General features: G+C 34.9%; 4 protein-coding genes across 8 annotated transcripts; 2 read left to right on the top strand and 2 right to left on the bottom strand.

Annotated features, from left to right (window-relative positions):
* Window positions 1-551: 551 nt before the first annotated feature.
* Window positions 552-28,502, bottom strand: LOC129244805 (uncharacterized). Of its 3 annotated transcripts, XM_054882655.1 has the most exons (6): window positions 19,931-20,194; window positions 13,023-13,488; window positions 10,509-11,809; window positions 7,112-8,218; window positions 6,630-7,025; window positions 5,245-6,425 (listed from the first exon to the last, which is right to left on the bottom strand). In XM_054882655.1, exons 1-6 carry the CDS (start codon window positions 20,166-20,168, stop codon window positions 6,277-6,279), a joined length of 3,657 nt encoding a protein of 1,218 aa, XP_054738630.1. In that variant the 5' UTR covers window positions 20,169-20,194; the 3' UTR covers window positions 5,245-6,276. The 3 variants fall into 3 exon arrangements, with proteins under 3 accessions (XP_054738629.1, XP_054738631.1, XP_054738630.1); XM_054882654.1 differs by lacking the exons at window positions 5,245-6,425; window positions 6,630-7,025; window positions 7,112-8,218 and adding an exon at window positions 552-2,916; XM_054882656.1 differs by lacking the exons at window positions 5,245-6,425; window positions 6,630-7,025; window positions 7,112-8,218; window positions 19,931-20,194 and adding exons at window positions 554-2,916; window positions 27,826-28,502.
* Window positions 28,503-28,582: 80 nt separating this feature from the next.
* On the top strand, window positions 28,583-36,754 carry LOC129244806 (proteasome inhibitor PI31 subunit-like). Of its 3 annotated transcripts, none has more exons than XM_054882658.1 (5): window positions 28,583-28,696; window positions 33,960-34,213; window positions 34,282-34,572; window positions 34,634-34,746; window positions 35,901-36,754. In XM_054882658.1, the coding sequence occupies exons 2-5, from the start codon at window positions 34,031-34,033 to the stop codon at window positions 36,133-36,135; spliced, it is 822 nt and encodes a 273-aa protein (XP_054738633.1). In that variant the 5' UTR covers window positions 28,583-28,696; window positions 33,960-34,030; the 3' UTR covers window positions 36,136-36,754. The 3 variants fall into 3 exon arrangements, with proteins under 3 accessions (XP_054738633.1, XP_054738634.1, XP_054738632.1); XM_054882659.1 differs by lacking the exon at window positions 28,583-28,696 and adding an exon at window positions 31,774-31,995 and having other exon boundaries at window positions 33,980-34,213; XM_054882657.1 differs by lacking the exon at window positions 28,583-28,696 and adding an exon at window positions 31,775-31,995.
* Window positions 36,755-45,506: 8,752 nt separating this feature from the next.
* Window positions 45,507-54,265, top strand: LOC129245782 (proteasome inhibitor PI31 subunit-like). Its single transcript, XM_054884169.1, has 5 exons — window positions 45,507-45,607; window positions 50,481-50,643; window positions 50,737-51,045; window positions 51,111-51,205; window positions 53,813-54,265. Exons 2-5 carry the CDS (start codon window positions 50,491-50,493, stop codon window positions 54,060-54,062), a joined length of 807 nt encoding a protein of 268 aa, XP_054740144.1. The 5' UTR covers window positions 45,507-45,607; window positions 50,481-50,490; the 3' UTR covers window positions 54,063-54,265.
* Window positions 54,266-64,029: 9,764 nt separating this feature from the next.
* On the bottom strand, window positions 64,030-241,652 carry LOC129245798 (uncharacterized). The gene is made up of 11 exons (XM_054884191.1): window positions 241,453-241,652; window positions 236,318-236,619; window positions 170,236-170,356; window positions 135,873-136,030; window positions 88,990-89,062; window positions 81,465-81,632; window positions 79,227-79,425; window positions 76,386-76,735; window positions 70,971-71,055; window positions 70,405-70,812; window positions 64,030-64,537 (listed from the first exon to the last, which is right to left on the bottom strand). Exons 3-11 carry the CDS (start codon window positions 170,350-170,352, stop codon window positions 64,428-64,430), a joined length of 1,668 nt encoding a protein of 555 aa, XP_054740166.1. The 5' UTR covers window positions 170,353-170,356; window positions 236,318-236,619; window positions 241,453-241,652; the 3' UTR covers window positions 64,030-64,427.
* Between the last annotated feature and the right edge of the window lie 44,783 nt (window positions 241,653-286,435).

Genomic DNA, 286,435 nt, shown 5'->3' with positions numbered 1-286,435 from the left:
TCTATGTAAATCTTATTCTTACACCTAAACCGCTGCTGGCAGAAATATAGCTTATTCATGGCACGTAATATTGCCTGAAAAGGGGCGACCGCTGCTGGAAAAAACTTTCTTTTCATTTGGTGCTTCATGACCACAAAGGGATAATGATGTAAAAATAGTGATAATAATGCTTGTTAACATCTTCAACAAATTTAGAATATCTCTTGGAACATGGGACAGTTCTGGTCCATGTGACATCAGTGTTGATTAGCCAAGTTATCCAGTTAATCCAACCTATACCATACTCGTACATCTGCTCTGTAAGCTGCCTTTGGAATCCCACCTTCCAAGTCGTATAAACGACACGTATTTATAACCGGCCAAGAATTGTCATGATTACAGCACTTCCAGTATCCCCACCTTTCGCCGTTGTCCCACTTTCCCATGGCCCTCTATTGAGGCTAGGATTAGTTTTTTTTTTTTAGCAATCAATTACCAACGAATTTATTAAAAATGTCTTTATTGTATTTTATTAAAGTATTTTTTCTTTATTTTACCTAATTTTTCAGTTATTATAAAAAAAGAAGAAATAAAAGTAATCTATTGTTTAACCCTATAATGCGAATGGTTATTCCAATAATGATTTTTATGTGCGTGCATATAATATGCAATATTCTCGTACATATGCAAAATCAGAATTGATGAAATCACTAAGCATTTACAACTTCTAAACAATTTAATGTTTAAAATAAACAATTATGAAATATTATCGGTAAGTTTTTGAAAACTTATATATTTTCCAACGTTCATTCGAATCCTATTTCATTTTTGAGAAATATGTGTGTGTATGGAGAACATATGTATGTATATCAAATTTTATAGAAATTTGTAAATATCAAAATATTTGTCGTTAATAACAGCACTAATGACAAAATATCTAGAAATTGAGCAAATAAATATCCTTAGGAATATTTGCAATCACTTCGTTCAATCAACTCATTATTCAAAGATGTAAGCATAATAGCTCACGAGCTCACGATTTCTTACCGCCCTGGCATAGAAATGTTCCATCCGAATAATTATGCATTACATTATATACTAAATACTAAGAATTAACAATTATTAAAAATCAGTAGAAGCAACTGCTATTGCCTAGGATCGCAACAAACTCTACGTCTGCACATTTATTTTACGTGAGTGTCGTACTTTCACTTTCCAACAAGTTATCTACTAGTTGGCTAAGTAGCTCGGACGAATTATTTTTTGCCGTAGTTGACGCTTCTGAAGAGCTATGAGGAGCATTCGTTTCGATTTCTGACACTGGCGCTTTATTCATTAGAAGTTTCTCAATTTCTTTTTCGACATCAATTTCAGGCTCGTTCAATTCTGCTGCGCTAGTGGACTCATCGATGTTGGTATCGTTATTTTGCTTAGTAGCCGATGATTGCCCTGTACTCGCCGGTGTTGCTTCTTCTTCTGGTGCTGCAATATTTTCGACCTTGCTTAAGAAGTTTTGCTTAATCGGCGATCCTTCGGAATATGCCGCATCAGATTCATCAATTAGAATCGGTTCGACAGTGTCATCGGCGGGCAAGGCATCATCGACGTTTGCCAATGTTGCCGTTGTTGAGGATGCAACCCCCACAGACACCTTAACAGCTTGTTGCTCTTTCTTTTCCATTTCTTTCTTTTTCTCACTCGCTTGCAAGCCTTCAATAACACGCTTAGCGCACTCGCTCACAGTTTCAACTTTGCTTTTCGTGCACTTTTCGCTGCCAACCACTGTCTTATCATTGACGACCCATTTGCTATTATTTCCTCCCTCAACTGACTTAGCATCAATAACCACTTTCAGCGACTCCTTTTCACCGCTGTTGTTGCCTTCAACTTCTATAATTAATGATTTCTCCTTGTCGTCATCATCATCGTCCATGACAATTGTGTACTTTTTGCTATTATCCTCCTCCTCACACTTGTCTCCCGATGGCGACTTGTCTTCTTCCAGAACTATTTCGTTCTCCTTTCCATCATCCATAGAACTCTCCAAATCCACTACGGCATGTGCTAAATCTACAGTCAGTATTTCTAGCTCCCCAGAGTCATCCATTTTTTCATTGTTCTCCACAGACTCTTTTGTTTCACTGGCTTTTTCAACTGCATCATTTGTTGCTTCTATTTTATCTACTTCTGCGGCTGCATTAGTCTTTGTCTCACTCTCATGCTTCTGTAGCATATCTTTGGCAAATGGAAACTCTTCTTCGGCCTTTTTCAATGAAATGGCACATTTCATTTTCAGTTTTAAATCGTTACGTTTCATCTCCTCCAAGCGTTCACGCTCAAGAATTTCCTTTTGCTTCAATAAAGTGGGATTCGGTTTGTTGGTAGTCTTTTTACGCGGCTGCTTGCGTTGGTGTTGCTGCGACGTTGAATCGCTGCCATCCGGCGTCCAACTACCCTCAGCTGTATCTGAATCTACTTCCAAGAGGCTAACAAGAAAACTTTTCGCCGCTGTCATTATATCCATTTCCTCCATTTTGTTAGGCTCGTTAATTGTAATGGCTTTACGATTTATAGTAGGCGCTATATTGGTTAAGCTGGGCATTGGTATAGTGGCTGTAATTGAAGTGTTTTTAGGTAGTAATAGCTGCTCTTTCAGTTTCTGACTGTTGCCATCATGGGTGATTGTTAGAATTTGCTCTCTTAGTTTCGGACTGTTGCCATCATGGGTGATTGTTAGAATTTGCTCTCGACATTGCAATGAGGCATCACTGATTTTCGTAGCGTTATTATTGATAGCAATTAGCTGCGGCTTTATGGGAGAGGCAACCATCTGCTTGGCTGGCTCGTCATCTTCATTGTCCGAGTCAAGCGTAATGGTATCCGTTTTAGGTTCCACAATCTCGATTTCGTTATCCTCATCATCGCTAGCTTGTTTATCTGTGGATTTGTGAAGAATTATAAAAAAATAGTTTAATATAAAATGATATACATGAATACGACTATATGTATACAAAATAAAAAATAAATAAGATGAACACAAGCACCACAGAAATGAAAGCATTCATCGAATTATTGGCAGATGTCCATTCGGATGTATATTCCGAAAAAGCTTTTAGCAAGCTACGGCTTAAAAATAATAATTTTATGCGACAGCGCTACTAAGTATGTGGTTTACACAATGCCATATTTCGGCAGAAGCTTAAACACCGGATGTGTTCCTCTTGGCGAATTTTGTGTTAAAGAATTGACGAAAAATATTCATGGCTCCAATCGTAACGTGACCTTGGACAATTTGCCCACTTCGTGATCATGCAAACTGACGATCTCGTGCTCGGGCCACAGGTATATTGAGTTTCAGTGTGGCGAGGAGGCACAAAGGCCATTGCCCTCCAGAAACCCCAAGAAAACAGACTGGCAGAAATTTACGGAGGCGTTGCGGGGCTTTGACGTGACGCCACCAAGACTTCGGAAAGAACAGGGGATTGAGGTTGCAGTTGAGAAACTCAGCGCTGTCTTAGTTGAATGTTTTGAGTCAGCCTGTCCAATTCGACCTCTCCTTGATCGGACTCCCATTCCGTGGTGGAACCGAGAGCTCTAAACATTGAGGCGTGATTGAATCTCTGAGTGACACGGCAAAATTGGCTAGGATCCTGAAAAGGGATCCAACCGCGAAGCTGGGGTCACTTAGGAAATCTGATGGCTCCTTCACGGAGAAGCAAACTGAGACATTCAGTTTGCTGATGGACTCTCACTTTCCAGGAAATCAGATAAGCATCGGCCGGCAACCGCCCTCAACGAAAGAGGCTGCTGTCAGAGCTGCTACACCTTCTCGGCGTAACTGGTACGTTGCCAGGTCTGTGGTGAATGAAGCCGCCATTCGATTTACCATCGAATCTTTTGGCGGCTACAAGTCCCCCAGACTAGATGGCATTTATCCCGCCATGCTGAAGGAAGGCATAGAGTCAGTGACTGCAACCCTGAAGAAAATGGCTTATATACCACGCTTGTGGAGGATGGTGAGGGTCGCTTTCATCCCTAAGGTTGGGATAGATGACTACACCAGCCCCAAAAGCTTTGGACTTATCAGCATGACCTCTTTCATACTGAAGAGTCTCGAACGGCTAGTGGAGTTACATATGCGTGCGGGCGGAGGAGGATCTGCTGGTGTCGTCCGGAGATAATAGAAGCTGCCCCCAAGGTAGTGTGCAGTCTCCATTGCTCTATGCTACATTTTTCTAAAGTAAAAAGAACTGAGTCGATACGAACAAAATCATGTTACCATTTAAGGGTTAGTAAAAGTGAAGATGATTTACACTACATATATGCAGGGCCGTAGAGAGCATACCCGGGCCCCGGGGAAAATGCGGGCCCTTTCCAATGATGTCTAATTCATATAAATACGTATAATCTCGACTCCGGGCCCCTCTGAAAACTCCGGGCCCCTCTGAAAACTCCGGGCCCGGGGGAAAAAGTACCCGGGACACAGCAAAGTACTTTAGGGACACATCAAAGTGGAAACTTTGCTTTAGAGCTTCTGGAGTTATTTTTGAGCATTTATTGCAGCTCATTGTTGCTTCATAATGTTTTAGTTTCTTTGAAATTTATATACGCGTACGGCAATGGTTTATACGAAAATATTCATAACTAAACGACTTCGGTTCAATATTGATCAATGAAAACAGGATAAGGGTTAACACATTTAAAAACATTAAATTTAAAAAACCTGTTTTTCATTTAAATTAAAAATAATAATAGTATAAAGCAAATATAAAACAGAATAATAAAAATTCAAATTAAAAAATGCATTTTAAAAAAGTTATTAAAAAGTTTTATTAGTCTTAAAAGTAATGTACGAGTATAAGTAGTCTTAAAAGTAAAAAAAAAAAAACAAAAAACAATAGATATTATATTTCAGTAGCAAAAACAAAGCAAATTTATTGATTAAGATAAGTAAATAATACATAGACCAAAAATTGTGTTTCTTTTGTAGCCGAGTGTAGTGGGAACGATAGCCTTTTTAAACTACTTTAAATATTGCCATACAACATTTCCATCCATAAAGCACTTAAAACAATCTTATTCCTCCGCGATGTCAGAATATCTATTCAACCTTCGATACTAACAAATTCCATAATAACACGCATTTTGATGTATAGAGAAAAATGTAAATGTAATCTTTATGCAAATGTAATCTTTATATATGATATTTAAACTAGGAAACATTAAATTTATTTTTAAATATATCTTACGTATGTATGTATTTTATATTCGTTAATTTATAAAATTATAGATATTCAACTTATATATATGTGCGCATGCATGTTGTAAAATTTAAATGACAATGAACTGGTTAAAAGTCAATAATTGGATAGGATCATACCCTAAAGCATAGTACTAAGTTCGCGTTTCACGTGAAATCGCTGTCAAAATCCAAACAAACTGCATTGCCGGGAAATATGCATGAAATTTCTTGTATATCTCATGGCAAAGGAGTACCCAGTTCACGCCGTAAAAAAACAGCGCAACATGATGCCAATAACATTTTTTTCCATTACATTTTTTTTTAAATGCACATGCCATTTAAAATTAACACTGCCAGTTCGTTTGCGCGTGAAGTGCCTGAGTTCGAATACTCCGAAGATATGGCATTTTTAAGCGAAACGTCTTCATAAAGAGTGTAAGTAAATACTCTTTATATTTTTTGTGCAAATATATATGTGTATTAATTTGTTTAAAAAACGTTTCTTACCAAATCTTGCCAATTGCTTCTGGGGCGATGCTCATAAACTTGACGTTTCTTCTCAGTTGATAATGTGGCAACTAGCAACATTTCACGGCCAGCCAAATGCGTATTGCTGGCGAAATTTCAAGGCTGTGAAGTTAGTACTAGCCTTAATACTGGAGGTTGTATGACCCTTTCTTTTTCTTACATATTAAGACAAATTTTAATACATAATAAACGGGGTCTTTCAGTATAAATCTTGTTCACATTCGAGTATTCGATAGCAATTTTGAACGCTGTTTTCGAAAATGGCCATATTTCAAACATTTTATTTTTGATTGAATGGCCCACATCACATGTTTATTTTCTAATACATCAATTATTGTAATCAGTTGTTATTTGAATAATCATATCAATATTCAAAACACAGGCCAAATATAATTCATAAAAACTTTCTTATAAAATTATTATGAAAGCTTAATGCTACTTAAGCCAATACTATAAATATTTTCGTAATTTTAATATTTTTTTATTTTTTATTAAAAAGAGATCTATTTCGCTTGTGATAGATATATTCAATCAAGGAAAAACATTTCATCCACTGGTAAATTTCGGCAATATTTTGGCAATGTTTTATCCTTCGGGAATGTGCGGCGTTCACGACTATAACGCTGATAGCTAAAGGCAGCCAACTGCCAACGCATTTTAATGATTTCCGTGTTACCTAGAGAAGAATATAGTATATTTTAGTTGGAAGCTGAATATAGACCCTTATTTTTGGTAGGAATATGAAATATGCTATGAAATAATTTCTTATATACTGCATAGCCCTATGTCCCACGAGGGATTGAGGACCGCAGAGAAGAAAGAAAATAATGCATAGCATGAAACATCGTTGGCTCTATCGCATGGTCAACAATTCACTTACGTTGGAAATCCTTAAGTTCGCTGGCAACGTCTTGCCAAATATTTGAGCGCAACACTGTATCATAGTAATCGATATTCAGTTTATCCCATAGAATGGGGTAACGCTGTACAGCTCGCACCAATTGCAGCATAAATTCTTTATCGTCAGGCTCATCCTGCAAACGCTTGTCGCTCTCAGGCAAATCTTTTGTGAAATCTATGTCAATGTTACTTAAATGCTCATTACGCAAATCCTCTTCAACTATTTTGTAAAGAAATGAAAGTTTAGCTAGATATTTTGAGTACTTTAATTCCAAGTTGGCCCTTTTTGTTTCGTCCTTGATCGTTTTCAAACGAAAAGATTTATACATTTCATATAAATGTGACCAACGGTCCATAATATCTTCGCAACTCACATCTGCAAGAATAAATGAAGACGTAAATGTTAGATTAACTTACATGTCAGTATATTAATTACAGTATCTGTTCATATACAATATTTACTTTGCAATCGCGTAGTTTTCCACAAGTGCACCCAGAGCGATTTGCGCGATTGTTCGTCGATGTGGTTATATTGCGAGTCGCCGGATTTACGCCATAGCGTCGGATTACATTTGACAAAATTTATAATTCTTATATCTAATGGCCGCACTTCTATCGGTTTCTCGCTATCTTCTAATGGTATGCCGAAAACACCATCAACGTCTTCACCGTTATTATCATTCCAATTACTTGACTTTTCATTCTTATGTATATTCTTCTCGATGACATCGAGATCTTTGCGATTGAAACCATCGCCATCTTCACTGCCACAATCCACTTCGACCCATTGATCTTCGGGGAGGTCACGATTGGCCAGAAAGTTTGTTGTTTTGTCAAAGTAGCCGTTGAAGCGCTTGCCATCGCGCACACGTCGCTCAACACGCACATAACGCTTGCGTATATTCTTCCAACGCAACTTGATATTCTCGGTACGCTTAAACTGTGACGCTATTGTGCGCCAGTGCTTCCGCGTCACTTCAAAATTACCATAATCGGGATGGCGTGTACACCAAATGGCCGGATATTGTTGTATGAGACGCGCCAACTTGCGATCGCGTGCATGTGTTTGCTCTTCATGACTCATGTAATCCTCTGTGCCATAATGCGCTTTGTTGCTGTAGCGTAACGATTGCTGTGCTGCATAATTTTCAAAATCGCCACCTTCAGCATCACCATCAAGCTCCTCATCATCCATATCACCACCATCCGCAGTTGCATCTACGTCCTCATTGGCGGTTCCATCTAGTCCTTCATTATCATAATATGATTGCTCCGGTTCATTGTAGGTGGAGTCAATTTGTGATTCCCCTTTCATCCAACAACTGTCGCCTGTTTCATCATTTCCATCACCATAATCCTCATCGTCTTCACCAGTGCCTTCAGCATTATTTTTGCTTTGACCCAACGGCATAAGCGGAGAAAGTGGCGGTTTTTTATCCTCACCATCGCCATTCTCCAAATTCGCGTACAAGCTCTTGCGATACTCGTACACCTGATTATGGAAGCTATTTGAGCTGGTATTGAAGAGATCTATATCATCAAGTTGACCGTAACGTACATAGTCGACGCCTGAAATATGTAGGTTTTAATGTGAGTATGCAGTTGTAATTGTATGAAAGATTATTTGATGCTGCTACAATAAGTGCTATCGAGTTGCGAATTTCATTGCCTTCAGACATTTTGCTGACACATGGACCACTCTTATTAAACGGTAGAAAAAACATATTCGAATGACGAACGGGAGCGAAAGTTGTAAATTTTTGGTGTACTTTATAGATTTTCGGAATATGTACTCACCTCTTGGCTTCTGGAAGCCGTATGCATAAATTCGACATACATTCAGAATGATAATGAAACCTAAAGTACCAAAGTAAGGTTAAATAGTTTGTTTGGCACCCGAATCTGTGTTTCAAATAAAAAGTTACAATTTTGATTTTTTAATTAAAACAAAATATACGCGTCAGCTGTTTTGACAATGTTACGAAAAGGGCCTACATGCTGCCTAAGTTTTCACCGATGCAGAATAGAACGGTAAATATCAAAACTGGCATAAGATGAGTTACATAATTCAACAGAGTCTAACTTCTGTCATATGCCATACGAGAAGCTGTAGTGTTGTCTGCTCCTATAAGGGCAAGTTTAACTCTGATTTACAGCCAAATTAAGGTTAAACGCTCAATTTTGCACAATTGAACTCAGCTTAAAAATGCAACACTTTTGAACCGACTCTGAAAAACCGGACCTAACAAAACTGATATAAATTTTACCACATAAAAAGTCAACCGGAATCAGTCGTGGTACAAATTCAAAACGAAGTTGAGTTAGAGAAATAGCTTTTTGTATTTGCACATTTTGCTTATATTGAAAAACTGTGCTCAATTTTGAACCAAAATGATTTAAAAATAATTATTTGCAAACGCCTAGGGGCGAATTCAACCCATCTACCTGCTAAACTAAGTTTAACAACCCATATATGTAGGTTCAACCTCCACAGTAAAACTTGAAAAAATTGCAGACTACTAAAGTCGCCATGTCGAACTGACTTTCAAGAACCATCCCGTAAAGTCATTTTTGCCACAATCTTTACTTTTCCTGTTCGGAAATCTGTGTCTCACATTTTCATAACACTTCTGAAAGTGTTAGGAAAAGTTTTCCGAACTCTTGGATATTAATATTTGCCCGACTTTTGACAAAACAACTTAATCGAGTTTAACAATTAACAAATCTTATCTTAAGCCTTACCTCTCTCATGGGTTGATGTTGTTCCACAAATGGAGAGACCTACAGTTTTAAACCGACTCCTAACGACAGATGGTTTTTTATAAGGAGATTTTTCATGGCAGAAATACACTCGTAGGTTTGCCAAAAGTTTTTCTATCATTTGGTGTTTCATGCACGGAGATTCGATCCTGCGCATTTCCGAATGGAGGTCACGCACAAACTTTTTCGGCTACGGAGGCCGCCGAAACTTTGGCCGTACATAAATCAGTGTCGTGCCGACGGCGTTCAACCGCCTGAGGTGAGACGAGAAAAGGGTAAGTCGACTTAAAAAGTCGTAAATATGGAAATCCACAAATATTCCTTAATGATGCGTTACCAAGGAAAGATTATGTATTTGAGTAAAGTATATTTAAAGTAAAAATTATATACATTAATGGTGAATTACGAAAATGGTTTTTTGATATATTTCTACAATTCAGCGCATTTATTTTGTAAGCGGAAAATATTTATAAGTCGTAACATAAAGTCAGTATATTTAAAAGAAATTGTATATCATTTCCTCATACTAATTTATAAACACTGCACAAACATTTCATTGATTTTTCATTCATTTAAAATTTTTTTTGTTAATTAAAATATGTAGTCCATGTCAACACTTTCTGTGAGAAAAATTTAGCGAATACGCAAAAATTGGCTCGCTGAAAGTCAATGAAATTGAACTCAAAACGCATCAAACAATCGCTATTGTTTCGTACTTACATTTCCGGCGGTATGCACCGAACTTATGTTCTCATATCACCTTTCACAGTTTTCACACTCTTATAATTAAAAATTTATACGCAGTCCATGTGCACAACAAATGACTCAAGACAATGACTGGAAAGTATTGAGCCTCACGCCAAAGGTTTCGATTAAACAAAAATTACCAACAATTTTTTTTTTTTAGTAAAAATATATGTGTTTAAATATGGGCTTTTATTTTGAATGCTTTTCTAATTTCTGATTTGGTAAGAAACTCATTTTGTCAATTTTTATTTACATTACAACTTAAATAATTAAAATGAAATTCTTCATTTCATTCGCATGATCTAGCATTTTTTCGACACTTAATTTTAAAATAAAAAAACCAACCACCTACCTGCTGCCAACTGGCCATTTTCCAAGCTATCGGCATCGTTAACGAAACCCAATTGTCGCATATCCGCTAAACACTTATCTTGCAATCCCTTAAAGCGACCAATCGCATAAGTCAAAAGATATGACAGATGTATGTAGAGCTCTTTCACTTCGAGATAATTACGCGCCTGCTTGTAGGCATTCGAGTTGGTCAGTGTTTGCACTTTACCAGTGAGATGTTGACAAATCTCCATGGCATTAAATACTTGATCTTGTAGTTGAGTGCGCGCCTGGCCGAAGGCAGTGTCGGGGAAGACGTGACGTACCATGAGTGGTGCACGAATTGCGGTCGTAACATTAGGCCCTGGTGCAGCTGCCGGCGCTGCCGTTGGCGCCATCGGCACGCCATTAATCACCTGTATTTGTGTACCTCTGACAGCACCATTCTGACTACTTATAGGTGTAACTGTTGTATTGCTATAACGTATCATTTGCGGATGATGCATTGGATTGTGTTGTTGCTGCTGTACTGTATAATATTGTTGTGTCGCATGTGAATTAGCCGGTGTTATTTGTATAGGACGGCCAGATGCAGCATTTTGTATAGCCGTAATAGGGCTTGCTTGTCGAAACCAAGGATTACTCGACGTTGGAGAGCTAGCCACACCCTGAGTTTGATTTGTGCCTTGACGTTTCACCTGTATCAGCTTGCCATTTGGTAAACGGAATGTTTCCTGCTGGGCTGCTGAATTCAAATCGATGCGGTAACCGTTGATGGTGTGATAAACTGGTGTATGCGTACCAGCCGATGGAGTATTCCTTGCACCAATATATGTACGTCGAACAATCGGAGCAGGCGATGGATGTCGCATTGGTATGCCGGTGTTGCGTAACACCAATGGCGGCGGTGTGTTATTATTGTGTGGCTTCAGCGTGATGCCACCACTGATTGGAGTTGAAGTGTTCGTTTGTAAAGATATAATTTTTGGTGTAGATGTCATAGGTGAGGATGTAGGACGTGTCTTCTGTTGCACAGTAATTTGACAGTCAGGTTCCAACATGCTTAATAAATCAGGTGTACAAACGACTTCATCATTTGAAGTTTTCAAACGTTTGGCAGCGGGTGTTTGCGGATGGGGTGATTTCGATTGCTTCTTTACGATAGCGCTGCTTTGACTACGACGTGATGTCGTAGAGTCCAAGCTTTCCAAAGAATCTGACATGTTACCACATTTCGATTTGGCTAGCCGACAGCAAGTAGAGCGATCTTGTGCCATTAACGCTTTCTTGTCAGATTCAGTAGAGCAAGTTGATTCAATATACCTACAACAAAAACAAAAACAAAACAAAAAATCAAATCAAATATATACATACATAAAAAGCATAATGTTCAAAACCCTCCGTACGCATTCGAAATAATTTGTTCCAGTTTTATTTGGTTATGTGTTTAATTTGGTTATAAATAATAATATTACAAATACAAAATCCACTCCGTTTTTAATTGTTCTAGACATAAGCAACTTTCAGTATTTATTTGTTTATTCCAAAACTGTATTCCAACTCTACGCTTTAATATATTTATAAAAAGATTCTCTATGGGGTTCAAGTCTGGGGAACGAGTTATCCAAACCAAGACTTGAACCCCATTACTACGTGACACATTTTTAGCCAACCGGGAGGAGTGTTTCGGATCGTTATTTTGTTGAACAACCTATCGAAGTAATATTTCCCATTCGACCTAGGAAAGTGAACGATCAATTTTTCTGTGTATTTTAACGAATGGCCCAACTCCTCTGAAAACCAGGTCCACACCATCACATTTTTACTTCCGTGCTTTAGTGTGTTCTTATAATAACGTGGAAGTAGAATTCTAATCTTGGATCGCCGAACGGGCTTACTATTCTATCTGAATTTGACATGTTAATTTAGATTCGTCGGAGAATAAAGTAGTTTTCCAATTTATATGGAGGTCAATTCAAATGAGCTTTTGCAAAATCGAATCTAAATTTCATAAAAAATTCACCTTTTAAGACGAGCCTTTTCTCAAGTTCTGGTTTCAATAAAAGGGTTCGGACAGTGCTCCAACTAATATTAAAGTTTAGCTCCTCCTACACAAACTCTCAAGCTAAAACAAAGGAATCTTTTTTATTAGTAAATCTGCTTGATATGAGGTTTTTCTTTTGGATCCACCAGAACCTAAACTTTGCACTGTTTTGGTAGCTATATATAATATTTGTTATTTAATCTAGAAACTATTGGCCTGTTAACAGTTAGTTTATTATAGCTTTAGAAATTTGTGACTCGCCTTTTATTAAAAAATTCAAAAAATCCTAGTCCGTTCGTGTAAAAACCATTGCCAGACTTACGAATGAATGAAATGCTCGTTGTTTCTTTGTTTAAAAACGCAAAAATATGTAACCATGGAAAAGTTGCTTACTTTTTGAGTACAGAGCGTTTTGACCACTACGAGAAAATGTTGCTTAGGTTTCGAACAATACTGTATCTGGAATAACTTTGGAAAAACTCATAAACTCACTTCTTTTGTTTATCAATGTAGCGAATAAGTGCCCAATGCTGTGCACGTAATGGCCAAAGAATTTTGGGTGCACAGCTGAAACAATTCCAGTTTTCGTTTTGTTCAATATCCACTACCACACCACGCGATAGATTTTTAACGATACACGACTTGCAGAAAACGTAGGGACAGCTTGAGCAACAATAAACCTCACCGCCTTGGCCACACCAACGACAATATAGCTCCGAGCCATCTTCACCTTTACTGAATTCGCCACTATTATAGAAGTGGTGGCATTTCAAGCAATGTGTTACCCGCAGCACCGGATGCATTTTGATGATCTCCTCTTGAGCTGGTGCTGTACCGATATGCATCTTACAGATGGTACAGTGCACCTTGCGCTCTCGCACTAGGTCCACATTTGGATATGCTCTGATATAGAAACGACGCTCCTCCTCAGATAAACTGGGATCAAAATTATATGTTTCTAAAATAGAAATAAAACATATGGAAATATTTTAATTTTCACAGGATTTTGTAATATTATTATTAGCTGGGCTTTGTGCAGCAAAATACAACTTAATTAGGGTACATAAATATACTATAAATATGTTTATTTTTTTATATTAGGAAATTAAATTAAGTTATGAGAAATATAGAATTTGAAAGCACAAGGGTAACCGCGATAACTCGCAAGATCGATACGTTGAAAACCGCGATATTTCGTAGCAAAATTCAGCCCCTAAAATAACTCGTATAAAACTGGGCCTTCAATTCGCCACTTTTCTGCTGGCTATCTCTGGGCTCTACTCACTTAACGAAAAATGCGCATCTGAAAGCAATAACAAAATTATCGAGAAAGGTTCCCCGCTAGCGTGTACGATTATACCCCATAAACTTGGCATAACTCACTATTGTACAACAAAAAAGTAATTTTAGGGAACTCTATTCCAACGCTGCCAAGATATGTTTATTTAAATCAGTTGCTTCGTGTATTCGCCACTTGCTAACGCTTGGCGAAACGACGAGGTTTTAAATCAACCTATGTATGTATGTATGTAATTTGATCACCTCGACAGATAGTTCATACTTTTTCAGTCAGACGTTGATAAAAAAAAACCTCGGTAGGTATGCATATTCAGAGTGATTATGTATCGCACCATTAATCGATTCTCAGAATCATTTGAAGTGGAGGACACGAGCATCAGAATGGGTACGCGTTTTGTTCATACGAATAGAGGTATAAAAACTGTGCAGGAGCGAATTCGTAAAAATTCCTTGAGCACGAAGAAAATCATGGCTAACGATCTGGACAAGATTCATGTTACAAGTAACTTATGACGCCCTTCACATGAAAGATTTTCACATGTGAAGTGGCCCATTTTAAACTCTGCGGTTAAAATCAATAGCATATGAAAGTTATTTTATCTCCTTTTAATAAACAAAATGCCAACGTCTATGCAAAAAGCGAAAATACTGTACCAAGTCTACGTAATGCTGGTTGGCACTCTTTGTATCATGCACACTATGATTTCTATAAATGAATTAAAGTAGAAAATAATGTTGCCTAGACTCATAGAATTAGTATTGATATACTTTGATTTTAGAATTTTATATTAATATCAGTTATAAAATATGTATTTATGAGATCTAAAATTAAAAACGCAGGGCATTGTAATAATTTTGAATTGAAATGTTGCTCTTGGTAAACGATATAAGTAATATACAAACACGAAAATTAATATTTTGTTAGACATCCACGATGTTTTAGGACTTCACTCAATCTATATGGCATTGAGTTTACTAACTTCTCTGTTTCCTCATTTGTAATCTTTGCCAATCCTGCCCGCATAACACTTCGCAAAGCCTACTTTCTTGTTATTATTGTATATTACAGTTGTCGAATTCTTTTTTTCTAATAGATCCCATAGCTGCTCATAGGTCTGAGATCGGGCGACTGTGGAGGTATTTTCAGCTCCTTTGGAGCGTTGTACACGAGCCACAAAGCTTAACCATCTCGGCTGTGTTTAGGGTCGTTATATTGTTGGAACCAAAACGTTCTTGATAAACCAAGATTTTCAGCACTCTGTTGCAAATTTCTTTTTAAATGCCCCATTTATCCATTGACGATTGAAGAAATTCCAACTGACCCACACCGTTTGCCACCATGCAACCCTACTCTATAACTCCACCACAACCGAGTTTGACTGTACCAACCAGATTTTGTTTCTTAAGAGCAGTACTTGATTTGCGCCAAACGTCGTCTAATTACTTTCCTCTAACTTCTACATCTCCAAACTCCCCCAGCCACCAGCGGGAGTCTCCCTGGTCTCCTACGCCGACGGTTGCACTGAAATGGGGTCGGACAATGATATTGATGACCTCTGCGCTGAAGTAAACGACTACCTCGCCTGCCTTTCTCGCTTCTTCACTGCGAGAAACATACAACTTTTTCCCAAGAAGTCCACCGGGACCCTTTTCACCACCTGGACAAAGGAGGTCAAACTGCAACTTAAAGTAAAAATCGATGACACACCAATTCCGACTCTTAACAATCACAAAATTTTGGGAGTTACCTTCGACAGTTTGCTCTCCTTCTCTGCGCATACAACCGCTATTGTCACTAAAGTTCAAAATTGTAACAAGGCCTACAATCGCTTGCCGGAAGCACTTGAGGCAAAGATAAAGAAATATTGCTGACAAGATCCAGAGTTCATCGGGAGACACTTGCCACATTCTTAAGTTCCCGACCTCCGAATGTCGTTATCGGAGTCAAACCACCACCCATTGCAGACGAAGAGCTCCAGCTTCCCCGAGAGTCCCGCGTAACCTTGGCAGAATTACGTTCTGGATACTGTAGCAGGTTAAACTCCCATCTATCCAGAACTGACCCCGACATACTAAACATATGTCCGGCATGTGAAAGCACCCCGCCCGACACTAACCACCTTAAAGGTGGTCAGTTCAGGTGACCGGAACGACCCGGATTTATATCCGGCCGAGGGCTGTCACTTCAGCAGCATTCCTCATATATATATATGGGGAATGTTTGTGCTGCTACAACAACAACAACACTAACCACCTTTACTCATGCCCCATCAAACCCAGTCATCTAACACCCCTCAACGGCCTCAACAACAACAACAACGACCTCTTATACCAAAAATACAAAGTTTACTTTCGTCTGAAAAACTAAAGGGTGATTTTTTAAGAGCTAAAGGAAAGTTTTTCAAAAAAACACAGGTAAAATTCAGAAAAATTTATGAAATTTTTATTTAAATCGATAGTACAGTCTATATAATTTAATGTTTGAAGATTATTACATGCAAATGTTGACCGCGACTGCGCTTCAAATGGTCCATCCGCTTCCGCTTAGTCCAAGCATACTCTTTCCAATGTTTCGGCCGGTATCTCAGATATAAATGCTTTAATGTTGTCTTCCAATGCGTTAATTGAAGCAGGCTTGTCTGAATAGACATGAGCTTTAACATAGCCCCACAAAAAATAATCTAAAGGCGTTATATCGCACGATCTGGGTGGCCAATTGCTAAGTCCCGAAAGCGAAATAAAATGTTCACCGAACTCGCCTCTCAACAAGTCCATTGTTACGAGTGCTGTGTGGCATGTGGCACCGTCTTGGTGAAACCACATGTCATGCAAGTCAAGCTCTTGCATTTTGGGCAACAAAAAATTGCGCTCACCAAACACAGTTACGTTACAATTCACAGCATCTTGAAGAAGTACGGTCCAATGATACCTCCAGCCCATAAACCGCACCAAACTGTGACCTTTTCTGGATACATTGTCGCTCTTGCAATTCTTCTGGCTGATCTTCACTCCAAAATCGACAATTCTGCTTATTTACGTACCCATTGATCCAAAAATGAGCTTTGTCGCTGAACACAATTTTCCGATAAAAAGAGTGGACCTTCGGCCAACTTTCCAAGAGCCCATTCACCAAAAATTCTGCGTTGCGGTAGGTCGTTCGGCTTCAGTTCTTGCACCAACTGTATTTTGAAAGGCTTCACACCTAAATCCTTTCGCAAAATTTTCCATGTTGTTGAGTAACAGAGGCCCAATTGCTGCGAACGGCGACGAATCGATAATTGGTGGTCATCATTAACACTGGCCGATACAGCTGCGATATTTTCTTCAGTTCGCACTCTACGTAAGCGTGTTGGTGGTTTAATGTCCAATAATGTAAATTTAGTCACAATAGCTCGAATAGCCGCTTCAGTGGGTCGATTAAACTGACCATTAAATGGAAGAAGCGCGCAATAAACTTTCTTAACAGAACACGCTTTTTTATAATAAAATTCAATGATTTGCAAGCGTTGTTCGTATGTAAGACGATTCATGGTTGAATTATAGACCAAACTGAAGATGTTTGAGAGTGAAACAATACACGAAACGTGTGTCAGCTGTTTAAACCAACTGTTTAAAAAGATAATAGCTAAAAAATCACCCGTTACTTGTTTCCAAAACTCTGGAGGCTTATTTATATAAATATTACAAAATTCAACGCATTTTCATCTGTTCATAAGTAAAATAAACGGCTTTCTTCGGGAGACTACCATGGTATACAGCTTTACGTAAAACTTTTGCACCAGTGTTCGCACAAATACATTTTAAATATTTGATTTACGTTTTCAACAATTTTTGGCGATTAAATTCAATTAAGCTTTGCCGTATTTGTTGTGTATCGCACTTTCTGTACTCTTCTTAATATACATACATATACATACATACTAGGTTGTTCAATACGTTTAGGGGTTCGATAAGAAAAACTCAATTTTATGGTTTGAAATGCACTTTATTATTCAGTATAGCCTATAGTTGGCAGCCGCCGTAGCCGAATGAGTTGGTGATTACCATTCGGAATTCCCAGAGAGAACCTTGGTTCGAATCTCGGTGAAACAACAAAATTAAGAAAAAATATTTTTCTAATAGCGGTCGCCCCTCGGCAGGCAATGGCAAACCTCCGAGTGTATTTCTGCATAAAAAAGCTCCTCATAAAAATATTTGCCGATCGGAGTTGGCTTGAAACTGTAGGTCCCTCCATTTGTGGAACAACATCAAGACGCACACCACAAATAGGAGGAGGAGCTCGGCCAAACACCCAAAAAGGGTGTACGTGCCAATTATATATATATATATATGACCTTATCATTTGATTGAAAACACTTTCCACGCATGCATTTTTTTAGGACTGGACAGATGGAAGACGCTAGAGGCCAAATCTGGTGAATACGGTGGATGTTCCAACAATTCGAGCTTTAATTCATGGATTTTAGCCATAGACCAAATGATGTTGTTGTTGTTGTTGTAGCAGTATCTTCGTCCTGTCAGTGTAGTGTAATTACCGGTCGTCTTGTTGTTGTTGTTGTAGCAGTATCTTCGCCCTGTCAGTGTAGTGTAAATTACCGGTCGTCTTCGTCTAGCTCATCTAACGGTAGGCCCAGGAAACTGGCAGTTTCGACGGGTTGGGTCCAGAGGGAGAGAGGTGTTAGATGAGTGGGTTTGATGGGGCATGTGAAGAGGTGGTTAGTGTCGTGCGGGGTACCTTCACATGCAGGACATATGTTTAGTATGTCGGGGTCAATTCTGGATAGGTAGGAGTTTAACCTGCTACAATATCCAGAACGTAGTTGTGCCTACCGGTCGTCTTCGTCTAGCTCATCTAACGGTAGGCCCAGGAAACTGGCTGTTTCGACGGGTTGGGTCCAGAGGGAGAGGAGTGTTAGATGAGTGGGTTGGTTGGGGCATGTGAAAAAGTGGTTAGTGTCGTGCGGGGTGCCTTCACATGCTGGACATATGTTTAGTATCGGGGTCGATTCTGGATAGGTAGGAGTTTAACCTGCTACAGTATCCAGAACGTCTAGTGTACCGTATTTTACCCCCTGATAAAAAATTTTTTGTTTCGTTTACTAACAGTTCACACACTGTTTAGCCTCTTGTTTTGATTTAGGATCATGGTGGCAAACCCAAGTTTCATGAATAGTGATGAATCGACGCAAAAAATCTACTGTTTCCTTTTGAAAACGCTTAAAATGTTGCTGAGAAAGACGCATTCGACTGTTGCTGTTTTTGGACGTCTTTGACGTGGATCGTCTTCAAGGTTTGTACGACCAAGTTTGATAATTCAGCAACCCATATTGCTATTGTATTAATTGGTGTCGAAAAGTCCTTATACACTTTCAATAATCGTTTATAAATTTCGTTGCATTCAAAGTTTCCAAAAATAAAAATTCAATCACCACACCATACTTGATTTTTTCATTATAGAAAATACTGTGTAACATCAGTACTAAATGGCTAAATTGCTTTTTGAATTCCGTCACGTCAAGATTGCATGCTCTCCTCCTCCCACTGCCATTTCGTTTCCCCTCCAGGAACGCACAAAAGGGTTGTTATTGCTGTAGCAGCATAGACATTCCCCATACTTATATACGGGGAATGCTGCTGGAATGACAGTCCTTGGCCGGATATAAATCCGGGTCGTTTCGGTAACGTAGAACCGACTGTCGTGGAAACAGGCCCTTTACCTGAGTCCAAAAGGGTTCTTTACCCCACTTAACTTTTATCATGCCCAATATACATTTATATTGTTTTGTAATATTTCACTTAAGATATTATTCGAATCATCAACTATTCATTTTCAACGTACGCAAATGGCAAACTAAACACAAAACTAATAATTTTGACTAATTCATATCTACGGCGAAAAAATCAGCTGGGCGGCTGCCATCACCTGTAATAAATCCGCCTTGGATGATACTGTAAAGAACTGTTTTCTTGCTCATTGGTTTTTAGCATAAATTCTTTTGCTCACCAAACTTAAAGTTAGTCATCGCTTGATCTTTTTCAAATAAAGAATGTATCTACATTTTGCGTGTTAAATAACTAAAGTGACTTTTTTTTTGCTATACCTGAGTTAAATGTATTGATTCTTCTGCGCTTTTCTCGGACCGATAGCGTTGTTGGACGACCAGACCTAGGCTTAGATGTTAAAATCCCGGTTTGCTTGTAATTGTTTACTACGCGTTGAACAGAGGAATACGTTCTCCCAATAGTTTTGCCAATATTTCGGAAGCTATTTCCATCTTTCCACAATTTTATAATATTATTTCTTTCTGATACACTCATTTCTTTTCCTTTGGTTTCCATGTTTTCAAATGAATACCACTTTTATACAAAATGTGCAACTGAGTTTGCTAACCGATCAATTATAATAACAAAGAATAAAAAGTGAGAAAAACGAGAAAGCATATGATAGTAATAAAGTAACGGCATTATTAAAAGAAACAAATTGTACGCAGAATTTCTGATTGCTATATTTACAAGGTGCTGCAATGTCTTACCGTTATGTAAATAATGGAGCGAGGAATCTTGTTACTTTATTTTGCTTGTGTAACTTAATAATGTAACGAAAGAATAGATAAATTAAATATTTTTTTAATCAACTTAAAACTATTTGTAAGATAAACGCAGACTTTAGGGGCTATGTGTTTGTGAATATTTTAGAATCAAGGCTTCTAAACTTTACTTTACGTTTTGCATCCTTTTTCAGATTCTGCTGTGAAAGTTAAGTAAATATAGAAAATATCAAAATTCAATATTCATTTGCTCATTTAAATCGATAAATAAAATATTTTTCCCAAAAGGTCAAAAGTATACTATTTATCGTACAAATGTACGCAAGGATTGCAAATGAAGATATTCTCTGAGTAGCATTTGACAACAATCAACCAATCCCTAAGTAAGGGATGCACCTATTTTATGAATTCCAAGTACAATATCCACCGCGAAAGAATTGCTAAATTACTTATAATTCAAATAAGAAGGGTACAATTGTTGGCGTACGCCGATGATATTGATATCATCGACCTTAACAACCGCGCTGTTGGTTCTGCCTTTTCCAAATTTGATAAAAAAGCAAAGCGAAGGGTTTTGGTGGTGAACGAGGACAAAACAAAGCAACGCCTGTTATCAAACAAACAATCGATGCACTCGCTTATCGGCACCCACGTCACTGTTGACAGTTACGATTTCGAGGTTGTAAGAGACTTCGTTTGTCTAGGAACGTATAACAATGTCAGCATGTCGCAACGAAGGAAGTAGAGTAGTTGTGAAATAGAACAGCTTTCCGTCATATAATTTTGTACTGCTCTACTTTTCACCGTGGGTAAAACCACCCCACCCCAAACAGAGCAATCAAACTTCGTCTTTGACGAACAAAATTCCGCCACAGCCTTTGGCAGTTTAACAGAATTGACAACAACATTTGTCGATTCTCTCTTTGAATAAAATTCATTTTAGAGGCCTTGTAAAGTTTTGCGGTTTTGCAAGACCTATATACATAGCTTTAACGGCCCATTTAATAGAACACTCTCCGAGTCGAATTAGGTCCTCGTTTCATTTCACCTAGATCTCTCGGTTAATCACTTTAGTTTTAAGTCTCATTGCTAAAAATAAGTCTTGCTATTTCTCTTTTTTCATTTTTACTTAAATGAAATTGTAATATTACTTGATTTTACTTGTAACTAGTCTGTAAGAACTCTAACTGTCGCCGTAGCCGAATGGGTTGGTGCGTGACTACCATTCGGAATTCACAGAGAGAACGTTGGTTCGAATCTCGGTGAAACACCAAAATTAAGAAAAACATTTTTCTAATAGCGGTCGCCCCTCGGCAGGCAATGGCAAACCTCCGAGTGTATTTCTGCCATGAAAAAGCTCCTCATAAAAATATCTGTCGTTCGGAGTCGGCTTGAAACTGTAGGTCCCTCCATTTGTGGAACAACATCAAGACGCACACCATAAATAGAAGGAGGAGCTCGGCCAAACACCCAAAAAGGGTGTACGCGCCAATTATATATTATATAATATATAAAGAAAAATAAATTAAAAAAAATTAAATTTAATCCAAGAGAGTAATTAAGCTAATTCGTTGTATTTCACATATATTTACCAAAGATACAATCAAAATCTAATTTCGTTTTGGCATTATTTGCTAAAATATTCAGTAGAAATCTTCTACATTTTATAACAAAACTAAAATAACAGAAGTTCGCTCTCGCTCATCCAACAACACAACACCACACTTCGTTGGGTGCCCAGCCACTCTGGAGTGGGAGGAAATGAAAGAGTGGATTAGTGTGCAAGGATAGCCCCTGAGCTGGACCTTCAACGAGTGGTAGAGGACATAAGCATTCCTCTAAACGAGTTATATGTACACTGCGATTGACCTGAGCGTAATCACGGAAACCAATAAAAGGTGGTCTCTGACTACTAATTGCAGGGTCGCCAAAGCGCTCTGAATCTTAAAAGGACAAAATGTCTGCTTAGATTCAACAGATCAACTACCAGCGTGTTGTTGTTGTTGTTGTTAACAGCATAACTACCAGCGTCTTCACAGGTGCTATAACGGGTCACTTCACTGCCAGTAGAATGGGTGTACCTCACAATGGCTTCAACACTAACAACACCTCCACTGTGAATGTCATGCACTTCAAAGAAATCGTGCTATGTCTTGGCGATTATTTCTTTGAGGACCAGGGAAATTTGTGAAATGTCTCGCTGGAGGGACTAGTTACCTTCTTAAAAATATCTAAGTGACTTAAGCAACTTATTCAGGGGAAGGAAAACAAATGCAAGTATCACAATGGACCTTAGGGCCACCGAGTGTCTTGTGTTAAACAAGGAACCTGACTAACCTAACCTAACCTAAAATAATGGACCAGTGGGAAAACTTTGAAACGAGGGCAACCGGTTTTGAGGGCAAAAGTGTTTGTTTTGCCTAGAGTTCGGTCGCTGTCAAGCTCGAGCAATTTATGCTACTTAGCGAAATTCAAATTAAAGTTATTTTTATTTTTGTTTAACGTTCTTTATGAATAATAATTAAAATAAAGAGATTCTAACAGTTCTAAATGTTTTATAAAGTTTGTGAAACTAAAACAATCGAGATCAGTGTAGGAAAATTGTGATGTTAACAAATTTAAAAATTTGAACTATAAATAAATCGGAAAACTATAAGATTCCGCCAGCTAAAGTGGGTATATTTCAAAAGGCAAAGATTCGCAGTACCACCTTTAAACCGAAACGAGTTTACCCTCATTTCAAATCAACCCCGAGTAGTAGCTAGGGCGAATCCATACAAGGTGATATCAGTCGAATGGCTATTCTTTTTTTTTCCTTAGGATTTGGTACCTCTAATGTCAAAGTCATAGATTTTTTGTTGTTGTTTGGTTTGTTTGTTTTCACGCTGATTGAATTTTTAGCAGTGCAAAAATAAAATACATTTTGCTTAATTTTTGTACCACTGATATCACCTTGTATGAATTCTTCTTGGCAGGTATTTTCACAAACACATAACACGATAGCGGCATCTGCACCATCTCGATTTGCAAAAGCATTAAATTAAAAAACCTCAATTTTATTTCGTTGTACATATCTAGAATTTTTCTCCCTCAGAGATTGAATAAACAGGCTCTGGCCAACAGAAAATAAAATTTTCAACCTAGTACAGCAATGTAGTAGCACGCAAAATAAACAACAGCTTGACAACCAACTGCGCCTTCGGTTATTATCGCTTGTACTGTCATTTGGTACATCCTAGTTGCAATCCCATATCCACATATGTTCAAATTCACAATAGCACCCCAGTGCATAACGTATTTAGTGCAGTCACAGTAATTTTTAATATAAAAGTTTTTTATTTATTTATAAATTGATAATGTTAAACGGGCATAGTGCCACATTTAGGCTAAGCTGAAATTACTTTTGTGATACGGTTGTAACGTTAACCTCCACCTTTCAAATGATGCCTTATTGTTGTTGTAGCAGCTTAATAAACCCTGTCAGTGGAATGCAGTTACCGGTAGTCTTAGTCTAGCTCATCTATCGGTAGGCCCAGGAAACTTGCAGTTTCGACAGGTTGGGTCCAGAGGGAAAGGGCTGTCAGATGAGTGGCAAACCCACTCATCTGCGAATGTGAAAAGGTGGTTAGTATCGTTCGGGGTGCCTTCATATGCTAGACATATATTTGGTATGTCCTGGTCAATTCTAGATAGGTAGGAGTTTAGCCTGGTACAGTATATCCAGAACATAATTGTGTTAAGGTTACGCGGGTCTCTCCAGGTAGCTGAAGCTCTTTATCTGGGATCGGAAGTTTAAGAAGGTGGATGTCGTTAAGTGTGTGTCTGGAATTTGTTACCTAATTGAGGTCCACCTCGCATTCATAACACTTTTCCTTTGATTATTGTGTCACCTTCTTGTTTAATATTTTAACAAATATCTTCTACGTCACGCCCTCTATAATTAGCCCAATTTGTTTTGTCGTCTTTTTTTTAAAGATCGGAACTATCATTATCAAGTTCCAGTTGTCTGGCATCGCTCCAATATCCCACACCATCTTTACTAGATTGTGTAGTATTCTTAAAAATTCGTCACTGGATCTTTTTATTATTTCAATGTTTAGGTTTTCCTCTCCCGGAGCCTTGTCCTTTTTAATGTTATAATGCCAACATTTAATAGCCAGTATTCAGCCATCACAGCGTCGAGTCACTCTTTTCGTTAATTGTTGCATGGTATTGTTCATCAAACCATTAATCTCTAAGGCTTATATTAATTGGTGGGATATTTTTCCGCCGACTCCAATAGGTTTTGTCTTACAATATTCCATTCCTCATAAATTGGTCAGATTCTGGTATATTTGAGACTTTGGATGGGACGTCCTTATCTTAAGCTTCCTTGCAGTATTGTCATCATTGAGTACGGCTTTATGTAGGTTCTTATGACGAAACATTTGTGCTCACGACGCACAAGGTGGTTGCTTTCGCCATGTTAGACTTGCGATGTCCATTCGGCGAAATCACATCATGCTGTGTGTGTACTCCAACTATATCTCTAATATAATTCTCTTTATCAATTTTAGTATTTAAGTCACCCATCACAATCAATGCTTCGTAGCTTTTTATTATTGTTACACAATTCCTCCAACTCCAAAAAGCAGTACTGTATATTTGAATACTCTGTATCGATACACCGATTTAAGGATTATATTTTTTTTTTTACAGATTCTGACATTTTTTGTTCGAAACCTAATATTTTGTCTCTATTCTGCTTATGGACCGATAAAACTATCCCATTTTTACCGGAAGTATTCTTTGCTATTATTTCTAGCAGAACTACTAGGTCCATGTCATATTTTGTTAGTTCTTTGGCAATCTTTCAGTTTTATCGCTTGTAAATATAAATTTGTGTATATAGTTTTGAGTTTTTGAGTTAACAATATTATTAGTGCATACTAGATGTATAATATATATAGCCTAATTGTTGGTTTGTCTAAACTGGACGACAAGGAATTCAGTAGCAAAACATTACTATAACCGAAAATCTGTTGGAATATACTGATCTTCAATTACCACAAATATATTCTAGTTTTACTCTTTTTTAGAATTTTCGACCATTAATATTCAGTCGATAATTGAACGACATTCTACACTCACAATTTCATCGATAGTCGACAATCGCTTGGCAGGCGTTTACTATTATTGGAAAAAACTACTTGGTTAACAACATAGACAGACACGGTGGCGTTAATCCGGATAACGACTTAATTCGGAATTATCTCAGGAATTAATTGCAACTAATCCGCATCAACTACGATTGAGGGAATTTTCGGTGGCAACACTCTCGCAATGGACAGTTAACATCTATTGTGAATGAAAAATAATCAAACTATTGTTTAGGCCTCTTCTATTCGCCATTTCCCCGCGCGTTATCTTTATGCTTGAATAACTTAACGAAAATTTCAATGCGAAAGCAACAACAAAGTTGTCGAGTGAGATTCATCGCTAGCGAGTATGATCATACCTAGTTAGACTGGTATAACTCTACTCCCGCTTTGCCAATATATGTTTAAAAAATTACACACACTTCAAATATATACGCAAATAAACAAAAATACATACAAAATCAGATACCATATTTATTAAATACGATCCACTTTTGATTCAAAAGCTTCATTTTTATCAATATGAGATCAATAAGGTGATATCAGTATTACAGTTGATTTGGTTTTTTTTATTTGGTAGATTTAATATCCAAGACATTTTTTTCAATTCGGAAGGAATGGACGAAGTGTTTTCTATGAACTTCGCTAACAGTTTTTTTCACAATTTCGAAGCGTTCTTCCGACGTTAAACAATTTATCTTCTGCTCAAATATGAACGAGACGGTATCAATAAAACGGTCCGCGGATGACATATGGCAAAAATAAATTTTTTTTTGGTAGGACTGTTATAAGCTTATTATTTGAACAAAAATAATGTTAATATCGTTCCGCAAGCACCGTATTCGCCTAATATGGCTCCATGTGACTTTTTCCTGTTTCCCAAGCTCAAGTTGCCGCTCCGTGGAAAACATTTTGAGACAATTGAAGTCATAAAAGAGAATTCGAAGAACACACTCGAGCTTAACTTGTTTACAGTAGCAGAGAAAACAAACTATGTGACATATCACGCTGAAATTTGCCATGTAAACTTATAACAGTCCTACCAAAAAACAAAAAAATTATTTTTTCCATATGTCATCCACATGTCTCGTTCATATTTGAGTAGAAGATATAATGACTTGCCAAACCTTACTGTACAGAAATGTCAACACATTTTGCCATTCTCAGCTGTCAAACCATAGTTACCTATATCGGATATCATACAGCTAAAAAAAAGCACCCATTAGAATAAAAAATAAAAAGCCGAATTTTGAAGCGAATATTTTCAATTCCTTAGAAACTTTTTAACCGGTTAATTTTTGCTGGAAAAGTCTAAAAACAGATCTTTTGCCATCAAAGATTCTTCGTGTAAAATCTTGCAACTACTGACAAAGGGAGAACCTCATTTACTGTCAAATTTGTTCGCAATTTACTAGAGAATCGATATTGCATTTTCGGGCAGTAAGGCAACAAAACTCTAATTGGCGCCTACATCCTTGGATAGTTATTTCGCCCAGCACCTTCTCGAAGTTGTTGCCTCCGAAAGGAAGATTAATTTTTATAAGCTTTTCCAATAACAAAGCTACTGTTAGGAAAATGCACAAAAATATGGATTCGAAATATCTCCCTAGCGCCATCTATCGGAAATGTCAATTAAGTCTTGTTCCAGACAAAATACAACGCTGCTTCGAGGGTTTGTGTTCTTGCTAAAAATTAACATGGCACTAGGATGGCCTCGTAATTGATTTACGACGTCTTCGTACCGAAATGCAACTCTACGAATATGGTTTAAAAACTCACTACAGAATATGTTCACGGCGAAATCCATACACTTCACTTCCAACCATGCTACCACTCTAATAAAACTGGTTTACATAATAATTGATCATTTAAGTAAATTGAAAATGCAATTTTTCGAAAGAATGAAAGATTAAACTTTCCAATCATTTGTAAATAACATTATGCAAGTCTATAATATTTCATTCAATACACTCGTGCTGCTATTTTGCTGAACATTTTGTCTAAAAAATAAAATTTTTAATTTATACAGTTTTAATGCAAACGCATGCAATATTGAACGCCTCATTACTATAAAGATATACAAAATATACCACTCTTCGAGTTAGCTTTTTGGCACATTTGTACAAAGCATGGACAACTTTTTGGCACACAATTTTGCTATTTTAAAGCAAAGGATTATTAAACAGAAAAACAATTTTGTATCAAAATAATACTAAGGCTCTAAGGGGCCAGAAATTAAAATTTATGAATAAAAATTTTATTGCACAAATCACACAATTATTCCTTAAGGCTTCTGGCAACTCTACTTACCATCACTTTCGTTGTTGGAAGATGTCTGCGTTGGAGCCGCCGCTGCGGTGGTGCTTGCCTCCATATCGTTGCACACTTATAGGTTATGTTTAGGGTACGAGTTTCACTACACTCTTCTTTTCTAACCTTCACAGATAAGGGAATAGGTACTATCTATTGACCAGGTTACAATTACCACTGGCGAACACTTTTTCGGCACTCCAGCGTAATCCCAGCCGTTTACACACGCACACACACCGATCGACGTATGAAGCGTTGGTGCTTCGCTGCTTTAGTCTTGTATTTTCTCACTATGTATTCTCGATATACCTTGACGTTAACCAAAAAAGTGTTGTGAAAACACATTCGCACTCACAAACACATCTACACAAAACGTGTGTATTTGATTTATTAATTATTATTTGCAAATTCAAAGCAAAATTTAAAATCTGCAAAATTTTCTCTGTACACTATACTAACTTGACACAACTAGCTTCGGATTCAATATGGCGACAAGTTTTTGCTTTGTCGTACAAACAATTTTTTTTCTTATTTTTATTACTGTAGCTCGGGTGACTTGCTCGACAGCCTTCGACTCGTTGCTCAAATGCCGGTCATGTGCTGGAAGAAGTCAGAAAACTAGGTGCGAGCGAGCAAGCGGTTACAAGACGTCATAAGCCGACATCATTCGTGTAGCGTTCGTATCCATTTCGATTTAGACGCCATGTTGGACCATCACGCCATTGGACCATCGGGTAGTTAGTCAAAGTAGAATTGCACGAATCAAGTTTATACGCATACACAACAAATTTGGACCCACTTAAAAACGCAAAAAAAAACTTTATTTCTGAAAGATCAATGGGAAAACTTTAACAATAAAGCTTCATAACAAGTAAGACGAAAACTATCCAAATTCTTATATCTATGTCTTTTGAGGTAGATTTAAGAACATATAAATTTTATTCGCAGCCATATAATTTTTTATAGACTGGTTCCACGGTTATCTTTTTATGTTCTTCTTAGGCTTAAATTAATGGAAAATATGAATTTTAAGAAACCCACAGAAACAGGGAAAATCGTTATCAATATTGTTCGTAAAGTTCGTAGCTTATTTTACCTCCAATACTGAAGGCTGGTTTAACTGCAGTGACATTTTTTAAACTGAGTTAAGGCCTGTACAAAATTAGGCATTCAAACTTAGGTTAACTGTAAAACTAGCTCTGAAAACCTGGTCCTACGTCCATACGAAATTTTATATTGATAGCCCGAAGCAAGCAGATGACATTTCAAATCATAAGTTCATAGATTCATAAATCATAGTTTCATAAAGAGAATTTGAGTATTATAATGTTAAAGTTTGCCCAATAAACATTTTTCAGCATTACTGGTATAATTGTATCATGACATAGTAACAGCTCTGCAACAATGGACAAGAAACAATTGTCAGAAGCACATGCAACCCTGTAGAGGACATCTCTATTTTTATTTTTGAATCAGACCAGTATGACCCGATTTACACGAGGAGACATCTGGAAGGGAGACACTGGAAATTCTCTTTTGAAGTTTCATTCGCGTTCACACGGGCAAAAATGTTTCCGCGACATTTTGACATTTAACACTTTAGCATCGTCTGGTTCGAATGTATTCTAGCACGCGCTTACATGTAAAGCAGAGAGCGTTCGACAACAGTTTCTTAAATATATGAATGAAAAATGCAAACTGGTTAAATAATTTGTTGTTTTTTTATTGAAATATATTTATAAATTCTTATACTTGAATAAAAAAAATTAAATTAAAAATACTTCATATGTAAATAATTAACTTAAAATTAACTTGAGTAACTAGAAATGCGAGGAAAATTAGAATTCAACATAAACATGCCCCATAATATATTTTAAATTATACCTACTTTACTAGCAAAAATAATCGTGCATTTCCCAAGCAGTGTTCGGATGTTTGTCATCTTTGTTATCTTCCGTTTGGTTGAAAACCAACACATAACTCAGAACCTTCTCCCAAAAAATAAGAAAACGAATGAAGCAACTGTCAAAAATTGGAAAGATTGGAAATACGAATAAGAAGAGCAAAGCGTGTCGCCGAGTACGGGAGACAAAATCCCTTCTCTCTTCCCCGACCGTCCTTCGCCCCCGAACAAAATGTTTCCCTTCCAGATGTCTCCTCGTGTAAATCGGGTCTATGAGCTAAGATTATTTAAGTGGATCACAACGCAACAAGTCTAGAATATAGAATAAATTGTGCACATATACATATGCACGTGTATAGGTTTGTACACAATGCTTTGTTTATTTTCTCTACTGACGTCACTCGATTGTCAAATTCACCAAAAATGTGTTCTACATCTTGACATGTAAATATACTTGTTGTGAAGTCTCCTTCTATGGACTTGCCTTGTCACTCACTTTCAAAAATGACAGAATACAAGGTTGCGCCATCCGAATTCGTTGCGACGTCATCTCTTCAACAAGAAGAAAATAAGTGAAAGCAATGGAAACTACCGGTTTTCGGTTTCTTTCCTTTATCATAATCATAAAATTTTAGTTTTGACTAATAATACTTTCACATATGCATTAATCACCTATAAATCCACCAAATTAATCTACCCGTTCACATATAGCAGATTACCTGCAAAATTGACAATCAGCTGTCAATACTACTTTGAGAGGTTTTTTCGTCATAGAAATTATTTTGGTGGAATATTCGGTGTATTTAGTTTCTTTAATTATTATTAACGATATGAAGAAAATACAAAGAGAAAGAACAGCTAATTTAATTGCGCAATTGACAGCTAATAATAAACAGTTGGAGGAAATCCATATGCGACGTTTACTGAGGTTGCAAAAAATTATGCAGCAATGCGCATGGGATATTCTATATTACATTTTATAATAAGTAATAAGAGGACAAAACGTTTATGGACACACACTTTTTTCTGTAAAATGAATCCATAATTAATATTTAACAAAAATTTTATTAGAATTATGTTTACAGACCTATTTTCTTTGCCGGCATCCATTTCATTTAGTTTTTATTTTGATGTTTCTCCTTACATTCGTAATAATATTTATTGATAACACAGAAAACACAGGGTTGTATGTCAAAAAGTATCGTCATTATCTAGGATTATTTTATAATCTCAGATTTTGGCAGAAAAATTTTGTATGGGAAATCGTGCTTTTTAATTACGGATCTTGAGTTAAGCGCGAAAAAGTAGATCATCTACTTATATGTGAACGTATTATAACTTGTTTATTAAATAAAATAAAATTATTTTGAGTAATATATATATACAGTCGACTCTCGTTAATTCGAAATCCGAGGGGCTCTTAAAATATTACGAATTATCGAGTGTTTGAATTATTAAATGGTTCGAAATTTTTGAGAAAAATAAATAAAACCTCGAATTATCAAGTGTTTTTATTTAACTGCTAATGTTTTACATATTCATAATGTGATTTAATTCATCTTTGAAATTAACTCATTTATACGGGTTTGCTTCGAAGCACATTGCTGCTGCTCAGATTTTTCAATTATTTTTTTAAGGAGAAAAAGTGCCTGATATGCTGTTTCGTCAGTTTCGTTTTGTAGAAAAGGGGATTCTGCTGTTTCCGTGGCGCCGCAATCTGATGACGGATTCCGGCGCCACGGAAACAGCAGTATTGCCCGTACATTAAACCGAAAAAAAATCTGCATTTGCAGGTTCATATTCATTTGAATTTTCCCAATTTAAACGCGGCAATATTAAAAAAAAGGACTGGCGTACATTGGGATGTTTCATTTTAATTCCCTTCTGCTTGATAAAATATCGCAAATGAAAAGTTATATAACATATTATATACATTTCTTCGATACTGACAGGTACTAAATCCCAAAAATATCGCTATAAAAATATCGATCAAATAATATTTGTATAGAATAGCGAAAGTATCGATTTGGTATCGTATCGTATCGAATTTCGCATTCCTAATTGCGTGAATATTTTCTATTTCTGTAATTTTCACAGTATAATTCACTCTTTTTAAATATTATAACTGTATGTGTATAAAGGGAATTTTAAGTTTACAAGCATTTAAAATAAGCAGTTGGTTTACTTTTATTACTTTTGTATGAGCTGGGACACTACAACGGCTATCTTATTAAGCGAAGTGCAGTAGCGTATTTTTCTTTTGGCTGGTACGCAATGAACATTTTTTTGTTTAAAACATTTATTTTATATGTGTATGTTCCCTCAGTAGACAATGGCAAACCTCTTATTTTTACCATTGTTACCATGAAAAAGTTGCTCATAAATAAAGTATTTGTCGGTCGGAGGCGCATAAACTGTAGGCTCCGCTATTTGTGGAACAACATCAAGACGTTCACCACAAATAGCAAGAGGAGCTTGGCCAAACAAACAAAGAGATGTACGCGCTTATTATATACACATTTATAATATGTGTTGGCCGCCGTAGTTGATTAGGTTGGTACCTGGCTACAGTTCGGAAGTGCACAGGTTCGAATCTCCGTTCACCAAATGGTAGAAAAAGTGTCTAACAGCGGTCGCTCTGGCAGACATTGGCAAACCTCCGAGCGTATTTCTGCCATGAAAAAGCTCCTCATAAAAAATCATTTGCCGTTCGGAGGCGGCTTGAAACTATGGTCTCTCTATTTGTGGAGAAACATCAAGACTCACACCACAAATAGAAGGATGAGCTCGGCTAAACACCCAATAAAGGGTATAAGAGAAAATTATATATTAATTTCATAAAGCACACGCTTAAATGATAACAATTAAGTTTAAGTAATTAATTACATTACGTAAGTTTCAATCGCATGAATTAATGGTTGCAAATTCATAGTTTAAATTCTTAGACGATTCTCTATAAATATGTAGGTCTAGAACAAGTACCATTAAGCTATTGAAAACCCAGAAATTGTACTCGACGGAGTTAATTACCCCGAGTTGAAAATATGGGGCGATATTAAAGGCCAAAGAGCGAATACTAATTTTCTGCTAAGTGTCCTTTGACTGCATTTAAAAAAAACCTCATCAACCAAGTCCAACTTTTCATACGTTATCCACGTTTTTTTTCGCGTAGAGACGATAAAACCAAAAATTTAAAACAGTATAAAAAAATACATATATTGCATATTATGCATATAGAATTAAATATACAATTTTGTCTTCCTACAAACATGAATGTTGCTCATCTTACTTTTTACTTGGTTAATTATTTTTGACATTTAAAACTCTCCCATTTTTTACTTGCATAACAAATTATATGAATTTAAGCAGCGTAATTAAGTCTACAAATACCTTTTTTGGTTTTCGGTGGCTTAACAGGTCTTATTCTAGACCTGTTACGAGTCTCTATGGCTAGCACGATTTTACAATAGCATGAAATGCAAAAATCTTGCCCTTGAAAGTGTAATAGTGGAAGAGTACATTGCCCGCCACAAGCTCAAAATAAAATAATAACAAAACAATATACATGGGTTTCGGTTGAATTTTGTTATGCTATCGCATGGAATGTAACCCGTGCACCGTGCAAAGGTTTTGCAGGACTAATAGCGCTTCCTATTCTCTTAGCAATGTTACATTTATTTCATACTCTGCCAGGATTGTCTGATTTTTGTGATCTTTTCTAAGCTTATTCATTGTGTCGCGTGTGCTTTTTAGAGCACTATTAGAGTGAAAAATTTTTTACCGTATACAAAATCTGAGGTGAGCGACGTTAATCTGATTTTAACTAATCTGCTAACGTTAAAATAGTTATGCGAAGATTTAAAATGTTAAAAAATGTGTTAGTAAATCGTTCTCTTTTCTTATATCCAATATATAATTTGCGGAGTATGAAATATGCAACACTTTCGCGGTGCGCTTTTTTAGCATGTTTCGAGTAAATAAAACACTGTAAGGAAATCCCCTATTGGTTCTGTTCACGTCAAAGTTGCGCACTATTTCTATGTTAACTTTTTTTACTTAAATTTTTCACTATAGATTTTATAAAATTCTTCTAATTTGTTTATTGTATGGGAACATGCTTGTAAACATCTGGTTTTCTTACTAGTAGATGTAAGCAAACATTAATTTCATCATAAGAAAATCTACTTAAACTAAAATGTCAAAAATATTGAAATCTTTTTTTTTCTTAAAGAAATCAAATAACGTCAGTAGAAATTCAGAGATTATCACAAAGCAGTTCGTTGCTTCGAAATTTTTGGAGGCATGTCGTCTGGAGGAGCAGGGTCCTCGGCAACTGGCGCACCAGCCAACGACTTTTTTGGCTGGGATTTGCTATACAAGACAATTGAAAAAAATGTCGCGAAGAAATCCGATGTGTTGGTAGCATTAGTACACTTCTTGCTTGTGAAACAATATAAGATGCAATGTGTTGGCATTGGTGAGGATGTAAGTAATTTACAATTGGATATTAACATAAGTATACAAATCTAATTTTACATTTATATTAATACAAGAAAACTATATCGCCTGAAGATGTTGGTTCTGAATTATTACCCGACGGTTGGAACGAAAGAGGCATTAGATATGCTTTGCGCTATTTGCACAATGGTCGATTGTATCTTTTAATAGGACACAATACAGAAGATTTTACAACTTTCAATTTGCTTGATGTAAAAGACAACAAGGTGACCAATATAACTTTAAGCCCCCAGGAATGGGTTAAACAACTCAAAGGACCGCTAAACACACTGATGCCTGAGGCGTCGCTGATATTAAATCGTTACCGTAAAGAATTCATTGATCCGGTAACTAAAAACATAAAAACACGTTTTTCTTCTAATTTATCTAATGCATTGGCTTGTACAGGTGTTCACAGGCAATACGCGGGAAGTTACTACACAAACAAGTGTAAATCAGGATTCACGTTCCTCAAATTTCCGAGACCCACTTACAATTGGCGGACCAATGAGACCAATGGCGTAAGTAAGAAATGTTATGATTTTCATTAAACAACTTGAATTGCCCAGATGTGGAAAAAATATGCTTTAATACCCTCGCATTGATATCGATGTTGTTGTAGTAGCATAAAACTTCCGCATAAATGTTTCGTGAATGCTGCTGGAGCGATAGTGCTTGGCCGGATCGTAAATTCGATAACGAAGTGCCTATTGTCGTAGAACCGATTACCATGTTATTCAAACCCATCATAACTTACCGTTGTTGATTCAGTTTCAAATAAAATAACTGAGTATACATGAAAGCACATGTTTACTTGTGTGTGTGTGTACATCTCTCGAATCAAGCTTTAAAGTTTAAACTTTAAGTTCGGAATGAAGCAAAATAATTAAATTCAAAGCTTTACCTTCCAAGATAAATAATAATGCGACTTTTAATTTCAGCAGTGATTTTTTGCGTTAAAATAAGTGTGAATTAAAGAATAGCTTGTAAGCTTTTTATAACTTTACAAAATACAACAATCTTTAGCATTCTAGGGTTAATTGCATGGGAGCGTTCGTTTCATCATAGTATAAACACATCGATGACGACGCTTCACGACGAAATGACGGGAAAATTTCCTTGTCGACAAAAGTCGTCTTAAAGCCAGCTTCTTACATATTTTCAAATCGGCAGTGACAAACAACTTGTTCATAGTGATATATTGTGGTGTAAAAAGAAAAAATATTATATAAATCAATTTGCTTAAAGAGCACAATTTTTGTATGCTTTTTTGTTTGATTAAATAACGGTCGATTTGTAAGTGTAGCTCTACATCTGCTCATGGACGCCGGCCAAATTAGAACGAGACTTAAAATTTTGTGCGGTCGTTTAAATAATTGCGTTCATAAAAACATATTTGACAGATGCTGCGTGTCGTCAGCTGTCGGCGATGTGTTTATGCTGTTATTGTACGATCTTACAGAGCAACAAACAGTTTGCATAAGTATTTAGCCTCGTCATATTTAATTGCTTTGTTAGTCTCAAGTGCGATCAGTAACAACATTGACATGAAATTTCATCTCGTAATTTTGCTTGGCTGCTTTTTAACGTTTGCAGAGTGCGAATAAAGTTTATATCTATAAATACTAAACCATTCATAAATTTCTAATTTGCTATTTTGTATTTTTTGTTGCAGTTCTTTTCCCATGGAGCCGCGCCCTTTTGGGTTTCCAGACGTTGGACGCGGGGACTTAGATCCTTTGGGTCGTGGTGGCCCTGGTAATCTCTTTCCGATGCCTTCGCGACCCAGTTTTAGTTCCGGTTTAAATCCGCGATTCGATCCCGTTGGACCAAACGGACATTTTGTGCGAGCAGATCCGAATCCAGATCATCTAGCACCTCCAAATTTTGGCTTTGATTATTATATGTAAAACGAAAGAGAAAGATGGAGAGAAAAGAAAACATTAATACATTTATGATTTAGTTGGATAATAATTATAATGACTGCGCCACGGCTATTTGATCGCTGGTTAGACTCATTTACTTGGTAGACGCAAATTATAATTAAAACTCGTTTTTATCTGGATTACATAAAGGAGATGGAAGGAAATGGCGATAACAAGTGTTTTCAACGTTTCTAACTGATACACAGACTGATAGTAAGAATTAACTTCACCTTAAACGTTGCTAGAGTGAGTCTTAATCATCGATTAAATTGTCCAATATCAATGTAGAAAAAACTAAAATTTTGCGTTGGAAGGCTTTATTATTACCTTTCCGAGAGCAAATTCGGTTTATTATTTGAAATTAATCGCAGAAATCGAAGAAATAAATTCTATTTATTATTCAATAAAATAGCTTGGTTTAAAAACAACTGAAGGATAATTATTTAGTTTGTTATGAAATAAGAATTTTTAATAATTGTAGAATAGAATGTATTTGTACGTTGCTAATCAACTGAATGAAGTGGTGGACCTAAAGTTTTTGAATTATATACATACTAGCTAGTACTGAATATAACAAAATATATGCATATTGAATATACTAAAATTGAAAGATTTATGATATTTAAATGAAAAAGAGTATAAAACACACGAACAAAGTGGTAAAACAAAAAATTCCAGCACCTTAATCATTTGCTTCTAAAAGTCAAAGTATAACTTAGTAATTTGAAGTATTCACATCTTTTTAAGTCAATTCTGGAAAAATTAGTTTTAACTATACAGCTAAAGCACTTTCTTTAACCGAACATTTTGTTCACCTCAAAGCCAATTTAAATTTGAAATTTGTTCGCATTTGCTTGAACTACATTTTCATTCACACGGCCCTTTATCACTGGAAAAAATAAGTTTGTATATATGTTACTATACTTTCTTCTTCTTCTTGACTGGGGCGACAATCGCTTAAGTGATTTTGGCCGAGTTTAACAAAGCGCTCCAGTCGTTTCTTTCTGTTGTTGTTGTTGTAGCAGCATAAATACTCCCCATACTTACATACGGTGAATGCTGTTGGAGTGACAGTCCTTGGCCGGATATAAATCCGGGTCGTTTCGGTAACGTAGAACCGACTGTCGTGAAAACGGTCGTTTCTTTCTCGTACGGCATGGTACACTATACAGGGCTATTTTACTGGGGCAGCAGCTCTTGGTACGGAAAAACCCGAGTTATTCTGGTAATGTAGAACCGGCTGCCATGGGAATGTGCTTACCGGTGCTAGTTGTACACACCAAGTGAAGCCAAGTCCTTCTCCACTGAATACTTTTGAGCTCCTTTCAGAGGAGGAGCGTTTGCATCCATTCGGACGGCATGACCCAGCCAACGAAGCTGCTAGATCTTTATTCGCTGCACTTTTTCTATGTAGTCAGAAAGTTCATACAGCTCATTGTTCCATCGCCTACGATACTCGACGTCGCCAACGTGCAAAGGTTCAAAAATCTTCAGCAGAATCTCGTTTTCAAACACTCCAATAGATGTCTAATCCGATATTGTCATTGTCCAAGATTTCGCGCACGCGATAGGACTGGCATGATGAGAGCCCTATAAAGTGTTTCTTTTTTTTGTTCGTTGACAAGAGAGATTCTCCGTTGGATTTCCAGGCTGACATTATTATCGGAGATTTTTCACTCTCGTGTGAGCAAGCTCTGGTTCACCGTAACGTCCCTGTCGACCGCGACGATGCACAACGACAAGGTGGATATCACCTTCAACGGTTGAACTTCGTCGGATCCGAAGAGATGCGCGAGCTATTTTAGCCGGAAATTCATTCTGCATCCTCCGGTCGACAGATCCAAATGTAGTGCCACTAGACGGCTGCTCAAAATGACATGCAACAGTGCGCCACTAACTTTCTCCATCGATGAGGTTCAGGGGGCCATCAACCATATGAAACCATCCACAGCTATTGGCCCTGATGGACTAAACATGCTGATGTTGAAAAAGCTGGGTCCATTGGGAGTAGAATACCTGACAAGTGGAAATTAGGTGGAAAGTGGTCCCACTACTGAAACCTGGGAAACCCGTCAGCCAAGGGGAGTCCTATCGTCCGATAATTTTCCTTTCCCCAGTAGTGAAAGATCTTGAAGCCCTTCTACTCTCATTCTTTACGAAACATCTGACTCCAGCATGGCTTCCGAAGAGTGGATAGCACCACTCAAAACTCCACCACCCAATAGAGGGAGTATCCCTGGTCTCCTACGTCGACGACTGCACGATAATGGCGTTGGGCAATGACATTGATAGCCTGTGCTCCATGGTAAACGACTACGTTACCTGCCTTTCTCGCTTCTTCAATGCGAGGAACTTACAACTTTGCCCACTAAATCCACGGCGACCCTCTTCACCACCTGGACAAAGGAGGTCAAGCTGCAACTTAAGGTGAAAGTCGATCACACACCAATTCCGACGGTAAACAACCCAAGAATATTGGGAGTTACCTTTAACAGCTTCTCAGTGCATACAACCGCTATTGCAACTAAAGTATAGAATCGCAACAAGGTTCTCAAGTCGCTTGTCGGCAGCACTTGGGGCAAAGACAAAGAGATGTTCCTGTCGACTTTCAAGGCAATAGGCCAACCGGTTCTAAATTATGCTGCGCCTGCCTGGTCGCCTGGAATCAGTGATATGCAGTGGACGAAGCCAGAGACCTGCCAAAACACTCCCATAAGGACCGCGACAGGATGTCTTATGATGTCCCCGATACAACACCTACACGAGGAGGCCAATATGATACCTGTGAAGGAGCATAACGAACTGCTCAGCAAGCAGTTTCTGCTAGGGTGTTAACGTAGGTCTCACCCATGCAGACACCTGCTTGAGCCTGAGCCACCTCCCAAGCATGTCAGGGGGCACTTCATCAATTACGCGGACGAGATCCAGGACAAAACAGACCGGCAGCTACTGGATCGGGCAGTGTAAAGACAAACAACGACATTCATCGGGAGGCCCTTACCACCTTCTTAAGCTCCCGACCCCCGAATGCCGTCATCGGAGTCCAACCACCACCCATCACCGACGAAAAGCTCCAACTTCCCCGAGAGTCCCACGTAACCTTGGCACAACTACGTTCTGGATGTTGTAGCAGGTTAAACTACTACTTATCCAGAATCGACCCCGACATACCAAACACATGTCCGGCATGTGCAGGCATTCCGCACGACACTAACCACCTCTTCACATGCCCCATCAAACCCACTCATCTAATACCCCTCTCCCTCTGGACCCAACCTGTCGAAACAGCTAGTTTCCTGGGCCTACCCCTAGATGAGCTAGACGACGGTGACTACACTACACTGACAGGGCAAAGTTACTGCTAGAACAACAACAACAACAACATCTATTTCAGAGAACTTTTAAGAGTATTTTGAAAGAAATCACAACAAAATGGGTGGAGGTTTAGCTGGACTACGAGGGCACATACACCTCTATTCACAATAATAGCGGGGTGTTGCGCTGATTTTTCAGAATTTATTTTGTTGACAGTGTTAAGCATTTTCTTCTATTTAATGAATGACCAAAATTCAATGGGCTATAAAACTGTATACTCGGAATTTTCCTAAGAGTTCTGATTATAAAGTTTGAAGTTTTGATAAAAATTTGCTTATTTTTTTTTAGTTTTTCACAAAGTTTGAAATTTTAAGTTTTGTATATCTCTTTTGTTGTAGTATAAACTATATTTTTAAACACAGGTGCGACCTTTTCGAGACTTTCTTTATAAAATGTATAGGTGTACATAAGGTGGTTACACTTCGGAAGTGCACGGATTCGAATCTTCGTGCATGAACATCAAATAAGAGAGAACGGCTAATAGCTGTCGCCACTCGGCAGGCGAGTGTATTTCTGCCATGAAAAAGTTTCCCTTAAAAACTATCTGCCGTTCGGATTCGGTTTAAAACTTAGGTCCCTCAATTTGTGGAAAAATATCAGACGAATACCATAGATTCGAGGAGCTCGGCCAAACACTCAATAAAGGGTGTAAGCACCAATTATATGTACGAGTATATACTATATAAAGCCGTAAAAATGTATATGGCTGCAGTTTCGATAAGAAAAAGTATTCAAGACATGGTCTTTTTTATGTGTACCGGACATATGCTCTGATTATTCGAATTAAAAAACATATTTTGCAACTACTGGAATGGAATGTGTTTATACTTATGTATGTATATTCACAGGCATATGTACTCGTATAAGCAGATATAATGGTGTACATATTCATTTCCAGATGTGTATTAGTATACAGATGTGGAAAAATATTTAAGAACGGTTCCTAAATCTCACTTATTCTATTCTGCAACAAAATCACAAGAAATTAGATAATATGTATAAATTTAACACTTTGTTAGGCTACTGAAGTCCTTAAACCCAATGAATTTGAAACCCTATTTGGAATTCGAGTGATCGATGTGGAACCATTAGTTTTTGAAGTATTGTAACACATTTGATGGCACTCTAATAACTTTCAATGCGATAAATTGGCCCAATACCCTTTTGATGAGAGGAACATGACGTCGCATGCTGTTCATTTGCACCGACATAAAAGCTTCTTACTGGGGTAAGGAAATTTTGTCATGTCGGCAGCACTCTTCCTAAGATTCTATTGTGACGAATGGGTAATCATCCGGAAAATATGAATGCCAGTTTCTCGTGCTTCATTTCGCTTTGGAACATTTCCTATAGGTTTATATGTATGTATAGAACGTACGTATGTATATATGTACGTATGGTAAAAAATATTGGTTTTGAAATATTTAGTTGTATTGTAGGACAATCCGAACTTTTAAAGCCCTAACACCGCTTTGCGTAGAGTGGGTGCACAATTTGTTATTTTGGCCATTAGTAAATCATTTCAGCTAAAGAAAATAAATTCAAGAATATCGAAGAGATGTTGTTCTTGTAGCAGCATAGCCCATATTCATATGTACGGCGAACGGCGCTAGAGTGACAAGTCCTTGGCCGGATATAAAACTGGGTTCTTCCGGTAACGTAAAACCGACTGTCGTGTGAATGATACTGAAGAAATCTTTATTTTTACTTGCTCACCCACTAAAATACGAAAAAAAGATAAAATTTTCAAAATTATTGCCCAAATGTTACTTCTACTAAAATTTCAAGGCTGACACATCAAAAGAAAAAAGCTACTGCGTGAACTTTAATTTAAGTTATCTTAGCAAATTGCATGCCAGGTCATAGAACATATAAGTGCATATCAGATGAACTTGCTAGAAAAGGTAGGTAGGTAGGTAAGATGGCAAGAGTACCCCAGGTACACTATAAGTAGCACTTACGTGCCGTTTTGATACCATAATGTGGACCACTACCTGTGATAGGATTTAGGGAGGAGATAAACCGTCTACAGCCATCCAGTGCTGTTGATGTAGCGGAGGAGAGAAAAGGGATCTAGGCTGGAGAATTTCATCAAGTCATCCCCAAAGGGGACGCTGAGGAATCTCAAGCGCCTAGCCGCCAGAGCCGGACATTTGCAGAGAAAGTGTTCCACAGTCTCTTTCTCTGCAGGATCCCCACAGCTTCTGCAATGGGGGTTGTACGGAATTCCAAGCTTCTCCGCATGAGTGCCGATCACCCAGTGACCCGTGATCACCGCAATGAGTTTGGAAATTGAATGGCGGGGGGTTCCCATCACCTTAAGCGTTCTGTTTATATCGTATTGAGGCCACAGTGCTTTTGAAATGGCACACGATGAGACAGACCTCCATCTGTACAACCCAAACTATTCAATCGCATAAAGCGTGGATACCCATGCCCCTAGCCACTTGTAAATTACTGATACGAGTAGACAGAGAAACAATTAAAATAGTACCTAAATACAATACCAAATGGTAAAATCTAACAAAATTAAGCAAAAGTAGTCGTTCAAAAAGCCTGCTAAACTCAACAGAGAGAATACAAGAACATTGATAGGCGTTGTTGTTGTTGTTGTTGTAGCAGCATAAACATTCTCCATATTTACCTACGGGGATTGCTGCTGGAGTGACAGTCCTTGGCCGGATATAAATCCGGGCCGTTTCGGTAACGTTGAACCGACTGTGGTGGAAACGATAGGCGTATTAACCGGTCACTGTCTAGACCGTGCTAGAGGGCTGGGAGTTCCATATATGATTATTGTAGACGCTGCTATAATACAGAAGAGGAGGAAACTATTAGACCCCCCTTTGTGAGCGTGAAGGATTAGCTAGAAGAAGACTTTACACGCTTGGTAGTGCATTTTTAACAGATGTAGCGGATACAGTGCATCTTAAACTAATGAATGGCTCATTTAAAAAAGCCACAGGATGGCTTAAAAGGGATCCCATACTGTAAGAAAAAGTACCAGTGGTATCATAATGGACCTACGACAGGTCCAAGTGTGTCATATTGTGCGCCGCCAGACCGACCTACCTACCTATTATTGCAAATATATTTAAGCACAAAAACTACCATTATAACACCGTATTCAGTAAAATATGTGTATTTGTGATTGCATCGTTCTTGCGTTTTTTTCAACGGCTGTATGTATGCATGTTATTATAAATACTTGTATATGAAAATGCGATATCTGCATGCGCTCTGCTCACTTGATCAAGAGTCATAATAATACAAAATAAAAAATATACGTAGGTGAACTTTGACCCCAGTATGAAATCATTTCAATACTGAGAATAGCACATTTCGATATAAAGGGTCTTTCAAAATATGCGTCTAGATGTTATTTTAAAATAAAGCGTGTAAAAATGTATATTCTTTCATCATTTAAATGTCCACCATGAGTCCGTCTAAAATGTGCCAAACAATCGATTTATGAATGCTTAATTGTTGAAAATGTTGAGATATCGATGTTGAAGATTGTTCAGTAACACTGCGATACAGCAGTAATATTCTCAGCAGAACGTCTGCCAATCCTTTTCCTTTCTTCGACAGAACAGGTTTCTTGAAAGTTGATTACCAACTTTTGAATTGTCGATTCAGTCGAATGATTATTTCAACAAAAAAATCACGTATTAAGCGATATGTTGTTCTTAAAGATCGACCTTTTTCATAATAAGTTTCTATAATTTTAATTTCATAATTATTCTACTTGACAAATGTCAAAGATACCTATATAAAAAGAAGTTACCACCTACCAATTATTCGTTACTGATATCTAGGCGTCACTTTTGAAAGACCTTTTACGAGTAGGTAGGTTGTGTGGTGAAGAACTGGAAATATCAGAATATCTCCTGCGTCACTGTGAAGCGATGACTAAAACCAAATACCACTTATCATGCTTTTTTGGGGAATTTTCATGCTGTTACAACAATAACAACAGCCACTCTTCTAGCCGAATGGGTTGGTGTGTGACTACCATTCGGAATTCACAGAGAGAACGTAGGTTCGAGTTTCGGTGAAACACCAAATTAAGAAACACATTTTTCTAATAGCGGTCGCCCCTCGGCAGGCAATGGCAAACCTCCGAGTGTATTTTTGCCATGAAAAAGCTCCTCATAAAAATATCTGCCGTTCGGAGTCGGCTTGAAACTGTAGGTCGCTCTATTTGTGGAACAACATCAAGACGCACACCACAAATAGGAGGAGGAGCTCGGCCAAACCCCCAAAAATGGGTGCACGCGCCAATTATATATATATATATATATATATAATATTTAGGCCGGGTCGATTTGTGGGGAGGCATTGCTCTGTGAAAATCATATTCTAGGGATCAAAATAAGAAACTTTGCCGAAGGAACCATACCTCTAAAACGAATTCTGATGTCCCCCAATTTGGGTCGAACTTTTAGTGTCTTTTGTGGGGAGGCAAAAAAAAATCGCCCATTACTCTGTGAAAATCGTATTCTAGGGATCAAAATAAGAAACTTTGCCGAAGGAACCATACCTCTAAAACGAATTTTGATGTCCCCCAATTTGGGCCGAACTTTTTAGTTTCTTTTCTTATGTAAAGGCCAAAAATGGTGATATTTTGAAATGATTGTACGGGGAACCCCCCAGGGGATTTCCAGGGGGTGTGCCACTGGCATGGGTGGATCGGCCGTCCAAAGTTAGTGAGGGTCGGTCGTACATTTGGACTCGATTAGAGCACTCTAAATGGGTCAAAGTGGGATTTTTCGTTCGACCCAAATTGGGGGACATCAGAATTCGTGTAGAGGTATGGTTCCTTCGGCAAAGTTTCTTATTTTGATCCCTAGAATACGATTTTCACAGAGCAATGAGCGATTTTTATATCGACCCGCCCTATATATTATATATATATATACATATATACTCTATATATAATATATACTTGTGGGGCTTGAAGTTAATAAGATAACTGTTATTTCGTAAAGGAGAATGTAAGGCTTCTGGCAATAAAGAAGCGGGAAACCCTTTAGCACTAATTTGGTCGCAGGGGATATATAAGATGTACTAGATGAAGCAACATACCTGTCAGAACACCGCACTTAGTGCATTTTTATTTTGCCCGACACCATCACCACAGTGAGCCCAAGAGTATAATGTAATGTTCTACAAACAATATCTGTTGGATTTTTACTGCAGTTAATGTGCAATTTTTGAACCATCTCAGATTTCTTTTTTCACATGTCAACTAAAACCGACTCACCTTACACCTCTCTAACTCTAGTCCAACCACGTGGAGAGGGTACGTTGCTTGAAATTCGCATATGCGGAGTTATTTGACCATCTGTCCATTAGTAAGCACTTTAGGTCGTTAAATAGAGCCGATATTAGGTTCCTCACTACTTACCTAACCGTTCACAATCGACTGCATCGGTTTGGTCTCTGTGCTAAGAAAAATTTTTGTGAATACAGTTAAGAAAAACTCTAGCCACCTTTATTTTTAATCTATATGGAGGCATTCTGTGACGATTGGGATACTTTAGTTGAGGTTAGCTAAAAATAAAACCAGGTGCTAGCAAGTTTAATAAAGAATTTAAAAATTCATGGACTCTCGTCCGTTAGACAACCAAAGAAACTTTGATGAAAGGAGGGCATTATTGCTCTCGTCAGAGTAGTGCAGTAGCAGAGATAGTGTTGCAGAACTTTCGATTTCTTCATGGCTACGACACCTACTTAACGTTTGGTTTCCGGAAAATCCGTTCATGGCCTGGCATGTGTTCCAAATGAATGAGATCTCAACAATTGCGAATAATTTTACGGATCAATGTTTGGAGGCTTTACAGTAGACCTGCTACCACAAATGAGATTTCTGGTTGGGGGTTTCTGTTGACGTTGCACTCACACGAAAAGAGAACGAAAGCTTTTATATTGCGACTATATATTTAAACCTCCAGCTCAACGAGGCGCAGTCAGTTTGCGTCAGACAACCATTAACTAGCAGGGCCTTTATTAAACATATTCTTGGAATTAATACATACATACATATATATATTGCTTTTGAACAAAGTGCGCTAAAGAGGTACGAAAATGTGATATTTGTTGGAATGAATTTTCTTATATGGGATTTAAATATATTTGACTGATATCATTTCTTCATGATAATGGTTAACTTAATAAATAAAAGTTTTTCATTAACTCAGGTCTAACTTACATAACAGGGTTAACACAATCATTGACAATCAAAATAGCCAGACTTGAACCTAATTGAAAAACTTTTTTTTACTAATATTAAACAATTAGTATTCGCACGCAATCAAATATGAAGTTTTACTCTTTTTGTTCTAACATTACGAGTACAATGGAAATAAAATGAATAGGTACAAATTATTTAGGAAATAAGGTTAGGTTTTTACATTTATTTTCTTTCACTTATTTCGCTCATAGGGTCTAATTTATTTACCTGATATATTCTGGATGAGTCTTGTATGACGAAATAATGCCTTTTTTTAAATTAACTTAGTAGACAGTAGATGTAGTGTTCGAGGTATTGCTTATCAAAGTTTTCTCATTTATGTATGCATGCACAGTTAAATGCAAGTGCTTCTGCTCAATATAAGATAAGAGTTTATTAAGTAAAAAAACGTTACAATATTTGTGTTATCACACAATTTACAGAATATGATATAAATCTTAATTCTACATCACTATATTTATATATTTATCACAGGTTTCGGTTTTTTAAACGTTTTTTTTCTTTTTTCGAAGGAAAAAACTACTATGAAAAACCTCCGCTTTACATCTTACAAGCTAGGGTTAATCTATACGCATTTAAGTACCACGGCCTAATTGAACATTAAGAAAGTTCAGTTATTAGCAGATTGTCCGAAAAACTGGAACGAATTTTGAATCTTTTAGTCAAGTATTTGATCTGACAAAATCTTAGTTTTTGATTCATCATGAAGCTTTCTGCTCAATATAAAATTCTTTATTTATTTTAAGACTCAATATTGTGAGTTCACCGTAATTGCTCGCGTGTGTGAGATCATAAATTGTTGGAAATAATATTTTGAATGGCATGGGAAATACCTTTTTGTTTCAAATACCTATATGTAGATATGTATATACAGGCTTAGGAATACATTTGCATACAAGATGTACATTAGGGTGTCCCACTAAAAATGTTACGGTTTTCCAACCTGTATTATAAAATTTATTACATTTTACATTCAGCTCACATAATTAGAAAAGTTTAAGTTTAAAAGTGTTTAATTCCGATGGAAAACCGTACCGATTTTTTATGGAATGCATATACATATATATGTATGTATACTTATATAAATGCAATTAAAAAAACGTGATTATTCATGTTTCGCGGCACATTTCCTTCGAATGGCAGCAGAAAATCAACGCCTGTCGTAAATGATCAGAATGCGGCAAAAAACCGATATCTTTGACTCAAAGTAAATTTATGAAGAAAAACACTTAACGAATGCGGTGTTGTGTTTATGTTCACAGATATCCAAGTTTAGTGTAAAATATTTTAGGTTTTTCTCTTTCGACAAGCGTTAATTTAGGTGCTATCCATCAAAAAATGGATAATGGAAATTATTTTTTTTCTACATTTTTTCTCAGTTTCTTCTCAATTTTTTCTCAATTTTTTTCAATTCTTTCTCAATTTTTTCTGTTCCTCTAAAAGCTCAAAAAGAGTTTCAAACTAAGCTTATCCATATGCCGCATAGGGAGTGATCATCACCCGATTGTTCTCTCATTGCAAAGTCTTTCTCAAAAAAATTCTCAATTTGCCAAAGCTTCATAGTGGAATATACAATGCAAACTTGTAAATTCCCACGCATACAGAGTATTGAAATGAATCAGCATTTTGTTTAGTTACAACCGGCTAACTAATGCATTTATTTATTTCACCAGTGAAGGTAATTATTTCATTGTAAAATAAATGCAAACATACTCATATGTGTGTGCGAGTTTTTACGAAGTAAACAAATGATATAAGAGTTATGCACATGTGTGATGTCCCTACAGTAAAAAGCTAGTTTACTCAGCGTACACTAGTTTGAAAGCGACTAGAAGTGCACCAGTTGTAAAATGATCAATTAAAGATGCATGCAAAACAAAATTTACTTTACTAGTTTAAGCGTGCGACTTATTCGCATCGAATATTTTTAGAGTAACGTGTAAATAAATAAACATAATATTACACAAGCATATTTTAAATATTATGTTTGCTTAAAAAGCTTATTTTATTGTATTCAATGCGTTTCTTGTTTAAATATCAAAAAATCTTAAATCGTATTACCTCTTAATTTTATTTGATACCTTACAAAATTTCTTTGAAAGCGAAGTTTGAAGTAATAAAGTGAGCATTGTTTTATTTTTGGTTGAAAGTTTCTTTAATGCAAACATATATATATAAATGTATATAATTGGCGCGTACACCCTTTTTGTGTGTTTGGCCGAATTCCTCCTCCTATTTGTGGTGTGCGTCTTGATGTTGTTCCACAAATGGAGGGACCTACAGTTTTAAGGGGGTCTTCTGGTCTCGAGGCCCTGAAATGAAGGGTTTTTTTGGGGATTGATTGTGACAAATCCTGTGAATATTAAAAAAAATTTTTTTTTTTATTTTAAAGGTACATGTCTTGGCTTTTAAAAAATGGTTTTGACTTTGAAAAAAATTAACACCCGCGACCTTGAAATGGCGCTGAAGACGTCCACCTCCAAACGAAACAGGTCTCCATTTTGGTCACGGTTTTTCCACCTGGGTAATCAGAAAGCAAAAATTAGATATGCGTTGTCTTCAGAGTTGCCCTGGTTAAGTTTTCCCGTGACAGATTTTTTTTTTTAAATTTTTTTCAAAAGTTATGCAACAATTTGCAAAAAAAAATTTTTTTTGCTCATTTTTTGAACTTTAAAAGGTTATAAAAATGGAATGAAAAAAAATTTCAAAAATCGTACACGGGGAAACTTAGCGGTAAGTTTTCCGAACCTTTTAAGACCAAAACCATTGAAATCGGAGTATAACTACTATGAAAAGTGTGACCAAAATGCTTAAAAAACACGATTTTCGGGGAAACGCTTTTAAAGATAAAGTTTATGATAAAAACGGCCGGAGGAGGGTACACTTCGGTGCCCAGAAAAATGTAAAAAAATGCGATTTTCAAAAAATCCTTTCTGTGGCGTATTCTCGCATACACATACAACAAAATTATGCAAAAAAAAAAATCGATTTTTTTTTCGCTGGAGACCAGAAGACCCCCTTAAGCCGACTTCGAACGGCAGATATTTTTGTGAGGAGCTTTTTCGTGGCAGAAATACACTCGGAGGTTTGCCATTGCCTGCCGAGGGGCGACCGCTATTAGAAAAATGTTTTTCTTAATTTTGGTGTTTCACCGACATTCGAACCGACGTTCTCTCTGTGAGTTGCGAATGGTAGTCACGCACCAACCCATTCGGCTACGGCGGCCGCCTTACATACATACATACATATAATAAATATCTCTAAATGTACAAGTTATGTTTTTGAATAACTTTTTTACTACTCTAAATAATAAAAAAATATTTAAAGTTTCTTGTCTGTTTGTGTACAGCAGCTGTCTAGCTCACAAGTGTTAAGCTGCAATTAGTGGTGTCATAACGGCAACGTAATAGCATTTGTCGATTAATCAAGCCGTAGCCATAAACAGCTGATATTGAAGAACAGAATTAATGACTACATTTGCATATTGTCATAAAAACACGGATAATTTTCTACTGAGTCAATTAATTTTTTGTCGTTCATTTTAAATATTAAAATATTTATCACAAGTATCAAAACAAATGTAAAATTACGGTTACGGGGAAAAACCAATTACCATAACCATAACGCCATACATTTTGCTGATCGAATCAACATATGGGCAACACTGTAATCGATTAGAGGTGGTATGTCATAATTCCATAGTCATAACCATAACCGTGGGGACTAATTAAATTTCGGTTTTTTGCCGTAACCATATCCATTTGTAATGTGATTTGTTGCATTGTGGTAAACGAGTATAATGTCGTTATATTAATTAATAAATGCTAATTTCCTCGTCATTGTCTATGTTGTTATCTTCTCTTTAGTTTCTGCACTTCGAAATGCTTAAATAAATGATAATATATCTAAATATCAGCTTCTTAGTGCTATGTCACTAATAATTGATCACATAAATATCGTAATGGCTGAGACTACGGTTAAGGTTATGGCGTTATGGTGTGGCACCTCTACTTTGAGCTATAATCGTTTACAGTGATGCCCATATGCTTGAGCAGAACAGCTTATTGCTATGGTTCCGCTCAGGGCCGTGGAGGGAGTATTCGGGCCCCGGGGGAAACTTGAGATGCGGGCCCCTTCAAATTTTTTTATTTATCAACATGCGTATTATGTTATAGTGAGCCTCGAGTCCGGGCCCCTCTGAAAACTCCGGGCCCGGGGGAAAAAGTACCAAACATATATCCAAACTGGGCGAAGTCTATACTGCCACCTAGTCAGATCCCACTTAAGCCTACTCATTGAGGACAGGCGCGCTCTATATTTCGACGTTTCATGGGCATACTGTTAGAAGACCTTGATTGCAATACTAAGTAGAACACTAGTCAGAGCAGAGCTTAGTAAGGCAGCTGCAACAATATTTAATGGATTCGATCTAGGTAGTGTAACAACATATCTGTTTTGAAGCCATGAGAATTTTATATATTTACTAGTGCAGGTTTTCTCTCTATCCCACATTAAGATTGCCTCCATCACGCACAAAATGAAATAGCTTTTGTAATAAGAGGACGTTCTTAAAATATTCATTAATGTTAAAGTAAAAATGTTCGTAGTTATTATAGTTTTAAATATTTAAAATCTACGAGGACAAGACAAATTTATAGCTTAACTGAAGTATTCTATTTTAATTATAATTCTCTTTCAGAAGCACTAAAATGATTGCTAGTCCAGATGATCTCGCGGGCTTGGAAATGCTCTACAAAATTTATAAACCAACTATTAGAAACAAATCGGATGTTGCAATACTTTTCACGCATTTTACACTTTGTATTCAGTGTAGAATGAACTGCATTGGCGTTGGTGAAGAGGTATATACACACATACATATGCATAATATAGTATTTTTAATCATTTTAGTCAGTAACGGAAATTGAATAAAACTCCATTTTTTCTGCCTGCAGACTCACCTCGTCCCATCAGAGCAAAGTGAAGACAATTGTGCATTTTTGCCAGATGGTTGGAATAAAAATAGTAAAACTTATGTACTACGCTATTCCCACGAAAGCACAATTTATACATTGAGTGCTAAGGAATTCGAAAATGGTTTAATCATAAGACTGGCCGATCTGGCAGATAAACGAAGTTCTTCGTTCGTATTTAACGTTGAAGAACACATCGATAGAGTAGGAAAGAGTAATAACCAAATAAAAACGTTAATACCCAAAGCAGAAAAGCTGGCTGAAAGATTGCAAAAGCAATTAATTAAACCGGTAAGTATTTTAGTGATATTTTGAGTTCGAAAAATCATATTTTTTTATTACATTTGTATTTAAAGGTGTTGGAAATGAGTAGAGACTCACAAAGTAGCAGAGAATTAGGCGGGAGCACTGATATGAATCCTCTATCATCATATTCAACTATATATCAGAGGTAAGCATTTAATTACCCACTGCGCGGTTACCCACTACGAATATTTGGTATATTACGGTGTTGGTTATGAAAAACTGCCTATAATAGCTTTTGAGTTAGTTTTTCATTTGAACGTACGCTCACGAACAGTTTTCGGGATATATGTATGATACGATAAATGTGCCTATTAAAAGTATTCAGATCTAGACCATTTTTATTCACTACGTTCGTTTGCTGGGAAAAGTCATAACCCAAACAAAAAAAAAAAAAAAAAAATGATTTTAGACAAACATATCTAGAATGATCCCCAGCTCTTCTTTTATGCTGTGTAAAATAAATTCATGGCCATATTTACTAACAATCGCTCATTAGAGGAAAATGTATCTGTACTTTTATTCAGTATGAAAACGATTACCTTTATAAAGCTAAAAATACAATAAATTATAACGCGCTACCAATGCACAAATATCCGAAAATTTTCTGCAGAGAATTTCTCTCACAGCTTCATCGCATGTTTTTAACGTCCTTTTGACAGAATATAATTTTGTTAGAGTAATTGAACCTTTTCACAAAATATGGCACCTGGGTTATCCAGAACACTATAAGGTAATGTACAAACAGTACATACAGATTTCTGTCAACGCTAGTTTTGCGTTTTTCCTTCATAACTTATGTTAAGGGACAGATACCTGTAAGCGGCCATATTTTCCCTGATTTTTATTAAAATTATTTAAAATGAAGAAGTCAATATTTTTTTTTCAAAATTGGTATACAGTTTATTTATACATTAAAATAATATAACATTTTTTTTTTAATCATTTAAAATGGCGGATGTAAGCTGGGAATGGCGAATGTAAGTCACGGTTGACGATCTAAAGCGTGATTTTTTAAGAGCTATAGGAAAGTATTTCAAAAAACACACGTAAAACTCAGAAAAATGCATGAAATTTTTATTTAAATCTATAGTACATTCCATATAATTTAATGTTTGAAGATTACTTCATGCAAATGTTGACCGCGACTGCGCTTCAAATGGTCCATCCGCTTAGTCCAATTTTGGCATACTCTTTCAAATGTTTCGGCCGGTATCTCACATATATGTAAATGCTTTAATGTTGTCTTCCAATGCGTTAATTGAAGCAGGCTTTTCTGAATAGACATGAGCTTTAACATAACCCCACACAAAACAATCTAAAGGCGTTATATCGCACGATCTGGGTGGTCAATTGACAGATCCCGAACGTGAAATAAAATGTTCACCGAACTCGCCTCTCAACAAGTCCATTGTTACGAGGCTGTGTGGCATGTGGCACCATCTTGCTGAAACCACATGCCATGCAAGTCAAGCTCTTGCATCTTGGGCAAAAAAAAGTTGTATATCATTTTACTGTAGCGCTCACCATTCACAGTTACGTTACCATTCGCAGCATCTTTGAAGAAGTACGGTCCAATGATACCTCCAGCCCATAAACCGCACCAAACTGTGACCTTTTCTGTATACATTGGTAGCTCTTGCAATTCTTCTGGCTGATTTTCACTCCAAAATCGACAATTCTGCTTATTTACGTACCCATTGATCCAAAAATGAGCTTCGTCGCTGACACAATTTTTCGATAAAAAAGTGGATCTTAAACTTTCTTAACAGAACACGCATTTTTATAATAAAATTCAATGACTTGCAGTGAAACAAACTCGAAACGTGCGTCAGCTGTTTAAACCAACAGTTTAAAAAGATAATAGCTAAAAAATCACCCTTTATAATATAAGAATTACTTAAATTTACGTTCTGAAAATTTTTTGACATATTCTTGAACGGTTATATTAACATTTTATGAAAAAAAATTTTTTTTTTCGAAATTTCACAGGTAAATGTCCCCTTAAAGAGGGGATTTTTTTAGTTTCTTGTGATAAAAAAACTTTTTAAACCAACGAAAATAGGGGGTGTATGCAGACTTTTGCCCATCACTGTATGTATCTGAGTGGGCCTTTTTGTGATAAAATCGGCTCTTAAACCATAAAAAATTTGATCTGTAAGATTTTTCGTAGAGTATCCAACTGATAGATAGTACATGGCAAGGTGTTATGATAAATACATACATAGTAGCTAGTGGCCTATCCTCACTTTTTCAGAAGGTCTATTCTCGCCATGCTTTAATGGTATTATCCTAAAAGAGCGTGTAACCTACTACATTACTTTAGAATATTTTGATATTTTACTTAGTATCGTACTTTGGAAGTAAAATTCGAAATAGGATTTGGTACAAGTGAAGTTGGTACTAAAAATATTCTTACATCTTATTCGAAAGGATTAAAAAGTATTAAAATTGTGATAGAAATACAAGTACATATGTACACGAAGTATTTATTTGGTGAAGATAATTAGGGTAGGGCGATATATGCTACTAAATCAGAGTTTTTAATAGGAAAAAAGAAGTTAGAAACCTAAGAGAATAAGTCAAGTTGGCATCATTTCGAATTACTTATGCCGAACCTTTCAAAACTACAATAAACACCGCTCCACTGACATCACCTTATTTCGTTACATGGTAGATGTTATGCCATGATTTACATCTATAAATAATAAAAAAAGTATAATAGATTTTTCAATTACTTTTTACTTGCTTTCAGAAATTATCCCTATAGAAGCGATCATCTGGCATCGAGCCCAAGCTTTGGCCTGCCCTTTACTGGACGCAGTGATTTACATCCATTCGGAAGTGGTGATTTTGCTGGTAATTTATTTCCAAATACTTTCCGAAATCCACGAGGGATGATGCCACGCATTTATCCCACCACTCCTATGTCTAATGGTCGTGGGACAAGTCCCAATTTTAATCATCTGCAACCCCCAGGTTGGGGCTTCGATGATTTTATTTAATAAAATTAGGTTAATACGAATAAATTAGTTGGGGAGCAAATATATTTATGTACATAAATTGTGAACGTTTTAGAAAAGAAAATTTAGTTTAAATTTAAGAAAATATAGAAAAAAATTAGCAAGTGTGATCATGAACTTTTGTATAAAAATAATGAGCTTTAATAATAAATACTTATAAGAAGGCCAAGTGGCCGTTCGGCATATATTACTTTTTCACTGATACAATGACATCGAAAAATAGTAAGTACTTTTGCAATTACCTAAATAGTCACCAAAATCATCCAAATCATATATTTAACTTCCAAATAATACTTCAACGAACCCACTTAACAAAACTTTCGAAAAAATAGAGAAATTATGAGATAAAATTAGAAAACTACTGGTCGCAGATTTCATCTTACTAAATAATGGCGCATTGGTAGTTGTCTAAGCAATCTTGAAATTAAAATAGGAAAATGGATTGGACCTACAAATATGTTGTCAAAATTGCTTTTCAATGGAACTCACAAGGAAGCCGGCGAGGAGGACCGCCACGGCAAACTTGGATGCGCACAAAACTAAATGGCAGCTCTTCCACCGCCGCCTGGAGCGAAATTACGCGTATAGCGGCTGGCAGAAATTGTTGGAGAGCCTTTATTTCCGCCCTATGCTTCGACTAGGAGCGATAGTGCCTGCAAAGAGATGTTTCTTATAATAGTTCTTTAGTTTTGTTTTAAATGCTGGAATAAAAAAATTGTAATAATAGAAAAGGGTACGAGTATTGAATCATTCCACAGCAATCCTTTTAATTTTCTACTTTTTACGCTAAATCGCTCTAGCTTATTGGTGATTTGAAAGCACACAGGAAAAGTTAGGTTAATGAAAACAAAGAAGATAAAAGAAAAGAGAAGTGAAAGGAAAAAGTTGCTGGTAAACAAAAATAGGTGTATAAGCTTAAATCCGCTGATTGCTCGTAGATGGCGTTAGTGAGCATATCAAGTTACCATAGAAATGCCATATTTTTTTTGCATGGGTTCGACACCTGTTTACATCAATCACTGCACATCATCAGTGATTTCATACAGCAACACACTTTTTCCTTGCGTAATCATGTCTAATTTTGTGCCAAAAAAAGAGCATATGCGGGAAGCTCTACTTTTTTGCTTTAATTTGAAGAAATCGGCTGCCGAATAGCATCGAATGCTTGTGGAGGCCTATGGTAACAGTGCATTATCGGAAACAACTTGCAGAGACTGGTTTCGTCGGTTCAAAGACGGCCATTTTGACTTGAGTGACAAGAAGCGTGAAAATCGGCCCAGAAAAGTTGAGGACCATGAATTGCAGGCTCTTTTGGATGAGGACGATACCCAATCGCAAAAAATGCTTGCCGAGCAGTTAGGTGTCACTCAACCAGCCATTTCCATGCATTTACGTGCCATGGGAAAGGTCCAAAAAGTCGGAAAATGGGTACCCCATGAATTGAACGATAGACAGATGGAGCGACGCCAAAACACATGCGAAATCTTGCTGGCTAGGCATAAAAGAAAGTCGTTCCTGCATCTTGTGGTGACTAGCGATGAAAAGTGGATATACTTTGAGAATCCTAAACGAAAAAAATCATGGGTCGATCCCGGCCAACCATCAACTTCTTCATCAAGACCTAATCGCTTTGGACGCAAGACGATGCTGTGCGTTTGGTGGGATCAGCAGGGTGTCGTTTACTATGAGCTGTTGAAACCTGGTGAAACTGTTAATTCTCATCGCTACCACCAACAACTCATCAAATTGCGCCGTGCTTTGCGTGAAAAAAGGCCTCGTTATGAACAAAGACATGAGAAGCTGATTTTCCTCCACGACAACGCCCCATCGCACACGTCAAGAATGGTCCAAAACTACTTGGAGACAATCAATTGGGAGGTGCTACCTCATCCCGCTTATTCACCAGACCTGGCTCCTTCGGACTATCATCTGTTTTCATCGATGGGTCACGCGCTCGCCGAACAGCACTTCGATTCGTACGAAGACGTCCGGAAATGGCTTGACGAGTGGTTCGCCTCGAAAGATGAAGAATTCTTTTGGCGTGGTATACACAAATTGCCCGAGAGATGGGAAAAATGTATAGCTAGCGAGGGCAAATACTTTGAATAAATTGAAAATGGTTTTTTTTTTTTACTAAAAAACAGCGGATTTAAGCTTATACACCGTATAACAATAGAAATATATAATTACGTGTAACCTATAAGAATAATTACGTCAGTTCAACAGCTATTTTTTTAAATTAATTACGTGCCGAGTAGCGTAAATGCACAACTTTCATTATGCAATTGTTTTATGTATTGCACGTTGGCAACTTCTCACACTAAACCGACCATATTTAAAAGACAGATTGCCTCTTTGGGAAACTAATTTGTATTTCACTGCGATTAAAAAAGTACTAAATTCGCACACATATATGTATGTATATATATGAAAAGAAGTTCTATAGAAATTAATAATGAAAACTCAGTAAAATAAAATATTTTATAATGAAAATAATTTAAAAAGCTGGTTTTTGTTTTGTCTTTTGTATACGTATCTACTCGTATTGGAAGTTTTCATTCCATAAAATTGTTTGGAATAACCAAAAAGTCAAGTTGCGTGAGTTAGCTGACATCGTAAAGATATCAAAATAAGGTGTTGGCTTTATATTGCATGAGCATTTAACTATGAGAAAGCTCTGTTCAAAGTGAGTACCGCGTTTGCTCACTCTTTTTGTTACATCAAAACAACCCAACAATGGCAAATCTACATGAATTGAACTTTGAATTGCCCCACGTCCAGCCCATGTGTTGAGTTAGCTACGTTTGCTGACGACACATGTACGAGCCGTGGGATCGAACAAATTCGAGTCCACTGCAAAATTATAAGATTTTATTGACGATATTCTTAGTTGGGCTGGGAACTGGGAAATAAAATTAAATGAGTCAAAATCTGTTTATGTGGATATTACTAAAAATCTAATTCCCTATATGTATACCCGTTAAAACCCTAGGTTGTTCAATTGGTTTGCGGTTCGATAAAAGAGGGTGTTGTCACTAGTCTAATTTGTTTTGTCATGTTATGAACGTAGGCGCCGTTTCCTTTCAATCTGTTAATTCATTCTTTGTTTAAAAATCATTTAGCATCGACGTGTCACATCATTTTCTACAAAAATCAAGTATCGGGCAGTGATTGAATTTTTATTTTTGGAAGGCTTAAAAGCAAAAGAAATTTATGAGCGAATGTTAAAAGGTATAAGGGGGGATTCCCATTCCCCGGCTTAAAAAAATCGATTTTTTTTTACCGATTCTTGTTTATTATACTTTCAAAGAACTCTGTGCACAATTTCATGGCGAAATTCGTTAAATTGACGAAGTTATGCGTGATCAATGAACTCGGCGCGCTCCATAATACTGAGAAAGCGCGCGAGCAATTGCCGAGTCTTAATGCAACGAAAGAAGCTCGAATTTTACGTCGGGGTCAGCAAATGGTACAAAATCAATTTTTTGAAGAGGAAGAGGAAGAGGAAGTACTACATGGTCCTGGAATAGCTGATTAACCCGAAAATGCTGTGAGTCTTAAATATATACCTTGTTTCACATAAATATTTGAATGCGTTTTTCTCAAAACAGCATTTTTCTATACGGCCGCCATAATATCTCGAGAAATATTCGGTCGATTGTTGACAAATTTGGCACGAATCTCGAAATAATATCTGTCTCTATCATAAACTACGGAAAATATGATACATACATGACTTTTTTTTATAACTAAAAATCCGACAAAAAAATGTGCGAAAAAGCAAACTTTGTCTTTCAACCATCGCAATTATATTAATTTTCGAAAAAAATTGTTTTCAATAGCTCATACTGAAACTATATTCATAAGGAGTAAAATGCCATTTGAATTTTTCCTTTCAGACAACCTGGAGCTGAGTTATCGTGGCGGCCAGCGACCAGGAATTTTCATAGAAATTTCACCTCGAGCATTGTCAAAGCCACAATTTTCCAGAAAATCGACCAAAAATTGAAGTTGATTTTATATTATATAATGCATAATAAATATGGCTGTAAATTTTCCAAAAGATTTAACTGATAGTTTTCCCAATAAAAATTCATAAAACAACCGTATTTTTTGGCATTTGAAATGGGAATCCCCCATAAGGACTTTTCGCCATCAATTAGTACAATAGAAAGATGAGTTGCTGAATTTTTAAACATGTCGTACAAGTCTTCAAGACGATCCACGTCAAGGACGTCCAACAAACAGCAACAACACCAGAAATTGTAGAAAACAATACAGGGAAATCGTATTGGAAAATCATCAAGTGACTGAAAGAGATTTAGTAGAAGCCTTAGGCATCCCATTGGACGGTAAAAGTAATATTTTGACTGAAGTATTGGGTTTCAGAAAGCTGTGTGCACAATGGACGTCGCCTTCGCTAACAGTGTAACAAAAGCACATTCGAATATCACTTTCTCAGCAACATTTTGAGCGCTTTCGAAAGGGTAAAGTTTAATTTTTTTCTGAAGGAAAAAAATCGTGAAAAAGACTCAATTTGCGAAAGAAAAAAATTATTTTTCCACAGGATAATGCACCGTGTCACAAGAGCATTTTGACAATGGTTAAAATCGATGAATTAAAGTTCGAATTGTTGGAATTATTCAGCAGATTTGGCCCCTAGCGACTCCCATCTCTTTCTAGACCTAGAAAAATTCATTCATCAAATCATGAGGTCATAAATTATGAGATCATAAGTTGTGGAAGCGTATTGTGCAGCCCTTCGCATAAAAAGAAACTTCCATCTATGAGCGACCACCCGGTTTCACTAAGCTTAAGGGGTTAGGTGGGTTTGAAAATTTCAAAAAATCGATTTTTTTATCTTATTAAATAGTATAATATGTTTAAAATATTCTCCTAAAATTTCAAATTGATCCGAGTAAAATTCTACGAGATAGACCCTTCAGAAGTTCCGCCCATCAGGCCATGTCAGTGCAGCGTTTCGCAGGTATACGCGTTTATCTCAAAACTCGATTTTTTAAGTCGGTGGACACGATTTCTCGAAAAGTTATGAAGCGATTTTGTTCAAATTTTGCACACATCTTTGGAATAACATTATCAAGTTATTGAACGAAGGATTTTTTTTTTTATTACAACTAATTTTTTCGAGCCGACACATGACGAAAATTTGACCAAAAAATGTGTTTTTTTGTTCAAAGTCTGTCAAAAATTCAAATTAAATTTTTTTTTCTTCGTCCAGTAACGAGATTTATCCATGTACTAACGAAATATTTTTGGTTTTTTGATTTTAGATGAACCAATAATGAATTATGCTGTCCACGGCAAGAGCATTTTTTTGTGAGACGAGGTACCAACGGCTGAGTTTTCGGAATTTTTAAATAAAAATTTCACAAAATACTGTTTAAATATGTATCTTTGATATGCTGAATTGTTTAAATAAAATATATGATTGTATATATTAAAAAAAAATAGTAAAAATACCCTTTTTTGAACCTCTGTAACCCACCTAACCCCTTAACAAAACAAAAATCCATATTTCTTTATACTAAATATATTTTATTCTGCTGTTTTTTTTAATGTTTACATAATTTTAATTGAGATATATATAAATACTCAAATTCTATACAATTTAAATGTGTACCTATGTACATACAATCATCGTTAAATACGAATACACAATATTTATATACGCATATAATATTTATTTTTTATATCCACTATACTTTTGTGTAAATTAGATAATTATATGCGTAAAAGAGAATTTGTAAATAATATTTTGAGCATTCCAAGGTTTTATTATAATAAGTGTGTATGTATTGTAGTAAAATAAAAATTAAAAATTGGACCAAGTTTATAATATTATATATTCTTTTATTTTATTACATATATTTACAATTATTTTTGAAAAAAAAAAATATTTTTCCCATAACCACTGACATGTTATGAAACTCACTTATACTTTACTTTATGTAATCAATGATAACCACATTTACTATAGTTCACAGATTAAAATAATCTTAATAAGCATTAAGCAGGCAGTTTGAAGTTACATACATACGTAATTGAGCATAGCGATTTCTCGTGCTTTTGCATAGAAAAAAATGTTTTTTATGAAAAACAATCATATATGTAATTATGTATGCAGGTATATTGCAGTATTTTGTTGTAGTTGTAAGTTTTTGCGGTAAATTAAATCCCGTTATTCAGCAAAATGCTTACAATTTTGTGCAGATTTTTTATTGTTGCAAGTATTTATAAATAATATGCATTTGCTAACAAAATAGTGCAGCTATTCTTCGTACATATTTAATTAACCAATAATGAAAATAGGAAAAAAATAAAATAAAGAAATAGCTATATATTTTCTCTTCTCTATTCATATTTCTATATGTATATATATTTATTTTATTATTTATTTTTAACTTTTCATAAAATGTTGGCTCATGGCTGCCAAAGAAGCTATTTTGGGCCTATGAATAAAGACTTAAGTTAATTTAAAAATAATTAAACATACTTAAGAATGCACACATATACGTATGTACATATGTATGTGTGTATAAAATTTGAAGTATAACTTACAAGCTATTGTATATTGACAATGGCGATTAACTTAATTAAAGTTTTTTGTTATAAAAAGTACATATGCATGTGTATGCTTGCATCGAGAAAACTATTTGATATATTTCTATAATTTATTTAAAATTAATTTAACTTAAAAGACAAATTAATTACGCAAAGTACGAGTATATCAATATAAATTTGGAGGATTATCTATGTAAGAAAATTTTATTAGCAGTAAGAGTGTTAATTTCGCAAGAGTTTACCAGGGCAAAGCAGTATAGAGAGGAAAAAGCAGAAAAAATTATAGAACTTAAAAAACGTATAAAACTTGTTGCTATATTTTTATAATACGACATTTATGCGATTTAATGATTTGCAAAGTGTTTGGAATAAAAAGTTACAAAATTTGAAATGTGATTTAAGTTTTGCTTTTACTTTCTCAAGAAACTTTCAGGAAGGGAGAGTGTATTACTTTTAACAGTTGAAATTGAAATAAATTAAGAAGTAATTTTTTTTTCTCCATGTAACATTTTAAATAAAAACTTAATCCTGATTCAATTAAAAAACCGAAATAACAAATAAATCTGTTCCTCTTTAAAAAAAATTTTAAAATTTTTTAAGATTGCCAGTGAGGTATTGTAGTTTATGAGTAGCTTTATGGCTCTTTTGATTGCTTTGAGGGTACATCTAAGGCTCTGTTTGGAAGCCTTAAAGTGTTCTGCTTGCACACCAACCCAATTAAAGGGACACGACAAGAAGAGTTGAAATTGGTAGCGCCCACTCTGTGCGTGAAATACAAAACTAATCGTCCCATCGAAAGATTTATAATTTTTGAAAATGACGTCATACTTAGATCATATTTGGTACTTGTGAACTAAACAGATGCAGTATACCTACAAGCAATGGACAAGCAAATCGTTTTTTTTATTTCATCAAAAACTTATTATTTAAAAACAAAATTGGATTATTAATTTTGCTAATTGACGCAAAATGACAAAATGATGCTATTTTTTTCATTTCCATCTGCACAATTGTACAAGTGGCTTTTTTATAAGAAGAAGTTGGCTAGTTTGTTAGTGAAAAAAATCTGCAAGTATTTTCGGAAATAATTTTGTTGAGGCAGTTTTCGAAGAAGTATCTGTTTTGTTGTTCTGTGTTCTCCGGCATGAAATTTCGCGGCAACATCATTTTCTTTCAAGTGAACAGAGCTGCAGAGCTTTTTATAAAAAATAAACAAGTCAGAATAAAAAAATCAAAACGATAACATGTAAAATATAAAAAAATGTCATTATTGGAAGAAGCGCCTATATACAAGGGAAATTTTTGCTTGTTTTATAGCTTCAACCAACTCTTTCGTCTTATTTAAGTTTCGGGTATTTCCATATTCCACTAAATAAAGAAAATTTCCATATTTCAAACAGCTTTACTTTTTCGGCAAATTCTTACAATTTGACCACAATTTTTAATCCGACGAACAGGCGCTTTTCACAAAATTATAAAAGTAAATACAACTTAAGTAGCGGTGAAAAAATGTTGCTAGCAACATGTTGCGAGCTTTGTCACAGCCTGAATAGACTACAACTTTGTCGCACTTAGATATTTCACGGCCAATCATTTTATAGGGATTTTGACAGCTCATTTAAGGTGAAACGTGAACAGACTTCTATGCTTTACATGGAAGGTAAAAAGCATTGTTTACTTTCAGCTTAAATATTACAAACATAAAAAATATAATTTTTCATTCAAATATAATAGAAAAATTTGAATTGCACATTTCTAGTAAAAAGGTATTATTAGTAGTGCAGAAAATCAAGTTTTTAGTTATAAAATAATTGGAAAGAGGAATAATTATAAGCCATATATAATAGATTTGTGGTAAGCAGCGCGACTTTAAATGAAAAACTGCGCTCTAAAAGTAACTATTCAAATTTATTTGAATACATAAATTATTATTTTGTTATAATGGAGAAGATTTTTTACGAGAGTATGCAAATTTTGTGTAAGATAGAGAAAAAAATAATATTAAAAAAGTTCTTGACGCAGTACGTTTGTTAAGTGCTGAAATCAAATAAATGTCTGTTGGAAATGAAAAGATGCTTGAGTCTAGTTATATCGATCAAAATATATAATTACTTAATTTGATTTTGTTTATTTTAATGCGTTTCGTTTTAGTTTATTATTTAATTTAATTTTATTTTATTCAATTTAGTTTTGGTTTTTTTACTATAATTTAATTTGATTTTATTTAATTTAATTTAATTCAAATTAATTTTACTTGGTTTTATTTTATAATATTTGGTGTTATTTTACGTTACTTTATTTTTTTATTTTATTTTATTTATTTATTGAAAAGAGTAAAAATTATAAATAATTATTCCATTTAAAAATGAGAAAAAAGGACAGGCACTGGCTGCTAAGGACCTATTTTAATTTTATTTTAAATAATGTTATTTCATTTTATTTTTATTTGTTTATTTTAATTAATTCTATTTTATTTTGTGTTATATCACATTAGTTTATTTTCAACTTGATTTACCTTATTTTGTTCTATTGTATGTAATAATATTTTATTTCATTTAGTTTTATTTCGAGTAACTTCATCTTATTAATTATTTGCTTTTTTATTTTATTTCTATTTTATTTTGATTTTTAACACCTTATTTTCAATGTTTAACTTAATTTACTTAATTTTTCTATATAATCTAATTTTATTTGGATTTATTTAATTATATTGCATATTACGTCATTTTATTTTTTTACTTTTATGTCACTTTATTGCATGCTATATCATTTCAATTCATTGTCTTTATTCTATTATATTTACTTTATGTTATCCTATTTTATATCATATAATTTTTTTCATTTTATTTTTTGTTTTTATTATGTTTTTATTATGTTATGTTATTTTATTGTGTTTTATTTCTTTTTTATCTTTTTTTACTTAATTTCTTGTTATTTCATGTTATATTTGATTTTATATTTATTTTTAATTTAATTTTATTTCATTATATTTCGTGCTTCTTCATTCTATTTCTTTTAACTTATCTTTGTTTTATTTCTTTTTTCTCTTGATTTACTTCATTTCTTGTTATTTCAAGTTATACGAGTACTTGCTTTTATTTTTATTTTTAATTTAATTTTATTTTATTATATTTCGTGCTTCTTCATTCTATTTCTTTTAACTTCTCTTTGTTTTATTTATTTTTCAACTTTTTTATTTCATTTTATTTCTTGTTTTTCGTTTTATAAATATTTTTTTTTTAATTTCATTTTATTTTGTTTTTTCTATGCTTCTTTATTTCGCTGTACTTATTTTCATCTTATTTCATTTTACCTTATTTTTGCTATATTTAACCCTTCCAATTGAAATAAAACGCTAAATATTTAACAAAAATTTTCTTAAATCAACTTAAGCACTTCTTCATTTCAACCACATAAAAATAATATATTGTTTGCAACGAACTTAAGTACATATTTATATACTACATCGCGTATCGCTGGACCCATATTTTCCAAGCATCTCCTTTATACTGAACGTATGTAAGTATGTGCTTATATAGTAAATTTTCTTTAAATTGCGCAAGTACTTTACTTACATACTCAATTGCTTATGTAATAATGTGCACTTATAAATAGTTAATAATATTGCATAAAGCATATTCTAATACATAGATAGATAGAGCGTACTTATATAAAATGAAGTATACAGCATAGTCATATAGTTGTATATGTAGCAATGTGCAGTTTTCTCTTTAAATTATTTTTGCTCAGTATATCCCTTCCCTATCAATCCCATTCACCGATGTACATGGTGCGGGGTGTGGGCACATAACCGCGCGTCGGCAGCGGTAAACGACCGTAGATGTGATTATATGGTGATTCAATCAAATCGGCATCTGAAAAAGAGGGAGAATTGAGTAAATTTTTATATACCAACACAAACTTTCATAGGCATAACATTGCATGTATGTATGTACATATGTATGTGTATAACATAACATAACGGTAATTGGGAATGGGTAAGTGTGGCATAGCAGTTTTATTACGCGTTTTTGTTTCAAGGAATGTCTAACTACAAATGTCCAGGTCCCGGTCCAGGTCCGCAAAACAACCGTTTACGTGTATTTATAAATTGTTTATAATTATAATAGATTACCTAAAAAGCAAATAATTTTACACAGGCTCAAAAAGATGTATGTATCAATATTATGCTTGTTTTTCTACCTTAAATATATTTACAATTGAACACGTACATAAATATTTATTAGCTGACTTTTCGTAAAACAATTGCGAGGAGCAATTGATTGACTTGAAATATAAATTTGGTATTTTTATTAAACTAAAGGAGAAGTTTTCTGAAACTTCCTATATGGTATAAGATAGTTCAATCAAAAGTCCAGATAAATATGTACGTATGTATATTCTTATGCATATATGACTATTATATACACGCAAGCTTTCTCTGGACATCTTTCAGCGTTTGTAGCACCTACTCATAACTTTAATGGTATTCAACAAAAACCGTTTACCTTATCGAGTTAACCTGAAGTTAACTTTAATCTAACGGTACCTAACCGATGAACGGCTTCTACTTATATAATATATTAAACTGCATTATGCAGGCCACAAACAGAAAACAAATCCAAACAATGGTGCAGTTGGCAAACCGATCGAAAATTGATGCGTGTGTGTGACGCGAAGTTCACAATTTTTCTCATTTGTTTTGAAATTTTGAAGTGTGCACATAAGCGGACAAATGACAACATGAAGCAAATCATTTATTGAGGTAGGCCCATAGTCTTATCTACTAGTGACTTTCGTAATGTAATATAATTATGATTATATGAAAATATAATTATATGAATATATTAATTATGTACATATAATTATTCATATATTTCTAATAAATATGTAAATAATTTATTGGAGAGCTCAAAGATTTGCCCAAAATCCGGCCGGTCATTGTGGAAAAATCGTTGAATATAAAGACAGAAATATAAAATTAAATTTGTGGCAAAAAATTCTCCCCTCTTCTTTTCAAGCACAAATAAATACCATACATGATATTCATTATTTTCCGAGTTCGTTCTTCACTCAGCAGCGCACAGCGTGGAACTAAAATCGTCAAGAAATCCACACGTGTGTGGCAAAATGAGTTTCAACTGATTGTTTCGATTTGTTTTCCATTTGTGGCCTGCATTAGTTGACACTTATTCACTCATTGAAACATAAAAATTAAAAAAGCAAAATAACTAACAAAAGGCGATGAACTAATTTTTCCTTAAGAGAAATAGAAAACTTTTCGAAGATTGCTCAGAAAAAACCTGATACAGTGTAAAAAACGTACTGTATTAGCAATGAAGTTAATAGGAAGTGCCCGGGCAAGTTAATCAATGATTTCAATTTCGAATAAAAAGGTATATTCAGCATCACTAATTTTCTATTACTGAACACGTACGAGACGAATAACTTCATATTTTAATTGCTGAAAGGGTCTTAATTTCAACAAGTATCAATCAAGGGCGGTCGCTGTGGCCGAATGCGTTGGTGCGTGACTGTCATTCGAAAGTGCCTAGACTCGAATCTTCGGGCCTGAAACATTAAATGATAGAACAAGTTTTTTCTAATAGGTCGCTCTCGGAAGACAATGGCAGACCTCCTAAATGAATTTATGGCCTGAGATTGAAGATCGACATGCACTTGCTTACCGAACGTTAGTTCCTCGCTTCTGTGAAAAGGAGGGCTGGGCTAAGCTAGAGTGGTAAGTGAGTGGACGGTCACCAGGTTTAAGATTATTAAAATTAATATTAATTAGTCTGAAACTATCGCTCACACATTCGTGACTATCAGCGACTTTTAATTATCGGAAAGCTTTTTATTTTAGTATAAATGTGAAACTCTGTTTATTGGCACCGCTTTTGTATATTTAATTAACACGACGGCAACCTTGATAATGCCACATTTAATGTGATAATACATTGTTGTGAAGAAAAATATACCTGCTATATTTTTACGGGAGAGAAAGGCTAGCGTTATTCCGCCTCGGCAGAATTTTGAGAGCGAAAATGTGTTTATCTTTTAGAAAGTAAAAATATTTTCGGATAGAAATTTAAGTTAAAGTTAAAAATAATAATTATTAGCGATGCATTTTCTTATGCCATCAACATCAGTGGAATCCAAAAAGATGCATCGTAGATCTAATTTACAACCAGAATGTGTAAAAAATCGGTGAGGCAGAATACATATTGTACATTAAGTATCATATTATGGTGCGAATACTTAACTTTGTAATTCTTAACTTTATAGAAAGATTGTACATATAGTACACCTACATTCATATCTAAGTATGATCGGTGATTTGTAGTAAGCGAAATCTTCCAAATAATCAAAAATTCCTTAGAGTTTAAAGAGGGAGAAGGGCCTCACACATTTTTTTGATGTAACATATTTATATTCATATGTGTGATTTCTAAAAGGTTTTGCACAGAGATTTTATCAAAATCGAAAATCTCATTCGCGTTCAAATAAACTTGTTTGATTGTGTACTCCTAGAGACTGGATTTGAATTGTTGTCAACTGAGTGTTTTTATCTTTCTATTAAATGTTCAAAATCTACCAAAACCCATAAAACAATACCATAACCCTAAAATAAAAATATTGGTAAAAATTCGTTGGCGAATGAAGTCAAACCTATTTGGAAATCTGTGTTTTCTTATTTTCAGTTTTGTATGCGATTCTCGGTTGGTTGGTTGGTTGGCTGTAGGCTGTCAGGTCGCAGTGCAGTGCAGTGCGGTTGTCAATATTTTCAAGTAGTACAAGTTAGCTGTAATTTTTGCTGTGGTTGTAGTTGATTTTTAACTAGGCATTACTGTTACAGCACCAAATTGTTCAAAATTCTTAGTTGTTGTGGCATTTTTTTAGAACTAAGTCTGCTCTCTTGCTTCTTATTTAATAATCCATCATCAATAATCAAGTATTTGGATTTTTTTGAGGCTTAGACTGCGCGGCTTGCGTGGTTTTAAGTAGCCATAAATGGACTCCATGTCACTAACATCCAAACGACTAGCAGCGCGGCTGGGTCGACCTTGTTGTTGGTGTCGTACTTGTTGTTCTTCTATGGGTTCATACTTTGCAATGGCAGGCATTTGAAGGTGCGTACTAGAGTTGGCACTTGTTATTGTTGTTGTTGGTGTAGCATTTGTCTTATTACCAACATTGCTATTGTTTTTGATGTTGTTATTGTTGGTGTCGGTGTTGTTTTTGCGTTTACTATTATACAAAAAGAAATTTTTGTTATTATTGCTGTTGCTGTTGTTATTATTGTTTCTTTCTATATCTTTATCTATGTTTCCTACACTAATCTTGCCGTTATTCTTTTCCTTTGTAACGCGTTGAGATTTCACCACATCCTTTGACATTTTCACCACCTTCTCGCAGTTATTTAAATGTTGTTGATGCTTTTGCTGTTTTTGTTGTTGCTTTTGTTTTTGCATTTGCTTTAGTTCAGCTTGTTGTATTGACTTCTCCTGCTGCTTTTGGCGTTTCTGATTGTGCAGTTTCATTTCAAATGCCGCCGTCGCTGCAGCTACAACGCTGCCACTCAGCTGCTTAATGGGTGTTGAAGTGGCTAGCGGTGTGTCATTAGTCTCCGTTGTTGTTGCTGTTGTTGAGGTTACCTCTGCAGCTTTTGTTGCAACTGTTGTGTCATCACTAACATATAGTTCATTACTGCAATTACTGCCTTTTCTGCGCCGCCAACAAGGCGGCGGTAGCTCTGGCTCTTCCATCAATGCAGCTGGCAATGACGATTCACTTGTTATTTTTCTTGGAGCTGCAATATTTATGTTCTTCTGTTTGGACATTTGCATGCCCAGTTTGTATCGCTGAAAGTGGAGGAGTTCACTTTCCTGCATATTTCTCAATCGCGCTTTTTCGTTACCGTCGTTGTTGTTGAATTTTCTGTTATCACTTGCTGTGAGCGGCCATCTCATATCCACTGTGTTCAGTGGCGGATTCTCTCCGCGCAAGCGATCGTAAAGATTTGTAGTAGATGGTGACCTGATAACCCGTTTTCGACCGCCGTACATATAGAGCGAACCCTCTTCATTTGGTTGCTCGAAGAAACTTTCGATTGAAATTGATTTTTGACGCAGTAGTGCAGGTGAGTGCACGAATCCCTCTCTATTTGCCGCATTTAATCGAACTTCGGACTTAGAATCTTCTGCGTTATTCTTTTCGGATGGCGGTTGTGGTGGTGATGGCGAACTCAGTTCTCGCATTCTGTTTGTGTGACGGTCCAAATGTGGCGCGTTCCAGTCCGTGTTGTCGGTGTACAAGCAGCCGCCGTGTGGTCGCGTTTGCATTGCATGTTCGTTATATCTTTTAGTTTTATTGCTTGAGTGATTATTATTTTCGTCTACCCTTGTGGGTGGTGCTATGCGTGCGCTACATTGCGGCACATTGTCATTGCAATCATTGAAGTCAAAGTCATTGGCGTAATGCGGCGTGCTTTCGCTTTCAAGTGTATAAAGACACTCATTGCTAAGCGTGCCACTAATGCGACAGAGTTCGTCCGCATCGCCATCAGTCTCACCTAAACCTTCGTCGTAAGTGTAAGTCTCGCTTGGCGCTACATAGCGGTTGCGTCGCTGATTTAGCAGCGATACGTCACTTTCGCTACACCATTTTATCAGATTCGATTCGCCCTGCCCGCCCAATGCGTTGGCTCGTTTAAGGCCAGCACCCCTCACACTTCTATTGCTTCTACCGCGTCTGTCGCTGTTTCTTTCATTCTCGCCTACGGTGCTGGCGTTATATGTGGAATGCATTAAAGCCGAGGGTAAGGGGGGCGGTGGTGGCGGGGGCGGTATATTCGCCAAACTGCCGCTTAATTGTTGATGTAAACGCAATTGCTGTTGGCTGAGACTACGTGGCGGTCGCGCTGGTTGCACAACGCCGAATAGTGGCGCTAGTGTATAGCAGCTGACGCAATTACAGTTACTGCCTACAACACTGCTTGTGTCGCGTCGCGGGCGACTCGTTCGCAAGCGGTGAGGTGAAAGCGTTTCCTGCAATTCGCGGCTGATACGACGGAAGCGTGAACGGCTAAGGCGCCCATTGTTAGACGTAACCGGTGACTGAGCGTCTGTATAATATAAGTCAGGGTCGGGGTAGTCTGAGTCGGTGAGGTTATATTTGGAAGAGGTGGGCGGCGCGTAATGGGCGGGCATATCTGTTGGCAGTTGACGTCGCGAGCAATTGCGACTGTGATGCCGATGATTCTGGCGGCTGGAGTTGTGGCTATGGTTGTGATCGTGCTGCTGTTCATGATTGTTGTGGTGATGGTGGTGCTGGTGCACTTGCTGCAAAGTCTGTAATTGGTGATGCTGATGCTGACGTTGCTGTTGTCGTTGCTGCTCTATATTAAATTGTATGTTACTGTTATGGGGTTTGTTGCTGTGCTTGTTGTTGTTGTTGTTAAGTATGTGTTCGTGTCCGTCCACGCCATGAGCCATGTCCACCGGCCCGCGCAACGGTGCAGCGGCGGACAACAGCTGTGGCAGTGCATTGTGCAGTTGTTGTTGTTTTTGTTGTTGTGCCTGTACTTGTACTTGTGGTTGTGCTTGTGCTTGTAATGTAGTTGCTTGTGCTTGATGCATTTGGTTCTTATTGTTGTTATTGTTGCTATGATGACCCATTAGAAAATTCGCAGTCGCCGCATTCAACTGCTGCTGACAACCATTATTACTAATACTATAAATACCTATGCCGCTCTCGAAGCTACGCGCCTGCCACATGGGATGCTGTGGCAGATGATGTTGGTGATGTGCGGCCGCAGTCGCTGCTGGATGGTGATGATGCACTGCATGTGCTGCAGCGGCGGCCATCAATTGCTGCTGCTGTATGTGATGTGGATGCATGTGTGGTGGTGGCGGGGGAGCCACGTGCAATGCGTGCTGCAAATTTGGCGCCGTCATCGACATGTGTAGCATAGAAGTCTTTTTCTGGCTGAGTGTGTTCATGTTGCTGCCGTTGGAGTTGCCATTGCTGTTGCTAACGCTACCGTTAGAAACGCTGCCATTGGTGGCGTGTTCCTTGTGCTCCTTGGAGGATTTTGATGATTTCACAAAGTTCGGCACACGTGCACGCAAACCGCAATAGTAGGGATCATCTGAAATAAGAATCAGATAAGTGAGGGAGTAGTTAAGTAGAAAATTGGTGAGCATATACGATTCGAGGAACCATTCCTGAAATACTTGTAATGGAAAATTAAGATTATTGTTTTCTTTTATTTCAAAGATCGATTGAATATTTTTTTGAATCACTTACCATATTTCTTGTTGTCTTTGCCTTTGTCTGATTTGCCACGTGACAACTTGATTCTGGTATCCACTTCGATATCGTCGTAGTCAGGCTAAAAGTGAGAAAATTATTATTAGTGTCTCTACATATATACAGTATATATATATATAAAGGGTTTTCCAATAACAGGTGTTATTTTGAATAGGATTGCGCTATCGAGAGATGATTAACGATTTTTTATGGCCCGAATTGTATGGTATTGTCCGTTTATTTCCAACAAGACGGCGCTACGTGCCACACAAGCAACGAAACCATTGATATTTTATGGGAAAAGTTTCCGGACCGTGTTATTTCTCGAAGAGGTGATCACAATTTGCCACCGAGATCTTGTGATTTAACACCTTGTGACTTTTTTCTTTGAGGCCACGTGAAAAAGGAATGTCTACGCCAACAGTCCAGGGTCCGTTCAAGACTTCAAAGATGGAATTCGTGAGGCTATCGAGGACATGGGGCAGCCACTTTGCAATTCGGTTATGGAAAATTTCATGAAAAGAATATTGTCCTGTAAGCGTGGTCGTGGTGGCCATTTGCCTGATGTTATTTTTCACTATTAACGGTACACCTTCCTCTTTATAATGAAAAAAAAAACATCCGATCATTTATATGAAAATATACCATTCTTCTTTGAATATCAAAATAACACCTTTTATTGGAAAACCCTTTATATAGGATAGGAATAAAGAATTTTTCGAAAAAGAGCCTTATTGTTTATAACATTAAATATACAACCGAAAATGTAAGTTGATTTGAAAAAAATTGAAAGAATTTTTGAGCAAGCCGCGATATTTATTTTATTGTTTTCTTTGCTTAGCAGAAGAGTTGCAATTCGCAACAGCCTTATGAGATAATTTATAGACAAACCGGGTGTTTGCAAACAGTAATAGTGTAATTGGTGGCCGCCGTAGCCGAATGGGTTGGTGCCTAACTACCATTCGGAATTCAAAGAGAACGTAGGTTCGAATCTCGGTGGAAGATCAAAATAAAGAAAGCGTTTTTTCTGGTCGCCCCTCGGCAGGCAATGGTATACCTCCGAATGTAGTTCTGCCATGAATAAGCTCCTCAAAAAAAAAAAAATATCTGCCGTTCGGAGTCGGCTTGAAACTGTAGGTCCCTCCATTTGTGGAACAACATCAAGACGCACACCACAAACAGGAGCTCGGCGAAATCTCCAAAAAGGGTGTTAGCGCCAATTATATATATAATAGTGTAATTACTCCAGACTTAAACGTAAATTAGAGCCAATTCACACGATGACTTTTCACCTCGGACGGAAAAGAAGTCAAGAAGAAGTGGGTAGGTATGCACGTACGGTCAGCGAAATCGAGGGATTTTTGTACATTTTGCTTTCGAACTTTGGGCTCGCATCCTTATTGAAGGTCATAGTTTTCGACGAATGAATGAGCAAAGAAAATGAAACGAATGTCAAAAACCAATGAAAGACACAAAAAAGTTCTAAAAGAGAATGTGCAAAAAAACTCAGGTTGAAAAGACATCGTGTAAATTGGCTCTTAACAAACTTAAGAGCGACCTGCGCAATGTTAAGAATGTATAAATTATTATTCCAACCTTAAGAAACAGAGCTAAATTGATTAGGGCATTATACTACGACATGATTAACTTTTTTTAATTCAATAAGCCTTCGAAAATTCGTATGTGATATTTATGTTTTCCGTACATTTATTTTAAGTGCCATCTTTAAAAACCACATATGCAGTTTATGGTAGGACCAGACGGATAGTGTAATTACTCTAGACGTAAACTTAACTTGAATGAAGAAACTTAACATATGAGATGAAAATAAATTATGCACAGTTATCTAAGTATGAGTTTAAGACTCGTATGCAGCTGTGAGGTTTCAAGTCGGGACACTGCTATGTTAATAGTCTTAAGACTTCACTTTTTACGGTCATCGATACAAAAAAGGAAGGATGTTTATCTATGCTCACTTAGCGTAGTGTTGTACTTATGGCTCTGTTCCATATGTCCTGAAGTGGCAACTATATGGATTCCTTTATCAGCTAAGCGGTGCATATGCACATTGATTAAATACAAAGGTGTCTTTCGAATTTAAACTTCATGGGCTTATCGGTTCTAAAAATAGTTCTTTTATTTGTTTTGCATAAAGGCAAATTAGTAGTGAGGCAACTTTTGTGTTCACTGCATTCTTTGCTCGCGACAATTTTGTAAAATACTTGGCCCATATGACTCAAAACCACTGAGTTTGCCTTAGTTAGCTTTGAGTGACTTCTGGCTATTAACTACAAAGATCACATCGAGGATACCATGCGAAGTCCATTGAAGAGGTTCGACATAAGCCGCTGCATGAACTGAGTACCTTCTCTTAAATTGGGCTTAGTAACTTTTTGAGAGTCGGAAAAAATTAAAAAATGTAGATCATCACTTTGAAGGGGACGACAACGAATTGCAAGAATAAATAAAGATTGTAAAAGCAGTAGTATATCATATAAGGGCGAGTTGTTTCTACTAATTCCGCTGAGATAATAGTTCAAGGGCATAAATTCGCATTAGATGAGCTCTTCAAAAGTTCTAAAATCACGTTCCTCTAGACCTAGTAAGTACTTCTAAGATTATGGTGGCAATGTGCGCTTTATCACTGGCGAAGGCCAGTCCTAGAGCGTCGCAGCGACATTCACTGACTCGGGTATTTTCTCTATGTATAAGCTCTGTCTGGTCCATGTAGACAAACCACAGATGAAATTGAGCTTCATTCGAGTGAAGAAGTCACCCAAAAGTCATTAAATAGCTTACACGAAATTATATTTCTCACATAATGCCAACGATTGCATATGAAAAAATAATAAACTTGGCAATATCAATACTTAGTCCTAAATTTATTATATAATTTAAACTTAAGCATATCAGATTAAGACTTTAACTATAGCCTGAACACGTTTGACAAGAAGTTTCACTGGAGGTCAAAAAAGACGGACTTCCATTTTAAATATTAAATATTATCAAGCACTTTAAAAATATAACCAAAAATGTTTGCTAATATCAGCCTACTCTAAAAACATAAGAAATTCTATGCAGTGTCGCATGAAGTCCCAGGATAAGGTCTAATATGAAACAAACTCCGTCGTACGCTTTCTTGCGACGTGAGGCTCTTGTGCTGTGGTACTAAACGTGTTAAGAGCGTTTTCAGTGCTCAGAAGTATTTTTATGGCGTAAGCCTGTATGATTTAATGCATAGCTCAAGCTAGCTACACAGGCAAGGAGTTTATTTCATATTGCACATGAAAATTCGTTGAATTTCTGCAAACCACTGAAGCGCTTCAAGCGAAGAAGGGCACCACGAATCGATCAACTGCGAAATAAAATACCTTAAAAACAAACTATATACTCGTACAAATATGATCGCAATCCACTTTGCAACACCAGCCCAATGCCCAACATTATCAATGCAACAGTTTGCTAATGTAAAACTCGTTCTTTATATACAAATCAAGTATGTGTAAGTATGTATGTATGTATGCAGGTAACTTAATTTATGTGCATAAAAATATACAAATAAATATATTGAGTTGGTAGTATGTCAAAATAACTGCATTTGCCTCTTGATATCGCGTGTAATTAATATGCGAAGAATGTTGTATTTGTTGCGCATGCGCTTGCAACAACCAATCTCACAAGGCTACACAGTCAGTGGATATGCACATATACACAGTTTTAGTTGGAGTTTTCATTGCAGCAACTGATTATGCGCATTGTTTTTGCAATTGCTAGTACTTACAAACTATGCCATCTAGCAACATCAGTTGTAATAGCAAAATAATAAAAAAATAATTTTAATCGTATTTTGAGCCTCGCCCATCGACATACTCCAATTGCGAAATCAGAGGCCAAGAGACAAGTTTGTCACCTCAAATGGTTTGTTATTAAGAGCTTTTTCATGGGAGAAATATACTCGGATGTTTGCCATTGCGTGCCGAGGGGAGACCGATATTAGAAAAAACGTATTTTACCATTTTATATTTCATGCCCGGGGCTTCGAACCAGAGCATTACCAAATGGTAGTCACGCACCAACACATTCGGATTTGGTGGTCGTTGGATATGGAGTTCAGAAATACCTTATGGTGAGGCAATTGGCATTAGCTAGCATGGGACAGAATTAATGGCGAGTACTAATTTTTGAATTTGAAAGACGTTGTTTGTGTGTCGACTTATTACTAATAGTATCCTAATTTAGAGTCACATTGATCAAAGCAAGTTCTTCTCCCTCTACACTCCTTCGAGGAAGAAACAGGCTTTAAAATTTGGAAGCAGTGCCCAGTTAGAGTTACAGCAGTTACCAAAAATATTGGTTGGCAGATAGCTCGAATGTGGGAGGAAAGATTGATGAAAGAGCGTTCTGTGAGGAACTCACAATTTTTTAAGCTTCCGGATAGCGATCATGCAGTGATTCTCAAGCGGAGTTAGCTGTTATAAAAGCAGAGATTCTTTAGTCTACGAAATGGAGTGCCAAAAAGTAGTCTTTGAAGTAGGAAAAATTAAGCATTTTCCCTACCGGTTACACCTAAATATTTCGATACCAAGCCTCAAATCACATTGCGGCATTGAAGAAAATTGCATGTCTGGTAAACTGGCTAGTCAGGAAATACGTGAAGTGGTTTTCGTTCTGTAACAACTCTTGTATGGGTGACCCCGTGTAAACTCAGCAAACACCCAACATGCAAGGTTGCCCGGTCTTTCAGACCATGTACTGAGCGAGCTTCTTAGGTTTATAAAGCCGGTGGCCTCAATAGTGGTAGGTGCCTTAATCGGGCATCCGTGCTACACTCCTCTGGCGCAAAATCGATGACGAGGAATCGTCTCAGCATCCAATATTTATCGGGAGGCTAAGGTTCAAGTAAGTATCTGAAGAACTATCGAGTTTGGATATTAAACGGCAGCAGAATTTTCGAGTTTTTCCATTCGTTATTCTAATCATTATTGCTCAAATATGTTTGCTATCCCTGTGTCATTACGCACCCATTTTTTCATGGCACCATAAATATGGATGATGGTCACCATCCAAGTGAACCCTTCTCCTACGGGAATAACTATGCAATTTAGACCCCGCTGGACGGGCTATTAGAGTTCTTATACATTTAAAGATCAAATAGAAATGCTTCTAAAATAAGAACAAAACCAAAAAAATTGCAAAATGTTAAGTTATTATAATATTTGTATACCTAGAAAATCACTAAATATGTACTTATGGGCCCAATGTTTTTAAGGGGAATTTTGCAAATTTATTCTTACCACAATATGTCCTGTTTATTTGAATATTACATCAAAATCTTCATCAGAACAAAAGTCTTACGAGTTTTCTTCACAGAATATTTTCGTAATTTGTTTAAATTATTTTTCCAAAACTCACCTTCGGTATGATGTCATGTGCGTATATATTATCGCGTGGTGGCAATTTTGGCGGTTTTTCGCTGCGCTTATGTGCCAATTGTTGTGTCTGCAACAGCAACTGCTCACGTGTGGCAGCCACATGACCAGCGGCAGCTGGCCCACCATTGATACCGCCAGCGCCATTCATGCTGTGCAAGGCAGCTGCTGAATGTTGTTGTTGTTGTTGCTGATGATGGCTCGAATTGCTGCCAGCACCAAAACCAGAACTGCCCGAGCTGCCGCCACTGCCATTGCCGGCCACACTGTAAGGATCCTCATCGGGTATAGGAATTCTAGGGCGATTCTTAATGTCCACCACTGGGCGTTGCACTGTGGTTAAAGAAGGAGGGTGAGTGGGATGAGAGAGATATATGTAAAATGGTATAAAAAAAAATAAAATAGAGGAAAAATATAGAATTTTTCCAATGTTAGATGCTTTTTTGGAAAACACAAATCATTTATTGCTGCCAATTGTTTGTTTGAGCAATTTTTTTTTAACTTTTTCTTTCAGCAAATATGCAAATTTTTGCAAAGCTCTTATTGGTTACTGCTGCTATTTTGCTATCATTGTTATTGTTTCATTTCAATTGATTATTCAGCATGCGTTGACATTGGTTCGATGCGTAGATGCCTTTGCGCACATACACATCCACACGCATCCGTACACATACCAATATAGTATAGAAATATTTTTGATTTATGAGCCAAACGCTTTGAGACAATAGCGCAGCGGTGCGTGTGGCGTGCATGCGTTCTTTTATTGCCGCCCTTTATCTCGGCCTGAACAGAGGCCAATAGTTGACACTTTGACATTTTAAAGGCGAAATGAAAATATTGTCCGTTGGCATTTGAAATTTACCGCAAAAATTTACTTATGCATTCTTACATGCACACATCTGTACACAAAATATATTATATAAGTACATTACATACTTATACGGGTATATGTATGTGTTTTTAGCTGTGCAAAAGCGAAAGGCCAACAGCAGCCGCTGCATTGGTGCCACAAACGGCACACCAAAGCGCTTGTTAGTGGTAGCAACCTTGAACTGCTTGTCGAACAAATGGGGAGTGAAACGCAAAAAGCACAAACAAGAAACAAAAATAGAAAACAAAAATGAAAAATAGAAAAATCGCATTCAAAGTTGCATTAAAAGGTATGCACATTTGCAACTTTTGCTATGGCGGTGCTGTAAAAATGAGATCTTCGTGCGGATGTATGAGATCTATGCATGCACTTTCAACCTCAGCCAGCTACATACGAGTCGGTATGACTTACTAGTATAAGTATATGTAATCAGCTCGCTTCAATGGTGAAGCACCAGCGAAGCCCAACCTAATAAATTACAAACATTTTTTAGCACCGCAAATGGCTGGTAATAAGTTCACAGTGAATTGCCATCTTAAAACAAATAAAAAATAAAATAAATAAATATGAATGCACTAATACATATCTAACTTCTGGATTGCTACATCTGTCGGTTGTGAGCTGCAAAAAGATAGTAGTCAAAATTGGTGTCTCACTTAGATCGGTACCGAGCGTTATGCACGAGACGTATTCAGCGATAGATGAAACGAGTTGACACGCAGTTTGTGCCGATAGTGCTGAATGTCTTGCGAAAATGGCATCAAATGCTTTCTTTGGCCCAAAGTACATATTATGGAAGGCATAATTAGCAGTGGCGAGGCATGCATCTATGAACACGATAATAAAACGAGAAAGCAATCATCGAAATGCGATTCAAAATCAAGATTTAGTTGACTTCTTTTATGTTGGGACCATTTCAAATTATATTCTCTGGACCAAAGAGTAAGTAAAAATTCGTATGTGAATGCATTGAAGCGTTTGAGAGAGAATGTTCGTCGTAAGGGCCCGAATTGTGGAGAAATAACTCATAGTTTGGTGAATCTGTTATAATGAAAAACAAAATTATGCAAGCATATTCGGCTGCCACATCACCGGCTAGTTATTATTCACACACTCGTCCAACAGTCGTTGATCAGAGGGCAACGAAGTAGAATGAACGAAGGCTACGTTGATTTTTTCGCACATCACCAACACAATCTAAGCTTTTCGTAAACAAGCCGCTGCCATAACTCCGGTGACGTCAGCCACTCAGCTGATTCTTTCGCTGAAAGCCGGTTAACGATCTGATCTTGGCCACACTTACTGAGTTCTTTTCACCATAATAATGAGCCGACTTAACAGTTCAGGGTATACGCGACTCTTTGATCAAAACGAACATTAATACCACTCCGACAACTATTCAAATAACCTGGTGGTGCTTGCCTTTTTTCCCACCCCACGAAGTTATTACGTCTGGGAAAGCGTTTCTGGACAAAAGAGAGGCGATGAATAGTGTTTTGTAAATTGGCGGAAGTGTTGGAATACAAGCATCGGCTGCCAAGGAAATTGCTTTGAAGTCAATAAATCCAATCGGCATTTAATGCCATCTCAAAGAGGGTTGATATTGAATTATCAATACCCTCATTTCAGTGTACGCTTAAATTATTTTATTCTGAGTTACCAAAAAGTTCGTTACTTAGTCTGTAAGATTTAGACTCAGTTATTAATAATTCTTTGATCTACACGTAGTCTGTAAGATTTATTTCATCATAATAAAGTTGATATGAAATTAAATGAATTTAATAATTGAACAATTTCCCCGTTGTTTCCAAAATTTCATGTACTTTTTGAACTTTTGACAATGTAACTGTCATCTAGACATTCTACGTAACCATTTATTTATGTTTTCTTCTGTTTTGAAATTTTATAATTTTTTTATTTATTTTATTTATTTTTGCTTTCCATTGTACTTACCTGGTGGCAATTTACTTTTGAGCATATCCATTGCGACCACATTCACAATGAGCACCCAAATAGGACATTCTAATATATCATTCTCCGATTTGACAAATGCCAAAACAGATAGGCACTGTGTCTCCAGGCGTCGACGGTCGGGATAAGCACGCCGGAGCTCACGATTTACATTTGATTGAAATTTTTTCATATCGAATAACTAGAAAGAAATAAAGAGAGAATATATATAAGTAGGTATGCATTAAAGTAAACAAAAATATATATGAAAATAAATATAAATAATTGTAATCTTTATTCTTGCTAGGCTGTAGTCACTATTTGTGATCACTAATTGCTGAAGTAACCGCTCACTAAGAGATAAATATTTTTAGGTCACACAAAATTTGTAAAGACATGTTTTTTTAATAATTTAGTGATACAAAATTATGTATCAAGGATATTAAATATTACTCTTCATTTCTCTTCTCCTTAATAATACTTAATAATTTTTTCGCAAATATTTATGGCTTCCGAGGTTCAGATGACTGTCATTTAGTACGATAGTTTCTGAAAATCATTAATAGTTCAATAGTAGTCACTAGCGATTGCTGTCTGAATATCGGCAATAATGCAGAGAAGATCTGTTCGATGCTAAGTTTCAGGTATACTTCTCGATTGCCTTTTCTTGAGGTTTTCCTTAACAGTAGGTATTTCAACATTTCTGTGAACGATTCAGTTTCCTTATATAACAAAGCGCTGCTCTTAGTATACATTCATATGTACGGACAAGGAAACTTCACCACAGGCCACTCCGATAAGGCCTAATCGATTGATGTTTTTTTGTATCAAAAGTTAATCGAAAATTGGTTTAGTGGCTAAAATAATGAATATTCAATACATAGGAATTTTTTTTTCTAACAGCGTTCGTCCCTCGACAGTCAATGGCAAATGCCGTACTGCATTTCTGTCATGAACATTTTTTTATAAAAACTTTAGAACTACAGGAGCGTTGGAACTGCGTGTAACAACATCAGGACGGGCATCACCAATTGGAGGAACAGCTCGGCCAGTTAGCCAAGATTATTTATTTACAATTTCATATAGTTATATATTTTTGGCCAGTAAAAGTCTTATTTTTTTAAGTTTAATTGTGCTTTTTTGACCAGGTATAATATAGGTATATTATATCGGAGCTCGATTTAGAGCAAATGCTGCTGTAAAGTCTTCATCATGGATTGGACAAGCTTGCCACATAAACTTAAAAAATCGGTTTTTTGTGGTCATCCTATCATGCTTGTTAAAGCATGACATTCGTGAGTGCTATGACTACTGGGCATATAAACTATCAGAAAAAAATTCAAATCGCATGCTGTAGTGCTCGACTCTCGGCAGGCAATGGCTTCCGAGTGAGTACTTTCGTCATCTGATGTCAAGTGACGAGTGTATTTCTGTCATAAAAGACTACCTGCCGATTTAAAATTGTTGAAGCCTCTGCTTAAATTTTTGCCGAAATTTATTAAATCAAACGCCTTTTAAGATATAATATGTATTTACAAAAAGTGGTTACTGATATTTATGCCAGAAAGCTGGACACATCTTCCCATTAATTACGGTATAATTTGTATTTACGAAGGCGTGGAGTTATTCATATACAGGTGCCTATAAAGAACTAGCAGATGCCTAGAAAGAAAAGCAACGGTTGTAGGTTTTGTGTTGTGTGGTTAAAGTGGTTATTCATCCAGAATCCAACTAGTGCTTCCGCACCATTTTGTTGCCACGTCCTCGCTACCAACTTGTTTCTCGTTTATTTTATAGCCCGTCCATATCCAGTCTGTGCGGTTTAAGAATCTTATTAGGTTGTTCACGAGTAAGTCTGGCAGTTGTTCGAGACTATTGAACAGTGGTTTGCCAAGGGTTGACATTATCTCGTTCCATAAGGCAGGGCTTTCACAGAGAAAAACTTAATGATCTCATGCTGTATTGAGTATCCTAATATTGGGACCAATCGTACAAATATCGTGTGTATACCCCAACTACTATCTAAAAAAGGATCGTCTAGGACTTATTCACTATCTTTATAATATCCTTGTGTTTGCGTCACTTTATTTACCTTTTAATGTAGTGACATTCAGGAAGACTGACAATTTTAATATTAACATAGTTTACAGTACATACATGCAAAAAAATTTAAATAAGTCTCCCTTTTAGGGATAGAATCGACCTCTGCATGCTGAAAATATAAAATCTCTCAATACTCACTTTGACTATTTTTTCGCTTTCCAAAGCTTGATTTGGCAATTTGAGTATGTCGGCACCAATGGATGTCTCCTCGTTGGAGCTGCTCGCTGTGCTCTTAATGTAAACATTACTTTTGGCATAGCGACGGACAAGTATATTACCGGCGTCATCCATTTTGATTTTAACACCCTGAAATATTGAAGAGCATAGATGTAAAAGATGTAAGATAACAATAAATTTATTAAAAATAAAAAAAAAATACTTGATTAGATGTGGGGGAAAATAACAAAAATAATAACACATCCGAGGTAGAATATAGGCAGAAACTGTGGATATCAGATTTCAAGTATCAATTTGGCCATTTCTTCGACGGCCAAGATCATTTGATCGGTAGCGTTGAGTGTGACCAAAATTATCGAAGATATCTACTATACTTTCCAATCACTTCGACATTGCCTATCTGTACTAAGTCCCAGTATATTGCGTGTTCGATGATAGCAGACGAGTACATGAGAAATGGGTCTGAGATAAGACTCGGGGAATCGAGATCAAGTATTAAATACCCTCCGGGTTCGATTTTGTCTCAAACTAATGAAAATGTTAGAGCACAAATACTAACTCTTCTTAGACTAATCAGTACAATTACGGAGTATCGCGATCAATCAATGTATTATTGTTTGATGAACGAAGAATACGGGATTTCCCAAAACAAAAAGCGCTTATCATTGGAATACTTATGCGGCATTGAAGTAGTGGCAATATGGCTGCAGGATTCGAGGCTTCGCATAAAGACATTTGTAAGAGCTGTAGAGATGAGCATTAGGTGCAGTTCATTAAACTCTCTTGTGTGAATGCTCCGCACTTTGAGATGACCTCTTCGGGACAGTTTTGGGAAAGCTTTGCTAGACGATTTGATGGGATTCGTTGATGGTTGCTTTACAGTATGTACGAATATGAGTGAAGAAATCTTTTTTGGCAACTTAATGTGTCTGTGTGAACACAGTAGTAGTATCAAAACCTTATATATATATTAAATATTATAAATATTTTTTTAATTTCTCGGCATTATATGGCAAACCGCTGGGCAAGCATTGCTAGCTAAAGGCTTATCAGAAAAAGCAACAAGTTTTTTGGAGAAGGTAAAAAGCAAAAGCAACAGGAGCAGTACAACGTAGGCTTCTGAAAAATTACGTCTTTGTGTAATTTTGCATAATAGAGATAAAACGGTCCTTTTGTTAGTTTTCTTATATTGATGCAGAAACGTGAAAATGGGTCTCTGGAAATTTATCTACGTATTTTTATATTTTTAGGGGTTAGGTGGGTTTGAAAATTTCAAAAAATCGAATTTTGTTTTTTTGTCTCATTAAATAGTACAGTATGTTTAAAATACTCTCCTAAAATTTTAAGTCACTCCGAGTAAAATTCTAAGAGATAGACCCTTCAGAAGTTCCTCCCATTAGGCCACGTCAGTTGAGCGCTTCGCTCGTATACGTGTTTATCTCAAAACTCCATTTTTTAAGTCGGTGGACACAATATCTCGAAAAGTTATGAAGCGATTTAGTTCAAATTTTGTGCACATCTTTGAATTAACATTATCTAGTTATTGAACGAAGGATTTTTTTTTTGTTAATTACAACAATTTTTTTTTAGCCAATGTATGTCGAAAATTTCACTAAAAAATGTGTTTTTTGGTTCAAAGCCTGTCATAAATTCAAATTTTGATTTTTTTTTTCCTTCGTACAACAACGAGATTTATCCATGTACTATCGAAATCCGTTTCGTTTTCTGATTTTAGATGAACCAATAATGAGTTATGCTGTCCACGGCAAGAGCATTTTTTTTTGAGACGTCAAGAAAGATGAGGTACCAACGGCTGAGTTTTCGAAATTTTTAAATACAAATTTCACAAAATACTGTTTATATATGTATCTTAGATACAGTGAATTGCTTAAATAAAATATATGATTTTATATAATAAAAAAAAAATAGTCAAAATCTTCTTTTTTTCAACCTCTGAAACCCACCTAACCCCTTTATGTAACTAAGCGTCGTTTTTTGCATTAAATATAGGTAAGCATATCGTTATAAAACACCCAAATTGCTGCCACAATACAAAACATTTCTTAAAACCCTCATTAACTCTAAATCCATAGAAAACCTAAGGCGCAATAGCGGATCTAACGCACGCACAAATCATTCCATCAGCCTCAAGCAATGTCTGCAGAGTTGTTATTATTGTTGTGTAAAGTTTTATATTTGTATTTGTGTTCACTACCATGTTTGTTTTGGGGTGTTTTGTAAACAATCAGTGTTTTGTAATAACATTACTGAATTTATTTTAGCTCTGAATAAACCTCCTAAAAAGAATCAAAAAAAATTATTCTCGGCTTCAATTTTTTATGCCTATTATCAGGTTAAGTGGGACCTTTGTGCTGAATAACAATAGTTCAATAAATATTATAGTCAGCGAAGTGATTTTGTGTAATGGGCATTACTTGTTCTTTAAAGTGAGCATTTGTGCCCGAATTTATGCGACTTCTTGTGTCTAAACTCTGTTTTTCTTTTCTTTTTTAATTTTTCTTCATACACGTATTCTTTTCTATTATTCTTTTTCTACATTTTACACTCAAGCGTCATGCTACAAATATTTCATATTTATTTGCTAACCACCCTCTGATTAATGTTCTATTGTAGCAGCACAATTGAGCTCATTAATTCTTGCCAACTACTTGACCCAATCATTTTTTATTTTTTATGCCAATTGCTGATTGGATTGCGTTTGTATATCTTGACTTATTGTTTTCTATATTGCAAACAGTACTTAGCAGAATTTAAGTATAATATTACATTGATCTGAGTTTGCGGACTGTTGCACCGAAATGGAATTCAATATACATAAATGAGCTAAATAAAATATTGTACGCAGTATTATTTGCATTTTCGTTTATATTTTGAAATCTATTTTTATAAACTATGAAATGTGAATTAATGTATCATATTCAGGTGCTATAATAAAGCAAAAAAAAAAAAAGTAAACAGAAATGATATTTTTGATGAGTTAAGATAAGAGTTAAGTTAAGATATTTAAACCCCTTTTTTGGAAGCTAGGGAACTGAAACTTGGTACAAATGCACAAGTTCTAATTAGTAGTAGTATTTATTGCAAATAAAAGTAAAATATAAACAATTCTGATAATTACTTATTTTAATATTAAGAAAAAGAAATAAAAATGTACAATAATTTAACGACAACGGCATGAGCCGTCTGTCGAATTACTTTTCGTGCAAAACAATTATTTGGTATTGTGGCTCTGAGATTGAGGCTATTTTATTTTATTGCAAAAAATATAATAGGACTATGAATAAGTTCGTGCGGTTTTACAACAGATGGCGTAACTTGATTATTATTCCATCGATCCACATTTCCAAACATTCATTGGAGAGCTATTTTGAAGCGTAAACAACAATATTTTTACCACACTTGAAAATGTCGAATTTCGTGCCAAATAATGTGTTTTTGCGGGGAATTCTTCTTCATTATTTTAATATGAAGAAAAAAGCAGCCGAAAGTCATCGTATCTTGGTGGAAGTTTATGGTGAGCATGCTCTAGCTGAGCGAACGTGCCAGAAGTGGTTTGCACGCTTTAAAAGTGGTGATTTTGGCTTGGAAGACGAAGAACGCGAGGGTGCGCCGCCAAAGTTCATGGATACCGAATTGGAGGAATTGCTCGATCAAGATCCGGCTCAAACGCAAGAAGAGGTTGCAAAAACTTTGGGAGTTGATCAATCAACCATTTCCAAACGTTTAAAAGCCATGGGAATGATCCGAAAGGTAGGCCATTGGGTGCCGTATGAATTGAAGCCAAGAGACGTTGAACGCCGTTTTATGGCATGCGAACAACTGCTTCAACGGCACAAAAGAAAGGGTTTTTTGCATCGAATTGTGACTGGCGATGAAAAGTGGGTCCATTACGACAATCCAAAACGTCGGGCAACGTATGGCTACCCTGGCCATGCTTCAACATCGACGTCGGCGCAGAATATTCATGGCCTGAAGGTTATGCTGTGTATCTGGTGGGACCAGCTGGGTGTTGTGTATTATGAGCTACTGAAACCGAATGAAACGATTACGGGGGATGTCTACCGACGACAATTGATGCGTTTGAGCCGAGCACTGCGAGAAAAACGGCCGCAATACGCCGATAGACACGACAAAGTTATTTTGCAACATGACAATGCTCGGCCACATGTTGCACAAGTGGTCAAAACATACTTAGAAACGCTCAAATGGGATGTCCTACCCCACCCGCCGTATAGTCCAGACCTTGCGCCATCCGATTACTATCTCTTCCGATCGATGCAACATGGCCTGGCTGACCAGCACTTCCGTAATTACGATGAAGTCAAAAAATGGATCGATTCGTGGATTGCGGCAAAACCGACCGAATTTTTCACAAAGGGAATCCGTGAATTGCCAGAAAGATGGGAAAAGTAGTAGTAAGCGATGGACAATACTTTGAATATTAAATTTGTAACCATTTTACGTCAATAAAGTTTCAAATTTCGAAAAAAACCGCACGAACTTATTCATAGTCCTATTGCTGCCAACAATTGAATAAATCTAATTTTGTTAATTTTTAATTTTATTATTGGCTGTTTTAACTATTATTTTAAAGTTACATTATACAGTTGATTCCAAATAGGATAAAACCTACTAATTGCAGTGAGAATTGTTATTGGCCAAATGTTCGAGCGCGGACGATACTAGTATGATATTTAATAACTAGTTAATAACTAATTCCCTCCACCTTACAAGTAAATATTAAAGTATTTATCCTTACAAGAACAGCTAGTGTTGGGCTCTTGTTTTCACCTTTATTAGAGCCAAGTGTGAAAAATTATACAGAGATCAGAATGAACCAGAGATTAATGAAACTGTTATAAGAAATATCTATACAAATTGAGCCATAATTGTTATATTGCCGAAATATTACTTAACTTATAGCACTGTACGATAAAATCAAGCTTAATAAAAATTTCAGAAAATCCTTTTGTTCGTCGGACAGGTGCTCTAAAATCTTAAAAATTACATATTTGAAAGATGAAGGTGAAAAAATTGCTTAATACTTCTATTTTGAAATTTGGCGCAGCTCCTGTCAGCTCGTTTACCGTAAATCGAAAAGTGCGGGTTCATCTAAAGGTTTCATCGAATTAATTTTCTTTCATATAAAATTCATGAATATTATTCAGAACTTTGATATATTTCCGCAGAGAAACATTTGCAAAATTAAGTATATTTTGCATTTAATTTTTTTTCTTTACAGTTGCTTATCCCTTACGTTTTCTTTCAAACTCAAAAGTGAAAAATTTCGCCATTTCAATATTAAATTGCTCGCAATATATAAGACACATCGAACTTATAGGAGAGTCTGAAATAGTTGCCAGCTTCTATTAAGAGAGCACATTTGATAATTTTCTGTTGTCAAATATATCTCCCACATGACCGTAAACATCTTTAGTATTGAGCAGAAGTGAGTGCCTTCGGTAATCTGATGACAAACTAATCTGGTTGACGTACGTATAATGATTACTTTAAGGTACCAAATTTCCTAATAAAAAATAAATGACTTGCTTATTAAATCTATCAGCAAAACTAAAATATCATTTATTGTATTCATAACTAAATTAACTCTAATAATATATAATATTCAATTCCAAAACAATCGAAATTGCAAAAACAACGAACAGTTAATGAATTTTACTTATTTTTATTTGCATGTATATAGGAAAGGCGATAATTCGAGAAAACAAACATCAACTTACCTACCTCATTAGGCAAAATATGTTTTTCTACCTTTTTTTATACAATTATCTAATCGTTATCCTAATGTTAGTAGGATTACAAAGATCAGACAAAAATTTAACTTTTTCACTTTATGGCTTTCCTTCTTTATATCCATTAAAGCCGAGAGTGGGCAGTTGTATCAAAATCGGCACAAAGCTCTGTCAGTTTTATTTGCTCTTGATATCAGCACTAAGTTGACATACAAATTGGGGGAAAAGTTGTTAGGTAGTGGTACCTCTCATATAAGAATTCAAGTAGGTCAAAAATCGTCTTGATTTTTCATAATTTTTTATTACTAACGGTCTAGACTTTTTCTCCTTATAACGACAACAAACACCCATTACCTTTATCAAAACAAACTGTCAAAGTCAACGCGATTTTACAACTATTTAGAACTTTCTCATATAAGAATTCAAGTAGGTCAAAAATCGTCTAGATTTTTCATAATTTTTTATTACTAACGGTCTAGACTTTTTCTCCTTATAACGACAACAAACACCCATTACCTTTATCAAAACAAACTGTCAAAGTCAACGCGATTTTACAACTATTTAGAACTTTCATAAATTTCAGTGGGCTATAAAATCGCATATCCAAAAATTCTGTTTAAAATGTGTGGAATTTGTTTATTTTTTGTTTTTTAATTTTCATAAAATTTAAAACTCGGATTTATATAGGATATATTAGATCATGAACTACATTTTCTTAAAAAAGTATTAAAACGAAATGAATAAATTGTCAAAACTTGTCAATACGTTCCAGGGCTACAGTTATTTAACGCAGTGTGGTCATACGAAATTTTATTTAAGGTAGGAAAAAAAATCAGATCACAAATACAACTTTTTGCAATATCACTATGGTAGCCTCATACAGCGTATATTAAAATTACAAAGCCAAAACAAACATACAGACTAAAAGTTTAAAAAGGCCGTTTATGTTTCAATTACATAAGACAAATTAACCGAGTTTAAAAAACGTTTATCTGCACATCGAAAGCAGGTTTTATTTATATGGTAGAAATAAATATATTTGTAAAAAGTTCATACTTCAAATATGTATGGATAGTCTTTGTTTAATAGAGTTGCTCCCAAATTGAACTCTCTTAAACAAATATTCGGGTAATCACAGTCAATCTTTTAATGGTTTTATAATTGTACAAGTATAATATAGTTATTTATCGCCTACTCAATTTTTTTACTTCACATTTCGTGCGCACTGTATAAGTAGCTTCGCAGAGTTTGTAAGAAGACGCCTTCATGAGATCACAAGGAGGCTGCGATGATTCCAACAATATTAACTAAAACCAAAATTAGGCAGTCTTTTTAGCCGAAACGTAATACAGGGTTTAATTCAGCCCTTCGTATTAAGCAGGTTTGGCAGTAATCAGTTAATGGTAGCCCCACAAGTTAGGTTAGACTGGTTACTCTTAAAAAAGAATTGGCTGAAGAAAGATTTCCCCAATCCAAATTTTATAGACCTTGAAGAAGTGATTCTGCAGAGCACTGAAGCATAGTGCTTGAAGCGCTGAGTGAACTCTGCTAACTCTGATAAAAAGTCTAGTGGCCCTTTGTATTCGATTTCTATGTTGATAATTCTTTTAATATATTCCATATTTCGTATACAATTTTAGGCTAGCAAGCGTCAGCTTTCGCTTAGTTACATAAAACAAATTATTACACTAACAATATACATTTACACTCACCTGCCCAATGTGCCTTTTAAACTCCTCCGTTTTTTGATCGCGCATTGGATTATCAAACCCGCATAAGCCGATGCTGGAAATAAAAAAATAACAATATAGAAATTTACAGTAATCAAAAATTAGTTGTTAGAAATAAATTTGTACGAATTTTTGCATAAAATAAAAAAAGAACTATAACAATGTTAAAAATATTATAGATATCTAAAGATAAAGAAAATATTTCACTTTAAGAAACTCTATACTAAAATTTTCAACATTGAATAAATCACAAAATTGTTAAATTATTTCAGTTTACTTCTTATTATACTGAAATCTTAGAAGAATTGACGACAATGTCCAAAATACAAAATACTAGTCTCTCGTGGCATAGAACCGTCCGAATCAAAAAACGTCCCTAAATTGTGAGCATCATTTAGATAGCGTTCATGATGTGAATTTTTGTTCATAAGAGAATAATTTCAGAAATTGGCTGCTAAGTGAACTTTTTTGAAATTACTTATGCATTGCAGCCGGTATTACCGACTTTGACGCGAGTATATGTATAAAAATCTAGTCTTCCTCCTGTTTTCTTGTTTAATATATTTTTCCTAAAGGAAATATTTTTATATTATAATTTAAGCAAAGGATCTATTAGAATGGCCAACTATGTATTTAAATTCCTGTCATATTTTTGCCTAGCTAAGATTTCATTTTCTTTCCAATATGGACATACATATGTACATATCATGCACGCAGTGCCGTTTTCTCTGTGCCTAACTCGCTAAATTACTCATACGCCCTGCTGGCGTGCAATAACCACTTTATTTTCGAACACACGAACTATGAACTGTGTCTCTGCAATGTCGGCTGTCAAATATGTCTATGCTCAATTATCTGACACACACATGCAGGTATGTGTATGTCAGCATATCCCTTCACTATGACTCATTATGCTATGACCAAAAAAATAGATAAACAATTCGAAACACCCCAGAAACCCTGCCATCATTTGTAACTAATTGGCGGACAGAATGCGCATGCGCCAACTAACTAAGCGACAACCTGCAAATACTGAAGCAGAATGTAACGCTGAAAAGTGTTACAGTTTTAACACGCCCTCAACAACAAACCAAGCAACGAGTCAATTGCAATTAACGGATTTCATATGTGCAATAAATTAAATAAACGCGCCCACTGTGCTACGAGAAGAACGCTCCAACTTCTTGTGCACCTTTTTATTCCTTTTACTTTATTGTTTTTGCTTTATATATGTATAAGCCGGATTGCACGTGCACACCTTTGACTTGCAAGGAAGCAAGATAACACATACATACACACACATACTTGTATATCACACATAATGGACATATATGCAGGCATGACAATATTGCACTCGCCCGTAGTTTTGAGTAAGACAAAACAAAATCAAATAAAAAATATAATAACAAAAATTAAAAAACTCTGAGTGAGTGTCGCCTCCGTTCGCCATTTTGTGCCGACGCCGCATTAATCATTCACACCACGTAAAGTCGCCCGCAGCAGTCGGTGGCGGTGGCACTCAATCAACGCTTATATGCAAATTTTGTGGCAAGCCGAACTCAGCTTATCTTGAAATGAAATTTGGCATATTTGGTTTTATTTAATTATTTTTGTTTTTGTAACCATTTTGTACCATTTAGTACAGCGCACCGCATTCCAATTGGTTGCTTTGTGCAAAAGCCGCAACATGTTGCAACACATGAAATGGAAGGCTATGTGCAACTTGCCAAGTGGTAAATGCACAAGTGTTGTCGCACCATTTGGCCTGCCTTGGCTTGGCTTGGCGTTGGTGGCAGCTGCAATATAATTTTGCCTGTTTGGCTAAGTCAATTTTGAAAGTCTCTTTAATGGACTATTTTATAGTTTGATTTTAAATTGCAGTTCTTTTTGTGGTTTTTGTTGTTGTCTTGGTTTCATAAATGTTTATTCATTTCTATTGAAAATGAAACTTTTTGATGATTTCTTGAAGCAAAATATGCTGTATGAGTCATTGGTGGTCGCCGCAGCTGAACGGACGTATTGTATGTGATTACACTGGCATACAGCAAAAGAACCCAAGAATTTTGAGAAAATATTGCAAGCTCGGCTCTCAAGCCCTATACTTGTATTATTGGTGTACTTGAAATATTTTCTACAATTGTTGTCAATATGCAGTTTTATGTTTCGAATATATTGCCCTAAGTAATTTGTTGTGTTCACCACTAATTAAACTTTATGTATGAAAGATCCATGGAAAAATGAGCATTTTTATTCTCATGCGGCTATCTTTTATATATTTATTTGAGGATTTCTTTCACTTATAGCTTTAATTTGCGGTAGGCCTTAGATTTTAGATTTAAGACATGAGTAATGAATTTTTTCGGAAATTGATTTCTTATATATTTAGACAAATTTTTATATACAGACAATTTTTAAATTTTTCCAAAAAAATACAAATGTTTCTATCTGTGTAAATACAATACCTTGAAACTGTTTGATTTATATAAAATAAAGCATAGCTGAAAGATGGCAAATTACTTTACCATTAATTTAATAAATACATTTTATTGATCAGCTAACAGATTTCCCAGGTATCATAAATTCTGATCCACCTTTTTTCTGTAATCCAAATCCGTAATTTGGCTATATCTCGAAAACTACATAACATAAGAAAATATAGCTTTTAAACTCAGCGAGTGATTTTATGTAGGAATTGGAATTAGTCTGGGTCTTGGATAAAGAATCTTTAACCATATGTAAGCCTGTGCCATATTATATGTTAGTCATATCCATAAATCGATAGAAAATTAAATTTTAGAAAGCTACCTGGAAGCTCAAGTCGTTAGCTATAATAGAAATATATTAAATTCACGTCCAAAGTCGAAAAAGGTCAGACCTGAGCGCCAAACGGAGGGTTAAGTTCGAAGCCCAGTATGGACGAGAAACTTCAATTTATATGAGTATTTTTTCTGAATAGCAGCCGGCACTTGGCAGGTGAGTGTAAATGCCTCCGCTTGCATTTTGGCTGGAAAATATTTCTTCCATTTGTAGTAACATCAAGCGTCTCAGAAATTGGAGGTAACAAAGGAGTTTTGCGCACACTGATTACGCATGCATATATGTATATATGTACATTAGGGTGCTATATTTTTCATAAAAAAATATTGTTTTTACACCGGAATTATAAAGTCTATTTTATTTTAAGACTACTGTTAAAATATTTGAGGAAAATATTAAATTATAAGTGAGCTGAACAGAATTGAAAATATCTTCAAAAAACGGGTTTTATAAATAAATAAATTTAAAAGTATTCTTTCCAAAAAATAAACTCAAACACAATAATATAAGAATTTTGAAAAAAATTATTAACAGAATTATAATAAGGACATTTGTGTAAAAAAATATTTGGGTCGTGAATGGGTTAATTCCCCATAAAATGAAATGGGTGAGAAATGTCCTTAGAGGTCAAAGCGGGGGCTGTTCTAGAGAAAGAACTGGCAAACAAAGAAACTTTCACTCTCTGTGTGCTCTGCTAGCCACCTCATCAGCTCAGTAGCCTTCTGCAAAGTTTCTTTTTGGATCAACTCAAACTACTTAGAAGTGATTTTATGACAAATGTTTACTTTTCACAAAGTCAGCTCTTAACCTCGTTCCGGTAAGCAGCCTTACTTCACTAAAAATTTAGCATCTTACTGGCCATTTAAAATTTTTACTTTTTCTATTTCTGTACAAATTAGTTTCCAATTGCAATTGCCAGTTCTTTTTCAAATCGTTTATTTTCAGTCAATTGTCCTTCTGCGCATTATGCTAATTTTGTTAATTAAGCGTTTACGAGTTTGCTTGTTTTCGCTTTTATTTTTATTTTCTCTTCTGCCACAATCTTTATGCCGCTGGCAATGCCACTGATGCGACTACAAACATGGCTACTGTATGAAAGTACTTAGCTATGTATCTCTCAGTTAGTGTTGTTGTGATTTTAGCTGCCAATTTGCTATTGCTGGTTGTTGGATCTTTTTTGTGTTTCCATTTGTTGGCTTCTACAATTCTTTAACAACTATTTAACTGTTTATAAAAATGTTATTGTTCACTGCATTTGCATCTACCTTCCTCCTATTCGGTTCCACGTCTGAACGCAGCTTGATTTATTGGCTAAACACAATTCTAGCGCGGCCACAGCGCGCGTCATCACTTTAATGGTCTGCTGTTGTTATTATTATTGTTGTTGCTAGTTGTAGACGAAGTTAATAGTAGTAGATTTTAATATTGCAGCCATTATAACATTACCGTTGTATTGTTCTACTCGCTGCGCTGTTGCTGCCAGTGCTGCTGCCTTGCTATTTGGCTGGCAATTACCATTGTTGAACCGGGTGGCAAGTGGCGAATGGCGAGTGGCAAGTGGCAGCCAAAACACTGAAGAAGAGGTGCGCTCGAAACTGTGTCAAAGTTGTTGCTGATTTAACATTTGTTTTTTAAGTTTTAGTGGATGCTTTGCATTTTCAATGCTCTTCTTATCGTTCTGTTTTTTATTGGCGTAGTTTTAGATTTGCCTTAAATCACTTTGAAGTCTTTTGCTTAAAAAAAAATAAAGCTTTGTTTCAAATGATTGCGTTCAAGGTCTGGTTTGAGCACCTAAGAATACCGAATAAACGCTGAAGTCTATACACTAAAATATGTACATATATTTGTGTGTAGGTAGCAGTCATTTGGCTCACTAATATGGGCCAGTCGTGCTCACATTCCTGATAAATTTTTAAAATTTTTATTTTATTAATAACATTTTTTTTAATATTTTTGTTTTCATTAACATGTTTGCATTTATTTATTTCTAATGATATTTTTAACATTACAAATAAACGAGGAAAGGGACAGAAATATTCATCATAAAATTTGCACAAGGAAAAGGCATCTCTAAGTACCAGCTCAGATCGATTTTTATAGAAGTGGAAAACAACTGACTTGTTTTGGAGTCTACCTGTCATGCTTTGTACTGTAAGAAAGCTGACTTATTTTCTCTCTTTCCGAAGAAAAAACTCAGTAAGAGCATGCAACATTGCCAATTCGAGCCATATGCAGCTTTTACTTGCAAAGTGTTGTTTTTGTTGGGTAAAGTGTGGTTTTCGTTGAAAGGTGAGAACGATTGGTAAAACGAGCTTTAATTTTTAATTTGAAAAAAAAAAAACGCAAACTTCCAATGTTTTAGACACTTTATAACGAGTTGAGCTCAAAGAAAAACTTAAAGAAGTTGCAAAAAAATGTTCAACTCACTTAAGCTTAAATAAAATAAATAAGTAATATTCCAAAACTATTTATTTTTCATTTTCACACCTTTACTGCCGCTATCCCGATTTGGCCAATTGGCAACACTGATACTTCCATAAGTAAGTACTTTATTAAATGCTTAGCAAACCTAAATTAAAATATTCACACATTTTTACGCTTTATAAAATCGACTCGATGTTCCAATTTTTATGGAAGATAAAAAACAAAATGGCTGCTTTTATACATTTCATCTATAGTGACAGTCATCACAATATTACCCACTTTTTAAGCTAAAACCTAATTCTTCATTTCTTTCAATGTGAGTGGCAGTTTCCAGTTGTTCTTCTGCAGTGTTCACTACATTCGTATATCGTTAAATTTCGTTCAACGCAATATCAGTAATTCATTCAGCCTAGTATCCACTTCCCTCGCGGTAAGAACAGCAGGCCGTGTATAAGTAAAAAACCAATTTTGTCAAGATATAAATTTTAGAGAAACAAATTGTTGTTTTTGGGTGTCTTCAGCAGTGTTTTTTAATTAATACGCTAATAAAATGAAGATATAAAAAATCTGAAAATCTGTATGAAAAGTAAAAAAAAAGTGTTTAGTGCAATTTTAAGAATGCCTGCTATTGTGCACAAATACATATTTTCGAATCGAATTTTTATTGTATTGTATATTTTCGAAAATTTAGCACAGTTGACCGTTTATGGTCGATCAAGATAAGATTTTATGTGAAATGCTAATTAGTTTGTATAAATAACAACGATTAAAGCACCTTTTTACTACAAATGTGTTCGTTGGTATTTTACAGTTGGGTAGCTGATACCGTTTTGATAAAGGATTTACAAAAAAAAAAAATCTGAAAAACATTGCATGTTAATAATCATTTAAGTTGTGTGCTAAAGAAGAAGAAAAGATGCATCGGACTCGTTGGATAAGAGAACTGGCATGCAGTTTGAGCAGCAGTGATACAGTGTGAGCATCAAATGGTTATATTTCAGTGCTTAAGTTCACACATTTAATCTTATTCTACTTCTTGATAGGCGCGATAATAGCTTAACCCATTTTAATCAAGTTTAATAAAGCCAATTGGTCACACGAAGTGAAGCCAAGTCCTTCTGCACCTGATCTTTCCAACGCAGAGCAGGCTCTGACAGCATCAGCTGGCACCACGTTGACTTTGGAGTTTTTGAACGATTGATGGAGATATTAATACGTTTATCCATATAAGGATTTATTGATGTTCCATTGATTTAATTTTTAGAGCAGAAATTTGAGAGAAAAACTATAATCTAGTCATTAAATGATATCATGTGGCATGACGTTTTAAAAAAGTCGCAAGCTATTATTCCTCGATCAAAATAACTTTTACTTTTAAAACTGCAAAAAATTATAAAAAGCGATGCACTTGAGTTGGAGCAGCAAATTTGTGGAGGTAATTGCACGAAACCTGCAAAATGCAAAGCTAAGCTATACCAATAGAAGAAGAAGAAGCAGAAGCAGCTGCGAAGAGTGCATTAAATACATAAAAAAGTGGGGGAAAAAACTCAAATGAGAACATCAACGAAGCGTGAACATGGCCCAAAAGTAAAACACCACAAGCAGCTTTTGGTGTTGCTTCGCTGGCGGCTAGCGGCCATTAGTTGGCGGTTAGCGGCTAGCGGTTTGAGGCTTTACGCTCTTAGCTGTTGACTGATGCTTGACGTCTTGCACCAGCCGGTTACAAAAACAAAACTGCATAATACTTGCTAACAGCTACAACAACAGTTGTAGTGCTCACTAGCTATAAGCTTGCTGTAAACGACCCAACCGTGCCTTAGTTCGATAGAGTTACTAAGAAATGGTCACAGATGCGGGTATACATACTCATACACACGCGCATACTCATATTCATTAGCATAGCAGAATGAACTATGTTGCTTGTCTTACATATGTGCAAATGACTGTGCGGTCTGCGGATCGGCCAGCAGCAGCAAACAGAAAAATGTATTCCTACATGAACTATCTTAGCCGACCGGACGGACCAGTGAATTGTATAAGTAGTTGTACAAAAACGTCATGGATTCGTTGCAAGGTCGTCCGGTGTTAAATGGGCGCGAGCGAGCACGCGTACAAGCCACATACATACCTACATATAAGTACTTCTATCTATAAACATATACTTAAACGCGCCGAGGAGTTGGCACAGCTGATATATGTAGGTAGGTAGGTGATTTGATAGGAATAGTAAGCAAGCGCAGTTAGTGGAACGAACGATCGCGAAGCAGCAATTCAGCTGCTGACTGCCAGCGTGCAACCTGAGCGTTGCCGTCGTAATAAAATGTGAACTGCTGGACTGGCAGCGGCGAGTGGCAAGTTGCGGGGAAATATTTATATACATACTTGGATAAATACGTATTTTATTGTAGGTACGCGAACGCTTTTTGGATATTAATAATGAAAAGCACTGAAACTTGTTCTTGGCGCGCCTAAATGGTTGCTTTGCTATATTTTTTTTATTTTTCCATATATTTTCTTAAAATAAATGTGCAAAATGTGAAGTTTTTTTTGGTACAATCCGAAGTAACATGAAGCTGAATTTTCCTTTTAAAAATTTCATAACTTTTATTTTTTGTAGACTTATAAAAATATTTTTTTCTTTAGAAAAAATTAAATGGTATTTACAGTAGTAGTTTGCTGTAGATTGTCTTAATAAAAATATTGTTATGCCAAGTAAATGTGAAAGGAAATGCCTTATTTGACCGCAAAATATGTATATATTTTTTATACAATAAATATGTACGTACAGAAATAAATATATAAATTGTAACTTGAGTTGCTTTTCACATAGTTCTTGTAAAGTACAGTTAATTGGTTTCTAAAAAAATGTATCACTGTTCTAAAGTGCAGTTTTCTGAATAGAACGCAAACTCAACAGCTAGTGACTGTGTTTGCTGATTTACTAATACCAAATAAGGCTCAATCGATAACACCAAAATTTTAGGAACGTTTAGCCAAGGCACGTAATGACCAGAACGGAGTAGTGATAGTGGACAGAACAGTTGGATGGGAGTCCTAACCTCTTAACGAGTATAACCAGCCGATAGTGTTCTGTTAATGTGCTGATTATCAAGCTGACAAAAAACCAATTAAGATGCAATAGCGCTTTCTACTCTTTTCCATCGACTCTAGGCAAAAAATTTATGATTTTTAGAAAAAAAAAAATCATTAGAATCAATTTGAAGGCAATAGTTTTTTTAAGAATAAAATATTGCAGAAAAATAGGAACGAATTAAAAGCTAGAAACGAGATCTATCGGATGCACACTCCGAGCGTAAACGATGTTAGGCCTTCAGAGATAGACCTGGGTGGAAATATAAAGCAAAACAGGGAGAGAAGAAGAGGAACTACTTTGGCAGATAGGATTAAATTGGCGAAAAAATTTTACATTCGGAATTCCTTAGTTCTAGCTCAGAATGAGCAGTAGCATTGTTTTGTGTTGCGTTGATGTATGAGTTTCTCTTCAAAGAAACAAAAGAAAAGGTTCGCTTTGTTTCTTCACAAGCACAAATAACATTCCAAACACACACACACACATTTTCAAGCGCAATATTTTTCATAAATTTCGCCTTCAGCAACAAACATTCTCACTTCCTATTTTCCCATGACCACATCATCATTATTTCACAGCCGATCGATCGATTGCCTCATTTCAAGGCGAATTTCCAACTCAACTCACCACGCACCTCACCTCTTCGCTTTTAAGCAAACTTTATCTAGTACTAATGTTGACTTTGATGTGCCGCAACACTTAGACGCTTAGCGGGGCATTCAGTTGTGGCAAGTTGTCGAATTTGATTTATTTAATTGCAAATGAACGAATGTGGAACATGCAATGTTGCAAATGGCAAATGTTAATTGACGACGGCACACCGGAAATGTGACGCGCTGAAGCAGCAATGCGCAGAATTGATGCGAGTCAGAGAAGCGAGTAAATGAATGACGCGTTCGGAAGATAATTTACTTGGAAAGCTGCGAGCAATGGGTGTGCGATGATGTTGATGATGTGATGGCATTGTAATGAAATATTAGTAGATAGAAATGGCAATATTTTTGTAAGAATTGCCTTGAAGTGTTGAAGGTGTGTAGGGCGATGGGTATAATTGCTGCATTTTGAATTGAGATTTCTCTTTGGCAAGAGTTTACGAGCTCTAACAGTTTAAAATATTTTTAAATTTTCTAATAGGGAGTTTTAAAAATTGTAATTCGATTCATTTGATTTTGTTTATTTTGGAAGTCTCACTGAATTTTAAAATTAAATTTAAAGTTTTTTGCTTTAATCAGTTCCATCATTTATATTAAAGTCCATGAGCTCATATTTAGTAGGTGGATTGGCTCCTTACAAAAAATTGTGTTACTGCGCTCTTAAGAGATTGGATTCATGGGGTACGATTGAATATTAATTTTGTAGTCCCAAACTAATCCTTTACGGGTAAAATTGAAGATTGGCTGGTATAGTGAAATTGGGTACTGACTAGTACTCAACTAATCCCTTACGATACGGGTACATCTGGCTATTAATTAGTCGGCCGTAGGTGTATAGGGGTAGGTTTTAGGTCATACCAGCGATACACTGCTTACTGATATATGCTTTATTTATTTATTTGCTGATATTTGAGGGTATCAGCAAGGGGGTAATTTGAGCTACCTTATATATTAATACGTCGGAAAGACTATTTAATAAATTATTAACTTTTGTAAACAAAAAAAAAGAAGTTAGGTTAGGTTAAGTAAACTTTGCGAGGTAATAGAAATGTTTGTGAAGAAATCTCTAAAAAGTGAATAACGGCATCCGCGATTTGCGCAGCATTCTGTATTCTATCGATCGTGCGAAAGTCGGGTGGATCAACCCCCCCAAGACATTGGAGACTTTCTTAACCCTTTACTCTAATTGAAGTACCGTTTCCGCCTATTATCCCCAACCTCTCCAAGGTATTTCATAGATGCTTTGCAATGTTTGCCATTGTATAGGTGGTGCTAACGGTGCTGATATAATTATAAAACTGAGTCCATATTTTTCTTCTTATTGATTGGCTGAAGAAGACCAATCCTCATAAAAGCCGATTTCTTGCTTTACAAAACCTGTACTAACTTCCTTGTATTGCCTTACATCCAAACGTGTACGTATGTAGTATATTGTATAATAATATTTTCAGCTCTAAGATTTTGCTATTAAATTCAATTTAAAACCATTCGAAACAGTTAACTGTTTTATGTTGCATGTTAATAGGCAACAAATTCTAGTGACCTGCCCTTAGTTTTGGAAAAAATTTAAGACAGCATAAGTGAATTATATTTTTGTGCCCAATGTTTTAAAAGGGTGGACCAAATATTAGCATCATTTAAAAATGAATTGAAATTTAAGCACACAATTTGTTTTAAATCATTATTATACATTATATATCATACTAGAAAGAAACAATTGCTTTATTTATGGAAAATGACTTCATTCATGTGATGGCTTTTGCTGACTTTTAAGTAGCGAAACTTGTCAACCTGGCAGTACGTACTAAATCGGTTGATAACGCAATTATTAAATTTCATTAGCAAAACGTCGATGGAAAACGACAGAGTCTACGTTTCTCCTTTCAGCCTACATAAAGTCAATAATCGTAGCTCTGCAGCATCAATTCTTTACTTGACCAAAATGATGTTTCCATAGCACTAACGACCCCATCACTTCATATTTCTCACAGACCTGTCAATTTTTGCGGCTATTGGCAGATAACCAATCTCGAAAATCATGAGTGAGTTCGCAAAGTTCAAAATTCATTTAATAAATTTCATTTAAGGCCGCGCTATTTTTATTTTCATTGCGGAAACTACCTTATAACTACGACAAATTCTCGGAAATAAATCTGTAATATTATATTTTCCAATTTTAATTGCAAAGCATAATAGTGGATAGTTTGATATTGATTGACTTGACACTTAAGGTTTTGAGTGGAGAAAACTCTCAGTGATTTCGAAAATGAGGGAACTCCATTGTCCCAGAGAGTTCAAGATTATTTGGTAAATACTTTCATGGCAATGCTTCAACGCAATTTTTTAATGGTATATATGTACGTATGTATAAATTCGCGTTAGTGTTCACATAACATTTTTTGAGGTTAAAGTATGTCGGCATAGATGCAAAAAAAGGGCTTTAACGGAAGGTCTTAATTTTCTTATCCAATTTTAAAAAAGTGATCCAGAAAATCGTCGAATGTTGTCGAAACATACTCTTGAAACCATGCGCATTCCGGTTTTGATGCTTCAAAGGTTATAATTTCGATACAGGAGGTAAAGAATGGCTGGCCAAAAAAAATATATTTATTAAAAATGCTTGAAGACGAAAATTAGAGGACATTATTCAATGTATTATTCAGACGTTTGCCAATTTAATTTGAGTTGGCAGAAATGTTGGTAGTGATCCAACCAGTAAGTTTTTAACCCTTGAAAGTATTGGAATTATTGTGATTTATATAAAGACAGGGGTTGAGATTTTGTATTTTAGAAATGTTTCTTCAACACCAAGGAAAAGTAATTTCTGCTTCGAGTATTACTTCCGGACAAAAAATTAATACGCAAATGGAGGTAATTAAATATGAAGTCTCTAGATCACTTCTGGTCCCTTCTGATTTTCTTTTGTTTCGGTCAATGCAGAATGCTCTTTCAGGAATAGAAGTTTCTTTGTGTGAAGGCATCAAAAATTGTTTTCAAGGTTTCAACAGATCGAGAGTATTGGCCAGGTTTCCATAAATTACCAGAGATATAGCAAAGGTTAGATAGTACTTCGAGTAATATGTTTATTTATGCGTCATTGAAATAAAGTAAAATTTGCACCAAAAATACCCCATTTCGAAATTATATTGTAATATACCAATATTCGAACCTCCCTGTATATGGCAAATATGAATGTAAAACAATGCATAAGTAGCAATAATGTTAAGCTTGACAAGCCTCCGGTAAAAGCGGCGCCCAACTTATCCGCTTCACTTTTTGTTTTGCATTTTATCACATTGCGCATTTTGCGACAGTTTCAGTTAAATCTCAGTTATCTGCAGCGACTAGATAAGGCTTTGTCGCCGCCATAGTTATAATGATCAAATTTACAACTACAATTTGACCGCAGGCAGCAGTGAATGGCAACGCGGTAACTGTGTCACAGGCATTGCTGCCAAGTAAAACACAAATCTTTAGCGGTGTACTTGTATGTGTGTATGTGGCGTGCCGTTTTGGGAGCGCGGTTTGATTTATGACTTTGCAGTTCGCAGCCGTGTGACGCCCACGGCAACACCGGACGGACTCCGAACGGACTAGACGCTAGAAAATTGCAAATTGCGTAAATATTGGTTTAGCCAAAGTAAATAAGGTAGCACTGCTCAAGCCACCCCCACTGCTAATAAACATACATATAATTTACATATAAGTATACAGTCTGTTTTATTTTTATGCGAAAATGTCAATTTCCTTCACCAAACAATAATTTAGGCAGGCGTCAGTGGCATTTAAAACGAGTTGATTGATTGGCAGAATATTAGTTTTGCAATGAGAAATCGTTTATGAAATAGAAAAATTAATAAGCCATAAAAATCGGGCAACATTTAATATATAAAGGCGCATATGATATTTCTAACTACGCTGCAAACATAACAAAAAACCTAAGCGCCGTACTCGCAACGAACATTTCTCATATCACAAATTAATGGCCGTACCATATGGGATTGCAAAACATTTAATCAAATCAAATGGCAAAAACAATACAAAAAAGTTGCAAACAGCAATAAACGCAACAACAGTTCTGCAAATAATTTTCAGACAAGCTCTCAATTGTCAATTGTTTGCTGCTGAAGCTAAAGAGTAGCGTGTGGCAGCGGTCAACACACCAGCCAACGACAATTGGACAAGACATGACATGTGTGCTGTTTGTAGACGCGACAGTGCTTTTATATTTGTTGTCAATGTTGTTCTTGTTACTACTGTTGTTTTAAAGCTTGTTGCTTTTGTCAATATTGTTTGTTGTTGTACAGCTGTTGCTAGCACTATTCCTGCTGTCGATGTTTTTGTTGTTGTTGACAAATGTCGTTGGTGTGAGGTCTGCGCATATATTAAAACAACACTTCCATTTCGCTTCGTTTCGTTTCGTCGTACCTCGTCTAGTTTCTGCTCGTGTATGTGTGTGCTCATTTGGTTTTACTGTTTGACTCGATTTGTCTGGAGGCGTTTAACGTATTAAAACATACAAAATGGCAGCGCTATGAGCAAACAAGCAATTACAAACAAGCAAATTAATGTTGAAGTATATTCAGCACGCGATGGCAGGATATGCAGTAATATTGACAACAAAAAATGGGAGGAAATCATTAATGAATTACGGCGTATATTTTGCAAAGTTTTTTTACATGGCTACAGAAGCAGGTGAAACAAACTCGACACTAAATTTTTAATTAAAGAGACTAAAACTTTGTTGCTATCCAAAAGTAAAACAAAATTGTGCGAATTATTCTTGAAAGTCATATAAATATTAAAAAAACAGCTGTCAGGACAGAGTGAAGGATGAAATCAAACTGTACTTTTTTGGCTTTATAGGTTACATATTTCTGTAGATGAATTGAGAAATAATTAAGTTGGGAACATTCCAAGGACCAAAATTTAGGGTTTTTATGTATTTACCTTTTTATGTTTCATAAAATTCTGTATGCAATTTGAGATAAAGTTTTGAACAAAAAACTATAAAACTAAGAAAACTATGAATTTTAATAAAATAAGTGGAAATATATTTAAAAGTAACTAATTAAAATTTTGGTTTTTTTTCTGTTGCTAAAACTCCTTTTTGGAATAAAAGTTTGCTCTACTTCTAATAAGAATGGAAAAATGGACGCCATTATTTACTTCTTTTGGCACAAATTTTTAACCCGTTTGCAAAAATATCAAAACTTCATATTTTATGATACTGTCCGTCATGTATGATACTTGCACAAACTATACATAAACATCATTGAAGCCGATTTGTCGAAAGAGAACATAATTTAAAGATTCAGGATATTTCATTCGCATAGTAGTTAATAGCCACGGGGGGAGTCTAAGTGGAAAATAAAATGAATATATCTAATTAGAAACTTGATCTCTTCAACTCTCGCTAAAATCTTAACGAAAATAGATTGAACTTCACAAAGGATTGGCTCAAATACAATTCTTATTTTCGATGGATATGTAGAAATGACTACCACAAGGTCTCCTCTTGTGCTATGTAAAATATTCAAGTCCATTCTGTTAGCAGCATCTCACTAGATGAAAACATGTAAATTGCAAGCAGTGAATCTATTTTTTTCGACATTGTTGTTATTTTTCAATTACGATACTGTTGCAGTAAATGAGCGATATATAGAATGAAGTATTTCATTTGGACCTGTAAATAAATAATTTATTGGAAGTTGTTTAAGCTGAGTACATATGCCATATTTTACCCATATAAATTAACCTTTCTTGGAGGATGGATCCATGTGTAGAAGTCCACGCAAGTGGGGAAAGTTACTGATCGCCATTCACTTGGGAGTGGCCAGGACGATTCTCCTACATATGGTTCAAGCAGCTCACAACGTCCGGGATTAGCCCACGTATCCTCTGGTTAGCTCCCGAACACCCGTTCGGGAGTGAGCTAACGTGAGAAGGCGAAGCATCCCAGCATAGCTGGTTGTGCGTTGGGTTTGGGACCCGCCACTTAAAAAGCCCCCCCAATGAAAACAGCAACAAAGCCTCGGATGAGAACTTCCAACACTGATGACGACCCCTGCAAACGAAATAAGGAATACGATTTGAGGGCATGCACCTGGAATGTCCGGTCCCTTAATGGGGAAGGTGCCTCTGCCCGGCTGGTTGATGTCCTCGTGAGAGTAAAGGCTGACATCACTGCCATCCAAGAGATGCGATGGACGGGGCAAGGTAAGAAAACCATAGGACCTTGCGACGTCTACTACAGCTGCCATGTAAAGGAGCGCAAATTCGGTGTCGGATTTGTTGTGGGAGAGAGACTTCGTCGCCAAGTACTGTCGTTCACTCCGGTGGACGAGCGTCTCGCAACAATCCGCATCAAAGCCAGATTTTTCAACATATCGCTAATTTGCGCCCACGCCCCGACGGAAGAGAAGGACGATGCGACCAAAGATTCCTTCTATGAGCGCTTGGAACGCTCCTATGAGCGCTGCCCCCGCCACGACATAAAAATCGTGCTTGGCGACTTCAACGCCAGGGTGGGCAAGGAGGGAATTTTTGGTCCTACAGTCGGAAAATTCAGCCTGCACAACGAAACATCCGGTAACGGACAGAGGCTGATCGACTTCGCCGGGGCCCGAAACATGGTAGTCTGCAGCACCAGATTCCAGCATAAAAAGATACACCAAGCTACCTGGCTGTCTCCTGATCGGAAAACGCGAAACCAGATCGATCATGTTGTGATAGATGGAAGACACGCTTCTAGTGTATTAGATGTACGTACGATCCGAGGACCCAACATCGACTCGGATCATTACCTTGTTGCAGCCAAGCTGCGCACCCGCCTCTGTGCAGCAAAAAACGTACATCTACCTGCGCAAAGAATGTTCGACATCGAAAAGCTGCAATCACAACAGACAGCCAGAAGATTCGCCACTCGACTCTCACTCCTGCTCTCGGAGAGCACTGCCCAACAAACCGGCATGCGCGAGCAATGGAGCAACATTTCTCGTTCCCTACGTACCGCCGCCGAAGAAGAAATCGGATTCCGGCGAGCCCGAAAAAACAATTGGTACGACGAGGAATGTCATGCTGCCGCCGAAAGAAAAGATGCCGCCTATAGAGCCACGCTGCGATCGGGCGCAACGCGAGCCATGTGGGATCGCTACAGAGAGCTGAGAAAGGAAGAGAGACGTATTATCCGACAGAAGAAACGAGAGGCCGAAATACGTGAGTGCGAAGAGCTTGAGATGCTGGCCAATAGGAACAACGCCCGAAAATTTTACCAGAAAGTTCGGCGGCTTACAGAAGGTTTTAAGACCGGGGCGTTTTCCTGTAAGAACAAAGACGGCGATCTGGTGACTGACGTACAGAGCAATCTTAAATTATGGAGGGAACACTTCTCGAACCTGTTAAACAGTGACAGCTGCGCATGTCATAGAGAATGTGAAGATCCCGATACCCCAATCGATGACGACGGAATTGTAGTTCCGTTACCCGACCATGACGAGGTGAGAATAGCAATAGCACGGCTAAAGAACAACAAAGCCGCGGGCGCCGACGGACTGCCGGCTGAGCTATTCAAACATGGCGGCGAGGAGCTGGTAAGGTGCATGCATCAGCTCCTATGCAGAATATGGTCGGATGAAAGCATGCCTGCCGATTGGAATTTAAGTGTGCTCTGCCCAATCCATAAGAAGGGCGATCCTGCAATTTGTGCCAATTACCGCGGGATTAGTCTTCTAAATATCGCCTATAAGGTTCTAGCGAGCGTATTGTGTGAAAGGCTGAAGCCCACCGTCAACCAACTGATTGGACCTTATCAGTGTGGCTTCAGACCTGAAAAGTCTACCATCGACCAAATATTCACAATACGCCAAATCTTGGAAAAGACCCATGAAAGGAGAATCGACACACACCATCTTTTCGTCGACTTCAAAGCCGCATTCGACAGTACGGAAAGGAGTTACCTGTATGCCGCTATGTCTGAATTTGGTATCCCCGCAAAACTAATACGGCTATGTAAGATGACGTTGCTCAACACCAGCAGCGCCGTCAGAATTGGGAAGGACCTCTCCGAGCCGTTTGATACCAAACGAGGTTTCAGACAGGGTGACTCACTGTCGTGTGACTTCTTTAACCTGATGTTGGAGAGCATCGTACGAGCCGCAGAACTTAATCGCTCAGGCACAATATTTTATAAGAGCGTACAATTGTTGGCGTATGCCGATGATATTGATATCATCGGCCTTAACAACCGCGCTGTTAGTTCTGCCTTCTCCAAACTGGATAAAGAGGCAAAGCGAATGGGTTTGGTGGTGAACGAGGACAAAACGAAGTACCTCCTGTCTTCAAACAAACAGTCGGCGCACTCGCGTATCGGCACCCACGTCACTGTAGACAGTTATAATTTCGAGGTTGTAAAAGACTTCGTTTATTTAGGAACCAGCATTAACACCGATAACAATGTCAGCCTTGAAATCCAACGTAGAATCTCTCTTGCCAACAAGTGCTACTTTGGACTAAGTAGGCAACTGAGTAGTAAAGTCCTCTCTCGACGAACAAAACTAACACTCTACAAGACTCTCATCATGCCCGTCCTAACGTATGGCGCAGAAGCTTGGACGATGACAACATCCGATGAAGCGACGCTTGGAGTGTTCGAGAGAAAGATTCTGCGTAAGATTTTTGGACCTTTGCACGTTGGCAATGGCGAATATCGCAGGCGATGGAACGATGAGCTGTATGAGCTTTACGACGACATAGACATAGCGCAGCGAATAAAGATCCAGCGGCTTCGTTGGCTGGGTCATGTCGTCCGAATGGATACAAACGCTCCGGCTTTGAAAGTATTCGATGCGGTACCAGCTGGTGGTAGCAGAGGAAGAGGAAGGCCTCCTCTGCGTTGGAAAGATCAGGTGGAGAAGGACTTGGCTTCACTTGGTGTGTCCAACTGGCGCCGGTTAGCACGAGAAAGAAACGACTGGCGCGCTTTGTTAAACTCGGCCAAAATCGCGTAAGCGGTTATCGCGCCAATTAAGAAGAAGAAATTAACCTTTCTAACTTTGTACAAAATTCAACAAATTTTTACTACATTTTTTTTTACTTTTTAATCCGATTTTTTGGAAAAACTGCGAGTATGCAGTTTTATGCCCATTTAGCATAATAAAGTGTAAGTTTTAAGCAGCTAAAAATTGAGTTAATTTCTTTTGGACATTGCTCTTGCATATTTTCTTTACTTTAATGTGGAATGAAGTGCAAAACACTATCAGAAAAACAAATTATTAAAAATCCAAACCACTTAAAACTTAAACTGATTTTACTAAAACTTCATGAGCTTTGTTATTGCGTACCCAAAAATTTTCATGATGTGAAAAATATATATAAAAACTTGTTGAAATTTTCTTAATATTGCATTAAGTTTGAAAGTTTGATTTATAAGGATTTGGTTAAAGAATGAACAATGCACACCCTTTTTGGGTATTTGGCCGAGCTCCTGCTCGTATTTGTGGTGTGCGTCTTGATGTTGTTCCACCTACAGTTTTAAGCCGACTCTGAACGGCAGATATTTTTATGAGGAGCTTTTTCATGGCAGAAATACACTCGGAGGTTTGCCATTACCTGCCGAGGCGCGACCGCTATTAGAAAAATGTTTTTCTTAAGTTTGGTGTTTTCACCGAGATTCGAACCAACGTTCTCTCTGTGAAATCCGAATGGTAATCATGCACCAACCCATTCGGCTACCGCGGCCGCGAAAAAGATTGCATATATTAAAAAAAGAAAACTTATTCTGCACTCACGTATTGCGCCATTGCATATACATACATACATTTTATCCGCCTTATATTTTATACACTTTTTGATCTAAGAAGAGTCAGATACAGGGACATTTTGATACCACATATAAGGTGACCCAAAACAAATTGGTTTTTGAATAACTTTTTTATTACATAAATACAAAATAAAATGCTTTTAAGTGATGGAAATCTCTGCAGCTACAAAAATGTGTACGTATTTTTACAAATATTACGTTTCAGTCAATAAATTCCATAAAATTAGATACATTAGATGGATTTTGGCTTTTCATCTTTTTTAACAATTCAAAAGCAATCAACCGCTGTGCAACCGTTTTAAGTTTGAAACTGCATTCAAAGCCGTTTCGTATGAGGAAATTTAACAGAAATCGAAATCTAAGTTTTCGGTCCATTCAGTTGGCACATTTCTATGTTGGTCAAACCCTGTATTTTGGAAACAGTTTTTTATGGTTACCGTTTAAAATTTTGTCCACACTTCTTTTACGAAATATTTTGCCACTAGGACATTTCTAATCTTTTTAGTCGAGTCATTTTCTAAGCCTACCAAGATTTGCTTAGCTTGAAAGTTTCGCTAATAAATTTTAAAGTTGCGAATCCTTCTTTGATCTAAAGGCTGGCAAACTGAAGTCATATTTCCAGGTAGAAAAAATATTTCGATATCCTTTGAACGTATATCACGACAGTGAGATGCTCCGTTGTCCAGAAATAATTTTATTTCTTAGTTTTGCAATTTCATTTTTCGGAATTGATGGAATTCACTCAATGTGCCATTACTTCACGTCTCATCCATACCTTTTTGTTTTATTGCCAATTCATAGGAAGTTTTTTAATATCAATTTACATGCAAACGTTCTTAGACTAGCAGCTTTGCCAATGATAAGTGGTTCTTTTTTTTCTCCTGCTTTATTTGCACAAAATATTTCTTTCGATTTCTACGTCTGAAATAGAGAGTTTTGTTTGATTTGTTATGAAAAGAAATCTTAACATATTTCGATAAGAGGTTCGCGTGAGCTCAATAGAATGTGTAAATTTCATGAAAAGTAACGGTCCGCGTCCGGCTAAGAGAGTGACCGCTTAAGAGAGAGTAATTTCTTACTTAAAACTAGGTGTAGGAAAAAATATTCGCCCAAGGAAGATGCTCGCCTAATAGAGGTGTGCGTTAGGAGAAGTGTATACATACATATAATTGGTGTTTACACCCGTTTTGGTTGTTTGGCCGAGATCCTCCTCCTATTTGTGGCGCGCGTCTTGAAGTTGTTCCACAAATGGAGGCACCCACAGTTTTAAGCCGACTCCGAACGGCAGACAGTTTTTATAAGTAGCTTTTTCATGGCCTGTTGAGTGACGACCGCAGAAGGTTTTGGTATTAATTTACATTAATTTGAAGCATGTTTCTTCAAATTAATTGATTTTTTTTTTGTATTTTTATCTTCACAGCAAATGTTACCTACAGCTAAATACTTTCTGCATTTTTATCTGCTTTTATTGTTCCTTAATTTGCATGACAAAAGGATTTAAGCTGCGTTTCATACTATTTTGTTTATGTTACGTATATCTTTTAAATGAGCAATTTCTTGCATTGTGCTTTATAGTTTCGTTTTTGTTGTTCTATGATACAAGTGCCACTAATTAAATTACATGGCCAATGTGTGCACTTCGTATTGTTAGTCGCCAGATGAGCTACGCATTCAGAATGCCATTAGAATGAATAAACGACGATGAATTAAGATTAACATTGATTTGCTTTACGGTGCAAATGATGTTAAGGTTTGGCTGAGAAATGAACTGTAACTTGTTTCCCAGCATGGTGGGGGAAAACGAATACTCAATAACCTTGAACAAAATTTCGTGTTTCGGCTAAGCCTAATAAAAAACTGAAATTAAAGCAAAAGCTAAAAGACAAATAGGCAACACTGAAAAGCGTCAAAATAAAAGTAAAAAAAAAAAACACAAAATTCGATGTGAAGCAAAATTTGCTTTGAAGTCCATACGTACCTGTGCATAATTGTAACAGGGTGTGGCTCGTAGAATTTATGAAGAGTCTAGCTCTTGAGCGGTACAATGAGTATAAATGAAAACAAATAAAATAAAATATTAGCCCATAAAGGCCCAGTTATGCGAAAACGTATAGTCTTTCTTCGGTTTTCTTGAGGCTAAAAAGCCAAAGAGCTGCCATTAATATAGGGTGTTTTTTTTAGAGGTTAGGTTTTCAAGATGAAATAAAACGTATATAATTTAATGTTATGGCCAAGAATTTAGCTTTATTATAAAGATAAGGGTTTGCCATTATGTTTTAAAAATGATTTCGGGCAAGTGGCCGCCGCGGCTGGCTCGAATAAATTCCAGCCGAGAGGCCCAATTTCCGACAACTTTTTGCAGCAATTGGGGCCGTATGTCAGCAATAACGCGCCGAATATTCTCTTCCAAGACGTCAATCGTCTCGGGCTTATCTGTGTAGACAAGCGACTTCACATAGCCCCACAAGAAATAGTCCAGCGGTGTTATATCGCACGATCTTGGAGGCCACGCCACAGGTCCACGGCACGAGATAATGCGTTCACCAAAAGTTTCCTTCAATAAATCGATTGTTGCGTTGCCTGTATGGCATGTAGCGCCGTCTTGTTGCAACCAAAGGTCGTCCACATCAACATCGTCCAATTCAGGCACGAAAAAGTCATTAATCATGGCTCTATAGCGCTCTCCATTGACTGTAACATTATGACCGGCTTCATTTTTAAAGAAATATGGACCAATGATTCTCTCTGCCCATAGAGCACACCAAACAGTGACTTTTTGAGGATGTAACGGCGTCTCAGCAATGGCTTGTGGATTATGTTCACTCCAAATGCGACAATTTTGCTTATTGACATACCCATTCAACCAAAAGTGAGCTTCATCGCTGAACAAAATTTTCTTGTGAAAATCGGGATCGGTGGCCATCTCGTTTTGGGCCCAAATTTGCACGATTTGCAAACGTTGTTCAGGTGTAAGTCTATTCATTATGAAATGGCAAACCAAACTGAGCATAAATCAAGTGACAGCTGTCAAAAAGACCATCTACGAAAAAAGTAGTGCCAACTTGAAAACCTAACCTCTAAAAAAAAACACCCTTTATATTTCCAAAAATATTAGATTCTAAACTACTTTCATAGTGGGAGCATGGTGAAAAATTCATGGGAAAATTTGCTACTTGTTTTTCAGTTTTGTAATATAATATTTCTGAATTTTATTTTAAATTTATGGAAATAGCGAAACTACTTTTGAATCATTTGTTGAATGGTTTTTTTTATTTAAAATAGTTTCCATGTGCGCACGGGTTCCTGCCATTGTCTTCAACAATGAGCCTACTGCTTTTAGTGGTTTAATCAAGTTGCAATAATTCTGAGAGTAAACTTTTTGTTTAGTGAAAGTGGTTTATTGCAAAACATAACGTTCATCTAAAACCAAATTGTAAACGGTCCGTCATATATTAGGCGTTCGAAATGACTTCTTGTACCACAACATAATGAAAGAAGCGCTGTATAGACTTTGTTAAAAAAATATCAGGAATTGTTCATTTAAAAAGCGGGCATTATACATGTGTCTCCATTTTTTTTTGCTGGAATGTTAGTACAACGGTCCTCTATAGTGTCGCAGAGTTTGAGCGTGATCTGTCAATTAGCTTGTTTTTGGCGTTTAGTTATATCAGTCACTCGCAGGAGTGCTCTGCGATTTTCACTATGGATAAAAATATCGAACAAAGAATTTGTTTTAAAATTTGTGTTTTGAACGGGATTTCGTGTGCCGAATCATTGAAAATGTTGCAGAAAGCCTATGGCGACTCTGCTTTATCAAAAACACGGATTTATGAGAGGTATAAGGATTTTGCAGAGGGCCGAGAAGTTGTGCAAGATTTGCCCCGATCTGGTTGCCCATCAACGTCTTCTACGGATGAAATTGACGGCAAAGTTAAGGAAACGGGAGGAGGTCGCTCGTAATCTTAGGTGTTTTAAAAATCCGTTCGCAACATTTTACACCATCAATTGGGCATGAGACGCGTGGCTGCTCGACTCGTTCCAAGAGAGTTTAATTTCTTTAAAAAAAATCATCAGAAGAAGGTGGCTGAAGACATGCTTGAGCAAGTGAATTCGGACCCAACGTTAATCTAGCGCATCATAACAGGTGACGAGATGTGGGTATATGAGTTTGACATGCAAACCAGTCAACAGACGGCTGAATGACTCTATCCACGAATTGAGCCCAAACCCAAAAAAAACCCTTTCAAAGTCGGTCAAAAGTGAAATTCATGCTACTCGTTTTCTTTGATTTGGTGTTGTGCACTCGAAATTCGTTAAAGATGGTTCTACGGTAAATAAAGAATATTATTTGGAAGTTATGCGACATGTGAGAGAGAATGTGCGTAGGAAACGGCCCAATTTGTGGAAGAAAACTCATAGATCTTGCACCATGATAACGCACCGTCTCACAAGGCTAATATTGTGAACACTTTTTGACCAAAAACTGAACAAATATCATCGCACAACCACCGTATTCACCGGATTTAGCCTCCTGAGACTTTTTCCTTTTCCCGAAACTTAAATTACCACTCCGCGGACGTCGCTTTGAGTCGATAGAGGCCATTAAGGAGAACTCGCTGAAGGAGCTGAAGAGGATCTCTTCAAACCCTGTCATATGTGTATTGCTTCGAATGGAGCTTATTTTGAAGTCGATAAAATAAATTTTGATGCTTAAGGAATTATTTTGTGTTTTATATAACAATTCCCGGTACTTTTCCGACAAAATGTAAAGCGATACAGAGCTCATTCGATATACGCGTGCTCTGAATGAAAAAAATCATCTCATAGCAATACATGGTTTGTTTTCTTATAGGCCCTTCCATTTGAATTTTCCGTTTACTTGAGTTTATATAAGTCTCTACGGTTATATTGAAATATTTTTATTACTTTGTAAGTGGAATACTACCCTTTACTCTTTTAAATAAATAAATAAAAAATACACATTTTTTTGTTGCCACGTTCATTTCGCACACAAGTAAGGAAAGTACATATTCCAAAAAGCACTTCATTTTGTGCAACTATTTATGTATCTTAAGAATGTTCTACTATTTTATTTTACTATAATATTATACTGCCTACTTTATTTGAATTTGCATTTTCCGTATTTCGAGTTTCCTATGTACTTATATACATATCTACTTACATACATATCTATTTTATTTACTTATTAGATGAAAGTTTTTATTTAAATATATTACTTTTTCAGTGAGTCAGGCTGTAAATATGGTCGATTTTTAATGGGTTAAGCAAACCGCGCAAATTTCTATTGAGAATTGCATACTTAGAGGCGAGAATAATATGCGCAAATAACCGAGAATTCCATGGTGAAACCCAGCTTACATCAAAGTATTTTAGTAGGAAGTGGATATCTTTGTGACAGGCCTTAAACCCCATACATACATACATACATAATTGGCGCGTACACCCTTTTTGGGTGTTTGCCGAGCTCCTCTTCCTATTTGTGGTGTGCGTCTTGATGTTGTTCCACAAATATAAGGACCTACAGTTTCAAGCCCACTCCGAACGGCAGATATTTTTATGAGGAGCTTTTTCATGGCAGAAATACACTCGGAGGTTTGCCATTGCCTGCCGAGAGGCGACCGCTATTAGAAAAATGTTTTTCTTAATTTTGCTTTCACCGAGATTCGAACTAACGACCTCTCTGTGAATTTCCGAATGGAAATCACGCACCAACCCATTCGGCTACGGCGGCCGCTTAAACTACTCAGGAATAATATCCTAGAAAGCACAGCATTCTAGTGAGACCGAACCTCTCCCTTGGTAATGGTGGTGTTTCCTCACTGACCTGGAGTTCTCGAAGGCACACTTTTCGTAGTTAAATTAGTATGAAAATGTCGTAAAAGTTCACACCAACTAAAAACTAATCAGCTCTACAATTGTCTCTTAAATTTGTGGGAGTAATAATCGCTTTGATCTCGCTATGTTGAATCGAAAGAAAGAATCGTTTTCTGAAAATGTGTTAGACGGGATGCCGTATTGGTGGCTCTACTGAGTTGACATAACTTTTGGTATATTTATTGCCAATATACTTATAAACCCTCAGTAATATCTTTTGAATTCACATGCGACTCTTACTTTATATTATCTTTGAAACATTCAAATAATAATCTCCAACGAACTCGCCTTCGCTTTCATTAACATTTGTGAAGCCACAAAAAGTGATAATTTTGATTTTTCTTAACTCTCAAATGTATACCACTTCTCATGTCATGTCTTCTATGGCATGGGAAACAGTTGTCATAATTAAGTAGTAATCATTTTCCTCACCACATAAAAATAGCACAGTGCCATCGTGGCCCTCAGACGCGTGTTGCATTTGGTCTGCTTATTATTTCACCTTCTGGGCCCATCTTTCATCTCGTCTCAAAAAAAGGAAAAAAAGAGAAATAAACAAAGACCAACACTATTAGGCCATTACATCGCCTGAAAACCACACAATTTCTAAATTTACTGAATTTATCAAACGTGTGCCAATCAATAATATTTTTTTGCTACCAACTAAACGCAATCTAAGTCGTGATTGCTTTTACTTTCTTTAATTTTTCGATTTTTAAGGAAATTACGAAATTTATTGCCATAGCGAGTGGTTTTATTACACCAATTGGGAGGCGAAAAAATCACAGGTATCTGCGAAAAAGTGAAAAAAACTAGATGTGGAGATGCGCTTTTATGAAAACGAGGTTTATATGTTTATGACTTTTTATTGGTGCCGTAAATTTTTTATCGCGATTTTCATTAATGTAGCTTAATTTGTGAATGTATTTGTGCTAAAGCTTTGTTAATGTTTTTAAATTTATCTTCATCACCTATTATTATAATTTTACACCAGTAGAGATGGGTGATGCGTTGCTTCTGCAGGAGAATAAACTCGTTTTTCTGGTCACAAATTGTCTAGTCAATTAATCTAGTCACAAATTGAAAAGTTTATTACAGCTGCTATATAATTCGTTTTCAAATAATTTTGCTATCATTTGCATCGCACTCTTACCCATAAGAGCAGGTTTCTTATCGAGAGTCACCGAGTCGCAAAGTTAAATAAATTTGAGAAATGCAGTGCAGTGTCGCCAGAGAAATGTTTTAAACAAATGTTTAGATGAAAATAAAGCCTTCAAAACAAGCAAACAAAAATGTTCTTTGCAAACATCTCTTTGGGAGATTTTATAACATAAATTCTATTTATTTCAAAGTTCGCTTAACATATTTTGCCCCGGGGCCCTGCGGAATTTAGTTTAAACTGCCATATTTTTTATATTAAGAAACAAATATTTTCGATTAAGGGGTTAGGGGTAGTCAGAGGCCCGAAAAAATGATGATTTTCACGAATTTTTTTTTGCTACTTATTTAATTTATTTAACAAAAATAAAAACATAGCATAAAAACATCATGTTTTAACTTGACTTCACCAAAATTTCAAAAAAAAAAATTAATAATTGCAAAAGTTATCGCTGTTTGTGTGAAGCCCGTTTCTCCAGAAGTCCCTTGCGGTGAACATCACAAGTCCTTGCAGATTCATCTAAAACCAATCGGATGAGAAAAATTATTTTTATTGATAGATAATCTCGAGCCGGATCGAAGCTTTTTTTTTTTTTCAAAATGAACAAAATGGCGGCCTCAGAAAATTTTTTCCAGATTTTAGAAAAAAAAACCAACAGTTAATTGTTAAAAAAAATCGAAATTTTTGAAAAAAAAAAAAAATCCTTCGATCAGGCACACGTTTTTTATGTTTTTCAAAAGCTGTATAAATTTTATTGAAATTTACGTAGCGGTTTTTAAGTTACAGTGTTCACCAGTTTGAAAAACATAGTTTTGAGAAAAACGCATTTAAAGTTTTGCTATCGGCTCCGGAGCGGCCGAGCGCCCTTTGTTAATTGTTGAATAACTTGAAAAGTATTTGTCGGATTCACTTCAAATTTTTACACAATATTTTTAAAACATTATACTTTAAGAAAATGCAAAAAAAAATCGATTTTTTGAAAATTCTGACTACCCCTAACCCCTTAACAACTTTCCTATTTTTAAAGTCTAATGTAGAAATACACTTATTTTAAAATTTTAATAAAAGAGACATATTCGTTTATGTTATCTTTTATTTTCCCATCTTCCACTCATCTCTTACTCTTAAGCAGCGATCACAATGCCATTGTATGGATTAGGATGGTTCAAACAAATTTTTTTCTTGATGCCCCTCTGTTGTTCTATGGCCAAAAAATAATGAGATACCTTTTGTATATTCTTTTATTAAATATTTATCCATTTGAATTTCCAAGAAAAAATTGTTATTTAATATCTTTTATTAATATCTCTTCATATGTGTTCAATAAATGTCACCCTATCCCTATTAAGAAAAAAAAATCTAAAATACTTTTCATAGGAATCCTGAAAATACCTTAAATTTCAACCGTTTCAAAATATTTTCTTATTAATTCTTATTAAATTTTGGCAACTTTGGAAAAAATGTGTGCTACTTGTGGTGCAGCAATACTATAGAATAAAAAAATGTGGGCTCAAAATAAGCTTTAAACTGTGGAAAATATGAACAAAAGTATGGTCTAGTCGAAAGAAAATTTTTTTCTGTGGCATTTGGAGCTCTTCCATTTGTTTTTTCTTTCTGTTCGGGTCTGCAATATACAAGATTTAAAAACCTAAACTTTTTTTTCGATACGGCAAGAAGTATAAAATCAACAGTTTTCAATCATGTCATATCAAAATTCAACCACAATTCGAAATAACGTTTGAGAATGAAAGATGATCTGCTACGTGTTTTATTCGTTTTCTTTAAATAACTTTTGTTAATTAGCTACTGCGCTTGAATTTGCTAACTGTTTAACGATGTTTAACGAATTAACCAAATACACAAAACTCAATATTCTTTGTCCATGTAGATTACAGATTACAGGTTGCAGAGTTCTTTTTCCAGATTCAAGTTGGCATCAATCATAGTATATTGCACAGATCACCCAAAATTCAGCATACCTTTTTTTTTGCTCTATAACTTCTTAAGTATTGTTTTTTTAACATCTTTACTCAAAAAAAGTTGCTTAAAATGCTTCTGTTAGACGATTTCAGTAATGGTGGCTCTAAAGCGATTTTAGTTTATTAACATTCACACTTCTGTAAAATATTTGCGCTAAATAAATGTAATATAAAATACTATATGTAAGAAATATGAATATTATGTTAAAATAATGCAATAAAAACCACACAACACTAATTACCATAAGCGTCGCTGAAACGTACACAAAATTACACTGCATATCAAATTCATTGGGTTCGTCTCTTAAGTCTTTCGATTTGGATGTCTCTTAATTGGTTGATATATGTAAGTAAATGTATGCCCTTCGAAGCAAAGTTAAACTATTTTTAACCCTCTAATTGCGCATTTATGTATGCTGATACTTCTAAGAAACGTACACACACACACTCTATCTGTCATACATACATGCACTTGCAGCCAATTATGCGCATAAATGGTTTATTATTTATATACTCGCACATATATTTCTATTAAATGCAACCTAAGGGCTATCTAGCCCATATTTACTGCCACCACATCCTTTAATAGACAAAACGTGCCACAATGGTCTTCCACTTATAGTCTTATTTTTGAATACTATTAAACATTTTTTGCATAGACTTAACTGAGCGCTGTGCGTTTTTGTCTAAATTCTAAGAAGTGCCACGTTTCTCACTTATCAGATGCTAAATTGTCCTTTTACGTATTTACATATGCAGCTTGGCCGGTGGGCGGTGAGCCGTGAGCAGCATTTGGCTAGAATACTTCGCCTACGCTTTTCCAATTTTGTGATTAGCATTTGTGGGCATGAGCACGCAATTTTCTTCCACTCGCCAATATAAATAAATGTAATGAAAGGTTTCATTGCAGTCAAGGATGTCTGCAGGCTGCTCTTATTCTATTATTTCTGCCTTAGATAAGCAAAGGATGATCATTAAAAGTGGTTCGTCAACTCTTGAAATTTAATATATTTAGTTTTCATTTGTAAAGAGGGTTCCAATGGGGACACAAAAATGTGGTATTCAAATATTAAAGTTATTATGTATGGAACTGGCATTTCGGCGTCTTCTCCAATACTTCGTTCTATGAACTTTGCGAATAAATTTTTTTTCATAGTAAATTTCCACAATTTCGAAGCATTATTTTGGCATTAAGCGATTCACGATGACTTGCCAAACCTTACTGAACAGATCCATTATCAGATGTCAAACCATAGTTATCGATGTCTATGGTTCTTATGCAGCTCAAAAATTATACTATTGAATTTTTGTTAGCTCCTATTTACAGATTAGTTAGGACAGGGACTGGAAAGCGGGCGCAGGTATATTTTTATGACCAAACTTTTTATCGCGTTGTGCGCCTTTTTCAGCTTGAAATTTTGGCAAACTCCGGCTTCGCCAATAAAAACTTTGAAATATAGGTTTCCTTTGGGTACATTTATTATCATATTATTAGTAAAAAAACATTTTGACACTCTCGCTCATTTGGCAAAATATAGTAATGTAGATTGCAGAAAATGAGGTTGCAGATGAGTTGGCATGAGAAGGTTTGTTGTTATTCTTCAAACAGCTTAAAATAGTCCCATACAATTTTGGAAAACGCTGCTGATGCGCAGTTTTTGGCCGAAAATAAATTGGGGTAGATAGGCTAACTTAGATCAGACCGTTATTGAAAGGGCTATTCTAAGGACTTCTATATAAGCTAAAAACATTTTACCACTTAACATATTTAATATCCTTAAAAGCTACATGACTGATAGACACTTCTTCATAAAATACGATGATGAGTGCTCTGAAATCTTGACGGCGACAGCTGGAGTACCACAAGCGTACTGAGCTCCATACTATATTTAGTATACACAGCAGATATACCAACGCCAACTACTCGAGGATCAATGATCGCTACATTTGCAGACGACACAGTTTTAATGTGTTAATTTAAATTAATACGCTATCAGCTACAAAACGATGGTTTGAAAAATGGGGCATTGAGGTCAATAAAGACAAAACACAACATGTAATATACGCGAAGAGAAAATCTACAAGAAATCCAATCCGAATTAACAGAAAAGACATAAAAATGCATACAAGTGTAAAATATTTAGGCATATTATAGGCATTTAGATTGACTCAAAACTCACATGGAAAAAACACATACTGAACAAGAGAAACGAGATGAAGAACAAATTCCGACAACTCTACTGGCTACTAGGAAAACAATCAACCCAACAATCAACCCTAAGCTTATTTAATAAACAAATGATATACAAATCAATAATCAGACCGACATGGACCTATGGACTAGAAATTTGGGGGAGTACCAGTAAATCAAACCTACAAATCATACAGAGAAGTCAATCTAAGATGCTAAGGACAATCACAAACGCAAATTGGTACATAAGAAATGACGATATTCACCACGACCTCTTTATAGACACTGTCACTGAAACAGTAAAAAGAAGCAGCAGTAAGCATATCGTGCGGTTATTAGAGTACAAAAAATATGAAATGAGACTGATCCCGTAAATGGAACTTCAACCAAGAAGACTCACAGATCTTGCTCGTGCTGTAATATAAATAAAATTATAGAAAACTATGTTGTATATAAGCATGTTGTGCTGGTAAAATTGTAACTAAATGCTACCTAAGAAAATAATCTTCTCTTCCAAAGGGGAGGGACATTTTAATTCCAAACCCTAACACCAATTACTTATTGTTAATATTAACAGATTGTAATTTATTATTGAAATAAAAAAAAAATAAAATAAGAAAAATCTATTCATCAGCTACGCAGAGAATACATAAAACTATTTGTGGTTATAGCTGGTGTAAATCCAGACGGCTACTAAGTAAGTGGATGCACTCCGAACGGGATAAGTATTAAAGTGCTTGGAGGCAAATAATTTTGGATTACTCTTTTAGTAGAAAAGACGTGACCTCGTTGGGTAGAATAGCTCTTCTTCCTCTTAGTTGGCGCGGTAACCGCTTACGCGATTTTAGCCGAGTTTAACAAAGCGTGCCAGTTATTTCTCTTTTGTGCTAACTAGCGAAAGTTGGACACACCAAGTAAAGCCAAGTCCTCCTCCACCTGATCTTTCCAACGCAGAGGAGGCCCTCCTCTTCCTCTGCTACCACCAGCTGGTACCGCATCGAATACTTTCAAAGCCGGAGCGTTTGTATCCATTTGGACGACATTACCCAGCCAACGTAGCCGCTGGATCTTTATTCGCTGTGCTATGTCTATGTCGTCGTAAAGCTCATACAGCTCGTTGTTCCATCGTCTGCGATACTCGCCGTCACCAAAGTGCAAGGGTCCAACAATTTTCCTCAGGATCTTTCTTCAAAACTCTCCAAAGGACGCTTCATTGGATGTTCTCATCGTTCAAGCTTTTGCACCACACGTTAGGACGGGCATGATGAAAGCCTTATAGAGTGTTAGTTTTGTACCTAGTTGGCAGAATACTGAACCGGTCACAATTGGCTGTGTTCGCATCTACTTTGAACCCTTCCCACAGATTTAGATAGATAGAATATCTACTATGTATATATGGAACCTGACGGCAGGTTTTAAAATATTTTATTTTAAACCAAACCCAGTAATATTTAGAACCCACTTTACCTTGTTCTGTTCTTTGCTACAAAGATGCATTGTTGCTGAAAACTACCATTTTGTTTAAATTTTGTTTTTGAAAACTTATAAATCTTGTTGCGCTACTATTTCGGACAGCGTTTTTGCAAAGGCAGCGCAGACAGCACGCAGCAAAAGGTAATCCTATATCCTAAAGGATAAAAATAAAGCCCTATTAATATACTATACACAAATTCATTACTTGTTCTCTTCTTACTATTCTTCCTATCGTTCAGTGTCTCTACTGTTGGGATTTTGAATCGGCTTCGAATTGAGTGAAGCTGACTGTGTGATAATCTGTTAAAGTTTTATTTTAGTTGGGTTTTAATTGATTGATTTTTTTATTTTGGGCTTCATTAGGTAGTTTTAAGGGGGCGGGGGGGGGGGGGGGGGGCGGCTTGGTTACTAGCGGTCGGAGGTACGTGGTTTTATGGTTGTTCACGAATGGAGGGACCTACAGTTGTACGCCACTTCCAAACGAAATATTGTTTTTTGGGAAGCTTTTTCATGACAGAAATACATTCGGAGGTTTGCCATTGCCTGCCGTGGGGCGATTAGAAAAAAAAATTTCCAATAATTTTGCATTTCGTCACGGAGATTCGAATATACGCACTCCCGAATGCTGTTCGTGTGTCAATCCATTCGGCTACAGAGGCCACTCAGGTTGGCCAATGCATTAATCTGTTTATAATCTAAGTAATACTCGTATACTGCAGTACTCCTTCAAAAAGAAATCGTTAGAGAGATCTTATTAAAGTTTTATTAATATTTATTCTTTCTAAATTAAAATTATATGAGCGAGTCCATTAATGACCAACTTAAAATGGGGTGGCGACGCGAATATATAGACTATCCCCTCCAAATGTCAGCTTCACGTGGTACGTATCGTTTACAACGCACGTCCGATTAGAGACCTTAAAAACTTGCGCAGAGGAAATGGTGTAGCCACCCAGGCAACTAGACTCCTGTCTAGAGGATAAGCTGGCAGTCCCGGCACCAGAATCGGATGCGATAGGCCAATCACCTACTAATTTTAAAACAACCTGATTACAAAAACTGCAAGCGGCCCTTTGCTTTTCCCTGGAACCATAGGTAATAATATAATAATAATAAAAATGATTACGGCACTGATAATTTGCTGAATTCTCTTTGAATACGTTTAAAATGAAAGCGTTGCCACCTGAATTAGATTGCAAAAATAGGAACTTATCGCATGTTTCAGTTGAATAATAGGTATACACAAGTTTTAATAAAAACATAGTTTTAGGTGGCGTCGCTACCTATTTTTTCGAAAATTAAATTGATTACAAAAATAAATTAATTACAAAAAAATATATATTAATTGTATTAATATAAAGGTAAATAAAGCTTGATTTCACTAATGTTTTAAATGGTATTGCTATCTAATCTTAGAGAAAAATTTAAATTAATATCAAATTTCAATTAAAGATTAGAATGTGGATGTGTTCGAAAAATGTGTTCGAAAAAATAAATAAAATGTCAAATGAATGTAGAAATTTTTGCCTTTCCCTTTCAAAAATTTTACATTATTAAGTGTTTAATGTTGAATGCATTCATTAAAATAAAAATTGCCCCTTACAAAAATAATTTAGTACTCCAAAATGCAAAGTATGTAGTATCAGGGTAGATCAGGGTGAGAATAATTGTAAATTTACACACTTTTCGTGATGTAAATAAATCTACCGTAAAAATGAAATTTCAGTGTACTACATATGGCTTGACTTGAACAAAAAAAAAGTCCAATACACAAGAAAATACTATAAATAAAAGTAAATTAAAGTTTGTAATAACGCAGTCTGCCATTGCTACGAAAATTAGTAGCTTCAGCTCATCTTCCGTTCCTCACACTTCTGCTGCCATTTTGCCTGCTGCCGATTGCTTTTCATCGTGGCGGTGCGAGCGCACCTTAAGGCCAAGCCTTGGCGTATAAATAATTTTCAATTAAGAACAACATATATCTGAGCAACAAATTTGTTGTTTTTATTTTTATTCTAGCAAAGCACTAATCACAAAATTGCAATCGGAATAATCTGCCGCACAGTTACTTGCAAACAGTAGTGTACAAAAGAGGAATAGCAGCGGCAACCACAAATGCCAAGCTTGCCATGTTTAGTTGCCACAAACGACAAGTAGCAGACGAGAGTAGCGAACATGCTTGCGCATGAAGTATTGTACAAGCACATGAATATGCTAAATATGTGTGCAAGTGCATGTGTTTGTACTACATAGACGCATGCCACATAAAAGCGCATCACAGTGTCGAAATGTCAATACAGTCAAACAGACGATGTGCCATTATGATTCCAAACAAATGATTTTTGTGCTAAATTTTTGTACATATGTAAGCATATGTGCATATATAAATAAGCAAAAGTACTTATATGTATTATAACTAACAAGCTTGCTGATTGACTGACTGACTGTCTGCCTTACCCACCTACCCAATTTCTATGCGAAAGGTTTGATGTTCTACGAAGTTTCTTTCGTTGGATTTACGCTTCAATTGTGTCACCAGGATGCGCTCGCATACATAAACACATACATACATACACATGTGTCCATATGCACTCTGGTTTTTGCCTACCACTTACTTGCTAGCTGTCATGCCACTTAGCCACAAAGTGCACGAGTTATTTTGCATATTCCACAGCCAGCTGGAGCGCATCTTCAACTTGCCACTATTTGTTGCATCTTCTTCATCTGTGTCTTTTGCATTTTGTCCGCTTCATCTTTTACTTCTTCCTCCTATATGCTGCTTGTCGTTAGCTTTGTTAGCATTACAACTATCAATAGAAAAAAATCGAAAGTCACGCGGACGTTGACGAGGTCAGAGAGGTAGAGTAGAGCAGTGGTTTACTAGTAAGCTGCAGTTAGCGTTAAAACGTTTACAATGCCTTTGCAGTTATGTATAAGTACATACTTTGATGAAAATGATGATTTGTGTATTTTTTTACGTTTATTATTTTTGTTTTATTTTTTATATGCAAGTATTTTTCCTTTTAATTCAAATTGTCTATTGTTTTTATGCAACGTTTGTTAGGTAGACAGGTAGCCAGTGGCTGTCATTGCTACTTGTGGCACGATTGCTATGTGGCAGACGGAAGTCTTTGAAGTTTGTAAAGTCTTTAATTTTTATGTCAGTGGAGTTGTATTTCTTTTTCTTGAGCTTTTTTAGGAATGTTCATGTAACAGGTGAACTTTGAGAGTTTCCTTCGGTGATAGACTTTATGTATGGAAAGAAATATAATATATATATAGCATGCATACTAAAACAGTGGTTGACAAATAAGAGCTAAGTTAAAATAAGATGTGAACGAGAGGGATGCACTTGAACCTTAACGCTTACTGAGGCCTCTACTCCTCTCTTTATCTGAACAAGATCCAGTTCTTGGGCACTGGGCTGAGCGCCATTTACATCATTGGGTGCAGATGTTTACTTCAGCTTCTCTACATTCGAGAAATAAGTGTGATTATGTGTTATGAGACAAATCGTGGAATCAATGAGACCAATGAGAATTCTCAATTTGATTTTAGAAAGGTTTAAAGTGGGCTTAGTAAGGAGGTTGCTTGACATAGTTCCGCTTAGGTCCTGTAACTTTTGCTTTCCTCTCTGAGTCGTTCTTTGACATTGCAGCGTCAAGTAAGAGTTTATAAAATTTATTTATTAATTATTATAGTACACTGTGCGACAGTAACATAATTGTGCAAGAAAACTTTTATATGCATGTAGAACTATAGTACTTATAAAACTGCAGCACTGTTATGTGAAACCTATAGTTTAACAAAAAATTTTAATTTTTTTCACACCGAGATTTATTAGAATTTATTATTCTAAATGTGGGAGTTCTTAAGTATTTTTGAAGTTATTGCGAATTTATAATAAACAGTCTTCTATAGTTTTAGGATTGTTGTATGATAAATATATTCTGATATTTTCTTTTGAATCTAATCTTTAGTCTACTATTAGAGAATTTATAAATAATTAAATCTCGAAAATTGGAAATTTCAATAATAGTAACAGAAGTCAACGATTGCCTTAATCTTTTTGCAGCAGTATCATCAAAGTGGAAATGATTTTTAACAAACTCAACTTTTGCCATTATTATCATTTGATTATTTATATGCCGGTATTTTTCACTTCTGACAAACTCGTTTAAGAAATAAATGCTCTGCTAAAACTCAACCTAATAAAACAAGTTGAAAAAGTTTCCCAAATATAATTACTCGATTTAGTGTAATTAAATATAAATGATAGCATTTAACTCCAGCTTAAGTATTCGTAGCAGTGGCTCTTTAAATTTGGTACGTTGAAATCTGATTTTTGTGGAGTGGTCATTCACAAAATTTATCGCAAATGTTTATATGTATGTACTATATGTAGTGCCTGAAATTAAAGTAATCACAATTATCGGAGATGATAAGCTATTTATTGTGTGGCATTTCAAGGGAATTACCAACAACGCGCGACTAGTTATAACCATCTCAGATTATCTACTATAATTTGCTAATCTTGTGGAGGCTACCGACGCTATATTATTTGTATTAATTATAATTACTAAACTTCTTCATTTGTACAAATAAAAGAAATATAAACTCCTACATAAATTTTGTATTAAATTAGACATATTTGAAAAAAAGATTGAATTTTAAGCAGTAAATCACAAATGAAAGTAAAAGAAAGAGTAAATAAATTATCCATACTAGTAAGGGTCAACAGCCGCTCTCCCTAAATAAGAGAGCACCATTTATAGCTGTAGAGCTACTTATTGGAAAATACAGTAAGAGTAGTACCTATCAGAAGTTGCTATGACGAATAAGAGAAAACAACTGACAGGCTTATACTTCTTTGAACTGAGTAAGACCAGACAAATATTTTTGAAAGCAGGGTTCTTAAGTGAACTTATTGCAATTATAGAGGATATAGTGATAACACATAAATATTTGGGTCAGTTTCGATTATTTTTTTTTAAAGTTCATTACTTGTTTTAATAAAATTGTAAGTTTTTGTCTAGCAAAAGTTGTATAAATCTTGTTTTCAAATTTTATGCAAAAATTAGAAAAAGTCTACAAACTTTCCAACCCAGTCTCCCGAGTTTTAATTAGAGTTACTAGAAAGATTTTTGGTATGTTATTTTAATGCTTATTAAATTTTAGTAGGATAAAGTGCAAGTTTGAAGCTGCACTTTTTCCCTGACAGATCATGGGCTTGTATGAGAAGGAATGTTATCAAAAAGGACCCAGTTCTAGGCTTATGAGTACTGCCGGAATTGTCAGCAGCCATCTGAGCCTATCCTAAGTTGAGTTGAATTCTTCAATTTATAGAGCTATTGCGGATTTTCTTCTTCTTATATAAACTGCAGTAAACCTCGTCCAAAGTCGCAAATGGTGCTAGTTTCTCGTAAAATTTGTCGCGTGCTTTTTTAGTACCCAAACGGAGAGTCTTGCAGTTTATTTTAATTTTGTATAAGAAGTTTTTTCTTATAAACAATATACTTGGAGTTCTAATAGTGCAAATCATTATTGATGAGAACTATTCACGAGAATGAGACACCAAATATAAAATTAAAAAAAATATAGAAAGACACACACTATAAATAGGAGGAGGTGCTCGGTCAAACCACTCAATAAAAGGGTGTAAGCCTCGCATTTTTTACTTTTCATGCTTCATTCCCTAGAAGTTGACTCTAAATCCTTAGTCACACCTGCATACTGGAAGAAGCATTTTTGCTTTTCATAGCGCTAAGTTTTGGTTAGACTAGAGCCATAACATTCTTTCTCATTAAATGATTGGCCATGGCTAACTTTCACTCTGTATGCAAGTAATTAAATTATTATTTGGCTGAACAACTTTAAATCTCGGCACTTGATGTAATCTTGCCTTTCATGACTTGGCTATAATATGTTATTTGTATCACTTTTATTTGTATACCATATCAATATATTTTACCAAGGTAGAAGAGGTGGTGTTAAGCCTCAAGTCAGTTCAGTGAGTGTTTGGCGAGAATATTTACATGAAATGTAAATGGTTGCAGGGGACCGTTGATGATCGGAAGTGATTCTAAAATTAACAAGCTTCAACTTTCTTTTGAGTTGGGTCCTTAGTCGGACTCTTTGTGATGCGGAGAATTTTAAAATATCTCTTCCTTCTTCTTCTTAGTTTTTTCTGCAGTAGCTGTAGTGACTATAACGGCCGCGGTAGCCGAATGGGCTGGTGCGTGACTACCATTCGAAATTCACAGAGAGAGAACGTTGGTTCCAATCTCGGTGAAGCACCAAATTAAGAAAAACATTTACTAATAGCGGTCGCCCCTCCGAGTGTATTTCTGCCATGAAGAAGCTCGTCATAAAAATATCTGCCGTTCGGATTGGGCTTGAAGCTGTAGGTCCCTCCATTTGTGGAACAACATCAAGACGCACACCATAAATAGAAGGAGGAGCTCAACCAAACACCGCGCCAGTTATATATATATATATATATATATTATATATAGCTGTAGTGACAATGCGAACTCGTTGAACTCCTCGAATTTCGCAAAATTAAGGTTTGGACTTCTCGGATGCCACTTTTTCCATATGTCATAAAAGTTATTGGTGATGGTTTATACTCCCCTGAAGAACTTTTTCATAAACATGCAGCGATTTCTTATCGTTCAAATGTTTCCTCCTTGCGTTTATTCCTACCTTTCCTTGGAAATCTCACTTACTTAATGCATTAGAAATAGCTTAAAGTAATGGAAGTGTCCGACAGTAGCAAACATTTTGTGTAACATTCATCAGTCGCTGGCAAAAAATATCAATTTCACTTAATATCAAAAAATTGAAATTGAATATAATAATAAAAAATGAAAGAGAAGTCTGTATATTACAATAACAGAATAAAAAAAAATCAAAATTTTTTGAAAAATAAATAAAAATTAAAAAAATTTGCATTTTGCTTCAAAATTTTCATAAATAATTGAAGTGATGTTGTCGTCAAAATGACACAAGGGACTGATGCGTAGTGGGTATGTTGGTCATGTCCGATCGACTGTCGCAAACCCTTCTGTCATTAAGCAGAGGGGAGTGCAGACGGCTGGTTTGACTGATGACGGGCCACTTTCAGCGGGCGAAGCACATAAAAAGGTTGGGCATCTCAGACAGTGTACTCTGCCCAGCTTGTGAAGAGGAGGATGAGACGGCGGAACACTTCCTGTGTGTCTGCTCCGCCTTCGCTCGAATCAGGTTTGAGGTCTTTGGCACTGATGTGTTAAGAAGCGACCATCTTGGCTCCTTGGCACCACAAGATCTACTCAGATTTCCTCGGAGATCGGGTAGATTTAAAGAAAATTAAAAGGCAATCCAAGTGTAGTACAATGGACTTAATTAATGTCTTGTTAGTTGTCCCGACAAAAAAAAAACAAAACAAAACAAAGTGGGTATGAGAACTCTTGTTCTTAGTAGAGATGCTAGATAGTCTTGGTATTTAATACAGGTTCAAACTCTAAAAAAATAAATACTGTCCTTTTTTATGTATGGCACATTCTACTTAATTATTAAAGGATTTTTGCAATAAAAGTTCTACATCTAGTGTGAATATACAAGGTGGTGCAAAATTAATCATTCTATAGGAAGATTTATAATTTTTGTGAATGGCGTCGTGCGTCAATCATATTGTTAGCTAGACAAAATTTATTCCAAAGCTAATTTGGATAGGAAATCCATCTTAGGGAGACCCAGAAAATTAAAAATTTTTAAATTCTGTTTAAGTTGATCATGGATTTTCCAAAAATAACACTCTCAGAGTATTCTCAAAATACGAAGAAAAAGAGATGTGTACAATTGGATTCTGATTGGCGTAACTGACAAAAAGCCCACATGGGTGGTCAAAAATATAAAACATTAAGCAGAATCCGTCGAAGAAAGAAAAAATACGAATATCTTTTAAAAATGAATACAGAAATGTTTGAATAGCAGATATACAGAACTATACTCGAATGTTTTCATGTTTCTCCAACAAAGGCCATTAATTACACATTGCATTAGACAAAATTTCATTAAAATTTTATTAACTATAATTATAATTTTTTTGTACCATAAAGACAAATGATTTGTAAAGGGTCTCTTGTGCGAGCTTCAAAGACCTTTAATGCATCTATGCACATGATGGATAAAATGTAGTGATGTTTTAAGTACATGTAGTTAATTAATAGAAATATTAAGAAATATGAGAAGCAAAAAAAAAAAAAACAACAAAATTACAAAACTTACGGATAGAAAAAGGTGGTTTTTTGTTCAACCTAAAAAACCAACTGTAAAATGAATCCCTTGTTCGAGGCTAACATTTGTCACTGAGCGGCTAGTGTTTAGCGCACGTTTGCACTTTTTGTTGTTGCTGCCCATCTGCGGTTATTCTATGTATTTCCATGCGTACTGTTGACGGAGCATCAATCAAGCGAATGATGAATTGCCGGCAATGCATTCATTGGCTGCCCATTGACCACGTCCAGTATGCACCTAGCGATTGACGATAAGCAACGCTCAAACGTGTGCGTGTGTGTGAGTGTAAAGTGTCGATTAGAGCTTACAACTAATGGTGGCCATTTAAAAGCAAACATTGCAGATATGCAAGCAAACACTACGCACACGCACACATACACTTGACTTGCATATTTAATGGCTCCAGAAAATTCAAATGAAACCATAAATAGGAGATTAAAAAGACATGAAATGATGAAACGAATAAATACAAGTAGCAATAAACATTCAGAATTAAGGGAAACCTCAATCGGCAAATTACAGCTGCCCATTTGCAGTTTGATATTTCATTTCAAACTTTTTTATTTTCGTTCGGCGTACTACTTGTAGGTCAAGGGTGATAAAGGTGTTTAGTGGTTTTTTAATGTTTTACTGTCTCAATATTTATAATTTGTTTTTAGCTTTTTTTTGTTTTTTTTTAATAATTTTTTAAATAAATTTTACTGAGTGTATTTTGGTGTGGACAGAAGCGGCGATGGATGCTTACTATTTCATTTTTTGTTTTTTAATGAATTGCGAACTGTGAATACATGGACATCGGTAAAATTTTGGCAAAACTATCTACCTGAATTCAGCGCCTTTTGTTGTTAAATAGATAAATGGTGATCTTCTTTATTGCATTCAATATTTTATTTCCAATATTCCTGCATGAGATTTCAGAAGTCAAGTTTGCAATAGATAGAAAGTACAGGGGTTGTCTAGTTCAACTTTCTTCTGAGTTTCATTACTTTTGACAGCTGCCAGAGTTCGTTTGCGCCTTTTGGCAGATTATAAGTATATACAATACCAATTATAACATTTCGGTTTCATAGGAGAACTGTAAAAATATTTGAAATTCATCACATAATGCTTTAGTGGAAAAAATCATCTTCTCCCACGAATCTGACTTCCATTTGAGCGGTTGCCTGGGAAAACTAATTTTTCGTAGGGGAAAATTCACCAAAAATTGCTGAGAAGTGTTTACAATCCTCTCTTAGTGCTGGTCTGGAACTATTATTTTTGGTGTCATGGAACTATTTCTCCTCCAGAAAAATAATTAAAAATTTGCTTCCTGTTAATGGATTGCGATTTTATTTTCAACGATTTCCTATTCTATTGTCGATCTGTGTGGGTATTGGAGCAGCAGGAAAATGTCGTCGGTTTTGTCCAAAGAACTATTTTTTTCAATATTAGCGCTTACGGAAGCAGACAAAATTGCCATATTTGGAGTTCGGAAAAACCACGAATAGTTATAGAGTAAACTACGCAATCTGAGTATGTGATTGTTTGGTATAATTTTTGGAGCAGATATGTAAATAATATATAACTTATAGTATATAATATATATAGATGCATCTATAATTGGCACTTACACCTTTTATTTGGTATTTGGCGGGACCTGCAAGTGGATGTACCTACAGTTTTAAGCTGACACTGATCGCTCATGGTTTTTTAATGAGAAGCTTTTTCATGGCAGAAATACACTTGGATATTTGCCATTACCTGCCGAGGGGTGACCGCTATTAGAAAAAACTTGTTCTATCATTTGGTGTTTCATGCCTATGGTTTTGAATCCGTGCACTTCCAATTTGTAGACACGCATCAACACTTGCGGCTAGAGCGGTCGCAGCAGTGACATTATTGGACTATTTTAGGACTATTTTGGTATTACAACACGAATTTGCTTGCTCTTCGGGCAACCATTTGGCCTAAGCTAACCTCACTCGAATATGAAAGTGAGGTGCTTTAAATGACAAATCTAACTATTTTTTGTTTTTTGACAGTGAATTATAGAATTGGTTGGGTGCGAGTTCTCAATTTATCAATTTCAGTGACATAACAAAATGCCAGTAACCATCCAACCATCGGTATTTTGTGCATAAAGTTCGACAATCGCGTAATCAGTAGTTTTGGTGCGGCAAGTTGGTCTCTACGGAGCTAGAATTCAGAAACGATTAAGACACTTAAACACAATATACCTATTTTGGCATTGCTGGAAAAGGCACCAAAACTATCAGAAATATTGGGTTGGTAGAATGGGCAACCACAAGGTTTGCTGAGAAAGCCCTTTCAATTATGTCAATGAGAAGCTATATTTTTCGAATAAAGTAAAAACTAATGAAACGCTATTTATGGCCTTTTAAAAACAAACTTTTAGCTTAAGTTATTTTCATGTCAAGTATGAATTCCTCAACCATATTTTCCATAGATATGTGATACAAGTTTGGTATTTGGATATTCGGTACATACGTATGTATGTATGTAAATATATGTATCTGTAAAGTATGCAGTATATCAATATTTACTGGTACGAAAATATAAGCACGCGTGTATGCTTAAATGTTGTACAAGTTATTTGCATTGACGTCAACTTCATATGACTGCCATGACTTGTTTAGTTGGTATTATGAAATCGAATCCGAAAACCAGTCTAGCAACTACTTAAAATTTACCAACAGATGTTTTTTGCTTTTAAAAAAGCAGAATAAACTAATTCGAATGTATAACATAGGTAAGAGCACAATTGTATACGTGTATAAATACACAATATGCACATAATTAGCCTTAAAAATTAATTAATAGGTGTATGAATAAGTTAATAAATAATATCTATAGTGAAATATGAAAAGTGTCTAGAAGCAAGGCTCCAAATTCAATTTGGCTTATTAGGAAACTCGTGGAAATTAAGGATTATAGCTAGAAATATACGCATCTGAAATAATTGTGCGAATCAGAAGATACTGGTTTTGATGAGGCATTAGCATTATTTTTATTTGGGCTAACCAAAAAATCAACAACAAACAAATTGTTGCATTTACTGCATTGAATTTTGGTATTCGATCAATGTTTGTTTGGTCCAGAAATATAAGGCATTGGGAACAATTAAATATAAACTCTTCCCCTCAATTCCCAAGCACGTAAGTAAGCAGTCATGATTGGTTTTGGATGAGCGAATATCGCGGGAAATTACAAAGCATGATGACCAAAAGTATCGGAGCTGAGCAAAAATTCGTCCGCATATGATCATGTTCATTAGGAGTATATATATGTATGTATATATCTGCAAACTTGTGCATACGAGGGGTGCCTTTTATATTTCGGGATTTGGCAACCCTGGTATTGCAATCTGGCAACTGACAGCTGTATCGCAAAGTTTGACATTTTTTGGCTTTTACGTACTCATAACGTTTTGAAGTACCAGCGCTATTTGTGTTGTTTACAGTTACTTAACAGATTCATCTCGGTCCAAAAATGGAATTAAATCGTGAACATTTTCTTGGGATTATTTTTTACAACTTTCGACGTGGATTAACTCAGCAACATTGCATGGATGAACTTAATTCATTTTTTGGCGATAAAGCTCCGTCAAGGACCAGTGTTTATCGATGGTATGGTGAATTCAATCGAGGTTGTAGTTCACTCCAAGACGAATTTCGTGAAGGTCGTCCAAAATCAGTTGTTGTTCCGAAAACCATTGATTCCGCGCGCGAACTGATATTGAAAGATCATCATGTGACCTATCGTCAGATTGAAACAATCTTAGGCATTAGTGGGACCAGCATACATTCAATATTGCATAAATATTTGACTGTCAAAAAAATTTTTTCGCGTTGGATCCCACACAATTTGTCAATCGCTCAAAAAAAAAACTCGTGTCAATTGGTCGAAGAAAATGCTCAAAAAATACGATCGCGGGGCTTCGAAACACGTCTATGATATCGTGACAGGTGATGAGTCATGAATTTACGCATATGAGCCCGAAAGTAGACAGCAGTCGACTGTATGGGTGTTTCAAGATGAGCCAAATCGCGCACGAAGCACTTCCAAGCAAATGGCCGCCTGTTTTTTCGGAAAAACTGGACATGTCGCAACCGTACCACTAGAACAACGCAGAACAGTAAATTCTGAGTGGTACACAACCATTTGTTTGCCAGTTGTCTTCCAAGAAATTAGGAAAACCAATCGCCAAAGACGGATCACTCTTCACCAGGACAATGCGAGCTCTCACACATCGGCTCAAACAACTGCATTTTTGAGCACCCAAAACATCGAATTAATGCGTCTTCCGCCGTACAGTCCTGACTTGGCACCGAATGACTTCTTTTTATTCCCGTACGTAAAAAACAAACTGAGAGGTCAACGTTTTTCGACACCTGAAGAAGCGGTTGCGGCATTCAGAATGCATGTTTTGGAGGTACCTCATTCAGAGTGGCAAAAGTGCTTGGACAATTGGTTCAAACGCATGCAAAAGTGTATAGATCTTCATGGAGAATATTTTGAAAAACAATAAAGTGATTTTCGATGATTAAAATTTGTTTTTGTTCTCTAATCCCGACATATAAAAGGCACCCCTCGTATGTATACATTTCTATTTCTATAAATTAGTTTACCAGAAATTACCGTTCTTCAAAGGCTCATAACCAACACCTTTTCCTTCTAGACTTTATATTCTACTTGGAATCAGTTAGTATGATCATCATCGAAATATTTGTAAAAACTATTACACTCATTGTGCCTTTACTTGCTTTTAAATTCACCAGTCCTATCTTTTACGATTATTAAATCATAATTAATTCTCTCAAAACTCACACAGTCTCTTCCATTTATTGAAAGCTAATAAAATCTGGTCGAATTAGCATAGTGATCAAGTTTGCTTAGAGTTGAATTATACCGCAGCAGAATTTAATCACTTCAAGCTTACTTTGTTGCAGAAAAAATATTAATTTTCGTGGTAGAGGTTAAATAAAGGTGGTTTCTTCCATTTCATAATTCATTTTGACTTTTTTGTTTTTATTAGTGGAATATTTCACAGTTCCTTAGAAATAAGAAATTATAATCACAATGAAAGGGGTCTTTCAAAAGACGCGCCGAGATGTTGTTTGAAAATAAAGCATGTAAAATTTTAGATTATTTTAGGTTTCACTATTTTTACTCACTCATTTTTACTGGCTCTTAACAATTATATGTGAAAATTGACTGAGCTCATCTACAGGTAAAATACGCCAAACAGTCAGTTCATGAATGCCTGATTCAAGGTTGTTCATCAACACTTTGCGCTACAGCAGCAATATTCTTAACAGATCGTCCAGTTTTTATCTACTTTCTTTCTATCCTCTACACAACCAGTTTCCTGAAAATTTTCACCAACGCTTGAATTGTCGACTCATTCGAACGATTATTTTCACCAAAAACCCCAAATTTTGCGATTTGTTGTTCTTAAAGATCTACCAGTTTCATACTAATTTTCAATAATTTTTTAATTATTTTAATTAAAATTAATTTAATTTAATAAATTTTCTACTTGACAATTGCGAAAGGGTGACATACAAACGCATCGCCTAGGAATTATTTACTACTGATATCTGGGCGTCACTTTTGAAAGACCCTTTATATGTAAATAACTTCTTTGACAACTGAGCTTTGACAACTGAAGTGAAAACTGGTGAACCCTATTTTTAATTTTAAAATGCCCTTTATGGGATGATGGTATTTACATTTTTTTAATAGTTTTTTTTAATTACATAATCATAAATTTAAGTCGATCGGAGTAAAATTGACGAAGTTATGAGTATTGAACGTCTGTTGCTCCAGACCGAGTTTCTATACGTGCTAGACATTAAAGAGTTTTTTTAAAATCTACTGAGCCAACCGTTTTGATATTTTACACAGTGTTTCCTCACATAATTCACTAAGTGGTTTTTCGATTGTATACTAATTATTAGGCTTACAATAACAAATCAGCCACTTTATTTTTAGCGTAATTCAGTTTATTTGTTTCAGGTGATTAAAATAAGGATTAAAAGGGGATAAATCTATCCACACAGATACACCTCAAGAAGCGTATCTAATGAATCGTGTTTCAGATGATTCAGTTGCGAGTTATGATGTGTGCGGCAAGACAGCTTTTATTTCGAGACGCCTGCAAAGATTCGCTGTCTCTTGCTCATCATTTTTAATATACATATATGTATGTACTGAATATATTGTTCAAATGTTGCATTATTATATAGAAATTTGCTCTATAAACTAACACTATCCGCAAAATCGCAAAAGCATAAATTTTCAAATAATCTTATTTTCTCAACCAGTGGAAAGCTAAAATAAAAATCGGCTATGTTTTTAATTGTGTTTTGTGTTCTGTAGATTTTTTTTGTTTCTTGGTTATTTCATTTTTATTTTAATTGAATATATTTTAAATTGAATTCTAATGTTTTTAGAAAAGCAGTCCAAAATATGTTTGAGCACATTCTTTTTTCACGCATTCTAGCTGATGCAAAAAAAAATAAATAAAAGATCTGAGTTATATTTTGTGAAGTAAACTATGTTCTTTGCATGTTTACAATAAATTAATATTTCGTGTTCCGACTGCGAGAAAAAAATATGGACGCGGTTTCTTAGCGACTTCAAATTTATACTTTAATATTTCAAAATTCAATGGGCTTAAAATCTCTCGCTCGATTTTTTTTTTAATTCTATTTAAAACTTAGATTTGTACAATTTTTGGTAGAGAATAAATTATATTTGCATTAAAAAAATTAAATAAGAAGCGAATAAATTATCAAAACTTGTACATAAAATTTAAAAGTATATCTTAAGGCTTGTAAGAAGTTCAGAAGTATTTTTGGAGCATATGCCATATTTAGGATTTAATGGAATATTTTAAGTGGTCAAAATTGATTTTTAGTTGGCTCTGGTTATCGGTTAATTGAGAAAACTTAAAGCATGCTATTTGCTACCAACGTGTTGAATAATCGATGTATTTTTAAAAACTTTCGTGAATCCCGTTTTTTAAAAAAATATACAATGTAGTTCAAAAATATCTTCAAAATAGCTACTTCCACTTACCGCATTCCATCAAAACCATCATCGGAGCCATTTATGGTGAGCACTGGTGCTCGCGCGTACGCTTTCGCCACACGACGATTGCGTTCGAAGACAATTACTTTAGCCCAAATCTCATCATCGATTTGTGTCCATTTGTCTAGAACTTCTTGTATATGCTCCTGAAAAGGTGAAGAGAAATTTAAAATTAGAAAATTTAATAACAATAGACAAACTTAAGCAACCAACACAAAATAAGAGGCTAACAACCGCTAAGGAGAAAAAAATCATATCTCAACAGTTTGTATAATCTATCGCGTTCAATCATGCAAAAAAAAAACGCACTTTCATTTTCAATTGCCTGCTGTAGTCAAAAACCATAAGAAATACAAAAACAGAAGATAGAAATAATAAAATCACCAGTCCAGTGCCAACGCGGGCTAGATGTAAAGCAACAAAGCCACTCCTTAGGCTGGAATACTGAACATTGCGTTTACAGCGCTTGGCTGCTCTTCACTGTTGTTGTTGTTTTCGTTTTTGTTGTTGCAGTGAACGGCCTTGTGTGGAAGTTAACTTTTACTCAGGCACACAAAAAAATCTAGTTCGTTTAAATTGTAGCATAACGGCCACATTAACAACAAAAAAGTGCCGCTGTCTGCAGTCGTCGTCGCAAACGAGATCAAACGCCATTGCATGCCAAAATGCTCCAACTTGCACTATTTTGCCATTTTATTTTTTATGTTGGCACTTTGCATGTTTTTTGGTTTGTTTTATGTATTCGCTTGTGCTGTCGTTATTACCAACTGATAATCGTCCAACAGCCCATTCGTTTGGCTTAGCTAAGGCAGCGCCTACAGCTGTTCAATGTTTGCAACACTATTGCTGCTGTTGTTATGATATTTGCTGTTGTTGTTGTCGTCGTCTTGCTGCACAATTCACTTTGCGTATCTGGAAAATTTTCTTTTATTTTATTTTCGCAACGATTGCAGCAGCAGCCGGTAACGGCATTAGTTTCAACAATATTTTAAGTGGAAAAATAAAAAATATATAATATGTAGGATACACTATGCATGTATGTGTGCTCGCAGGGGTATGCATTTGCAGCAGCAAAATACGAACATTCATTTTAGCTCTTGGTGTTTGCGCTTGCGTCATGCTCAGCTGCACTGATTTCATTTCAGTTCAATTTCTTTTTTCTCTTGTTACCTTTTTCTCTTAGTAGAGTCGATCAGGTTGAACTGTTTTTCTTTTTGTTTCTGTTTTAGTTTTGAATTTTCAATTATTTCTGTTTCGCTAATTCTTTGTTGTTATTAGTTATCGACTACGAAATGCTATATAAGTAATTTGGAACTAATTTTCACTATTCGATATGTAAAATTTTCAACTGTTAAGTGACTTTTCTTCTAGAGCTTCTCTGCCTAAAACGGATGTCTTAAGCAACGAACCTTAATGGTGTCGTTTATCCAATTGCGAATACATTTTTTTGGGCTATTGTGAGAATGTTCGCGAAGATTTGTGAGTCTGTATTTTGCTCCAAGGTGGATTTCTATGGATGTAGTCGAGAGCTACTCAGATATTACTAATTTCAACAATTTTCTTGCTTTTAAAATATGAAATTATAATACGAGTGCTTTTGCATATTTTAACTATTTATTCATTGCAATTTAAATTCCATTCTACATTTAAGTGTAAAAAATTATAGGGAAATTCGCCTACTTCACCACTATTGACAAATCTACTTCTAGCAGCCTCACCTGCGCTACAAGCGGTAAGTGGATAAAAACTACACCTAGGCTTAGCCTTGTGAATGAGAAGAAACTGTGAAGCCTTCTCCAGTTAGTTAAAAAAATAAAGAATGCACTGCCTCCACAAATAAATGATAAACCTAGAAACCGAATAAAAAGCCAAATAAAAAATGTTAGCGCAGAATGTTTAACAGAGTCTGATTTACGTTGGTGATGACTTGTCTCACATTTGTGCACTTTTTGTTCACCTCGGTCTGCATCCACTTTTTCAAAGCACCAAATGAAGCATATCTGAGCAAGAAGATTTTCTAGGTGCAGCAGGCGCACGCTTTTTGCAAACGCGCCTAGAAACATATTACGCGAGCACATTTTTGGCAGAAATATTTGCCATTAATTTTTCTTGATTTTTTTTCACATAATGGTTGTTTGGAATAGACTTAGGCAATTGATGCACACATAAATTTATGTAGTACATAAATATAGAAAAATGTTCAGAGTGTTGAGAATAATCCATTTAGCCAGATTAAAAGCCGTGGAAAAAATAATATTAATTGGCGCGTACCCTTTTGTTAGGTGTTTGGCCGAGCTCCTCCTCTTATTTGTGGCTTGCGTCTTGATGTTTTCCACACATGGAGGGACCTACTGTTTTAAGTTGACTCCGAGCAGCAAATGGTTTTTTACGAGGGTCTTATTCATGGCAGATTACACCCGGAGGTTTACCACTGCTTGCAATTTGCTGTAATTTTGCTGTTTTATGCACAGAGATTCGAATCTACTCACTCACGAATGATTGACTCCTTGGTACAAATTAGAGTTGTAAATTTCCGAATTTTACTGATCTCGAAATTTTCTGGAGATATTTACAAAACTCATATTAGTAGCTCGACTTATTTAGTTAATATTTGTAATTTTTACTTAACTATCTGAAAAGAAATTTATTTGAAAAAAACCCACTATGGGACGCTGTGGCCAATGCACTGGTTTTACTCGGAATATCGCTTAACTGTTAGAACTTAGTGGATTTTAAATGAAAGTGGTTTGGGTCAAAATGTTCCGGAAAAGTTACTAATCGCATCGTTCTCGAAATAAGAGTTTTCTTCATCTCGCATCAGCGACGTCTAGCGGGAAAAATATATATATGTTTTATTTTATTTATCTTTGACGCAGAAGAATCATAGTTCAATACTATTGTGAAACATATCAGAAAATACCCGGCGTTAGTCCATGTGGATAATATCCACATACAGCAGCGGATACTGAAATACGCACATTCAAATACGAAATTTCCATACAAATTTTATTTTTGCACACCTGAATTTATGTTGAAATTAATTTTGGGAATGAATATATACGTATGTACATATGCCTTGGCTGTTTTGGTATAAAATTGCAAAAAATTTAAATAATTTATTTATTAAGTGAGTTCTGAAGGTTTTGAATAAACTCAATTAGAGTATTTTTGGAAACGATATTTTTTTATGCTTGGAAGTTTTACTTTGAAGAAAAACTATAACTTGACTAAACCTAACTTTACCACTAATTTCGCGAAATCTGTGGTTTTACGACGTAAATTTAAAATTTTAGTTTGATCACGTTCTCGATTCCTATTAGATTTTGTAAAAATTCAACTGTAATTGACCGCTGTTTTCAGTGTCCGCTACTGTATGTTTTTGTTCCAGAAAATTCCATCGCATTTTGTTGCCTGATAATAACTTTAAAGTGTTACACCGGCAGTCATGAACACTTTTGTACTGTTTCTGTCCATACACTTCATACAATATCTACAATATCTAGGTTTATTCCACAGTTAAGCCTTGTAAGCTGTTGCCAAGTTGCTAGCATTGTACAACAACCAATCCGCTTTAATATCATAATTCAACAGTTAAATAGTATAATTGATCTGTGCTCATAAACATAATAAGTATCAGTAGCTGTAGCGGGCTCCTGGCTTGTAAGTCTGGCTAATATGAACATACATACATATGCAATATAAGTACCACCATCGTTCTCAGCAATCATCAGCGCCAGCGTAGCACTTGCTCTGCTCGCCTTTACTATTTGATTATCTACATATTCATTTGACAGTTTGAACGTTTTTATTTTGTTTCTCATACTCTACTACCCTCCTTGCCTCATTGGTGTTGAATCGGTATTTTTTGTGGCATAGCAACATTCGTTGTTAAGTTATGAGGAATGCTAATAAATCAACGGAAAAAACTTGTTAACCTTTTCAAATAATTTTGTATCAACAGAAGTAGAAAAAAATATGCTTAATGTGGTTGCTTATATTATTAAACGAATTATTTTTTTTAATAAAAATTTAAATTTTTGAAATTTTTTTTCTTTTCGTTTTGTCTATTAGACATAAAGACATGGATTAAATTTCATTTCATTAGAAAAAATCTTACTGTGCGACGCAACTAAACAAGTGTTGTTGCTCGTGTAAGCACAGGTCGCCAGCAACATTCACATCAACACCAAACATTAAAGAAATAATAATCTTGCAATCTGCTACTACCATTGTTTTTGTTTTTGCTTTGCGTTCAGCTATTTGTTAGCGAAACTTGAAATCGAAAACAAAACCACTTTTGATTTTTATGAACTGAAGATGAGCCATGAGCCAGCAACAGTGTTTCTAGCCAAGTAAAGCCCAGCCAAGCGATTTTGAGCTGCAGCTAGCCGCCTTCGAAGAGCCTTCTATGGAAATATGCCGTTTTTCTTGTTATGACCGCTTTTTTCTCGAGTGTTTCTTTTGTTTTGTGGTTTTTGACTTCTTATTGTTGTGATTCTGTAAGCTGTTGTTATTCTTATTAGTTTGTTGTGTTCATTGTAAAAGCAGCAGCAGGTTTCTGCGGATTTTCATTTTCGTTTGACGCTGCCTTTTTTACTCATAACATTTGCTTCGCGCTGAAAGCAACAGTAAAACTTGTACTATAAAAATATAAGTGCTTTTATCATGTACTGGTGTGTGTTTGTACTATATATGTATATAGGTATGTATGCGCTTCTGTACACACTTCTTATGTAGCTGTTGATTTGGTTTTAGTGAGTCTTTTGCTGCTTCTTGGTTTTCTACTGCCCGCTTTAGGCCTGCTTAAAAATTTCAATTTCGATTTCATTTTTCATTTTTTCTGCTTGAACGCCTGAACCTGCTGACCTTCTTTTCCAGTATTTTTACTTACTTAGTAGTTGAGTTAAATATTTTGTTTCTGTTTTGCAGTTTAAGCGCTCGTTTGTCCTCTTGAGTGTCTTAACCGCACTTCCGTTGCCCTCAACAACAGTAATCATTTGGGTATTATTTTTGGCTTTTGTTTGGTTTTTTTTTTCTACTTAGTAACTACATATTAAGTACAAGCTGCGCATAAACAATTTTCCATGTAGTATTTGGATGTACTTCGTGGCTTTCAGTTCTTTAATTGTCTGCATGCTGGCTGTTAGTGTAGAAACCAATTTGGCGCCTGTTGAGCGGTTCCATCGATTACATTTATTGTCATGTTGCCTTCAACACCGTTGTTGTTTGCTTATTTTATTTTTGCTTTTATGCAAATTCTAGTTTTAAACTAATCCTAACTTTATGCCACTCGCACTGTGTCTCGTCTCATATTGCATTTAATTTTTTGCTTTTTTGCCATTCTTTATTTGTTGCTAATGATGCTATTTTCTTAAAATTCGCTGTAAGCTGTTGCAATAAGTGTCTAAGTAATTTTCATTTGTAATATATAACTATGTAATATATAACTGTTTTATGACTGCATTTTATGTTTTTTAATTTTTTTAAGTATTTGTAGGCGATAGCTTTTGAATTTAAGCTTTTGAAACGGGTAAATAGAGAATACGCAAGTCAGATATGGTAATGTGAATGTCTCCAAAACAGCCCTAGACTGAGATAAAAAAGAAGGCGAGCAGAAATGTGCTTAGCTTGAACCAACGATGATTTTATAGCTCCTACAACTTCATTAGTGACTCTAGCAAGGCGTCTTCGCAGACAATCCCTTGTCAAAGCTACCACGACATTCGATATATGGTTTGTTTATTTTCAAGTAGTGTAGGCTTCACGGTTGTTGGAAAAGTTATTGAAAAAATGACCTAGATTTCTGAAATTTTTAAAATTAAATTATTACGATCCCTACTGAAATGAAATTTGTATGTATCTGTGATCCACCAAAATAATGAGGCAGAATCTGTGCTATATAAGTAGATAGAGCTCGGCGAAGGCCTTCGCAACTCTAGAATTTACCCTCTAACAATACACTGTAACTTTGCTTTGAATTCGCGTGCATCTCTTCCAAAAAGCTTTTGCTGTTCAAAAAGTTCACAATATGTATGTGTTAAAGAAGGGAGAGTGCACTTTTTTTAATCAGCGCTATTTGGCGATCCAATAAGAATCCATTTTCAGTTGAATGAGGTATCGCTAGACAAACGAGTACGTTTGTAGAATAGTGTGGTTCAGAAAGGAGCAACCCCGAGTAAATAGTAAGTATACTTTTTATGCTCGGATCCTTCTCGCACGTACTCAGATGGGTATCGAGAATGCGTACTTGATTTTCGTTCATAATTTTGGTTTTAAAATTGCATGAATCATAATGCAGTGGTTAGGCAGTACTTGTACATCGGAGCTAGAAAAACGATTTGGCCAAGTATAGTTTTGTAAAACCATTGATATTGTTATAGCTTTAGACCATATATCGAAACATATTCCCTTCAGGGTTCCCGTTGTTCATTGAAAAGCATTCCAAATGATTAAAAAGATTGCTACACGACTAAATGCTTGTCCAAAAAATGACAAAAAACATCTTGACGAATTCTCGTGATATATCTTATTGAAGCATCAATTTCAGTCTTTAAGAGTAACCTACCAGAACAATATAAGATCTTAAGCGCATGTTTTCATATCTAAAAGCATATAGCAAAGCAAAGAGTCCTAAGAATTTTAGAATGCGTAATTATCGAGTACTTCTCTCCGATTTTTTTGTAGCATCCATAATTTTTTTTGATACTTTCAATAAATACAGATATAGAGTAAGTGTACATATCGGAACAGCACTACTGAAGGAAAACTATTTATAAAATTTAGTTTAATTAATGGTTGAGTGCCACACTAAGCTATGAAACAAATCTGTGTGATTCTTAAAGAAATGCCGTCTGTTTACGTGAACTCTTGCCCAGGAAATAAATGATTTATGTTATATTCAAATGAATACAATCACCGGTCAGATCTGCTGATTGAGATTACGTCTTCAAATGCGAAAAATTTGTTCAACAAAGAGGATGTTTGAAGAAGAAAAATATGTCGCAGACGTCTTCTCTGACTATCTTAATTTGAGGGAACAGGAACTGAAATAATTTTTAGACCGAAATGTTACTGAAGTCAAAATATGCGCAGTGACATAAAAAAAGGTGGAGGCTAACCTAAGAAATTTAAGGGGCCATATTATAATGGAAAGATGATGGTCAATTTTAGGCCAGACGTTTAGAAACCCCTTAAGGAAGGGGTATTCTTCTGTTGCACCATGAATCAACCGTCCACAAGGCTCACGTTGGGAGGTTTGCTTCAGATAAATGTGACTTTGAAGCACTTAACCATCATTCCTATAGTTGAGATTTAGCTGCCTAAAATTATTATTTATTTGCAAAACAGTAGAAAAGCTTCAAATAAAAAAATTACTGCTGATGATGAATTGAAGTCGGCTGCATTTTTAAATTAAAGCCTATGATTAACCATTCCTCATTCCACTACCATTTTGACCTCCCTTTGTGGTTAATATATAATGATGTGGCCCTGTTTAGGCTAGTCTAGAAACTACTTTTAAACTTTTCCACATTTTCTTACTAGAAATTCTGTGATCAAATGCAGAAAACGTAAAAACAATACAATCATGCGCATGTTTACTCAAGCATATGTATAAACTGTTTCATTTATATCACTAGCAGTGGGGCAATAAGGTTGAACATCTTAAGTAAGTGGTTGGACATGGGCCACGGCTACAGTAAGATTCTAGCTGCTATTTCGGCGCTTCCGCCTACAATTGCCATTATAACTTTCAGAACCCTTCAGGGAACAGTGGGACCGGGACGATGTAAGTCCGGGTGTGTCCATCCTTGCATATATCTGGGAATCTCCTTTAATATTCTGCTTCTCGATTACTACAGTGTCTTTCAGGCTGAACTGATGGCAACAAAAAAAATTGTGACCCTGGTTAATGTGATGCCATATCTTAAGTCTAATTTTAATATTCTGCACTTTGAAACAATCAAAAATGATTCTTTTAAGGGGTAAATAAAATTATGTTTAATAAAAAATTGCATTAAGTCAAAAATTCTGTAAGCTTTTCACTTTCCTATAGAATACCTTGATTAACTAGATCACAGGGACTTATTAACAAGTATTGAAAATTTATTTGTTATTTAACGATTTTTTATGAAAATAAAGTTCATACTACCTCATGTTTTCTTTCATATAAAAATATTCCGAGCATAGTCAATGTCTCAAAAAGCATATTCCCGCATATTTCCAGACACAAATTGAAAAACATTAATTAGCTTACACGCCATTTACATAATATCAGTTAACTCTCCCTTTTATATTTTTAGCAAGTTTTTATTTTCATTGCCTTTTTAACCCTGACTACATTTTTTGCACGTAATACCTGGTCGCTCATTTTTCTTTATAAATTGAAATAAAATCAAAAGAAACGAACAAAGAAAAAAATCAAACATACAAACACGTTTTGAACGTTCACGCTTCTACGGAGTGACATTCTTGTAGAATTTTTAGACGTTCAATTTCATTAAATGTTCCCTTCATTTCATCACCCGCTGTTGCCCTCACCTCCATGCAATTCAAATAGGAACTTGTTTGTGAAACTTGTTGTGGTAACGGGCACTTATTTGTACTGTATTAATGATTCCGAAAAAAAATCACCTAGTCTTTACCGTTATGCATCTATTATACTAAATTTAGTATGTAGATAAAGGTTGCTTAGAGTTTAAGCGCATATGCAATAGGTGAGATGGAATTTTGCATATAGCAGTAAATATTAAGAATTGGAAAGAGGAAAGCAGAACTTGGAGAAGCACGAGAATCGAAAGCAATTTGAAATCGATATCGCAAATCTAGTGTAGTAATTAAAAAAAATTGTATTTGTACTTATAATCTAAGCCTAAGTGTTAGCCGCTTTGGCTGTGTCTCCCCAATCACGATTTTCTTGAATTGCTTGTTTTTTGTTTGACCAAATTTGAAGACGCGTGCTGACCGTCAGCAATTCCACTAGAAGAATTGAACCATCTCTTTTAAGGGATTGAAGAAGTTCAGTGAGCGTACTGGCGCACGACTTCCACATCGCCTTTGCGAATCTGCAGCTGTCCGTTAAGTTCCATGCCTTATCTGCTTGTTGGTGTAGTTGGTGGGATATTATAATTATCTGTTAAGCGATTGGCACTTCAATGCTTCAGTTAAGCCAACATTTTCTTCTGCTGGTTTGCCAGCTCTTTCACTAACTTTTCTTTTATGTTCGCGAGTCCAATTAAGGTGTATGATTTTAGGCATAACCAACTAACCGTTTTTGGGTTAACAATCAGCAAGAAAACCCAGAATCCGGGCAAGTATCTAGACAAGAACGTGGCATATCAGTGATGAAATAGGGAGAGTTGTAGAATATTGGATCAACTTCCGTTTTGTTCGTAAATGGCACAACGTTTTTTTAAAGTGCTTTGAAGGTTTCCTAATTTGAAATAATATCGTATAAAGCTACATTTGACATTAATATTGTCTTCAAGGGTCTCTAATAAAATTTAATATCTATATTTTTGTGGAATACTTGACCCCAATATTCCTTACCCGTGTGGATCATTTTGAGCATTATTTTTAAGAATCTGAAAAATATAAGGTTTGTTGCATGTTTCAAACATGCTAAAATTTATCGTTATCATACGTGTAAAGTGAATAAGAAATAGAATAAACAAAAATAAATAAATTAAGTGTTCAGCTTATTTAGTTTCAAAATGCATATTTCATCCACACGATGGCTTTCGAATTCGCCAGACGCAAATTCGATGGAATATTCCATCTGGTCCATTTTGGAGAACAAGGTGAGGACTAAAAAATATGCCGGTGAGGATGCGCTGAAAAAAGCGATTATACGAGAATGGACCAAAATACCTCAAGATCTCATTCGTGCAGCATGCAACTCAGTTTTTCACCGTTTGAAGGCTATGGTCAAGGCAGAAGGTGGTCATATCGAGCTAAAGTGAATATATGTTAAAACTATCAATAAAAACTAATTTCACACAAAAAAGTTATGGTGTTTTGAATAGGTAACACTTCATATCGTTCAGTATATAGACTGTGTATAAGACTGGTTCGAGTTTTAAATCTTACATTTCTCCATTTCTCAGTGAATTAGTCTTCGTGACGTTTATACTTAGTTTTATAATAAACCCAAGATAACCCAGGCATCAACCCTTTCATTACTGTTCTATAAGCAGCTAGTTTAAGCTGATTTTTGTATTCGCAACAATTTCGCCTTCCCCTCATAAAGTAGGCATCAGGTAAATGGTAAGTTTTCTGACATGGAGGATAATGAAACTAGAGAGCATATCTTTAGCAACTGTATTGGCTTGGTAAAGATACGACTGCACAACTTTCATCGAGATCAAACAAATCCGAATGAAATTAAGAATGTTCATGTGGATGGTTTTCTTATTTAAATTAAATATGAATTGTATTTTTGACAATTTTTGAAGTGAAACTTTTTAGGCGTTGACGGACCAGCGAGAATGGCGAGTAAAATTTCAAGGCCATGCAACGTTTTGGGCATTTTCTTTCCGCGAGAGAGAAAAAAGATAGAGGAAAAGGAGAGAGAGAGAGCTATACCTTATATATCTTAGATACACTTTAAGCAATTTTTTCTGAGGTTTTCCTTGTGGTTGCTAGTTTCTAGTGAGAAATAACACTGCCTACTTTTTGGCGCTTGTTTGTTGATGCAAACTTGTAGGAAATATATTTTTGGTGCCTACTTTTTGGCGTTATATTTTCTTGGTGCCTACTGTTTGGGGCGTTTTTTTGTCCCAATTTTTTTGGCGTTTTTTTTTGGTGCCTACTTTTTGGCGCTTATTTCCGTTTCCTGGCTAGTGCTTGTGCGTACTATAAACTGCTATCCATTCCGGCGTCGGATTTATTGGTATTGCCTTGCGGTAATTTGTACCGTTGCTGCGGTCTTAGAATCGCGGCGGTTGTGCGGATGATAAACGGAGTAGTGCGCGTTATTGCCACGGTTTGTATCCGGCGTTTATCTACCCCGGTCGACCCTTTTCTGTTTTTTGTAAATTTTGTCTATTTGTATTCTCTTCAAATCTTGCGAATTTATTTAGATATATATTCTTTCCCTCTCTCTCACTCATTTTCTCTCGGGTCTTTCCCTCATTCTTTGTCTGCCTTGAAAGTTTCACTTCTGTTATGTGTACTACGCTACACGCACTTTGTTTTAATTTCCCATGTGACGTATACTCCCAATGGTAGAGAAAGGGTTAGCGATTGAGTGAAGGGAGAGCTGAGTGTTCAAAGGTATTTACCGTTTATTACGACGGAAACGCCTTCCGCCGTCTTCCGCTTTCATCACTTCAGCTTCTTAAGTAGTATAAGTATACATCAGAGGTGCCATCACCCTAAATAGAATATCTCAATTTAAACACAATCTCTGAATCGAAAGTAATTAACCCGTAATTAAAACTTTTTTTATAACGGTTGAGCAATGACATTAAAAATGCAACAATGAAAACAAAAGTGGCATTCTTAAACTACCATTCTCCACTTCAGCGCCTGCTGCTGCCCAACGCCGGATAGCGCAGGCGCCTACACGAAATTTGAGCGGCCGCTAATGATGAGCAGATGCCATTAATATCTAATCAAATGCAATTAATTACAAATATTTACTACAATCATTTAGCTTTTTGTTTACTTTTGAATATTTGTGCTCAATCGGAATATGTATATATGTATGTAAAGATGTATATGCAGCAACGTATGTAAGTATGTGGGCATAACTTAAAGCACTGTAATTGACACCATTCGCGAGGTGAACGTGCAAGTGTGTACTTGTGTGCGGTTAATTGTACTTGCTTGCATAAATTAAATGGAGTTTATATGAAATTTCGTTCGTTGTTGCCCCACGAGTCATCACTAGTCGCACAGCAGTCAAACGTTAGTATGCAACGCGTGGCATACCATATGTATGTGAGTGGCACGTGTAGCACATATGTATATAAAATTTCAAATGTTGTTGCACTCAAATACCAGATTTTCTCACAATTAGCCAATAATTTTTTATTGCTGTTTTTAGTATATTTGCCTCTCTTGCTGCATATACACAACTATGCCACTCGTGACAGTTAAGCGCGTGCAAATATTGAAATGTGAAAAGCACAACAGCCGCACAGAAATTTTATATGACGCGTGCAACTCGTACGCGATATTCAGTGAGGTGGGGTAGCGGTAACAGAAATTGTCATTTTTATCATGGCGCAGATATTTTATAGTTCATTGATTTTAAAAATTTGTTATAGCAAATGTTTTGTTTTAGATATCTTAAACTGTATATGTGAAAGTGAAATTGAAAGTTCAAGCAGAAATATTCACGTACTATTTTCCAATTTAATTATTTGAATTTTTAAGAGAAGTGAATAAAAAAGTGTCTAAGTTTAAACGAAATCATACAATTGGACGTACCTGGCGTATCAGTGAAATGTGACAGTCACTGTCTTATAAAGAGAAAAATATTATTAATCGGGTTAATGCATGTACCAACTGTACGGATGTATAGAAATCAGAGGTTTTTTTATATGTGGGTATGCCTCATCATTTTTAGATGATTCTTTGATAAAACTTAATGCTATGCAGCTGTAAAGTTCGAGGTATAAGTTTTATAATTAAATGCATATACCTGAAGGTGAGTGATGCCACGTGCGCTGTCCAAACATTTTATATGCACATATTTTCTTCTTTGAGATCATTCCCTGTACCAATTTTATACAAATGGTATAATCTCGGTTGGTAATGTGAAATTTTATAGTTTTGTTTAATTTGAAGATTACTTTCGTCCTATTTAAGCATCAAGACCTATTTCGCTGAAGATAAGTGATCCACAAATTTAATTGGTTTTGATGAAGAACTTTCATGAACACACATATTTACTTGTCATCCTCTTTTTCCAAATCTTTTTTTATCGCTTGAAGTTTTAATTTTTTTATTTATTTATTTTTCAAGTTTTTGAATACGAGTATTCTTACACACCACCACCACTAAAGTAGTTTGGAGGAGATTTGACGTAAATAGTTAAGATTCCATAAACGGAAATTGAACAACTTTAGTGCTTTAATTGCTATAATATCATATATTTTGATTTTAAATGATTACCTTTATAGGGAAATTGAGCATGATTAGTGCCCTTTGTTTAAAATTTTTAAACCCACTTACCTTGAGCTAAGGGCAAGATCTATACCAAGTTTAGTTCAGATATTAACCATTCGAGTTGATGTGGGTGCGGAGAGACAGTTGGATTGGCGGACGATTGATCTCGTAATTCTGAATACTTTCTTAACGTTAATGAAGTTCTCATATAGGATTAGCCGAAAACCTTATAAATTCAATGTTTGTGAAAATATTTATATATATATGCCTTTTCATTTAATCCCTTCGGTCCCGGCTTTTTGCATTGCCTGTAAATCCTTTATTCACTTGAAATCGTATTACCTATATTTATTTAAAATCTCTGCACAAAATTGCGAGTCCTCCCGTATTTCTTCGAACTTCGAACAGATCTCTCTATCCGCAAACTAGAGTTTGAGGGCCGTGCTAGGACAATCTTTTCAAATAGGCAGGATTAGATCGAGGGGAAAATCTGCACCGAAGCTTGCGCCTCTGTCTTCGCTAACGGTTCCAAGATGGAATCGGGACTCGGAGCAGGGTTTTCTCTTAATCAGCCAATTTATTTAACTCCTTTAAACTGCCGAACACTGCTAGTGTTTTTTAAGCAGAAGTCTTTGCGATCCTGCAGGCAGATGCAAAATGCTTAGGGAGGGAGCGAGGGTGATATTAACATTTTCTCCGATAGTCAAGCCGCGATCAATGCTCTGACGACGCCATGGTGCAGAACCAAACTAGTAAACTGTTTTAAGGAGAAGATCAAATCTCTTGGGTGTGCAGGTAATATTTCTCTGATATGGGTTCCAGGACATAGGAACATAGAGGAAAATGAAATGGCTGATGAGCTTGCCAGGAAGGGGACTGAATTGGCCTCAATATACGAAGGACTCAGAAATTCCTTTGGACTCCTCGCATTCAATTTCCAAACTCGTAGCTGTGTTTACCAGTCACAGGACGACTGACACATACGCGGAAAAGCTAGGGTTACCATATAACCCCCATTGCAGAAGCCGTGGGGCCCCTTCAGAGAAGGAGACTGTTGAGCACTTTCTCTGTAAATGTCCGGGTTGGCAGTTAGACGACTAAAGTCACTGGGTGCTCCTTTCTTCGACAGCCTGGGTCACTGCGCCATCCTAAATCCCATCAATCTTCTCCATTATATCAACAGCTCTGGCTGGTTGTAGATATCTGCCTATTGGAGGTCTCATAATGGTATCAATACGGTGCTTCTGTGCTACTTGAGGAGTGCTAGACTGCACTTCAATTATTTCACCTACATATGTACCTATCTAGGGGTACAGCACTCATTATTTCAGTAAATGCTGATGTCAAGATTCGCCCTGTTAAATTTTTTCAAAGGAGCAATCTTTCAGTAAAGAATATATAGTATAGCCACATTTGATAGTACTGATACATCACACTACAAATAGGAGGATAAGCTCCCCTCGCTTAAAATTAATTTTTTTAATTTAATTTTTTTACTGGAACAGTGTTTAGATTGACTTCCATAGTTGACATGGTGTGAGCAGCAGCAGCATCAACAGCCGACGTGTTGGTATTAGCAGTGGCAGTAGCATAACTGAGAGAAGCAGTGGGTGCAGAGCATGACTATTTGGGTAGTTTAAAACACGAGAAGCAGCAGCGGCATTGCTTGAACTCAATTTGTTTTTAGGTATGTTATCACTATTCGATTTGACTATAAATGTCTTGACAAAGGGCTACAGGTCTTTGACCACAGCAGTGAGATAATAAATCGCTTAATTTTTTTTTTTGGTGCGATAACAACGCACGCTATCCATTATTTTCGGCAGATATTTATTATCACTATGAGAAGCAGGGAGTAAGTTAATCAAGCGGGAATTCTCAACACGAATAGAATCAATCGAAACACACATAGATGCCAAGATAATTGTTGTTTATTGCTGATATCAATTGATCTTCACAAGAGTAGGATATTTTGTTTTTGTTGGAATACAAGATATTGTCTTGGCTCTACAACAGTGGGTGGAGGTTTTTATAAGTTCGTGGTGGAGGTTTATTGTGGACAAAAATCGGAATTTAATTGTGAACATTTGCGATTATTTCCTAGAAAGTATTTTGAAAAAAAACAGGAACGACATTTTGAATTATAAATTTTTATGTTTATTTAACTGACTCAAAATTTGAGTGGCAACCCTCGTTATTCACTGATACATTTATTTTCTTTATTTATTACTATTTTGTTCATCTTTTGTACGTAAATTTTTTGTCGTCCCGAGTTTATTGTCTTTCCATAATTTTAAAGAGTTTATTTAGCTGCCACAAAATCAGTAAGAATTACAAAGATGACAGAAGATTTACCGGTATGTATTGCTGCAGCAACTATTACATTTTTTTTTTGGTTTTTCGATTGGTAGTATTTCCTATTCTGAGACTTTGGCAGTTTCAAGTGATTTGACATTTTATGGCATAAAGGGAGTGGCACGAATCCAAAGTGGCCGCGAGTAGGACGATTTACTCGTAATAAAGTTTTGTTTTTTGTTTTTCTTAGTTGAAGTGAGGCATCCAAATTTGGTATGCGAAGCCATTTTTGGTGCTCGAAAATTTTGAATTTGTGTTTTATTTATTGTTTTTTTTCAACTATGTACTCGTGTAGTATGATATTTGTGAGTGAAAATATTGGAAGATACATAATATTATATATTTATTAAATTGCAATATTTCCTCTCTTTCCTGGTTGGTTTTTGGCATAAAATAATCCTCTACTTGAGCAAATTCGCGCTGTAAAACGCGCTAATTTCCCAGAACCGAGCTGTTTCACGTTCGAACAAAACCGTAACTAATACGGCTATTAATGGCACAGCACCAATTACGATTTGTGTACATACACATATACATATAAAAGTAAGCACCAACAAGCTTCACATTAGTTGTAGCAAATGTTGCAACTTTCGCTGGCTGTTGTTTGCAACACTTTTGGTCTCAGAAAAGCGCTAGCGTGACAAGTAGCAGCGGCAGAAAAAGTTTTGCTTTAACAACTCCACTGGACTACATTGCAAAGTACTTAGTTGTAAGAAGAGTTGAGGCTATAACAGAAAAAAGAAAAAAGCGAACAACAACAATAATTGTAGCCATTTACGCCACATTAGTCTCTAATTTCATGCGTTAAATCAGCTGCTGCCGTCACCAAACGACACGTCCACTTGTTAGCGAACGTTTTCCCTGCTGATGCTACTGCTTCCGTGTTTTTCATGCCAGCTGCGTATATGTGTGTGTATGTGTGTAATTACTTCTGTATCTGAATTGAATTGCACACAGTGTAGCAAATTGTACTCACTACTGTAACTAAGGTTAAACAAATTTTAACTGGTTGCAAAACACCTAAAGCTGATTACTTACTGTAACTTCTGTTCGAAAAATACCCCGAAATTATAATTTCATTTTGAGTTAAATGTAGAACTCAATTTTTTCAGCACTTTCGACAGCAATCTGTTATTGTAATTGTGTTTCCCAGACGAGCCACAAACTCAATAAACCACAACAAAGTCTATATAATAGGAGAAGTACCTCGCCAAACACCCAAAAAGGGTGTACGAGCCAATTATGTATATATATATTTATAAACAATAAGTATAATGTGCGCGTACTAAGCATTTGAAGCAATAAAAAAGAGTATCGGCCCAACCCGTTGTCAATCTGAGTAAGGCCGTAAAGTTTCTTACTGTAAGTTGAATTCTTCACTAGAGAAGAGAAGCAAAGTATTTGATTCAAGTTCAATTCGACCAAAAATTGATAAAATTGGACGCAACTTGATTCGGTGTTAAGACACGTTTTATAAATGAAATTGTTTCTTTCAAATTTTATTTTTACTTTTATTTAATTTGTTCAATTTAAATAATAAATTATAAAAATTAAATTTTTTAATTAATTTAATTAAAATTTCTTAATTAATTTAATTTATATTTAATGTTAATTAAATTTAAATAAATTAAATTTTAATTTAATTTGATCAAAATAGGAAATATCCCTTTTACAATTATTGTGAAAAATTTTTTTATTACTGATCTCGAACAAATAAGATTATCTCTCTTTATTACATGAATTCTTACCAAAGCTAGTTTTAGTTTGACTAAGTACATATCATAAATTCGATAAACAAGAGTAGTTTCAGCTTTACTAAGCAAACTTTCAAAGATGCAATCATGATGGTTTTCATTTCATAAGTAATAATAAACTTTATTTATTTATTATTTATTTATTAAAATATTATTAAAATTATACATTAATCTAATGTAATCACGCTAGCTTTTCGGGCTCTCGGATTTCCTAAGTTTAAATTTCATATTTTTTTACTACGCCATAGCTTGAAACTAATTATTCATGCATTTAATTATTGTTATAATTACCATAAAGTGTTTGAAGTTTATATAAAGAAATACAAAGAAAAAAAAATCAAAAATCCAACAAATCCCAAGCAAATTGGTTTGCCATGATTTCTACTAATATCGTTGTTTACGCGCCCAAATTTGTGCATGAATGTGTAAGTGTGAGTGTGGTTGTAATTTTAACAGCATGTTGCATCTCATGAAACCACTCTGCCGCGTCGTGTCACCTCTAATTCCATATACGAGTACTAAACGTTGCCGCCACTGCATACAGATTATGTCACTCGATTTCAATTTTCAATTCTGCATGCAAGCACGAGCGCTATGCTTTTGTAATGTTGTTGTTTTGCTTCTTCTCCATACACACGTAATAGGACCTTAGCAAACGAATTTTTGCTTCTTTTTCTCAGCGCTTTCCTGCCTCTGCTTTGTACCGCTTCCAGAGTACCTTGTGTCTATGCTTGCCATTGCCGTTAGTCAGCTAACTTGTACTGTATTTTTCTGACTTCTTCGCTGATTTCCTTTATTGTTATTGCGCTTACTAGTCGTATTTCCACAGCCGATGTGGCACCAACTCTACAACTCGAATTGACAACAGTCGACTTGAAAAGCTTTCTATTTGTGTGGGTGTGCGTCTCTGTGTGTTGCCTAGCTCACTGCTTTGTTTTCTATCTATCGCCATTCGCTGTCTACGTCTATTTGTAGTTGTAACTATTACATTTGCTATGGTGTTAGTTGTTTTATTTTTTTTAGGTTTTGTGTCTTGTTTTGCTTGCCCTTTTTATTCCCATCGTAAACTGTTGCGCCTGAGAACTGTGTCTCAGTTTGTCTGGAAAATTTGCAGCCCTCCAGCTGTTGTTTTCCCTGTGCGCTGCTATCGTCTAATGCCAGTTGCTTTTGTTATTGCTACTATACTGCTTTTATTTTTTATTTAATTTTTTGTTTGTTTTTTATGTGGAGGAAAGCGGCGCCATTTAATGTCACCCAAGCATTTGGCGATTGAGTAATTTCGCTACGCCGGCTGCTTTGTTTTCGTTTTAGATTCTGCTTTGTTCTTGCTTTTGTTATTGTGCATCACATAAAGCTTTAGCTTGGATTTCAGTTTTCTCGCACATTTTTTATGTTTCGCTTTTGTTCACTTTTCTAAGCTTTTTCCCACTTATTTCACTTAAAAGGTTGCTTTACTGACTTTGTGAATTGCTGTTATTTTTTATTTAGTACTTTAGCTTTGATAACGGGAAAAAAGTCGGCGTAAAAAGTTAGCTTGAATTAGTTGTGTGTGAAAACGTAAATTTGTCGAGCTTAAATGCAAAGCACAAAAACAGTGAATGAATTCAAGCAACAAAAAATAGGTTACCAACCCATTGTTGCCTCATACAATAACAACAATAACAGCTATTAAAGAACAATAACATTTCACGTAGTATAATACACATATATATATACATACATATGTATATGCACATAATATTTATGAGCGCACGCCTACCAGCAACTTCCACTTTTGGCTGGGTTTTGTACCCTCAAGCTCTCTTCAACTCACTCATACCTTCCTACGTGCCTATAGCGAAGAGTTAAGCTCCAAACTTTGTTTTAGATCTTGTTTCACTTTTAAGTATTTATTCTTTGGTTTTTTGTAATAAAAGTCACTGCGGCATTTTAAATTTATGTCTTTTGTCGTAAAGTTTGCAAATTTATGACAATTGTCTGTGATTGGTGCTACCGTTGTTACACATAACTGGTGTTGTTGTTGTTCTTGTTCTTCCCCATTCCTACTGCTGCAATTGCAGTTGTGAGGCAACTATTAAGTTGATTGAATATGGTCAAGTTTTTAGTTGCTGTCGCGCAACTTGATATCAAAATGAATGTTGTTTTTGTCAAGGCAACGAAACGAATATGAAATATAAAAATTTTCTAAGTGCAATCAACTGCAGCTAACCATAGAAGTATGTATATAGTAAACTGGTGATTATTTCTATAAACTTTAATAGAGGTTAGGCCACTGTAGCCGGCGAAGAAATGGCGAATGCTGGGATTTTTTTGAAATAAACCAAAATTCTATAAAGAGCCCTTGTTGTACATGCCATACACTGTGAATATAAAAGTTGAGCTTTTTTTTAGCAAAGTAATATAAATGAAAATGACACTTTTATCAGTCGAAGTCGAGCCCATTTCTTACGATGACAAAAGTGAAAAGTGCCAAGTACAATTTTTTGTTCTCCTTTTTTCTATTTTTCATAAATTATGACACTAGGTATTGAAAGTGACCAAATTATACGTTTTTAACTTTTAAAGTTTGCTTTTGTTTATCTTTCCGACAAGGGATTTAATACGAGAAAGTCAACGCAAACATAAGAAAATCACTAAGAATATTAACTTGTGAACTTTAATTTTTTTGATTTTTCATTTTTATGCTATTATTAATCAAAATTCTTCAATTAAAAAGACTGCGAATTTTTTTATTCCAGTTTTTAATAAAATTGTAAAAAACTCTGAGATCTCTTCGAAAGCAAACTTTGGTAAAAAAAAATAATTTTCTTTCTATTAGTAACATAATCCTAGATGTCACCATCTTAATAATGTTCAGATTGTAAATAGTCAAGTTGGCAACGAAGATGTGGCGATAAAATGGTGCGCAAGCGCTACTTGGATTCTGGATTAATCACCACTTCAAACCATCAACTAGTAACTTAAAAGAAACCCAAAATTTCACATTCAGAAATCAGACCCAAAAATCCTATCAACTAGTGTTATGAATGTTTAGTAAGTTTTTAAAGTTTTTGTAAAAGCAGGGAGTAAAAAAAGTACAGAAATAGTAACAGTAAAATGAAAGGTACTTACAACATCAATTTATTGTAAATCTGCAACTTCTGAGTGTTCCTAAAATCTATTTTGATTAAGTTCAAAATAGCTTTGGCCATTATGAATAAAGGATTTTTTGGAGCCTGTAGGAACCGAGTCTATTTTAAAGGATGTTTTTTATATGTTTGAACTGGGACTTGAATAATGGGTACATTATACAGGGTGGCTGACGAAAGCCGCTACCAAAAAAAAATTGAATAACTTTTTTTCTTTTTAAGTTATCTGTTCCATTTTTGTTTTAATTTGCAGATTGATCTTTAAAATTTATTAAAATGGATAACTGGGACACGCAAACAAGAATTTCGGTAGTCCGCCGCTATCACGCACTGGAGTCCGTAGTTTTGGTACAGAGAGAGTACAGGCGGATGTTTGGCGGCGATCCCCCGAGCAGATGGACCATAATGAGACTGGTGAATAATTTTGCTGAGCAAGGAACAGTCGCAAGAAGGCCTTATCTTCGAAACCCACCAGTTCGGACGGAGGAAACGATCGCTGCTGTAGCTGCAGCTATACAAAGCAATCCAAGGGTTTCAACAAGAAGCTTATCTGCTCAACTTGGTGTCAGCCGACAGTCTTTGCAAACAATAATGCACAAAGATTTAGACTTATTTCCCTACAAAATTCAAATGGTTAACAAACTGAATGCAGCAGACTTGCCGATTCGCTTGGAATTTTGCCAGAAGATCCTGCAAATGGTGGAAGAAGACCAAAACATGTTAAACTGCCTTTTCATGTCTGATAAGGCCCATTTCGATTTAAACGGCAATGTGAACAAACAAAATTGTCGAAAATGGAGTACTTCTAACCCACAGATACTCCACGAGATGAAATTGCATCCTCTTCGCGTGACAATGTGGTGTGCGGTTTCTTCACGCTGTATTGTCGGGCCTTATTTTTTTGAAGAAAATGGTCACACCGTTACGGTTACTGGAGACCGTTATTTGAAAATGCTGAAAGAATTTTTCTATCCAGAACTACGCCGAAAGAGAATTCCTTTCAACTCTGTGTGGTTTCAACAAGATGGGGCAACGTCTCACATAGCCCAGACTGTTATGACAGAGTTGCGACGAAAATTTCCCAATAAACTGATTTCAAGAAACTCCGAATTTCGTTGGCCCCCCAGGTCGCCTGACCTTACTGCACCTGACTTTTGCTTGTGGAGAAGTTTATAAAACAAAGCCAACAAATTTGGATGAACTAAAACAATCCATTCGGGCAACACTTGCGGCTATTCCTGTCGCAACTCTCAAAGCAGCAATGAACAACTTTTTACTAAGATGCCGCACTTGTGTCAACGAGCATGGGGGGCATTTAAATTCAATTATTTTTAAAACTAGTTAAGCTACATTTAATACAATTTAATGACCTTCAACTTGAAAAAAAAAAAAAAAATGAATTCCATACACTAAAAAAAAAGTTATTTGAGTTTCTTAATGTAGCAAAATTCATCAGCCACCCTGTACTAGAGTTCCCTTTTTCATGTCATCGTAAACGGATTACGCTGTATTTATAAAGTTGTTTTAACTGAAACGTTAAAGTATGCAATTTTGAAGTTATTATGACAACTTTTAAAGTTTAATTTTTTGAAATTTCTGCATGAGCGTAACTCTTTAGCACTCTGATAAGTTCTACCGCTAAAACATGACGCGCTGCAATCTTTGTTATAATCTTCGCTATGATCATGAATGATAACCTTCGAAGTGTAATGCTTTCTCTTATGAAGGTCAATTGTTTTTATTTAGATTTTATCAGAATCCGATTTTTTTCTTTTTCAAAAACCAAAAAGTTAAAATGCAGCTGCTTCTAGCATTTGGCTGCATATACGCAGTTCAGATCGAAGCAGCCGAACAGATGCAGATAGTTTGAAAGTCGGAACAGATGGAGATAAGTCAAGATGGCAATGAAGATACGCAATGCCCGAGAAGTTATGGACACTATGGTAAACTGTCAGATATTACATTCTCAGCTATTAATAAAAAAAAAATCTGAGATGGTATTTAAAAAAAAAAAACAAAAAAAAAAACAAATTTTTACCCAAAAAATTTGAAAAGTGTTATTTTTGAAGATTATTTCAAACCAAAAAAAAAAAAAGAAATATGAAAATGTAAGGAAAGAATGGAAATTATTTGACTTGTTTTCAAAAATTTCTTCAGTTTCAACCAAGGTGGATTTATTAAGGTGACAGCATTCACCCAGCTGAATTTTTCGCCGTAGGTATGGCTTACGTCAAAATGATATGCTTTGTTTGTATGTATTGGTATGCTTACATTCGTATGTTTACATTTGATTACTGATTTTGACGTGATGCTTGGACTAAACGCAACAACAAATACATGTAGGGTTTTACTGATATGTGTTTGCTGTCACCTGTAATAAATTCGCCTTGGTTTCAACCAAACCCAATATTCAGAGAAATTTAAGACTATGTCCAAAATACTTGGATCACTTTGCATAGAATCGTTCCTTTGAAACGAAACTTGGTAAAAATATTAGGAGCGTACAAATGACTAATTAATAGCAAAACACATTGAATCTTTCATGAAAACATTGCTTATAGAGTACCGACAACTACAATTTGGTTAAAAAATTCAGTGTCTTTTAAATCATAAATTTCGCATACCGTTTTATGAATTTCTTTTGTTTTGTTTTCTATTATTGTCTTCCCATTATTCCACAAGTCTCTACTTTAAACTTGAATTGAGTCATTGTAATATAGTTGACGTGAATGAAAGTAAAAGTATAATGAAAATAAAAGTGAATATCAACAGTGTTAATTTACGCGTTGACGTGCACACATACAGAAGCGCAAGTAAACAACGGGTAGCATCAGCAGTTTTCATTCACACAATTAACACAATATAGAGATATATGTAAATATGCATATATATTTTTCAATATTAATACTTTATAGCAGCATCACGGCTCATATTTTCATTAGCATTTCATCATTTTCAAGTTAGTCATTCACTCATTCCAATTCATTCAGACTCAACTGCTTGTCTGCCTGAGAGGCGCATTGCACAATTCACGCTCTTAATTTTCGCGCTGTCCGTTTCGTTGATTTTGATTGATTTAAAATTGTGGTCTGGTCGTTGAATTTTTCTGCAATTACTGCCTTCTGCTATATGAATTCAAAAGTTTGTGTACAGTTTTTAATCATATATGTATTGTAGTATGTATGAAATTTTCCCTACCGCATCACCTTTGAGCGAAAATTGTGAGTTATGAAAATCATTAAGATGCATTGATGATGTGCTGCATTTTTGTTGCATTGAGTTTGGAGTGGCAGAGTGACAGTTAATTGCAGCTGCAAACCTTTTCATGAAGCGACTTGATTTAGTGCTTTTACGAGCACGTGCTCTAGTGTGTGTGAGGATAGGTGGGTGAAAAGCTGCAAAGGCCAGCAAATTCATTACATTACATAATAAATATGCAAAGGTGCTTACTTGTATGTGTTTGTAAGTATGCATGTATATACGTATGTGTGTAAATATGTATTTGTGTGACTTGGTGAACTTTTAGCGCCTTCGTTGAGTTTTGGCCAACCTCAAAGTGCTACCTGGAGTTTCATAACTTCATTTGTTGTTGGGTCAAAATGTCAACGAGTAGCGATTTATTTGCGTAAGCGGGAAAACCAGTCATCAAATATATCGCGGCGCCACCAAACCAAATAGTGTATTTGTAAAATGAACGAACGGTCCAGTATGTGTGAGTTTTTATCAACTCATCTCTTGCATATGCTTAACGGCAAAATATTTTTGCATAAATAAGGAAAGATGGCTAAATTTGCAGACTGTTGATGTTTTTTGGCTTTGGCGGTTTTAATTTGTCAAATGGCAATCTGGCTACAATATTTTTACTATGAGGCATATAAGTTAAATCAAACTAACAGATTTTCTTCAAACACTAACGGTATCGGGATGTCGGCAAAAGACTTGCCACAAGTAAACATAATTGTGGTAGGCTAATATTTATTTCTTTTGATGTAACGAATTCATCATTCACCTAACGGAGAAGGAAACAAAAAAATGTTTGGGCGTGTTGATTTATTTATATAAAAAAAGGAAAAGAAAAAAATGCTATATAAAATGATTAGCACCTTATATTACTCCACTCTTTCTTGGAAAATTTATAATTGACTTTGCATGAACTTCTCTATTTTTAATTTACTCAAATGAAGATCCTTAATTATTTCGAAAACAAGAAATGTATGACTTAGACCATTTTATGGGCAAATATACGAAATATGCCAGTGAATCTCTCTATCATTAGCGTTAAATTCATCCAAGTTCAAAGAGAAAAAGAATAGTTTTTAATGTCATAGGGAAACGTAATTGTTGCCAACAAAACCTTTTCCTTGAAAGATAATGTTGATATATTTACTTTGATAATTATGTCTCAAATGAGTCGCTATCACTACTGTAGCTTATTACCTCTGAAATCCGACTTAGGAGTAAATGACTCGGAAAATTGGAGTACAAGTAGAAATTAACTTTTTGTAATTGATTTACAATTTTGGTTTTTGTATTTCCACTTAAAACTTTTTCCTGTATTTATATGATGAGATATCTGAAAATGTACTTCTTGCGGCAACACTGGTTGGTTGGTTGGGTTAAGTGGTGATTCTTCCAGAAACCAACTAGCGCTTCCGCACCATTTTGTTGCCACATCCTCTTTACCAACTTGTTTACCAGTTATATACATCATGACTATATCCAGTCTGTGCGGTTCAGGAACCTTATCAGGTTGTTGACATCTAAGCCAGACAGCTGTTCCAGACTCTCGAACAGCGGTTTACCCAGGGTTAACATTCTGTCCTTCCATAGGGCAGGGCATTCGCTATCAATTTCGGTCTTAATTTTCAGATTTTGGCATTATAGGGATCCTAAAAAAATTATAAAATACATAGTTTATGATGTTTTTGCTCTGCTGCTCCGATCTGTTCAATGTGCCTTGGTTCCTATCAAAAAAATTGTGTTCCAAGCGAATTTGCTAAGCGCAGGGATCAATCGGCCTTTACAGAGGGTACAAAAACTTTTCATCAGGTGCGCTTCTAGGCGGTGATACTTCTGTAATTCAAGAAACGGGTTCATTCTCCTCCATAAAATGTCAGAGGCTTTACAATGCTTTGATTACTCTAAAGCAAGGAAGCAACATATCTAAAATGAAATGGTATGTGAGGAAGTGTTCACGCGAATATTATCTTTTAAGTTGACTGTTTAGTATACGAGAAAACTAACAATTGGTAAGCAATTGGCGATCGCTGGTATAGATGTGAAGTCACTTATTTAAATAAAGATGGATTTTATCGTTTTTTTTTATTTTCAAGTAAAAAAATCTAACTACGTAAATGTTAATTAATCTCTTTGCCAAATTTCTCAAAATTTCAAGCCGGTTCCGAAAACATTAATTAATTAATTACTAATAGAACCATTTTTTTGGCTTAAATTTCACTTTGAATTCACCGGTCGATGTCATATCAGCTAACTATAATTCGTTAGCTAAAAATTAAAATCTACATATTTTCACTCAGCTACTTAACCAGCTAGAGCGTTCCGTTTCAGCCCAAATCTCTTTAGCTGCCTATTCGCTTCGCATCGCTGATATAAACCACTTAAGCCAGATTAATTGTATTGCCTTAGCATTTTATTACATGCAATTAAAGCAAATAGCTAACATAAAATACAGTAAAAAGTAGAAAAAAAGTAAAAAAAAAAATTGTAAAAAATTAAAAGTCATTATCAAATCGCATTTTTCCGAACAAACTAGACTAAGCAGTTAGCTTGAAGAGAGAATTGCAAAAAAAGAAAGTTGTCGCATACAAAGCAACTACAATAAACTTGATTTTTTTCTATAAATTGTATGAAAAAATATATAAGTAAATGAATTATAAAACCGAAAGAAATTCAGTTAAGCCACCACTACTAGTTAGGCGGGCTGAGAAACTGAGCACACGCTAACAAGCTCAAATGCGAAGGAGACAAATTGCGATTGATGAGACGAAAAGCGACATTACATAAATATGGAGAGTGAGCTGGGAGCACAAGTCAGTCTTGAAGGAGTGAAGTAATTGTTATCACACAATGACAACAGTGGCTCTGTGATTAAACGTTTGAGCAAATAAGCGAAGAGTCAACTGAGTGCTTGAGTGATCGGGTGGTTAATACAAGAAATCAGTGCAATAAATCTGCAAATGAGTGGAGGAGTAAAGCAAAAAGTCTCTTCGACGCTCGATGACCAAAGTGAAATTACGTAAGAAATGCTTGCTGACGTCTCTCACTACAATCTCTACTAGCCTTGCATTGATGGCTCATACTCTTACCAACAATCACGCTATACACAAACGCACACATAATGAACATCCACAACAATAAATTTTAAATTTCGCTTGAGGCAAAGCACGTTCGCAAACGAAATACTATAATAAGCATAAATACATACCAACGAACTTGCGTGCCCATGTGTTTGTACGCGTATGTACGTGCTCATAAGTGCACAACAGCAAGCAACAACAGTTATGCTGCACATATTGACTTTGATGATGATGATTGTGGTGATGATACTTTCGTACGTATTAAATACAGTATTTATTGACAGGTGAAATGACGGCATGCGCTGTGAATACAAACACAACGGACTTAGATATCATACATGCAGACAAATACTGTACACACTAACATTCGTGCAGAAATACTGGCAACACTAGTTTGCTTGCTTCGTATTTTACCACTTCTACCTCTTCTCCTTCTTTTCTTTCCCACGTCTCTTTTGCCGTTTTATACTTAATTTGCCAGTGAATTTGTGTGAAATCTTCGTATGCCCACACTTTCGTATGCTAATAAATGCCAAATTAAGGCGTGATAATATTAGTTTGACGATGCGTAATGAAAGCAAGTGGAGAATAGCCAAACATAGCGTACACGAAAAATTTGAATTATAATACTTAATGTTGAAGAAAAAATGTGCAAATATCTTTTAAGTAAATAAATAAATAAATTACTCTTGTTTTTATATTTTCAGCTTTAAACTTTACATTTTTAAGAGTTATATTCATCACGTGTTATGCCTCACGGAAGTGGAACTTAGTGAGTTGATTATACAATTTTATACACTTTTCTTCCTTAATGCTCTTTTATTTAATTTTAAAATGTTGCAAATAGCAAATTTACTTTCTCTCGGTGCATAAGTGGTAAACTCAATGCATTTGTGAATAAAATATTAATAGGAATTTTATCGTTAGGAAGAGATTGGCATGGATGTATGGCTTTGTTGTTGTACCATGATTGGTGTCGGATTTATGGCCTATCTATATCTCTAATTACCTATAATGTATTTGATTGGGTTTAAAAATATTTATGAACTTTTTGGAAACTTTAAAGTTTTGATATTGAGATTCTCAAAAATTGTATATCATTAAAAGGCAAGCAAAATTTGTATGATTAGTCTTTACAGCAGAGGAAGTTATGAAATGAATCAGGGGGAGTACTTATTCACAAGAAGAATATTGAGTGTTTGGATGTTTTTCAGAAATAGATAAAACCATTTCCAATAAAATTAAAAAAAAACAATTGGAATCGCTAGCTAAAGAATTCTGATTTTGCATGCATTTGATTGCTAAATAATTACAAAAGAGAACACAAAGTATTTAAACGTCGAAGTCATACTAACCGTTTGGAATAAGAAGCTAAGTATTTTGGCTGGGTGGATTATTTTTATATTCCGTTCTCTAGTTCTTTCACCTAACTTCGTATATTTTTCTGCCATATAAAGGAGACGAATGTGAGATAAATTTACTTCTTGTTGATTTACTCGATCTTTGTAAGGTTGAAATCAACGTTTTTCATATTACAACAGTAAACAACGACTGTTTTGGAAGAACAGTACATAAACACTTAATCGTACTGAGAAATCGTTTACAAGAATTTGTATCTCCTAAAAATTTTATTCTTAATGAGTACTCTAAGAAATTTTGTTTTATCTCGGAATTTGCAATCTCACAATTACAAAGATATTAAGTGTTTGAAAAGCAAGCAAGCTCTAAATTCAATATCATTTTATACACTATTTGACTCATTCCAACAAACTGTATTTTATGGGCTTATAATATTTACTCATTATATGCAATATATTCAATAAAATATATAGTCTAAAATAATATAGCTAATCGTGGTTAGCTATAATGGCTTCACATCTTCGAGTCATAGTTTGTGCAAGTTGCTCCAAATCAGCGAAATTTGATCTCCAGATTTGTTTTCTTTTGAGTTCTTGCTGAATTATTGTCTAGAAATTTTCAATAGGGTTGGCACCAGGCGATCTACACATCCGCGCGTTCTATGCTTGGGATCGTTGTCTCCGTGTAAACATCTTTGCATCTTTGTAAATTTTATTAATCAAAACTACATTCAAATTGGCGGTACACACAAACAAATCCTTTTGCGGAGAAGCAGTCCCAAATGTAAACATTAACTGGATGCTTAACAGTTCGTTGAAATTATCGATTATCAGCAGTGTACCAAGGCGGACGAAGGCCGGAAGATTCATACTTGAACGTTACCTGTGCCCAATTTAGCTTTTGATTTGCTTTAGCCCAGCAAATCTTTTTTCAATGCGTGGTAATGAGAGCAGCGGTTTTTTCAATGTACTCCGGAAATTGAGGACTTTTTTACGTAAAAATCATGGATTTGTGCCTTCAGATACATTAACACCACTTTTCAATGTACTCCGGAATTTGAGGTCTTCTTTACGTAAACATCCTGGAATCTTGCCTTCGGATACATTACACCACTTCTCCATAAAACTGCTTCAGCTTTATGCAACGATAAGACCGGCTTTGTCACAAACTAATCAAAGACCTTCTGATCCTGCTTTGGATAGGTATATTTTTTGGACCTGGTCTGATGAAGTCGTCAACGTTTTTAACTTCGGTATACCGTTGCACCCATTTATGTATAAATGTCAGCGACCTCTTTAAAGATTTTGCTGCAGATGCAGTTGACATTTTTGGACCTTTGGACTTTTAGGGCTCAAATCGTTTTTCATGCGTAGAACTCATTTTGTAAAAACAACATGCGACGTAAATTTATCACAAAACTTTCTAAATTTAGCACAAAATTAACAAATTGCTCAATGAAAAATCCGAAAAGCATACACCTAATTAGCAGCATTTAAATTTTTTTATAACTAGCTCCAATTGTGAATTTTGCCGGTCAGAGTGTGAGTGCTGAATGAAGCGTAGTTATAATTTAAAACTACTTCTTATGTTTTGCCAACATTTTTTTTATAAAGTTGTGAATCTACTGAATAACAATAAAGAAAAAAAATGTTTCTTTAATTTTTTGGCTTCTTCTTTGATAACCTCCATTTATTATGATTATTGATTGTTTTTACAATATTCAAAATGGTTTTTACGTTAAATATGTTTCATAGTCTCTTTTTCTAATGTAGTTCATTCAATAACAAATAGCCATATAGATTTAAGTTTAAGCATATTCAACGATTTAAAAAAAAAAATTATCAAAATTTTATCAAGATTTTTTTATTCAAATTTTTTAATCAGATTCTCTATAAACTCTAGAAGTATGTTGCAGAATAAAATTCAAGCAGCTGAAAATTCGTATGGATTTTTGGTAATTTTTCCGAGTTCCAAGTTCCGAAAATTGTATGCACACACATGTTCTTTAAATCGGTCGTTGTTACAGTCACTTATTTTTTGTTAATTCGATATACGGTGCTAGCCCAGTTTCAAAGCTGAAATATTTATGCCACATTATTATGACAACAAAAAGCACAAATGTGGCAACAACAGATTTACAATGGAACAGAAACCGAAAAAGCAACAAAAAGAAATACAGATATAGAACGGAATAAAAAAATAAGCAGTAATGCCAGAAGTAAAGTACAAAAAAATTTTTGAGTACTTTCAGGTAATTTTGAGAGTTCGCTGTTCTAAAAGCACACAAATACATTTGAATATTTTTTTAAGTAAATGCATGCCCCAAATATCTAAAATCATTTTCAACGATTTCAAATAAGCAAATAAATGTTTATCTTTCATGTGGATAGGAACTTACGGCTCTGAAATTATTTTCGGAGTTAATGTTATATTTTTTTAATAATAATTCTTCACCACCTTGCGAAAAGCCCCATCCATGCATCCAAACCTTGTAAATGCCTTACATGAAAGTTGTCTTGCTTAACAACAATTAAGCCGTAGTATTGACCAATTGATTTTTGTATTTGTTTTTGGTTTTGTTTCCATTTGTCATATCACCATCAATTCTTAAATTGTGTCTTTGTCTTTTTCATTTTGGGACGTGCCGTTTTGGTAATGAGGTCAATACAGTGGGCGACGACGTCAATGTGACCGCTTTATTTTGTATACAGCCGGCAAAATATTACGTATGTAGACACACGCGATTGCATGCATGTAAGCACACACATATTTTTAAGCTATGTACACATATATGAAAATACCTACAAATATACGCACAATTTTATACACCTACTATTTGCTTTGAATAATTATGTCTCTGCAGTGGTTTTTCTTGTACATTTCTTAAAAATATATATAACAAGTAAGATTGCTATTTTTAAAGAATTAGCTTTTATTGCAACAGAAAATTATTCTTTAATATTAATGTATGATTTTCAAGCTTTTCTAATATGGTTAATACTCGTATCTAGTGTACACGGGGCGTATGAGTAACTCACTTTTATTAGGGAAGCCAATTTTTGGGATTTTATTGATTATTGTTTTGTAATTCTGGGTTCCGGACTGCTCCGATATTAAGACGTTTTTAATTTCTTGAAACTTTAATGTTAAAAAAGTGTAAGACGTATGTACCGGGAATTACAAAATAATAATATTTTCAACTTAAAGTTAAATACATTTATTTACATTAAAATTTATAACTACGAAGTAAGTGTGGAATAATCGGATGCATCTAGATATTGGCTCGCGATATGCATAATTAGGTTTATTTAAAGTGACCGTAAAAATTCTAACCTGTCTCACAATTTTGATGAAGGTTTTTCAAATCGTAATTTCCATTTAGAAAATTGTATATAAACATTATTGAAAAGTAACTCTTTCTATCAGATAAGTTCTGTAAGCCTAACAGTTAATGCCTACCCAAATAATCGGGATAACCATTTGGCCAATACAGTTTGGATAAAGCAAAGTTAGTAAAAATTCTTTGCACTCTTTCTATTTTATTTTTATAAGTTTCGTAGTAAAGTATCAGAACATTGAAGGTAACGAGAAAGTAGATGTACCGGCAAGGGAGGGATCTGCCATGAACAACATTTTTGCAGAATCGATACTCTTACTACTGAGCGGAATCAAGAATACAATTTCCTCAAAATACATCCGAATCGCGGATTGTAGATGGAGAGACCAGACGAAATCCAAAATTAGCAGGACGTTATAGCCTACCTACAACCTCAAGCTATCGTCAACATTGATAAACATAAAACGACGGGACGCCTGTAGACTAACGGCAGTCATAACTATTTTTTGGTCTATCGGAGAACAAGCTACCAAAATGGGCATCCCTCACAACACATGGTCATAGTTGTAAACAACCGGAGAAAAAGGAAACAATTTTCCATTCCCTCTGTGAATGCCTTGCCCTATGAAAGGACAGAATGTTAACCCTGGGTAAACCGCTGTTCGAGAGTCTCGAACAACTGTATGGCTTAGACGTCAACGGCCTAATAAGGTTTCTAGTCCGCACAGAATGGATATAGTCTTGCTGTTAATAACTGTTAAACAAGTTGGTAACGAGGATGTGGCAACAAAATGGTGCAAAAGATCTAGTTCGACTCTTCAAACTACCAACCAAGGGCTCCAAATTATGCAACAATAGTCTACAGTGCTTTTAAAGTCATTGGATCAGGGAAATCTTTGGAGTTCCTACGAATAAACCCAATTATTGAAAATACTTTAGACACAATATGATCTACATGCCCCAGAAAATGTTGAATATTTAGATGTAATTTATTCACTGTGCGTGTGAAAATTTTCAAGGTCAATTTGAAGATTACTGTAGCCAGTCATATTACGGATTCTCAAAAACAACTTCACATCATTCTCAAACATTAAAAATTTCGCATTAATAAATTGATAAACAATAGTGGACCCCAGTGTGTCCCCTGAGGTATAGCAGACCACGCGTTTACTGTTACGGACGATTCTTCCGCACACATTTTTACAAAAAGCTTCCTATCAGCTAAAAATCTACTGAAAAATTTTGAAATACTGAATACTTTTTATTTAGTCAAAAAGTTATTTAAAAGAAAAATTTATTATTTTTGCGTCACCTTATATAACAATTGCACTTGTATAACTTGTATAACAGTTTTGCATAGTTTGATTTTTTGATAATTTTCTTCGATGACCCGATTTTTTTTTATTTAGGGATTTTATTTTTTATATAATATATCCAACGAAAGCGTCTAAGGGCCAAGTAAAGAAGTGGCACGGTGGGAAGATTGGCAATTTGATCGGTAGTTGGCAAAATCGGGCCCTTGCCAATTTACATTCGCGTCTAAGTTTAAGTTTAAAATATCAAAAAAATGAAGGATAAAAAAGAACGTAAGTGGTTGTTGTAGAAAAAATAGATATTTCAAGGGTTTTCTCCTCTTCCGAACTGCCTATTAACAAACCGCCAAAGTAACGTAATTGAATTGAGAAAATGCACACGACAAACCAACAAAAAATGATCAAAAATTCACAAGATATTTTATCCACATCGAAGCTCAACGGGGCATAAAACTGCATGCTTCAAATATGTCAACAAAGTTTCATAAAATTTTTAGAATATTTTATGTTTTGTACAAGGATTGAAACTCTAAGTTATATAGTTTTTGGCGTGGTATGGACTACATTTTTATAAAAAACTAAAAAATAGTAAAAGTTATTCAATATGACGCACTGCTATTATTGCGAACACAAGTGTACATATCGTAAGATTTGCTAAATGAAATTTGCAAACTACTGAATGTTATGTGTCACAGTAATTTTTGGGGCTACTTTTTCGCACTCTTAAAACACAATGCTTACTCAAATATAATCTCAGCTGGTTTATAAAAAAATAGTCTTGCCAGCGCTTAAAGCTCAACAAAAATAAATAAATAATTAGCTCGTCCAATTCGGTTATGTGTTTGGCTGAGCTTCTCCTCCTATTTGTGACGGGTTTCTTGATGTTTTTCCACAAATGGAAGGACCTACTGCTTTAAGTCGACTCCGAACGACAAATGATTTTTATGAGGAAATACAATCGGAGGTTTGCCATTACCTGCCGAATGGCGCTCGCTAATAGAAAAATCTGTTTCTATCATCCTATCTAACAATTCATTTCGGCTACGGCGGTCGCTTCAACTATTGTTGCAAATAAAGCTTTTATTTCCTCAAAAAGCGAGATTTTTGTCATGAAAATTTTACTTACTGCATCTAAGTGAATAAATTTGAATCGACAGTCCAGGGATTTCCGAAATTAAACAAAGGCCGAGATGCTGAATGACCCGAATTGGCATCCGTACCCTGTACAAAAATACATAAGTATGCGCACACATCTATGTGGATACATGACCCATATTGGAAATATTGACAATTTATGAATACCTGAGGAATAAGAAACCTCATTCTCATGAACATTATTCATGCTATTAGCAATCTGAGTGGGTTCTGATTATTTTCGATAATATATCCAAACTAGATTCAATGTATTATAATAATTGTATTTATTCGCCATAAGCGTAGACTAGTTAATAACATTAGAAAATTTGACTAATTTTCCTGGAGCAGTATGGGAAAAATGGTCTGTAGGTTTTACACATATGTATAAGTATGTATAATAGTCAGTGGGGGTCCTGCAGTCTTTAAAAAAAAAAAATAAATTCGAATGAAGCAGCTGAACACATAAATTTGGAATGTTATTTTCGTTGGAGGACTTCGAATCCTTTTCTCTGTTTACATAATACTTTTTTTCACTTACCTTGTATAGTTTATCCTTTTGATACCATACATCCTCCTCCTCTTCCTGTGGACTAAAAGTCTGATCCAAATTCAGATCATCTCTAGAACGTGAAAGAATTTTGCGGCGAGACACCATGATGCTGCAAAAGAAATGAAGGAAATAAGAGATTATAAATTAAAAAATATTGAAGCAATTTAAAAATAACCTCAATTTCCAAGAGAGAACCCATGAATATAATTTAAGTAAAATTACTGGTGTGCCAAATTTCTTGTATGTACATTTCTTACAATAATAAAAATAATACTTTATGTAAGGTAATGAACAACAAAGGCGCAATTCTTAATGATGTGGCAGTTTTTAAGTATTTTGCAGATGCAAATTTAGAATGAGAAAACATTTTTGGATGGATTAATAAATTAAGAAATGACCAAAGAAAGACGATCACCAGCAGGGCAACATGAAAAAAGAAAAAAGTTATATTAATATAGGCATTTCGTAAAAGTTGGCATTTGCGGGGTATGTTTTGTTTTGTTTTTGCTGCACACACAAGAAACGACATTAAAAAAGGATTTGCACAAAGACTAAATTAATGAATACCTGCCCTGCTTTGTTTGTTTGTCATTTTTCAATGCACGGTTTTCTTTTGTTTTGGGTACACATGAGTACACATTTGCTTGTCCAGTATTCAAAAGTAATAAATATTTATATTTATTTGTTGAAGTGTGTGTGGTGTTGAGTATTTGCCTCTTTGAGTTAGCAGCACAGTGTAAGAGGTGAAAGACCTTTTTAGTCCATGCACCAGGAAGTGCAACATGGTGACACTGTCCAGTTGCATTTTTTGGGGAAATCATCAAAGTCAATGCCGCCAGTTACGATGACTGACTGTCGACAAGAGTGTGCCGCAGAAGTCTCAGACAGTCTCTCAAACAGTTTGAGTTTGTTTTGCAAAAGGGTTTGTTCTTTTGTGTTTTGTGCTTGTTTTAAGTGTTTGGAGGTTCTTTTGTTTTATTATACCTACGGCAGCATAAGTCAGTCGTTGACGTTGGCAAATGAAGATCAAAACCCATGGGCATGCATATATGTAAATATATGCGGGAGCGTGTGTGAACTGTTTGCGTTTGTGCGGTCGATTGAGTGGGTGTTAAGAGAACAGTAGGATGTATAATTGATGTGACCATTTGATCTTCTCATAGTAGTAAAACCAACGGTTTCTCTGCTCCTTAAAGGTATTCGAATAAGAGATAAAACCTTGGTGTATGCATCGAGATGATGAAGTGGGACAATCTAAATAAAGTGCTCAGAGTGAAATCTTTTGTATAAGAGTTGGTTAACCACCAAACAAATACCACAAATGAAAAATTAGAAACATTCTTGAATGAATGTTATTAATATTTACTTAATTGGCTTCATAAAAAAGAGCTTCGAAGTTTTCAAGGAACGCTAATTTTAATATATGTCTTTATGTATCGTTAGTAAGCAGCTGGCTTCAATGTTATTCAATCTGTACTCCTCGCATTCAGTAGACTCTGAATAGATTTCAAACAATTTTTTTTTTCTTTGACGCACTTTTAGACTGAAGTTCATTTCATTCGTCTTTGAATTTAATATATATATATGGGGCATTCTTCGCCAACCGGACACCCCCATCTGCCCAGAACAGTTTTTATAAAAAAAATTTTTCCCTATGCCGAAATAAAAGCTTATGTCATGTACTTTAATTTGTCATGTGGCACTTTTTAAATATTCAAGATTATCGCCTAAAAAAGTAGGTCCATCTTGAATATTTAAAAAGTGCCACATGACAAATTAAAGTACATGACATAAGCTTTTATTTCGGCATAGGGGAAAATTTTTTTTATAAAAACTGTTCTGGGCAGATGGGGGTGTCCGGTTGGCGAAGAATGCCCCATATATATATATATATATATAATTGGCGAGTACACCCTTTCTGGGTATTTGGCGGAGCTCCTCCTCCTATTTGTGGTGTGCGTCTTGATGTTGTTCCACAAATAGAGGGACCTACAGTTTTAAGCCGACTCCGAACGGCAGATATTTTTATGAGGAGCTTTTTCATGGCAGCTATACATTCGGAGGTTTGCCATTGCCTGCCGAGGGGCGACCGCTATTAGATATTATTACAGACTACAGTGCCTCTCTCCTTGAACGTATTCAATTTAATACACCTTTAAGGATTTTAAGTCGCTTGAAATTTTTTCATATTAAGAGTTTTAATATACTTTAATCGTACTCAAATCCTTAAAGTTATATATTTTTCAATCAGCAAAATTGACTTTCATAACTTTTTTGTTTCTATCTTTGTTAATTTTTTTGTTTTCTTATTTTCCAAATAAATGAATGAGTGAAAATTTCACCCATCACCCAAGTATGATTTTCAGGTATTATAAAATGTGTATAAATATATATTAGTTTGAGTCAATTTGTGTGGCACTATTTTTTTCGACATCGGATACTACATGAAATTCTGACAAAAAAGTCTACTAGAGCATAGCTCTAAAGTTAATTTCGCACCAACTCATTCATTCAAGGTGGCAAACTACATAAACTAAATATCGTTGTTAATTTTTTCACCTTAAAAAATTCTGGAAATTCGTAAATTTAAGGCCTATCAATATTAGCTACTAATTTCACCTAAAGAAAATGACTAGATAAATAAATAAGTTAAAGGAATTTTAATTAACTACCAAACTGATAGTTAAGGGCTATGAATGTGTGTAAAATATGGTAATAAATATAAATGGGTTAGGAAGGAAAGTGAAATTGAAACTTAATAGGTCAATAGTGCCTAAGGGGCCCAAGTGCTCACTGCAATGGCGAACATTATTTTATTACCAAAATACGTACAATGAACTAAAAAGCGAGCAAGATATTTTATAGGCTGCTAAAAGTGGCTGCTATTATCACTGCATTCGAGAAGGGAAAACATGCATATTTATCGGGGCCCGACAATATTTCACTTCCAGTTTCTAATCTACTGAGACCTATCAACTGATTACGTTTTGCTACCATTCTCTACCTGCTTTCCTCAATTCAAGTGCTTAGTTCCAATTTCATTACGGTTTAAAACAAAACCACTCTTAGGGAACGATAATACTCTCGAAGTGCGTCCATAGCTTTTAATAATACAAAAAGAGAATCCAGTTACAGTTATCTTCTATGTCGCAATGGCCTATGACATGATTTTCAGCTATCTTGAAAGGTTTAGGAGGACGAGAAATAACATGGCAAGCCAAATAGATTCTATATCTAGGCTAGTAGTACCCAATTAAGTTTTCGCACAAGTAGAGTCCGTAAAATAATAGCTGCTTATTGGTGGTAGAGGATGGCTGTATACTCATAAGCTTATTTATTCTAACTGGATTTAACAGACAAAAAGAAATGGGTGCTAAAAACTTAGTATCAATTTTAATGTTTATACAAAATAGATTTTCTGTTACAGATATCAATTTTTAGCTATTTGAAAATTATCTAAATATTCTTCTTAAAATCTAGAATTCCAGTGTTGAACTAAATACAAATCTGAGCTGAGTTCTCATTTTTTCCTTGAGCAGCCAGGTAATTCACTGATTCATATAATACAACAAAAGCGAGCAAGAATTCAATGAAAAAAAGCAGTAAAAATACCTATTCGGTGTGAAACACCTGTGAATGCGGTGAAAGTTGGCCGACAGCCATAAGCGCTATACAATTTTTTAACCAAAATACAAGTATATCGTACCTATCAACCACCCACCTGCGTAGAGCAAGTGCAAGTATGTAGAGCTCGTATAAAGAATAATTGTAAAAGACATACAGAAAAGCGTACAGACGATATACAGATGTTAAAAAATTCTTTTTATTACCCAGTACATGGCAGGTACTTTGTAATGAACCACAACACGCCCATTCTGGTGACAAAAAGTAACAAGGCACGGCAAAGCGCAGCGAAGCGGCCAACGGCAGAAGGCAATAAATCACGAGACACGCACAAGACGACTGACGACTGATGACCGAGTGTTATGACGAATTCTGTATACCAAAATGTGTGTATGGATGTGTGTATGGCGGTATTCTAAACAATTAATAGGAGAAGCAAAAGACTTAAGAGACGAACCCGCGCACGTAAAACTTATACGCGAGTCGAAAAGTAATGAAAAATAATTTTAAAAAATCTACGCGATGATAACAACAGCAAAAATAGCAGGAAGAGATATTTACGTGAAAAGTCGTAAGTAAAAAAAAAGTATTTGTATGTAAAATCGAAATGGCACAGACGGCGCAGATGGCACTTGCTACTTTCTCATGCTTTGTACGCTAACTGCGTTCACAGGAAATTACAAAAAAAATTACACACATATGCGCACAAACAAACACTGTAGATACGTTTAGTTGTAAAATTATGCACTTGTAATATTTTCTTCAAAGTAATATTTTCACATTAAGAATTCTTAGTGGCGACGACAATAGCGGTCAGAGCAATTTCTTCGGGGAAAAGTTAAGTTTCCGATGAATTTTTTTTTTCTTTTAATTAATTTCCGATGCGTTACAGCGCTTATTGCGTATCGTTTAGTGCGTTACTTCTTTTCCAACTGACAGTCAATGAGTTGTGTGTGGCTTTTGTTCCATAAATACATTAAAAATTGAGCGACGTTTTGGCCGTTTGCCGAAAAGGTGCGCGCCTAAAAAGCAGAAGGCGGCAAAGTGGAAGAAGAAGAGGATGAAAAAAAGCGGGGTGTCTCACCGCCTAAATGAGTGCTGACGACCAACCTTCAATCAATTTGTCGTACGGAATGCAAAAAGCGCTCATATATACGAACGCATATATGAAGCGATACACTATAAGTAAACACACTTTATAAGTACGTGAGTACTCGTCCAATACATTTGCAGACTGCAATGCCCACCCGCGCGTTTTTCTTTGTAAGAAACGCCTCCGTGATGCACTCGCAATAGTGAGCGTAGTGAAAGATAGCACAGCACACCATAGCGACAGCGCAAAAGTACTCGTACACAAGAGAAAAGATGAATTGAGTGAACTTCAAAAGAATTATTTCCAATTGTGAGAAAACAGGTGAGTAGCACTGTGGCGGTCATCGTTGGCGTCGCTTCAATTTGAGCCGCGAAACACCTGTGTTGCAAAGCTTCAAATTTCAGAAGAATATTCATATGCTTAGTACAAACATGCAGTGAGTGTCACAGAAAATCGTACGTCCAGTTTTTTTATATTTTTTAGCTGTAATTTAATGTTAAGTTATTATAAATTCATATCCTAACAAACAATACAAATACAAACAACAAAATTAAAAAAAAAAATATCGATACAAATTTCAGAAATATCAGACCTTTTTAATTTGTTTTTAGACTATGTAAATGGAAAAACTGTTAATTTTTTTTAATTTTTTTATTAATTTACCATGCTAATAGGGTTCATTAATATGTATATTTATATAAAATGCTAAATCCAAAAAAAAAATGGCTTTATACAATTTTTGCGAGTATGCAGTTTTTATAACAACGAATTCACAACTTTAGCAATGTAGGAGTTATATGGCATATCGCTAAACTTCTTCCCTATGTTCTTCATATAGAGTATTATGGTAATTGTGTTTTTTATTGAGAAAATACATAAGGCTTTCATCTCAAAATTTTATAACTTCTATATTGACAATATTGACCACTTTGGAATTGCATTCACATATACAAAATAAAATTAAATGATTTATAAAATTATGTACCTGTCAAAATTAAAAAAAAAATCGAAAGAGTTTGCAATTTATTAAGTATTTTAAGAAGTTTCACACTTTCCTTTTTATGTATTCTAGTACTTCCTTACTATGTAAACTATATTGTACAATAATTAAACAAATTGAACTTAAATAATAAATTAAACAAAACATGAGTATTGTTAACTTTGTCTGGAGATCGCTGTACGATTTTCAGTAGCACACACTGTACATACCAACCTATATTTTAGTGACTGTGACTGCCTACTAATACATCGTTACATTCACTCTGCGCTCTACGATTGTTGATGGTGTTGCTATTGTTTTTGTTTTTACTACCATGAGTACTGTTTGCTGGCGCTGATTTTGTTGTTTGTGTCAAGAGACAACAGCAAAGTAAAGACATGAATTGTATAATAAATAGCTTTTTTTGAATTTAAGCAGGCGCGCCTTAAAATTGGCGAAATTAGCTAATGTTAAAAAATAAAAATTTCATATCTAACACCACCTGGGACATTTAAAATTTAATCGGCACTTGGATGAATATTTTAAAATATAAATTGATTTTTCTCTATCAAATTGATACAATTTATAGTTTTAAGTAAATGCAGCTTGAAAAATATTTTCTTACTCAGCTTGGTAAAAATATTTATTTACTAAATTAATCTATTTAATCCACAAGATTAGGTGGCTAGATAAATGTTTGGAAAGACGAATTATACTTAAGTAGGTGAATGTATACTTGATAAATTATTGACGATCTTAGTTTTATTGAGATGATGAATTTTTTTGAAGCTGAACAATTTTAAAATTTTAGCCTTTCTTGACCTGACGCCAAAAAAAAAATTCTTTATTGATTGAGTAAAATGATAGTTATTAATAAAATGTATTTCTTATAAAAAGACTTACGTATAAAAGACTTTCGAACATGTGCTTTATAGGGAATGAAATTCTCAATATCTTAAAAAAATTGTTAAAAATCAGCGCGACTTTTAAACGACTTCAAGCTTACACTTTACTATACCAAAACTTAATGGGCAAGAATCTTCATATCCGGCAGTTTTCTAGAGATTCTGATTAAAATGTTGAAAATGTATGAATTTCAAATTTTTAATTTTTATTAATTTTATAGAAAGTTTGGAGCTTTGAACTATATATTTATAAAAACTCTACGAAAAAAAGTTCAGCTTGAAAGATTTTTTATGTTTTATTTAAATTTTATTTTATATTCTGTCTATTTATATACTTATCATTCATAGAAGAACTTTTACAAATGTTTGAAATAGACATTTATTTAAGTATGAAAGGTATACGTATTTCCTTTCCAAATCAAAATTTTTTAGGTAGCCATTAGTTGAGCTGGATCGGTGTTATTTCTTTTCTGTATCAGATCTTTTCTAACTCCGGTAAGGACTTACATAATTCTTTGAAAGTAGTATCAAGTGAAAGGCTTGCAATTAATACGCAGGTAATAGTAATTGAACTTATATATAGATATATATATTCATAAATTATCTTAATCAAAAGATAATAAATTGCGCAGACTAGATGCTGCAAGAGAACCACTGTTCATATTTCTTGGTCAATCCATCATTTCCATTTACCATTATATTTCAAATCCACTCCATAGAGCAGACAGGTAATTCGGCTCGCGAACTCGCGTTGATAAGCACCGACATAAGAGAGTAGATGTGAATCATATATAAAGGAGGAATAAGGGTTTGCATTCGCTATCTAGGAAGCCCCTACACTTAAATCGGATATATTTGGCGCGTCTCGCTTAGAAAGTTGCATGAATTCACTCAATGACGGCTTATGAAGCATTCTGCTGAAAAATTAATGTAATGAGTTTGAATTTACATCTTATTGATTGTGAGTGAATTTATATGCAGAAATCAGTGCCGTCCAAACAAACATGCAAACAATGTTGAAACAAATATAATTGAAAGAAAATAAAGTCGGTTTTCATGAATCTCGAAACTACTTTTGTATTTTTGGTACAGTGAAATGGATTATCAATTATAATTGTATCAATAATAATTTTATTCAGTATATGAAAAAAACATTGCTAAGTATTCAATCATTTTTAATATAAATATATTAATAGGACTATGAATAAGTTCCTTGCGGTTTTACAACAGATGGCGTAACTTGATTATTATTCCATCGATCCACATTTCTAAACATTCATTGGAGAGCTACTGTCGTAAGGCACAAACGTCAGTATAAGTTTTTTATTTGAAGCGTAAACAACAATATTTTTACCACACTTGAAAATGTCGAATTTCGTGCCAAATAATGTGTTTTTGCGGGGAATTTTTTAATATGAAGAAAAAAGCAGCCGAAAGTCATCGTATCTTGGTGGAAGTTTATGGTGAGCATGCTCTAGCTGAGCGAACGTGCCAGAAGTGGTTTGCACGCTTTAAAAGTGGTGATTTTGGCTTGGAAGACGAAGAACGCGAGGGAGCGCCGCCAAAGTTCATGGATACCGAATTGGAGGAATTGCTCGATCAAGATCCGGCTCAAACGCAAGAAGAGGTTGCAAAAACTTTGGGAGTTGATCAATCAACCATTTCCAAACGTTTAAAAGCCATGGGAATGATCCGAAAGGTAGGCCATTGGGTGCCGTATGAATTGAAGCCAAGAGACGTTGAACGCCGTTTTATGGCATGCGAACAACTGCTTCAACGGCACAAAAGAAAGGGTTTTTTGCATCGAATTGTGACTGGCGATGAAAAGTGGGTCCATTACGACAATCCAAAACGTCGGGCAACGTATGGATACCCTGGCCATGCTTCAACATCGACGTCGGCGCAGAATATTCATGGCCTGAAGGTTATGCTGTGTATCTGGTGGGACCAGCTGGGTGTTGTGTATTATGAGCTACTGAAACCGAATGAAACGATTACGGGGGATGTCTACTGACGACAATTGATGCGTTTGAGCCGAGCACTGCGAGAAAAACGGCCGCAATACGCCGATAGACACGACAAAGCTATTTTGCAACATGACAATGCTCGGCCACATGTTGCACAAGTGGTCAAAACATACTTAGAAACGCTCAAATGGGATGTCCTACCCCCCCCGCCGTATAGTCCAGACCTTGCGCCATCCGATTACTATCTCTTCCGATCGATGCAACATGGCCTGGCTGACCAGCACTTCCGTAATTACGATGAAGTCAAAAAATGGATCGATTCGTGGATTGCGGCAAAACCGACCGAATTTTTCACAAAGGGAATCCGTGAATTGCCAGAAAGATGGGAAAAAGTAGTAGTAAGCGATGGACAATACTTTGAATATTAAATTTGTAACCATTTTACGTCAATAAAGTTTCAAATTTCGAAAAAAACCGCACGAACTTATTCATAGTCCATTACATATGCACATACTTATATTTATGATTCAATATGTGAATGCGGAAACATTATTTTCCTTGCGTTATATGGGTTAATAGGAATAGAATAATCAAAACATCAATATCAAAAAAGATAAACTCGTTTGAAGAACATCAACAATTCAGTAAATAATAAACGAAATTCCACTGCCTTGGGATCATAAATAAAATAAAATGAGTACCAAAAATAGTGCCAGCAGTAAAATAAGAAGAAATTAAAGAAAAGAATCACAAAAGAGGGCGTACTTCAGTCTTTCAATAACAACTTGAAAACATTTCATTTGGTCGAGCAATTTCAAATAATAAAAACAATGCGATTGGGAGTGACACAGGAAGCTAAAGCAGTAAAAAGAAAAAAATACGAAACCCCAGAAGTGGACTTTAAGTGTTTTGGGTGTGTGATGGCTTTATTTTAGGCAATTCTCAATATAAAATGAAGCTTTATGGAGAGTGTATAACCACGTAGCGTACTTCTGTTTTAAACTTGAGCTGCCGTAAAATATGGCGTAGCCTAAAAAGTTTGATAAAGCTCGATGAGAAAAGTTAGAACAAATTTTTATGTTTTACAAATCTTTTTTTTAAGTATAATTTTTTAATTAGTTGTTAGAGTTGTTATTCCGATAGTGTAGAATTGCGGAGTTTTCTGAGCGACAAAATAGTTGTAATGTATTTTACAGGCGCTTTTCGGGTTTAACTTTACTCCCTTAAAATAGTTTTTGAGCAACAGAAAAAGGTGTTGGTAATAAGGTGCCAGGTTACGGTTAAGATATGTGTCTGTTGGAATGCTTCCTATAACAATTCGCTCAGTTCACAAGGCCATACAAATTGTAAGAGGTGTGGCCGTGCTATGGTGAAGCGTGGTGCTATTTCTGCAGCTTAATTCAGAATGTTTCAAATCAATATCTTGCTTTAATTTCGTTAATTTTTTGTTGTGACGGTAGCAGCTCACCAAACTTATAGCGCCAAACACCCATTTCTTGGTATCAATCATTGCTTTCCCATCTTGTAATTTATTCGTTCATCAAATTTTTTTTAAATATTTTTATCTTTATATCAATATTAATTTGTTCTAATAATGATCCGATTTCATTCCCTTTCATTCATTTATATATGCATTAATTCGTTATACAGTTTTTTTTCAGAACTACTGGCTAAATATTTGGTTTTTCACAGGAATTTCGGAAATTAGTTCGTCTAGAACAAAGGAGTTAAGTGAAAAATTAAATGTTAAAAATATCTTGTACTGGCTTGACAGCGCAATTTTGGAATCGAATATTTTTTATTTCAAATTATCTACTGAAATACTTCAAGTTTTCATAGTTTCATTAAATACCTTTTAATCTCTTTACAATAAACTGAACATCCGTTATTTTTATGAAATGAAGAAATTTTACATAAAAATTGCCAACCAATATTTGCATTTCAATTAAGAGCAGGAAAGCACTTTAAGTAACCAAATATGCAATATTTACAAAAGCAAACGAATTCAAAAACCGAATAATAAAAGTGAAGGCACCACTTCAAAAGAGTTCCTTGAATTCATTTATTCTGACATGCCATGGACAAATGCATCACTTCTTGATGCAAACGTCTGCATATATACATGTGTATATGTATATGTACATAAAAGTATGCAGCAGTGCTGAGTGATTTAGCTTATTTATGTAGCCCACTTTGAGGCTCAAGAACAATAAAAACCCAAGAGCCCTCATAAAGAGGTGACTTCAAGTGCCAAAAGCCACAAATTGTTGGATGGATGGCAAAAAATTAAGTTATCAAAAGCATTTATTTGCTTGCACTTCTGCATACATTTGGAAGGAGCTACACAGTGAACAGACAAAGAACACTTCGAAGGTAGACTACAGTAAAATTTGTGTATTTATGACTTAAAGCAGTTGCCATTTTAGTTATGCATTTGCTGTTGCTGACATTTTTTTATTTTTACATAGTTACTTTTTTTTCATAGGTAGTAAAGTTTGTCATCTTAAAAAAGCGGCAATTTTTATGATTAAATGCATTCGAATTACTTTTTTGTTGTTGTTTTTCCGTGAATCTTCATATGCGCGTGTTAAACTTCTTCTTCCTCACTAATCTATAAAAATGGCCTAAAGGTTTATTTAATTTTGAATTTTTTTTTCTCATGAAGAGAAAAATGTCCATGCTGTTTTTTTAGATTTAAATTGTTAAGGTTATATCACCACAAAATTTGTGACTCTTCATTTTAGTATATTGCGAGGCTGCTTCGTGTACACTCACTCCTTTGTTGATAATTAATGAAATGCCATTTGTCTGTACAAATTTATCAAATTTTATTACAATACACTTTAACACGAAGGAAGCTAAACCAGCCGCTGCAAAGTGGCGTTAAAGTTTAAAGTCTGAAGAAGATGCAACGTAAATTTTGCGCTGAAAGATTAATTACTAAAAGTTCTTTATTAAAACCCTGGAATTTATGAGAGTAAATATGTGAGAGATGAGGAAGAAAATCGCCGAAGGAAGAATTGTATATTTTTTTGTATATAATGAGTACATAAAATTTACCTTGTGCAACAAAACAAAACAAAAACACACACAAGCCAAAGCATGCAAAGCTAAAGCATGGTAGATACACGATTTTAAAAATGTGTATCTGAATTTTTTGGAAGGTGTACAAATTTATAAGTTCCTTATATTTGAGATATAATAATATTTGAAATAAAATAAAAAAATATTTATTTTTTAATGCTATTATAATTGTTTAGTTAATTTATTTATTGCAATTTTTTTGGATTTTTTTGTGAATTTTTTTCGTGCTATTTCATGTATTTATATTTCCTAAGTGAAACATTTTTGTGCGATCCCTCTTCCACGCACATAAAATATTTTCTTTATAAGTTTGTAAAAACTATCGTTTATAGCTTTTTTTTTTTTAAATGATTGTGCGCTTTTTTGTGTGATCCTTATCCAGGGCACAAAATCAAGTTTGACTGTTTATGCGACTCTACAGAAACATCATTATAATCAATTAAATTGATTTCTTATAAACTAAGAAGCTTTTTCGAAGTTTTTTTTCTGGTATTTGTAAGTGGTAATTAAAACATTTTATATGCGCAATATGTTTTGTACCTTCAATCATTGAAATTTTGTTCCTATTTTCAACATCAACTTTTTCATGTAATATAATTACACATATTCATTATTAAAAATTAATATTTGTGATTTAAGTTTGATTTATTTATTTATACAAATCAATGAGTTATTGCACCCTTACGGACTAATATTACAAATAAGAGGAAAATAGAACTTTCAATGACTAACTTTGATATAAGTCTCATTGGAGAAAGGCTCTGAGTAATGAAATATCAAAATAATTATATTTTAACAGCTTATTGAATTCTGAAAACGATCTATATTAGCATATTTGGTTCGGGATAAAAATCGATTTTTTTTGCATGTTATTGTAGTAAAACATTTCAAAAATACCGTGTTACAATTTTAAGTCAATCCGAGCAAAACTTTTTAAGTTATAGAGTATAAAGCCGAGCCGCCTCAAACATCTGTCGAGACGCAGCAGTTGCGCGCGTAGTCCGTTACAAACTTTAAACGCGGTTTTCTCGAACCTTTTTTTTAAAGTGCGTAGTCATTGGCATTTGAAAACTACTCAACCGATCCTTTTGAAATTTTGCACACATATTTTACATATAAAAAACCTCCTCCCAACGTTTTTTTTCGCCATTTTTTTTTATATTAAGGTGGTTTTACACCTACAAAATGGCGGCATTTTTTCGTCAAAAATCACTTTTTACTTCAAACGACTACCAAATGGCTGAAAATGAAAATAAATCGTCAAAATAAACGTTGGGGGGAAGTTTAACTCATACTATATTAAATTATTCGATTTTTTTGATTTCAGATGATTCTACGCTGAGATATGCTGACTACTGCAAAATGTATTTTTGAAAAGACGTCTACGTAAATGTGCTCTCATTCACTCATTTTGCAATATTTGTACATGAAGATTTTATCAAATATTCTTGAAATGTTACTTTATAATATGCAACAACTTTTAATAAACTGACTTGAACCGTTTCGCTACAATAAATTCATGAAAAAAGTGTTTTTTTTTTAGCGTTTATCCCTAAAGTTTTTCAATCATTTTTTGGGCAAAATTGAGAGTATTTATTATCTTAAAACAAATAACATATTACAATAATATTCATGCCTAAGTGAATATACAAAAACTTTTTTGAAAAAAAAAACAAATGACCGCCCTACAGCTACTCAAACGTGGGTCCTTTAATTGAGCCTCTTGTAATCAAGTGAAATCAAGCAGACAAAAATGTTTCATTAAAATAAATAATTTCGCTTTACACTTACCTAATTTTTAACACAAAACAACAAAACAATGAAAATTTGATGTGTAAAAGAAAAAAATTACACTGCCTTTATAAACAAATTGATCAAAACAATATTTTTAGTGATAATTAATATAAAGTTTGAGGCATAGGCAAAGGCCAATATGTCAAAGATTATCTCTGTAAAATTTTAAGTTGATATTTTTATTACTTTTTGAGTTATATTCGACAGCTGCCTTCCTTAAGTTTTCTTCTTAATTGGCCGATAACCGCTTACGCGATTTTGACCGAGTTTAAACCCTTGCGATGACCTTTAAGTCATCGGTGAATAAAACATATTTTGCATTTATAAAGCATTGTGAAAAATCATTAATAAGCAAAATAAACAGTAATACCCAGAAATACTTCCTTAAGGAACACCTGACGATGCGACGAATGGATAGAATTTACCATATCTACAACCAATAACGAATATTGGTTATTAAGGTAAGATTTAAGTAAATCAATAAAATGCGTTGGAAAAGTTTGTATAGTATCCACTTGATTTTATAAAGTAGAACGAAAGAGCGGCTGGATTAGTAAGAGTAGGCAGACAAGCAACGAATCCATGATGAAAAGGGCGAATTATACTTTTGCTTGCAAAATTTAATTTATCCTTGATAGCTAATTCATCAAGTGTTGATATTTTAGTAAGTTTAAAGATTGGCCTATAATTTAAAATGTTGTGTTTGTTCCCGCTTTTATGTATATTGGTAATAAACGAATTTTTGAATTGCTCTTTAAACACACCCATTTATAAGCTGTAAGTCTCATTTGGCGGTCATCAGCTCACATATGTAGGTAGGTGTGTAAGTTTTGTAGAAACAACGTATTTCCGTTGAAACGATGTTAACAAAAAACAATACAGAAAATTCAAAATGTGGCATAATTAAATCAAAACATGCATTAAAATTCTACTCATTCTAGAGCAAAGCAACGCCAAAGAAACAAAATACTTAAGCTACGAACTTACACAGTATGGGTAAATGTATATATGTATATAAGTATAGAGTAGTGTAATATTTGTATGCGTAGTGCATTTTAAGATCACCTCAGCGCTTTGCAAGCAAAAGCATGAAAAAAGATCAAAATGCATGTGACTGCCTATGTAAGTTTGTAGTGCGAAGGCGAATTGAAACAGAAGGCTACAAACCGCTATCACAGCCAATCAGCATAGCAACTAGTCAAGCAGAGGAGTAGCCGACTGAGCAACTATTTAGAATGCAATGAAACACCTACGCGACACTGTAGAAACAATTTATACGCCTGCAACTAAGTACGAATGTCTGTGTATATGAGTGCATGTATGATGCTTGAAAATGAAACAAAAATGTAATGCATACAATGTCAACAAATTTCATGGCATTCGAGCATACAAATGAGGCAAAATCTTGCCAAGGGTAGTGAGTGAACTATATACTTACAGGTATGTGCATATGTATTCCTTTTTATATTTAACAGTACGTACATGTCTTATTCATGATCTAGAACTGCAGTTGCTGACAAGGCATTTGCATATCTGCATTTAGTTGTCTCGATCAACCGTTGAAATGGTTTGAGTTGGATACAAAATAGAACTTCTGAAAAGGATTCTTCAAGTGCAAGAAACACTTGAATAAGAAAATAAGTATCAGAAAAAAAAGGTGCACTTACTTATGATAAGTAGTTTCTGGCAGTCGTCAGTTGAATTTTAAGAGATGCATTGTACGACCTAAGAAACCGTAATATTTTGCGAATATATTTCTATCCAAGACTATAATTTACCTAGTAATAACCCCACTGGTTACAAAAATAATTTCGAGGCCAGTGAATGCGAGTTAAAAGATGTTTGGCACATATAAGTTAGCACAATCGAAATACATAGTTTACTAAGTTTAGACTCAGAAAAAAGGGATGTGTGCTTTTTTAGTCGCATGAGAACTATTCATATCGATAACAAAGGTTTTACAGCTGAGAATGGCAAACTGTGTTGACATTTCTGTTAAGTAAAGTTGGGCAAGTCATCATAAATCGTTAAAAACAGAACAACGCTTCCAAATTATGGAAATTTACTTTGAAAGAAAAAATAAATAAATCTGTTCGCGAAGTTCATAGAGCGAAGTGTTGGAGAAGACACCGAAATGTCGATTCGTTGTTGTTCTGAACTTCTGTTCCTTCGACTAAATGGAAAATGTTACTTAAGGATCTTGGCCTTCGTGCCTATAAAATTCCACTAGTACAAGAATTGCAGTCAAATGCCATTCTTTGCGTTGCATTTTTGAACCCAATCAGCATTTACATTTATTATTCAGATTTATTGTAATAACTAGTCAAAAACTGGACTGATCAAATGAACCATGTAACTTAGGCGCGGCGGACATAAAATTATCTACCAGATTATCATAAAAAAAAAATCATTGCAAAAATATTTCTGTTTTGTATTATTATTTTAAGTTCTCAAGTTCTGCACTTCCCTTTTTATCTACTCTTAACCACAGGCCTGCTGGAGTTTCTGAAGGAAGTGTTTTTAAAGCTACCACCTACTGATATTTGAAGCTCTATTGCATTTAGTTTTCTTCGAAATATTTTGAGTAGCGGCGTTAAAATTTTATATCACCGTAAGGAAGGATATGATTTCTGAATGTAAACCCATTATTCAACACAAGCCCGATTTGAACAAAATCTTGAACTGAGCTATGTTGATGATTAAAATCCTTCTGAACCCTTCTTCTAAATTCTCCAAAGACAAAAAATCTTCATTGTCATTAGCATTAAATAACTCTGCATCGCTGTTCACTAAAATCTATTTGGGTTTATATTCATGAATATTTATTCAAAAACAACCTCTTTAAAATTGCCCCAAAAATAGCTCAAACAATGTTAATTTAAGCCCGATGTCAATATATTGTTCGCTTACAAGAAGTATTTTATAATCAAAGATATTTGAGAAGGATGCAGAAATCACCATGAGTTCTTCCTTCATGCTACGTAAAAGACAGCAGTATATGATTAGAAAAAAGAACGTGTTCCTACCTTTATTTAAGGTAACTATGGTAATTAAAAATTCTTTTCTTGATTTGACTCTGAAGAAACAATTTGAATTAAAAACAAAATTCAAACGAAAATTTACTCCTTCTTCGAATAAAAGGCATATGAAATACATAAGGTATAAAATATTCTGAACATTTTTTTCTAGAATGCTGCGTGATGTATCAGTCCCTCATGCTTTTCACATATTTGACTTCAAAGTTAACATGATTACCTTTTTTAATGCTGGTTTGTAAGAAACCGAAAACAATTAGTTCAAAATTTTAACTATCAAGAGCGACATGCTCGCTCTCGTTCACCACATTTCTATTAATTGCGATTTTTTGGTCAGTTAAGTAAAGGAAGAGTTAAGAGTGCGAAGTTTAAGATAACAGATTAAAGCAATATCATTAGGGCTATTCATTGAAGGGGCTCACTTGGCGTCGACATAGGGTACTTGTGGTGTTCAAGAAAGATTTATCTAGTTCTATTCCTTTATACCATTGGGCGTTTGCAAACATTTGGTGAATTAAGTCAGCCCCTCCAACGGGAATTGTCCAAAACCTCGAAAATTTGTTCGCCAAAAATTTTTAGCGCGTTTTTTGCAGTGCACTTTTTCTTCATCTTCTTTTACATCTTCTAAAGGACTCGACGAGGAATGTCATGCTGCCGCAGAAAGAAAGGATGCCGCCTATAGAGCCACGCTGCGATCGGGCGCAACGCGAGCCATGTGGGATCGCTACAGAGAGCTGAAAAAGGAAGAGAGACGTATTATCCGAAAGAAGAAACGAGAGGCCGAAATACGTGAGTGCGAAGAGCTTGAGATGCTGGCCAACAGGAACAACGCCCGAAAATTCTACCAGAAAGTTCGGCGGCTTACAGAAGGTTTCAAGACCGGGGCGTTTTCCTGTAAGAACAAAGACGGCGAACTGGTGACTGACGTACAGAGCAATCTTAGATTATGGAGGGAACACTTCTCGAACCTATTAAACAGTGACAGCTGCGCATGTCACCGAGAAAGTGAAGATCCCGATACCCCAATCGTTGACGACGGAATTGTCGTTCCGCTACCCGATCATGACGAGGTGAGAATAGCGATAACGCGGCTAAAGAACAACAAAGCCGCGGGCGCCGACGGACTGCCGGCTGAGCTATTCAAACATGGCGGCGAGGAGCTGGTAAGGTGCATGCATCAGCTCCTATGCAAAATATGGTCGGATGAAAGCATGCCTGCCGATTGGAATTTAAGTGTGCTCTGCCCAATCCATAAGAAGGGCGATCCTGCAATTTGTGCCAATTACCGCGGGATTAGTCTTCTAAATATCGCCTATAAGGTTCTAGCGAGCGTATTGTGTGAAAGGCTGAAGCCCACCGTCAACCAACTGATTGGACCTTATCAGTGTGGCTTCAGACCTGGAAAGTCTACCATCGACCAAATATTCACAATACGCCAAATCTTGGAAAAGACCCATGAAAGAAGAATCGACACGCACCATCTTTTCGTCGACTTCAAAGCTGCATTCGACAGTACGGAAAGGAGTTACCTGTATGCCGCGATGTCTGAATTTGGTATCCCCGCAAAATTAATACGGCTATGTAGGATGACGTTGCTCAACACCAGCAGCGCCGTCAGAATTGGGAAGGACCTCTCCGAGCCGTTTGATACCAAACGAGGTTTCAGACAGGGTGACTCGCTGTCGTGTGACTTCTTTAACCTGATGTTGGAGAGCATCGTACGAGCCGCAGAACTTAATCGCTCAGGCACAATTTTTTATAAGAGCGTACAATTGTTGGCGTATGCCGATGATATTGACATCATCGGCCTTAACAACCGCGCTGTTAGTTCTGCCTTCTCCAAACTGGATAAAGAGGCAAAGCGAATGGGTTTGGTGGTGAACGAGGACAAAACGAAGTACCTCCTGTCTTCAAACAAACAGTCGGAGCACTCGCGTATCGGCACCCACGTCACTGTAGACAGTTATAATTTCGAGGTTGTAAAAGACTTCGTCTATTTAGGAACCAGCATTAACACCGATAACAATGTCAGCCTTGAAATCCAACGTAGAATCTCTCTTGCCAACAAGTGCTACTTTGGACTAAGTAGGCAACTGAGCAGTAAAGTCCTCTCTCGTCGAACAAAACTAACACTCTACAAGACTCTCATCATGCCCGTCCTTACGTATGGCGCAGAAGCTTGGACGATGACAACATCCGATGAAGCGACGCTTGGAGTGTTTGAGAGAAAGATTCTGCGCAAGATTTTTGGACCTTTGCACGTTGGCAACGGCGAATATCGCAGACGATGGAACGATGAGCTGTATGAGCTTTACGACGACATAGACATAGCACAGCGAATAAAGATCCAGCGGCTACGTTGGCTGGGTCATGTCGTCCGAATGGATACAAACGCTCCGGCACTGAAAGTATTCGATGCGGTACCAGCTGGTGGTAGTAGAGGAAGAGGAAGGCCTCCTCTGCGTTGGAAAGATCAGGTGGAGAAGGACTTGGCTTCACTTGGTGTGTCCAATTGGCGCCGGTTAGCACGAGAAAGAAACGACTGGCGCGCTTTGTTAAACTCGGCCAAAATCGCGTAAGCGGTTATCGCGCCAATTAAGAAGAAGAAAGGACTCGTTATGCGAGATCATGAATTATTATGCGGATCAAGGCGGCCATATGGAAAACGATCGCTTTTTAGATACAACGCTAAATTCTGTAAACGCTATATTCTGAAACTTTGAAGATTAGTCAACTTCAACTACAGTAAGACTATACAAGGCCAATATCGATGTGGTGGATAGGGGACCTGTTCTACACCGATATTATATCATACAAGGGTTAAAATGCAATATCAGGAAAATATCAGCAGGGTATGGTACTTCAAAAAAACGAAAAAGCAAAGAGAATTTCAAATCCTGGTGATTTATAATGAAATCTAAAATAGCAAATAAAAATATCTCAAAAATTTGCACAACCATCAGAAGCCTTTTGCTACTGCCCTCACAAACACAATCAGCAAGTCACGTCTCCTATGAAAAGAACATACCGCGCTAGATGCAGATAAGCTAATTAAAAACAGTTCATTGAGCTGGCTAATAAACCGTTAAGTTTACTTTTAAGTATTCCAGTAAATAAAACATGTATTAAAAAATCTTTTGAAAACAGGAAATTCACAAGGTGGCGTTTATGTTTCTTCTCTCGCGTACTGGCCTGCCTTCACATTTTTCCAATATAATTCATACATTCACACGCAAATAATTGAAATGAAGTTAGAAGTGTTTAATTTCTTTCCAATTTAATTAAATTAATTTTTACATTTTTTCAAACTAGCGGCAACTATCCCTTCCTTGTACGAAATTCAGGCTCCTATTTCATAACACATTATTATTTTTCTTATTTACCTGCTACCATATTACCTTTTCTCATTGTTTTAATAACTGTAGTGAGCGGCAAAGAGTCAATAAGAATAATAAAGTAATAAAAATGCCGAAGCGTCATGTCAATAATTTGACACCTGCGGTCACTACACCTAACGGTAACACCGTAATACCATCGCTTGCCTAGAACCGAAAGGCAAATAATAAATACCAAATACAAATAACGAATAACAAATAACAAATAATAAATAATGAATGACAAAAGGCTCGTACTTATGAATCTTCACACTTTGCATATTACCTGTCAGCATTCTCACATTTGTATACTGAGTGTATATATTTACATTTACATTCACACAGTAGTTGTTGTTGGTTGTTGCGTAAATTTAAACTTTTTATTATTATTTCTTTTGTATAGACATAAATATTGTTTATTTGGCTATTTGCGAAGACGCTTTGTGCTGCTTGTGAAATTCGCACTTTACAAAGTGAAATAAAAAAACAAAAAGAAAACAAATGGCGGGCGGTTGACAGTTGGATATAGCAGTTATTTGGACTTGAGGGCGAATGCACGCACCAGTGTTGACATTGTAAGGCCGACCGTTGACAACGATGGGGATTGGTGAAGATGTCGGTGATGTGACATAACAAAGAGTGGGTAACGTTTTTTTGAGTTGAACTGATGTGGGCGTTGTAAGAGTTTGGATTGTAGTCCATCTTGATAGAGTAGAAGGTAAGTTTAATGCCAGAGAAGTAATTTCAGACTGTCTCCTTAGAAAGCATACAATTTTAATTCAGGAAATGAAAAATTCTTTATAAAATCACGTAATTGAAATGCTTTAGAAACCTAGAATATAATTTATAATTTCAAAGGCCACCTGTGATTGTGGAAAATTATGTTTGTATCCGTTAATACATTTGAGTAGCAGTATGCACTTTTCTACTCAGAAATATTCGTTTAAACTCCAATTTGGGGTAGTACCATTAATAACTATAACAACGATAATTTTAATCAAATGGTCTTACTTTGTTATATGATAACAAAAAGTCTCAAGTACATACAGGGTGGCTGATGAAAGTTAAGTTAAGTTATCTGTTCCATTTTTGTTTTAATTTGCAGATTGATCTTTAAAATTTATTAAAATGGATAACTGGGACACGCAAACAAGAATTTGGATAGTCCGCCGCTATCACGCACTGGAGTCCGTAGTTTTGGTACAGAGAGAGTACAGGCGGATGTTTGGCGGCGATCCCCCGAGCAGATGGACCATAATGAGACTGGTGAATAATTTTGCTGAGCAAGGAACAGTCGCAAGAAGGCCTTATCTTCGAAACCCACCAGTTCGGACGGAGGAAACGATCGCTGCTGTAGCTGCAGCTATACAAAGCAATCCAAGGGTTTCAACAAGAAGCTTATCTGCTCAACTTGGTGTCAGCCGACAGTCTTTGCAAACAATAATGCACAAAGATTTAGACTTATTTCCCTACAAAATTCAAATGGTTAACAAACTGAATGCAGCAGACTTGCCGATTCGCTTGGAATTTTGCCAGAAGATCCTGCAAATGGTGGAAGAAGACCAAAACATGTTAAACTGCCTTTTCATGTCTGATGAGGCCCATTTCGATTTAAACGGCAATGTGAACAAACAAAATGGTCGAATATGGAGTACTTCTAACCCACAGATACTCCACGAGACGGAATTGCATCCTCTTCGCGTGACAGTGTGGTGTGCGGTTTCTTCACGCTGTATTGTCGGGCCTTATTTTTTTGAAGAAAATGGTCACACCATTACGGTTACTGGAGACCGTTATTTGAAAATGCTGAAAGAATTTTTCTATCCAGAACTACGCCGAAAGAGAATTCCTTTCAACTCTGTGTGGTTTCAACAAGATGGGGCAACGTCTCACATAGCCCAGACTGTTATGACAGAGTTGCGACGAAAATTTCCCAATAAACTGATTTCAAGAAACTCCGAATTTCGTTGGCCCCCCAGGTCGCCTGACCTTACTGCACCTGACTTTTTCTTGTGGGGTTTATGTAAACAAGAAGTTTATTAAACAAAGCCAACAAATTTGGATGAACTAAAACAATCCATTCGGGCAACAATTGCGGCTATTCCTGTCGCAACTCTCAAAGCAGCAATGAACAACTTTTTACTAAGATGCCGCACTTGTGTCAACGAGCATGGGGGGCATTTAAATTCAATTATTTTTAAAACTAGTTAAGCTACATTTAATAAAATTTAATGACCTTCAACTTGAAAAAAAATAAATGAATTCCATACACTAAAAAAAAAGTTATTTGAGTTTCTTAATGTAGCAAAATTCATCAGCCACCCTGTATCAAATTGTGATCGAGAGAAATATATTCCGAAATAGTAAAAGGAATATTGGTAGCAAAGGGAAAGTATTGAAAGAAGAAAATAATTTAAGTAGGATTATAAAATAACTGTTCAACAAATTGAAAAGTATGGTTACTAAACTAATCAAAAGAAAAAAGAACGAATATATATTGTCATCCAGTTGAGATCCACTGAAGATAGTACTGTATTAATTTTAGCTTAAAAAGATGTCACAAAATTATTCATTCATCTTTGTTTTTGAATAATTTCTTTTCTAAAAAATATTATTTTGAGTGATGGAAATCTTTATTTTGACCTCCACTGTTTGTCTGTAGGTACGACGCTACTTGCAAAAGTTATAAATCTTCCAGTGAGTTATTACCTTGCCACCTTGTGCAATAATTTTATTATAAAATACAAAAAAATTTTAATCATTCAATGAAATCATTTATTTAATAGTAATAAAACAAAATTGTTCAACTTTTCGAATAATTTTTAAGCGAAAAATAGTAAGTGCAATATTAAACATTAATAATAAATAGGTCAGAATTCTGTTTTGTCTTTGAAATTAATCGAGTGCTATTAAAGTAGAAGTGGTTTGCAAAAAAGTTAATATTTTTCGTGAACTCGCTTGATAGAAATGTAGTTTTACCAACACTTACAAAAATTCAGTAATAATTTTTTTATTGTTGATTTTATTTCACTTTAAGAAAGCAACAACAGAAAAAACTATAAGTGTTTGCAACTGTTAAAATATATGTTCCTAATGTCTTTCAAAAGTGACACGTAGATGTCAGTAGCCAATAATTCTCAGACGGTCCCTTTTTATATCATCTTTGAGATTTGCCAGTAGAGAGATGCACAATATTACCCAATAGAACAACACGTTAAAATTATTGAAATATCTATATTATGGAAATCGTATAAAAACATGGTTAATTTTTAAAACTATAAAATTTATGTTTGCCAAAGTTTGAAAAGTTTTAAATTAACACTTTTAGTTAAAATTTCCGTTTGAAATTAAAAATCAGCTGCAGAGCCAAATCAAAATTTTGGCCAAAAAATTGGTCAAATGAAAGTTACAGGTTTAAAATTTTGCGTAAAATTAAGTTTAGAAAATCAATCTATACCACTTTTGTAGGAAGAAGAACCATGCCTTAATCGAAATAAAACATTCGACTCACTTACTGACACTCACTGTACATGTATCTGAAAATTACGCTGATACAAATTAAACCATCGCTTCACACAGGCTTCGTAAACTATTCAGCGTTTAAAGTAAAATCATATAAAGTGGGGAATAGTGCGAATTTTGAGAAGAAGTACCGATTTCAGAACGTATGGTAATATATATTTCGAGTTATGGTGCGCATGAAATTAAAAAATAACAAGTTCAAAAAAACGCTTTAAGCCCGGCCTGGAGCAACGGGCGGTCCAATATTCGAAACTTCAATTTTTCTTCAATCAAATATTACGAATTCATTCACAAAATATGATATAACAAAATGCAGAACACTTTTAAATCAGTTATTTTGCTTTTGCTGTTCGCTGGACGTGTGGCTGTTAGCTGACTTTTACAGCTTTTTTTGACTTAGAGAAGCTAATGCTGCTGCGGTAAAATGGGTGCAACATGCGCAACATTTTCAGTAACAAACATTTATTTTGATATTAAAGTGTTCGCACGTTCTATTAAATCGTGTAGCTTGTCATGGTGTTATGATGAAATAACAAATAACTGATGCCACAGCCTCTCAATATCAACCCGTCCTTATTCGAAAACTCCGTATTTTCATTTTAGTTGAGCACTTGAATGGGCGTTTGAAGGCAGGAATACCAGATTATTGACATATTGAATGCTGAGTGATAAGTAACATGAAAGATTTTTATAACAATGAAAACAAGTTGCATCAAATATTATGTTATTTAGCACCTAGGGTCGGTAGTTATTAGCACCAATAAAAAGTAAGCGAACATAAACAAATATGTCACTAACAAGTAAAAACAAACATGGCACTTAAGTCTTGTAACTCTAAAATTTATATCATTTATAATCACCCACATCATTAAAAAGCTATGATTTATGTATGTGTATGTTTAAAATTTCTTGTCATTTTCATAAAAAATTTTGTTACACCATAAAAAGAAAAAATCCATTTTAATGTGGCACTTTAATTGTAAAGTCATAATGTTTCACAAGATGTTTAATTGCTTGAGAGCAGTTTTGATTTGAAAGCAACTACTTATGCGCATTTAATTGCAAACATGTATGTGCATAAATCTATGCCAAATAGGTAAGTGATTGAGTAAATATTTTTTCGTACTCGTTTTTCCACTTTTACTTTCTTCTCATTGTTGGGTGCAGTCATTACAAAACCCAATACTCATTTTATAATATGGCCTGGGAAATTATTTGATTAAAAACAGGGATGAGCGTTTATACTTATATGTATGTATATGTGTGTAAATGGCAGCAGTGCAGTTCAAACAGTGTGACGTAGTTTCATAAAAAATTATAATTCATTTACTTAAAATAATGTTATATTACGGCTTAAAAATTAGTCACCTTTATTTTTTTTTTTTGTTCAAACTCCTTTTTTTTCTTTACAAATGTCCAAAAATGATATAAAAAATAAAAACCGGTTTATATTATATTTTATTCCTTAATTTTGGGTATGTTTAAAGTTTCTATAAGAATATATTTAATTTTGTTTAATTCATAAGGTATCAATTTTGGAATGTTTGTGAGGGGAAATTAATAGGAATTGAATGGTAATTTTCTTAGTGTTGGCAGCATGAGTAAATATTTGACAAGAAAAAATAAAACTATAGGTGGCTCCTGTTTGTGGTCATAGAACAAATTTAAGTGGTAGCATACAAACAAAATATAAGCATTTGGTTTTCTACCCACTTACCTTCTACTTTTTTTATATTTTATTTAGATATATAAATATGTTAAAAGGTAAAGAATACTAATAGTGAATTAAAAAACACTACCGAAAATATAAAAACATATTATTGATAAAGTATTGATAAAAACTGTATTTGTACAAAGTTGTTTTTTATTGTTTAATACTTAATTCACAGTCACATTGTCATAATATTGTCAAGGGCTTAAAAATATTTGTGGGTGATTCATAGCAACCAAAATGTTTAGCGTTTGAAAATTGATGACTAAATGACAATATGGCAGTTACCAGTATAATACATTATAAATCTCACAAATAGTGAATCACCCTTTTTGATAGTATATCTGGTTATGGAGAAATGAAGAATAAAATTACAAAATATACCAGTTTTCAAACTAAATTTCTTTCTGTACAGAAGTAAGTCTAATAAAATATGTGCACTTCACAACAAAATTTTTCTCTTTCATTCATATCGGTAGATAGTCGGCTGACTGCTTGTTAAATATTATAAATATATATAATATATGCATATACATACATACAAGCATACACAAACATATTCCCTCCACTTAGATTTTTTGAGAGTTTTTATGCAATTGGTAAAATTCAATTTTTTTTAGTTTGTTGATTTGAGAACTACGCAAAATACTAGCTTTGTACTTTCAATACTCAATATGTAAAAACATTTTTGTTATGCGCTCTTAACACTTCTCCTCTTTTTTACAAACTTTTACTGACTGTCTCATTGATTTTAATTTAATATAAAATGGAAGCATGTATTTCCACTTCAGTGAAACATTTATCTCACTCATTCTTCACGGAACAAAAGCCCCTCTCTAACGCCATTTCTCATTATTAACACCCTGTAACTCCCAACTCAATGGAACATACAATAGTAGCAAACGAATTTTTTAGTGTAAAAAGTCACCTTGACTACGAGCATAAACTTTACATTTTTTTATCAATACTTCACGAGATATCGATCAGTACAACCATATACCCAGAAAATAATGGATATCTTTTTCCCGAAGTTACTAGAATGCTTAGATTCAGCTATGTTATTCCGTAAGCGTATAAAAAAGTGATGTTACCTATAAATATAACCTTTGCTGGGCTGTCTTGGGTTCAAAGGTCTTGAAACAGTGTAAAAACAGAGTATGCAAAATCATTATTGTATATGTACATAGAATTCTCTTGCAGAATACATAGTAGAGGTTGCTAGTACGTACGTGCAAATATGTATTGAGCAACGTATTAAGAGAAGTAAAAATTCTGAGCATTTTTTGATAAAAGCCATATCACATAAATGTATAATTTTACAGAAATATGTAGAAAGAAACAATTAATATCGGCAACACAAAAAGATAAATGTAAGGGATATGTCAGTGACAGTTGCATGAAAATTTACATTCCAGGGGGTACTTTGTACTGGAAAGCTTGAGCTACTAGATAGAAAGTGATGCAGTTGTGAAACCACTAAAGTCAAGTTAGTAGGAAACTGTTAAATAATCTTATCTGGTTACCGTACACTTTTCCCAATCCATTTTTCCCAAAAGTCATTTTTCCCAAAACTTTTGTTCCCAATAAAATAACTCCCAAACCAATTTTCCCAAAACCATTTTTCCCAATTCAATTAAAATCCTATTTTTCCCAAACTTGTTTTTTTTTTGCGTAGAACTCCTTTTCGCGTGGGCGGCCTTCGGCCGCGCTTCAAAAAAATAACCCTCATCAGTCCGACTCCGGCTACGCAATCCACCGTATTTTTGCGTAGAACTCCTTTTCGCGTGGGCGGCCTTTGGCCGCGCTTCAAAAAAATAACCCTCATCAGTCCAACTCCGGCTACGCAATCCACCGTATTTTTGCGTAGAACTCCTCTAAAGAATTTATTTTATTGGGAACAAAAATTTTGGGAAAAATGACTTTTGGGAAAAAAGTCTTGGGAAAAACAGTTTGGATGAAAAAATTTGGGAACATTTGCCTTTGGGAAAAGTAAGCATTGGGAAAAAAGTTTTGGGAAAAACGGATTGGGAAAACTGGTCGGCAACGATTTTATCTATGTTATTTTTCCCGAAAGCTGCTAATATAAACAATTGCTAGAATGGCTGCATTAATTATTGTGCCATGTAATTTATTAAAGTTATGGAACTAATTTTTTTCTCAAGCCCAAATATTACCGGCAAGAAGAATTTACTTTTGATATCTCTATTTTATTTAAAGCAGGTTATTATATGTAATTTTTTTTTAATAATTTTAGATGAAAAGTGACTGTATGATTTTTTTACTTGTATATGTCAATCAAATGGACCAAAAATAATTAAATTTTACGAAATTTCAAATTCGTTTTAATTTTTTTTAATAATAATTTTTTTTTACAATTTTGAACGTATTTATAATTATTTGGTTTTCAGAACCGTTTTACTTACAACAAGAGGTACTAATTAAAGATTGCTTCTTTTAAAATTTGGGGGGCCCAAAACTGAAGTTAGTGCTTCCATGTAAATTCACTCTGCCTAATAAACATATATTTAAGGTTCTTTAAAATGTTGCACTTACCCACCAACCGCTTAAGTAGGAAATAATGTCTAAAATATAGCAGTTACCTGTAAAAAAGGAAGAAAAATGTTAGGCTATTTCATTAGAAGAAAAGTATGAATAAATGAAATACTTGTTTTGCTATTTCTATAAAATAATCTCAACTGATGATATTGCAGTCTGATTTTTCATTTCTATTTGTTTTTTGCTTTTCGCATTTTCTGTGCCATTTCAGCTAAATTTCACCTCATTTTGCGTACTTCTGCACTACTGTGCTTTTCGCAGCCAACACACACAAGCACACTCACTCATGCATATACACACTGATGCTCTTATATGTATGCCGTTTTTATACCAATTACAGCAGCTAATCGCATTGTTGACATTTTGTCAACAATCACTAAATCACACAACAACAACAGCTGCAACAACCATCATACAGTGACAGTGACAGCGACAGCAATAAACCCAAACCCACATCAAACAGAACAACCAAAAAACAAAAGCAAACAATACAAGAAACGATAACGGGGTAATCGTAATAATGGTGCGACGATTACAAGACAACAAAGCACGATTTGCTAGCAGCTTATAATGTGGGAGCGTTGTATGTTGTTGCTAAAATTGAACGCTTGCCAAATATTCGCTGGAGCTCGCGTGAATCGCGTATTTGTATTGCATTAATTTTTCAGCGCTTCTTGCTTGAATTTCAAATTTTATCGATTTTTATCTGCCAAAAGCTGATATTTCTAACTACAGAAGTCAAAGCTACACACATAGTTGCTAAATACGTGCATGTGTGTATGTATTTATTGCTCTGCCATGACTGCTCAACTGAAATAGAAAGTACTCACAATGTGACGTTTGCAAGTGACGACAACGAAGATGCGCTTATCGAACGCACAGATCATAGTCATCTGTCGTTGTCAATCGGCTTTCGATTGCTTAAGAAATCGTGATGCATGATTTCTATTTCGTTTTGTTTTCAGTTTACTATTGCCTATAAACTTTGTGTCTGGAGTTTTTCGATTTGTGAATGGCTTAAAATAAGTTTTTGTCTTTGTTTGTTCATATTTATAAAAAGTGAGACAGCTATAAATGCCAGCAAATTTTATTTTAGTAGCTGGATTTACAAAAAAAAAAGTGGGGTTATACTGATTTTTCAAAAGACTTAAGCAACGAACTTGAAATCCATAGAATTTATAGCATTCCTTTGTTAGCTTTGTTTGCTGTGAGACTTTCACGCCACCGATTGTGCTAGAAGCTCGCAACTACTTTCGGTATTCTATCTACATGTAGTGCGAAATTTTTTATGAATGAATATTGAACGTAAATTGTTGATAAATAATGTTTATTATTGTACAAGGCGCTGAGCGCGAGCTAAGCACTACTTGCCACAGAAGCCACTTTTGGCTTTGTTGATGCATATATTTTTGTTTTTGTAACGCACTTCTGTGACTAGTAGACTATGCTAGTTGAATATATAATTAAGTGGCTATTCTTTCGGACTAGTAACATTTCAAAAATAAAAATTTCTGCCAGTTTGCCATCGACCATGAATGAAAGGCCAGCAACACAGTTTTAAATGTGGTGGAATTTTTTTATTTCAATAATTTCTTTTTGAATTTTTCTTTTGTAGACGACACATTTGAAAAGTAATTTGTCGGCAATATGATTTTTTCTACGTGCAGTTGTCAGCGGCTATTCAAGCATGTACATACAAGTATATGTATGTATATTCATGCATACTTATGAGTATATATGTAGGTTTATATGTATGTTTAAGTATAAAAAGAAATGATCGCTATTCGTTTATTTTTTGATTTTGTTGTTGTCGTTTTTTTATACTCACTTATTTTATTGTTATTTTATTATTGCATGGTTATTATTGTTATTTTAATAAAGTGGTAATAATATTCAGTTGCCGATGTATATCAACGCCTGTGCCATTCATTGATGCAGCAGTCATTGTTGTTGTTATTTTTCTGCGTTGCAAATACATGCACAAGTTAAGCGGTCAATCACCTATACAGAAGCATATGTACATATGTACGTACTAGCTTGTATATATTTAGGTATAGCTGTGTGTGTGCGATTAGGCCGTTGTGCGCTTTCTAAGGAAGACACTTTCATAAGACATAAGACACACTGATGGGTACATTTTCATGTTGGTAGGAGTTTACAGATATAAAAATGTATATATGCATGTGTGTGTGTGTTGGCATGCGTCATTTCATGCTTAAATTGTTGCTTTTATTACACTTTTTATTGTTGCTACTTATTTTTCTTCTCACTACACTTTATGATTTGCACGTGTTTTTTTGAAGAATGATATGCATCTGTAACTGCATGTAGTAGTGTGTATGCAGATGATTTCTATCTTTGAGTGTAGAAAATATGTAGTTAAGTAAAGTATTGAATATTAAACATTTATGCTTTAATACTTTAAGCTCATTTTTATTACTGTATGTGGCATATTTGTCTATTTAATCGTAGTCGCGCTTACTTTATGGTCTCCTTGAAATTTCGATGCCTCAAAGTGCACTTGAAGAACACTATATAGGTATGAAGAAACTGTACATAAAAATATTTGTATTAATAATTATAAAAGACAGATTTGTTGCCTGTCTTGACAGATGCAGTGAATACTCCTCCAAAGTTTATCGGGCAGAATGTTTTACAATTTGTCCTATATTGTGGACCTACAGTTATAGTTGTATATCTGAAAAAGCTTGAAGTCATTTACTTAATCGACTTTCAATAACTCTTGTAAATAGCACGGAAATCGAATTTGTTGTTTGAGTCGTTCGTCTTAAGTTGTCAGGTCAACATTTTCACTCTATATTTTGCATTTTAAGCAGAGCTCGAAAATATCTATTAGCATTTTCAAAACTTTTTAAATTAACGAAAATTCTAAAGGAAATATTCGAGAATTTTAAAGGAAATTTTCTGGGAGTGAAGGGTCAAAATTGTAGCACAAAAATTATTTCTGTCTAAGAAAAGCCTTTTATTTTTCTCTTGTTCATTAAGATTTATTTAAAAAAAATTAAAAAAGTTGTTATATGTAATATATTACACAGTTTCAAAGAAACCCTTTTCTAATGTTTTTTTTTCATATTGTTCAATAGATTTGATTTATGGTGAGACATAAAATATTTTTCTTACCCGAAAACAAACAAAAACTCTATTGGATTTTTATGATTCACACAAATATTTTTATTTTAAATTTTTTTGTTTGCCTTATATTTTAAGAAAAAAAATTTCATTATTAAAAAGTGTTTTTTTTTTATTTCTGCCACTAAAATATTTAAGTGAAAAAGCTTGGAAACTTTTGAAATATAGAGCAGCATTTGAATTTTCACCTGCCTAGCTCGTTTTGTATTTATTTGAATTCCGATCATTTAATGAGCTTATTTAGGGCATTTTTGCATTTTTTTAATGCATACCGGCAAATGCTTAACTAAGTGCAAGAGCTTAAGTAATGCGTGTTGGCATGTAGTTATGTGTGTATGTCAAATAAGGAAAACGCATAAATGCATAAGCCACGCATGCGCCAATTGTCATGTATGTTGCATTGCTGCATGTAGGCGTTGCACGCTCCAAACTTTTCAAGCGATTTGAACCTCTTGAACCAACGATTTTCCTACAGCTATTACTACCATATTATGATAACTAAGCTAAACAATACCCATACAAATAATTCAGAAATATATCTAAGCTCCTACAGTCGATAGCGCTGACATATGTCAATTTTTATGGCAGACAAATGCAACTTTATGCTTTTTAGGAGCAGCAGAAAAAATGCAGGCGCCTACTACTTTTCACGAAAAAGCAAATCGCCCACACATGAGTGCTAAAATTCATGTATGTTCATATATGTTTATATGTTGGTTTTTTTTATCTCAACTTATGTATGCTTGCGTAGTTTTTTTTTAACTAAAAACTGTTTAGCCAGGTATGAGGAAATTCATTCGAAGTAAAATCCAAATTGCATTCCTCAGCATTCATGGATTCAAAGTTATCTTTTTTGAGCTATGTGCACACTCTATTTAGCTTACGCAAGTAAAATATCTAGTTTGATCCACCGCTTTTCATAGCTTAGATTTTTATATATGCAGATATAAATAATTTTTTCTTTGTTTGTGTGCTTGCCTAATGTTTGACATGCTTTGTCACTCAATACAATAACCTCACACTTCTTTTTTATCATATCCACGCATTCATACTCGTGGGTGTATAACTACTTGTGTAAGTGAGTACTTAGGAAAATTGACATGCTCAACTCGCGCTCAGAAATTGAACAAATTGTCAGCGAAATTGTACAAAATTATGATGCAAATTGCATGAAAAGGTAAATCATGCTTCAAAGCGACAAACAATTCAACGACTGAGTATTTTTCAACCCACTCAACCACATGTGTAGCCGTAATGAGAAACGGGAAATATGAAAGAAAGATAACTAGAATGCCAAAAATAGTTGCTGATTTGTAGGCAATGCCTGTGATGACACGGTTGGTGTTTTATAAAAGTAGGTAATTAGGGAACTCCGTAGCAAAATAGAGGCGGCAAAATGAAAACTTAATCATTTTCTTCTTGCGACCGCCGTAGCCAAATGGGTTTGTGCTGATTAACATTGAGTGGATTTCGGGTTCAAAATACTGTTGCAGCAAAAAAGTAAAGAAGTGACTCAGAGAAATGAACTACTCTAGTGTCGCCACAAGAACATGCAACTGTAAGCTAGCACTTCGCTAGAGTGGAATTTATCACTGAGTCTTTGTTCATCTTGGACTCTTGACTCTTGAATAAAGTTATAGGGATCCAATTATATAACTTGCATGGATTACTGAACATAGTCTCAGTTACTAGCAAAAAATTAAGAAAAAAATATCAGTGGGGGTATTTTTTAAATTTTAACAACAACAAAAATTTTCTTGCAAAAATTTTAAATACACAAAAAACAACATACCTTTCCAGCTCCCCTGTCAATATATATCAATCAACTGTTTCGCAAGAATGCCTCAGAAGAGGAATTTTACAGTACTCACGTCTTTCAGACATCAACTATTTCCTTGTTATTGCCAAATGAAGGGGAGATTCAGACGATTGTGTTTTTCTAAACACCGACTATTAGAATATTAGATTGTTTATTTCGAACTATATGTCTAATTGATCATATACAATCTTTTCTATTAATTTGTCGTAAACAGGTAACGAGGGTAACACTCTAGGGTTATCCATGTTTGCAATGACGGAATGTTACCTTTAGCCCAAATTTACGTGGAATACCAAGTAAAAATGTATGTGAACCGCGCTTCACCATTTGAAGAAGAAAGCCGAAAGCGAGAAAGAAAATTACACACGCCTCACCATACGCACATCGCCAGCGTTTAATTACTGAAAATGTGACTTGTGCGCAGTGAGAGCCGATATTTGCGTCTTTTGTGCGCTTGTGTTGCATGCCACATGACATCATATAACGTCATACAACATATACGCACATTAACGGAACTTTTTTTATCTCTTAGAGAGTCACCTCAATTGGTTTTTGCAGCCATTTGAGGACAATTTATTTACTCTTTCTATTTCCTATTTAATATTAACATTTTTTCAACTTACATTTGTGGTAATTCAAGAGTATTTTCCAACTGTTTTCACTTCTACACGAAGTTAGTTATGTATAGATAGCATCTGCAGTTCACAAATTCAATGCATTGTGTGGGCGTCAATTTGGGAGTGTATACGTATGTGTAGAAATAAGGAAAAGTGATGATGTTGCAGAAAAAAATGCAGCTCTTACGATTGAAAAATTAAATGTAGTATCTCCTATGAATAGTTTTTGTGAAGTAACAGATTTTAATGGATCATCTGTTCATAAATGGAGTAGTCCAATATTCACTATTCGATAAAGAAAGCCTATGATTGGTTGCTTTTTATTTCTGCTGATAGTATTTTTCCTCCCAAAATCTTGTCTTTTCAGCTAATCTCATACCCTCGCGGCACAAAATTAGCCACTTGAAGCTTGAGCAGCCTAGTAATCCCTTTGAAAAGAGCTAGACGTCAATTATTATTAAATAAGTATTGTACTAGGCAAACACGTATTTTCATGTCTGCTAGCAATTTAAATTGACGCACCGGCAGTTATTCAAAGCCACAAGGAAATACAACTTGTTGTTAATTTCAAAGTGGTAACATCATTGGTCCATAGCTAAAGTCTCTTCGGTTGCAGACCAATGCTTACCTAATTCGCGCAATAATCTTTTAAAGGAGGTGATCTTAAATTCTGCTTTACAATATTCTCTGGGGTAAATATTATGGAAAAAAGTGAAATAAATTCTAAACAGCCTAAATTTTGTTGGGTCATAATTTTTTTAATTTCATAATTTTGTAAATAATAAAGAATTATTAAACTATCTTAGGTAAAAAAATTTGTAATATTTATTTTGGGTCGAAATTCTATATTTTAAATCACTTTAAATATACAAAATTTATGTTATGAACAAAAAATTGTAATTATTAAAAACTCAAAAAGAAGTAAATACAATTATAAACTCGACAATATTTATACTGATTCTCATCCTAATTTTGGTTCCGATACGCTTAGTTCCGAAAATTCTTATTGCCACTGTACAGACCGATATGAATGGTGCCTTTGCTGAGCTATTGAAAAACTGGCCAACTCTTTTTCGGCTCCTCAAAGTAAAGTTTCTAACTGTAGGGAAGTTTATTAAGGAGTATAAAACCACTTACATTACTCCAATTCTCAAGAGAGGTAAAAAAGTTATGTATGAATTATCTCAGAGCTTTCGACTATTTTCAAACTCTTCGTTTGTGTTGTCTATGAAAAATTGTATTTTGCCGTTAAATTATAATATCTCTTAATCAATATCATAAGTCATATATCAGTCTTAATCTTAATTGTATCCCATAGGTTGACAGTTTGGAATCTATTTGTACTGCATTGCTGCTTTCTCTACTACTCTACTCTATACAGACTTTCGAAAAGTATTTTACACTGTGTCACATAAAATTCTTATTAGTATAGGACTTCTTTCTAGTGTAGGATTTCATATGTACTTTTTGGATTGGATTCAGCCATATTTCTCTAATAGACACTGTGTGGTCACAGAAGATAATGTTCCTTCTGAGCCGTTTACCGCTAAGGGTGTGTTTCTGGTCCACTGCTATTTGTTTTTTCATAAACTACATAACTGACTGTTTTCTCGTGCCGACTTTTTACTGTACGCGGAGGATCTGAATTGTGTGCAATAATGACACGCGAGCTCACATGTGGTTTTCCGCTGCTGAATATAGCCAATATACTATTTTCGGAATTAAACTCCAAGTTAACCCTATGGCTTTGATTTTTCTTATCAAATAATACCAGTTCAGTCTTGATATCGCTTAGGTCAGTCCACATGATCTACCTCATTTAATAAGCTCTGCATAATTTCATAGAATGTGTCTGGAAATTTTCCTCTTATAGCTAAAGCAAAATCATCCGCATAAGCAACAATAATTTATTCATTGCCAAAACGAGGCGAAGAGGAGTGGAGAAAGTACGCCGCCTTGAAGGGTACCTCTGCTGGCCTGTATTAAAGCAGATCTTACAATCAATTTTCTATAGCAATAATAGAACTGTACCATATAAGCATATGTATTAATGGGTTTTTTTTTTAATTTTTTTTCTTAAGGTACATATATTTAAGAATACACACAGAAAATTTAATACCAATCCAGTTAATGTTTTCGAAATTACACGCAAATTTGAAAAAAAAATTGTATCCTATGTAAAGTGCTTTTCAAACCTTAAACGCGTTTTTTTTCAAAATGGTGTTTTCAAAGTCGGTGACCAACATTAATCGAAAAACGGCTAAGCCGATTAGTCTAAAATTTTAACACGAGTTTCTTAAATATATTTTTTATTAATTAATCGAAGATTTTTTTTCACCGATAAATATTTTTTTATGAACAATTTAAGGCTGAAATTTTGGTAAAAAATTGATTTTTTCTTTTAGAAGCCGCCATTTTGTCAAAAAAGTTTATTTTGCTTATTGCTTCAATTAATTACTAGACTCAACAGTACTTTAACTAAATCTGTTTGGCTTTTTAATTTCAGAGGATCCAGTTCAGAGACATAGTGGTCACCACAAAACGTTTTTTTTTAGAGGAGCTCCCGGAGATCAACTGCAGCTCCTTTCCAAATAAATATTTTTACTAATGTTATGTCTTAAAATACAGTTACATAACATAATATGTGTATAAATTTTTAGATCAATACATTTAAAAGTTTTCTCAGAAATTTTTTTGGAAAATTCGTTATCTTTCGTCCTTCTAACTGTATATTACCCCTTATATAGTATGTAAGAATTGTTGGTTGTATTGGTGCATATTTCTACCTGTAATTAAAGAATATAAAATGTTTTAATTGTTGGAGGTGATAATGTTAGGTAAGCATATATGTAATAAGCCTAATAAATTACAAAAATTAACTTCTATTACAGGTAAGGCTTTGTAATCATATGAAACCTAGTTGTGCTTTTGTACACTGCATCCTGTTCTGCATAAATTCCATTTGGACCATATCTGAATTTTACACTAGTTATTTTAATAATATTAATTAAATATTGAACTTTGCAAAGAATACTTTTGGAAATACATTATTTCTCAATAAATTATTTTATCAGAACTTTGAATAAAGAATATTGTGCCATAGAAATGTTTTAGCCAACCTCATATCAGATAATCAGTAGCAACAGCCACCAACTAAAGGAGCAGCCCATAAATTTCAAATAAAAGACGAAAACATTGCATCGCATTTTAAAAGAAATAATTTGTGATTTAGCATTTCATTGTGAAAAAAACTTTTTTGGTTTAAGTTAGAAATATTTTCAGAATATATCACTTTTCTGCTTAGTGCTTGCATGATATGTAGTTGCAAGTAAGGTGGCAAGCAGCAGTATCACCTTTCTCATTGACTGCAATTCATAGCTTTGCGCTCACCAATACAAAAAAGCAACAAATTACAACTACATCAACAAAAAGTATTTGTTATTGCAACGAAATTGTTAACTGCTGCATAAACAGTAAAGTCAAAGTGCTATTAATGGCCAACGGCCCCAGTCAAAGCTTTGGCAATCGATCGAATGCTGTTGCTTTCACACAAAAGTTTCGCTTGACTTCAATAGTTGTACGCAGTGGTCAGTCTTTTGTATGTACTGCAACAATTTCAAATATATCATATTTTTAATTTCTTCATAAAACTTAGTTGCAGTCAGCGGATGGCAATATGACTAATTTATTTTTACAAGTTGGTGAACAAAGTGCGACCAAGAATATATATACATTAGGGTGGCGAAATTTATATGAAACGCTGTTTTTCGACAGCTTCGGAGTCTATATAAGCTTATAAGAAAGAGAGGAGCTCATAGCTCTAAAGACTATTTCCAGCTTCTCAAAAGAAGCTTTGTTTAATTAATACGAAGTTAATATGAAGACCCCTTCAGAATTAATATAAAACTGGAGTAAGTCAAGGGGATACGCTCTCATCAACAATCTTCAACCTTATGCTATGCTGTGCCATCGATGGAGTAAGTGACGCAAAAAGGACTGGACATATTTTAAACAGAACCACCCAATTAGTCGCATACGCAGATGACATAGCAATTGTTCGTTGAAACCTTTACCTATTTAGGCTTCAAACTGAGTAGAGACAATTCAATGTGCCTCACCATCGATGAGAGAATTCTAGCAGCGAACAGATCGTATGCGTCGTTAACGAAACTCTTCAAATCAAAACTACTAAACAGACAATGGAACTCTGTATAAAACCATCATTACACCAGTATTATGCTATGCAGCTGAATCGTGGACGCTAATTGAAGCAGATAAAACAAAACTGCAAGCCTTTGAACGTAAAGTACTCAGAAGAATTTTCGAAGCAATCAAAGATCACGGCGAGGCTCGGATAAGATGGAACGACGAGCTAGATCAACTGATAAAGGGCGAAAATGTTATACGTTTCGTCAAAGCGCAGCGGTTGAGATGGCTGGGTCACATTACAAGAATGGACGGTACGAGAGCGCAGAAGAAAATCATAGAAGCCAGAGCGTTCAAGCAAGAGGAAGGCCGAGAACAAGATGGACCGACGAACTAGAGGACGACATCAAGAAACTTAGGATAACGAACTGGAAAAAAGTCGCAAGCATTCGAGACGTATGGAGGTCCTACGTGCAGCAGGCCAAAGCTCACAAAGAGCTGTAGAGCCAAACGATGATGATTAATATGAACCAAGGTATTATGAATACAATTTTTTATTAATTATTATACTCGAACAATATTAGTTACTTTTAATTTATTACTATTATTATTATATACAGTTGATTTAAAAAAAAAATCCATACAAATTGGCGCGCCCTAATATATAAATACATGCATGGTTGCATATTGATATATGTTTATATTGATATTTATATATATATATATAAATACCCCTAATTAGTGAACGATGATGAAGCTTACTTTCTTCATCTAGAAGAAATTGGAAAGTAAATGCAAAAGATTGGAGTCTAAATTATTTTATAAAATTTAACAATTGTGTCTTTGCAAGAGAACTTCATTGTTTACAAATTAAAATATGTAGCCACTTCCAAATATACATATGTGTGTTAATTCAGATAGATGTAACCATGCCTCAGTACAAATATACCAAAAATGTACAAGTAAGGTGCACAAAACATTGAAACAGGCGTCGACTACGTAAATACAAACTGCACCGCCATCAACGGCAATTCAAGCATAATAAAAAGCTGCAACATTTTCGGATTCAACTAAAAAGTGAAAAATGCTGCATCACTATGCCTTCCAATAGTTTACATTAGCTCACATGACAAGCCAGACGACTGCCTAATAGCCGCTCAGCTAGTCAGCTTGCTTCACATTAATGCAACTCATTTTACTTGCTCGCTTGCTGCTGTTCAAAAGCTGGTCCCAATACTTACCATCAACTACTTTTCGCAGCTATGATATTTTTTTTATAACCCACTATGTTTTTCTTTTTGTTTTCGCTGTAAATTTTATACATTAGATTACAGAAATATATGTTGTTACTGTTGTAAGTGGCTCGAAATCGAAAAACGCGCGCACAATTGCTTCGCTGGTAGCTCATCTACTACTTACATACTTGCATACTTACACACATGTACATGCATACATGTATATGTGTACCCATACGTATGTGGTAATAGCTTGAAAATGTAGCAGCTATGCGGAAACGAGACATGAGTACATGTGTATATGTAATTCACTTGCGAATCGTGTGCGTGTGCGCTATACTGAGGTGGAGATTGTGGTGCAAAAATGTGAAGCTTTAATCAATCAAGCTGAAAGGCAAGTAAATGAAACAGTTGCAATTTCTGCTCAGTAATTTGCTACCTTGCTCAAACCTGGTGAAAGATTTCAAATATTTCAAAACATAAGTATAAATAATATCATTTAAGCGTTTTCCCAAATCTTTAACTTAAAGTAAACGAAAAAAACAAAAAATTAATTTTGAGACTTATTCAATGTTGATATAGTGTTATTTAAGCAACACTTGGATTCTTATTAACTATTTTATTATTTTTTTTTAATTTTTTAAACAAAATAATCATTAAAAACAAAAAACTCTGTTCATCTTAATTTTTGGAGAAAAAATTGTTTTTGTCATATTTGAAGAAATGTTTTTCCATTCAAGTCTAATTTGTTCTAAAAATTTTAGAATAAAACTTACAAAGATTTTTAATAGAACCTTAAAGATTTTACTTGAAGAATTAAAATTTTTGACATTAAATAAATCTTAAAATAATGAATTTTTTTGAAATTCTTTTCAATTCACTTCTTATTATACTGAAGTCTACAAATAAACTGGTTTCTGGCAGAATTTATAACAGTGTCTAATGTAGGTGCTCCACCTACAGGATATGGGAACGCTTTTATAAAAAAAATTAATTGACTTTAAAACAGAATACCAAAAATTTTTTGAGAAATTGTTATTAAAACGCTTAAAATGCTAATGAATAGCTTGTTCATTTTTTAATTTTTAGGTACAATTTGCAATTTTTGAATATTGAAATTTGACAATGAACTGTATTTTTATATAAAATTTAGTGAACGTTAAAGAAACAAAAGATGTTATTTTGGCAAGCATTTCATCATTTACCTATTATGATCTTTTATATATTTCCTTAAAAATTTAATATTAATCATGCAAATGCGATTTGTGTGTTGCGGCTAAAATTTAATAAGAAAATTATTAATTCAAATATTATTTTTATATTACGTAAATATACATTTGCGGCCACATAATTAATTCTTTTCACATTTTTACAATACTCGATATAGTCTTCATGCTCACTTCTTTGTTAATTCTTTATAGAAATATAGTTCAACAAAAACCGTATAAACTAAATTTCGCAAAAATATAACTAATTTAAAAAAAATGTTTGACGTTTTAATCAAAATTTTGTAGTGTAGGTTCGAAGTTGGTCAAAAATCGAGTTAACTTATGACAATTTTTTTCTCTCTGAAATTGAATAGACTATAAAACTGCAATTTTGATAAAAATTTCAAAATATTGATTTACACGTCCTTTATATTAAACACTATATTTTGTATAATATAAAAATATTGTAAATATGTAAAAGTGAATACTAATAAATTTAAAAATATGAGGGCGCTTAATGTGACCACAAGTGTTAGTATATACTTGTATTGTTTGAAAAATTGTCCTGCATTCATATTTATAAACTCCGCAAATATACTCATTTTCAAATAAAGGACATAGAATCCTGGGCAGTCCCTCAACATTATTTATTATTTTACAGAGAGCCTCACTAGACAGTGGTAGAGCCTATTTATAGAGGAACCCAAAAGGGGAAAAGTTTTCCGTCTGCAACTATTTATCCACAAATGAGTTTATAGCGTTGAACAGCAGATTCCTATTTGCAACCCTAACAATAAAAAAGCTCTGCATCACTTTAAATAGCCTCTCGTGTTAACCAATCGAAGCATTTGTTGCTTGTATGTTTGTAACTCTACCCCTGCATTCATTTCATTTCAAATTTCTGTTTCTAAAAATATTTCTTTCTTCATGAACACGTTGATCTTCGAAAAAAATGGTTTTTAGGAGCATTTATGGTAACACATGCATACACAATATACATCAAAATGCCTGTGTTTGTTTATTTTTGCAAGACATTCCAAGACTTAGTATAACTCGAGCTAAATAACTTTCCGAAAATATGATAAAATACTGTAAGCGCACGCATAGAGGTTATCAAATTTATATGCATATGCATGAGTATGCATTTTAGATTGGTTTGTGAAGATACATATGTTTGTCCATAAGTTAATGGACATGAGTTGCTCGACTGGGTAGTCAGTGCGCTGGTTTACTAAATACTTTCTTTATAATGACGGAATATTTGTAAGTTCAAGCCTAAATAACAAAGCTTTTCGGTAGTCTCTAAAGCAACCGTAATAATAGGCGGAACAGTGGAAATGATTTGTATAAAGATGAGACTATTTTTAAGCAGATATTTGATTACATACAGGGTAAACGATATGAAGTGTTACCTATTAAAAACACCATAACTTTTTTGTGTAATATTAGTTTTTTTTATTGATTTAAAAGACAAACTTGTTCAAAAATTATTACAATTTTAACATATATTCACTTTAGCTCGATATGACCACCTTTTGCCTTGACTATAGCCTTCAAACGGTCAAAAAATGAGTTGCATACTGCACGAATGTGGTCTTGAGGTATTTTGGTCCATTCCCGTATAATCGCTTTTTTCAGCGCATCTATACTGGCATATTTTTTAGTCCTCACCTTACTCTCCAAAATGGAACAGATGGAATAGTCCATCGAATTTGCATCTGGCGAATTTGAAAGCCATTGTGTGGACGAAATGAAGTGTGGAGCATGGTTTTTTAACCATTCTTGGTTCACACGAGCTCCACCGAACTTTTTTTTGCTGGGGTGAAAGATCGTGTGCTTTTTGGAACTTGTAAGCCTTGACCTTGAGCTCATTTTTCAATTTGCGTCGAATGCTGTCTTGCGATATTTTCAGTTCTTTGGCCATTTTTCTTCCACTTCGACGTGGATTTCGTTCAAGTCGAGCCTTCACTTTCCGAACCATTTCTGGCGTTGTTGCGGTTTTTTCTGGTCCACCTCCATAGCATTTTGCAATGCTACCAGTATCATTGTAATGTTTTATAGTGCGATACACAAACATTTTATTCACTTTGAGGTGACTGAGCTCACGAACAATGGCTGGTTGTGATTCTCCAGCCAAATATAACGCAATCACACTATTCCGTTTGAATTACATCACAAAAAAAAAATTCAACAAAACTGAGACGCAAATGCTTTTGACGGCTTATAAACAATATATTGAAATGTCATTAGAACAATTTTGACGTTGATGTCATGAGCTGTTTTACAGACACAAGCAGTGTGAAGTTGGAAACACTTCATATGGTTCACCCTGTAGAGAGAAACGCTTATACTAATAATACCCTTGCATAATCGTCTATAGTCCACAGAAAAATATTTGAAAAAGTCCATAAACTATGCGTATGAGTACGCAACGGATGCGTAATGCTAATAACAGCAACAAATGGGCGCTGTGCATAACAAATATACAAATGACCGTCACAACAAACCAAAGACTTAAGCGCGCAACTCGTTTTACAACAATTAATTAACTGCTATTAAAATGCCTGTGCCTGTCTACAAGGCAAATTTTTTCTAAAACATAACGGTGTAGAAAACGGTTCATGTAGGAATACATAAACAGCAAAAGACAGTAAATTGAAAAAACAAAAACAATAAGATGTGACCAATTATTTACAACGGGTGAACGCCTACGGAATAAAAGTTGGATATTTTTAGTGTAGATATTACGAAAAGAAATTATCCAAAATTTCTTTAATGTAAAAAATATATACGAATATATACAACATGAAAGTTTCAATGCTTAAAAAAAATACTTTTTAGATAAAAAAATTAATTTTTTAGCTAAAAAATATGTATGACTGTTTACCATACGTCATAAGAGACGGATACTTTTGTAACAAAATTAGAAAAAAAATTTTAATGTAAACATATTTTTGAATGTCCACAAGATGAAAGTTTGGTAAATTACTGCTTCAAAAATATCAAAGCAAAATTAATTGTTTATGTAAAACATATTTCCGAAGGCTTATGCTAAAAATAATTATGAGTGCCTACGACATCAAAGTTTTTTTTATTGTAACAAATTAAAAAAAAAAAAATCTTTAATATACAAAATATTTATCTAAGTGCACGAAATAAAAGTTGGTCAGTTTTTGTACAATGTCGTTCAGTATCTCTTTAAGCAAGGATCTCATTATGAAAGAGATTCCTTGCCTCAAGATATCAAAAGCTGGAATCATCCCATTTTTTTATCATTTTTCAATTTTATAAGGTATATTTACGCTATTACAACAACAAATAGAAAAAATAATGGGCATGATACATCTAAATAACAAATTAAAGTATCCGCTGAAAAAATACAAAGAAAAAAGTAAAAAGTTGAATAATTTCTTTACTTTCTCACATTAAGTAAAGTATTATTTCTATTTATTTCTATTTCAAGTAAACCAGAGGATTTAGAACAAGGAAAGACAGTGAATGAAATGTATTTGCTATCCCAAAGGTAGTAGTCAAATTATTTCTTTTCGCAAAATGTTTTGCCAAAAGCTTATTCAGCAATTGAAACAGATTGCCACCCAAAAGTTTTCTATTCTGCCTGCGCTTCGTCTCCACACATTCTTCTATCTCGTATTATTTAAAAAATGAAGCCTTTTTTATTTGCTTCTAGCTCAGTAAGAAGCATCGAAACCCTCAACTCCAGCAATACATTTTTCAATCCTCTGTAGTAAAGGTTCGGATTGAACAAATAAATAGGTAACATAAACTGTACCTTATAGCTTTGAAAACTCAAAGAACTACTTTGAAATTTCTTTATTTCTTTATTTAAATCAATGGTAACAATCAATATCTGAATATCTTGAAACAACAGCACCCTCAAACAACCAACAAATTTTCATATTTTTTTCTTTAAGGATATTTTAAGTTTCAGCCTACCCAACTAAGAATAAAGTAATCAGAAAACAAATTGTTGGAGTCATTGATGATCACAACTTATAAAATGTTGAATCTGTTGAACCTCCCATTGTGTGCTCAAGAACGATATGACAAAAAATTATCAGAAAACAGATTTCAAAATGGGGGTGGCACAGTTGAATGTGATGCGAAGGGTAAGGTTGTTAGTCTCTTCAGGTTATTATTTATTTACGGAAGCGAAAAAAAGTTTCGATGAAGAATATTTTGGGAACTTGTAAACTGAAGTCAACTATGCCTACTCTGAGGATATCGACGAAACATTTCTTAGGTTGGTGGTATAAGTGAACTTTGTGAAAGTGCTGAGAAATAAAAGGGAATGTATATTAGTAAAATGATAAACATATTTAATATCACACCATCCCACGAATCTTTTGAACCCCCTTCATACACATATATGTACATATATAAAATTTCTTTTATATAAAAATGATTTATGTTTATTAATAAACTTTTTTACAAGAAAATTTATGAGCTTCCCGTTTCTATGTTTAACATTTAACAGATGTTGTGAATGTAGTCTTTTTTCACCGGTTATTTGGTTTGTCGAGAGCAAAAATATGTAATACTTAAAATTTTATGATGCCGTAAAGTAGCCGGTATAAATATTATGTATTCGTATGCATGTCAGAGTATTAAGACACATACGTACCTACGTAAAAATTTGCAAATATAAATGTTTATGTTATTCAAAAATGTTACATCTTCGTGTGTAAAACACTTTCACGTTTCAGTTATGCAAATCAACTCCATGAAATTGTATGTAAGCAAAGGTTAGCAAAGGCTGCTGTTTGTAAGTCAGCGCAGTAAGAGGATCATGGTTTAAGGGAGAAGATAGAAGAGCCAATCATATGTACACATACATGGTTGCTAGCGTAAAACCGCAACGGAAAGCAAAATTCCTGCAAATGGCAATGACCGTGATGGGCAAAAAGCTACTTTTTCATATCTAACAACAAAATGTTTTCCCCAAAATTTTCAGACACCATAATTTTGCCAACAAACATGCATTATAGTAAATTACGACGTAAAGTAGAGGATTACTCATTGCGTGTATGTGTGGGCAAGTGTGTGCTGTGTGTGAGCTGAAGAGCAGACTATTTTTCGATTGCAATCGCAGACAAGAAAAATGGCAGTAAAGTGGCAGCCACTTTGGCGGGCACTCATCGGTGAAATTTCTTCCCAAAGTCAGCTGAAGAAATGTTTGGATATTTTGAACGCATGTACCCATCCTAACGGACAAGGCAAAGTAATGGGTACAGTTTTTGTTTGTTATAATCTTTTCGCTTTTATTTCTTTGAAAAATTTTGAAAATGAAAGCACTTAAAAAAAGCGGCGTAGACAAGCGTTAAGTGTTAATTGCTGGTGTAAAGCGCAACATGGCATAGCGTGGCAAACGAGACTAGAAATTTCGCAAATTACGCGCTCGGAAATATTTAATACAATCAATCAGTAGCATACTTGTATATATACAAACAAAGACTTGCCAAAAAAATATGCAACAAAAATGGATGTGCAATAATATTTGGTTTTATGTATTAAATATATTATAAATTATTTTTCCAGTTTATATTTATCATATTTCATACTCATTATGTATACAAATTATATTTATATATGTAGTTGTCTAGAGTGTAGATATGTTTGTAATTTACTAGTCAAAAATTTCTCTTCCCTTTTTCATATTTCTTCATAGCTGCTTGATTTCGACGTTTGCCGCTTACTGCACTCATTTCGAAATGCGGTAAGATAAATTAACATAAAGACCCAACAACAGGTAACTGACACCAATATTGTGCAATAGACCGTAGCAAATTTTTTCTCTTCCACTACTGGGTGTGCGCTTACTTTAAAATAAAAGTATTGCTTTCCAAGTTGTGGCATTTTTTCGATGAGTTGCATTATATGTACCCAATATATTAAATTTCAGTGTTTGATGATAAGCACAATCTAACTATGAAATATATGCAAAATGAAAACGAAACTGAATTTTATAAATTTAAAATTTTTTAAATATATTTTAAAATTACCGTTATTAAACCTGTTATTATTATTATTATTCCCACGCCACTCTGCCCCCCGCATACCGCGAGGTGGGGTCCATTTTCACCGAACACGACGGCACATTCGGGATGCAAGTCGTGTCGGTACTATTTGTTTTTTGTATTATTTTATTGTTATTTATGTCAAAGTGTTTTCGTTTTTTATTAGTACGCGTTTAAAAAGGACCTAACTATATTGCATGTTTTTATTATCACTGCTTTTTGAATCTTACCGTGTATTTTTTTGTCAATGTTTATTAATTTTAATATAAAAGTTGTATGCAGTATTCCTGTATTTGAGATCATGAGTGGTATGATATTCACTTCGTTTTGTTTCCACATCTGTTTTATTTGTTCTGCTAAATCTGTGTATTTTTCTATTTTTTCAATGTATTTGCTGTGTCTATTATGGCTGGCGTGTATTTATAGTATGGCAGAGTGTTTTCTTGAATATAAAGATTTTTAAGTAATTCTTTGTGAATAATTTTAGCTACTATGTTATGCCGCTTCATGTATTTTGTTGCAGCCGTTTTGGCACTTTTTTTTGGTTAAGTTTTATTGTTGATTTAAAAATTTTCGCGTTATGTTGCATGCTTTTAAAATAATAGCTTTTTGAATTTTGTGATGTATATCGGCTTTAATGTTCAAAAATTTGAGGTTATTGACAAAGCTTTTGTGAACTATCCCAGTTGCAGGCATAATAAAGGTAAGGTTTTTACTGTATTTTGTTTCCAGATTCTTTTGACTTCTATTGTTAAATCATTGTATTTCCCTAATTTTTCGCTATATTTTCTATGTATATTCGTATCACTGGGTGTGCTTATTTTAATGAAAATTGTGGTTTTTGTTCGTTTCTTTATTAGCGTTATATCCGGTCTATTGTGGGTGATTATTCTGTCTGTTTTTATGGCGATGTCCCAATATATCGTGTATTCCTCATTTTAAATTATATACATATTCTCGGGGTTGTATTCTAATAGGGTGAAGTATTTGTACTTAAGCGCAGATTATTCGGTATTTCTTGGTGTAGTATTTTTGCTACATTGTTATGTCTTTCCGTGTACTCACTTCCTACCTAAAGACGACATCTAGAAATAATGTGGTCTATGTTTTCTGCATTTATTTGGCATTTGCGACATCTGTCATCAATAATCCTTGTATCTTTTAAAATATACTTTTCGTAGTTTTTTGTCAAGAGCACTTGATCTTCAATCGAAATTAGAAACCCTTTTGTTTCAGGATACAACTCGCCTTTTTTCAACCATGTATAGCTGCATGTCTTATCTACACTAGCATTTTTCATTATATGAATGTGTCTTCCATGAAGTTGTTTCTGCGATTGTCTGTATTGCTTTTTTTCTTCGGTTGTTACAAGGGGGAATGTTCCTTGTGTGTTATGTAGAATTAATGGTGAATAATTTTTGTCTGCTAGGGCTATTGCTTTGTGCAAAATGTATGTGTGTGTGTGGAAGAATTTAGGTAGTGCTATTGTTTGATTATTGTGCAGGCTGTGAATATCTATAATCCCTCTACCTTCTTCTGTTCTGGGTAGGGTTATTCTTTGTATGCATGAGTTAGGATGTAATTTTCTATGTCTTGTTAGGTGCTTTCGCTTTTGTATAACTCGTATGCTTCTATGTTTTCTAATTTTTCCTCGTTTAGCATCTCAGTTGGCATTTCTACCCATTTTCCCTTCTCTATGTGTTGTGACTTGCACTTGTTCATTCCGAATTGCATTTATTAATCTGCAGTTATTGTCTCAGTTATTTTAAGGAGTCCTCTCAGCTGTGTCTGAGTGGCAGCAAATAATTTAATGTCATCCATATATAGGAGATGTTTTTTTTTTTGTTTTGTGACCTTTTCGCTTCTGATGTTGTATCCATATCTTGTTTCATTTAGAGTATTTGACAAGGGGCTTATTCAACCTATTAAGCTCACGGGGCTCATACCAAAATTCTTCTCTTCAAAAATACGCGAATCTGTCAATGAAACGTGAACACTTCAATTACAGCAGCTGACACAATTTTTTGGTTTAGCACCTGACTGTACAATTTTGGTTTCTTTTTCTCGATCAAAGTTTGATCTTGTAGATACCGGAGCATTTTTTTCGAACTTTTAATGTAAATACTGATTTTTGGTCATTTTATTATAGACTACAAACCAATATTTGACGAATATTGGAGTCTTTTTAGTTCAAGAATAAATATTAATAATAGCATAAAAGTCGATACTAATGAAAAATTCAGTGTAAAATCGAATATTCTTAGTGATTTTCTTATGATTGTATGGCCTTTCTCTTACACAATCAAAAACAAGCTTTACAAGCCGAAAATTAATAATTTGGTGATTTTCGATGCCTAGCAACAGAATTATAGCAGTAAAACAGAAAACCGGAAAAAAGTTTTTTTTTTGCATCATTAGTATTTACTATATTTCAACACAATCAACATATTACCAAATACAAATATTCCAAAATTTTTTCCATCATTAAAAACATTTTTCTAGGCTAGAATATAGTAACTACTATCCGTACTTCGACCAATCAAGTTACCGGTAAAGTATCCAATGCTTGTTTAGTAAATAAAGGGAGAACGAGCAACTCACTAATCCTCCGGAATAATAAAATATACGGCTCCTCATGAGAGTATTAACGTAACACTGTATTGCTGGTTATATTACAGTCAAGTAGGCTTTCACTTCGAGTAATGCGGGAACCCGTTTTTGAGGGTCTGTCAAGCTTAGATTCAGTCTCCCTGAAGATTAGATGCCTTAAAAAACATTTGTTTAATAATAATTTCGAGCCTTTCTAATCTACTTTAATAAATATTTACTCGCTTGATATATACACTTCTTTCCACTTCAAGCATATCGAATTCTAAAACACATAGGTACCTACATTAATACATCTAAGTTTCTAGCATGGTTGTTGGCTCTGAATGTTTGCGTGTATTTATACACATTGGTGTAGGTTGAGTCATATTGATTACCACAAGAATTGTTTCAGTTCACTGCCACCATGTGCTCAATTTGTCCACAAGAATTCTAAGAATCACTCAATGTTTGGTGGTCTGCGTCCATCAAATGGGAACTGCTGAAAGGCAATGATGTAGCGCGACAAGTATCTAGAACAGCAAGCGAGAAAAGAAGATTTGGAAAAGAGGAGAAAATCAAATTTTGCCAGCTCAGTACAAAAGCTCTTATTTGATTCTAGGCATTTGGTGTGTATTTATTTATTTTTTTCAAATGAGAATCGGCTTAGATGACTATTAGTTGGCTTTGGAGTGACAAGCGATAATTTGGTATAATTTGTGAACTTGGCGAACCAAATCAAAAACAAGTGGAAGGCCTTCAAAGGTGAAAGATGGAGATGAAGAGCAATGCAGACTGGAAAGCAAAAGTGTAATGACTTTTAAATTTATTAGTGCGATGAAAAAAAGTAACAGGTGTGTAAATCATTTATTTGAAGTATTCCATGTCTGGAAGTATCATACATAAAGGAACCTTCTGGAAATGCTAAAGAAAGTTAAAAAGTAGCAGATCATTTAAAAAAACCAGAAAATGTGTTAGTAAGAATTGAGCATGGAGAGTAAATATAGAATTGTGAAAAGGTGAGGTAAGAATAGGCAAAGATCAAGGAATCTAGCACTATAGGAGGCCTTAGGCTAGCAGAAACCATTTCGAATACTTTCAGAGCTGGCTTGTGGGATGACACAAGCTAATCAGGGAAGGCATTTCCAGCACTTTGTCTATGTCGCCGTGAAGCTTGCGCAGTATACTGTTTGCGATATTAGCTGCCGCTAACGTGCAAAGTTCCAACAATTTTCCTAAGGTGCGTCTCATTAGATGTTATCATAGTCCAAGCTACTGCGTCATACAATAGGACGGGTATGAAGTGTGATTTTCGTTGAACGTAAGAGAATTTTACACTCAACTTCCTACCTGGTCCAAAGTAGCACATTTTGGCAAGAGAGTTTCTCCATTGGATTTCAAGGCTGGCCTCAGCTTTGCTTAGAGTAAAACGAAAACACATGCACTAGAGCATTCACGTGAATAGATCTTGACGCATTTCATAAGCCAAAAAAAGATAATAAGAAGAATTAAAACTAAAAATTGTGAAAAAGATGATACCTGTACTTTGTTTCATTCGTTTTAATAAGACATTCTTTGGGATGATTTCTGTAGGACCATATAAAACCTTTCCTATCACTGTCCATTGCTATCGGTTCGAAGCGCTCGGAATGCTTTTGAAGGACCTTTGAAGTCTATGAATAATATAAGATGAAACATAGCGAAATTAAAATCTAGTACGCTTTCGTTCAAAGGCGCGGATGTAATTGTAAGCCCCCTACGACATTACAAAGGCCACAGAGAAGTCTCACGGTGATATGCTCGTACTGCGGACGGATGATCAGCCTAACCTAAGTAATCATAGATGTCAACGTGAGTGGGCAAATTAAACTATTTACTCTGATAGCCGAGGTGCCAAAAAAGCACTGCGAAACCTTTGATATATTTAGATAAGATCCAGATATTTGTTGTATGGACATGTGGATAATAAATTAATTGTCAATGAAAGGAGTTTACAGCGGTCATTATACAATTCCCTTGCAAAGCACTATGAACAGGTATAGACAAGAAGAACTTTCGACTTGTTTGGCACTACTCCTTCGTAACAAGATACGATCGCGATCGTGCCGTTCGCGGTCTGTTGCTAACACTAGTTTCTCGGCAAACGGCAAATTTTTATCAAAGTTGTCATTTGGACAAGGAACTTTAAAGCTAACTGCCACTGCTTTAATGAGCGTACGTTGGACTCACTTTCTTTGTACCTCTTTAGATAAATGCTCATGCATGATGTAAAATTTTCATATATATATTGAATCAACAGAAAAATTACAAACAGCCATTACTGAGATACAGCGCTGGACAGTCAAATGGCGTATAAAACTCAACGAAACCAAATCTGTGCACGTCGACTTCACTAATAAAAGAATCGACCATAAACCAGTATACATCAATCAACAAATCATTCCGTACGAGAATTCAGCGAAATATCTTGGCATGACCCTTGACGCAAAACTCAGGTGGAAACCGCATGTCAAGAAAAAACAAGAAGAGTTGAAAATGAAGTACAGAAAGATGTACTGGCTATTGGGTAGACATTCTGCCTTGTCAACATACAACAAGCTGCTCTTGTATCAGCAAGTCCTTAAGCCAATCTGGACTTATGGTATTCAGCTCTGGGGATGTACCAGTCAAAGCAACAGAATGATCATTCAACGATTTCAAAATAAAGTGCTCCGTGCTATTGTTAATGCTCCGTGGTACATCAGAAATGACAATTTACATAAGGATTTGGATGTTGAAATTGTCGACAACGTTATCAAAAAGTTTGCGCAAAGTCATGAACAACGACTTCAACAACATGTCAACATTGAGGCCCTCCAGCTCCTCGAAAACGATGACTTAACCAGAAGATTAAAACGAGTGAAACCATTTGAACTTGTGTAAAAAATAGTGAACTATCTATAAACAATACATAATAAATAAACCAGTCACAAACAAAAGTAGTGACCAAAACATTTACAGAAACAAAAAGTGCATATATCATAGGATAAGTACTTTGTAATTTTAACCGTATCAAATTAAGTCAAATTCAAATAGCTTATTAGTATTTGTGCTAGATTGCTATATAATAAATACACCAATAGGTGTTTTTAAAAAAAAAAAAAAAAAAAAAAAAAAATATATTACTGTGCCATTACTCTGCCCTAACCCTGGTTTTAAAACTGCAATAAATAAGTTTACATAAAACAGTCATTGCCAATTTGGGTATAAGGCATAGAAATCTGGGGAACTGCAAGTATAACTAACATCAAAATTATTCAACGACTACAATCGAAAACACTTAGAACAATAACCAATGCTCCTTGGTACGTCCCAAATAAAGATATCCATCGCAGCCTCAATATCGATACAATAGCAGAAATCATCCGCAAACGCAAAACAAATCATATTCTTAGATTAACGAATCACACGAATACTGACATGCGACAACTCCAATCAACAGAAGCGCAAACTCCAGGTGGGTCAAATGAACGAGACCAACTCAGCTGATAACTAGAAATATTTAAAGTTATGTTCATACTATGCAGTACAAACTCACAAAACCTTCAACCGAAATGTACAATAACATTGATAATGATTAAAATTATGAAATGCAAGCTGTAAAAAGAATTACTTAGTGTCATAAGACTGGTATAGTTATAAATGAAGCAAAAAAATGTAAACACAGTAATATATAGTAAAACTGAGTTTTTAGTTTTTGTCTCTGGCATCAGGCTGTTTTCAAAATAACTTCGAAGTTTCAAGGATAAGGTTAATAAAAAATATATATCAAACACTCAGTGCAGTGTAAAATAATAACATATACCTGTATGCATATATATATATATATATATAATTGTTGCTTATACCTTTTGACCAAGCTCTTTCCCCTATTTGTGAGGTGTGTCTTTTCCTCAACATATACAGTTTTAAGCCGACTTTGAACGACCAATTTCATTTTTAAGTGGAGCTTTCATTACAGAAATACACCCGCGGTGATCGCTATTAGAAACACTTTTTCTATATTTTGATGTTTCATACTCGGATTCGCGAATTTGAGCACTTCCGAATGGTGGGCATGCACCAACGCATTCAGATACGGCGGCCGCGGTAGAATAATATTATGGGAGTAGTATTTGAAATAATCTGAATTTCGGAGAAGAAAAAACCCAAACCCTTTGACGTACAAGGGCTAGTCCTTGAATCCTTGTCCTTTTGTCCTTGAATATCCTTGAAAATATGTAAAATTAAATGCAGAATCGCAGAAGATAAAAAATTTTCAGCCTCTGCACTGAGTTATAAATAAAGTATATGTAAATACCCGGTCGCCGTAACCGAATGAATGGGGCGCCACTAACATTCAGAATTCAGAGAGAACGTTGGTTCGAATTTCGGTGAAACACCAAAGTTAAGAAAAAGTTTTTTCTAATAGCGGTCGCCCCGCGGCAGGCAATGGCAAACCTCCGAATGTATTTCTGCTCCGTATAAAAAATATCTGCCGTACGGAGTCGGCTTGAAACTGTAGGTTCCTTGATTTGTGGAACAACATCAAGACGCACGCCAAAAAGGGTGTAAGCGCCAATTATATATATATGTTTAGGCCGAGGACCACAGTTGTTAGTTGCCTAGTTTTACAGTTTATTTATGTAATTTAATTATGTAAGTAAATTTACTAAATAAATAAAAAAAAAAAAATATATATATATGTATATCTAAATACCCTATTGCGAACTAAGGTTTCACTGCACTGCGTTTAATTAATTAACAGTTATTAAATACATTAGTAAATATTATGTAATAAAAAGCTCTAAGTATTTTGTTTTGCACTCTTCAAAACAAACAAAAACAAATTAAGCTTACATAATTGCTCTTTCTTAACAGCAAAACTTTCTAGTTTCTCTAAGATAGTGCGAAATTTCCATAACAATTAAAGAAACAAAGCCAGAAACAATAAAGCAAAAAATATAAGCTGAAGCAGCTGGAAAATAGTTAAGCACACAACAACAAATAGGAATATAGTCGAAAATAAACACAGTTGATGACCTTTGCTGTGTATGAGTATATGTTTTTGTTGCTGTTGGCACTATAATTTAACAGCTTTTGCATTTATCCTTTTTAATGACGTTTGCCAAATTAAAAAAATTACTGAAGTTTGTAATTTTAACTATAATAATTGCTTTTGTTTTTGGTCTGTTATAATACTGAGCTGCAGTGCTTTTGCTGTATCTTTTATTTTTCACTGTTGTGTGCCTATTTTAACTATTGTAAAAAATGTATGTATGTATTCCATACACGGCTATCCCTGTGCGCCTTCCACTTCTGACTTAAGAGCCATACCTGATTGCAGAGTGCCTGTGTTTAGGGTCTATTTATCGCTACCTACCTACGTCAGCAGCAAAGTCGATTCGCAAAAATGTACTCTTACCCATTTTTTGGTTTCACTCGCTTTTTCAACGCTTTTTTTTATTTCGCTGATTGCATTTACTGCTTTTTGTTTTTGTTTTTAGTGTTTGCTTTTTAGCTATTAAACATTTTTTCGGACATTTCGCATTAATGACAACGGAAATTCCCAACATAAATTGCAAAGACGTTGCCTAATATAGCGTCAGCAGTTAAAAATGCAAATTTTGTGAGTCTAACAAAGCAAGCAGAGAAGAATAGACGAAAAAAATTTACTGAAAATATGTAAAATAACAACAACACCAGAAAATACATTAATTTAACAGTCCAATTTAAAGTGACACCAAAATGTCACTAGCTTAACTGAAAAACGTATAACGTATTATACAACAAAAAAAATATAATAACACAAACAAAAAAGAATGTCTATATACTCCTTCTAACCACAAAGTCTGTAAAATTTGTGTAAAAAGTGGCAACGAGCAAGTATAAAAATAATGCTGTCATGCAGCCATAAATTCCAAGTCTTGCATTTGATTGACCCAATTCCAGGCGCGCACACGCACTCCACGCCTTCATTTCAGTGTAAAAATACATACATGCGTACCTAAAAGCATACTAGCAAATATATTCTATCAATTTTGTTGTAATTTAAACTATACAAAGTCAATATATCGGAGAATCGCCACCGTTTCACGCTGTCGACGGATTTCTGATGCTCCGCCATAGCAATTTTGTCTATATAGAAATATTTAAATTTTTTTTGTTTTTTTCATAAAAGCAGTGTGTAGAAAAATATACAAATACACACTCTATACCACCAGCAAGATGAACGGCACATTAGCTAATCAATAATGCTAAGCACACATCGACTCAACACCACGACGACCACTCGCCTGATTATGGCGCGGCCACTCAGTCAATCAAATATCCAGCTAACCAACCAACCAGCAAACCAAACGTCAGCCAGTCATTAGCACGACTCAATTCAAGTTAAGTCAATTCGTTTCAACTTAAAATGAGCCATTCCTTGCCAACGGCGACAAATGACAAAACTCGCGAAGCAGCAGTAAAATAGAATTATAAATACCGGTTGAATATATACGAGTAAATATATTAGTTATATGTAAGTCGTAATAGAAGAAGTATAATGTTTCATAGGAAGAACAATCACGACTTAATATGTATGTATGTAGGTGTGTACATAGCTGCAGAGAAATGGCAATACTGCCAAGCGGCTGGCAGAGGTGGGCTGCCAATAATTGGCAATGACGCAAAGTGTCAGCAAACAAATTGACTAGAATTTCAGCAACAGAAAGCCATGTATTTCACTTATATTCACCAAATACACAGCTAACAGGAGTAGAGCCCAAAAGAGCGCAACTGAGATTTACATCATCACATTTGTAGTCATGCTGTGTGCTATGTGCTGCCGATTGCTGGCTGCTGGCTGCTATTGAATCGAAAAAAGTGTAACAAAAAATTGGCTTCAGTCACACCTGTTATTCGTTTTTCGTTGATACGAAGAATATAAATGAGCTGCGGAAAGAGGTTAATGTGTGCAATGTGTGGTATACTTGGCTTTCAAAGTGGTTCAGTTAAGAACCATTCTCAGTCGAAAAATACTACGAATCTCTGCTGGCAAATTATTGTATTAGGTAATAATATATTTTGAAACCTCGACCTTAATTTTCTTCAACCATTTTTGTTCTTTCGTATTAAGTATCTTTTAAAATAGCTGATATAAAAATAATTTTGTTTTGACTGCCACCTGAAACAGGCGTCAGGGAGCGTGCTTTTTTAATGAAAAAAAATTAATATTATGCGCTCATTAAACAGAATTTCTGGAGCTAGAACAATATTATGAGATTCTCTGTATATAAAATAGGCACTCGCCCCCTTTATTGGGTGTTTGGTCGAGCTCCTCTTTTAATTTATGGTGTGCAAATGTCGGCACATACAACTTTAAGCCGGCTCCGAACGGCAGATGGACTTAATCGAAGAGCTTTTCATGGCAGAAATGCATGCCGCGGAGCTACCGCTATTAAAAACAACTTTTTCTATTATTTCATGTTCATGCACGGAAATTCGGATCTTTGCATTACCGAATAGTAGTCACGCACCAAGCCATTCGGATACGGCGGAGATCCTTTAACATCGATTGAAATCATAACCCACACGCTTACTGACCTCTGTGCGGCCTTCTCAGCACAAGTAACACCGAACATTCTTGTCCTCTTCTATCCGCTATCTGAAGCATTGGAGCAATCCTTTTAAAGGGTTTTATCACAGTCGAAAGAGCAGACTTTTCGTGTTGAGTGCAAGTCGATGAGGTCCAAATTGGGGCATGTCGATCATTTTGCGAAATCCACATCGATTATACTGTACATCAACAGTGTTTTACATGCTTTCTAAATAACTTTATTTCTCTAAAGACTTTCCAAACATATTTTTTGAGAGATTTCTTGAGGTAAGAGACAAATCGACATATTTAAATGGAAACTAATGCACTAACTATTCATCAATTCGCATTTGTAGGTATATGGGGCCAAGGACTGTCACTAACTCAGCAACATGGCCTAAAATTTATGGAGAAATTTTTGTGTAATTATAGTAATATTAATAACCACGCAGATCTATAAGGTAGATTCCAGATAATACGAGCATTCCTATTCACATTTCTGGCCTTGGGCAAAACTAGTGTTGCCAGCCACCATGTGACGTTACCAGTGAAAAGTTGGATATATTTAGTGGAAATAAATTTGTCTTCCACCAAGAAACACCAGAATTAAGGGTCGAGTGATAGGTCATTCGATAAATCGTATCTTTTTTAGTTTAAGTTGCAGTCGTAGCCTTATAAGTTCCCCTAAACGTTCGCCACATACTTGAAGAAACCTTTCGTGGGTACCTTGCAAAACTGTTTTATTACCTCTATAACTTCCTACAATATCACCCTGTTAATATGTGGGTTTAATAAAAAAATATTCAAAAGGTCAATTCCCTAATGAATAGAATAAATGCTGATATTTCTGAAAAACTAAAATACAAGCCTTTTATAGCGAAAACCTTTTTGCCTGAAATATGCTTTAGTTTTCTGGAATTTTAATTATAAGACTAATGAAGTTTTTCTATAGCAATATATGGGTGCAACCTCTCAAGGTTTTACATGCTATTTCGAAATAAGTTCTTTCTAAGGTTAAATATAATATGATGGCTCAAGCGCATATCTATAAGTCCAGGCTGATTTAAATTCGAAGTTTCTTGAATTTTTGAATGATCATAATAGAGTCAAAATCTTATTGGTATTATTATTATTTTTATTTTTTTAAGAATATGAAATGAAATATTTTCACTGTATATTTTAATTTTTTTAAATTCAGCAAAATAATTTCAGTATGAAAGAAATTATACTTTCGCGCATTTATTGACATTTTTTTTAAAGACACCTTTAAATTTTAATTGTTTCCTCAAGTTTTGCATCTACTATGTCATATTACTTTTCAAAGAGACCAATAGCCTCAGATGCACTTGCCTTACTACTGTAATGCAATTATTTATAATTATATTTCATATAAATAAATAAATAATTTTTATAATTAAAGTAGTTTCTTTATTGCGCTAAAAATCAAATATTAAAAACAAAACAAATTTCACAATCTCTTACTAGCGCCGAATTACGCTTCAGGTTTGATTTGTTTAGTCTTTTGAGAAGTGAGTGGAAAAGCAATAACAGTCAGTTTTCTTTTAACAGCACACACATTTCTGACCTTTACGCGCTAACTATAGATTATTGCTTACGTCTTTTGTTCTCTCTAATTAAGAATAAGCTGCAATTAATTGAAGGACTTTCCATAATTATATGATAAATCGAATTGAACGTGTTCAAAAAGTTTTCCTAAAGTTCCCTTTACACAACTTACATTTTACTGAACATTTATAGCTCGTACAGCTCTCGCTTACTATTAATAAATCTAAAGTCTTTGGAAGCAAGAAGGTCTGTGCTCTCTTTGTCTCTTACTTTTAATATTATTAATGGGACTACAGATTTCCCCATTATATGTATTAGAGAAAATTAACTTCAATATTCTCCAGAGTAACGTATGGAATCTTTTTCCATTTGATTTGGACAATTACAACAGTGAATATGCTTTCAACGCCACTATCGCACGTGCTACTAATGAATTCAGTACTATCTCAAAAGATATGTTATAAAAATTGATTTTACTTGCTCGATAAATGTTTTGTACCCAATTTAATAGATCTTATTTTTTCTAATTAGAAATTATGTTAAATTTTCGTAACTAGTCTCTTAGAAGCTTTATTTGTCCCAAAACTCAATAAATAAATAAAAAGTGGTGCCTTCCGTAAGAGTTGCAGCCTCCACCGCCTCCATGATATAATTGTTGTAAACCATAATAGCAAGCAGTGAGATTCGCAGACCTAGTCATCTCATCCGCCACTACGGTTGGGATCCTCTCTGCTGAAGTTGGCTGGTTGCTGCATGATTACTCTTCAAGCGGCTTCTTGTTTCTTGCGGTTATTGCACCTGTAACGGGGTAAAAACTAAACCACTGGCAGCAGATTATAGTTGTGATTACTATTTTTTACTGATTTTACAACTTTTTTTCGCACTAGCAACGCATTGTCTGCATATTTTCCCCACTGCAGCTGGCTACAGCGTAAGGCCAGGAGCATTTTTTGCCTATTTTATTCGCATTTTTATTTGTATGTTTTGCGTCTGCATTTGTGTTGCTATTTTCTCTTCTTTTTATAAGCATTCTCTGCCAATTATTGCATAACATGAAACTCATTCACATGCCAGCCAACTCCACCAACAGTTAAATAGCGCGGTTTTACTTTGCATTTTTGTGCAAATAAATGTGTTTTTTCTGACTTGCTGTTTTGCTATTTTCTGTGTTTTGTGTATTTGAATAATTTACACATTTGCTGCAACTATTGCTAAACAATAATATTTTAAGTAATGCACTCGCATTAGCTGACATTGTAGAAGAGGAGCGAATTTTGATTGGCTCAAAATTATCAAATAGAATTTCGAAACTGAAAATAAAACCAACAGCTTTGCGACTGCACCACTGAACTTGCAAAAAGTATTTCGCGGGAATGATGCTAATTGAAAGTACAAGCATTTGATAATTTTTGCTCATATTTGGAAGCTTAAGCCTACATATGATGAGTTCAGTGGGCGCGATGCGAAAGCGTTAGCTTTTTAAAGGTGGGGCTAAGTCTGTACCTAGTCAAGTTAGCTGATTGGCATTGAAAAATATTAAACTTTTTTAGTCATCACGGTTGACATTCAACTCCGGAAGTATTAAGAATTTTATTAGTATTTTGTTGTTATTCCAATTAATTCAAATTAACGATGAATATTAAATCCAAGTGCTCAGAAAGTTTCTGACAGGAAAAAAAATAGTCTCACATCTAGTTGGTCAAAGCAGAAAAGCATATGAAAGCAATGAAGATTAGGCAATTATACGAAGTCCTGAGTTTCGTAGCACTAGGTTTTTCTTACTTTAGCACAGAACTTTTCCCATATCTCACTAGGTATAATATAAGTTATTATTTTTTTAATAATTATTAATCTTACAATAAGAAATTTTCCCATATTTTATTCAGATAATCCATTTTTATGCTTAAAAGTTTTAAGTCTAAAAATCGGTAAAAAAAATTCGTCCAGGTGCACCTTGAAACCTTAAGAAAAATCTCTTTTAATAATAATAATTTCAACTTTTTACCTCAGATAATTCTGTTGCGAGTTATGATGTACACCGCAAACTATTTTTTTGCTTGCATACAAAGAAAGCACATTTGAAATTTCAGTGCCCCAAAGTCAATATTTCACCTTCCTTTTATTACATTCCGCTGCACTTCCGTCTCTTCGCCAATCACTACACTATCAAATAAATTACAATTACCTTCACCAACAATGAAGCAAAATGCTGTGCAGTTAATTGCCGCCCACGCACGAAAAAACGACAATGTACACAATGCACTGATGAGCGTCTGCAGCAGCAAATGAGGCAATAAAAATTAATCACCATAAGAAAAAAATAAAAAATGCAGAAAACCAGCATCCAGTCTAAACAATGTCTGTATAGTTAAATTACCTCCAGTCAACCAGCGCATTGCCAACAAAACCATCACCAGTGAGCAACATTCAACGCTTCTGCTGCTGCTTCTGCAAAGAGTGGCAGCATCGCTGAGTGTCGCCTCAACATGTGTGCAGCATACATAATTATTAGCGGATTTCGCCTCCGTTACTGTTTTCATGTATGCGTATAGTACCGTAAGACGCAACACTTGCAGCATAGCGCTGAGTGCCGCTAAAAAACTGGAACTGAGGCAGAAAAATAGCAGTAATTGTTCATGCCTTTGGTGCTCTTAATGATGAGCGTTATGCATTGGGTTGAGGTTCAAGATATTATGGACATATCCATATGAATACTGTGAAGACCCATTATATGGACATGTGAGATTTGATTTTATTTATGTTAAGATTATGATGTGGAGGAATTGTTTACCATATACATGGAGTGAGTGTCATAGTGATAAGGTCACCACACAATTATAAGATTTTACTATATATATTTTTTATTTAATTTAAAATTAATTTAATTAATAATTTTAATTTTAATATAAAAAGTTGCTAGAAAGGCTCGTTGGTTTTCATAATTTTTTTTACTTGTTGTTTTGTTTTTGTTGCTTCAAGTTCGACAAAGTTTGAAGTTTGGATTGATTTGGTCCTTGCCACAAAAGTGAATTATATTTTTACGAAAAAAACATTAATTATTAAAAAAAAACTAAATATAGTCAAAACTTATAAATATGTGGTAACCTTATTTACATATTTTGTTTAATTTGTGATTGTTTTGGAATTTTAGGTGAAGCTATTTGATCCATATTTTGAGTTTCTAATAAAAACTGTATGTTTTTCGCTTTTTGTTTTCTTTTCTTGTTTTCTTTTTTAGTGTGTTGTTTTTAATTAGTTTAAAGTGAATTTTTTTTTTGTGGAAAAAATTGGTAATGGGTTCGACTATATTCTTCAAGTTTCAATAATCTTTCACTGTTTTGAATCGTTTGTTTCAAATTTTGTCCTCTAACAGGTCCAAGGCGCACTCCGTTGGATATAAGCTCGTCTTTAGACTGAACTACTCTGATTTCACAAACTCTTCAATCACAATGGCTCAACTATGGCTTCCAGATTTTACCTGCACCAATGCCCGCATTTTCGTTCATTTATGTAGCCACAGAGCTTAACTTTTTGAGCGACAAAAATTTCAAGTTTACCATAAAGGTAAAATGAATGTTTTTGATTATTAGGTTTGTTACGAAACGCGTCTAAAAGAAGATATAAAATTTTAAAGAAACTTCTTAAAGGGGAAAAATAATACACCGTTATTTAACGACACATGGGATAGAAGAAAGATTTATTGCTTAAAAGTTTGACAACAATCGCGCACGGCATAACAAATATGTGGATCAACTTTTAGGCCACTGCTGCCTAAATAGTTAAAATTTGCTTCATCAATAAGAAGTGTTGATGGAAATGAAAGTCTAGTACTATTATTTTATGCAAATTCATCTAACTTATAACGTAGATGATGGCCATTTCCCCGTGAAAGCTGGACCTTGAAATCGGTCAAATTAATATACTTAAATTTTTATAAAATCGTACATCAGAAACCGTAGAAATAATACAGCATATCGTATTGGAAAATCGTCAAGTGACTGAAAGGCAATGGGACAAAAATACAATCGAATGCGACTTTCTCACCAACATTTAGAGTGTTTTCGTAAATATGGAGTTTCTGCATCGATTCATCACTACACATGAGACTTTGGTCTATCACCATGATACCAAATCAAAACAAGAGGCTAAAGAGTGGATCTTCGACTCCGAAACAAGTTTGTATCCAGAAATCGTCAAAGAAAGTGTTAACATCAGTTTTTTGAGATGCGAAAGGAATTTAGCTTATAGATTTCTTGCAAACAAGTAAAACAATAAAATCTGAATATTATTGTAACCTTTTAGGCCAACTGAAGGAACATTTTCGCAAAGAGAAGACCCAGCTTGAAAAAGAAAGAAATTATTTCTCATCAGGATAATGCACCGTGTCAAAAGAGTATTTTGACAATGGCTAAAATCCATGAACTAAAGTTCGAATTCTTGGATTATCCACCGTTTTCACCAGATTTGGCCACTAGTGACTTCCATCTGTTTCCAGACCTAAAAAAAAATTATGCGTGGGAAGCGTTTTTCATCAAATGTGAAAGCGTATTTTGCAGCCCTTCCAGATTCTAACTTCAGATATGGAATTCATAAATAGAAATCTCATTGGAACAATTTTTTTTAAATTGAGGGAGACTATACTGAATAATAAAGTGTATTTTGAACCATAAAATTGTCTTATCGAAGCGCAAAATTTATTGAACAACCGTACTGTCGTTTTGTCGTAGAGTACATACTCCCTTCCCTACTTAAATTAGGGCCAAATTAATTCACTTGCATAAGCAATAAAGTTCAAATGAATTATGTTGAATATGAAATCATTTCCTAAATATTATAGCAACAACAAATAATTATACACCTTACACATGTCAGTATATCATTACTGGCTCATGGCGTTGTAGTAAGATTTTGTGAGAATTCACAAATCCGGCAGTTATTATTCAATTCGTATTGAAATGTTACAGTAACAAAAACAACAAAAACAACAAAACCGCAGGGGCAGCAAAAGCAACATCGAATGCCACAACAGGCCAATGACATGCCATGTGAAGTATGAGAAAACGAAAGACTTCAGCACCAAACTTTATGCATAACTACTATGCATACAATGCGCGAATAGGTATCAGTATATGAACCAATGTATGGTAATATGGGTGTTAAAGCAAGTAACACGTACCATCAAACGTTGCACAGAAATGAGCGCAGTTCAGGCAGTGGAGGAAGTAAACGCTGAGAAGCATACACAAATAGCTGCAGCAAATGTACTTATACGCGTACATAAACATACAATGCGGGGCGGAGTAGCATTTGAATTTTACTTTCTGTATTTGCTTCATTGTAAACAAGTAGAAAATTAGCTACTTAGATAGCAGATAGATGAGGGGCGTGTGTGCTCATACTCTACGTGGATGCAGCGCACCGCAAAAGCCTACCACGTCTCGAAGTTGAGTTAGTTGAGCAAAAGATGGGCAAAACGAAAACACCGTCAGACATGAATTTGTATTATTCACCTGTAGCAGCGCAACCACAAATGGTGACAACGACCTTGAGTCACAGCCTCAACGACATAGCTGCGAGTTGAAACAGCAAAGCTATGGCTTGTACAAATTAATGTTATGTATGCGTGCTTATAATTTTTTACTTATTTAAACCTTTTAAATTTTCCCTCGGAATACATTGGAAACGAAAAAATAAAAAAAGCGACTAACAATCAAAACAATATCGCGTCATAATCAAGCCGGAAGTACCAACTGAACAAATAGGTTTATTTTTTGTCTAAACAGTTCAAAAAATATATAAATATATTTCTCAAGCACAATGTTTACAAATTGTACGCATTCTATTAATGAATGTACTAAAATTATCTCAAAAGATCACACAAGTATGTTATTTGGTACTTAAAAAAAGGCGGAAAGTATGTGATACCAAGAATGCGAGCACCGTCAAACAAAAGAATCGCGCATACGCCTTGTTGGCCAAGAGATCTGCGCAAGAGAATGGAGAGGTCATTGCGTGTATGCCAGAAAAGCAAAACAAAAAACACTACATTTATTTACTCCACTTTAAACTTCATATTTTGCATGCACATACATATCTGCCTACTCAGAAAGAGGTGTAGCTACATTGTTCAATATCACCTTTGTCTGTACTTATGTACATAAGTATGTATTTATTTATATGCAAAACAGGCAGAACCGTAACTATGCAAACACTCGAAAACTACTTAAGTTGAAGACTGTTTGCTTGTTCAAACTTGCATATGCGTGCTTTTTTATTGTTTCTATTTTTTTTATTAGAAGAATATGGTGAATAGCAAAAGTCGTAAGATAAAAGACATTTTAGTTAAATCCAGAGCAGATTTTACGTTCTAGTCAAAGATATGATTAAAACAACTTTTAGCTAAAAGAGAAAATCCTGAATACCAGAAATACATATTTGGAAATGAATCAGCTTAAGGTAAGTAAAATACAAGTATTTGTCTATCAAATTCTAAACATATGCTCCGAAAATGATTTTAAAATCTCTATAAATCTGAAGACATAATTTGACATATGTTCACAATTTATTTGCTTGTTATTTAATTTTAATAATATATTTTTTATGAAAATATTTTTCATTCTCTTATAAAAACCATTCACTTATAAGTCGATGTTTCAAACGTTAAACAAAGTAAAAACAAAATCAACAAATTTTCATCAAAGTTTTAAACTTTTTAATCAAAATATTTGGTAAAATTTCGGGAATGTCAGTTCCACTAAATTGGGGTGTAATAAAATGCTAATCATTCGAAAATCGCGTCGATATTTGAAATTTTTTCTGGCAATTGAAAATGTATATTAAATACTAATTTGGTATATCAATCAGCCAATACTGATAAAGAACACGTTTTTCCCTTTTCTAATTATAATAATAAAGTCTTCCACGCTAGCGCAGCATTCATTTTAGTTTATATAATAATTTATTGTTATGTAAGCCTTTATAAAATAAAGTAAATTCAAATGCTTTCACCATAAGAATGTGCTTTCACCATTAAATAATGAGTTGCTGTTTCATCAAAGCGTCGTTCGCCATACAACTTCTCATCGAGTTCAAAAGGATAATACCAGTCCCTGTTTCTTTTTTTGTTTTTTGTGTATCGATTGCATCAGTCTTCTTTTTTCGTGAAGTACTTGTATGGCGGCCGCCGAAGCCGAATGGGTTGGAGCGTGATTACCATTCGGAATTCACAGAGAGAACGTTGTGAAATACCAAAATTAAGAAAAACATTTTTCTAATAGCGGTCGCCCCTCGGCAGGCAATGGCAAACCTCCGAGTGTATTTCTGCCATGAAAAAGCTCCTCATAAAAATATCTGCCGTTCGGAGTCAGCTTGAAACTGTAGGTCCCTCCATTTGTGAAACAACATCAAGACGCACACCACAAATAGGAGGAGGAGCTCGGCCAAACACCCAAAAAGGGTGTACGCGCCAATTATATATATATATATATACTTGTTTACATTTGCCATAATTTGAACGTAGATACCAATCTTTATTAATTTTGTTCTAAGACTTGCGTGTCATATTTTGTCTTGGGTAATGCGGAACTTAAATAAATTATGTCTTAGCAGAAAATTTAAAAGTGAGCAAATGTGGCAGCACTTGACCTTGGCTTTAAAGTGCTATAGAATTTAGATCGTCCGCTTTGTCATAAGATAAATGTGAGTTACTCGTATTATGTGAAGCAAATTTTGGGTGGTACGAAATCGGCAGCCAATTATTTAGTACATCAATTATTTACGGTAATCGCACATTGCTTGTCAAAAACTGAGGGGAAAATTCAAGCGCATAACTCTTAATAATTTACTTTAAGAAAATCACGAAGCATTTTAAATAATTTTAAATCTTAGTGCTCAACATAGAGAATTCATAAATTCATTTTTTTCATAGAAGTTCGATTTCGATATCGAGTTTACTTTACTTTGCTCTTTGTGAGCACGTCGAAAGCCTGGAGTGTGACTTATGCATAGGTATTACCACAAGCAAATCAACTGGCATGAAATATAGACAAAATGGCTTTTTGGTAAATTTGTGGTCTTTATCATTTAAATGGCAAGTTCTATAACTGACTTAGTGCTAATACAGGCTTGTTCAAATTAATAAATAAAATAACTAACAGTAAAGTTCTACTTCTTCACTAAATTGATTTCTGGTACCTCATAGCCTTAACCGTTAGAGCAAATTATATATTTCCTATTTCATAAATGAAATATAAAAAAATAATTTTAAAAAGTAATTCACACTTTTCTACCAGTTTTCATATACATACATAGGTATGCATTTATTGTACTTCTCTTTGTTTCTTCTTTTGAATTATATTTCATGCTGTTTATTTGGTCTGCGCAGTAATAAAGTTTTATATCGAAATTTTTGTACTTTAAAAATACTAATTATTATTTGCCATAATTTCTAGAGTGTGAAACTTACCTTTTCTGTATATTTTTGCTAAAGGCGCAAAATTTGTTATGTTGCTTCGGTTGATTTGTTTGTATTTCTACTACTTTGGAATTTATTTTTCCTCACTGTTGTGCTTCTTTTTGTTTTGATTATTGTTTCCTTCTTTATCTCTATTTTTAATTTTTTCTTTAACTTTTATAGTTATTACGTAAAATACTTCATCGGTATGTGCAAATACTGTTCTTGGCACTTCTGAACAGCCTCTCAACGTATACTGGTTACTCATACGCCGGGGTGAGCGGATTTTAAATTTTGTTTATTATGTTACTAAGCTGCGCAAAAAAAGTAAATATTTAGTAAATGAAAACAATATCTATTTTAAGACACGTGTGCTTGAAATGTATGCTGAAATGCTTATATATCATTAAAACTTCTTTTTTTGTGTGTTATTAATATTTATTTTTTCAATAATTTATTTAAAAATTTATAATTTTTTATAATGGAAAAAATTAATGAAAACCTTTACTGCCTTTACAGTTATTATTAAAATGGCAACATTAATCATTAACTTATCAAGTGAACGGATATGCAGTTTCGACAATATTTTACAAAGGTTCTTTTGATGTTGGAAGGTATTCAAACTTCATAATTATATCAAACACCCTAATTGAGTATAGAGTTGGTCCCCATTGAAAGAAAGTGTAGTTCGGTGAGGGTCTTTGATAAGTTTTACTTTCTTTTTCGGTTAATGTTCATTATTTTTTATTTTAATAAAACTCATAGCTCATTATTAAACAAAAACAATATACAAGACAGTATACAAAAATTAGGAAAATTCTACAATTGACAAATATACAAATATACAATCGTATGCAGTTGTATTGCTTGTTAAGTTTTAGTACAACAAATTGCGAGTTGGAGTTGCTAAACATTTTGATCTTTTCAATTTTCCCCGCTGGCGGTGTTGCAAATTTTATGAACATAAAAAATTGTCGGGATTTGTTATACGGAAAAAATGCGCAACACCGCCAGGAAAAAACAGCCAAAAATTAGTTAGAATTTTGATCCACTTCAAACTCGTACTTTATTATATTAAAATTTAGTGGAACATAAAAAATTGTCGGGATTTATTATACGGAAAAAATGCGCAACACCGCCAGGAAAAAACAGCCAAAAATTAGTCAGAATTTTGATCCACTTCAAACTCGTACTTTATTATATTAAAATTTAGTGGGCTATAAAATCACGTTTCCAAATTTTTAATTAAAAATTATTTTTAAAAATTTGAAACTTTGACGGAAGTTATCTGCTGACTTAATCATTAAGTCACTAAGTTTAGGCTGAACTTAAACTCATTTTTCTTTTTTAAAGCTAGTGAGTCAAAAATAAGTGGTGCAAAAGGTACCTCGCTATATGACCTCACTATGCCTACGGATACAATGTTATTTCGAAAATCGAATAAACATCCTTCTTAAAAATGATCCCAACGACGAAGGGAGCAATAAGGTATTCTGAGAAGTAAACTTACGCTTAGCTGTTACAAAAAATTGGAAGGAGAAAGAAGAGCCAAGCATACAAAGTTGGACGAATATTTTAAGTCCAATCAATCAACAACAACAGGAATTGATGACGACAGCGTTTCATCTGCCATTTATAATTTTTGTTGTTTTTTTCGTCTTAACAGTTTTTTATATTTTTTTTATTCTTGGTTGGTGCGTTCTTTTATTTTTATATGAGCATTTTTATAGAAAATAAAAATAATAGTGAGGTATGGGTATATATACCACTTTTGCTTTTTGAAACATAAAAAAAATGAAAAATTTAGTCTTTACAGCAAAATAAATCGGCACCTTATACTTTTTTATCCTACATTTCGAAATTTGTTGGATACTTTTATTAACATGTAAAATTTTGTTAAAATCTGCACATTGAACTTCTCGTCTCGTATACTTTGCTTATTCATATTTGTTTAGATATATTTAATGAAATTTGTGTATTTATAGCAATGTACTTTATTAAATTTTTTTCAGTTTTGTCCTTCATATATGCTTTTTTTTATACAATTAATCTTGATTTTGCTTAACGTCTCTCCAATATGCTCAAAAATGATTTATTTAAAAATATTATTTTTCTTCCTTACAGGCACGAATAGTTCCTTTGCGCATTCATTTATATCTTAGTTGTCTGTATTTTTAACAGTTATATTTTGTGCGGTATATTTTATAATTATTTACATCTTTTTTCTTTGCACGCACTCAGGCCAACAGCTGTTTAACTAAAATTTACTGATACGTTTTTCTTGAATAATTCTATGCATGTACATATATGCCTGTGTATGTGTATGGGACTCAAAACTGTTGCTTAGTTTGCGTATTGCAATTTTTTTAAATGTTTGGTTGCTGCATGCAGCCACAATTAATTTCTCTTTTTTTCCTTGAAAGCAAAACTACAATTTGCGCGTGCTGGTTATTGCTGTAAATTGTTGTAGTTGTTCGCTATTTGTTGTTTGCAGTTACCGATGTTGGTGTTTAAGTTTGTTATTGTTATTATTATTATTATTATTATTTATTCTTGTTGGAGTAGTTGTTGTTTTTGTTTACCTGCTCGCATTTACTTGCGTTGTTGTAATTATGTGGTGGTTGTTAAATTTTTTCTTTCCTTTGTTTTTTACTTGCGGTTGCTAAAGCTCTGTTTGTTGTTTTTGTGCCACCAACTGGTTTCTCAACTAAAAGTTTTTATTTTACTTCATTTTATTTTACCTAGCGCTCCTTTTTGTTGAAATGTTGCACAGAAAAATGTTAACGGAAATTTTGCAAAACCCAAATAGTTTTATTGAATATTTTTTCTTGAAGAATTCTTTATTCGCAAAATGTACATTCAAATTTATAGTACCTATTTACAATATTTATGAGTAATATTATTTTTATTATTTTGTTTAGTTTATTTCAAATTTAACTTGAATTTGAATATTTCCTTCAAAGTTTTGTATAGTTGACCGTTTAAGCATTCAGAATGCAAATAGGTATAGAACGACTTGCAAGAGCATTGAAATAACCAGACCCGATAACACCATTCGCCGCTTCATTGGCAAGCCAATATTATCAAAATTTAGTTACTAGCATCAGAGAATTGTTTTAAAAATTCAATAATAAGAGACCCCAAAAACCACATACCCTGAATTGAATTAGTTAAGATTTGTTATTTCTGGAGTTAATTTGTTCTTCTAAGAGTAAGAGCCACGATCCCCACGCAATTCACGATTAGACGTACTAAGTCGATTGACTTGGCCCATTTTGAACTAAAGTTAAGATATTTTCTATACTTTGATCGATGCGGTGTCTCACTGGACCACGAAAATTTAATACATTGAGCGCCTTACCGTGACCAGAAATTCAAAATTTCACTACCAATTAATTTTTACTAATTCTTAATGGTTGGTGTTCCCTTAATTTCAGTATGATATTAATGGATGGCATTGTTAGATCATAAAAAAGTATTACGTTGATATTTAATTGTTCTATAAATATTATATATTTAATTGGCATCCTTTATTATCTGTTTGGTCGCTCTTTTGCTTAAATTTATGGTGTGCGCCTTAATGTTGCTCCACAAATCCAGGAACCTACCGACTTATGCCACCTCCGAACGGCAAATGGTTTTTTAAACGAGATTTTTTCTTGACAGAGGTTTAAGGAAATTTTTTTTCCATATTTAGTGTTTAATGGCCGGATATTCGAACGCGGACACCGGCCGCCCAACCGAAGGTTTTAAAAAAGGTGTCCACTGGAGGGTTAAGTAGATTATTATTATTTTCCTATTTGTCTGCTTCTCTGGTGAGCAGTTCTCTATGTACTTTTGAACTCTTGCATCGATCTTAATGGTATTTATACCAGGTAAGATTTATATAAACGCGAATGTCATATGCTATATAGGATTTGGCTGCAGTTAGAAGTAATGACAACTTATCTAGGCAAAATTTTTTTTATTAAGCTGTAACTTTAGTAAAAAAATCACAGAGCAGTTATATTTGCTATGCAGGATTATAATTTTTATAAATTTATGTATTCATTTTATTTACTTTTGAAAACTTTCCGTTAGCTTGGTTGATCATCACTGATCTCAGATATGTCAAAAATCGTCCCTCTTGTTTTTATTATTTTATTTTATTTTATTTTATTATTACAGTTAACTTATTTCCATTTTTTAATTGAAGATTCTGAATTTATTGATGAGTTTTAGACACTTGGTTTCATTTACATGTTAAATTTTTTCTTTATTTTATATATTTTGTTCCTTTGTTTTTCTGGTTTTCTCTTTCTTAGCTTATCTTGTCTTTTATTTCCCTGTAATTATTATACATTTAAATATGTAGCTATTTTTTTTTTTGTTTTGTAATTAAACTTTTTCACTGCAATTAAGCTTTTTTCATGTAAGTTGCTTATTGCACGCTATTCATTTCTCAATCATTTCACTTTTCTTCATCTTTTATTGTTGTTGCTTTGTTTTCTTTTTATTTTTGTTTTTATTGTTGTTGGCATCAATGACACTGAACACATGCAACTTTCACAGCGCCACTCGCAACAACTGGAATGGTCACTCTAAAGTGTATTGGACAATACCGAATTGTTTAGGAGCAATGAAATTTGCAAAGCGGTGCATAAATCTCAAATTACTTGAAAGAAAAATTAAAGCTTCTTTCTGGCATTGAATTTTTTCACAATTTTTCGTCATCACAAACTGCTATTTTTATTATCAAGTAGTATCTTTTTAATAACTTCTTCAAGATCATTTTAGTTTTCTCCCATTATTTATTAAAATATTGCAATTTTTTAGGAAGGTGTCGAAAATTTGCAAATCGTAGCACCAGCTATTATTTTGCTGTCACTCCACAACTTATAACGCATCTGTTGTCGCAACAGTTTCAAAAATTTCTTACAAAATTCACTATTTTTCTTCTTCGTCCATTGTCAACACTCAATACCAGCGCTATCACCAATATATTTTTGTCATTTTCTCTACTAATTTTCTAGTGAGTTTCGAAAATTTTCCGTATTTCATATTCAACACACAAACATCGTGGAATAAATATTTCCAATACGTGTAACAAACGAAAAAACCAACCACACTTGTTGCACACAAAATACACTGCATACAAATATACGTACTATATAAATATAAACGTGTATGCTGTTGTTGTTATTGCAATGATTTCATATTGCATACGCTCTGCTCTACAGCGGCAATGGCGATGAGAAGCCGAAGTTGAAGAAGTAAACTAACTAAGAAGTAAATAACTAATATGAAATAGTTAAAAACTCGGGACGGTAACGGTAACGGCAGCCGAAAACCTCACTCAGCAAACGCACTCGACGACTTTCGCGACTCAACTGTTAGCCAGGCGCTGCAGCAAGTGGCCACTCACCACCATTCACCAGGCACCAGCAGCCGTCAGCCGCAAGCCGCCGCCAGCCAGTAAAACCAGCAAACCAACGCCGAAAAACGTCAATAACCACAACAACAAAATACAACTAATGAGCAAAATCAAAAGCACAAGCAGCAGTGGTAGAAAAAACAACAACAACAATATGGCTACTAAGCAATCGTACAACATACATTATTACATACTAAGCAGCATTGCTGTTACCGTTGGCAAATGCTTGCACGCATGTGTGTGTGTGTTTCTTTAGCTCACATACTAGGCCACGTTCGTTGCTTAAGTCATTCGTTTTCTGGCTACCAGCCATAGAGCTTTCTGCTTTTAGCTGGGCGACTTCGCCTTCATTCCAAGTTTTTGGATTGCTAGCATTTTTGCTGTTTCTTTTTATTATTTATTTTTACCTGCTGTAGCCAGCTGAACAGCTGTCTGAGCTGTGCTAAGCTTGTTGTTTCTTCGAGGTGTTTTTCTCTTTACACCATTGGGCTGCGCTGCTCTGAGCTGCACTGATTACATAGTACGTTGCTACGCTTCGTTTCGTTTGTGGATTGTTGCCGAGCACTGGTAACTAAATATCGTTACTTACTCTCATATCACTCATATCAATCCTCCCTTCCCGTGCGCAACCACAAATTTCCTGTGTGCTTTAATTTTGTTTATGTTTATTTTCGTATTTAGAGAAGCTTTGAACGTAATTTGTGTAAAGGAAATGATGAAGAGAAAGGAGATGAGGAAGACGAAGAATAAGAAGTAAACTGCGAAGGCTAAAGAAGTGGATTGACTTGCTTGGGCGAAAGAGCTTTTGCTCTTAATAAATTTAAGCTGAAGCTCAAAAATCTGTCAGTAACTTAAGAGTATATGCCTGCGTCAAATTCTCTTACCTGTAGTAATTTAGCCAACGTAAAATTTAAAAAATTTGAAATAATTCAAAATCAAACAGGTATTTATCTAAATTTTACTAAAACCTGAAATTTTGCATCACAATTACCGTCACACTAATTATATTTTTTACTATCAGCATACTCACTTCTTGCAAAAAACACTTATCAGCCAACTGGACTGCCTCTCAAACATATACACACATGCATATATGCGCTAAATATTATAAAATATATTTTACTTTACACACTATTTTTCGGCAGTATTGCAAAAAATATTACATATCGCACTTAATTTATCTTTAAAACTGTTCATTATGACTATCATTAACACCAAATGCGATATTTTATTTTATTGCTTTTGTTTTTCAATGTATTGTGGTATAAAATTTTATTAAGTCAAGCTAATATTTTTAGTTTAGAATATTCAGCTTCGTTACTCCAACAGTTTTGTTTTTATTTTTAGTACCTTAAATTCAAAAAATAAAAATCAACTAAAGTGTTATTACTAAAAACCTGAGTGCTCTTAAGTGCAATTAGCAAGTTTTTATCTTAGTTGTTTTTTTTTCAACTTAATTAAAACACAGTGCAGCAAAATTTGGCATTAAACTTAACGATCTAGTACTTAATATTTTCGAGGTACATACATATATTTAAAATAACTGAACTGCGCCAATGTATTTCCTAAAGTATGGGCACAGCATAAAACTTCAAAACACAAATTATCAAGAGCTGAGAGGGAAAAGATTTTCTGAGTTCGTATCAATCCCAAAATACGATTTTCAAGCATTATTTTAGACAGCATTCACAATTTTTCATTTTTGTGGAGTCCATATGCCTTTTCCACGAATGGTGCTTCATTAGTAGTCCTTCAATCCTCATAACTCACTCCTTTCTCTGCCTGATAAGGAATTTTACCGCCACCCTGTTAGGCCTTTTCAGGAAACACTTGAATGTTTTGCAGGTGTCAATACTGCACCAATGGCTCTCATGAGTTTTTATTAATTATTATTTCACTTATTAATGAAACCCCGGCTGGCTCCATTACATATGGTGCTAGATGCCCCGAAGGGGCTCTTTTCGAAGAGTTTTGAACAGCTTATACAAGCTTTAGGGCAGCTTGACTATCCCTACGATCTTATGGCTCCGCCACCTTTCGCAAATTGTCCAGTCTGCTACTTTAAGGGGGTATTCTTGTCTAGAAATTTGAAAAAATCGAATTTTTTTTTTCAAAATTCGATAGCTTAAGTATTCAAAAATATCTTCCTAAAAGGATTTTTTCAAAATTCGAATTATTTTCGAAGTTACAACTATTTTAGAGACGCGACAGCTAGACTGGTTTGAGCGGACGGCTGTAATAATAGGCAGGTAACGTAAAATTTTAAACGTGTTTTTCTCGAAGCTACAGCACGAAAACTGGAAATTACAATTTTTATTATGTGTAAACAATTCGAGAAAGCTTAGGGAAAAGTCGACCTCAATTTTTGAGTAGCCGCCATTTTATGAAAAAAAAGTTTTTCCCATTTTTTCTGCGTCATACGATAATGACATTCATATTAATTAAGAATTTGTCATCTTTTTTTTCAGATGACCACAAGGGTAGAAATCAAGAAGGTATAATTCCATGAAAATTTTTTTTTCTTTAATTCATTTTGTGTGCTCTTAATATATAAATAAATAAATGATAAAAAAATGGATAGTAAAAATATCAATAGCTTATTTTTATTCACCGTCAAAAAATGCTCGAAGTTCGGCCTCTAAACTAGAATACCCCTTAAGTACTGCAAAGACTTTCTATTGAAAGGTGCTTCATTTGATGCTCTACCCCCACAATGGGTTTCACGTATCCGTAGTCCCGCACGGCTATGGCGGCCGCACTTAATTATACGATAAATTTAAAGTACATTCCCAAATTTGTTCCAAAAAGTTTTTAAGAAAATAATTAAAATTTTTGTGATCATTTGTTGAATTTTCATAATTATTCTTCAATTTTTCAAATTAGACTGGCATAGTTTTTACAGACAATAAATATAATTGGCGTTCACAAAAAAAAAACATCGAAAACAGCTGGGCGAAATGTTGAGGTGGTACAGTTTTTCCGCGGGCAGTAGCTTAAATTAAATTCGTATACATGTGCATACACTTTAGACTAACCAAAAATGCAAAAATTCATTTTTCTAAATAAATTGAGGATGCAAAAAAAAGATATGCAGAAAAAAACCGGTCATCTGTAGAGGGAAGCTCAAATCAGTTTGGACTTTCATTTGACAAACTAAAAAATACACTATTTAAGGTCTTAATAAATCCCCTACAAAAATTAAGGTTACTGGACGATTAGAAAACCTATGTAATATGTTTTTCTAAGGTAGAAGGTTACAATACACTTAGATAAACTGTCGAGAACTACAGCGTTCTGTACAAAAAGACGACTTAGTTCTCTATATAGAGAGAAGGGTTATGTATCGCACCTTATTATAACGCTAAATTCTAATTGGTTTCTAATGTGGACCGACCCCCACTAACTTTGGACGGCCGATCCACTCATGCCAGTGGCACACCCCCTGGAACTCCCCTGGGGGGTTCCCTATACAATCATTTCCAAATATAACCATTTTTGGCCTTTACATGAGAAAAGAAACTAAAAAGTTTGACCCAAATTGGGGGACATCAGAATTCGTTTTAGAGGTATAGTTCCTTCGGCAAAGTTTCTTATTTCGATCCCTAGAATATGATTTTCACAGAGCAATGGGCGATTTTTTTGCCTCCCCACAAAAGACACTAAAAATTCGACCCAAATTGGGGACATCAGAATTCGTTTTAGAGGTATAGTTCCTTCGGCAAAGTTTCTTATTTTGATCCCTAGAATATGATTTTAACATAGCAATGGGCGATTTTTTTGCCTCCCCACAAATCGACCCAGCCTAACTTACATATATGCAAAACATATATAAAACGTTTTCAAAACACAACCAAATCTGGAAAAGCATCTGTACAAAAAATATCAGTAAGTCAAATGAAATCAGTTAGTTTTATTATTTCAGCGTCGTATTCAGTTTGTAGTCATATTTTCTTTGTACGCCTTTTTCTTAGAATATCGTCCTTTGTCAAGCTAAAAGATAGCGGTAGACGTTCGCTCGTAATCTGTGTCTGCCGCGTGAACTTGTCATGAACTTTTCCGCTGCATGAAAAGTTACGGTAAATAGTTAATCTTTCTGAAATTATACAATGCTTCTAAATTTTTGAATCCATATTTAGAAATATATTATATAAATAAAAATAGTATAAAAATATATAATATACATATATTAAATATATAATATTTAATAATATATAATATTTAATTTTCATATTTGCTGGCATGTTCCTGCACCTCGTTTTATGAATTTTGAAATTGGTCCAAATCATCAAAATGGAAAATTTGGTTAAAATCCATAGTCTCTTCGACTAAATAATATTATATATATCGTTGAGTTATTAATTTTACGAATAGAATTATTGAAGAAAACTTTTCACGAACTCGTTTTACTGCTGTTTGAAGGACAGTTGTTTGATACGGCATGCCGGGTACATGCAAAGGCCAATATGTCAAAGTATATCCCTGTAAAATTTTAAGTTGATATCTTTATTACTTTTTGAGTTATATTCGATAGCGCGGCAAAAAACGCATTTCGAGAAAACCACGATTAAAGTTTTGGTTCTTACTCATCTTTCGTTCGACGTTCATTACTTCACTGGCTTTATAGGGACTTTTTGAGCTTCTATTATACTTAAAACAAAGAAAAGATATTATTTATATTGTAAATGAATTTTTAAAGCAAAAAAAGTGCTGGAGGAGCTGCTCTTTAATCAATAACTCTGACACTTATTGGAATGGCATAGTTCGAGTATTTTTCTAATTATAATTCTCTAACCTGATTTTCGTTTCGAGAAACATTAGAGAACTATGTACATTAGAATTTGAATGTAAGATCTAAATGTTTATCTAACGTTAGGGACTTTGTTTGCTGGGTCAAGCCGCAGAACTGCCCCAACACACCGAGAGCCACGGAAGTAGTTTACATTGCATACGATAGATCCAGTTTTCCCGCAAGTAATTTTTGAGGACCAATTTCGTGGAGAATCTAAATCAAAAACTTCTCAAAGATACAATGAAAGAAACTATAAATAAAAAAATATTGGCCTAAGTTTATACGAAATAAAAAATGCAGTTTTAACCACAACTTTTGTTGAAATATGCCTTTAAATTTTTGGCACGGGAAGTGACAATAGCCATTTCTCCTTGAACGGGACTAAAAATTCATATACAGCTGCGTTCTCATAAAATGCAAACAAATAGGATACATTTGTTATCCGTTTTTTCATATAAATCCCGAATAGAAGCTACCTCAAACACCTACAGCTTTGTTGTCAAAGCAGGGAACACTGCTAATTTGAGTAAAAGAAATGCATTTTGTCTCAAAGACTACACAAGTTTTCTCCATGAAATCGTTGCGTGTCTTAATGAAATAGTTAAGAATAAAATGTAATTTGATATTTATTTATTATTAAATTTATTGTTACTTTATCAATACACCTAAATAAGGCGTTTTTCAATAGGTACGCTTCAACTTTTTTCCAATAGGGAGGGCGAACGACGCAATATTTTTTATTTTTCGCTTGTCATTTGTAAACTTCATTAGTATACATTTCATCATGGAACGCTACACACTTGAGCAACGATTGAAAATCGTGCAAATTTTTTATAAAAATAATCGTGCAAATTTTTTATGAAAATTTATAAATTTTCCAAAAAATCATCTTCAGTGATGAAGCTCACTTTTGGATCAATGGCTTTTGTCAACAAGCAAAATATGCATTACTGGGCAGAAAGCAATCCACACGTGATTCATGAGGCACCGTTGCATCCCGAAAAAATCACTGTTTGGTGCGGTTTACATGCCGGCGGCGTAATTGGCCCATATTTTTTCGTTGACGAGAACGATCGCCACGTTACTGTGAATGGAAATCGATACCGCGACATGATAAACGATTATTTTTGGCCGCAATTCAATGGTATGGACTTAGACGACATGTGGTTTCAACAGGACGGGGCCACAAGCCACACAGCACACACTACATTTTATTTGTTGAAGAGTAAGTTCGTTGAGCGCATTATTTCCAGAAATCGACCGGTCGAATGGCCGCCGCGCTCGTGTGATTTGACGCCTCTAGACTATTTTCTTTGGGGTTATGTGAAGTCATTGGTCTACAGTAACAAGCCGGCGACGATTTGTGAGCTCAGAGCCAATATTGAACGCGAAATTGCTGGAATTTCGGCCGATTTAAGCAAAAGAGTGGTCGAAAATTGGGTTCAACGGTTGGACTTCGTAAAACGTGCACGCGGTGGTCATGCAAAAGAAATCGAATTTCATACTTAAATGTATATGTTCAAACTCGATAATAATAAAAAAATAAGTTAAAAAAGTCAAACCGTTTGTGTTTTATTCAAAAAAGTTCAAAAGTTGAAGCGCTCTTACTGAAAAAGGCTTTATATATAAATGCGACAAACTCTATTCAATTGATGTACTTAATTTTCTCAGCATTTATTTTAATATCTTCTATGTCAATTCCACAATCTGCGTTTTATAGGTCAAATGAATATTTGGTAGGAGAGGAGGACCACACCAAATCTTTGTCTTCAGAAAAGTATGACGCCGCTACATTAACGCATCACGGGGCTGAAACAGGTTAGCTCGATTCGAGGTGCTTCCGTTGCTTCAAGGGTTACCTTACTTGTACGTACATATTTATTTAGCGCTACAATCGCAGCATTCTGCTGTCCATTGGATGACCTTAAAGGTAGAATTTGAAAATTTTCAGTTAATTTTTATTTGACAAAAAAATCATAGTATTTAGAATATGGTAAAAATGCTTGCTGTTTTGCAAATGCATGTCAATTTGTATTAAAAAGGTCATAGAATGACCTTAATGGCACAAAAAGCCTAAAATTTAGTATTTGGTATTAGTATAAAAAATTATAAAATAATAAAAATTGTATTTATTAACACGGCGTTTAAATCAATATATTATAACAAATAAATATAGATTTTAGCAATCTATATTTATATTTATTAAGACAATAAACTGAGCTTATTTATATACAAGAAACAAGAAACATAAAACTCTACAAATTTAAGACTTCAGTATTTTATAACAAAATTTTTGTACTAACGTGCAAATGAGTATTTTTAATACAACAGCAATTGCCTATATCAAATTATTTTAAATCTCTACCACATTTAAGTTCGATATTAGATATCTTTTGTTCTAAAGCACCTAAATGTAATAAAAAGTTTATGAAAAACTTAGCACATCACTTAATGTCCGTTGCCAGAAATTAAAAGAAGTATAAAGTTTGTCATATTTAAAATTTATTCGCGATTAATTTTTGAGATAATATTACTGATTGTTTTGAAAAAAGTAAGACCTTAAAAAAAATGGAAGCATTGCTTCAACAATAGTTGACTCAGTGTTTAGTGTCCAGCGAGGCAAATTAAAAAAAAAAAAAAGTAGGAAATCGTATGTAAACGTTATTATGAATCATAACACATATCTCTGCACACATTTTAAATCAACTGCTTCTGGAGTGAACTATGCCCTCATGCAGTTCCAAAAAAACTGCATAGAATAGCAAAGTAAAGAAGTCAGTTTTATTAAAAAAATTAAATTACTACTTAAACTTACATCCGAAATCATATAATAAAATATGTTCAATCATTATTGAAGTTGTAGATGGATTCTGTTACTTCGGTAGCCAAATAACAAAAGATGGTTGCGCAGTGTCTGATGTGGCAGCTCGCGTTTATAAACTACGTACTGCGTTCCATACAGTAAGCCGACTGTGGCACTCCCGCATCTTGTCACTCAGAACAAAACTTGGAATTTTCAAAACCAGCACAAAGTCGGTGCTCCTAATAAATCTGAAACATGGCTAATCTATGAGCACATACGCAGACACTTTCAAGCGTTTATCGATAAATGCCTTAGAATTATATGCCGCATATGATCCAATGCTGAACTTCTTTCGCTCACTCATAGCTGCCCAATCAATCATGAAATTAAAAGACCAAAATTATTTAGGTCTTCTTTAGATCTTCTTAAAAATGTCATCTAATAGTACAGATTATCAAGTAATACAAAAAAATAACAAAAAAACTCTTTCCATATAGAAAAAAACTTAGAAGGTGTTACTGAGTGAAGGATACTATTGATCATGAATTTGGGTTTAAATTTACACAAAAAACCCATACACATTGCTTCACGTAATAATTTTCAAAAAATCTTCTCGTTGATGGCTGGTTTAGTGTCTATTTTGCTCTAAAGCTAAAAAGTGGACGAAGCTGAAAAGCTCCAAAAGACGAACAAAATGTAGTACATTTAAATAAATGAATATTCACACATTCAAAATAAATAATACATGAAATTTACTAGTTCTCGTGTACTCAAGTCAATCGAATTAATTCGGACACACGACGATCTGTTTTTTTACTATGAGCTTCAAAAATTTATTCAATTAAGAGTAAGCTGAAAATGAGAGTGGCAATCAACATGAACGAGAGACATATATACAAATAGGAGAGAGCGGTGTTTTAGTGTTTGGAAAGGAAGAAGAAGCTGAGCTCTAATAATACTTCTTATGAATGTGAGATTAATTTTATTATTCATTTAGTAAATCAAGAAATACAACGTTTCTTATAGACTACATAGAACTAACAGTGTTTGTAAGAATTATATAATATATAAGTATATATATACATGTTTCGTTACTATTCAAATAATTCATTGAGTGATATTTTGAACTTATATTTAGATAACGCTAAATCAAAAGCCAAAGAACTTGAAATCTAGTTAAACTCATTCAGTGTTCTAATCAAAGGTGCATTCGAGACATAAACACTTCTAACCCGCTCTAGGAAGAAAAGATCATTATTCTAAAGATTTCTTCGCGGCATAAGAATATGAACGAGCTCTAAGAGTAGAGGTGAGTCAACTGTTTTATTTATAACATCGAAAACAAAGCATATTGATTTAAAATGAACACATTTTTAATAAATATATTTATATTTTTAGTTCTATTTCAATAAATGTATTACATTTTCTTTCACAAATGTAACTTCATTTTAAATTGCATAATTGGAATAAAATTAGTTCACATTATCGAACGTATTTCTGTTATTTTGTGTTATTTTTATTACTAATTGCGTTATTCTAGTATTTTCGACAGTCTTTTAACTCGTTGCTGTGTTTAGAGGTACCAAGTTTTGTCGCCTGATTTTTAGCAAGTAGGCTAATTCTATGAGCTTGAAAAAGTTACTTAAAATTAAAATTTTTTAACAGTTGTTTATGATGACTAAAGGAGCAATTAAATGCATTTCATATTTTTTTTAATATGAGATAATTTTATTAATTTTTTTGTTCGTCGTTGCAAACAAATAATATTAGCGAATATTGTTGTTGGCAGTAATGTAATGTTGGCAACAGCAGGAAGCAAACCGACTTTTGTCATTTTAAATATATGTAGTATGGAGATTAGTACTAACATATGTACTCTTTCGCTTTTTCTTTTTTTCTCATTCTAATAATTCTTTTTTATCAACCTCCAATAGTAAACGCTTAAAGCTGACCAACAAGTTTCATATTCAGTGGACACTGCACACTTTGACGACAACGACGACAATCAACATTTGAGCTTTACTTATATGCTCTGCTGTTTACGCGCATGCGTCAATGTCAGCCGCTAGTGTTTATCTGAAAAGAGTGATTTTTTTTTGTTATACACTTGCATATATTTATGATTGTACCTGTTTCATGCGTTGATGCGATTTGATTTAATGATCAATCAGCTGCTGTTTTGATGAAGTTTCAATGAAGATGTCATTGAATTATGTACCATCGATTGGAAAAAATCAAAAAATAAGAGCTGTGTTTATGTAGAAATATACACACATGCATACATATGTATGTAAGTATTTATCTGCATGTATGAGGGTACCCATAGAGGAGTATATATTCCATTATCTACATTTGTATTAGGGGTGCTGATCCCGGAGTACCGGTATCCCCGTGTGTTTCAGGTCCGGTGAGTCTCGGAATCAGCTTGTATTAATCTCGGGATCCCGAAATACGAGGGGTGTTCAAAAAGTATGGCGATTGTTCAGCTCCTCCTTCGATGCCGTTTTTATCTCGTCAATCGTAGCGAAGCGTCGTCCTTTCATGGGTCTCTTCAGTTTCGGAAGCAAGAAAAAGTCACAGGGGACCAGATCTGGGGAATACGGTGGCTGTGGCATCATTAGTGTGTTGTTTTTGGCCAAAAAATCGCGCACAAACAACGATGTGTGAGCAGGGGCGTTATCGTGATGCAAGAGCCAATTTTTGTTCTTCCACAAATCCGGGCGTTTCTGGCGAATTGCTTTGCGCAAATTGCGCATAACTTGCAGGTAATATTCCTTATTGGCCGTTTCACGCTGTAGTAAGAGCTCATGATGCACAACGCCCCTGCAATCGAAGAAAACTGTAAGCAAAACTTTTACATTCTACCGAACTTAGCGCCCTTTTTTCGGTCTTGGTTCGTGCGGCAGCTTCCATTGAGATGATAGAGCTTTGGTTTCCACGTCATAACCATAAACCCACGATTCGTTACCAGTTATGACCCTCTGGACCAAGTTTGGGTCGTCGCGGGCAGAATCCAACATCTCATTTGCAATGTTCATGCGATGCTGCTTTTTGTCGAAATCGAGCAATTTTGGTACGAATTTTATGGCGACCCATCTCATGCCCAAATCATTGAAAATGGTAGGAGCTAATCGATATGTCTAGGTTTACAGCAACTTCTCTAACGGTGATTCGACGATTGGCCAATACCATTTTCTTCACTTCATCAATTTTTTCGTCTGTTGTTGACGTGCTTGGATGTCCGGCACGCTTTTTGTTGTTCACATATTCTCGGCCTTCTGAAAACATTTTGTACCACCGATAAACGTTGTTTTAGTCCAAAGTATCTTCTCCGTATGATACAGTCAACATTCAGAATGCATCCGCACAATTAATTTCGTTTTTCACACAAAATTTTATGCAGGTTCTTTGGTCCATCTTTTTGTATAGGTAAAAATCGAAGACGGGGCGAAACACGTGCAAGCAAAGCAGTTGTTAACAGCAGCAGCAACAATTAACTGAACATTCAAAATTGCCGAACTCGTCGGCATGAGTGAGAGACATGAGTACCAGCATACTGCCACAAAAAAAATCGAAATTCGAATATACGTAACTTGCGAAAATTCAAAATTCGCGATACTTTTTGAACACACCTCGTAGATTAAATATCGGATTGAAATAAGTTAAAACTTGTTTATTGCAAAATTTGGTTACATCTTTTTTTTAAATACGACTTTGATATACATACAATTACTTCCGTGAGTTTAATGGAGTAGAATAAATGTGTTTGAGGATATTTGATGAATTGCATTTGAATAAATTAAACAGTATTTTTACACCTTTTATTTACCTTTTTATTTAGAATTTTTTTAGTCTTGTTTAACCGAAATTTATTATGAATATGAAAATTTTTGTGATTTTCATACAAAAGAGGAGTTTTTAAAATTGGAATTGGCTTACCTCATTTTCAACTGAAAGTCCTAAAAATGACTTAAAGCAATAAATAGCTATGAGCTTTATTTTAAATAATAACTTGATGATATACTTGATGAAAACGACACTTCTAACTTATTATTTCTTGACGGAAAATATTTGTACTATATCTGCATTTTCTCATAGTTCTTTCAAAAGTTCTGTTTTTTTTTACTGTACTGAACGTAGATGGATATAGATTCAGGGTTTCAAATCGTTTAGTTTCCAGAAATTATCGAAATGAGGCTTTCATTATATTCTATGCGATATTAACCTTTATTTGGACAAAAGCAATCTTTATTTTCAAAAATGTTGGCAGTCACAAGTTTTGATCATTTTATCGTGTAGGCTTCGCCATCAATTCCTCTAATTTTTCTAATATTTTGTGCGTAACTACCTTCATTTCTTGCTCGTTGTCTTTTATTATCTTTTCATATCTTCACCATTTCTATATACCATTTATGGGGTTTCTAAATTAACAGTGAAGTCTTTGTATGGTTCATATGAGGAGGATAATTGTCGAACTCTTTTCCATTTCTTGGAAGTATTACGTGGACGTATAATATCACAGCATATCCGAATAATAATTAACATATTCACAAAATGAAGCGCTATCTGTTGATTGAACGGTAAAATATTGTAATATATATAAATTATTTACGGCCAATAATTACTTTCGAAACTAAATTATCTATATCGTTACATCAGCACGGTAGAATTTTCGTTTCTTTTATTATTTTATTGTCATTTATCGGCTTTTTATGTTGTTCAAAAAAACATTTAAGAGGCCACGCGCCATTTTATAGGTATGCTTATATAATTTCTTTAATTTTTTTATGAATGAATACTTTCATTATGAATAAACACTGTTCACAGTAACTGCCTGACCGGCCTCATTTTGGAAAAAATACGGTCCAATGATGCCGGCGGCCCATAAACCGCACCAAACCGTCACTCTTTGTGGGTGCATTGGTTTTTCGGCAATCACTCTTGGATTATCATTCGCCCAAATCATCATCTTCGAAAATTGGTCATTCACTGTTGCCATTTCCTGCCACCATTCTGACCATTGACTCAATTATGTATCTCTCCATGGTTCAAATTGAGTTAATCTGAAATTGCAAAATGTCAAATGAAATGCAAAAAAAACTTGAAATTGAACCACCCTTTATACAATATATGATTTTGAAATTCTGTTTACCTTAAATTTTAAATGGTTTCATTTCATGGTATGTTTAAATGATTTCATTTGTTTTACTTATAATTAAATTTATGTTTATAATTAATTTTTACTTGTATTTGAAAAGTTACGTCCCGAGGTGAGCTCTAAATCCCGGACGAATCCCGTGATCACAATTTCCCACTAATTGTGACATTTATAACTTGTATATGGTACTCTAACAAATGATAGTCTCTCTAGCCGGTACCGTTTTAATTAAAATTTTTAGGCCAAATTTTAAAGAAAACATTTTTGCTGCACAACATAAATCATTAATTATGTATGTTAAATTTCGAGTTTTATCTTTACTTATGACAAACTCCGTGTATAAATCTTAACATGCAAATTAGCAAAAATTTCTAAAAAACATCAAAATCACAGCCATTAGCCAATTAGCATACGTGCTTTCCTATATGTTCGATCTCTGCCCCTTTTCTTTAGCATCACATATTGATTTGCAGTTTTCTGCATAAATTCTTATTTACTTGCCAGATTTCTTATGATATCGTTTTTTTTAATTTTTTTAATTTTATTTTATTAATTTTTTGCCGCACTTCATTAGCTACGGTGTTACCCAAATTTTGCTTAGAAGGACTTAAGTCAAAATTAAAATATATGCCCAAGCATTAAGTGGATTTAAAAGAGTTCAATGCTTCAGTTAAAATTTTGACGTGTTTTCTTCATTGGTTTTTGATTTTTTGTGATTTCATTTGTGCGGCTGGCGCCAGGTAATGAACTTCTTATATGTTTAAGATAACTGTTTGCCTACGCCCATCAGCTGGCAATACTAAATACGCTTGTCTTTAATAATGAAAGATATTTTTTTGGTTGCACATAGTTCAATGAACAGTGTTTAATTTGAACAAAAAAATATGTTACTAAAAAAGGTAAACAAATTTCTAAAAATTATATATGTGAAGGCAATAAGTAGAAGTGTATGCGTTAATTGAAGCAGGCTTGTCTGAATAGACATGAGCTTTAATATAGCCCCACACAAAATAATCTAAAGGCGTTATATCGCACGATCTGGGTGGCCAATTGACAGGTCCCGAATGTGAAATAAAATGTTCACCAAACTCGCCTCTCAACAAGTCCATTGTTACGCGTGCTGTGTGGCATGTGGCACCGTCTTGCTGAAACCACATGCCATGCAAGTCAAGCTCTTGCATTTTGGGCAAACAAATGTTGGATATCACGTTACGATTCGCAGCATCTTCGAAGAAATACGGTCCAATGATACCTCCAGCCCATAATCCGCACCAAACTGTGACCTTTTCTGGATACATTGGTAGCTCTTGCAATTCTTCTGGCTGATCTTCACTCCAAAATCGACAATTCTGCTTATTTACGTACTCATTTATCCAAAAATGAGCTTCGTCGCTGAACAAAATTTTTCGATAAAAAAATGGATCTTCGGCCAACTTTCCAAGAGCTCATTCACCAAAAATTCTGCGTCGCGGTAGGTCGTTCGGCTTCAATTCTTGCACCAACTGTATTTTGAAAGGCTTCACACCTAAATCCTTTCGCAAAATTTTCCACGTTGTTGAGTAACAGAGGCCCAATTGCTGCGAACGGCGACGAATCGATAATTGATGGTTATCATTAACACTGGCCGATACAGCTGCGATATTTTCTTCAGTTCGCACTCTAGGTAAGCGAGTTGGTGGTTTGATGTCAAATAATATAAATTTGGTTCTGAATTTAGTCACAATAGCTCGAATAGCCGCTTCAGTGGGTCGATTAAACTGACCATAAAAGGGAAGAAGCGCGCGATAAAGTTTCTTAACAGAACACGCATTTTTATAATAAAATTCAATGATTTGCAAGCGTTGTTCGTTTGTAAGACGATCCATGGTTAAATTATAGACCAAACTAAAGATGTTTGACAGTGAAACAAAACATGAAACGTGCGTCAGCTGTTTAAACTAACTGTTTAAAAAGATAATAGCTAAAAAATCACCCTTTAGATAGATGCTAGCACTCGGATTATTCGTATATGACTGCTTAAATTATAGGGTGATTCAAGGGTAATGCAAATCTTTGACAGCAATTATTTGTGATACGTACATTCTTTAATTTTTTTGACACAGTTGGTTCTATAGTACATTCTTTGAAAAAGGCAATCAGGGAGCGAAACTGAGTTGAGCAACGCGATGGAACACATTTTCCCCAGAGCGGATACTTTAACAGGCAAAACTGCCACGTACTGTCACGTCTGGGGCAGTGAAAATCCATTTTTCATTCAGGCATCCAAAACGAGTTACTTTTTGGTGTGGTTTTTGCGCTGACAGAGTAATCGGGCTGTACTTCTTAAAAACTTATATCTGTAGCGCTGTTACAGTGAACGGTGAACAATATTATGATAACGCAATAATGTTTTTATGATCTGAATTATATGACATGAACTTGAACAACAGCATGGTGCAACTTGCTACACAGCGCACTGTACACTGGTGCTTTTGCGAACGATTTCTGGATTGGTCAATTGGCCATCGAGACCTTCCGACTTCTTCTTCGCTTCTCTTTCTCTGAAGCTATGTGGGAAGAATGGTCTATACTAATAAGGTCGAGACGATTCCAGAGCCGAAGCACGAAGTCATACGCGTTATAAATGATATACAATCCGAACTGTGCCAGAAAGTCATGGAAAATGTTGATATGTATATTCTGTGTTGCTAGAGGAGCTGTGGTGGACATTTAATGGATATTATGTTTTATGCATAAATTCCATAGGCTAAAAAATATTATAAAAAAAATCATTTCGACCAATCTTGCTGTGTTTTATTTATAAAATAAAATCTGCGGTCTTTTTGAATCACCCTGTATTTGAAAAGTGAGTAAAACATCACAATGTATGCAAACCAAGTTACTGTAGCTTTATTTGTTAAAACTACTGAGTGGAATTCAATCAAATTTGGTAAAATTATTTCATTAGCATTATTATTATTTCATAAATATCACATCGATTCGATCCCAGTTGCTCGATAGGTTGAGGAAAAGTGTTTATATAAGCATTAATCAACAAAATGTGGAACAGTGAGAGAAATGGTATTCTTTGTGGAAGCATTAAGAAAAGTAAGCAATAAAACCAAAATATATTACATAAGTTTTAATATTGATAAATAACTTGTTTGGATATTTTCAGTTGTAAGTTTAATAAATGGCGTTTTTTGACCCTTGGTAACTCGTCCTGGTAACATATTTATTTAGTTACCCATAAAAAAATATTAACAAAAATATATTTACACTTACTTACACTGGTTTAAGTGTACCCGTTTCCATTTTGACTCCGAACAATTACAACAAAAGAAATGTGTGTTTTCACCACTTCAAAGCCAAATGAGAGTAATGATCGACAATATTTCATTCCACTTGTTTACAGAAACCCTTTCAATCGAGTATTTGAACTGAAATGGAATGGAACTAATTGCTTTACAGAAACACAGCAAGTGGGAGAGACGTGATTGTAATGCCAGTCGACAGTTTCAATCGACAACTTGATCGAGAAAAGTTACAGAAACGAGTTACTGGTCTCGATATGGACAGTCAAATTTGGTTCATTGCTTCACTGTTCCAAAATATATACAGCCATACAACAACAAAATTGTATGCCAAAAAGTGTTCCAATAGCTTGACCACAGTTCCACCTAACGTCAACCAAAAAAAGTGTATACTTGGTGTTGACCTAAGGACTTGCCACTTCTTCGTTTGCTCTTGCATCAGCTACTCTGATAATCTACATATTAGTTTGAGAAAAAAGAAATGCATTATTTTTTTGTAAAATTTTTGCGCAAATGGTGTTAAATGTTTTTATGGTCAATCTTGCCAGTCAACTTCGATTATTTCTTTGATTTTATCGACATTATCGATATTTTCTCTAAAATCAAAAATGCCTCAACGGAATCGATGAAACGAAAATTGCATGTAATTAGCTGTTACAGTATCGACACCATAAACACCATTTACAATTTCAGTGGCCTGGATCCGTTTTCGTTTTTATCACAGAAAACCTCTAAAATATACCGAATTTCATATATTTTAATATATCGAATATTTTAATATACCGAAATCCATTGTTAACACCCTCTAACTCACAACTGAATGGAACAAACAAAAAACAAAAAAACAGCAAAGATATTTTTTTAGTGTGAAATGTCACCATGACAACGAGCATAAACTTTAAACTGTTTGATAGATACTTCACGAGATATCGATCACTGCAGTCATCTGCTGAGAAAATAATAGATTTATTTTTCCCTACACCATGAAAAGACTTGAAACGTTGCTTTCAACGAAATTTTTTATACACATATAATTCATATTTTTTAACTTTTAAATTTATTGTGCCATGACACTGTGACTTACAACAATATGAAGTAGGCGTCTCCCCTATTGTTGTATTAAAAATTACTTCAAACAAAACACCATTTATCATATACTAACAATTATATGTATGTATCTTGTTTCCACATAGGAACAGGTGAACATTTTGTGCAAGTGCGGCATTGGGGAATGAAATTTGTGAGAATATTTGAGAAAGGGTGTTTAAGCTACAATTATTTATTTATTTCACATACACAAAAATATAGAGAAACAGTTCTATGGTTCATTTAAATCAAAATATTATTTTGTTACCTTGAATATATTATTGGTTATAATAGTTTTTTTTAATCCATAAAGTGCACTCTAATTATAGTATTTCTTACTTTCTTTTTTCCTCTTCATTCTATGCAAGTATTCACCTTCGGATTTTCAGATTTTAATAGTCTTTATCGAATTTGTAACACAAATTTTTCCACAGATATGTACTAATCTTGTTAGATTTATTTAAATTTTGTTTTTTTTTTTGAAATTTTTTTTGGGTCAAGCCTCCTTCTATACTTCGTTTTTTCTTAGTTCGAAGATATTTAAAAATAAAGAAATACTAAACTTAATTTTCGTCTTCAAATTGAATATCCAACACAACTATGTTAGAAAAAATAAAAAAGTGAACACTGAAATTGTTTCACTTTGCCATAGTATTCAGCCTATAATACTTTCGACGGAATAATTTTCGACAACGGCATCAGCGCGAGTTAGGTAAAAGTTTGCCTTTCATTGCACTGGCCTCTTAAATCCAAGATTTCCTTTGTCACGCAAGCATTCTCAAAAACCATTTTGGACCATAATTTTCAGACTGATTTGTTAAATAACTTTATTTTAACAGCCTTTTTGAACAGGCGTTTAGACAAAAAAAAATAATAGTTTTGTGCATTCATTAAACCATATTTTTAAGACCTATTCAGCATTGACTTCAGTTCAGGCGCCCACCAAAAGTAAACCCGTCAACTATAAAATCCGAGAGTACTTGAAGATATAGGGCCTCTCCCCATTGATCTTTGATATGAATTTCATCAGAATAGTTAGGCATGGTGTGATTATAAATAACTCTTTGAAAGATTTCATGGTTCCAGCAATAGATTCTGGTGTAGAGAACAAAAAATATGTGAGTATTGGTAATTTGAAAATTTACGTCTGAATTTTTGTTTTAAGTTTTCAGCCGTTTGCATATTCTTATATTAAATCGGTAAACAAAATTATGTGATCCTATGAATGAAGATATATGAAGTGTTCAGCAGTGCTATTTAAAAAACGCAAGACACAATCTCTGGGTTCATTTTATTCATTAACTCCTCAAAAAATACGCAAACCAGACGTATATAACGAGTTGAAAGATCCCGCAAAAATATTTGAAAATTAAAATTTTAATAAGTCTATTAATACAACAAAGCTGAAAATTTACCTTAAACGCCAGGAATAAGTGAAAACGGAAAATGTGTACTGTAAGTTACATACCAACAAACCATTGCGTGTTGGCGACTGCGAATATCGTAGACGATGAAATAATGAGCTGTAAGAGCTTTACGGGGGCCTAGACGTTTATATAGTATAAGTATGTATATATACTATATACCTGTATATATATAGTTGGCGCTCACACCTCTTGTTGTTTTTTCACAAGTGAAAGGACCTACAATTTTATGCCGCCTCTGCTCGGCAGATAGTTTTCTATGAGGAGCTTTTCATAACAGAAATACACTCGGAGATTTACTATTGCCCGTCGAGGGACGATGACCATTAGAAAAACGCTTTTCTATTATATTATAATATTTGGCGTTTCATGTCCACACTAGGTTTCGAACCCGGGCTCTATCGAATGCTTGTCAGGGAATGTTAGACCAGCTACGGCGACCGCCATAGACATCCGAATGGATATATGTAAATGATCCAGCTCCGAAAGTATTGGATGCGGTACCAGCTAGTGGTAGCAGAGGAAAAGGAAGGCCTCCATTGCGTTGGAAAGATTTGGTTTAGAAAGACTTGGCTTCACTTGGCGTGTCTAACTGGCGTCAGTTAGTACGAGAAAGAGACGACTAGAGCACTTTGTGAAACTCCAAACGAACTTACATATATACATATATTGAAAACATCATCAGTTATTGAGGTTACTGGATTCATTCGATGTTGATTTGAAGCAAGAATTACCGAATTTGTCAAGGAAACATATCTTTCTTACTAAGTCAATTCACGAGAACACAGCACCGTAGCCACAAATGAAAAATTTAATGAATTGGTAACAAATTGATCTCTCAACGTGTCTAATCTAAAATTTAGCATTTGAGTCTATTTGCGCTTTCCGAGTATGAAGGAGTTACTTGAAATAAAGAGATTGTGGTCGAGTGAAGAATTTGCCGACTAAATAAGGGCAATCGAGAAATTTATTTATTTGGGAAGTATCAAAAAATTAAAGATGGGATAAGGTGTATGAAGCTAAAGGGAGACTTTATTAAAAATAAACCATTTCTTGCTGAATAAAATATGCTTATTTAAAGTTTTAGTGGCTTGCCCTCCCATTTTCATACTAGATTACAACTGTCGCATTTAGTACTAGTTTCACACTATCGAAAAAGTGATACATCCCAGGAGGAGAAATTATTGCACCCCAGAGCACTGCCGTATAAAAACTAGTAGATGCTGATATTTTTCAGAAAAGAGAAACGCAAGGAACTAATCATTGTTCCAAACATACAAAAAGCGCGGGTTGGATACAAAATTCTTATATGTTGTAAAATTCTACATGATAAAGTTCTGATATTTCAAAATTCTGCTTTTCACAACTCTGAGAATCGCACCTCTAGTTATATTAAGTCAATATCTATACTATAAATATCTATACTATATAAATGTCTGTACGTTGTCCGCGCATCACTACGAAACGACAACACCAAATGACGTAAAAATTTTTATACATTCATATTTTCACCCAATGAAGGTTATAGGCATGTTTTTATGATGGAACTCCCTTCCCACAGCCCCCAGGCCGCGCCACCACTCTCCTTCGTCACTAATAATCGAATATTTGCTCAAATTTAATCTAAAAAATCTTAGTTTTTCCTATTCCCCACTATTTATAGCACACTCTAGACTTCATAATCCGCATAAGCTGTTCAACTATGACCCAAATTCAAAGTTCAAAAACGGTTTGAGATAGAAAATTAATAAAAAATAATTTTGCTTGATATTCTTCTGATTGGTTGTTTTAATTTTATTCAACGAGGCATAGCAACGGATGCCGGATATTGTAATATTATGGTTATTAATAAAAAATTATTTTCTATGAATTGATGATTGTTTGTAATTCTTTTATATACATATCCTAAATCCCTCAAAACTACTCCTACGCGAGCGGGGCCGCGGGTTAAAGCTAGTTATTAATATAATTGACTTATACAGAGCAGCTGTACAGTTTATAATTCACCACATACGATAAAAAAATGAACTACATATGTTCGCAAAATCGCACAAGTACTCGAAGCTAATTTTTGTAGTTTATCTGAATTTATTTCACATTTTTTTTGGAATTTTTACTTAGTCAAACGAATATTGTAGTGCAAAATTTAGGACCTCTCCCTACCCCAGTACCCAACAAACAGATTTTTCTACTGGATATATGACTACAAAACTGTACAAAATTAGAATTTGCATTGCAAATAGCCACGGTATATGAAGAGGATGGGAGGGAGCAGAGAGTGTGCGTACATAAAGTGCTGAAAACCATAAAAAAAATCATAAAAATGTTTTATATAGACTAGCTTTTATTTGCTACAATTATTCAAATATGAAAAACACATATTAAACAGTGTAGTAGCCAACAGATGCTTATATTCTATTAGTTATTTAAATACACTAAAATAAATTAAAATTATTAAACAAAAAAAGTTATAGAATAAATGTTTTTTAATTCTATCAATAAAATTCCTTTTTTACTATTAGAACCTCTTCTGAACTAAATTAACGTTTTTACATATGCATACTCATGTATGTATGAAACTGTGTATTTACAACTATATTTATATTTACCTTTGTTTGCTTGTATTTGTCTCATTTACACGCGTTAATGGCATTTGCTGTGTGACGTTTATGTTTTAGCTGCGCGTGCATGAACAAACGACTTAAGCAAGAAACGTGCAAGCCGTGTGAACAGCAGACACCAGTGGCAGCCACGCTGACACACGATCATATTGCAGTCGGCCGAGTTGACGCAATATGAGTGGCACTAATTTTTTTCATTTTTGGATTTTTACTTTTTTCTTCATTTGTTGCCTTTTAACTAAACATTTATTTAATTGCATTTAATGTTAAAATTCTTTTTTTATATATTTTTACTTCAGGCTTTTGTTTATCATTTTCAAAGTGCGCAATGTCTGGCGAATTCTTGTTGATTTGCTGAATTTGAAATGTTAATTTTCTGCTCTTTTGATTTTCATTACAAAGTGCACACATATTCTCAAGCCATTGTTGGTGTGCAAATGAGTTTTTGTTTAAGCGCATTTTTTTAATTACTTTTTTTTTTATTCTTTATTTTAATTTTTTTTGCTTTCTGATATTTGTGTTATGCTGTGCTGTGTTACGGAAATCTCAATTTCGTTTGCATTTCCCTTTTGATTTTCATCATTACGCAGTCGCGCGTATTTATTCTCAGTCGTCAGCCGTCAGCCAAGTTACTAACTAAATAACAACAATCTAACTGGCTTGCCTACAACACTTGTAAATAAATATGTGTGTGTATAAGCATTAGTTTGTGTGTGATTTTCGTTCTCATTTGCCATGCAATCGTTTTCGTTTTCATTACAAAATTCATTTCCACATCGCCGGCATTGTGAGGCGGCTGCTGTGAATTTGCCATATTTTTTGTAATTTTTATCGATTTTTTTTTCGCTCCCTCTTTTTTTCATTAGTTGGTATTTTTTTCTAATTATATATGGCAAGCAGCTGCTCCACTGACACAAACCTCATGTTGACTTGTGGTAATAATTGGTGGTGCCGATGGTAGCAGCAGCTTGCCACATGTTGCGTATTAGACAGCCTGACAGTCTGACAATGTGACGGCGTGGCACCAAGCCATCGAGACAGCCAGTCGCTATGTCGGCCTATCAGCCTATCAGCCCACCACCTACCATTGCCAAGTTGAATGGTGGCAGGGCGGCTGTCAAAGCCAGCTGGGTTTGTTTGACTGACTGACTGACTGAGTGGATGCGTGGAAGACTACTGTCTACTGTCTACTGCTGCTGATGCAACTACTACTTGGTGGCGTATATTTCAATATAAAGGTGCAATGTATTCCATAGCTTTGCGTGCGCGACTTAAATTACTTCCATTCTATTTTTGTAACACATCATAAAATTTATTATGAGTATCATATTCGCTTATTTTTGATTTCCGATTCTTGCATTTTCATTTTTTTTCATACTTTGTACATGTTTTACCTAACAGTTTGCAAAATATGTGTGCGGATTAACAAAGTCAGGCGAGTATGCATAGCAACTAAAATAAGAAGCAATACATAGAAGATTAATTATACCATTGCGAAGTTGGTAGTTTACTGTGCGGTAGGAGTACTTATGGGAGGAGTTATGCCATTAAACTGCATTCTGAATTTAAATCACGAGTAAGATTCGCTCAGAGCATCTTCGCATTTGTCACACATGAAAGTGAAAGTGACCGGCGAGGCAGGCCTTAACTATTCCTACCAAATGGGGACAAAAGCCAATTGGCCGAGTTTGACAGACAAAGGGCGAACAGTACGAGCCTCAAAAACAGTTTTCTGCTCATCTGAGCATTTGCTGCATGAAATCCTTTTGCAGATCTATGGCTTCGAATAAGGATATCAACATCGCTCTTAATTTTTTGGGAATTTTTATTAATCATATGAAGCTTTTATGAGAGAAGATTCGAAATATAAATTTCCGAGGAATATATTTTTAGAACACTATAGTAGAACGAGCAGTCGGAAATGCGTAGTTTCGAAACAGTTACATAATGATCGAAACTGTTTTTTTCTAATAGCGATCGTCTCTCGGCAGGCAATTGCAAACCTCCACGTGTATTTTTGCCATGAAAAAATTTTGCAATAAAAAATATTTGCCGTTCGGAGTCGGCTTAAAACTTTAAGTCCCTCCATTTGTAGAACTTCATCAAGACGCCCACCACAAATAGAAGAAGGAGTTCGGCAATCATCCAAAACGAGCGTAAGCACCAATTATGTATATATAGTATATTCGTTTTTAGAGCCATTGAACTCTCTTCCTTTTTAATAGGGTCTTTCTAGAATTTGCCAAATAAATGGTCAAAAATACTCACTTCCTTATGTTATTTCTTGTTTTTTGAGAGAACCTTGGATACAAATACAAAAACTTAATATAATTTGATTGATTTCCCCATGGGCCCAATCCTGTGATTTTGGATTTACTCAGCCAGTTCCGCGTTATGTAAAGGAATATTAGTTTTAAAGTGAAGTTATCGTTGTAAAAAGGTGGTTTTGGTTTGAATTTTTATAAAATGCACTAGTACTCGGAAATTTAAAGATATATGACAGATTAAATTAAGAGTTTAATTATGTTTTAGACTCATAAAAGAAATCCTATTGCTAAAAAATTTTTTAATTTTCACAACTACCTTAATCATGGGTGTGAAATAGTTAGAATATCTCAACAAAAAAGTCAAAAAAGTAATAAGTCCTGAGTAAATTGGAGTGATTTGGAAGTAACTCTTTAAAATAAAATTAATTTTTAAAAATATTTCTTCAAAAAGATTATCTTAGATGATAAAAGAGCTTAGGCTTAAAAAATCTGCAATTAGGCAGGAAAAGTGGAACATTAAGGGATTAATTTTCAAGGAGATATAAAGAATGGGAAATACCTTCAAACATTACTCCACCAGTCCAAATCGGTTAATATTTGCTGAGTTTTTCAAGTTTCCCTTAAAAATAGCGTCTCAAAAAATCTCATTATTTTGATTCCATTGATAAAATTAAAAAAATTAACTGACTTTTAACTTCAAATCATATTCTATTAGTATCTGAGATAATTTTTTGTGCAAAAGTATTTTTATTTAATTTTGTTAATGACGAGCTAGTTTAGTGATGTAACTTTGAAAACGGTCCAACTCACATAAATTTCAAGATTTTTCTTCAATATTTTGGCAGAAGCCTTCAAATGTATTTTGTCTATTAACACGTCCACGCCGGAGTCGATTTTCAGTTTTTCGCTATGAGGCGGTGTGGGAATTCATGTTCCGATTCATCTGTCGGCGAGTGGTTATTAAAAATAAATATTTTCAATAAATACACGTTAAATTTTAATTTTTTTTTCTTTTTCTAATAGCACAATCGAATGCGTACCACCGGTGGTTCGCAGCGCCCCATGAGACAGTCTAGTGTGGGCCACCCAACGGCGGTACGTGTTAAACAAAGTAACATAATATTCTAATTTAAATGTAACTGTAAAGTAAACTCCATTTTTTCATTTTCAAGTCTGGTTTCAGAGGAATTAAGATATTGCTTGAACTCCCACGAAGAGATGCTGATATTTTTAAATTCTCAGTTGGTAAATATGCATATTTATCGATGGTAATACAGGTACGTACTATAATTGAGTGCCGTACACAACTCAACTTTTGATGAGACGAATTTCCTATCTGCTTTTGTTGTATTAATTTAGCAGCACTCTTGTTGCTGTTAGGGAGTATTATCTTTGCCTTAATAGGAACATAATTTGCGTATTCTGTTATCAAGAAGTTCCCACTAGAGTTATAAGTAGAAAACTGAGAGGAAATATCTACAGCCGTTGAAGATATGTTTGTCTCTCCACCACCGTCGCTATTATATCTAGCCTTCAATTAAGAAGGATATGCTATGCTATCAACTGCTCTAGTTATTCGCACAATTTCAGAGCATTTAAAGATAATCTACTTTGGTCTCCGAGATCTTTTCGACTGGCATTTTACTGCTCAGACACCCATCATATAATATATGAATGGTCTCTCCTCAACCCACCATTTCACCATGGCCAATAAGTTGCGTTTTTTTGGTTTGCATATTCATAAGTGAAAAAATTTACCTTCCTACAGAAAAAAGCTCATAACAATTCATTGGCAAATCATCGTAACAAAATTACCGTAAAAATGTAGTGCACAGGTGCAGAGGTACTTGAAATTCCACGCATACCATGTAAAATTGTGAACCACAGCATTTGCTCGTTCCAAGCTCAGTAATGGTTCATTGATTCATTGCTACATACTATCAGAGGAATATGTATGAGTACGTGCGACGCGGTCATGGTGTACATACCTACATATGTACGTATGTAGTTAATTCTTGCAGTTGTTACTATACAGATATCTAAAATTTTCCACATAAATATGCAATCGAAGCAGCGGTTAAAATGCGTTAAGTTGTGGTACTTTGGCATGCTAAAAGATACTAAAATGCGCAAAAATGTTGTTTATGCGAGGAAAGCCCATGTAAGTGAGTGGTGGCGGCGATGGCGCATGAGATTTTTAGCAAAGAGATATTTTAGTGATTTGGTAATCAATGAGCATTGCATGTGATGCGCAGATGAATTTGTGAGTGAGTGAATGTTTAAGTTACTTTTTTTCGATTGGACATTTCGTGGAAGTAATTGTATAACTATTTGTATGTATAACTAATATGTAGAGGAATATTTAAAAATGCGAGGTTTGGTGTTTGAAGGTTTAAGGCAGTAAGTAAGATTTATTGAGCAATTTTTGAACCGTTTTAAATGCATAAAATTAAATCGTGTATTAATACATGCACGTAGTAAGCAGTCGTTTGAAAATATTACTTTTTTCTTGTCAAGGCACTATTCACTAATGAAGTATCTTAGACATTTATCAGCTTACGCCAAATATATCTTTAAAGTATATTAAAAATCACTTAATCACTACCTTTCCGCTCATGAATGCTTTTTAAAACAAAAACCAAAAAAATGACTAACACCTACAACCAGCAGCAACTCCATTTAAACTCACTCATTCAGCTCCAAGCAATTGTCCACACAGCAAAGTCGTTGTCACCAAATTAATGGCATAAACACCGCCAACGGAGATTCAAGCCATTTATCAGCGCTACAATGGTGCGAAAAAAGTAACAATATAGAGATTATGGTACAATTATTTTGCAAAAATAACAATAACAAACTTTATAACTATGTTAAAAATAAAACAATCTACAATTAGTGAATGAACAGACAACAGCCAAATGTTGGCTATAAAATACACACACATACAAGCCTGCACACATACATTTCCAAAAAATGTAATATTCATAAATAAAGCTGTGAAAATATGTTTCAGTCGTAGTTGACTTATAAGCATTTTGTTGACTTTATTTACGTTTATGCATTGAAATCCACGTTGTTGTTGGGTTTCTGTTGACCTTACTTGTATTTGAGGCATGAGTTAGTTAATATGTATGTAGGTGATGCCGAATAAAAAGTTTACAAAAAAGAGCAACTCATTAAGTGGAAATGATATGCTGCTGAGCTATCATCTACGTCTCTGAAATATAAGTAAATTAGTTGAAATTGACCCAAAAGTAATTTATGTTTGTTAATTTCTATGAGGCCTCATATTCTCAAAATTGGCAAAGGTTAGGTGTCAAAAGCTTGAAATGGCCGGAAATATTTCATTAAAAGAGGAAGATTTGAATGTAAATACGTTAAACTGTAAAAGTAGTAAGAAACATTAGGCTGTATTAAAACAAAAGATTTAAGCGGCAAACTTGTTTGCTAATGCGTGTCAGTTCAGGTTAGTTTATTCGATATGCTAGTAGCCATACCATTTGCAAATTCCATACAAAGCGCCGCTCAATATATCTCATGGACTTGTGTTGTATTAGAGTAAAAGAGCAAACCTTCCGAGTTATTGTGACGGCCCTGCAATCAGTGTTGCCAGAAAACTTTCGCTAAAAACCTCCCAAGTGAATATGAAATCTTCAAAAACCAAAAAAAAAGGAAAAAATTTATTTTTAACTAATTTGTTTTTAATTTCATTTGTTATACAAAACAGTATAACATTTTATTACAAAAAAAAGTGAAACAAAAATAAGTAAAAAAAGTGCGTGTAGCGTAGTACACATAACAGAAGTGAAACTTTCAAGGCAGACAAAGAAAGAGGGAGAGACCCGAGAAAGAATGAGAGAGAGAGAGAGAGAGAAAGAATATATATCTCAATAAATTCAAAACATTTGCAGAGTACACATATGTAGGTAAACGCAGGACACGAACCGTGGCAATAGCGCGCACTACTCCGAGCATTTATCACCCGCACAAACGCAGCGAATCCAGGACCGCAGCAACGGCACAAACTACCGCAAAGCAATACCAATAAATCCGACGCCGAAATGGATAGCACTTTATAGTAGGCACAAGCACTAGCCAGGAAACGGAAATAAGCGCTAAAAAGTAGGCAGCAAAAAAAAGCCTAAAAAATTGAGTTCAAAAAACGCCCCAAACAGTAGGCAACAAGGAAATATAACGCCAAAAAATAGGCACCAAAAATATATTTCCTACAAGTTTGCACCAACAAACAAGCGCCTAAAAGTAGGCAGTGTTATTTCTCACTAGAAATTAGCAACCACTAGGAAAAACTCAGGAAAAATATCCTAAAGTGTATCTAAGATATATGTATAGCTCTCTCTCTCCTTTTCCTCAACGTTATATCTTTTTTCTTTCTCGCGGAACGAAAATGCCGAAAACGTTGCATGGCCTTGAAATTTTACTCTCCCTTCTCGCTCGTCCATCGACGGCTAAGAAGTTCCACTTCAAAAATTACCAGTTCATGAACTCATAACAATTTTACTTAATTCAGAGTCAATACACAAGTCTTTTCACTTGTATTTTTACTTTTCACTTACTAATTATAGAAAATTGTATTTGTTATTTGGTATTAGATTTATCATTTGATTAATTTTATCTACGCAATGCCGAGTTTGAGTACGAATATCGATAGACAAAATCAATTCAAGGCAACAGTCACAAAAACCATTATTGATATCTGCCTCTCCTACTTTCGCAAATGCACAATAATTGATGACAAGAACGAAAAATGTGTTGCAATTACAAAAAATACAAATCTCAAAGTGCTGTCAGATATCTTCAAAAATATATTTTTTTTTTATTACCTTTATGTTGAAACTTCTCCGATTATTTAAGAAAAATATCTACATTTTGAAGATAAATGTTCATTGCTGGCAACACTGGCTGCAATAACCTATGCTGTGAATAAGAATTTCACATGTCCGAAATAATTTCTATGACTGGACTATATATGGATGGGGTAGAACCTCTCATCCAAGACCTCCGCGCTTCTGGTGCATTGATAAAGATATGTGTGGCGTGGATTTGTCTCGTTGGCACTGAGCATCCTTCCTATACGCTACTTTTGGTCATTTTGGGCCGATGCTATGCGTCATTTCGATATTTTTCAAATTAGAGATCCGAATTGATTGTTCATGGCATTAATTATTCATTGTTCAAGAAGCAGTTTAAAATGAACGTTTTTTTCTAACCCCACCAACTGCACATCAAACCGACCTTGGTCATTAATTAGGACTTGGCAATCGGTTTAACTAGCTCATTGCTATTCAGGCACAATCTTTTTCGGTTACTGTTCCCGTATGTGACTCTTGTTTCATCGGATGGCGAACTCCTTCGCCCTATTTTAAAACTTCTTTGAGTTTCTGAAAAGAATCGTAGGCACCAATTCGATCTAAAAGGTTATTTTGCATCACTTCGTTTGGCACTCATTTGTACATCCAGTTTCTCTTCAACCTCAAGCAAATGGTACCATACGATTTTCTCACTAACTTTAGTTGCTGGTCAATGAAATACTCCTCCCAACGATGTCTTTAATTTTATCGACATTTTCAACGATTGGCCTACCAAAACGTGCGTTCTTTCGACCAAAAATTATAAAAAGTATGTTTTTCTTTTTAAATTACAGTTTATGTGGATGGCTTACATGGAGATGAAATTCTCCATTCCCATTCCATTTATAAAATTTACTCATCGTATTTTTCTTATACTATTACTTAGATAAATTTGAGTTTTTAAACATTTTTCGTTTTTTTTTTCAATTTATAAATATCTTCAAAACATTTAACTTGAATTAAAAGTGAAGCATTGGCAAGAAATAGAAATCTGTTTATTAGAAAATTATTGTCTTTCATTTGATATATTAGTTACATTAATCGATTAACGAAATCTCTAGATATTAAATATTTTTATTATCTACTTTTTTTCTGATCGGAAGCCGTCATTTGACGATATCTCGCAAGCTTCATGACAGAAAAAAAATGTACTTAGATTTTCGGATTAAACTACGTAGCATTTGAATGGTCTAGTTCTTAAATTTTTTTGGCTATTAACTAGTGTTATTTCTTAAACAGTGCCATCAATGTACGAGTACTCATGTTAAAATAAATTTTAAAATGTTTTCTAGAATGTTTTTTTTTTTTTCTTATATATTTAGCGGTCGTGTATTAAAAAACATGTTGAATTTTCTTCACATCTATTGGGAGGTTGAATTAGTTTTAAAGGTTTTTTTCGAAGATTTGGGGCTTTATTGTGAAAAAACGGTACAAAATATTTTATTCGAAGTATTGGCCATTGCTAGCTACAACTTTCGCCCGTCTTTCGGGCAATTTCCGGATGCCGTTTCTCCAAAATTCTGGCCGCTGCTTGGCTATCCATGACTCAACCCATATTTTGGTAGCCTCGTACGAGGAGAACCGCTGGTCCGCCAAATCGAGACTCATATGCCGGAACAAATGATAATCGGAGGGAGCTATGTCTGGACTATACGGCGGGTGGGGTAACACTTCCCAGCCAAGCGTTCCAAGGTATTTTTTGACAAGTTGAGCAACATGCGGCCGAGCGTTGTCATGTTGCAAAATAACCTTGTCGTGCCTTTTTACCGTTTCCGGCCGTTTTTCTTTCAATGCCCGGCTTAAACGCATCAATTGCAGTCGGTAACGATCCCCCGTGATTGTTTCCCCCGGTTGGAGCAGCTCAAAATATACGACGCCGACCTGATCCCACCAAATGCAGAGCATGATTTTCTTGCCGTGAATATTCTGCTTGGCCGTCGACGTTGATGCGTGGCGGGGCAAACCCCATGATTTTTTGCGTTTTGGGTTATCGTAGTGGATCCATTTTTCGTCGCCAGTCACCACCCGATGCAAAAAACCCTTCCGATTTTGTCGCTCGATCAGCAATTCGCACGTAAAAAATCGCCGTTCGACGTCGCGCAGCTTCAACTCGTACGGGACCCAATGTCCTTGCTTTTGGATCATTCCCATCGCTTTTAGACGCTTGCAAACGGTTGATTTATCAACGCCCAATGATTCAGCAAGCTCTTCTTGGGTTTGGCACGAGTCCTCGTTTACCAATTCCCCCAATTCCGCGTCCTCGAACTTTTTGGGCTGGCCAAGACGCTCCTTGTCTTCGGTGTGGAAATCACCACTTTTGAATCGTCGAAACCAGTACTCACATGTTGAAATCGACAGAGTATGGTCTGGGTAGACCTCCTGCAGCAATTCACGGGCTTGGGCTGTATTTTTTTTCAAATTGAAGCAGAAAAGCAAAGCTTCCCGCAAATTGCGTTTCGACGGCATGAAAGTTGACATACTCGGAGCACGAAAACACTGCGTTGTTTATACTTCAGCGAAATGACAGATACTGATAAACAAAGCCTAGGGATGAATAATATATTCAGTATTGCCAACGCGATAAAGTATGTGTCACCTTTAAAACTAATTCAACCTCCAATATATGAAAAATGAAGAGCTGTGCCACAATCTCGATTCATTTTGCAAAGAAAAAAACTCATTACCACAAAAAAAAAAGGGTTGTGAAAGAGAGCACATTCCCAAGATGAAGGTGAAGATATTTGTATATCACTGAACTATCTGCAAGCTTTAAGAAACCGTTTGTGCAGCAAAATCATCTTCCTACGGAAATCCTTGAGCTCCTTCTGAATTTAAAAGAACGTTTCATTGAAATTTTTCATCAACCTAAAAAATTTATTAAGATATGTGGTTTGCTAAATTATTTTTAGCATCTATACACATATATAAGTATGTACTCGTATACACATGCAGACAAAGAAATTGATTTCCTGTAATTCAAGTTTTTCTTTCATCAAAATAATTTAGTTCTTTAGCCTACATTATTTATAATTCCGCCATAAGCAATCATATAATTTGTTTGTTTTATATAAAAAAATCAATAAATAAAATAAATAAATAAAAACAGTGTGCATATTAATTTATTTATGTGAAGTTAAGTTATTGCATTAACTATTCCGTACAAGAACATTTTGTGCGATAGCAAATATGATAGAATCGGAATTTTACCTGCCTGCCAAAAACACCTGACATATATTAGTACAAGCGCCGGGAACAAGGCACTAATCGACATTATGGGAAATCTAAGGCGACCTTAATCCAATAGAAGTTATTCGCAGATTAACAACCCAAAACTTTTTTTTCAGAAAACCTAGTAATTTCGCATCTGTGCTCTCTGTACTCGTGCCATTGGAGAAACTTAAAACAGTTAATTATGAGTGGTACACAAACATTCTTCTACTAGAAATTTTCGGAGAATTAAGGAAATTCAACCACTGAAGATGAATCATCCTTCACCAAGGCATTGCGAGCTGTATCGCCTCACACAAGAGAGTTTTTGAACGCTCAACAGATCGAATTAATGGGTTACCCATCTTGCAGCTCTGATTTGGAACCTAATGATTCTTTTTGTTCCCGAACATCAAAAAAATTGGGAAATTAACGTTGTCAAATGTCTGAAGGAGCTCTTGAAGCCTTTAAATAGCTCATTTTAGAGGTATCCACTTGTGGGTGGCGAAAGTGCTTTGGAACTTAGTACAAGCGAATGCAAAAGTGCATATTTTTAAACACAATAAAGACATTTTCATTTTTGTTTTACTGTGTTTTTATTATTGAGAGCAAAATATAAAAGACATTCCTCTTATTACATATTTTCTTATCGCAAAAATCTACTAAACAAATGATCAATAATGTAGATTTTTACAGATATTTCCGAGCTAGAATTGGAAATTTTGCAAAAATTAATTAAGAGATTTTTGGCATTGAGTTTTTAGCGAATGCTAGAATACGACGCATGAAAGACGCACAGGATATAATGAAGTTATCTTTTTAATTTTTTCGAGTTCAGGCACTCGCAGGTTCAATTTTTCAACATCGATATAAAAGATAACGCTTTTCAGCAATACTTCTGAATTAAAGCCAAAATTGTTCATTGGTAAGCTTGAAGGCCCTGTTAGATACGAGTATTTTATTTTAATTGTCTAAAACCTCTACTTTGAGCTGATAGTAGTTGCCGAAAAATATATTTAATTAAAAACGAGTTCTTTCCCAGGCTCGAAATTTAATTAGCTTCGTTGTTTATAAAAAACTCTAAAATTAGTAAATGTACAGTACAAAGTAACAAACGCACTAAGAAAATGCATAACCAAAAAAAAACAACCAAACGGCATCAATTCGGGTGCATATAAAATGAAGAAAAAAAATTTAACAGAAAAATCCAATAATTATGCAGCTAAAGCAAAAGTTATGAGCATCATTGACCTTAAGCTTAAAAAAACTTAGCTGACATAAAAACAATGAATTGTAAAAGGAGAAAAAACGAGTTTAGCACTAACACACGCATGTATGTGCACATCAACATCGACTACTCTTCAATTTGACAAGTAATCTATACGTCAAGTAATCATAATAATAAGTACTCATAAATATATTAACACCATTCAAATCTGAAGACAACGCCAGAAGCCCCAAAGCATGCGAACGCAAAAAGCGTAGCTAAAACACAAATGGCTAGACTGTGTAATTTTATGAATGCCTGCTCATTTGTACATGAAAAATATGTACATTTGCGTTTTTAGGTTTTTTTTTTATTGTCACAAAAAAAGCTGGACAATTTTTTGTATTTTAACCTACTCAAAAAATCAATCATAATTTTCCGTACTTATCTACATATGTAAACTATGTATATATTATATATACATTAGAATGCATCACTATCCATACAAAGCAATCGGTACTGTTTCCCATTGAAGTTACAAATTTTATTATATTTTATACCTTCGTCAAAATATTTCGCAAAAATATTAGGATTTACGTGAGCTACAGCTGAATGGGTTGGTGCATTACTACCATTCGGAATTCACAAAGAGAACGTAGGCTCGAATCTCGGTGAAACACCAAAATTAAAAAAAACCTTTTTCTAATAGCGGTCGCCCCTCGGCAGGCAATGGCCAACCTCTGAGTGTATTTCTGCCATGAAAAAGTTCCTCATAAAAATATCTGCCGTTTGGTAAGTGTTTTTATAAATAAAATTATTTTTTTTTAAGAACTACCTTACATGTTAAAAGAGTTTAAGCTTAAGAAAAAAAATTGTGAAGGAAATAGGTTTATTTTCAAACAAGCTAAAAGAATGCGAACATACCTTTTAAATAGTATCATACAAATATAAATCGTTAAGAGTTGGCTAAGTCATTCAAGTTTTCCTTGAACCATTCTGTCAAAAAAATCTCAAAAATAGCATCAAAGATGCTATTTAATTCTCTTGATAGAATTTAAATACTTCATAAAATTTAAACATTTTTATGTAAAGTTCTTAGCTTGAACTCTTTCATTGTCTGATGTTATTTTATGGAAAAAAATTTAAAAAGAAATTTTATTTATTAAAACATGATTTTTGGAGTTACTTGAAAATTCGTCTAGCTCACGCATATTTTAATATTTTTCCGAAGTACCAACTTTATCAAAAAGTTTCCGGAAAATATTCAGAAAATTTTAAATATAAGTTTGATCTTCGAAAGTGATATTGTCGCCTCCCCATTAACTGCAACGCACTAATGCCAGTGTTTAATCCAACTCTCGAATCATTTCTTGAACTCTACTTCCTTTCGGCTGTTAAAACACATTCCGCATAGAGAATTTTTGAATCAATCAAACAGAAAAAAATTGCTGGAGCTAAATCAAATGAATTCAATGGCTGTTGGATGGTACTCGTTGTTCTTGATCACGGATAATGATGACATGGTGGGACGGTGCGTTATTGGAAAGAGCTTAAGTTTTTTTGGTGGGGCATCTTAATATAAATATATATATATGTATATATATATATATATAAAGTGGCCTGATAGCAATGTTATGTTTTCACACCTATCAAAGTTGCCAATGACAGTCAGCTGTCAAAATATTTAGAAGAAGTGAAAACAACATAGGCACCATAGCGGCCAGTATTGAGGAAGACCAAGAAATGTCAATACAGCGCCGATCCGCTGAATTAGGCATCGACAAAAAATGAATTCATATGTTGATTCATGAACCGTAGACGAACGTTTACAGGCAATGGCATGAATTCGCTAGTTGGGCGCAGAAAATGTTGGATGGATATCCCATTTTTAGCCAAAAAATCATCTTTTTAGACGATGCCCATTTATCGGTCAGCAGCTATGTCAGCAACCAAAATTATCGTTATTGAACCGAACACCATTCACTAGCATTCGACTTTATATCAATGGAACACCAAACCTTATTTCCTTCGAAATGATAAAGGAGACACCCATACCACTAAAAGGTCTCGATGAGCAACAACGTTAACCAGATTAATGTAGCCAGAACTCGGCAACATCGATATATACGAGCAGTAGTTCCAAATATATTGCGCGACATGCCACAAAAATGACCCGTTGTGCGATGTTGAGAAGAAAAATTCAACGACTAGGTTATCTTACGGCAAGCGTTCCTTATGGCCACCGCCATTATGCAACTTGACGCTCTCTAATTATTTTCTCTGTTGGACTACATCAAGCTCTTAGTCTGGGCAAACAAACCAACCACATTTGAGATAATATTTCCGGAACAATGCCGCATATAGCTGAGGTGGCTATTTGAATTATATACTGTTCTATATGCAATGGCATGAAAATAGCTTTAAAATAAAGATAGGATCAATTTGATTTACTGCCGTTGTATTTTTTCTTTTTCTATTTTTGCTATCTAATTATCCTGAAGTTACTGTATATGAACGTAGGAGCTTTTCTACAATTTCATATTCTATTCTATCAATCACTTTCGTCCCCTTCAAATCGTTTTTCTCAAATGGAATGCACACAGCTATGGGAAAAGTGCCTTGCATGGATTCCAATCCGTTAAGAGCTCTCCCCACTTCCGAAAATTGCGAATTACTTAAAGTTAAACTCTTGGCCTTGCATGTCAGTTCCTAGCCCAGCTTTCGCTGAGCTTATCACCCTTCTACGGGAACAAATATTTAAGATACCCTGACCCACTCGTTTTTTGTGAAGAAATCATCTTGAAGTTACCATCATCAGCCGTACAGTTTTCTTTAACCTACACATATAAGTTTTATAGCGGAGTTTTTACATCAAATTAATCAAATAAATATTTATTTCCCTAAGGGGTATCTTCCATATCGTCAGACTCCGAGTCCGAGCTCTGAGCTCCGAGCTTCAAGCTCCGATCCGACTAGTCAGTTTTACGTCGTATTAGTAGCCTTCGTTAGAGAAGAGTACCGATAGAGCAGCAAACGTCGACTATAATAATAATAAGAATATTTGGCATTTACATCATTTGTTGGGTGTCTGGCCGCACTCCTCCTTCTATTTTTAGTTTGCATCTTGATGTTTTTTCATAAATGTTTTTTCATAAACCGTTTTATACTGCCTCCGAACGGCAGAAGGTTTTTGAGAAGAAGTTTTTCATGGTAGAAATACACTCGGAGGTTTTCCAATACCTGCCGAAGGGCCACCGTTATTAGAAAATACTTTTACTATCATTTGATGTTTCTTTCTCAGGTTTCGAATATATTCCCAGTAAAAAAGGTTAAAAATACAGTAAAAGCTGTGAAATTCCGTTCACTAAACATCCTTCTTAATTTGGAAAATATATTTCAAATGATTGTAAAAAAAACCAACTAAATCACTAATATTGAGTTTAGGACTATGCTCATGAAGGAGCAATCAGGTCTAAGAGTTAAGTCTTCATGTGAAACTGCGCTAAACTTTGTATTGTGACAGAAGAAGTAAGACTTTGGTTCCAAAACTCGTATCTTAGCAATTTTGATTAACCTCAAAGGAGAACTCGATTTAAGAGCCTTCGTCCCAAAAAAGACGATTGGTGGCGAATGTTGGAAAAATTGGAATATAACATAATGGTGTGAAGAACAGCGCAGTTCTGTCTCAGATCGGAAGCAAACAACTGTAATGGTGATATACATACGGGACTGAAACATTGTAGGGAAAAACTGTGTGCTGTCTATATTCTTTTAACATTTAGCGATAGAGAGTGACCTAGGGCGGTATGAAATATGAAAAAATATCTTAATTGCTTATACAAATGATTATGCGGAAATAAACTAAAGTTATTATTTTTTAAATACAATTCCATCCATAGCCATTAACATTACACCCGTGAGCTACAGCTTACAAATCAAAGATGAAATAGTCGGGGAAGTAAAAGTGATTGAGTAACGAGATATATACAGGGTGGCTGATGAATTTTGCTACATTAAGAAACTCAAATAACTTTTTTTTAGTGTATGGAATTCATTTTTTTTTTCAAGTTGAAGGTCATTAAATTTTATTAAATGTAGCTTAACTAGTTTTAAAAATAATTGAATTTAAATGCCCCCCATGCTCGTTGACACAAGTGCGGCATCTTAGTAAAAAGTTGTTCATTGCTGCTTTGAGAGTTGCGACAGGAATAGCCGCAATTGTTGCCCGAATGGATTGTTTTAGTTCATCCAGATTTGTTGGCTTTGTTTTATAAACTTCTTGTTTACATAAACCCCACAAGAAAAAGTCAGGTGCAGTAAGGTCAGGTGACCTCGGGGGCCAACGAAATTCGGAGTTTCTTGAAATCAGTTTATTGGGAAATTTTCGTCGCAACTCTGTCATAACAGTCTGGGCTATGTGAGACGTTGCCCCATCTTGTTGAAACCACACAGAGTTGAAAGGAATTCTCTTTCGGCGTAGTTCTGGATAGAAAAATTCTTTAGGCATTTTCAAATAACGGTCTCCAGTAACCGTAACGGTGTGACCATTTTCATCAAAAAAAATAAGGCCCGACAATACAGCGTGAAGAAACCGCACACCACACTGTCTCGCGAAGAGGATGCAATTCCGTCTCGTGGAGTATCTGTGGGTTAAAAGTACTCCATATTCGACAATGTTGTTTGTTCACATTGCCGTTTAAATCGAAATGGGCCTCATCAGACATGAAAAGGCAGTTTAACATGTTTTGGTCTTCTTCCACCATTTGCAGGATCTTCTGGCAAAATTCCAAGCGAATCGGCAAGTCTGCTGCATTCAGTTTGTTAACCATTTGAATTTTGTAGGGAAATAAGTCTAAATCTAAGTCACCAAGTTGAGCAGATAAGCTTCTTGTTGAAACCCTTGGATTGCTTTGTATAGCTGCAGCTACAGCAGCGATCGTTTCCTCCGTCCGAACTGGTGGGTTTCGATGATAAGGCCTTCTTGCGACTGTTCCTTGCTCAGCAAAATTATTCACCAGTCTCATTATGGTCCATCTGCTCGGGGGATCGCCGCCAAACATCCGCCTGTACTCTCTCTGTACCAAAACTACGGACTCCAGGACTCTTGTTTGCGTGTCCCAGTTATCCCTTTTAATAAATTTTAAAGATCAATCTGCAAAATAAAACAAAAATGGAACAGATAACTTAAAAAGAAAAAAAGTTATTCAATTTTGTTTTGGTAGCGGCTTTCATCAGCCACCCTGTACTTATAAATCCATCGATAACAAATTGAAATCTGCGGACCACATTGAATACACAGTTAATAAAATTGGTCTTATAAAAAGATCGTACAAGTAAAAAAAGTAGATATGAAACCCTGGTTTACAGATCTATAGCCGATAAAATTTCCATCGATCCTTTTCATACCCAGCGATACACATATTGTTATCTACAAAAAATGCAAATCCGAGCCTTGCGTTTTATTTTTAATAAGCTTTAGATGTATCATATCCATAAAGAAAAAATCCTAAATTTCAAGCGGTTGTTTGTGCAAGGGGTAAACATTTTGTATATTTCTGCCCTTTACCTCTTTTAGAAAGTCTAAGAGAAAAACACTTTCCCTCAGGCATTGTCAAACTTTCGTCCTGCTCTTATTAACTCACCTGTATAGTTCCACCGACGCGAATGGTGCATAGCGAATTTTTTTTCGGTACGATTTAATGTTCAAAAGGTCTTAACACTGCAACAAATAATTACATAAATCCATAACCTTTAACTTTGTGGCATCCGATGTTATAAACAATCGACAATGTATCCCAAGTAATTTGATTAATTTATAATTATCACAACCATAACCGTCTCAAATTATTCTCTTTATATGTATGTAAGTATTTGTTTTTCAAAAGCTAGTTGTTCTAGCACAAATTGTTGTGAAAAGCACCCCACCGCTTCGAATCGGTGCAACACTTGCAACACCAAATTCAAACAAGCTATATCCTCAAGCAAAGCACACAAAGCAATTTGAAAGCGTCCAAGAAAACAATCACTTAAAATAATACGAAAAATGGTTTCACAACCAATGAATAATCAACAATCTAGCATCAGTAGTGGTCAGAGAGCAGTTGTGGTGGTGTTCAGCAATCATTATTACTGCTGCATTAATTCTGCTAATAAATTCATAAATCGACAACAGATTGGGGCGATTCGATACAGCACATACAATACACACATTCACACACCTACGAAGAGAAAAAGTGAATGACAAGGAAGTACGCTCAAAAGGCTAATATACCAGCGAACTATTTGATTTGGTCATATCATATGTTTGAATGTGAGTGTGCATGAGTACGAAATGACCTCAATAAGCTCACAATTAATGCAAAGTAATAATTTTTCAAACGCTACTAGCTTCAAAGACATATCAATGACTTCTATTTTTACTGTACACAGTCACTGCAGGCCTAACGATATTTTTACCTGCTCTTTTGAACTTTTATTTTAGCCCTTTTGTGTAACTAACCATTCTTTTCAACTTTATTACAGTGGATTGCATTGGCTGATAGGCGCGAGCGCGTGCGCGTGCGCATGCTCAAACTGAAGGGTTTCTATTAAATTTAACAAATATTTGGCCTTTGGCTACTCAGGTAGTAGGTGTATTTTACTTAAGTATATTAGGTTTCGAGAAACTACATTCTGAGTTTCGAATATGTGAAAAGAATACATAAAATGAAATAAGCTAAAAAGCAAAAGTTATTTTTCCTATTGCGAATAATTTTGTCCTACGTTAGATTAAGTTAGTTTGACTAATCAACAATGGACTCATATATACTAGAAAAATACCTGGTATTTCCAAGAGAGTAGGCTTCAGATATTCCTCATCATGCAGTATTTCGCAAGATTTCGTGGATTACTGATCTTCTAATCCGTAAGATCCCTTAATGAGGAGACGAACCCAGAATCTAGACAGCGTGGTTGCGATCTACAAAGTAATGGGCAGTATACCCTGAATACTACCTTTGTTACAAGCTAAGCATCCTTTACTCGGCACCTACTCTATTCTTGGCACATGAGGTGGTGAACAAATAGGACAATATGCCGCGGTATCGCAACTACTGCTCCACATTCTACCCTTTTGAGTATTAGTAGACAATGAATTAGTAGTGATTGAATCAGATGAGCGAAGTATGATTTCGACTGCCCTGAGGGATGTTAATGCATTTCACCCAATAATTTATTTCAGCATCATTGTCATATCTGTTTCCAGATAGCTAAGAGTGAGGTGAATATGTGACATGTTAACAGTTGAGAAGCCAGCACAAAAGCTCGCTAATTTCCTCCTGTTCTTCTCTGTGTCATCACCCAGTAAATAGTGCTAATGCCAAGCTCATTTATCTTGATTCTGCACTAGCGCATACCTGTATGAACATAATTAGTAGTCGCATGCATTACTGTCTCCCTTAGAAACCTGCCTGTCAGTGAAGATATTAATATCAAAGTTGAAAATAGCTACCAACCAGCTCAGCTGCATCAGTCACAACTTAAATTTCATGTTGGAAAATGCTTCTATAACCTGGTTGCTTGTGTGCTTACTGAAGATCAAAATTCTAGCTAAAAACATCAGTAAAGAAACTGTACGCTTGGCGTTAGAACCAAAATCATCGCCTCCACTCATTTGATTATATTGTTACGTGTGAATCTTTCCTGAATTTAGCCTGAGCGAATTCGAAATTAGAGCTGCCGCTCAATCCTCGTATGATATGCTTACTTAACAACTAGTGTGCCAATTGACCTGTTGCACTTTGTCTAGCCGACTTTATACTGTGTTTTTTGAAACTAAATCCATCGAGTGCAGGTAATGAATTGTACTGAAATGAGATAATGCATAGCGCTGCCCTACCTCTTTCTCTTTTTCTACAGACGTAAAGCATATTAAGGTACCATAAGGAGTATATGCCTAACAGCGGATCTACACGACCAAAGTTAACTTGCCTTACCGAGCTTTCGACGGAAACATTGGAAGCTTTCCTAACCCTTTTCTCTATATACAATCTGCATGACAGCTTACTATCATGAAATATAACTTAATTATAATAATATAAGTGAAAATTTGTTGCATTTTGATATTTCACTTCCATGCATCGTACTAACGTTTAGAATTACTTTAGTTTCGACCTTAAACAGCAATTCTTACACTATTCGATGCTGTTATAAAGTACTCTCTAGAGGGAGCAGAGACTATTAATACAACCAGCTCCTGTGAAAATTTAGACTGAGTCGTAAATGTTTAATGCTAAGGGTAGACTCCTTGAAAACGAACCACTTCTCATGTTCATTATTTCTGTTTCTTGATTTTTTTCTTTCGCAATAACACCAAGTAAAGGCAAGATCTTCGTAACTAGACTTCTCCTTCTTCTTCCTCTGTTCCCAGCAACATCCACCACATCGAATACTTATAACTACTACAGATAAATAAATAGATAGATAGATATATAATCTGCTCCGTAGTCAATATTTAATACAACCCAAATTCTCTTATGACATTTAAAAAGGTACTGGGTTGTAGTGAATGTTCCCTTCCACTTCCATACTATATCGATATGTATTCCTCTTCTAGGGTGTCGCTTTCAGGGAACAGGTGTGTTGGTGTTTCAGGGGATAAGTTTCAGAATACAGATGACTTCGCAGTATGCAGGGAGCATTATCAGCTTCCTCTTTGGGCCCTGGCAGTTAGCGCACCTGTTCGCTGCTTATTACCCGAAAATGTTCGAGCTTTCTGGAGTAATTCGAGCAATACTTTTAATTATTTGAATTTTTTTGTTAATGTTTTTATTGTTGGATGTTACGTCGTTGGAAAACTAAAGAAATGCTGACAAATAAAGTTTACAACTATTGTTTAGCTATTCAAATTGTTCTAAAGCTCGCAAATTTCGAACAAATGATTGTGCAGTTCATAAATGAACGAGTTTTGCGCGAGTATCAAGCTACATGCTTGATACCGGGTATCTAGAGCTCTTTAATAAAAAAATAAAATTCTCCCTTAGGATGTTTATAAGGTATTTATTCCATTATGAACATTGCCATACCAGTAAGGACTTTTCCTAGCTAAGTATCACAGGTTGGTATCAGATAGAACATATTTCGTTTGCGACTTCATCATACGCAAACTGTCTGTGTCCTCCAGAACTAGTGAGAATTCTTCCTCAAAGATGATTAGACAAAGAAATTTCGTAAAGATTTGGATAGTTTACAGCTATTTGTGCAACCGAACTATATCCATGCCGCTGTAGAGTTCCACCAACTTAGATCGTTTCACCGCTTGCAATGTTTATCGTCACCATAGTTTAAAAGAGCATAAAACTTCCACATAATATTTATCTCGAGTACTCCAAAGCTGCTGCACCGGATGTCATAATTGGAGAATTGTAACTTGCAGATACTCTAACGACATGTGTAGACATATAAATAAATAATGGCACAGTTTTCCATAGTGAAATCACCTCGGAACCTTATCCGGGATATTCTGAAGAAAATTTTGATGATTTCGGTTCTTTTCTCTTAATTTTAAACTATGATCGTATTGAAGCCATAACCTATTAACTATAAATGAAAAAATATTCAGTCCTCTTTTGGAGTCACGCTGCATACAACATCGATATACCGAGTCAAGCTGTTATTCTGACATGACAGAAGTAAATATTTATTTATTCTTAGATATACCAGATTTACATCGCAATCATCTAAAACTGATTTTTTAAGAGCTATAGGAAAGTTTTTCAAAGAAACACACGTAAAATTCGGAAAAATGCATGAAATTTTTATTTAAATCGATAGTACAGTCCATATAATTTAATTTTTGAAGATTATTTCATGCAAATGTTGACCACGACTGCGCTTCAAATGGTCCATCCGCTTAGTCCAATTTTGGCATACTCTTTCCAATATTTCGGCCGGTATCTCACATATAAATGCTTTCATGTTGTCTTCCAATCCGTTAATTGAAGCAAGCTTGTCTGAATAGCCATGAGCTTTAACATAGCCCCATAAAAAATAATCTAAAGGTGTTATATCGTACGATCTAGGTGGCCAATTAACAAAATTCACACCTACATCCTTTCGCAAAATGTTCCATGTTGTTGAGTAACAGAGGCCCAATTGCTGCAAACGGCGACGAATCGATAATTGATGGTCATCATTAACACTGGCCGATACAGCTGCGATATTTTCTTCAGTTCGCACTCTACATAAGCATGTTGGTGGTTTCATGTCCAATAATGTAAATTTGGTTCTAAATTTAGTCACAATAGCTCGAATAGCCGCTTCAGTGGGTCGATTAAACTGACCATAAAATGGAAGAAGCGCGCAATAAAATTTGCAAGCGTTGTTCGTTTGAAAGACGATTCATGGTTAAATTATAGACCAAACTGAAGATGTTTGACAGTGAAACAAAACATGAAACGTTCGTCAGCTGTTTAAGCCAACTGTTTAAAAACATAATAGCTAAAAAATCACCCGTTGTATAATTCAGTTCGTGGCAATTTAGAAGTTGGCTTAGAAGACAAAAAATGAAAAGCTAAAACATTTCAAGTTTTATTAAATTATATTTTATGAGAGAATAGTAATGATTTATTCTGGTAGTTTTCGTATATTCGTAGTTTTTTATTCTATCTTCTATATATATAAAAATGAAATGATGTTCGTTTGTACGCATTTTTTTGGGCCGATACGAGGCCAATTTTATTCGTTCTTTTTTCATATTATAGGGATCCACTAGGGGAAGGTTTTTAGCAAAAAAAAATTTCTTTTAAATATTTTCTTCATATAAAAAAAAGAAAAAATCAAAATATTGTACAAAACAAAACTTGCTCGATTCTTAGATTAAAGTAAGTTTCGAATCGACATTCATTTTATGTGTACAACTTTTTTTGAATTTTTCGTTATTGTATACAGAAATTTCAAATGATTCGAATGAAAATTTTTTTTTTTTTATTTCTTCCATAAAATATTAAACCTGTCGTTAGACAATAAGTAATTTGATTTACAAAAAGATGGAATGAGAGTGATATTGAAGGGCCAATGCCCCCAAGCTTATTTAGAAGAAATATATACATATTATTTAAAAACAAGTGGTTAACAAACAATGACATGTACGATTAGTTGACAATTGATTACAAGGATTTTGCAAGATCTGTTGGTGTTTGAGGGTTAAGCCGACTTTGGGTAGATTTTTCTTTATTTGGTGGTCTTCTCATCATAGGATTTGTATGCGTTAATAGTCTATTTATGTGTCTTCTGCTAGCGCTTTGTATTGTTTCATCAATAGTTTCGATGTCAAGGTCGCGATGAATATCTGCGTTAGGTATGTACCAAGGTGCATTAGTTAAGGTCCTAAGTATTTATGAAAATAATGTTTCAATTCAATTGAGCAATGCTTTCTTTGACCAATTCTATATGGAAATGAATGCGTTTGCAAACGATGTTTTCGGCTATGAACAAATGTTGGAATCGAATGAAAAAGGAAAGAAACGCGAAATAATAAAAAAAATTCTTGGAAAATTTAAAATGAATGGTGCTTCATTGGAAAAATTCAAAGGTAATAAGAACATACACAAGATAAAGTTAGAACTCGAATTTTTAGATTTATTTTGTTTATTTCTCATTCCAACTCTGATTTTGAAATCCTGTTGGAATTGGTGATCGATAATTTTGTCACTATAATGGTCAATGGAAATTTGCGTGTATCAGACCCTGCATATTATTTACCTATCAACTTTTTATGGATGGTCGCGATGAATATCTGCGTTAGGTATGTACCAAGGTGCATTAGTTAAGGTCCTAAGTATTTATGAAAATAATGTTTCAATTCAATTGAGCAATGCTTTCTTTGACCAATTCTATATGGAAATGAATGCGTTTGCAAACGATGTTTTCGGCTATGAACAAATGTTGGAATCGAATGAAAAAGGAAAGAAACGCGAAATAATAAAAAAAATTCTTGGAAAATTTAAAATGAATGGT

The sequence above is a fragment of the Anastrepha obliqua genome, chromosome 4 (genome assembly GCF_027943255.1).
Source record: "Anastrepha obliqua isolate idAnaObli1 chromosome 4, idAnaObli1_1.0, whole genome shotgun sequence".
Taxonomy (NCBI): Eukaryota; Metazoa; Arthropoda; class Insecta; order Diptera; family Tephritidae; genus Anastrepha; species Anastrepha obliqua.
Note: the sequence above shows the minus strand (reverse complement) of the source record. Positions and strands in the feature narration are given on the sequence as shown.

Coding starts and splice junctions, on each gene's coding strand:
- LOC129244806 (XM_054882658.1), top strand. CDS start 34,031: ATGTCGTCTGGAGGAGCAGGGTCCTCGGCAACTGGCGCACCAGCCAAC. Junction 34,214..34,281: donor GTGTTGGCATTGGTGAGGAT/GTAAGTAATTTA, acceptor TATTAATACAAG/AAAACTATATCGCCTGAAGA. Junction 34,747..35,900: donor GGACCAATGAGACCAATGGC/GTAAGTAAGAAA, acceptor TTTTTGTTGCAG/TTCTTTTCCCATGGAGCCGC.
- LOC129244805 (XM_054882654.1), bottom strand. CDS start 20,168: ATGGAAACCAAAGGAAAAGAAATGAGTGTATCAGAAAGAAATAATATT. Junction 13,489..19,930: donor AATCAATACATTTAACTCAG/GTATAGCAAAAA, acceptor TTTCTATTTTAG/AAACATATAATTTTGATCCC. Junction 11,810..13,022: donor TACATTGATAAACAAAAGAA/GTGAGTTTATGA, acceptor TTTTTGTTGTAG/GTATATTGAATCAACTTGCT.
- LOC129245782 (XM_054884169.1), top strand. CDS start 50,491: ATGATTGCTAGTCCAGATGATCTCGCGGGCTTGGAAATGCTCTACAAA. Junction 51,046..51,110: donor AAAAGCAATTAATTAAACCG/GTAAGTATTTTA, acceptor TTGTATTTAAAG/GTGTTGGAAATGAGTAGAGA. Junction 51,206..53,812: donor TATTCAACTATATATCAGAG/GTAAGCATTTAA, acceptor ACTTGCTTTCAG/AAATTATCCCTATAGAAGCG.
- LOC129245798 (XM_054884191.1), bottom strand. CDS start 170,352: ATGGTGTCTCGCCGCAAAATTCTTTCACGTTCTAGAGATGATCTGAAT. Junction 70,813..70,970: donor CAAAGACAACAAGAAATATG/GTAAGTGATTCA, acceptor TTCTTATTTCAG/ATGATCCCTACTATTGCGGT. Junction 64,538..70,404: donor TAGCTTCGAGAGCGGCATAG/GTATTTATAGTA, acceptor CCTCTTTTTCAG/ATGCCGATTTGATTGAATCA.